The sequence below is a fragment of the Schistocerca piceifrons genome, chromosome 3 (genome assembly GCF_021461385.2).
Source record: "Schistocerca piceifrons isolate TAMUIC-IGC-003096 chromosome 3, iqSchPice1.1, whole genome shotgun sequence".
NCBI lineage: Eukaryota > Metazoa > Arthropoda > Insecta > Orthoptera > Acrididae > Schistocerca > Schistocerca piceifrons.
In genome coordinates this window covers 341190813-341434605 of record NC_060140.1, presented here as the reverse complement: position 1 = coordinate 341434605, position 243793 = coordinate 341190813, and the positions used below count along the sequence as shown (strand labels likewise).

Here is a 243793-nt window from a genome sequence, read left to right as displayed (position 1 = left end):
GTTGTCAAACCTTGGTCCTCTGACAATCTAAGCACGTTTTTGCCCAACTACAGCAGTCCTTCTTTATGTTGCGCCACACAAATCTGCCCATCATCAGCTTGACACTGGCGTTTATTCTCGGATGAGCCAGCCCATGGAAACTGTCAAATAATTGCCGTCGCAATTTCTTAGGTACAAAATGTCTCGGTTTTCCTTGTGATACATCGCACCAAACTCGCAAACGTTCACCAGCAGATTGTATTTGCCTCAGACATAACCTGGAGTTGTTGGTCTGTCTCTTGCGCAGCAGCCAGCTTCTTGTAGTCAATAGCCTGAGAGATGGATTCCAAGCGAGACAGGAAATCTGCCATGACGTTCTCAGCTCCTATTATATGCTGCAGGTCTGTTGTGAATTGGGTGATGAATTCAAGTTGTCTAAGTTATCGTGGTGAACAGCCATCCTTGTTCCTACTGAAGGCGAAAGTAATTGGCTTGTGGTCTGTGAAAATCGTGAATGGCCTGGCTTCCACTTGTGGCTGGAAATGCCTGACAGCTTGATAAATTGCCATCAATTCCCTATCGTAAGCACTCCATTTCACAGCCCAGGGGCTGCCAGTGGCCTTCGCCATGCTGATGTAGAGCTTCAGCAATGGCTTGCTGACTAGCATCCACAATTACCAATCGCGCCTGAGGAACTGGGTGTGTCAACATGATTGTCTGATGTAGACATGCCTTGGTCTTATCGAATGCCATCAACATCTCTGGTGTCCACTGCAAAGGTCATTTGCCCACTGCATCCTTGCTGGCTAGTGCTGAAGTCAAAGGTGCCTGGATGGCCGCCACATTAGGCAGATGTTGTATGTCGAAATTAACTGCTCCAAGGAATTGGCTCAGTTGATAATCAACAGAGCGAGCCATCTCTTCGATAATGGCAAATTTATCTTGCAGTGGGCTGATGTCGGCTGCTGTCACTGAGTATCCCAAGGATGGCACCTGACGTCACTGAAGTAAACACTTTGATTCGTTGACCGAAATGCCATATGCATCAATGTGTTTGTAAACAGTTTTTAAATGCAGCTCGTGCAATTTCTCAGATGCTGAAAAGACCAGGATATCATCGAGGTATGCGAAGCAGTACGGTAAACCTCTTAGTACTTTGTCGATAAACCGTTGCCAAGTTTGTGCCGCATTTTTCAAACCAAATGGCATATGGAGGTATTAAGATAACACGAATGGTGTCGTGACAGCTGTCTTCGGTATATCAGCAGGAGCTACTGGTATCTGGTGATGTGCTTTCTGGCCATCAATGATACTAAAAATGGTCGCGCTTGTCAGCGCATGCGTAAAATCATTAATATGTGGTATCGGATAGCGGTCGGGAATAGTACGGGTATTGAGTGCTTGGTAGTGTCCACATGATCTCCCGGCCCCATCTTTCTTCTTTACTAGATAAAATGGTGATAACCACGGGCTGTCAGGTCTATGGATGATTCCTGAGCGCAGGAGTTCTTCGAATTCTGTCTTCGCTGCAGCGAAATGATCAGGAGCTAACCGGCGTGAGCACTGAGATACTGGTTGACTGGGTGTAGTCCTGATGTGACGGACCATGTTGTGCTTAACTGTCTGCGCATACAGCACGGATTCGCAGTTTGCTATTGTCGCATCACTTCCTGTCTGTCATCGTATGTAGGCAGAGAACCTCGTCCTTGGGTGCCTCTAATGCTCTGAGTCGAGCGGATGCTCAGACTCTGCGGTAGACGATACAGATCAGTGCTGCATTTGCTCTTCAAAAACGGAATTCAATCACGTCAGGGTCACCACTTTGGTCAACTACCACTTATCTCCGTCTGCTGAAGAGATGCAATGTAGTAGCCAAGCAATAACTTTTTTATTTTTTCTCAAGCTCGAACACCATATAACTCAAAACACTAGTCAATACAAAGAATACTAATAAAAATCAAAGAGTAAAGCAGATCGTCTGTGCACTTGTCGCTGCAGAATAATGCTGCGTTTCTTATGCATTCACAGGTGTTCTTCTGCCGACTCCCACAACACTACTGATTTTTTTTATCTAGTTTACTGAATCTAAAAATCTTTCAGCTTGTTTTAGTTATCACTGTTGCCACAGCCGCATCATGGTCACTGATGCCAGTTTTGATGTGGACATCCTCAAAGAGGTCAGGTGTATTTGCTGCCATTAGATCCAATATATTCTCATCATGAGCGGAGTATCTATCTGTTCTAGGTAGTTTTCAGAGAAGACATTTAGTAAAGTTGCACAGGCTGTCTTATCACGCCCACCACGAATGAAATTGTAATTGTCCCAATTAATTGTTGGATGATATAAGTCTCCATTGATGATTACAGTATGATTGGGAAACTGAGGTTTTCTCTGAAGTTTTCGGTTATATCAGGATAGGAGTCTTGGGGCGATAAAAGGATCCAATTATCATTTCTTTTACAAACATAGATTTCCCCAAATGGGTGTACAGATCATTAGTGTGAATCGTGAAATTGAATAGATCACAATTGAATAGAATACCCTTCGAAGGCTCAACTTGACAAAACCGTTACAAAACTTGAAAACCATCCTGTCTTTTGTTATCATTCTTGGAGAGTGCGCTTGCTCGTTGATGGTCAAACCACCAATAAGCCGCGACGCCAAAACGTAAAAGCCCCACCCACAAAGGTGAAGCCGTTTATTTGTGGTCACCTCATTTTCTCGTATTCCTCACCTCGCATTTAATGTCTACCCTTAAGAAAACAAACACCCGTGCGCAGTATATGTTCTGCAACTTACCTACTTAATATTTTTCTGTCACGATCATCTTTCCTTGTAAAACACAAGGAGTGTGAAATGTTTGCCTAAACGACACATAACACTTCACAAAAAAGATGACCAAGTGTAGTTCTGAAAATACAGAACAAGAGAACGTGTAGTTTAAGTGGTAGACTGTGTTGTGTGTTGCTGTGTGTTAGAACAAATATGAGCAATAGTATTTCAATTTGTGTAAATGTTTTCGATTTTTATTCAGTATGGCAATCATATATAAATTTGTTTACTCTCCTTATGGCTGTAAGATTGTGCGTAAATTAATATGCAACTATTAGCGCTTATCATTGTTACATATTGAGGTACTAAAAAAAATAACGTAAAATAAAAAAAATGTTCTCTGTGTTCTGCCGTATCTACAGCTTCTGGTCACTGTCGATTATCGGTTATCATTGTCATTATTTTGAAGACATTTTTTTCTCTATCAATGGTAAATTATAAAGCAATTTTGTTATTTTGCATTAAACTTGGAAAATAGCGTGTCTAATGCCGTTGTAAAAGAAGATATATAGACAGAAATAAATTAGACTAAATTAAGTTAATGAACGAAATCGTGTTACGTGATCCAGACACGAATTCGTATCTCGCTATCGTCAGTTTCTTGTGACATTGTTTTCACTCTTCGTTTGATCGTAACACGCAGAAACCACCGCAGGGTATTTTCGTATGAGTCGCTTTTGGTGACAGACTTAGCCCGAGGTCTACGTTAGAATCAAAGATGATAATTTGGTTGCGAGTTGGTGAATCCAACGAACTTGAACGTGAACGTCAAATTAACATATTGACCCCAACGTGTCTTCGTTTAGTGCATGCATGCTATATTTAACACATCGATTTCGGCCGAACGCTAGTCGTCTCGTATTCATTTGCTCGTTAAGTTCGCAGTGTGATTTACAAATAAATAAGTGTGTTGTCATCATTGATACCTCCTTGATTTCGCAGTCTAAACCGTTGTATTTTTACTCCCCGTACTATTTTCTACCTGTTTGGTGATTTACTTCACAGAGTTTAGACACTGTGGTTTAGATGTGTGGTAATCGAAACACACCTCGCAATTACTGCGATTGCGAGTGATATACCGATAGCCGATATCAGTCGATTGCGACTGAGTGAGATTCGTTTCTGTTTCGGTCTTCGGACTTCATGTGAACTTTGAAGTAAACATTCGTGTAGCGTTATGATTGAATTGAGGCCTAGTAGGGATTTACTTGATCCTGAATTTGCTGGTTACAAGTTATCGATTGACCCCGTACCCTGTTATCAATACAACTTGGAAGATGGTAAGTAACTTTTTACTTTCTTCACAAGCCGTTTGTTTTTAAACAGTGCAATGTTTGATGTATTGTAGATGTTAATAAGAAAATCTGATCCACTTTTCGCATTGTTGATTGAAGACCAACATTGATTGCCTTGATCTGGATGCACTCTTTGCAAAGTTCTACTTCGTGTTTCAAGTAGAGAAGTCAAAAAAGTCCTATTTGTAGAACAATAATGACACCCTACGAATTGACAATACTGAGTTAATTATGGTGGATATTTTTCTCTTGCATTGCTGTTTGATGCTGTGTCTGTTGTACAGCCCTTTTCAAACCGAATATACGTATCTGTAATTCAAGATTTGAGGTCATAGAAAGTGTATTGACACTTAGCACTCGTGGTATTCAGCCCAAAGACTTGTTTGATGCAGCTCTCCATGCTACTGTATCCTGCGCAAGCCTCTTCAATTCTGAATAACTACTGAAACCTAGATCCTTCTGAATCTACTTTGTGTAGTTATGTGTTGTTCTCCCTCAACGATTTTTACCCTCCACACTTCCCATCTATATTAGATTGGTGATCCCTTGATGCATCTGAACGTGGTCTACCAACCAATCCCTTCCTCTAGTCAAGTTGTACTACAAATTCATCTTCTCCCCAATTGTATTCATTACTTTCTCATTAGTTATGTGATCTACCCATCTAATATTCAGCATTCTTCCTTAGCACCACATTTCAAAAGCTTCTATTCTCTTCCTATCCAAACTGCTTATCATCCATGATTCACTTCCGTTCATGAATACACTCCATACAAATACGTTTAGAAAAGGCACCCTCACATTTAAGCCTATACTCAATGTTAACAAATTCCTCTTCAGAAACGTTTTCGTTGCCTATCAACATTTTATATCCTCTCTACCTCGACCATCATCAGTCATTTTGCTGCCCAAATAGCAAAAATCATCTGCTACTTTAAGTGTCTGATTTCCGAATGCCGAATGTAATTTTCTCAGTGTCACCTAATTTAATTCAGGGTCATTCCATGTGAAAGGACCTTTCATAATAAAAAATAAAGTTTAAAAGATCTTAAAGTTTGGCATATTCTTCTGTAGCCAAAAGGTCAAGGAAGCAGAAACTAATCCTAGGGTTCATTATATCCTGGCCTGAAAGGTGTAAAACAGTTACAAACTTACTCTTGGTGTCAGGGAAAAAAATTGTAAAATTTAATGTGAAATGTTGGCCGCCCTACAGACTAGTGTCTTTGAAGTAGTGTCCATGTGTTGTGCATATACTCTGTGGATAATTGTGAAGCTGTAACTGTGGTTTTACATTTATAATAAAGGTAAAGAAGATCTGAATCTTAAAAAAAACAAAATACGGAATTTCTGTCACACCCGCAACATAGAAATAGACATTATTTGTTTATCAGTTTAGTTTCATGTTATGTTAAGTTGAAAGTTTGTGAAAGTGAGGTTAGTTACATGGGCTACAACTTTGAATTATAATATTTTTTGTAGGAACACTCTTATGTCAAGAAACGCATTTCGGGTGTGACATGTCAAAGTGTTAGAGCTGTTACCGTGATACCAGAACTTTGTAACAAGGAAATTTTACTGCAACAAAACACACATTTATTGTTATTGTTGATATTATTGTTGTGATTGTTATTATTATCAACCAGCTGGAAGTGTTATTCTTGTAATTTATTATAGGACAAGCATGTCATCCACTGAAAGGTGCCACAAGTTTAGGGAAAAACTGAAGCAAACTCCAATTCAGTATCAGGCAATGTTAGAAAAGGAATGCAAAAGAGATAAGTTACGGAGAGAAAAAATTAAAGATGCCTTGCAGGATGATCAAAAGAAACTTAAACGTATGCAAGATATGGAAAGACAAAGGAGACATTGAGAAAAGAACAAAATTTCTTCTCAAAGTCCCACTTCATCTTGCATTCTGTCACCCTCTAAATCATAGTTCCAAAAGATCACTTGGGAAGGCGGTAAATAAGGTGAAGAAAAGCTTACCATGCAGCCCAAGGAAACGAAAGGATGTAGTGGCAAAGCTGTTTAACAATGAGCTGCCTGAAGGTGCAAATAAACTTAAAAAATATATTTACAAGAAAGGGAGTAAGTTTCTCAGTGCAGATACAGAAAATAAAATTAAGAACTTCTACCTTTGTGACGACATAAGCCGAAAAGAACCAGGAAGAAAAGATGTGGTTAGTGTCAAGAACCCTGAAACTAGAGAAAGAGAACAGAGACAGAAGTGCTATATGGTAATGACAATATCTGAAGCATATGAACAATTTATTCTTGAATATCCAGAGTGTCAGATAAAAAAATCAAAATTCTTCTCTCTTCGTCCACCCTGTATCATTTATGCCACATAATGTGTGTATTTGTCGATACCACGCAAACATACAGTATTTGGTTGAAAACTTTGCAAGAGAAACCAATACATTTTCAAGTAGAGCCCAAGATTTAGTTAGCATTCTTGTTTGTGACACAGAAAATTATAAGTGTATGTCCAGTGCCTGCGAAAAGTGTAACACTTTAAATGCGAAGAGCCTTGTTGATGAAGAAGTACTGAACAGTGAGCTTGAATGGACTCAATGGAAAGATGTTGAAGGTCGCCCCCAGCGTATAGAAACAGTTGGGACAGTTTTGAATGCTATTAAAGAAATAGAGAAACAGCTTCGGGATTCAAACTGTACTGTTATGTTACGAAGAAGCAATCAAAATACTTTGAGGATGCAGAAGTAAATTTCAGTAATCACGATTTGGTTTTACAGGTTGACTATGCTGAAAATTGTACTTCTGTTTGTCAGGATGATATCCAGAGTGCTCACTGGCACCAACAGCAGACAGCTATATTTACAGCTGTGGCCTGGATTAACAATGGCACCATACGCAGCTATGCCATTGTTAGCGATGACTTGTCCCACAATAAATATTCAGTTTGGACAGTGCTTAAGCTGCTTTTTCAGGACCTAAAGAAAGAATTTCCTTATCGTCAAAGAGTCGAGATTTTCTCCAATGGTTACACAGCGCAATTCAAGAATCGCTTCACATTATTAAATGTTACATATTTACAAGCTGACTTTGGCATTACTGGTGACTGGATCTTTTTTTTTTTTTGCCAGTTTTCACAGTAAAGGTGGAGTTGATGGCATTGGTGGTACCATGAAAAGAAGAGTGTGGAGAACTGTAAAATCACGGAGGGTTACTATTAACACCCCCTATGATATTTACAAGTGCGTCAAGGAGAAACTGAAAGGGATTATGACCCTCTACTTATCATCTGAAGAAATTAATTCAGCAATGGCTATGTTGGATAATCGTTGGAAAGGCGTACAGCCTATTCCAGGATTGCACAAACTCTATTGCATTATAGCAGTTAAAGAGGGAGTTATAAGGGTTTCTGCTACATCTGCCAAAGAGATTGCAAGAGTGATATCACTTCATAACCATGAAAATGATAGTGAAGAATCCTTGAAACTTACTATAGGAGACTTTGTACTGTCAGAGTTGACTGTCACTAGAAAGTCATGTTTGAAGAAGAAATACTTTGCAGAAGTTCTTAAAGTTGATGAACAAGCTGAGCAGGTCTTGCTAAAGCATATGCAACCCAGTGGGAAATGCTGGATTAGGCCCACAGAAGAAGACATGTTGTTGTTGTGGTCTTCAGTCCTGAGACTGGTTTGATGCAGCTCTCCATGCTACTTTGTCGTGTGCAGGCCTCTTCATCTCCCAGTACCTACTGCAGCCTACATACTTCTGAATCTGCTTAGTGTATTCATCTCTTAGTCTCCCTCTACGATTTTTACCCTCCACGCCGCCCACCAGTACTAAATTGGTGATACCTTGATGCCTCAGAACATGTCCTACCAACCGATCCCTTCTTGTAGTCAAGTTGTACCACAAACTCCTCTTCTCCACAATTCTATTCAATACCTCCTCATTAGTTATGTGATCTACCCATCTAATCTTCAGCATTCTGCTGTAGCACCACATTTCAAAGGCTTCTATTCTCTTCTTGTCCAAACTATTTATCGTCCATGTTTCACTTCCATACATGGCTACACTCCATACAAATGCTTTCAGAAAGGTCTTCCTGACACTTAAATCAATACTCGATGTTAACAAATTTCTCTTCTTCAGAAATGCTTTCCTTGCCATTGCCAGTCTACATTTTATATCCTCTCTACTTCGACCATCATCAGTTATTCTGCTCCCCAAATAGCAAAACTCCTTTACTACTTTAAGTGTCTCATTTCCTAATCTAATTCCCTCAGCATCACCCCATTTAATTCTACTACATTCCATTAGCCTCATTTTGCTTTTGTTGATGTTCATCTTATATCCTCCTTTCAAGACACTGTCCATTCCGTTCAACTGCTCTTCCAAGTCCTTTGCTGTCTCTGGCAGAATTACAATGTCATCGGCAAACCTCAACATTTTTATTTCTTCTCCTTGGATTTTAATACCTACTCCGAACTTTTCTTTTGTTTCCTTTACTGCTTGCTCAATATACAGATTGAATAGCATCGGGGAGAGGCTACAACCCTGTCTCACTCCCTTCCCAACCACTGCTTCCCTTTCATGTCCCTCGTCTCTTATAACTGCCATCTGCTTTCTGTAAAATTTGTAAATAGCCTTTTGCTCCCTGTATTTTACTCCTGCCACCTTCAGAATTTGAAAGAGAGTATTCCGGTCAACATTATCAAAAGCTTTCTCTAAGTCTACAAATGCTAGAAACGTAGGTTTGCCTTTCCTTAATCTTTCTTCCAAGATAAGTCGTAAGGTCAGTATTGCCTCACGTGTTCCAACATTTCTACGGAATCCAAACTGATCTTCCCCGAGGTCGGCTTCTACCAGTCTTTCCATTCGTCTGTAAAGAATTCACGTTAGTATTTTGCAGCTGTGTCTTATTAAACTGATAGTTTGGTAATTTTCACATCCGTCGGCACCTGCTTTCTTTGGGATTGGAATTATTATATGTTTTTTGAAGACTGAGGGAATTTTGCCTGTCTCGTGCATCTTGCTCACCAGATGGTAGAGTTTTGTCAGGACTGGCTCTCCCATGGCTATCAGTAGTTCTAATGGAATGTTGGCTACTCCAGGGGCCTTGTTTCGGCTCAGGTCTTTCAGTGCTCTGTCAAACTCTTCACACAGAATCATATCTCCCATTTCATCCTCATCTACATCCTCTTCCATTTCCATAATATTGTCCTCAAGAACATCGCCCCTGTATAGACCCTCTATATACTCTTTCCACCTTTCTGCTTTCCCTTCTTTGCTCAGAACTGGGTTTCCATCTGAGCTCTTGATATTCATGCAAGTGGTTCTCTTTTCTCCAATGGTCTCTTTAATTTTCCTGTAGCCAGATAAGCATCTACATCCTTATATTTGTCTTCCAGCCATGCCTCCTTAGCCATTTTGCACTTCCTGTCAATCTCATTTTTGAGACGTTTGTATTCCTTTTTGCCTGCTTCACTTACTGCATTTTTGTATTTTCTCCTTTCACCAATTAAATTCAGTATTTCTTTTGTTACCCAAGGATTTCTACTAGCCCTCGTCATTTTACCTACTTGATCCTCTGCTGCCTTCACTATTTCATTCCTCAAAGCTACCCATTCTTCTTCTACTGTATTTCTTTCCCCCCATTCCTGTCAATTGTTCCCTTATGCTCTCCCTGAAACTCTGTACAACCTCTGGTTTAGTCAGTTTATCCAGGTCCCATCTCCTTAAAATCCCACCTTTTTGCAGTTTCTTCAGTTTTAATCTACAGTTCATAACCAATAGATTGTGGTCAGAGTCCACATCTGCCCCTAGAAATGTCTTACAATTTAAAATCTGGTTCCTAAATCTCTGTCTTACCATTATATAATCTATCTGAAACCTTCTAGTATCTCCAGGGTTCTTACATCTATACAACCTTCTTTCATGATTCTTTAACAAAGTGTTAGTTATGATTAAGTTATGCTCTGTGCAAAATTCTACCAGGCGGCTTCCTCTTTCATTTCTTAGCCTCAGTCCATATTCATGTACTACGTTTCCTTCTCTTCCTTTTCCTACTGTCAAATTACAGTTACCCATGACTGTTAAAATTTTCGTCTCCCTTCACTACCTGAATAATTTCTGTTTTATGTCATCATACATTTCTTCAATTTCTTCGTCATCTGCAGAGCTAGTTGGCATATAAACTTGTACTACTGTAGTAGGCGTGGCCTTCGTGTCTATCTTGGCAACATTAATGTGTTCACTATGCTGTTTGTAGTAGCTTACCCGCACTCCAATTTTTTTATTCATTATTAAACCTACTCCTGCATTACCCCTATTTGATTTTGTATTTATAACCCTGTATTCACCTGACCAAAGTCTTGTTCCTCCTGCCAGCGAACTTCACTAATTCCCGCTATATCTAACTTTAACCTTTCCATTTCCCTTTTTAAATTTTCTAACCTACCTGCCCGATTAAGGGATCTGACATTCCACGCTCCGATCCGTAGAACGCCAGTTTTCTTTCTCCTGATAACGACGTCCTCTTGACTAGTCCCCGCCCGGAGATCTGAATGGGGGACTATTTTACCTCCGGAATATTTTACCCAGGAGGATGCTGTCATCATTTAATCATACAGTAAAGCTGCATGCCCTCGGGAAAAATTGCGGCTGTAGTTTCCCTTTGCTTTCAGCCGTTCGCAGTACCACAACAGCAAGGCCGTATTGGTTAGTGTTACAGGGCCAGATCAGTCAATAATCCAGACTGTAGCCCCTGCAACTATTGAAAAGGCTGCTGCCCCTCTTCAGGAACCACACGTTTGTCTGGCCTCTCAACAGATACCCCTCCGTTGTGGTTACAGCTACGGTACGGCTATCTGTATCGTTGAAGTGTTGTTTACTGATGATGCTGTGATGTATGGTAGGGTGTCGAAGTTCAGTGACTGTAGGAGGATACAAGATGACTTGAACAAAATTTATAGTTGGTGTGATGAATAGCACATAGCTCTAAATTTAGCAAAATGTAAGTTAATGCGGATGGGTAGGAGAAACAAGCCCATGATGTTTGGATACAGCATTAGAAGTGTCGTGCTTAACACAGTCATATCATTTTAATATCTTGGAGTAACATTGCAAAGCGATATGAAATGGAACAGGCATGTGAGGATTGTGGTAGGAAAAGCAAATAGTCGACTTCAGTTTATTGGGAGAATTCTGAGAAATTGTAATTTGTATGTAAAAGAGATCACATATAGGTCACTAGTGTGACCTATAATGCTTGAGTGTTAGGGATCCATACCAAATCAGATTACAGTAAGCCATTGAAGCAATTCAGAGGAGGGGTGCTAGATTTGATACTAGTGGGCTCAATCAAAATGCAAGTTTTATGGGGATACTTTGGGAACTCAAATGGGAATTCCTGGAGGGAAGTGATGTTCTTTTTAAGGCGCACTATTAAGAAAATTTAGAGAACTGGAATTTGAAGCTGACTGCAGATTGACTCTCTTGCCCTCTACATCATTGCATGTAAAGGCCATGAAGATACGAAAAATTTGGGCTGATATGGAGGCATATAGATAGTTATTTTTCCCTCATTCTGTTTCCAAGTGGAACAGGAAAGGAAATGACTGGTGTAGTGGTACAGGGTACCCTCTGCCACGTGGAACTGCTTTCATGTAATGAAACATATTGTTTAAACTCAAAATCAAACAGTGGAGAATCTAGGATGGAATAACGAGAATATTATGAAAAGGACAGATTGCTACTTGCCATATAGAGGAGATGTTGAGTCATAGACAGGCATAATAAGAAGAATGCGTAACATTTGAGCTTCTGGCCAGAAGGCCTCCTTCTACGGTAGAAAACACATACACACGTTCACACAAGCACAACTCACACACAGAGGTCAGCAAGCAACTGTATCTGATGGGAGAGGCAGTATGTGGGGTAGGATAAAGAAGAGGTTGTGGTGGGGAGCGATAGCAGAGTAGGGCTGGGGGGCAAGGTGTAGTGCTGCATGCGTGGAAGCATGAAGCATGTAGGAACGAGCTGAGGGTGTGGTAATGCTACTAGGTGCTCGGGAGATTGGTGGGGGGGGGGGGGGGGGGGAAGGGAAGGGTAGTGGAAAAGGAGCGAGGTAAAGGCAGGGGAAAGAGAGAGAGAGAGAGAGACACTGACTGACTGACTAATGGGCGCATTAGTGGACTAGAAGGCTGTGCGTAGTGCTGGAGTGGGACCAGGGAAGGAGATAGGTGGCTGAAGGACAGGGACTAGGGAAAGTTGTGACCAGGGAGTTTACAGGAACATAGGGTATATTGCAAGGAGAGTTCCCATTTGTGCAGTTCAGATGTTCAGAAAAGCTGGTGTTGGTGGGAAGTATCCAGTTGACACACTGTGAAACAGTCATTGAAGTGAAGCGTGTTGTGTTGTGTTGTGTTGTGTTGTGTTGGACAGCACGTTCAGCAACTAGATGGTCCATTTGTCTCTTGGCGACAGTTTCAGTGGCCATTCATGTGGACAGATGGCTTGTTATGCCCACATAGAAAGCAGCACAGTGGTTGCAGCTTTGTTCGTAGATCACTTGACTGGTTTCACAAGTGGCCACCCCCCTTCATCCACTGTTTGGGTTAGGAGGTTAGAATAGACCTGGGGTATTCTTGTCCGTCGTACAAGGTACGTAAAAGGAGTCACCTACTTTTCAGCCTAATCTATTATGGTCCCCTTCTAGGGTTAGACCTCCACCTTTCCGAATTCTACAGATGTGTGGTCCATTTGGGGAAGGACGCCGTATGTGGTGCATCATGCGCTGAGAACTTCTGCACCTATTATTTTAATGTAAGGGCCCCGATCATCCAGCCTTTAGGAGAAGGACGTCTTACAGGGTGCATACTGTACTTTCATTGTTTGCTGTCATCTCCTGCACCCATGATGATAATGGATCTTCCTGCATCCTATATCCAGCACAGTAACCAGTCCATCATCCATCATGGGGGGGGGGGGGGGAGGAGGAATTGTCATGTACCCTCTTAGTTATAGCCTCCTGACAACACAGGGATCGCACTTGCTGATGCCTGAGCTGCAAACTACCCATATATCCCAAGGAGTAGATACCCATCTTCTCGGGGCACCAGGCCTCCCAGTAATGGCCATTGTGCCAGGTGGCCTTTGCTATGCCTGTGTGACGCCCGTGGGGAGAGCCCCTGATCGGAGTGGGTGGCATCAGATCGGATTTCTCGCAGTGAAGCAGATGAGTTTGTCTGATGCTGGTTGTCGAATGGCCCCAGCAGTCTCTAAGTGAGGAAAAGGCCAGTAGAGTGCTGACAGTTAAGACCCCAAATTGTTCCCTTCACTGGATACAACCTGGGAGGAACAGGGGGCTAAAGATCACGGACAGATGCATTCTCAGCAATATTAGTTTGTGCCAGGTCTGATGCAGAATCCTTTTAAACGGCAAGCCCCTTTTTTGTAGAGAACTTGGAGGACCAGTTCGGGGAAGTGGCAGGAACGTCCAAAATGCGGAACGGGTCAGTATTGTTAAAATCACCCCCCATAAGGGCTTAAACATTGTCCAGGGTAGTATATTCCACAGAGATCTGCTCTTGCAGTCTGATGATGAGTTGCATGCCAATCTACAGCGATGAGGTGTACACTTCATAAGCTGTGTGTATAGCAGACCTAAGGACAACAGGGTTGCTACTAGTGCCTTCATCTTGACGTTTGAAGGTGATTCATTGCCTGAAAAGGTCAAGCTAATGATAGTGGTGTGACATTAAACCCTATGTTCCTCTCCCCTATGTGTTGCTTCAAATATTGGAAATTTGTGTCCTCTCTTTGAAATGCCTGCACCAAATGCCGGGACTGCAGATGTCTGTCACACACGAACATCATTCCTTGTGCCCCTTTCCCATGTGTGTCAGCTGTGCAGAGCACCATTTCCCCTGTGACCACTTTCCACTCTTCCTGCCCCCCCCCCCCCCCCCCCCCCCCCCCCCACGGCCCCCTGTCCCTCGTAGTTTCTCACCTGAACGGTTGCCAAGATGGGCTCTTACCAAGTCTGGCTGGGACACTTTCACCTCTGCTACCACCGTTGGATCTCCAACATTGCTGGGCAACATTGATGTGGTGACCCAGAATGTTTCTAGGACTATTGTTTCTGCACTTGATTCAGCAATCCCTTTTTCCTCAGGTGCCCTTGGTGGAAAACAGTGCCTTGGTGGTTGCCAGAAATTGCTGTGGCCATTAGAGGTCATAGGTGGACCCTCTAATGTTACAAGCGGCACCCATCAGTGGAGCACCTCACTGTTTTCAAATGGCTCCATGCCCGGATCTGTCAACTAATTAAGAGACAGAAGCAGGAGTGCTGGGAACGGTACATCTCCACCATTGGAACACAAACCCTTTCCCAGGTTTAGATTAAGATCAGATGCCTTTATGGATATTAGACCACTTCAGGTACGCCAGGGACTTCTGCACATCAAGCTTTTAATGTACTGACCCAGACACATTCACAGACTGTTATGCTGAGCATTATGCTTGATTCTCTGCATCGGAGAATTACCACCCTGCCTTTTGTACCCTAAAACAGTGGGTGGGTGACAACACCCTTCTTTTACTACATCCCAACCCTGAGCCATATAGTGCTCCATCCAGTGAGTGGGAATTTCTGAGTGCCCTTGGACATTACCTCAACAGAATCCCTGGGCCAGAGCACATCCATCACCAAATGATTAAACATCTATCAATGGATTACTAGCCCGACCTTGCCATCTTCAACTGCATACGGAGTGATGGAAAATACCCATCGCAGTGACGAGAAAGTATAATTATTCCAGTGCTAAAACCTGCTAAGGCTGTGCTAGATGTGGATGGCTATCATGCTATTAGCCTCACCAACATTCTGTGCAAGCTGCTTGAACCTATGGTGAGCCAGTGGTTGTGTTGGCTCTTTGAGTCTTGAGGCCTTCTGGCTCCAACCCAGGGCAGTTTTCTCCAGGGTCGCTCCACCACTGATAACTTGGTATACCTGGAGTGTGCCAAACAGCCTTTTCATGTGGTCGTCACCTTATTGCCATCTTTTTTGACCTTACGAAAGCGTATAACGCCACATGACAACATCACATCCTCACTACATTACATGAGTGGGGTCTCTGGGACCCGCTCCAGATTTTTATACAGAATTTTTTATCATTCTACACCTTCAGAGTTAGTCGATGCTTCACACAGTTCCCTGCACATCCAAGAGAATGGGGTCCCGCAGGTCTGTATACTGAGCATCCCTCTCTTTTCAGTGGCCATTAATGGTCTCAAAACAGCTCTGCAACTTCTGTATTTCCTTTTTGTAATGTACTATTGGTGTGGCTGAACTTTGACTGCAGTTAGCCATAAGAAAGGCGCAGTCATGGTCCCTCACCCACGGCTTTCAGTTTTCAGCCACTGAGACTTGCATCATGCACTTCTGTCACCGTTGTACAATTCACCCCCACCCACAACTTTATATTGATGGCCATCTCCATAATGTAATGGACTCTTATCGCTTTTCAGAACTGGTTTTTGATTCTTTCCCATCTTTGCCAGCTTAAGCAAAAGTGCTGGCAGCACCTTATCATTCTTTGATGCCTGAGCCGCACTGACTGGGGTCCAGATCATCCTACACTGTTGCAGCTGTACAAAGCCCTTGTATATTACCGCCTTGACTGTGGGAGCCTGGCATATGGTTCAGCATCGCCCTTAGCTGGACCCTATACACCACTGTGGAGTTCAGCTTGTGACGGGAGCTTTCTGGATGAGCCCTGTGAACAGCCTACTAGTGGAAACTGGGGTTCCTCCATTGTGGATCCAGTGACAATAACTGCTTGTAATTTATACCACCCACATTTGCAGCTCGCCTAAACACCTGAATTACTGTCTCCTTGTCCCTAACACGAAGATCCATCTCCCACAACTGCAAATATGGTTCAGGGAGTTATTTACCATAAGGACCTTCTTTTGCAGTCTGATGACGAGCTGCGCGCCAACTTAGAGCGCCGAGGTGTACATTTCGTCCGGCGCGTTTATCGGGGTCCAAAGGAAAATCAGATTGCTACCGGTGCCTTCATCTTGGCCTTCGAGGGTGATACGTTACCGGAAAAGGTCAAGGTGATGGTCTACTGATGTGACGTCAAGCCCTATATCCCTCCCCCGATGCGGTGCTTCAAGTGCTGGAAGTTCGGCCATATGTCTTCCCGCTGCACTTCCAGCCTCACCTACCTCAGGAGCAACACCATCCCACCCATCGGGGACGTCCGTCCCCGCTTCTAAGCCGGAGAAGTGTCCAACTTCTTCGGCTTCTCATGCTCACAAGGGGTCCCTTGGTTTCCACCAGCGGAAAGGGTGACGACCGACAGTTGCGTAAGTGCCCACAATCCGCTGGTCGTAGGGCTTAAAGATCCTCCTCAGTCCCGGAGACTGAATCGGTGAAGCCCTCCCAGCCAGTTAAACCGAAGGAGCAGCGTGAGAAATCCAAGAAGAAGAGCTCTAAGCCCAAGGAACTCGAGGTGGCAGCCACCCCACCGCAACCTTCCTGCTCTGCGTCTGAGGACGAGGTGGAGATTCTGGCATCCGCTGAGGATCTCGATCTCGCCGGTCCCTCCGACACCATAACGCTAGCACCGGTGCTCAATTGGAGGCAGCAGGTGACCCAGCGGCGTAATCTGCCTTCCTAGTCCCTTCACGCCTTCTCAGCCATGGACAATTTCATACTCCAGTGTAACTGCAGCGGTTTCTTCCACCATCTAGCTGAGCTCCGACAACTTATCAGCCTTCACCCTTTCTTCTGCATTGCTCTTCAGAAAACTTGGTTTCCAGCAATGCGAACCCCCGCCCTCCATGGCTATCGGGGTTATTATAAGAACCGGGCAGCTTATGAAAGGGTGTCTGGTGGCGTCTGCTTGTATGTCCTTAACTCTCTTCACAGCGAATCTGCACCTCTACAAGCAGCTTTAGAGGCTGTCGCTGTTCGGATGTGGACGCCACAGGCTGTTACCGTGTGCAGTCTTTACCTTCCACCGGATGGTGCTGTCGCACAGCATGTACTGGCTGCTCTGATAGCCCAACTGCCGCCACCTTTCTTGTTACTGGGCGACTTCAACACACACAACCCTTTGTGGGGTGGGTCAGTGGCAACAGGTCGAGGCACCACCGTTGAGCATTTATTGTCGCAGGTCAATCTCTCGATTTTAAATGATGGTGCCTTCACACACTTCAGTGTGGCCCATGGCACATACTCCACCATTGACCTTTCGATCTGTAGCCCTAGCCTCTTATTGTCTGTCCAATGGAGTGTGCATGACGACCTGTATGGTAGTGACCACTTTCCGATCTTTCTGTCACTACCACAGTGTCACTCTTCTGGGCGCCCTAGCAGACGGTCTATGAATAAGGCTGACTGGGACTCGTTCTCCTCCACTGCCATTCCCCGTTCTTCTGGGTCCCCTCGGCGGCGGACTGTGCCTTGGTGGTCGCCTGGGATCGCTGGAGCGTTTAAAGATCGTCGGCGGGCGCTCCAGCGTCACAAGCGACATCCCTGCATTGAACACCTCATCACCTTCAAACGGCTGCGTGCGTGGGCCCGCCGCCTTATCCACCAAAGCAAGCAGGAGTGCTGGGAGCGGTATGTGTCCATCATTGGCCTCCATGTCTCTCCATCGCATGTCTGGGCCAAGATTCGACACCTCTACGGCTATCAGACCCCTGTCAGCATCCCTGCGCTCACACTGAATGGAGCAGTTTGTACAGACTCCGACAAAATTGCCAACAGCTTGGCGGAGCATTTTGCTATGAGTTCCGCTTCTTCCAATTACCCACTGGCCTTCCGCTCCATTAAAGAGCGGATGGAACGTCGGAGCCTTTCTTTTCGCACCCACCATTCTGAATCCTACAATGCTCCATTCAGTGAGTGGGAATTTCACAGTGCCCTTGCCACTTGCCCTGATACCGCTCCTGGGCCAGATGGCATCCACTGTCAGATGCTGAAACACCTTTCAGTGGACTGCCAGCGACGGCTCCTCGTCCTTTACAACCGCATTTGGGTCGAGGGTGAGTTTCCGTCACAATGGCAAGAAAGTATTGTTATCCCCATTCTGAAACCTGGGAAGAACCCTTTGGAGGTGGACAGCTACCGTCCCATTAGCCTCACCAGCGTTCTTTGCAAATTGCTTGAACGGATGGTGAGCCGGCGGTTGAACTGGGTACTGGAGTCAAGGGGCCTTCTGGCTCCTTCTCAGGGTGGATTCCATAAAGGTCGCTCCGCCGCCGACAATCTGGTGAGTCTGGAGTCGGCCATCCGTACTGCCTTTGCCCGCCGTCAGCACCTGGTCGCTGTCTTTTTCGACATGCAGAAGGCATACCATACGACATGGCGTCATCACATCCTTTCTACGCTTCATGGATGGGGTCTTTGGGGCCCTCTGCCGATCTTTATCCGCAATTTTCTGTCGTATCGTACGTTCCGCGTGCAAGTCGCTGCCTCCCATAGTTCCTCCCGCGTCCAGGAGAACGGAGTGCCCCAGGGATCTGTTTTAAGTGTCTGCCTGTTTTTAATAGCCATTAACGGGCTCGCTGCGGCGGTGGAGACGTCTGTCTCAGTGTCCCTGTATGCTGACGACTTCTGCCTTTACTACAGCTCTATTGGCATTGCAGCTGCTGAACGTCAGCTACAGGGCGCTATCCGTAAGGCGCAGTCTTGGGCTGTAGCACATGGCTTTCAGTTTTCGGCTGCCAAGACCTGCGTTATGCATTTCTGCCGGCGACGCACTGTCCACCCGGAGCCGCGGCTTTATCTTGATGGCGAACTTCTTGCTGTGGTTGAGACGCATAGGTTTTTGGGTGTAGTTTTTGATGCCCCGGTTGACTTGGCTGCCTCATATTCGGCAGCTTCAACAGATGTGTTGGCGGCATCTAAATGCTCTGCGATGCCTTAGCCACACCAGGTGGGGCGCCGACCGATCTACTCTCCTACGGCTCTTAACAGGCGTTAATACAGTCTCGTCTGGATTATGGGAGCCTGGCTTACGGCTCAGCATCCCCATCTGCGTTGCGGGTGCTGGACCCAATACTACACAGCGGGATCCGACTTGCCACTGGTGCCTTCCGCACCAGCCCTGTGGACAGCATACTTGTGGAGGCAGGTGTCCCTCCACTGCGATTGAGGCGCCAATATTTACTGGCGGCTTATGCTGCCCATGTTTTTAGCTTGCCCGGGCATCCAAACAATTGTCTCCTGTTCCCGCAATCGGTCATCCATCTGCTAGAACGTCGGCCCCGGTCAGGTTGTACGATTGTGGTCCGCGTCCGAGAGCTTCTCTCCGGGCTTGGGGCTTTACCTCTTCCGCCTCCTTTCTGGGCACCTCTATGTACACCCCCATGGTGTGTGCCTCGCCCTCGCCTTCAGCTGGAATTGGCACAGGGCCCGAAGGACTCAGTCCCTCCGGAGGCCTTCCACCGCCGCTTTCTTTACCTCCTTGCAATGTATCAGGGCTCTGGCATTGCGTACACTGACGGCTCAATGGTTGCTGGTCGTGTCGGTTATGCGTTTACTCTAGGGGACCATTCCGAACAATGTTCATTGCCGGCTGGCTGCAGCATTTGCACTGCTGAGCTGGTCGCCGCCTTTCGTACCCTAGAGTATATCCGCTCCTACTCGTTCTCGTCTGGTGATGGCTATCCAGGAGTCCCTGCATACTCTTGCCCGTTGCGGCCGCTCTGTTGTCTTAGTGTGGACCCCCGATCATGTCGGTATCCCGGGTAATGAACATGTTGACCACCTGGCGAAAGAGGCCACCAGTAACCCACCTCTGGGGATTGGCCTCCCGGTGACTGATTTGCGGGCAATCTTACGCCGAAAACTTTTCGATTTATGGGACACTGAATGGCGCAACCTGCCCATGCCCAACAAACTTCGCCCTATCAAGGCGGTGACGACTGTGTGGTGGTCGTCCCTTCGGGTCTCCCGCCAGGAGTCTGTTGTCCTCTGCCAGCTGCGCATTGGGCACACTCAGCTGACGCACGGCCACTTATTGCGCCGTGAGGACCCACCTCTGTGTTGCTGCAGCTCCGTTTTATCTGTGGTGCACATTTTATTGGAGTGTCCGCTTTTAGCTGTGCTCAGGCAGACGTTCGCACTGCCTGACACGCTCCCTGCCCTTCTATCTGATGACCCTGCTATGGTTGGCTTAGTTTTCAGTTTTATTCGGGCAGGGGATTTTTATCATTTAATCTGAGTGTTTGTGTTTTATTTTATTGTTTTGTGCTGATTCTGGCCTTTGGCCTACGGTTTTCAACTCACTTTTTAATGTGTTCTCGGTGGTTGGCTTTTCTCTTTTTTGTTCCTATGGTCGGCCAACCACTGTCGCACTCTGTGTGATTTAATTCGTTTTGCCTGGTCTTTATCTGTGTTTCTCTTGTTCTGTGTTGTCTGTGCTCTATTCTGTTAATTGTTTTTATTCTCTGTGGGTGTTTTTAGGATTTGGAAAAAGGGACCAATGACCGTAGCAGTCTGGTCCCTTTAATCCCACAAACCAACCAACCAACCAACCAACCACAGTTCATCTGAGCCAAAAGCCTCAGTTCATTCTGTGGCTCTCTGACACCTATTTCTCTTTATTATTGATGTGTACTGTGGTTCAGAGGGGTTCAGAGGTAGTTTTCACGGATGGCTCGATGGTTGATGGACATGTCGAGTTCACTTATCCTCATGCAGGACATACTGAACAGTGCTACTTGCCAGATGTCTGCAGTGTTTTCATTGCAGAGATGGTAGCCATCTCTCGTGCTCTTGAGCATGTTTTGGGGAGTACTTTCTCATTTGTAGTGACACCTTTAGTGCCTTATAAACTTTCAACCTGTGCTGTCTTCACCATCCTTTGGTAATGGCCACCCAAGAGTCTGTTTACGTCCTCGAACAACGTGGATGGTCAGAGGTCTTCGTATGGAACCCGGGACACATCGGAATCCTGGGAAATAAACTTGTCGAGAGGCTAGCCAAAGAGGCAACTTGTGAACCGAGTCTGGAAATTGGCACACTGGAAACTGACTTCCGATTGGTATTACATTTTAAAATTTTCAGGGTGTGGCATACTGAATGGCACACCCTAACTATGCCCAATAAGTTGTATGGTATAAAGAAGACAACAAGTGTTTGGAAGTCATTTTATATCAGCCACAGGGACTCCATTGTCCTTTGCCGCCTCTGCATCAACCATACTTGGCTGATGGACTGTTTCAATATAGCCACGCTGAGGCAAACTTTTAATCTTCCTGACGAATGACATATGGTGTTTGGTGACAATGCCTCAACAATTGATCAAGTTTTCAGTTTTATTCAAGAGAGGGGTTTTTATCACTCAAAGGGTGGGCGTCTGGCCTTCTCTACCAGGCCTTCACCACATCTGTATTTTGGCTCTTCCTTGTTCCCTCTGGTGCTGTCTGTTAGTCTTGATGTTCATCTTTTCACCATCTGTTTTTCTATTGCCTTGTGTTTTTAGGCTGGAAGTTTTAGTGTGCTGTAGAGTGGCTGGCTCGTTCGTTTTTTATTTTTGCGGTCAAACAGCTCATGCTGTCTGCTGCATTGTTGTAACAGCTTCTACCATTTTTTCCTTTTAGTTAATGTTTTCAATTTTGGCTTGTTACTTTTGTTTTCTGCTTCATTGTGGTTACACACACAGTTTTATGAATTTTGTTCCTTCCCCAGATTTCAGGCGATAGGATTCTTTTGGCTATGGTTTTAATCCAAGATCTGTGTGACTAAGGAAAAAGGGACTGATAACTCTGCAGTTTTGTCCCCTTAATCTACAAACCAACCAACCAACCAATCAGCCAACCTTCGCAGGTATCAGTGCCTTGGATGGGATGGATGATGCTTGTGACTGGACCGGAGCAGGTGACAATGGGTGGATGTATGGAATAAGTCTTGCATCTAGGTCTGTTACAAAGATATGACCCAGGAAGCAAGGGGTTGGGAACAAGGGTTGTGTAGGGATTGACAAGGATATTGTGTAATGGGGTGGGAAGGGTAGTGTGAAGGGCATTCCTCGTTTTAGGGCACGATGAGAGGTATCGTTTTAGGGCACGATGAGATGTAGTCAAAACCCTGCTGAAGAATGTGATTCAGTTGCTCCAGTGTTAAGTGGTACAGTGTCACCAGGGGAATCCTCCTCTGTGGCTGTACGGTGGGAGTTTGGGAGACAATGGATGACTGAATAGATAACGCAAGGGAGATCTGTTTCTATACAAGGTTGGGAGGCATAATTACAGTCTGCGAAGGTCGCAGTGAGACCCTTGGTGTATTTAGAGAGGGGGCTGCTCGCCACTGCAGATGCAACAGGCACATGTGGCTAGGCTGTGTGGATGGGATTTCTTGATATGAAATGTGTGGAAGCTGTCGAGGAGGAGGTATTGCTGTTCGTTGGTAAGCTTGATATGGACAGAGGTACTGATATAGCCATTTTTGAGGTGGAGGTCAACATCGAGGAAGGTACCTTGTTGAGTTGAGGAGGGCCAGGTGAAGCAAATGGGGTAGAAGGTGTTGAGGTTCTGGAGGAATGTGGTTAGGGTGTCCTCACCTTCAATCCAGATCACGAAAGATGTCATCAGTGAATCTGAACCAGGTATTGGGTTTGAGATACTTGGTGTTTAGGAAGGATTCCTTCAGATGGCCCATGAGTAGGTTAGCATAGGATGGTGCCATACGAGTACCCATTACCATATCTTGTATGTAGGTGATGACTTCAAAGGTGAAATAATTATGAGTGAGGACTTAGTTGTTCTTGGTGACCAGGAAGCTGTTTTAGGTTTGAAATCAGTTGGACATTTGGAATGGTAGTGCTCAATAGCGGCAAGACCACTGGTATTAAGGATGTTAGTGTAGAGCATGGTAGCATCAATAGTGACAAGCAGGGCATTGTGTAGTAAAGGAGCAGAAACTGTGGAGACTTGATGGAAGATGTAGTTGGTGGATTTGACACAGGAGGGTATGTTGAAGGTGTTGGTCCACAAGAACTGAGAGGTCATCATAACTGGGCCACAATAGGATGTCCAGGATGGTTGGGTTTATGGTTGTAGTGTAACGACGTAAGTTTTGTATAAATGATTTTCTTTTGACATATGACCATGTGCAGACTTCGTCACCTACGTCAGTTACAAAACACTTCAAAATTATTTAAATTCTTTTTAAAGTTGTCTCTGAATGATTCTTGAGCGAAACTGTAATTAAAACATCATCGTTTGAGTCGTATGCGCAGAATTACGTCACTCAGTCCAATTGGTTTGCGCAAACTTTCTTCAATTTAGATGTCATTTGTTTCTTCTCAGAAATTATATTAATGCAAGTTATCTACTTTAATAAATATTAAAACCACATTAAATAAACAAGACCCAAACTCGCGATGAACGTTGTCAAAAATTAATAATCTTGTCAAATAAATCAGTAATACTTTTTCCTTAATTTAATTCTTCATAAATAAATTCTCGGAACACGTATTTAAACTTTTGTAGTATACACTAGTTTATTATCTTCACATATACTACATATAGACGTGAACATGAGCCTTGACAAGATAGGACTGAACATTTACAACATGATTAAACTTTCTATGACGTCATTGTTGTAGAAACATTACAAATTCTTATTTTTTCAGTTTTTAGAAGCACGGCGCAACAACTCCTGTTGCTCTTTGGCTGTCGACCCGCAACGTATAGTGGCCAGCAATTTTCTCTCTGGTCCCGGCAGTGAAGATGCTGTTCCCGTTCGTTGTGCCGTCCTCTCCGTACATGAAACATAAAAATAAATACAAAACTTTATATAATTCACAAACATTACAAATATTACAAAATACATAAACAAAACACTAAATTAAACTTATATTCACCTGCAAACTGGGCTGACACTGGTGGATGGGTGATGCTTCAATTTCGCGTCCCACTACATGGTCTCTAGGAAGCCTGTGGAAGATAGGAGTGCAGTTAGTGGTAGGGGTGAGGAGATAGAGAGATAGATAGAGAGAGAGAGAGAGAGAGAGAGAGAGAGAGAGAGAGATTCAGGGGATAGTTTATGGGATGGGCATAAGGATTTGAGGAGAGACTGGAGAATCTGTTGTATGTCTGGAATGGGGTCACAGCAGTGACAGGGTAGATGGATGAATCTGACAGCTGGCAGAGACCATCTGCCACAGGTAATCACTGTGGTTCAAAATGACAGTGGTGGAGCCATTGTTGGCAGGTATGATTATAAGGTCAGAATCAGACTTTAGGTGGTGGATTGCAGTTCTTTCTGCAGATCTGAGGTTAGCTTCATGTTGAGGGATTTGGTGACTGATGATGAGGTAAGGTTTGAAGTTCAGAAATTGTGGAATATTAATAGTAGGTGATTTGGGAGCAATGGGTGTGGATGTTTATTGTATGGAGGAGTGAACTGAGTCAGGCAGCATTCAGAATTGGCTTGGGCTTGAGTTTGAGTGGTAGGGTTGGTGGAAAAAAAAAAAAAAAAATATGCTGCCACTTTAGGGGCCAGGAGAAGAAGAGAAGGTCTTTAACAAGTCCAGCATGATTGAATTTGGGAGTGGAGCAAAAGGCTATGCCTTTGGAAAGGACTGACACTTCTGTGGGACTAAGTCTTTTGGAGAAAATGTTCATGACTGTGTTTTGGATCTGTTTGTGTTCTGGATTCTGTATGGTGGTGGGTGAGAGTTTCTGAGTGTGAGTGTGTGGTAAATGTAGGTGGTCTGTGAGGCAAGGTTTGTTGGCTATGAGGAAACATGGGGCAGGTTTGGAGACTGTTGTACAGATGGTTGATAGTAGTAGTCCAACGTGAGAGTAGGAGGTGAACAAGCTGGAGAGATTTTTGAAGTGATGTTGTGCATGCTGCTCTATTTCCTGGAGGTTGAGAGTTCGTGAGAAATGGGATACAGGATTGTGGGACTGCAGGGCAGGAGGATTTTACGGATGGAGGGGAGGTATTGCAAGGTGGTTTGGGCCTGATTTACATGATTTTGCAGGATTAGGTTGGTGAGGGCTGAGTAGTGGTAGAATTTGAACAGATGGAGATCATTGTGGAAGGAGGGGCTGCAGCCAGGTATGGGTAGTTTGGCAGTAAGACCATGAGCCAGGTAACAGTGCAGGAACAGTATTTCGGACCTGGTTCTGGCTAGGGATAAGCAAACTTTTCTGCTTTGGTGCAGATGGAAGAAGCAAAGATCCGTAGTGGAGGATAAAAAAACATGACAACATCACATCCTCACTACATTACATGAGTGGGGTCTCTGGGACCCGCTCCAGATTTTTATACAGAATTTTTTATCATTCTACACCTTCAGAGTTAGTCGATGCTTCACACAGTTCCCTGCACATCCAAGAGAATGGGGTCCCGCAGGTCTGTATACTGAGCATCCCTCTCTTTTCAGTGGCCATTAATGGTCTCAAAACAGCTCTGCAACTTCTGTATTTCCTTTTTGTAATGTACTATTGGTGTGGCTGAACTTTGACTGCAGTTAGCCATAAGAAAGGCGCAGTCATGGTCCCTCACCCACGGCTTTCAGTTTTCAGCCACTGAGACTTGCATCATGCACTTCTGTCACCGTTGTACAATTCACCCCCACCCACAACTTTATATTGATGGCCATCTCCATAATGTAATGGACTCTTATCGCTTTTCAGAACTGGTTTTTGATTCTTTCCCATCTTTGCCAGCTTAAGCAAAAGTGCTGGCAGCACCTTATCATTCTTTGATGCCTGAGCCGCACTGACTGGGGTCCAGATCATCCTACACTGTTGCAGCTGTACAAAGCCCTTGTATATTACCGCCTTGACTGTGGGAGCCTGGCATATGGTTCAGCATCGCCCTTAGCTGGACCCTATACACCACTGTGGAGTTCAGCTTGTGACGGGAGCTTTCTGGATGAGCCCTGTGAACAGCCTACTAGTGGAAACTGGGGTTCCTCCATTGTGGATCCAGTGACAATAACTGCTTGTAATTTATACCACCCACATTTGCAGCTCGCCTAAACACCTGAATTACTGTCTCCTTGTCCCTAACACGAAGATCCATCTCCCACAACTGCAAATATGGTTCAGGGAGTTATTTACCATAAGGACCTTCTTTTGCAGTCTGATGACGAGCTGCGCGCCAACTTAGAGCGCCGAGGTGTACATTTCGTCCGGCGCGTTTATCGGGGTCCAAAGGAAAATCAGATTGCTACCGGTGCCTTCATCTTGGCCTTCGAGGGTGATACGTTACCGGAAAAGGTCAAGGTGATGGTCTACTGATGTGACGTCAAGCCCTATATCCCTCCCCCGATGCGGTGCTTCAAGTGCTGGAAGTTCGGCCATATGTCTTCCCGCTGCACTTCCAGCCTCACCTACCTCAGGAGCAACACCATCCCACCCATCGGGGACGTCCGTCCCTGCTTCTAAGCCGGAGAAGTGTCCAACTTCTTCGGCTTCTCATGCTCACAAGGGGTCCCTTGGTTTCCACCAGCGGAAAGGGTGACGACCGACAGTTGCGTAAGTGCCCACAATCCGCTGGTCGTAGGGCTTAAAGATCCTCCTCAGTCCCGGAGACTGAATCGGTGAAGCCCTCCCAGCCAGTTAAACCGAAGGAGCAGCGTGAGAAATCCAAGAAGAAGAGCTCTAAGCCCAAGGAACTCGAGGTGGCAGCCACCCCACCGCAACCTTCCTGCTCTGCGTCTGAGGACGAGGTGGAGATTCTGGCATCCGCTGAGGATCTCGATCTCGCCGGTCCCTCCGACACCATAACGCTAGCACCGGTGCTCAATTGGAGGCAGCAGGTGACCCAGCGGCGTAATCTGCCTTCCTAGTCCCTTCACGCCTTCTCAGCCATGGACAATTTCATACTCCAGTGTAACTGCAGCGGTTTCTTCCACCATCTAGCTGAGCTCCGACAACTTATCAGCCTTCACCCTTTCTTCTGCATTGCTCTTCAGAAAACTTGGTTTCCAGCAATGCGAACCCCCGCCCTCCATGGCTATCGGGGTTATTATAAGAACCGGGCAGCTTATGAAAGGGTGTCTGGTGGCGTCTGCTTGTATGTCCTTAACTCTCTTCACAGCGAGTCTGCACCTCTACAAGCAGCTTTAGAGGCTGTCGCTGTTCGGATGTGGACGCCACAGGCTGTTACCGTGTGCAGTCTTTACCTTCCACCGGATGGTGCTGTCGCACAGCATGTACTGGCTGCTCTGATAGCCCAACTGCCGCCACCTTTCTTGTTACTGGGCGACTTCAACACACACAACCCTTTGTGGGGTGGGTCAGTGGCAACAGGTCGAGGCACCACCGTTGAGCATTTATTGTCGCAGGTCAATCTCTCGATTTTAAATGATGGTGCCTTCACACACTTCAGTGTGGCCCATGGCACATACTCCACCATTGACCTTTCGATCTGTAGCCCTAGCCTCTTATTGTCTGTCCAATGGAGTGTGCATGACGACCTGTATGGTAGTGACCACTTTCCGATCTTTCTGTCACTACCACAGTGTCACTCTTCTGGGCGCCCTAGCAGACGGTCTATGAATAAGGCTGACTGGGACTCGTTCTCCTCCACTGCCATTCCCCGTTCTTCTGGGTCCCCTCGGCGGCGGACTGTGCCTTGGTGGTCGCCTGGGATCGCTGGAGCGTTTAAAGATCGTCGGCGGGCGCTCCAGCGTCACAAGCGACATCCCTGCATTGAACACCTCATCACCTTCAAACGGCTGCGTGCGTGGGCCCGCCGCCTTATCCACCAAAGCAAGCAGGAGTGCTGGGAGCGGTATGTGTCCATCATTGGCCTCCATGTCTCTCCATCGCATGTCTGGGCCAAGATTCGACACCTCTACGGCTATCAGACCCCTGTCAGCATCCCTGCGCTCACACTGAATGGAGCAGTTTGTACAGACTCCGACAAAATTGCCAACAGCTTGGCGGAGCATTTTGCTATGAGTTCCGCTTCTTCCAATTACCCACTGGCCTTCCGCTCCATTAAAGAGCGGATGGAACGTCGGAGCCTTTCTTTTCGCACCCACCATTCTGAATCCTACAATGCTCCATTCAGTGAGTGGGAATTTCACAGTGCCCTTGCCACTTGCCCTGATACCGCTCCTGGGCCAGATGGCATCCACTGTCAGATGCTGAAACACCTTTCAGTGGACTGCCAGCGACGGCTCCTCGTCCTTTACAACCGCATTTGGGTCGAGGGTGAGTTTCCGTCACAATGGCAAGAAAGTATTGTTATCCCCATTCTGAAACCTGGGAAGAACCCTTTGGAGGTGGACAGCTACCGTCCCATTAGCCTCACCAGCGTTCTTTGCAAATTGCTTGAACGGATGGTGAGCCGGCGGTTGAACTGGGTACTGGAGTCAAGGGGCCTTCTGGCTCCTTCTCAGGGTGGATTCCATAAAGGTCGCTCCGCCGCCGACAATCTGGTGAGTCTGGAGTCGGCCATCCGTACTGCCTTTGCCCGCCGTCAGCACCTGGTCGCTGTCTTTTTCGACATGCAGAAGGCATACCATACGACATGGCGTCATCACATCCTTTCTACGCTTCATGGATGGGGTCTTTGGGGCCCTCTGCCGATCTTTATCCGCAATTTTCTGTCGTATCGTACGTTCCGCGTGCAAGTCGCTGCCTCCCATAGTTCCTCCCGCGTCCAGGAGAACGGAGTGCCCCAGGGATCTGTTTTAAGTGTCTGCCTGTTTTTAATAGCCATTAACGGGCTCGCTGCGGCGGTGGAGACGTCTGTCTCAGTGTCCCTGTATGCTGACGACTTCTGCCTTTACTACAGCTCTATTGGCATTGCAGCTGCTGAACGTCAGCTACAGGGCGCTATCCGTAAGGCGCAGTCTTGGGCTGTAGCACATGGCTTTCAGTTTTCGGCTGCCAAGACCTGCGTTATGCATTTCTGCCGGCGACGCACTGTCCACCCGGAGCCGCGGCTTTATCTTGATGGCGAACTTCTTGCTGTGGTTGAGACGCATAGGTTTTTGGGTGTAGTTTTTGATGCCCCGGTTGACTTGGCTGTCTCATATTCGGCAGCTTCAACAGATGTGTTGGCGGCATCTAAATGCTCTGCGATGCCTTAGCCACACCAGGTGGGGCGCCGACCGATCTACTCTCCTACGGCTCTAACAGGCGTTAATACAGTCTCGTCTGGATTATGGGAGCCTGGCTTACGGCTCAGCATCCCCATCTGCGTTGCGGGTGCTGGACCCAATACTACACAGCGGGATCCGACTTGCCACTGGTGCCTTCCGCACCAGCCCTGTGGACAGCATACTTGTGGAGGCAGGTGTCCCTCCACTGCGATTGAGGCGCCAATATTTACTGGCGGCTTATGCTGCCCATGTTTTTAGCTTGCCCGGGCATCCAAACAATTGTCTCCTGTTCCCGCAATCGGTCATCCATCTGCTAGAACGTCGGCCCCGGTCAGGTTGTACGATTGTGGTCCGCGTCCGAGAGCTTCTCTCCGGGCTTGGGGCTTTACCTCTTCCGCCTCCTTTCTGGGCACCTCTATGTACACCCCCATGGTGTGTGCCTCGCCCTCGCCTTCAGCTGGAATTGGCACAGGGCCCGAAGGACTCAGTCCCTCCGGAGGCCTTCCACCGCCGCTTTCTTTACCTCCTTGCAATGTATCAGGGCTCTGGCATTGCGTACACTGACGGCTCAATGGTTGCTGGTCGTGTCGGTTATGCGTTTACTCTAGGGGACCATTCCGAACAATGTTCATTGCCGGCTGGCTGCAGCATTTGCACTGCTGAGCTGGTCGCCGCCTTTCGTACCCTAGAGTATATCCGCTCCTACTCGTTCTCGTCTGGTGATGGCTATCCAGGAGTCCCTGCATACTCTTGCCCGTTGCGGCCGCTCTGTTGTCTTAGTGTGGACCCCCGATCATGTCGGTATCCCGGGTAATGAACATGTTGACCACCTGGCGAAAGAGGCCACCAGTAACCCACCTCTGGGGATTGGCCTCCCGGTGACTGATTTGCGGGCAATCTTACGCCGAAAACTTTTCGATTTATGGGACACTGAATGGCGCAACCTGCCCATGCCCAACAAACTTCGCCCTATCAAGGCGGTGACGACTGTGTGGTGGTCGTCCCTTCGGGTCTCCCACCAGGAGTCTGTTGTCCTCTGCCAGCTGCGCATTGGGCACACTCAGCTGACGCACGGCCACTTATTGCGCCGTGAGGACCCACCTCTGTGTTGCTGCAGCTCCGTTTTATCTGTGGTGCACATTTTATTGGAGTGTCCGCTTTTAGCTGTGCTCAGGCAGACGTTCGCACTGCCTGACACGCTCCCTGCCCTTCTATCTGATGACCCTGCTATGGTTGGCTTAGTTTTCAGTTTTATTCGGGCAGGGGATTTTTATCATTTAATCTGAGTGTTTGTATTTTATTTTATTGTTTTGTGCTGATTCTGGCCTTTGGCCTACGGTTTTCAACTCACTTTTTAATGTGTTCTCGGTGGTTGGCTTTTCTCTTTTTTGTTCCTATGGTCGGCCAACCACTGTCGCACTCTGTGTGATTTAATTCGTTTTGCCTGGTCTTTATCTGTGTTTCTCTTGTTCTGTGTTGTCTGTGCTCTATTCTGTTAATTGTTTTTATTCTCTGTGGGTGTTTTTAGGATTTGGAAAAAGGGACCAATGACCGTAGCAGTCTGGTCCCTTTAATCCCACAAACCAACCAACCAACCAACCAACCACAGTTCATCTGAGCCAAAAGCCTCAGTTCATTCTGTGGCTCTCTGACACCTATTTCTCTTTATTATTGATGTGTACTGTGGTTCAGAGGGGTTCAGAGGTAGTTTTCACGGATGGCTCGATGGTTGATGGACATGTCGAGTTCACTTATCCTCATGCAGGACATACTGAACAGTGCTACTTGCCAGATGTCTGCAGTGTTTTCATTGCAGAGATGGTAGCCATCTCTCGTGCTCTTGAGCATGTTTTGGGGAGTACTTTCTCATTTGTAGTGACACCTTTAGTGCCTTATAAACTTTCAACCTGTGCTGTCTTCACCATCCTTTGGTAATGGCCACCCAAGAGTCTGTTTACGTCCTCGAACAACGTGGATGGTCAGAGGTCTTCGTATGGAACCCGGGACACATCGGAATCCTGGGAAATAAACTTGTCGAGAGGCTAGCCAAAGAGGCAACTTGTGAACAGAGTCTGGAAATTGGCACACTGGAAACTGACTTCCGATTGGTATTACATTTTAAAATTTTCAGGGTGTGGCATACTGAATGGCACACCCTAACTATGCCCAATAAGTTGTATGGTATAAAGAAGACAACAAGTGTTTGGAAGTCATTTTATATCAGCCACAGGGACTCCATTGTCCTTTGCCGCCTCTGCATCAACCATACTTGGCTGATGGACTGTTTCAATATAGCCACGCTGAGGCAAACTTTTAATCTTCCTGACGAATGACATATGGTGTTTGGTGACAATGCCTCAACAATTGATCAAGTTTTCAGTTTTATTCAAGAGAGGGGTTTTTATCACTCAAAGGGTGGGCGTCTGGCCTTCTCTACCAGGCCTTCACCACATCTGTATTTTGGCTCTTCCTTGTTCCCTCTGGTGCTGTCTGTTAGTCTTGATGTTCATCTTTTCACCATCTGTTTTTCTATTGCCTTGTGTTTTTAGGCTGGAAGTTTTAGTGTGCTGTAGAGTGGCTGGCTCGTTCGTTTTTTATTTTTGCGGTCAAACAGCTCATGCTGTCTGCTGCATTGTTGTAACAGCTTCTACCATTTTTTCCTTTTAGTTAATGTTTTCAATTTTGGCTTGTTACTTTTGTTTTCTGCTTCATTGTGGTTACACACACAGTTTTATGAATTTTGTTCCTTCCCCAGATTTCAGGCGATAGGATTCTTTTGGCTATGGTTTTAATCCAAGATCTGTGTGACTAAGGAAAAAGGGACTGATAACTCTGCAGTTTTGTCCCCTTAATCTACAAACCAACCAACCAACCAATCAGCCAACCTTCGCAGGTATCAGTGCCTTGGATGGGATGGATGATGCTTGTGACTGGACCGGAGCAGGTGACAATGGGTGGATGTATGGAATAAGTCTTGCATCTAGGTCTGTTACAAAGATATGACCCAGGAAGCAAGGGGTTGGGAACAAGGGTTGTGTAGGGATTGACAAGGATATTGTGTAATGGGGTGGGAAGGGTAGTGTGAAGGGCATTCCTCGTTTTAGGGCACGATGAGAGGTATCGTTTTAGGGCACGATGAGATGTAGTCAAAACCCTGCTGAAGAATGTGATTCAGTTGCTCCAGTGTTGAGTGGTACAGTGTCACCAGGGGAATCCTCCTTTGTGGCTGTACGGTGGGAGTTTGGGAGACAATGGATGACTGAATAGATAACGCAAGGGAGATCTGTTTCTATACAAGGTTGGGAGGCATAATTACAGTCTGCGAAGGTCGCAGTGAGACCCTTGGTGTATTTAGAGAGGGGGCTGCTCGCCACTGCAGATGCAACAGGCACATGTGGCTAGGCTGTGTGGATGGGATTTCTTGATATGAAATGTGTGGAAGCTGTCGAGGAGGAGGTATTGCTGTTCGTTGGTAAGCTTGATATGGACAGAGGTACTGATATAGCCATTTTTGAGGTGGAGGTCAACATCGAGGAAGGTACCTTGTTGAGTTGAGGAGGGCCAGGTGAAGCAAATGGGGTAGAAGGTGTTGAGGTTCTGGAGGAATGTGGTTAGGGTGTCCTCACCTTCAATCCAGATCACGAAAGATGTCATCAGTGAATCTGAACCAGGTATTGGGTTTGAGATACTTGGTGTTTAGGAAGGATTCCTTCAGATGGCCCATGAGTAGGTTAGCATAGGATGGTGCCATACGAGTACCCATTACCATATCTTGTATGTAGGTGATGACTTCAAAGGTGAAATAATTATGAGTGAGGACTTAGTTGTTCTTGGTGACCAGGAAGCTGTTTTAGGTTTGAAATCAGTTGGACATTTGGAATGGTAGTGCTCAATAGCGGCAAGACCACTGGTATTAAGGATGTTAGTGTAGAGCATGGTAGCATCAATAGTGACAAGCAGGGCATTGTGTAGTAAAGGAGCAGAAACTGTGGAGACTTGATGGAAGATGTAGTTGGTGGATTTGACACAGGAGGGTATGTTGAAGGTGTTGGTCCACAAGAACTGAGAGGTCATCATAACTGGGCCACAATAGGATGTCCAGGATGGTTGGGTTTATGGTTGTAGTGTAACGACGTAAGTTTTGTATAAATGATTTTCTTTTGACATATGACCATGTGCAGACTTCGTCACCTACGTCAGTTACAAAACACTTCAAAATTATTTAAATTCTTTTTAAAGTTGTCTCTGAATGATTCTTGAGCGAAACTGTAATTAAAACATCATCGTTTGAGTCGTATGCGCAGAATTACGTCACTCAGTCCAATTGGTTTGCGCAAACTTTCTTCAATTTAGATGTCATTTGTTTCTTCTCAGAAATTATATTAATGCAAGTTATCTACTTTAATAAATATTAAAACCACATTAAATAAACAAGACCCAAACTCGCGATGAACGTTGTCAAAAATTAATAATCTTGTCAAATAAATCAGTAATACTTTTTCCTTAATTTAATTCTTCATAAATAAATTCTCGGAACACGTATTTAAACTTTTGTAGTATACACTAGTTTATTATCTTCACATATACTACATATAGACGTGAACATGAGCCTTGACAAGATAGGACTGAACATTTACAACATGATTAAACTTTCTATGACGTCATTGTTGTAGAAACATTACAAATTCTTATTTTTTCAGTTTTTAGAAGCACGGCGCAACAACTCCTGTTGCTCTTTGGCTGTCGACCCGCAACGTATAGTGGCCAGCAATTTTCTCTCTGGTCCCGGCAGTGAAGATGCTGTTCCCGTTCGTTGTGCCGTCCTCTCCGTACATGAAACATAAAAATAAATACAAAACTTTATATAATTCACAAACATTACAAATATTACAAAATACATAAACAAAACACTAAATTAAACTTATATTCACCTGCAAACTGGGCTGACACTGGTGGATGGGTGATGCTTCAATTTCGCGTCCCACTACATGGTCTCTAGGAAGCCTGTGGAAGATAGGAGTGCAGTTAGTGGTAGGGGTGAGGAGATAGAGAGATAGATAGAGAGAGAGAGAGAGAGAGAGAGAGAGAGAGAGAGAGATTCAGGGGATAGTTTATGGGATGGGCATAAGGATTTGAGGAGAGACTGGAGAATCTGTTGTATGTCTGGAATGGGGTCACAGCAGTGACAGGGTAGATGGATGAATCTGACAGCTGGCAGAGACCATCTGCCACAGGTAATCACTGTGGTTCAAAATGACAGTGGTGGAGCCATTGTTGGCAGGTATGATTATAAGGTCAGAATCAGACTTTAGGTGGTGGATTGCAGTTCTTTCTGCAGATCTGAGGTTAGCTTCATGTTGAGGGATTTGGTGACTGATGATGAGGTAAGGTTTGAAGTTCAGAAATTGTGGAATATTAATAGTAGGTGATTTGGGAGCAATGGGTGTGGATGTTTATTGTATGGAGGAGTGAACTGAGTCAGGCAGCATTCAGAATTGGCTTGGGCTTGAGTTTGAGTGGTAGGGTTGGTGGAAAAAAAAAAAAAAAAATATGCTGCCACTTTAGGGGCCAGGAGAAGAAGAGAAGGTCTTTAACAAGTCCAGCATGATTGAATTTGGGAGTGGAGCAAAAGGCTATGCCTTTGGAAAGGACTGACACTTCTGTGGGACTAAGTCTTTTGGAGAAAATGTTCATGACTGTGTTTTGGATCTGTTTGTGTTCTGGATTCTGTATGGTGGTGGGTGAGAGTTTCTGAGTGTGAGTGTGTGGTAAATGTAGGTGGTCTGTGAGGCAAGGTTTGTTGGCTATGAGGAAACATGGGGCAGGTTTGGAGACTGTTGTACAGATGGTTGATAGTAGTAGTCCAACGTGAGAGTAGGAGGTGAACAAGCTGGAGAGATTTTTGAAGTGATGTTGTGCATGCTGCTCTATTTCCTGGAGGTTGAGAGTTCGTGAGAAATGGGATACAGGATTGTGGGACTGCAGGGCAGGAGGATTTTACGGATGGAGGGGAGGTATTGCAAGGTGGTTTGGGCCTGATTTACATGATTTTGCAGGATTAGGTTGGTGAGGGCTGAGTAGTGGTAGAATTTGAACAGATGGAGATCATTGTGGAAGGAGGGGCTGCAGCCAGGTATGGGTAGTTTGGCAGTAAGACCATGAGCCAGGTAACAGTGCAGGAACAGTATTTCGGACCTGGTTCTGGCTAGGGATAAGCAAACTTTTCTGCTTTGGTGCAGATGGAAGAAGCAAAGATCCGTAGTGGAGGATAAAAAAAGGCAAAAATACATACATTGCATAAAAATATATGCAAAAAGGCTCATAAAAACATGATAAAATGTAAAAATTAAAATATGTGGGGAAAAGCACAAAAGTACGGAGTGAATGAAATGTTGAGGAAAAAGGTGAAACGCGAGGGAGTAGGTCCGATAGTAAAAGGCGAAAATTATTTGAAATTGACATGAAATCACACTGGCAAATAAATAAAAAGATGATAAAGTGGGATACAGGTCAGTGGGTCGATAGAGGGGGGAGGGAGGGGTCGGGGGGGGGGGGGGGGGAGAGGAGACAGCGAATGTTGACTGTATTAGATGAGGTTGAGGTTAGTGTATGCTTAGTGGAATAAGAGAAGAGAAAGAGAGAGGGACGGGGTGGGTTGGTAGCCTGAGGTTCAACAAGTTCACGTGGCACAGGAACGTACAAAAATGACACATGGAATATATGTTAGAGTAAGACGGGAAAAGTGATCAGTTTGAAGGTAGATGATTAATTATATTGGTGGGAGAAACCAACAATAAGCACAGTTACTTAGCTATTTGGTGTGTGGTGGCAATGCAGTGTGGCTCATAAGTCAGAGCGTGTGCAGTTTGGTAGGCAACAGGTAAAACTCATGAAGACATAGAAAAGGATGGACTGAGCAAAGAAGTGCAAAAGAGAATAGCTACAAAGGAAAACAGCACTGGGCTGCGGAATGGAAGGAAAACCGTTAAGCAAAATCAAACAATGGAGAATCGAGGATGGAATAATGACAATATCATGAAAGGACAGATTACTACTCACCATATAGAGGAGCCATTGATTTGCAGACAGGCACAATGAAAAGACTGGTAAACGTGAGCTTCCAACCAAAAGGCCTTCTTTTAATGTATGAAACACACACATATTCACACAACATGATCACTGTCTCTGGCCATTGAGGCTGGATTGCAAGTAACTGTGCCTAGTGGGAGAAGCAGTCTGGATGGTGGGGGTAAGGAAGGAGGCTGTGGTGGGAAGGGGGAGGATTTGGGGGGGGGGGGGGGTATAATGCTACTTGTGCAAGCATGCAGGAATGTGGTGGGGACAGATTAGGGCTGCTACGTGCTCTGGAGCTGTGAGGGGGTGTAGGGGGGAAGGATATTGGAAAAGGAGGAAGTAGAGGAGGGGAAAAAAGAGAGAGGTAAGAGGCTGGGGGAGTTTTATTGGAAACATTAGAAGAAATAAAAAAGCATGCACATCGTGTCATAGATAAATAATTCAGAAAATAAAATCAAAGCAATATGGAGTGTAGTTAAAGGGAAATGAGGAAAGTACAACACAGGGCAAGATGATCTAGTAATTAAAGATACTGACCGAATGGTCCACATCAAAAATATAGCAAAAGGATAGATTGCTACTCATCACAAAGATGATGTATTGAGTTGCAGACAGGCACAACGAAAAGACTGTTACACAATACACCTTTAGGATAAAGCCTTCTTCAGCAAAGAAACACACACACACACACACACACACACACACACACACACACACACACACACTACCACCAACAGACCTAACTGGAACGTGACAGTTGCATGAATAGCAATCGCTTGTCGTGGGGAAGGGGGAGGGATAGCAAGGCATGGTGATAGGAGAGAAGAGCGCTGTCTGGCAGGGCATGCAGGGACTAGATTGCAGCCTGATGAGACTGCCAAGTGCAATGTCAGGAGGTGGGGTGTGAGGGATGGGGGAAAAGATGGGGAGAAGAAAAGGAAAGTAGCAGAGAAGGAGAAAGGATGGGCGAGTGCTTTGGCAGGGGGGAACACACAATGAGAATAGGGGATGTGAAAAGGGAGGAGGTGATAATATAGAGGGGGTGAAAACTGGTGGGTGGAGGGTGCAGGAACAGTAGGCTACCATAGGTAGAGGCCAGCCTTTTCTTTGCTGTAGAAAGCTTCAGCCGAAAGCTACAATGTGTAACAGTCTTCTTCTTGTGCCTGTCTGCAACTCAACAGGTCATTTTTATTGCTAGTAGCAATCTATCATCTTCTTAATAGTGTTGATATTCCAACCTGGTGTTTCAGTTATTTAGAAATATAACAAACATTTTTGAGGTTGATAACATTACAAGCTAAATATTAAAATCATCTCACTCTGATATGGTTAGCATACTCAGCCATGCACCATATTTAATGTATTACTCTTACAAGATATCTTTCCATTCAGATTAAGTTGTTGCATTGTTAGACCCTTCATTAAGAAAGGTAGTAGGCAGATATTAATGACTATCCATCCATTTCACTGTTAATTTACCTTTCAAAAATTTTTTGTAAGTTAATATATTTAAGAATGGTGCAAACCCAAGATTCTGAATTGCTCACAGTTTGGGTTTTAGAAAGGTAACTCCATTCAGCATGCTGTCAACCGTTTCACTGACTGTGTATTTATGTTTCTGAATGACAATATTTCACCTACTGGTGTTTTTTGTTATCTGTCTTAATCATTTGACTGTGAAAGTCACATCATTCTTTTGGAGAAATTTAGTTGATGGCTTAGGAGGTGCAATGAGTAAATGGTTAACATCCTATTTAACTAAGACAAATCTTTGTTACCATATGCAATTCTCATGATGAATCTTCTTGTGACTAGAGACAAATTACTGTTGGCAGCCCACAGGGTTCAGTTTAGGTACCACTCCTGTTTTTGTTATAAGCAAATGGCCTTCTATCTTCCATTTATACAGCAGTAGTAGTGCTGTTTGCTGATGATGCAATCAGCATCATCAAGCCCAACAGAGCTGCAGCAAGAGAAGGAGCAATTAATAAAATATTCAAAGCTATTATTGACTCGTTCTCAACAAATGATCTATCATTTACCCTAGAAAAAAATAGTTTGTCCAATTCTGCGCTAGGCAGGATATATCATCGTCAATAGCATGAAGGCCATAAGCCTACATAAAATTCTTGTCTGCAGATTGAGCATCACTTTAATTGGAAATCACATATTATTGAACTGCTGAAACTCTTTGAGTCAAGCATTATATGCTCTATGTGTATGTGAAATTGCACTGAAACATCCACTATGTGATCAAAAGTACCGGACACCTGGCTGAAAATGACTTATAAGTTCATGGCGCCCTCCATTGGTAATACTCGAATTCAATATGGTGTTGGCCCACCCTTAGCCTTGATGACAGCTTCCTCTCTTGCAGGCATATGTTGAATCAGGTGCTGGAATGTTTCTTGGGGCAATGGCAGCCCATTCTTCATGGAGTGCTGCACTGAGGAGAGGTATCCATGTCGGTCGGTGAAGCCTGGCACAAAGTCAGCGTTGCAAAACATCCCAGAGGTGTTCTGTAGGATTCAGGTCAGGACTCTGTGCAGGCCAGTCCATTACAGGGATGTTATTCTCGTGTAACCACTTCACCACAGGCTGTGTATTATGAACAGGTGCTCTGTCATGTTGAAAGATGCAATCACAATCCCGAATTGCTCTTCAACAGTGGGAAACAAGAAGATGCTTAAAACATCGGTGCAACCCCCTCCATGAATAACACGACCACACTTTAACACCACTGCCTCCGAATTTTACTGTTGGCACTACACACGCTGGTAGATGACGTTCACCAGGCATTAGCCACATCCACACACTGCCATCGGATCGCCATATTGTGTACTGTGATTCGTCACTCCACCCAACATTGTTCCACTGTTCAGTCGTCTAATGCTTACGCTCCTTAAACCAAGCGAGGTGTCGTTTTGGCATCTACCAGCATGACGTGTGGCTTATGAGCAGTCTCTCGACCATGAAATCCAAGTTTTCTCACCTCCCACCTAACTGTCATAGTACTTGCAGTCGATACTGATGCAGTTTGGAATGCCTGTGTTGATGGTCTGGATAGATGTCTGCCTATTACACATTATGACCCTCTTTAACTGTCGGCGGTCTCTGTCAGTCAACAGACGAGATTGATTTGTACGCTTTTGTGCTGTACGTGTCCCTTCATATTCCCACTTCACTATCACATCAGAAATAGTGGACCTAATGATGATTAGGAATGTGGACATCTCGCATACAGGCATATGACACAAGTGTTACCCAATCACCCGACCATATTCGAAGTCCGTGAGTTCCGCTGAGTGCCCCGTTCTGCTCTCTCACAGTGTCACAGTGTCTACTGAGGTCATTGACATGGAGTACCTGGCAGTAGGTGGCAGCGCACTGCACCTAATATGAAAAATGTATGTTTTTGGGGTGTCCGGATACTTTTGATCACTTAGTGTAGCATAATATCATCATCTGGTATTCATCTTCTAACTTCATGTAGCACTGTGTAAAAAATTAGCTTTTAACTTAATGTTGGCTAGTTAATCTTGTTCAAAGAATTTCACATGCACAGTTCATTTGTAGCACAGTTAATTTAACTGCTGAAATAAATACATTACTACCAATTTCAGAGGCCACTCCTTTCAGGTTTGTCTGAAGCGTTTCACTGTTTGTGTTTTAAGAAAATTTTTGTTTAAAAAAATATCCAAGTTCCATTACCAACACTTTAAATTCCAGCACATTTATATAAATATTGCCTCACAGTCTTATTGTTCACATCTGTTAGCTACATATTTCTTGATGTAATAGACTAACTTGGAACTAGCTGTGGCTAAATCAATCCCTGGTGGTTGGAGCGTCAGTTCCTGTTTCTTATAAGATAATGTTCTATTTCCAAATGTGGTGAAATGTGGTGTTAATATTCAGATATATTGTTAGTGATAGCATAACTTAAATGTAAAAAATCTGTTTTTGTCTTAATTTCATATTGCAGTGTACCACAATAACATTCTTTGTTTTCTGTATGTCAGATGTTTACCACATCCTACCTAGTGATGATCAGTACTCACTCCTCCATGCCAAAGTTTTTGGACTCCATAATCACTTGTATGCAGATGTATTATCAGAAGATAATTTATATTACGTGGATGAGAGGTGGAGACTGCGGCGAGTGAGACAAAATAATTTGGTAAGTCAAAGGTCAGATACAAAATGCTAATCTTTGTTTCAACTACATCCTGCCTAGTGGTGATCAGTACTTGCTTCTCCACACCAAAGATTTTGGATTGCATAATCACTTCTATGCATATGTATAATCAGAAAATAATTTATATTACGTGGATACCTTAGTAAAAGCTCTTGTAGAGAACCCGAGAAAATTCTGTTCCTACATAAAATTGCTTAGTCACTTGTTGATCAGTCTGGCATGGCAGTAGAAGACAGCAAAAGGAAAGCCGTATTTTTAATTCTGCATTTAAGAAATCATTCACGCCGAAGGATAGTACAAACATATGGGTGTCTGACAATTGTACAAACTCCCATATGGGGGACATGATAATAGGCGTCCCTGGTGTAGAGGAGCAATTGAAAGAGTTCCAAACAAATAAGTCCGCAGATCCAGACTGAATCTTAGTTTGGTTTTACAGTGTGTACTGAACGGCATTTGCCCCTTAGTTGGATTGCATTTATTGCAAATCTCTCACTTAGCACAAAGTCTCAACTGACTGGAGAAAAGTGCTGATGACCCCTGTCTAGAAGAAGGATAAATGAAAAGAACCAAAAATTTGCTGACCAATATGCTTGACATCGGTGTTCTGCAGAATTCTTGAACATATACTCAGTTCAAATATAATAAATTTTCTTGAGACAGAAAAGCTTTTGACCACAAATTACTTGTGAAACCCACATTGCCCTTTTCTTAAGTGATATCCTGTGGAACATGGATGAAGGGTAACAGGCAGATTGTTTATTTCTAGATTTCTGGTAAGTGTTTGACATGGTGTCCCAGTGCAGACTGTTATCAAAGGTCTGAAAGTACAGAATAACATACATTTTGAGAAAGGATCACAAACATAACATAAGAGAAATTAGGGCTTGTACAGAAGCATATAGGCAGTTGTTTTTCCCTCACTCTTGTTTGCAAGTGGTACAGGAAAGTATATGACCAGCAGTAGTACTACAAGGTACCCTCTGCCACTCACTGGTAGGTGGAGCTTGTGGTGAATGACACCAAATAATTTGTTAAATTATAGATCAGATACAAAATGCTATACTTTGTCGATATCATTGCAATTTTAGTCATTGGATTAATAGCAGGCTAGATGAAAAAGGATTAATGAAAGTGAAGAGGCCTTGACAAATCAGCAGTAACCTTGTATTTGACTCAGTTTGTATGGGATTTCACTGTCCATTGCACCTTGTTTCACCCCAGATTTCAATTTTGTTAGACAGGTCGTTTTGAAGGTCTTCATACCATGTGGGAGATGACAAAACATCATCCCCGCAAGCCTGGTCACTACAACCCATCCCTCAGTTTCACATCGGCAGATTTTGCTGTTGTTTCTGATGGAGCTGGAAGTCTGTATATTGTGTACACTGGTAACAGAGAGGAAGCAGATTCATTTCAGGTAAGGATTCAGTATGTATTAAAACTTCAGTTACACAACAATTGGATAATTACATAACATGCCAATTATGTTGTTGTATTGAACAGATTCATATTCTCACATATATTACTCAAGAAATTCTTTGTTGTTTGATGTGTGCCTTGGCTGTAAATACTCTGTGAGCATGTTTTGGACACACCTGTTTCGGGATCATTTAAGATTGCCAGTGGGCATGTGGCACCTATTATGTTACACCAGCTTTCAAAGTATAATGTAATGGTGCTGGAATATCATACACTTCAATGAATTTTATTGCATTTAAAGAAGTAAAACTATCCTACTCAGCAACCTGAACACATTAAGAGCATCAGATTATTATATTCTGACATTACAAAGTTAAGGCAAAAATTACCAGAACTTGAGTGGGACAGAGTATGTAATTGTAATAACAACGATAATGCTTTTAACTTATTCCTGAACATACTAATCAGCTTAGTTCAAAATTGTTGCCCACAAATAATCAAAAAGATGATAATAGATGGTGCACCAAATAGAAAAATGAAGCACAACTGGTTCACTCGTGAACTGCATGACCCGAGAAACACACTTATTGCCCTACATAAAATGGCTAAAACTGGTAACCTAGAATCGAAGTAGAGGTATAAAGAAGCCAGGAAGAATTATAGGACTGAAATACAGACAGCAAAACAGAGAGCCAATGATGCTTTCATTGAAAACTCCAGCAACAAATGCAAAGCAGCCTGGCAGGTAATAAACAAAATAGCAGGGAAGCATAAAAACGGGCAAGAAATTCCAATAGTGCCAGAAAAATTAAATGAATTTTTTGTTAACACTACTAAGTTCGAAGCTACTGCTACCTCTGCACCAGATGATGCAACTTCTGAAAGTTTTACCTACAACATTCCTGACCTAAATAACTTATCCTTTAAATGGAAACAGGTGACCTGCCAAACTGTATACAAAGTCGTCACAAACCTACATGGCTCATACAGTGAAGATCTCTATGGCATCTGCAACACCATCTTGAAACAAATAATTGACATTATTTTTGCCCCTCTTACCTTTCTGATCAATAGTACTTTACAGCTAGAAAATTTCCTGAGGTCCTGAAGGCTACTATTGTTATCCCAATCTATAAAAAAGGAGAAAAAAAACAAACCTGAAAGTTACTGTCCAATATCCCTCATACCTATATTATCCAAGATAATAGAATGCTGCATTAAAACACAACTTTGCAACTACTTCGCTGAACAAAATCTTTTTTTCCCCCTTGCTCTTTGGTTTTAGGCCAGGATTGTCTACAATAAATGCAGTAGAAACTCTTGTGACAGACATACTAGATGGCTTCGAGAACAATTCCATCACTTGTGCTGTACTACTAGATCTGAGTAAAGCATTTTATACTGTATCCCATGAAATAGTAATAATGAAACTAGAGTGCTATGGTGTCAAAAATAACGAACTGGCACTAATCAGATCATACCTGACGAACAGAACTCAGGTAGTTATAGTAAATAGCTAGCAATCAAATGCCCTACCAGTTGTAAGAGGCGTGCCACAAGGCTCAGTGCTTGGACCTTTTCTCTTCCTGGTATACATGAATGACTTGCCTACTTTCATGCTTCACAAGTCAATAATATATGCTGACGACACAACCCTGATTACCTCAGATAACAAATTGGAGGAAGTGAAGAAACAAACAAAAGTAATGCTTGAAAAGTCTGCCATATGGCTCCACAGCAACAAGCTGATACTCAACAGTAGCAAGACTGAAACTATGTATTTCTTCTTCCACAATCTACAGGAAAAATTAAATGAGTCTGACTCTGTAAGACTTTTAGGAATCCACCTGGACCCGAAATTAACATGGAACAACCACACGGAACTGTTATGTTCCAGACTATCTAGAGTAGTCTTTTTGTTAAGGTAACTAAAAACATTAGTTAGCAGAAATCAACTTTTATCTTCTTATTATGCCTTCTTTGAATCTCACTCACAGTATGGAATAAAATTATGGGGCAACTCATCTGTTGCTCAGACAGTGTTCATGTGGCAGAAGAAAGCAATTACAGGTATTAAAAGCTAAGAATCATGTCTAAAGCACTGTAAGGAACTTAACATCTTAACATTACCTTCTCTGTATATAAAAACGTGTCTTCTTTCCATAAAAAACAAATACATACCTTACCTTCCAGAACAGATGTTCACCCACATGATACCAGATATAAAAACAATCTTGATGTAGACTTGACTAGGCTGTCTAAGGTCCAAAGTAGCTTCAAACAAACAGGATTAAAATTATATAACAAGTTACCGCCATCACTGAAAAACCTACAAGGTGATGCCTTCAAGAAGCAGCTGCACAAATTGTTAGCTGATAAGTGTATCTATGATGTAAAGGAATTGGAATGTAGTAGAGAGTGAGAGTAACTATGATGTAAAGGAATTGGAATGTAGTAGAGAGTAACTATGATGTTAAGGAATTGAAATGTAGTAGAGAGTAACTATAATGTAGAGAATAATTCTTTATCCTCATGTAATGTAATTTGAATGTACATAGTTTCCCAATTTTAGATTTACTATCGAATGTAATGTCAAAACTGTCTATTTCAACAAATGTTGGCTAATGACAAGTAATAAATAAATAAATAAGATTTATTAAAAATTAAAGTATTTCCTTTATACATAAAAAACTGCAATAAAAGAAACCAAACCTGTTATCCAATTCATAATGATTGGCCCCTGAATTTGAGCTCATATTCTGGTTACATCCTGTGATGAACATCAATGTTTTGTGCCTTGCAGGAATTGTTGAAATGTCTACTTTTATTTGGTGTAAAAGTATTACACTGTAGTTGAAAAGAGGGTGACATAAACAGTAATATTTAAGACAAAGCATTCTTTTTTGAGCATTTTTTTGAGGGTGTTAACTTTGAGGAGTTGTAGAAGTTAGACCATAATTAGGAAAAATATTTTATGTGCACAGTTTAAAGATGCAACTGTTCTCTATTTAAAGGCAAATTTTCATTGCTTTCCAATTAGCCGTTTTGTGCTAATAATAGTGGGTGTAGATTTCTGCAGTTCATCTAATGGTAATACATACAGGGTGAACATTAATAAAACTGACAAACTGCAGGGACAGATTCCTGACTGGAAATGGAGGGTAAAAGGTCCTATGAACATGTGTCCAGAAATGACTGGTGTGCGAGCAATGACAAGAAATCATCCCAGAACACGGTATAGATATCTATTGCATCCATGTCATAACAGATGTTCACAATGGCCTCCATGGGACTTCAGGTGATAGGGGTATTAGCAGTTGTCATGCAGGATACACATAATCGTGCTGTGTTGCACCTTGTTGGAAAGCCGCTTACCTGGAGCTCGTACTAGGGTTTGTCTCAATATTCTGTAGGACTTGGTTCTCTCAAAACTGGTGTATGCACAGTCCGCTGCCTCCCTGCACATTCGTCTGTCTGATACAACCCATGTTCATGCAGATGCCCAAAAGGGCCTGAAATGTTCTGTGATGTGGTTGGTGCTTGTAAGAGTATTTGATCTTGTGCTGCCTCTTGACCATTTCCATCTGCTTGGCTGTACAGAAATACCATCTTGGCTTGGGCCCAACACAAATACCAAACCATTCTGCTGCTATGGTACATTGTGTCAATCACATAGCCTGAAATATATAAGGAACACACAGCATGTAGTCAGAGGAATCGTGATTTATCAGCATCATCTACCGTGGCAACGACGGATTTTCAGACACACGTTTGTAGGACCTTTTTTCCTCCATTTCCTGTCTGGAATCTGTCCCTGCAGTTTGCCAGTTTTATTAATGTTCACCCTGTCTATTAACAGAATGGAAAGTGTAAATGCAAGCTCTGTTGTTGCCATTCATAGCAGTTCATATGCTATGTTGCTGGACCTCTGATCACTAATTCCACTTCTGTATTCATTGCTACAGTGTACTTTGTGACTTACCATTAGATAGTAAATAGTAGTGTAGCCTTTCATTGTTTTGTACTTGTCTTAAACAGTCTGTGTGATATAATTTGTTGCCTCTTATATGTGTGAAACCATTCATTGTTTATGGAGTTGTCAAAAGACCGTGATGATCTACTTATTTTAAGGCCGAAAAGGAACAGGATGCAAGCAGTTGAATATCACAGCTAGTAGAGAGAGAATTTCTAAATTTGTCAGAATTAGTGGAAGTACAGTCAAGTGATTTTTGAGAGAATATAGAGAAACTTCATGTCTTTTATCACTAAAAAGGAGTACTGGTAGGTGACAGAAGTTAGCCTTGGACGAGTTTACATAGGGAGTCGCAAGAAGGAAAATCAAACACTTCTATGTGGAAGAGCAGTTTCCACCAGTAGCTGCCATATTGGAAAAGTTACACTGAAATGGAAGAATTTTCTGACAAGAGTGAAACAACCCCTTGTCATTCTATTCAGAAATTGGCCTTCAGATGCAAAACATTCAACAAATAAACCTGTGCTGATGGAAAAGAACAGTAGCAGGAACAAAAGAAATGTGTTCTTGCAGGAAATAACACTTTACAAACACAGGATGGTCTATTTGTTATACTAAAGAGAATTGGTGTAGTGCAAACCATTCCAGAAAGTTTGGATGGCAGGAACAAAAAATGCCATTGCAAAATGTGTTTGGTTATCACAGAGAAAGTGTTAAAGAGTGTAATGGCTTGAAAGGAAAAGTCAAATGACATCCGGTTCTGGAAAAATTATTAATACCGTATTTTCCGGTTTTCGTAATCCAAAAAACCGCCTGCGGCTTAGAATCGAGTGCAAAGCAAGCGGAAGTTATGAAAAATGTTGGTACGTGCCACCACAACTAACTTCTACCGTCGAATATATGTAGCGCCATGCGGGCATGCTTTGTAGGCACAAAGATAAATACTGGCGCCAAAACCTCTGCGTCAGTAAATAATTTTTTTTTAAAAAAAGTGGAAGACGAGCTTTTTTGCTCCGCCGCGAGTTTCGACCACTGCATTTTCATACATTATCCAACGAAGTAAATACAAATTCCGTATTGTTCATCTTCGAATGTAGCACAATTTCAGTGTACTACGAAAATCTGACTGGCAAGACTGTTTGGGAAGTTTGTCAATATGGCCAACTACGTTCTGAATTTTTTCCTATCTGTGAGAAGAGATGGTTGCTAATAGGAGCCTGATGAAATTTGAATCACATACAGTATACTCTTCACCATAAGAATAATACGAATATAAACATTTTGCCATGTATTCTTTCGTGTTTGCTGCTATCTCATTTAAATCCTGTCTGCCTAATAAACTACGAAACTAGTGAGACAACAGCAAACGCGGAAGAATATACGTATCGTGTCATGTTTATATTCGTATTATTCTTATGCCTAATAGTGATACAGTCAAAAATGAAGCACGGCAAGTGACTAGATTTTTAAATCTATGATGACTCTAATTTCTGTGCAGAATTTGATGTAATAAAGAAGCGGCCGCAAAGATTTTCAAACGGAGAAAATTTTCGCCTAACCCTCGTTCAGAACATGTTCTATCTATTATTTGATTGTTGTTGATCATTATCAAAGAAAGCAGCAGTGTAAGTAACGTCTCTTGCCATTGTTTCGCTAATGAGACGATTCCTCTCTTTTTTTTTAAAAAAAATTTGTACGCGGCGGTAGCGCGCACAAAAGCAAGCCATGCCGCGAGTCGCGACAGGCCGTAAACACGCACTATCAGAATGCGACAAACAATGCATGACACAGTGCAGTAATGCATTTTCAGCTTAAGAGTGACGCAAACACCTATAACAAAGAAAACGGCACTTATCAGATCAAAGCAAAATAAGCAATAGATTCAAACCAGACGAAGCACGTGAAAAAGGAAGGGTACCCGTATAAATACGGACGGAGCGCCTGACGCATAGCAGTGGCTACGTGGCAAAGCTTAACTGCTAAGGTTACGACTCGAACCAAACTACTGTAGCTGTATCGTCATTCATTCGACCTACATTGTGTCTCATATCACAATGGACCAACTTTGTTTCGATTTGGAGGTGCGACCTAAAACTTTTCTGTCCCCTTGAATTTCGAGTCTCAAATTTCAGGTGCGGCTTAGATTCGGGATTTTTTTTTTCCTTTATTTCGAGTCTCATTTTTCAGGTGCGGCTTAGATTCGAGTGTGGCTTAGATTCGAGTAAATACGGTAGGTGCCACATTGGGGACAAAGATGGGTTCATGCAGAATTCTGGCTCATGTGTTATTGGACAATCAGGAGGTTCATATTATCATTCTGAGACGAATACCATATACTACGAAGAGTAGTTTAGGAGTGTGCTTGAAAAATTACCTTACTGGTCAGGCTTGATATTACACAATAATAAATCCAATGTCATGAAATCCATTTATTGAGATATGATTGTATATCAAGTGTTCGCTGGAAATTTCTCGTTATTGCACTCTGCTTGCAACAATAACTGAATGCATCAATGCTACGTAGGAATGCTAGTGCGAAGTTGCCATTCTTCCTGGTGAATATGCGCTTATCGTGCGTTACAACTATGACGACAGCGCGTTGATGTGACAACTACGCTCCACCGCAAAGTCGCATATATTATAGCTAATAATGCAGTTGCTTTACAAACTCAATTGATAAACGCAGGGAGTATTCATTAGCAATGACTCATGATATAATGTTCGAGCTTTGTACCTGTGCTTTCTCTGTTGCAGTAGCTACAACAGTAAACTCAACCTTAACGTCAGCCTCTTATGTTTGACATTATAGGGATGAAACAACTAACCAGAAAATAATGAATATTGGCGTGCAAATGTAACAAGATTGTGTCATTAAACTGTGGACATGGAATGTTTCTCCTAGTTAAGGTCTGACTTCTTTGACTCCTTAAAGTGGGCATGCGCCAAAAAATGCTTGAAAAAGCACCCTTTCTCTTAACTATTACCACCCATGTCGCCCCCATCATAAGTAAAGCGTAATATTCATACATGAAATAAATGTAGACATTTCCATGATTCCGACAAAATACAGCAGATTGATGTTTGTCACGCGATGTATTTACAATATGAGCTCAAAGCCAGGGGTCAGTGATTATGAAATAGATAGTAATCATGGTGGTGTATGAAGCAGTGATCCAAATTGGCAATTGTGGAGGTAGATGGACAAATCACAGTGGAACTTTGATTGATTTTCCAAATGCTGACATTATAGCTGTTTTATTGATAAAGATAACATTGTGTTTGTTTTCATTTATCAATAGTCCAGACATTTGTATCGCCTTTTCTTTATACAACATTATTAGGAAAATGAGAGATTACTACTCACTGTAAAGATGACACATTGGGTTGCAGATAAGCACAACAAGAAAACTGTTACACATTAAGCTTTTGGTCAAAGCCTACTTCAGAAAGGAAAACACTCATACATTCATTCACATAAGCAAGCACACATCACATACATATGACCGCCATCTCCAGCAGCTCGACGTTTCAGTCAGAGGTGCCTCTGTGTGTGTGTGTGTGTGTGTGTGTGTGTGTGTGTGTGTGTGAGAGAGAGAGAGAGAGAGAGAGAGAGAGAGAGAGAGAGAGAGCTTTGCTTGTATGAATGTGTGTGTGTGTGTATTTCCTTTTCTGAAGAACACTTTGACTGAAAACTTAATTTGTATTAGTATTTTCGTTGCACGTGTCTTCAACTCAGTCTGTCATTTTTATGGTGAGCAGCAATCCCCATTGCATAGTGTTGTAGATATTTCAAACTGGAGCCTCCATTGTATGAGTATCCTTATACCATTTATTCATAATCAGTCTGAAGAATACTGCTAACTTCAAATCTATTAATACTAGAACCGCCGGAACTAGTACTGCACTTACAATGGAACCTCGCCATCGCACCCCCCTCAGATTTAGTTATAAGTTGGCACTGTGAATAGGCCTTGAAAAACTGAACACAGATCAATCGAGAAAACAGGAAGAAGTTGTGTGGAACTATGAAAAAATAAGTAAAATATACAAACTGAGTAGTCCATGCGCAACAGGCAACATCAAGGTTAATGTGAGCCAAGGATCGCCGTGGTGCCGTGGTTAGCGTGAGCAGCTGCAGAACGAGAGGTCCTTGGTTCAAACCATCCCTCCAGTGAGAAGTTCAATTTTTTATTTTCAGACATTTATTGTCCGTCCGTCCGTCTGATGCGAGGTAACTGCACCGTAGGTTGGGGACGCTACACCTAAACAAACATTGAAACACACAACGTCAGTCGACTACAGCGCATGGAAGAGAGAGTATTCCTGCTAACGAGGCTCCCTGGCTGGCAGTTGACTGTCCACTACTTTGGACGAGAGTGCATTAAATACGTGAGATGTATTCCGTGGGAAATATGAATCCAGCAAATATAGCTCGCGACTTCAATAGCAATCGCACTGTTTTGCGGTGCGGTCGCAAAACGCAGACACTAAACTTATTACAGTGAATAGAGACGTCAATGAACGGACGGACAGATCATAACTCTGCGAAAATAAAGAAAGTAAACTTTTCACTCGTGGGAAGACTTGAACTAAGAACCTCTCGTTCCGCAGCTGCTCATGCTAACCACGGGACCACGGCGCTCCTTAGCTCAGACTATCCTTGATGTTGCGCATGGACTACTCAGTTTGTATATTTTACTTATTTTTTTCATAGTTCCACACAACTTCTTCCTGTTTTCTCGGTTGATCTGTGTTCAGTTTTTCAAGGCCTATCCACTGTGCCAACTTATAACTAAATCTGAGGGGGTTGCGCTGGGGAAGTTCCCTTGTTAGAACCGACGACGTGGTCAAAGTGGTTACTTTCTTTGTAAGTACATGCTGTGTTGTTTAATGTAAATATTAATGACCTTGATAACAATGTATCACTTTAATTACGTTTAATAACAGTATCGTTGTATTTTACAACAACAATGGGAACATAATATTACTAATATTAAAGAACATAGTTCACAATATTTATCTGCAACCATACTAATTGTATTGCAGTAGTTTTAAAATTAATAGAAATTAATCTTACTGGAGAAACTAAGTACCCATGAATATGTTAAGAGAAAGACCAATCATAAAATATGACCATGTATAGTACCTAATCCTACTTACAAGCATTACAAACTACTGTCTTTATTACTTTATATGTACATGGCCCACAAACATATCTCTTGCATTTACTGCACACTTTTTCTTGTTTCTGCATTTCCTTGTTTGGCATAGTTTTCTTATTTTTGCAGGAATTTCCGCTTCTTCTCTTTCTTCATCACCATCATCCTTTTCTTCCTTTTCTTTTCCATCCCTTGGCATCTTTTCCTGATTTCTGGTTTCCATATAAGCCCTATGTAATTCTTCTGCTAGATTTAGGATGAAATTCCTACTACTTATTTTGATCCCTGTCACTAGCTTGAAAATGATCCATGCGTTGATGGCTGCTAAATCAAGGATATTGTGAAATACGTGTACAGGCCATCGACGAGTACCAGAGCGGACAGAATATTTCCTCGTCATCTGGTCCAAGACATCTACAGCAAATTTTGTGCTATTGTAGAAGCTCACTGTTTTGGGAAGGTGTTTCGAATTATTTTGTATTTCAACATGTGTATGCATATACAGAAGAACATTTTTGTTCTTTTTGCCTTGGCAAACAGTCAGAGTACCACCTTCCCTTTTCAAGAGAACAGACGTATAAAGAGGAGTTTTCATTTTTTTTATGGTGTTCGGAATTTCTTTTCTTGCATGGTTGATAGTTCCGACAAGACTAGTGTTCTCTTTTTCCAGTCTCTCCTCAAGTGTGACCGTAATGAAAAAATTATCAGTAGTCACATTTCGCCCCTTATTGCAATATGGAGCTACCAACTTCATTACTACTTGTTCTGGAAGTTTCCCATTAAGTGCCCTCTGTTCGTTCTTTCCTACATAAGGGAACCCATTACAAAGATATTTTGTTTCTACATCCACTAGAAGCCAGAATTTGATTCTGAATTTATCAGGCTTATTCGGCATATATTGCAAATACGGACACCTGGTTCTGCTGGGGAAAAGTTGTTTGCCCACAGTGACATTTGATCCAGGTATGTAATTCAGCTGACAGTTTTCTATAAAATGGTTCCAAGTAGTTGATATAAGTGCAAATTTGTCACTTTTCAAATGTTCCGACCGTGTATTTTTTTCATCAGAACACAAATATTTCAAAATTTCTGAAAACCTGTTTCTGCTCATTGTGTCAGTGAAAAATGGGGCTCCCCACTTTTTCGACCACAACTCATCTACTTCAATACATCTGGCACCTAGTGCACCACGAACATATAATAAAGCAACAAATGCATCTAATTCTTCTAGATGCAAACTCCAGGAATCATTTCCAAGAAGCCATTGTGCCTCTGCTTCTGTGCACTTCTTTGTGTTTCAACATTGATTGATCAACTAAAAGGTGCCAGGCACCCGAAACATTATCATTTGAGACGTGCCGCTTTGCGTGTGGAGTAGGTCCCCGTGTTTCTTTCAATATATTCTGTTGACCTATCCTGCCTGGAGTAGTAACACCGATGTCTGCTACAGTCCACTCCGTGATCCTGTCCGTCCCCAGGAGTTTTGAGCCAGGTTCTGGAAGTGAACCCTCACTTTGTTCTCCTCTTCTACGTCGATTCTGTATTGGTCCACTTACAAGAGGTGCAGTTCTTTTTTTACCCAGGGTAGGTCCTTCTCTAGCATTGTTTATATTACTGCTTGGTCCTGGTTCAGCAACTGTGTGAAGAAAGAGAGAGTTAAAAAGCTACAACTCATTATAAAGATAACATACCACACAATAAAATAGCAGTAACAGAAGTAGCAGTAGAAGTGTCAGCTCTATTATAATAGTGATCATTATTCATATAGTAACAACAACAACAACAACAACAACAATAATTATAATAATAATAATAATAATAATAATAATAATAATAATAATATAAATGAATGTAAATTACCTTCGTCGTTCTCGGAGCTGTCACTCTCCACTTTAGCGACAGGTTGGTAATCTCCACAAGGTCCTCAACTTCAGGACCATTTTCAGCATCCGATTCATACAAAAGTGTGACAATTTCTTCATCTGAAAGTGGCCGTGGCCGTGATTTGTGTCGATGTGATATCTGAGCCATGTCTACCGATCTGAGACTAGTACTCAAATAATCAGTCTTGTTTATGTGAAATGCAATAGCAAACAATAAATGACATATTGCATTTTTGAGCTTTTAAATTCAAACAATGCGAATAAACTTCAACAACCAACATATTTAGTACATTGTTGACGAGTGCTGAGAATAAATCCGGAGAGTGACGCACAACAATCTTTAAATAATCTGTTTTCAAATATACATGTAATGTGGTCAAAGTGACCACTCAGTGATTTTAAGTGGTCATTCAAAGACAACTAATGAAGATAAAATAAATATTGGACTATTTATATGATCTACATAAACATTTAGGAAATTTCATTAACTCACAACAACGTAGATTAGAAATTGGCCGAATAATGACATGTTAAAATATAAAAAGTGGTCAAATTGACCACTCGGCAGTCCTAGTGTTAAGAAAATGCACCACACTGATAAAATGTGTACATGATACAACTTCACTTATGACGTGTAATTGAACATGATATAAAATAGCGTACTCAGAGTTTCTCTCCACTTTATTTATTTATTTATTTATTTATTTATTTATTTATTTATTTATTTATTTATTTATTTATTTATTGTTCCGTGGGACCAAATTAAGGAGAAGTCTCCATGGGCATGGAACGAGTCAGTACATGGAATTATAACACAATAGTAGAAACAGATAAAATGAAATAGAAAAAAACATATTCAGGCGATAAGAAAATCAACAATGTAACACTGGAATTTGCTTAATTTTTTAGCTCTTCTAGGAGCTCCTCGACAGAATAGAAGGAGTGAGCCATGAGGAAACTCTTCAGTTTAGACTTAAAGGAGTTTGGGGTACTGCTAAGATTTTTGAGTTCTTGCGGTAGCTTATTGAAAATGGATGCAGCAGAATAGTGCACTCCTTTCTGCACAAGATTCAGGGAACTGCATTCCACATGCATATTTGATTTCTGCCTAGTATTAACTGAGTGAAAACTGCTAACTCTTGGGAATAGGCTAATGTTGCTAATAACAAACGACATTAAAGAAAATATATACTGTGAGGGCAATGTCAGAATTCCCAGACTATTGAATAGAGATCGACAAGAGGTTCTCGAACTTACACCACATATAGCTCGAACAGTCCGTTTTGGAGCCAAAAATACCCTTTTTGAATCGAAGAATTACCCCAAAAAATAATACCATACGACATAAGTGTGTGAAAATATGCGAAGTAGACTACTTTTCGTGTTGAACGGTCACTTATTTCAGATACTGTTCTAATGGTAAATAAAGCAGCATTTAGTTTCTGAACAAGATCCAGGACGTGGGCTTTCCACAACAGCTTACTATCTATCCGAACGCCTAGGAACTTGAACTGTTCTGTCTTGCTTATAATATGCCCATTCTGTCTGATCAAAATATCGGTTCTTGTTGATTTGTGAGTTAGAAACTGTAAAAACTGAGTCTTACTGTGATTTAGCATCAAATTATTTTCCACAAGCCACGAACTTATTTCATGAACTACATTAATTGATACTGTTTCAGTATTACACACAAGATCCTTCACTACCAAGCTGGTGTCATCAACAAACAGAAATATTTTTGAATCACCTGTAATACTAGAAGGCATATCATTTATATAAATAAGAAACAGCAGTGGCCCCAGCACCGACCCTTGGGGAACACCCCACTTAACAGTGCCCCATTGGGACTGAACATCACTACCACTCTCAATATTGCGGAGAATTACCTTCTGTTTTCTGTTCTTAAAGTAAGAGGCAAACCAATTGTAAGCTGCTCCACTTACTCCATAATAGTCCAACTTCTGCAGTAATATTTTGTGGTCAACACAGTCAAAAGCCTTAGTTAAATCAAAGAAAACACTTAGCGTTCGCAACCTTTTATTTAATCTGTCCAAAACCTCACAGAGAAAAGAGAATATAGCATTTTCAGTTGTTAAACCATTTCTAAAACCAAACTGTACATTTGACAGCAAATTATGTGAATTTAAATGCTCCAGTAACCTTGTATCTACAACCTTCTCGATAACTTTAGCAAACACCGATGGCATAGAAATAGGTCTAAAATTGTCAACATTATCCCTGTCTCCCTTTTTATAAAGTGGCTTCACTACCGAATACTATAACCAAAACAACACAAATTTATCTTCTAACAGCTGTTTACGTTCAAAATATGTATGTCATAAAGGCAAGTGCCAGAGCTGCGTCAGGTGTGGCTCTTGTGTAAATTACCTGACAACCAAAAGGTAGTAATTTGGGAAAACATAATTAGATAAAGTAGCAGTCTGTATAAAATTTAAAAAAATGAAAACCATCTTTATTTCATAAAATATTTACTAAAATAACTAGTTTCAATCAATTACGGCCGCGTGGTCTGTGGGGTCTTGCCACGGTTCGCACAGCTCCCTCCTTGGGAGGTTCGAGTCCTCCCTCGGGCATGGGTGTGTGTGGTGTTCTTCGTGTGCGTTAGTTCAAGTTAGATTGAGTAATGTGTAAGCCTAGGGAACAAGGACCTCAGCAGTTCGGCCCCATAGGAGCTTACCACAGATTTCCAATCAATTTTGATCCTCTTCAGACCAATCTCTGAAATACAGGTAATGTTACAACTCACAGCTACACAAACAATGAAAATTATAAAACAATATAATAAAACAGAATTAATTAAATGATGTATAGCCTAAGTTGGTGAACGGAGGCAGAATATCAACTGTATGTGCAAAGACACAAATGTCGACTGCTGAATAGCATGAACATGTTATATGTTAGATCACCTTTGCTGTGATTGTGTTTGAATAATTTATTTTGTACTTTTACTTACTCCCCACAGAGGGCATCCATCATATTCTCATAACTAATTGTTGTTGGATTCTATATTACTATTAATCATTGTTTTACTGATTCACTACTGCTGACAGAAGTTAATGATGTAATTTAATGTATTACATTTTTTTAATACTTTGATTTAAAATTCAGATATTTGTGACACATTTTTACATTGTTACATTTCATTGGCCCCTACCAAGTCGTGCAGCACTCGGGTCTTCTCCTGTTTAACCCATAATGTATTTACACTATTCGGGATTTGATGTTTGTATCTTTGCACATATGATTTGTGCTATCCCTGCGTCCACTCACTACCTTATGGTATACATCCTTTTTAATTATTTTATTTTATTGGTCTTAGTTTTTAACTTTCATCATTTTCGTGTCCCTTTAAGATGTAACATCTGTATTTCAGAGATTGTTCTGAAGACGATCATAAGCAATTGAAACCATTTACCATTTTAATAAATATTTTATGCAGTCAAGACTGTTTCAAGAAGTTTTAACAATAGGTAGTACTTGTGTATACCAAAGTGTTGTGTGTTTATTGCAGATTTTTATTTTTCGTGCTGCTTTTTTTTGAAAAAATAAGTATTGAAAAGCAACTAGGAAAATAAGTGTCACCTGTTGGTTGCCTTTTAACAAATTGAAGCTATACCTTGACCGGGACTTGGTTGGTATTGATGTATGCATTTTGTATGCAAAGGAGCTGTAAATACGGAAAAAAAAGAAGTTTGACATTTTATGTCATGTTCACTTACATGTTCTAGTTATTTTATCAATAGGTTTATTTTCTTGGTCGGTCCCATATTGACGCTATTCTTGAAATTGGTTATCAATTAAAAATGACACTGGCTATTAATAAATTAATGTTTAGGTCATTATTTGTAAATTAATAATGTTTTAACCACAAAAAATACAAGGTGTACAACTTTGCTTCTGCCGTTTTTTCCCCAACATTTGAGGCTTTAATGAAACAAATTGGTTACACCTGTGTCATTCAAAGTATTTTCCATCACTGGCCACTACTTTCTCGCATCTTTCGGGCAGTGTACGAATGCTGTGTCGAATCGGAAATGTTGGTCAGCCAGGCCATGTGCCATTGGTCTAAACAGGCGATAGTCAGAGGGAGCAATGTCTGGAGAACATGGCGGGTGGCATAGGACTTCCCATTTTAATGTTTCCAAGTACGTATTAACCTCTTTTGCAACATGGAGTCGAGCGTTGTCATGCTGCAAAATTACTTTATCGTGCCTCTTGCTATTTGTGGCCGTTTGTCTTCTAATGCTCTGCTCAAATGCATTAATTGCGTTTGATAATGAGCACTTGTGATTGTTTCACTTGGTTTTAACACCTCATAGTACACGAACCCGAGCTGATCCCACCAAATTTAGAGCATGATCTTGGAGCTGTGAATCTTCGGTTTGGGTGTCGACATGGAATCATGGCCAGGATATCCCCATGATTTTTTGCATTTAGGGTTGTCATAATGAGCACATTTTTCGTTCTCGGTCACAATGCGATGCAGAAATCCCTTCCATTTTTGCCTCTGAAGCAACTGTTGACAAACACACAAACACCGTTCAACGTCTCTTGGTTTCGACTCATGCGAGACCCAAGTTCCTTCTTTCTGAATCATGCCCATAGTCTTGAGACGTTTTGAAATGGCTTGCTGTGTCACTCCCACTAATCGTGCCAATTCTTCTTGAGTTTGACAGGAGTCTTCACTCAGCAATGTCTCCAATTCTGCATCTTCGAAAACATTCTCTCTTCCACCACTATGCCAGCCTATGACATTAAAATCACCATTCTTGAAATGTTGAAACCACTCACGACACGTTCTTTCCTTAATAGCGTCTTTACCATACGTACTTGAGAGCATTCGATTAGACTCGGCCACTGTTTTCTTCATATTGAAACAAAACAGTAACACCTCTGGTAAATGACAAGAATTAGGCAGTCAAGAACAACTTTATGATGCAGACACAAATTGACTAATGTTTGAATGAGGTTATGTTGACCAAGGTCCAAGCTAATTGCCTGATGTCTGCAATCTGTTTCTTTCGACCGCTACTTAGGCCTACCGTTGTCACCGCCTATTGGAAAACAGTGGGAGCAAAGTTGTGCACCTGGTTTATTTTTGGAACCTGTAAATTTGTCATGTATTGCAACTTTAAATTAACAGGGATTCTTTTACTCCAATGATGATAACATTGCCCTAAAACTTTTCGTCAGTGCCTTTGAGTAATAGAAAGTATGGGAAATGTTCACAAATTATTCTCTTATAACAGTGAAAAATTAATGAATTCACTATATGTGGAGAAGAACTGAAGTTATTATACAAGGGAGATGCTTGCAAGTTGATTTGCTCAGTTGCATTATTCTCAGCAGATAGCACATGCAATTCTATTCAATTGATTTCTGTCTCCTGGAGGAAAATGTTCACAAGGTCCCAGTACTACATAGCTGTAAAACACGACTGACTCGCTGCCCCACTCAACCCATGGCATCTGAGAAATATGTTGGTCATCAGGTGTCTGGCAGTCCTGCACTTGTCAGTGAAGAGAACCTGATACCATTGATTTAGATTCTATTCCAGTTCTCTTTCACATATTCTTCATGCAGTAGGGTGCTGGATAGTTCATACTTTTGTTGATAATGCATAACTAAGGGCCAAATTGATCATGCAAGCCATCATTATTATGTAACAATCCTCTCCTGGTAGTCTTGACTAGGGATGTTCACTACTAGATAAATCTTAAATTTTTGTTTCTTGTTGTATTTGATCGAGTGTTTGGATGAAGTCTCTATGCCATTTTGGGGGGTGTCTTCCCATGTTTTTTGCTTTAAACTAAACATGCGTGCCTCATCTAAGCTTGAGATGACCCAACAAGGCATGGTGACAGGCTGGACAGTGGGCACAGACCACATTTTCCCTGTTCATGATTGGTGTACAGTTAGCCCTATTGTGTTGCAGATTCACTTTTTCATCGACTACAGTGGTATTGAGTGCTGAGAAAGAGATTTCTGATAAAGGAAATGCAAATTAAAAAGTCCTTAAGATTAATACTGTGCTCCATGTGTTCTGCCAAGTTGTTGTTTCCATTTTCTGCACAGTAGTTCAGCAACAGATCCAGCCATCTTATACAGGTCCTGAGAGTTTTGCTATTATATGTACTTACTGCCTGGACTCCAACCATATTGTGGAATATTGTTGGTCTCGCACCATTATTTATAGTGGGGTTCAGTTCCTGACACCCACTATGTCCTTTGTTGCTCTTTTGTTTTTCACAGCTTGCACTGATATTCCATGAAACCCAAATTCTCTGTGTCTTTCAACTCTTCTGGACGTGAGGGCTGATGATGAGATTTTAATAAATAGTGCCGGACCCCAAGCGTTATTTAAATTGTAACTGCCATCCTTGTTTATTTCAATAGGATTTGTATTCATTATGTCTCAGAAACTTGGCATTTGCACCACAATACTTGTCTCATTCTATTTCATTTCATAATTACATTCAAGGCTATGCTCAGTGAAAGCTGATTTGCTTGGTTATTTTGCTCATGGTGATTCTGAGGTTTCTTGCACCTCACCTCTACTGGTCTGATAGTCTGTTCCACTTAAGACATGCCACATTTGCATGGAATGCGACACACACCCAGCCTTTGGAGACCTAGATTGTCTTTAACTTTACATAGAATACTTTTTATCTTAATTGGTGGAATCGAAATACGCTGGATGCTATATTACCCTCTTTCTTAGGTGTTCTTGAGTTCTACTTCATCGCCCATTCAATTTTATGACATGAGTACACATTCCTTTGGAACACTATCCATAGGTATTGTAATCCTTCAATAAATCCCTCCTTGTCTGAATGTGTTAGAGCTCGATGAACCAGAGTCTTCAACACTGAACTTTTTTGTGACAGATGGTGATGGCTCAAGGTTTGGAGATTGTGCTCAGTATCCATAATTTTTCTATGTATGCTGTGACCCAGGGACCATCCATTTTTCTGTTATGTAACACTTCCAGGAAACGTGGTTTGTCATCTGTTTCATGTTCCATTGAGAATTTTACATTATGATGGATGGAGATAAGTTGATCTAGGAACTCTTGAAGCTATTCTGTTCTTGTAGCCACACTGCAAATGTGTTGTCCATGTACTGATAGAAACAGATTGGTTTTGCCTTGGCAGATTATATTGCCTTTACTTCAAAGGTTCACCGTGACAGGTGATAATGGCCTACCCTTTGCCACACCATTGGTTTGTTCACAATATTTTCATCGAAAGGGAAATAAGTAGAAGTCAGAATGTGCCTAAAATGTGTGTGAAACAATCACCGAACTTTTCCACGATTAATTCCAAGGAATCAGAAAGTAGAAATCTTGTAAACAGGGAGACTACATTGAAACTGACAATAAATAGCCATATCTTGGATCTGCAATTGACTGAGGCAGTGTGCAGTCAGCAGAGTTGTGGATGTGGTGTTTGTTTGCACTTCCCCCCATATTCACTGAGGGTGTGTTTCAGGTATTGTGCCATCTGGTATGTAGGTGTACCAATACTACTAACTAGAACACACACACACACACACACACACACACACACACACACACACACACACACACACACACACACACGCGCGCGCGCATTACATTATGGTGAATGGAGATAAGTTGATCTAGGAACTCTTGAAGCGAACAAGATATACAGTCCCCTACGTCACACTGATATGCTTATCTGGGCGTAGCAGCGGAAGTAAGCATGCTCTAATGAGCAATGACGCCGCCGGAAGTAGACTTTAACTGCAGATCGCGCTCTGTTAAAACTAGAGCGCGATCCTCCGCGGGACAGCGCCAGCGACTAAGTCCCTTTCAAGGTCACCTGCCTTCCACAGTGTTGAGTAATAACAGCACACAGCCATGCGCACGCGCCTGTCGGATCATGGGACAGTGAAATGCTGCTTTTGGGAGCATGCAGGAATGATATAGGGAGTGGCAGGGCAGCTAGTTGCAGTCTGGAGTTTAGATTTGGGGGGGGGGGGGGGGGGCAGCAGAAAAGTAAGAAATCTGAACATGTGTTGGTGGAATAGGAGGCTGTGTAGTGCTGAGTAGGAGGCTGTGTAGTGCTGAGTGGGAAGAGGGGAGGGGAAAGATGAATGAAGGACAGTGACTAACAAAGGCTGAGGCCAGGAGGGTAACAGGAATGTAGGATATATTGCAGGGAGAGTTTCCACATGTGCAGTTCAGAAAAGCTGGTGTTGGTAGGAAGAGTCCAGATGGCACAGGCTGTGAAGCAGTCATTGAAATGACTTTGTTTGGGCGGCATGCTCAATAACTGGGTGGTCCTGCTGTTTCTCTGCCACACTTTGTTGGTGGTCGTTCATGCAGACAGACTGCTTGTGGGTTGTGTGTAGAAAGCAGCACAGTGGTTGCAGCTCAGCTTGTAGATACTTGACTAGTTTCTCAGTAGCCCTGCCTTCAATGGGATAGAGGATGCTTGTGACTGGACTGGAGTAGCTGGTGGTGGGTGGATGTATGGGACAGGTCTTGCATCCAGGTCTTGCATCCAGGTCTGTTGCAGGAATATAAGCCATGAGGCAAGGGGTCAGGAACAGTGATTGTGTAGGGATGGACAAGGGTATTGTGTAAGCTCATTGGCAGAACACTACTGTGGGGGAGGGGGAGGGGATTGGGGGGGGGGGGGGGAAGGATAGTATGTAGGATATTCTTCATTTCAGTTCCTATCCCTTTACCAGACACTGCCCTGCTCATCACCCCCCTTTACACTAACATCCCTAATGCCCATGGCCTTGCTGCTATTGATTACTGCCATTCCCAATGCCTGAACGATTCCAAACCTACAACCTTCTTCCTGGTCATCGTTACCAGCTATTTCTTCAATCACAATTACTTCTCTTTAGCAGGGATCATCTGTAAACAAATCTGGGATATGTCAATGGGCACCTGCATGATAACTTTAAATGCCAAACCCATCACATGGTTCAGATTCGTTGATGACATCTCTAGTGATCCGGATTGAGGGTGAGGACACCCTATCCACATTCCTCCAGAACCTCAACCCCTTCTCCCCCAGTTGCTCAACCCAACAAGCCACCTTCCGTATTCTTGACTTCCACTTCAAAGATGGCCACATAATTACATCCGTCCATGTTAGAGCTGCCAATCACCACCAATACCTCCACTTTGACAGCTGCCACCTATTCCATACCAAGAAGTCCCTTTCTTACAGCCTAGACACCTCTGGCCACTGCACCTGTAGTGATGAGCAGTCCCTCTCAAATGATACCAAGGCCAAATATACTGAGACCTTCGCAGACCGTGATTACCGTCCCAACTTTGTTCAGAAACAGATCTCTCATTTACCCATTGCCTACCAAACTCCCACCATCTGGCCACCAAGGAGTAATGATATTCTGCTGCCCACCAAACTTACACAATATCCTCATCCATCCCTACACAATCCCTGTTCCCAACCCTTTGCCTCGTGGCTCATATCCCTTAGTAGACTAGATGCAAGACCCATCACCATCGGCTCCACGCGCTCACAAGCATCACCTGTCCCATCAAAGGCAGGACGGCCCGTGGAACCAGTAATGTGCAAGGTTAGCTACAACTACTGTGCTGCTTTCTGTGTGGGCATGACAACCAACAAGCCATCTGTCCATATGAATGGCCACCGACAAACCGTAGTCAAGAGACAGATGGACCCCCCAGTTGCTGAACATGCTGCCCATCCAAACATGCTTCACTTCAATGACTGCTTCATAGCCTGTGCCATCTGGATCATTCCTACCAACACCAGCTTTTCTGAATTATGCATGTGGGAACTATCCCTGCAATATATCCTAAGTTCTCATAACCCTCCATGCCTCAACCTTCATTAGTCACTGTCCTTCACCCCGCCCCCCTCCCAATCCCCTTCCCTATTCCCACTCCAGCACTACACTGCCTGCTATTACACGAAAATCCACAGTCTTTTTACTTCTCACTTGTTCCACTCCCCACCCCTCCCCCCTATACACTCACCCCTTCCCTCAGTCTTAATCTCACGATTCTATCTAGTTACCCAGCCCTCTCCCCAACTCACCCCTATATGCTCCTACAAGCAGCACTATACTGTCCCCTCCTCTATCCTGCTATTCCTCCTCCTCCTCCTCCTCCTCCCTGCCCCAGCCTCCTCCTTACTCCCACCTCCAAAATTTTTTCTCCCATCATGCGCTGTTGATCACAGTCTGGCCTCGGCAGCCAGAGACTGTGTGTGTGTGTGTGTGTGTGTGTGTGTGTGTGTGTGTGTGTGTGTGTAGTCTATCCTGGATTTTCCATTGTTAGGAATTTACTCTTGGTGGCACTGCTGCTTGTTTCTTAAGACCCTTAGTGATACGTAGCAAGCCTGACTTATTGCAAAGACTCATCATCTTCCTATTGAGTTTATTCATAAGATCAACATCTGTCTGTCTGTTTGCAGTGTCATTCAAAAGATTGAAAATCTTATTTTAGCCCACATATGACAATACCACATTGTTGCCCTTTCCAGGTGGCAGAACTACAGTTTCCTTGTCCTCCCACAGATTTCTCAGTGCTACTTATCTTTCCTTGGCTATGTCTGATTTTTAGCATTGGCACCTACGTACGTGCTCTGCATGTTTCATGGTGGACCTCATCTGGTGTGTGAGAAGCTACAACATGTTCCACGGAGCTGATATAATCCCCTATTGGCAGCATTTTTGGAATGGACGTGAAATTTATCCCTTGAACAAGGGTTTTTACTGTACCCTCAGTCAGATGGTTGTCAGTAAAACTAATTACGGCACAGCTACCTACATCTTGTCTTGGATTTTAGTGCAAGCGATCGAATTTTGCTTTCTGATGTGCAGATGTTTTCAGCTGCATTGACTCTGCTTGTGACCGTGTTGTGTTGTCAATCCATTCCCAAGAATCTGCATAGAGTTTAGGCAACATGTAAAGATGGAGATAAGAAGCTTGTGAGAAGTTACATCTAGCATTTGTCAGATGTTGTGCAGTCCCTCTTGCACTAGAGCTATGCTTGCATGGCACATAATCCTATTAGCTGCTGGTGTGTTAATGTGATGCTACACTGTAGCAAACATGAGTACAACATTCAGTGTACTGAGAAGTTGACCTTTCTTTTGCAGAGCTTATCCAACTTGTGTAAATTGTGGAACATCTCCTCACCGTAGAGTGAAGTGACGGGATCTCTCAGGTTTTCTTGGCGTGATTAATGGTGTCAAGTTGTTTCCATTTTAAGCGCAGTATTTAGATGACTGATCCAGGAGGCATCCTCATTAGCTGCTGCGAGTTTTGCAGTTGTGTATACTTGCTGCCTGGACTTTAAACCACATAGTGAGCTATTATTGGTCTCAGAGCCCATGTCTCAGCCAATGATGACGAGATTGAAGAAATGTATGATGACACAAAAGAAATTATTCAGCTAGTTAAAGCAGATGAAAATTTAATTGTGATGGGAGATTAGAATTAGATAGTAGGAAAAATCAGGTTACTTTCCATTCAGAAGGCTGTTGCACGCAGAGATTGTTATATTGACTTGTAAATAATAGATTTCAGCTATCAGCTGTCCTTTTTTAAATTTTATTGGCAGATCAATGAACTGTGGATGAAGCCTGACCAACAGGCATTACATGCCTTGATCAAAAATGATAGTGCATTGAGAATGGCTAGTTTCTAGCTGAAATCCAGACCTGCCAATAAAATTTAAAAAAGGGTGACTGATATCTGAAATCTGTTATTTACAAGCAGGAAAAATAGTTGGTGAATGTGGACTGGGGGAAAGGAGTGAAAGAGGAAACCACCTGGTGGAATTTCACACAGAACATAATTTGTCACTAACACTTGGTTTGAGAAGAATAAAAGAAGGTTGCATGTCTCAAAGACAGTCGCACCGAGAAAACTTGAGAGATCAAGTCCTCAAAGTGGTGCAATCAAACTGTTCAAATACTACATTTATAAAGTCATCAGGATTGAAGTTTAAGAGGTTTGTTTAAATCACTGTCTTATTATTTCAACTTCATGCAACTGTGATATACTGAGACATCAGAGGCTTGAGATTTTGCAGATTCAACTGTCTTAACTCTCTTCCCCCACTGCCTGCAGAATGGTTGTACACATAAATCAAAGTCCTGTACACATTCAGAAAATAACAATAGTGAGTTATCACAAATTAAGTATAATGGTAGCAAATTGTACAAAAAATAGAAAATTGTTTTCTTGGCATTTCTTTTTCATTTAGATGTGTTTCTTACTTACTTTCTATGAAAATATTTCAGTTTGACTGTAGGACTGTATGATGAGGATTGCAGATATCAATGGAGTAAGCCTGGAAAATGTTAAGAGTTAACTACCAAAGTTGTTTGTACCAGTGATTTATCTGCAAGGACATCGCGTAACTGCTTCTTACGTTACTGGCATAATAGTGTGGATAATATGTGAAGTCTAGAAACACACTATTTCATTTGGTGGTTTTTAAACTTTAATGCTTGCTGCTTGTGCTTCTCACTTTTCATGTCTCCATTTCTGTGATTTATGTATATTTGTGGCTTGGTGGTTATGAGGAAGGTTGGTTGATGAAGCTATGGTAATTCATAAAAACAAATTAATGTGTAATGTGAATTCTATTGAACCCTGAAACATAATTTCTTTTTAATTGCAATACACTAAAATAACTGCTGAATTCCAGACAGTGCATGTTGAAGAACCATGTGGAGAGGAAAAAGCTTTTAAAGTGATTCATTCAAGATGTATTTCGGAAGGCGGTCATAAATTCATACACTGCTTGCTACTACATATTGAAACAAGGCCTGAAGAAGAAGTAAAAGAGAGCAAGGAAAAGGGAGTCTTTACCACTTTGTTGGAGTGGCTGATTTTTAATGATGGTGTGTGATTTTTTAAAAAAATATGTTTATGTATTGATGCTGCTAAGCATTTACTCATTTCCTTTAATAAAAAAAAAGAAAGAAAGCCATTTTATTTTCTATATTAACCCCACAGGCATTGATGGAGGTACAGAACCAGATAATGGTCTCGATTTATGTCTAGCATTGCTTTTAAAATATATTATGATTTTCTTGAACTTTCCTTCATGTGTCACTGTGTCAACATGTTTATTTTAGGATCTGTGAATAGATGTCTACCATCACATTCCATATAGGAAAAAAACTTAGTAGTTAAGTTTTCATTCTCATATACAAAAAGATATTGAACACAACTAGCCAAAAATCAGATTAGAAGGTTGATAATGCATTAGTGCTTGGGTACTTGCATTACCTCCTTTCAGTATGACAAACTTTTTGCTGTTTTTTTCAGTTCAGTTCCTGTGGAAGTTTAAGGTAGCGTCTCATTGCTGCTGTAGTCAGTTGCCCTAACACTGTTGCTCAACAGTGTTCACATAGTGTTCAACATGTTTGTAAAACTTCAATCCTCAGTTACTCAAATGTTTGAGAAGCACATCATACATGTGCAGAATTTGTTATATTTAAGCATTTACTACAAGTGGGCAAACAGTGAGCACAATTGGTGACTCAGGTGAATGCTTCCCTTGTCAGATGAAATCTCTGAAGATTTACTTGGCTGTGTAGCTGCCTGTGATCAGTAGATTGGTCTGACACATGCTATTTTCAACCTTCGTAATCTTTTGTTACACTTTGCTTTCTTACTTTTTTATTATTTCAGCTTCTTAACATTTTGTCAGTAATGTGTAGTGGCTGGGGGATTGATAGTTGGGTGCGGAAGTTGACCCCATGCTGCAAGTGCTATCTCTGAGGGAGAGGGGGCTGCAATGCCAAGACAGATTAAGAAATGAGACACTTGAAGCTGTAGGTGAGTTTTGCAATCAGGGCAACAACTTAATTGATGATGTCCAAAGTAGGGAGGATTTAAAATGCAGAGTAGCCATAGTAAGAAATAAATTTATAAAAAACAGGATTTTGTTAACATCTAATATAAACTTAAGTCATAGGAAGTCTCTCTGGAGGATATTTGTTGTTGTTTAGCCTTGTACAAAAGTGAAACATGGATGATAGACAGTTCGGACAAGAACATAATGTGTTGCTACAGAAGAATGTTGAAGATTAGATAAGTACATTGAATAACAAATGAGGAGGTGGTACTGAGTAAAATTGGGGGAAAAGGAAAGTTATGACACAGCTTGATTAAAAGAAAGATCAGTTTACATGCACATTCTGAGGCACCAAGGCTTTGTTAACTTGGTAAATGCAGTAAGTGGAGGGCAGGGGGTAAGAATTGTAGAGGGAGACCAAGGGATGAATGCAGTCAGCAGGCTCTAGTGGTTGTAGGTTGCAGTAATTAAGTTGATATTGAAGAGGCTTGCTCTTTGGACTGAAGACAACAACAACAGACAAAGCACTGAACAGGACAAGATACATATACAGGGTGTCCTAGAAGGAATGGTCAATATTTAGGGATATAAGAAGAATGATCATTTGAAGCAAAGTAGTATAGTAAACAAGGGCTCTAAAATACATACTTTTAAGAGCTAAGAGCATTTCCTTATCTTCGATACTATGAAACAAATCTTTTTGACTGCAAGCTCTTTGTTGTCTATACTTTTAGAGATGGTTGTAATGGACCAAAACAAGAAAAAATTGTCCCATAAACTAGGGCTCTAAAGTGCATACCTTAAGAGTCATGAGCACTATTTCTTCTTCTTTGCTACTGTGAAATGTATCACTCTTACTGAACTAGTGCTCGTAGTCCTTACAGTAGGCATTTTAGAGCCTACGTTTACTAGACTTCTTTTTCTTGTTTTTGTTCTACTATCTCCTCCCAAAATGTGGAAAGCAATGAGATTGCAGTAAAAGAAATTTGTTTCACGGTATCAGAGATGAGGAAGTGCTCATAGCTTTTAAGGTATGCATTGCAGAACCCGTGTTTACTAGATTTTTTGTTTCAAATGATCATTCCTGTCATTTCCCTGATAATTACCATTCCTTCTGGGCCGTCCTGTGCAAAAACAGTGCATTACGGAGAATAACAAGACTAATAAAGGAAGTTGAAAATGCTACCACGTTCATGCAAGGTAAACAGCTGCATATGAAAATGTACAAGAACTGAAGGCATAAATTGTTGATAGGTAATGTAATCAGTCATAGTTGAACTTAACAAAGTGTTAAAGTTAAACAGAGCATAGGTAGGAGAGGCAACTTGGTTCAGCATCCTTTGTTTTGACATAATCCAACTCTTTTAAATGTGAGCTATTTGGAAATCGCTGCTAACCTTTCTTATGTGCTCATCATGCAATGTGTTGTGGCAAATCCAGAATACACAGCACAATTGGAGGATTAATGTAGTAGACAAATTGGCAAGAATGTCTGTCTACTCTAAAGTGTAAACAGTGAATAACAGCCACATAATGTTACACCACATTTTACAACTCATACAACATTCAAGTAATCAGTCTGTGGCATCATACCATCCATAGCCAGCCACAAGCCACCTGTAAACATGTTTGTCACAAAACATAACAAGAGGACTCACTAAGTGGGCAGTCTATCCATTAGACATAGATGTAGATGGATGAGTACAGATACAAAAGAAGTAGAAATGATGACTGGCAATCAGAGAACCAAGCAGTAAGATATCCATATCATAGATAAGCTCGTAAAATATATTAGATTATAAGTGTATGTAAGGCTTGGCTACATATCGACAAACATGAACAAAGCATAATGAAAAACACCTTAATTATCTACACAGTTGTCCAAAATTAAAGCAACAAATGGAAATTTTTCAAGGTTGTGTCTATTTTGCCGCAAAACAGCACAAACAGGTGATAGTAAAGTAGAAACACTGTAAAGAATACAGAACGTAACGTACATAACTGTAGATAAAAATGATCTTCATTTTTTCCCAACTTAACGGATTTGCGCACACATTCTGAGAACTGGTTAATGTGTTCAGTGTGGGTGTGACCACCTCTGACACCAGTACAGGCCTGACAACAATGGGACATGCTGCGAATGATTTCATCAACCACCCATGCTCTGAGGTCGAGCATTATCTTCCATCAATATGAAGTCTGGGCCCATAGCACCTCGCAACAACTGTGCATGAGCTCTCAAGATCTCCTCACGGTACCTGACAGTAGTTAAATCTTGCTGATTCACCCATACAGTTTCATGAAGAGGTGTTAGTCATCAACATAATCCCTGCCCACACCATTAGGGATGCTCCTTGATGTTCGTCTCTTTCCACAATGTTTGAGTCCTGAAATCGTGTTCTGCGTACCTTCCAGGTGTGAATCTTGAGAATCACTCCAGATCAAATCGGGACTCATCTGTGATAAGAACATTGGCCCATCATTCAACCGCCCAGGTGGCATGCTTACGGCTCCACTCGATAGACATTCCCTTCTATGAAAACATGCCAGAGGTAAATAGACAGCAGGCCTCCAACAATAAAGGCCATTCTGCTGAAGCCCTCTGTACACCATTTGCGTCAATACAACACATCCAGGGGATGGTGCGAGGTCAGATGTCAGTTGCAGTGCCATACTAAGGCGGTTCCATCATGCACTTAAAGGAAAATAACAGTCCACTCTTTCTGATGTTACACGTGGTCAGCCCTGTCCTGGTTTCCAGGATACAGTTTCAGTCTCTGTAAACTGTCACCTCAACTGAGAAACAGACCAATTCACAGTAAGTCATCAGGCCACATCAGTTTGTGACTCTCCTGCTTTCATTCTTCCTATGGTCTCCACAGCAGAGAGTCTGTAGCATCTTCTCTGTGCCATACTGCAAAATCTGTGACTGTGTACACAGTGATTGCGGATGTGGGACTACCCTGCAAACACTACCTCGCTTGATAGATGTCCTGATGCCATTCTTGGTGTGGTTGTACATTGATTGGAATGCCATCTTCCATGCAGAACACAACTGTAACGACATCTGTTGACAGTTTGTATGATTATATCATGAATTTGACACAGGTTGAGGAAGTAGCAATTTGTTGCTTTAATTTTGGCCACCAGTATATATGAAGTAAACTTAAAATTATTTACCAACAAGCAAAATGCTTATTACAGGTAAAATATATAAGACATAATAGATGAGTGACTTCAAAATTATATATTTTACTAATCATGTCAGTTTTGTAGCCAGCCACATCTGTGAAATTGGAAGCAGTGTTCAGATTGTATGAATACATTTTACACAGCAGGCATTGATGTTGTATTGATTCGGTGTTTTGATAGTAAACAAATAAGTCTGCCTGGTTATCTATATTGTATCTATCCATGGCTTTCTGTAGCTTTTAAGCTGTGTATTAGGAGTACACTTGAGACTCACATGATTATTACATTTTGAATTCTGCTGGCTGCTTGGAGATGGTTATTTTGTTTTGTGTAGTTCTAAGTTTATAGTATAATCTGGATCTGTGCTACACATCCAGGTGGGTGGATGGCATGAATTGTTGTTTCTTGACAAACAGTTGTGTACCGAAGAAATCTTTTGTAAGTTAATGTCAAAAGGTACTCTGGAGCTAATTCACTTCTAAATTCTGTTTTGGACCTTTATTGAGATTCCAGTTGGTAGGGGTCCCTTGTTTGTTTTTATTGATTTCAATTTTTTTTTTTCACCACCAGCACTGATGTATGTCTCTCATCTTCGCACTGACTTACTGTCCCCATTCAATATGCATCTTGATTTTCCATTTTGAATGTGTGTTTAGAAACAGCGTTAAGCACTGAAGGTGTAGTTGTGCTGTTGTCAGTTCTACCATGTAGTCAACAATCAGTGGTGGTAGCCTTAATATATGTTTAAAATTTCTTCAGTTTTTGTGAAAGCTTGTTCTATAATATTTTGCTATTGTAGTTGGCAAAGGCCTGATAAATTGGTCTTCTAATACCCCAGTATATTTTGATTAACATTTTCATAGTTGCATTATTAGAATTTGTGCAAGAGGTACTATTTGTTGCGAAGCTTTCCAATGATTTCTTGAAATCTATTGGGATCCTTATTTATCTTCCAACTATTTTGCTGATTACAAATTTTTATGAATTATGATGAACTATTTGGAGGGTTCTTTCACTGTGTTTTGTATATTGTTTTACATTTCCTAATGCACACTTTAGTGTTTTTGTGCTTGTTTAGTTGTCTTTTTCCTTAGCCTGGTAAATCCCTCCCCTCTAGACTTCTGCTATCTTCTGTTACAGAGTCCTGTATTTTTTTAGCACATACCAAACTTTGTCCTCTTTATTCATGTTCACTGAAATGTTTGTGCATAGCATAAACTGTCCAAGGAGCATTATATTTTGGAGATATGCAAGGAAAAATTTTGGGAGTTATTATACCAAATGTCAGTAGTGTCAATACAAAAAACTCACATAAATCATATTTTTAAAGAAGTTTGTTTCCCAATGTGACATGTAAGTTAGTATGACAAGAATAATTTGTGTAACATACTTTTGATGAGATAAAGTTTTGAATTGTGGTATTTACAAGTAGTCTCATCATTATGAAAAAACTGAGTCATGCTTCAAAGTGACATTTCTGTTGCAGGTGGAATAGGAAAGTGGTCATTGCATGCTAGTAGACAGGTATCTACTGTGAAAGGTATTGAGTATGCAGCAATTGAGACCTATTGTACAGCATTGTATGTTGCCAGTGAAAAACCTGTTGTTTTCACAAAAGATTCTGAAAAACCTGTGGAGGACAGAAAAATACCAGAACAAGGTTAGCAGACCATTTTGTGAAAACAGACTTCAGTTATTTATATTTGAATTTTTTCTTTACTCACGTTCTTATTTAGGTATGTTCTCAAATTATCTTTGCAGTTTTTCTTCAGAGGTAAGAATCTAAAGGCACAGTGTGGCACATTCCTTTAAAGTAATGCCCAAATCAGATAGATAACTTGTCTGTATTTTGTACAGTGAAACAAGAACTCAGTGGGCAGCACTGTTCCCAGTCTTTAGTTTGAGAATGCAAAATGATGCTGAGAGTACCGAAACTATGTGGGTGAAAACAAGATTCACCTATAAAACCGTGGCAGCAGTGAGACATTAGCAAGAGACGTCTCTAAAATCACATTATGTGATTGGTTTGGGAGACATGCCAAGCAACTGTATCAAGCCTAATGTAACTGCCAGTGTTCGTCTTTTGCCACATGGACTATAGCCATAAATTGAGTAAACATATAACCAGAAAGGAAACAGGGTTACAGAAGCAAAAATTTCAGTGTACAGTGAATCGTAGGGAGGAAAATCATAATTCTGGAAGGACATAGAAATAGTTGTGTGAAGCATTATATTGAAAAGTTAAAAAAAGTTCAGATTTTTTCTATGTTAGGTATTTACAATGGCGCATGATAATGTTTAGGAAAATGTTGCATTACATACATTCAGTCCAAAGTAAATTCTCTCATGTTTATTCAAATGCATGTAATTGTATTAATAGGACAGCACTGTCCACGATATGACTTAGCATTTCATGTCACATATCCATTTTTCTTCTATATACTTCTGTCTTCATCTGATAGTGTGCTAACGATGTTAGCTTTGGGGATCTTGGTGACTAGTTTATGGTACTACCATGGTCGTTTAATGGCATCAATACGAATAGTTCACCTAGTGGTGAAAATTTAGTTGAAACTTGCTGTCAGATGTGTGGTGGAGTGCACCAGTTTGAAAAACTTTGTTACTCTGATGCAGATTATGCATTCTTCCATTGCCACATTTTATAGAATTACCATATAATATTGTCATTGTTGGTGTTTCATTATCTTATTCAGCTTACATACGGGTGCATTATCTGTGTGACATTTTATAGGAGCTTTCACTTTTGGCTCTGGTTCACATTTGAATTGTAGTAGCAGATTTTTTAATACAAGGGTTGATTCATCATTGTAGACAACAATAAAAATGCAATGATATTATATACTGTGCTGTCTTTGTCTGAAGACTTGATACTAAAAAAAAAATAAAGTAAAATTCTAGTAGTGAGAGCATTTGATGAATAGTGTTACACATTTGTGTATATCTTCTGGTTGTAAAATGTTTTTCTTTTATATAACTGATGCAATTTATGTCTGTTGCTGAATGTGAATATTCATTCTTCATTAGTGAACCAGCAAAAAATTGTAGGTAGCATTATTTCACCTTGCAGCATCTGTTTTTGCACTCTGTCTTGTGCTTGCTTCTTATATTAACTGTCTATATAAAACAAGTTTAATTTACAGAAAATATGCAAAAGCCAAAGCGCTATATGTGGCTTCAAAATCAGGAGGACATCACAGTATGGCTTCAACTTGCGGAGAGTGTTGTGAAGCAGGACATTCATGTTAAAGCATGTGCTGATTGCTTGACTATTACTTGTCGTGGTCAAAATCTCCTGGAAGGGGATACTTGTCACAGGCTTAACACAGAATTACCTGCTGTGTGGACTCTAGAGAAAGGAAAGTAAGTATTAGCATAACATAGTATAATAATTTATTCATACAAGGATCATTTTTCAATGATGTTGGATGTGGCAGGTTAATACAACATATAACAGACCCACCATATGCCACTGTCAACATTTCAAGTGTTTTAGAGCACTTGATTCCATTTTTCACACAAAATTTGATGCAAATTCTTTGCTGTATTTATTATAATGATCTAAAATCGCCGAACACAGGAAAACATGTCTAACCTTTCTATCTGTCAAAAACAAACGAAGTATGCTTACACTTGAAACTATGAACACATGTTCGGGACATGGCTAAAAAAGAAAGATTGATAATCAAATGTACATTGCCCGCCCAATTCGAAGTGACCATACTTTCTGAACAGCCCTTGCAAGTGTGAGTTGTCTACCGTAGAGGAAGGGCTTTTGGCTGAAAGCTCACATGTGTAGTAGTCTTGTTGTACCTGTCTGTGGCTCAACATAGCCTCTGTATGGTGAGTATCAATCTATCCTTTTCATAACATCATTATTCAACTGTATAAATTTATACACATTTAACAAGGGCAGGGCAGATGATCATCCCTGGCCATGTTCAATGAACCATCCTGGTTTTGCTTTTGCCTGAAGTGATCAGCGGAGACTATGGACAACCAAACTCACAGAGACCAGACAGAGCATGAGCCGCCTCCATCCCTAATCTGAGGCACATCTCAATAAATTCACACCTCATTCAGTTTGTACCTACTGTGCAGTACTCTTTATGTTTATTTGTACTTGGAACAACATAGTTTGATAAGATGGTAAATAGTTATTCAGTTATTCATTGCAGCTTTCAAAATGAAATCACTGCATCCACTACGTACACTTGTTGATGACATCAGGACCATGACCATACTGCCATGTCTCTGTTAAACCTCCATGTCCTCCCTTTTGCCTTTCTGAGAAACTGTGTCAGCGGTGAATGGTGAGTGAGTGAGCTATTGAGCTCAAGTAGATGGTCAGACACTAGTATTATGCACTATAGATCTTGGGTAAATAATTTTTCTGAAAAAACATTACATTAGGAACTTTATAATGTGACAGAGGTTGTAAGTTATTTTACTAACCTCCTACTCGTAGTTTTCTTAGCAGTTTTTTAATGGTGTTGTCTAAATTATTTAACAGATATAATTTGTGACTGGCTGTGTGGATAAATGACAAATTATTATTCAATTCTGATACTTGACAAAAAATGTTGTTTAAAGCTTTTAATTTGCTTTTCCTTAGTACATGTAATGTAATGGTCCTACCCCTTCCTAACTAACTAATTAATTAATTAGGGATAGATATGAATGGTTCTGGCCAAGACACTTTGCTGCATCAGCCATGCTAATGGCACTAGTTATTCCTTCTCAATGTAGAACATGGCTGTTTTATTCGCTTACACACTTGTTTTTGTGTCGGTTTGAAGCTCCCTTTGGCATGAACTCACGTTGGATTTGTTCCACCATCCATTTGTTCCATTCCGCTCTCATATACACTTTAAATGGTTTGTTTATCGAGACATCAAGGGGCTGCAATTGTGGAGTAATTCCTCCCAGAATAACAGCAAGCTCTGTATTTCTCTTTCTTAATTTCTTTTTCATGGAATTTTTCAAATGACTATTAAAGTGATGTAGCACAAGGAGAGAACTCTTCTTCAATAAAGCATCTTTCCTTCTCTCCCACACACTGTTAATCCATAATTTCGTACCAGCCTAATACATCCAACCCTTGCCATCTACATGAACACCACCACCTGATGATATTTCAAAAGGTTTTGCATTTTTTTGCACTTGAAAATGATCATTGAATTAAGTTTAGTACCATCAGCACTTATTTTATAGTTACAGTTTTAGGACATTTCGTGGCAACAGTTATGTTACTCTGCACATCAAACATCAGAGGAGTTTCATCCGTATTCGCTGTTTGGCTTAGTTCCACACTGTTTTTCTTTTGATGTTGAATAATAAAGTGACAGATTTGCACATTTAGTCTTCCTCATTTCTTTTTCTTTTTTTTCTTTTTTTTCAGTTCTTTACTAGCCTTCACCCTCTTTTTTCTGTTGTTGGAGAGCCAAAATTGCACTCAGCTGCTCTGTTTCCATGTTTTTCTGCATGTGCTATTACTTTTAATTTATAGCCCACGTCATACAATGCCTTTTATTTTTACCATTACGAAACTAGTTACTAACAAAAATATTGTACTGTTACTGATAACACAAGTCGCTTTCAGTTAAAGTTCACTGGCACCATTGACTGCAATGTCGCATCATAGGTTAGACACTGTTCTGGGTTTGTGATGGCAAGGAGACAATGTTAGCAAGCTTGTGAATCCCTGCAACTCATGTTTGTTGCATTGGTGCACTGCTGTTGCCAGTTGAACCCAGTGTTGACAGATAGACAGGTTTCCCGTGGTATCGAATATATGGCCATTTTTAAGACTGGTGGAAATTTTAAATCGGACACTGGACATGTTGATATCAGTTTAGAGTATGAGATGCACCTGAATTTTGGAGGCAATTTTTCGAAGAAAATAATGCGTATTATAGTCCAGAAAATACAGTAATAACAATGGGAAGTCGTACATTCACGGATTCTTACGTAAATATTCTCTGCTGCACCTTTAACACAGGTAATCAGTTTTGCGAAAGTGTATTGGGTTCACTCTACATGCATGGTGCCTCTTCGAAAACTAGAGACTGATTAACACTATAAACTTAATTGAAAATCTAAAATCAGTGAATACATGTTGTCAGCCTGAGTACTAGTCAGAAATTGCGTTGTGAGTTAGCTTCAATCTTTTGCACTGCCTGCACAGGGTATATTTCTGATTGGTCAGTTTAATCGGCCAATGATAGAATACATTAAACAAAATTCTAATTAAAATATGAGCTTGAGTCTGGTGTTATTGAAGTTAAATTTAAGAAGCTGTTAGTGTGGAGAGTTTTGACAGTCTAGTTGGAGCCATGTATAAACAGTTAATATTATTAATCGGAAGTATGTGTTTGCTGTCAAGACTTGCATTGTGATTCATTGTGGTCTCTACACGAAAACTGACAAACATCATGGGATACCTCGTAATATTGTGCCAGACCTACTTTTGCAGATATTGTGCTGGACCTCCTTTTGCCTAGCATAATGGAACAACTCGATGTGACATGGATTCTACTAGTTGTTGGAAGTCTCTTGCAGAAATGTTGGGCCATGTTGCCTCTATAGCCAGTGCAGGACTTTCCGCACAAACTGACCTTTCAATTACATCCTGTTTTGGGCAATCTGGGTGGCCAATTCATTCACTTGAACTGTCCAGAATGTTCTTCAAACCAGTTGCAAACAATTGTGGCTCAGGGACATGACACTTTGTTGTGTATAAAAATTCCATTGTTGAAGCCTCTGAATGGCTGCAAATGGTCTCTGAATAACCAGACATAACCATTTCCAGTCAATGATAGGTTTTGTTGGACCAGACGACCTAGTCCATTACATGTAATCACAGCCCACACCATTATGGAGCCACCACTAGCTTGCACATTGCCTTGTAGACAAGTTGGGTCCATGGCTTCGTGGGCTCAGCACCACACTCAAACCCTGCCATCAACTCTTACCAATTGAAATCAGGACTGACCTGACCACGCCATGATTTTCCAATCATCTGTGGTCCAACTGATATGGTCACAAGCCCAGGAGAGGCACTGCAGTCATCTTTCTTGGATTAAAGGCCATGAATGTTCCATAGAAGTCAATGAGGGACACACGACAGATGTATCAGTTAGGACTGTGTGGTGAAATGTGGCATTAATAGGTTTTGGCAGCAGACTGAGGAAGCGCGTGCCTTTGCTAACAGCAGGACTAACGGATATGTTCGTCGTGTGTCTCTTATTGACTTCTATGGAAAGTTCGTGGCCTTTGATCCAACAAAGAGGACTTATGGCTGCTCTTGAAATTGCAGCATCTGCGTGTTCTCAGCCTCCAGGAAACAAAATTGCATCCTCACAACCACAATTCTTTCCAGTCCGCTTTGACCTTCCTCCCCCAAGGATGGCTTTTCATCTCATGGGGAGCTATGCTACTCATCCGTGATGACGTTCGTAGTCAACCCATCTTCCTGATTACCTGACTTCAAGCTGTTGCAGTTCACCTCTTCCTTCCTCACGTGACTTTTACCCTTTGTACTGTTTACATCCTTCTGTCATTTGGTGTCACCAGGACAGTCTTCCTCATCCTCTTTTTACTGCTCAGTGACTTTAATGCACACCATCTCCTTAGGGGCTCTCCCAGAACCTGTCACGGAAGTGCCCCCTTGACTGACCTTCTCAACCAATTTAACCTCATCTGACTCAACACAAGAGCACACACATTCCTTTCAGACTCGGCGCACACCTATTCCCATTTGGACCTATCTTTCTGCTCTGCCAGGCTTGCCCCTCATTCTCAGTGGTCCGTTCTGACTGACTCATACTCGAGCGAGCATTTCCCGTGTGCTGTCTGTTTGCTAACACCTACCCACCTCTGTGCACTCCCAAATGGCAGCTTTCTAAGGCCGACTGGTGACCTTCGACAACCCACATTTCCCCAGTTGTGATGATCAGGTAGAATATCTTACAAACATTATCCCCCCCTGCGGGTTCGGGGGTTAGAATAGGCCCGCGGTATTCCTGCCTGTCGTAAGAGGCGACTAAAAGGAGTCTCACATGTTTCGGCCTTATGTGATGGTCCCCTCTCGGGTTTGACCTCCATCTTTCTAAATTCTTCTGAAGAGCGAGCCAATTGGGGAAGGGCGCCTTACATGGTGCACTGTATCCGTCGTGCATTGAGACCTTTAGCCGGCTTTTTCGTCGTTGCAATGGTGTCCCGCTCGTTTTCCATCTCTTGGGCAAGGATCTGTCCCTGGGTGCTATTCCCACGCTGCACTCTGCAGTGTTGCTTTTAACTGCGACGACGACCTTGGACATTTTTGCACCTAAGATCCAGCACGGTAGCCAGTCCGTTGTGGTGGGGCCGCCATGTACCCTGTTGGTTGTAGCCCCCTGACAACACAGGGATCGCTCTACTGATGCCTGCGCCGTTAACTCCCCATGTATGCCAAGGAGTAGATGCCCATCTCCCTGGGGCATCAGGACTCCCGGCAATGGCCATCCTGCCAGGTGGCTATTGCTGTGGCTGGGTGGCGCCCGTGGGGAGGGCCCTTGGTCGGAGTAGGTGGCATCAGGGTGGATGACCCACAATGAAGCGTGGTACATCATCTCTCGCTGGCGGCCAGCCACCAGCAGTCTCTAAGCGTTCGAGGGCTCATTTTAAAGCTAACGTTTGACCCCAAATCGTTCCCCTCCCTGGCCACACCATGGGAGGAACGAAAGGCAATGAATGGCAGTGACGTGTATTCGCCCAGGTATCTCGTCTGTACCAGAGCTGATGGTGACTCGTTTCTGTCTGTGAAGCCTCAGTTCTTTGTAGAACATTTAGAGGACAAGTTTGGGGAGGTGGAGGGCTTGTCCAAAATGCGCTCTGGGTCAGTTTTGATAAAAACGGCATCCTCTGCCCAGTCACGCAGGTTACTTGCTTGTGACAAGTTGGGGGATGTTAACGTTACCATCACCCCACACAAGAGTTTGAATATGGTCCAGGGTATTATTTTCCATCGGGACCTACTTTTGCAGTCTGATGACGAGCTGCGCGCCAATTTAGAGCGCCGTGGTGTACATTTCGTCCGGCGCGTTCATCGGGGTCCGAGGGACAATCAGGTAGCTACCGGTGCCTTCATCTTGGCCTTCGAAGGTGATACATTACCAGAGAAGGTCAAGGTGATGGTCTACCGATGTGACGTCAAACCCTATATCCCTCCCCCGATGCGATGCTTTAAGTGCTGGAAGTTCGGTCACATGTCCTCTCGCTGTACTTCTAGCCTCACATGTCGAGATTGTGGACGCCCATCTCATCCCGATAATCCATGTGCTCTGCCTCCCGTCTGTGTCAACTGCGGGGAGCACCATTCACCTTGCTCGCCAGACTGCAGAATCTTCCAGAAAGAACGCAAGATCATGGAATATAAGACCCTGGACTGACTGACCTACACTGAGGCTAAGTGGAAATTTGAACGGCTACATCCCGTGCGCATGATGTCATCTTATGCCTCCACTGTCACTCCTGCTCCAGCTCCTTCAGCTGCAAGTCATACCGTCAGCTCTCAGAGTCAGAGGACCTCACCTGCCCCCTTGACGATGGGAGCCCCTTCTCTCGCTGTTGCTCCCACACCATCTACCTCGGGAGCAGCACCCACTAAACCGCTGGGGACACCAGTCCCCACTTCTAAGCCAGAGAAGCGTAAGTCTTCTTCGGCTTCTCTCACTTGGAAGGGTTCCCTTGGGTCACTCCCTTCCCAGGTTCCTACCAGTGGCACAGCAGACACCAACCAGTGGCTGCAGACGCCACAGGTTGCTGGTCGACGGCCTTCGCGATCCTCTTCGGTCCCGGAGACTGACTCCAATAAGCCCTCTCAACAACGGCAACCAAAGGAACAGCGAGAGAAAACGACTTTGAAGACCCGTAAGACCAAGACCCCTGCGGTGGCACCTAGTCCACCGCTACCTAAAAGCTCTGCGTCTGACGATGAGGTGGAGATCCTTGCGTCCGCTGAGGACCTCGATCTCGCCGGTCCCTCAGACGCAATGGATAGCACTTGCACGGGTGCTCCATCGGAGGCAGCAGGTGACCCAGCGGCGTAATCTGCCTTCCCAGTCCCGTCACGCCTTTCTCCGCCGTGGACAATACCATCCTCCAGTGGAACTGCAGCGGTTTCTTCCACCATCTAGCTGAGCTCCGCCAACTTATCAGCCTACACCCTTTCTTCTGCATTGCTCTTCAGCAAACTTGGTTTCCAGCAATGCGAACCCCCGCCCTCCATGGCTATCGGGGTTATTATAAGAACCGGGCAGCTTATGAAAGGGTGTCTGGTGGCGTCTGCATGTATGTCCTTAACTCTCTGCACAGCGAGTCTGTCCCTCTCCACACACCTTTAGAGGCTGTCGCTGTTCGGGTGTGGATGCCACAGGCTGTTACCGTCTGCAGTTTTACCTTCCACCGGATGGTGATGTCTCGCAGCATGTCCTGGCTGCGCTGATAGCCCAATTGCCGCCACCTTTCTTGCTATTGGGCGACTTCAATGCCCATAACCCTCTGTGGGGTGGGTCAGTGGAAACAGGTCGAGGTGCCACCATTGCGCATTTATTGTCGCAGGTCAATCTCTCGGTTTTAAATGATGGTGCCTTCACACACTTCAGTGTGGCACATGGCACATACTCCGCCATTGACCTTTCAATCTGTAGCCCTAGCCTCTTACCGTCTGTCCAATGGAGTGTGCATGACGACCTGTGTGATAGTGACCACTTTCCGATCTTTCTGTCACTACCACAGCGTCACTCTTCTGGGCGCCCTAGCAGATGGGCTATGAATAAGGCTGACTGGGACTTGTTCTCCTCCACTGCCACTATTGAGCCTCTCTCTAATGATGACATTGATGCGGTGGTTCAATCGGTCACCACCGGCATCGTTATTGCCACCGAATCTGCCATTCCCCGTTCCTCTGGGTCCCTTCGGCAGCAGACTGTGCCTTGGTGATCGCCTGAGATCGCTGCAGCGATTAAAGATCGCCGGCGGGCGCTACAGCGTCACAAGCGACATCCCTGCATTGAATACCTCATCACCTTCAAACGGCTGCGAGCGCGGGCCCGCCGCCTTATCCGCCAAAGCAAGCAGGAGTGCTGGGAGCGGTATGTGTCCACCATTGGCCTCCATGTCTCTCCATCGCAGGTCTGGGCCAAGATCCGACGCCTCTATGGCTATCGGACCCCTGTCGGCGTCCCTGCGCTCTCACTGAATGGAGCAGTTTGTACCGACTCCGGCGTCATTGCAAACCGCTTAGCAGAGCATTTTGCTATGAGTTCCGCTTCTGCGAATTACCCCCAGGCCTTCCGCTCCATTAAAGAGCGGATGGAACGTCAAAGCCTTTCTTTTCGCACCCACACTTCTGAATCCTACAATGCTCCATTCAGTGAGTGGGAATTTCACAGTGCCCTTGCCGCTTGCCCTGATACCGCTCCTGGGCCAGATAGCATCCACTGTCAGATGCTGAAACACCTTTCAGTAGTGGACTGCAAGCGACGCCTCCTCGACCTGTACAACCGTCTCTGGGTCGAGGGTGAATTTCCGTCACAATGGCGGGAGAGCATTGTCATCCCCGTTTTGAAACCGGGCAAGAGCCCTTTGGAGGTGGACAGCTACCGCCCCATTAGCCTCACCAACGTTCTTTGCAAGCTTCTCGAACGAATGGTGAGCCGGCGCTTGAATTGGGTACTGGAGTCTCGGGGCCTTCGTGGCTCCATCTCAGGGTGGGTTCCGTAAAGGCCGCTCTGCCACCGACAATCTAGTGAGCCTGGAGTCGGCCATCCGTACTGCCTTTGCGCGCTGTCAGCATCTGGTCGCTGTCTTTTTCGACATGCGGAAGGCGTACGATACGACATGGCGTCATCACATCTTTCCACTCTTCATGGATGGGGTCTTCGGGGCCCTCTGCCGATCTTTATCAGAAATTTTCTGTCGTATCGTACCTTCCGCGTGTAAGTCGTGGCCTCATCTAGTTCCTCCCACGTCCAGGAGACCGGTGTGCCACAGGGTTCTGTTTTAAGTGTCTGCCTGTTTTTCATAGCCATTAACGGGCTCGCTGTGGCCGTGGGAAATTCTGTCTCCGCTTCCCTGTATGCTGACGACTTCTGCCTTTACTACAGCTCTACTGGCATTGCAGCTGCTGAACGTCAGCTACAGGGCGCAATCTGCAAGGCGCAGTCTTGGGCTGTAGCTCATTGGTTCCAGTTTTCGGCTGCCAAGACCTGGTTATGCATTTCTGCCGGCGACGTACTGTCCACCCGGAGTCGCGGCTTTATCTTGCCGGCGAACTTCTTTCAGTGGTGGAATCACGCAGGTTTTTAGGGGTGGTTTTCGATGCCCAGTTGACTTGGCTGCCTCATATCCGGCAGCTTAAACAGGCGTGTTGGCGGCATCTAAACGCTCTGAGATGCTTTAGCCACGCCCGATGGGGCGCCGACCGATCTACCCTGTTGCGGCTCTACCAGGCGTTAATCCAGTCCCGTCTGGATTTTGGGAGCCTGGCTTATGGCTCAGCATCCCCATCTGCGTTGCGGGTGCCGGACCCCATTCTCCACAGCGGGATACGCCTTGCCACTGGTGCTTTCCGCACCAGCCCTGTGGACAGCATACTAGTGGAGGCAGGTGTCCCTCCACTGCGGTTCCTACGCCATAATTACTGGCTGCTTATGCTGCCCATGTTTTTAGCTTGCCCGGGCATCCAAATTACCGTGTCCTGTTCCCGCAGTCAGTCGTCCATCTGCCAGTCCGTCGGCCCCGGTCGGGTTGTCCGATCGCTGTACGCGTCAGAGCTTCTCTCCAGGCTTGGGTTTTTCCCTGTTCCACCTCCTTTCCGGGCACCTCTGCGTACACCCCCGTGGTGTGTTCCTCGCCCTTGCCTTTGGTTCGACTTGGCACAGGGCTCGAAGGACTCAGTCCCTCCTGAAGCCTTCCGCCGCCGCTTTTATTCCATCCTGGCCACGTATCAGGACTCTGGAATTGTCTACACTGACGGTTCGATGGTTGCTGGTCGTGTCGGGTATGTGCTAACTCTAGGGGACCATTCTGAACAACGTTCCTTGCCGGATGGCTGCAGTGTTTACACTGCTTAGCTGGTTGCCATCTTTCGTGCCCTAGAGTATATCCGCTCCTGCTCAGGTGAGTCCTTCGTTACCTGTAGTGATTCCCTGAGCGGTTTACGAGCTCTCGACCAGTGTTTTCCTCGTTCTCGTCTGGTGATGGCTATCCATGAGTCCCTGCATACTCTTGCGCATTGCGGCCGCTCTGTGGTCTTTGTGTGGACCCCCGGTCACGTCGGCATCCTGGGCAATGAACGTGTTGACCACCTGGCCAAACAGGCCACCAGTGAACCCACCCTGGACGTTGGCCTCCCGGAGACTGATTTGCAGGCAGTCTTCCGCAGTGCAGTTCTCTCGCTTTGGGACACTGAATGGCGCAATCTGCCCACGCCAAACAAACTCCGTTCTCTCAAGGCGACGACACATGTGTGGCAGTCATCCATGCGAGCCGTTCGCAGAGATTCAGTTCTTCTTTGTCGGCTCCACATTGGCCACACCTGACTGTCTCACAGTTATTTATTGCGTCGTGAGGACCCGCCTCTCTGTCGCTGTGGGGCGGTTATGACGGGGGTTCACATTTTATTAACTTGTCCACTTTTAACTGTGCTCAGGCAGACATTTGCGCTGCCTGATACGCTCCCTGCCCTTTTACTAGATGACTCTGCCATGGTGGACTTAGTTTTGCGTTTTATTCGGGCAGGGGGTTTTTATGGTTTAATCTGAGTGCTTAAGTTTTTTAGTGTTGATTCTGGCTTTTAGCCTCTGATTTTAAAGTGAGTTTTTAATGTGTTCTTGGTGGTTGGCTTTTCCTCTTTTTTTTTTCTCTATGGTCGGCCAACCACCGTCACCCTCTGTGTGTTTTAATTTGTTTTGTCTGATCTCTGTCGGAGTCTTTCTCGTCCTGTGTCATCTGACGTCTTTCCTGCTGTTCGTTTTTTATTCTCTTTGGGCGGTTTTAAATTTTTTGGAACAAGGGACTGATGACCTTCGCAGTCTGGTCCCTTTAATCCCACAAACCAACCAACCAACAAACATTATCCTTACCACCGCAGAACGTCCCATTCCTCGCACATCCACTTTACCGCACCATCTCCCGGTCCCTTGGTGGGCTGAGACGTGCCTTGATGCCATTTGCACGCGGAAATGTGCTCTCCGTGTTTTTAACTATCGTCCTACGTTGGCAAACTGCATTTGTTATAAACAGTTGCATGCACAGTGCCGTCACATTCTTCGGGATAGCAAAAAAGATAGCTGGATTTCATTTATTAGTTGTTTTAACAGTTCCACTCCCTCTTCCATCATGTGAGACGACGTCTGGTAGCTCTCCGGGATCAAGTTCCACTCTCCAATTGCCAGCCTGACGGTAGCAGACGATGTCATAGTGGACCCTACTGCTATCTCCAGCATCTTGGGCCACCATTTTGTGGAGATTTTGAGCTCCACCCACTATCACCCTGCCTTACTCCATCAGAAATGAGTGGAAGAGGTTAGGGTGATACCCTTCTCATCTCAGAATCATAAGTGCTACAATGCTGCCTTTACTATGAGGGAGCTAGATCATGTTCTCACTTCATCCCGATCCTCCGCTTCAGGGCCAGACGATGTTCACATTCAGATGTTGCAGAACCTTTCTCCTGCGGGCAAGCACTTTCTCCTTCATAAGTACAATCGCACCTGGGCAGAGGGAATGTTTCCCAGACGCTGGTGCAGAGCTACTGTCATACCCATACCTAAGCCCAGTAAGGACAAACACCTTCCTTCTTCTTATCGCCCCATTTCCCTCACCAGCTGTGAGTGCAATGTTATGAAACGTATGTTTCATTCCCGGCTGGTATGGTGGCTTGAGTCTTGCAATTGCAAACCACTGCATAGTGTGGATTTCAAGCGCACTGTTCTGCAGTTGACAATCTCGTCACTTTGTCAACCCATGTTACGAATGGTCTCCTGCAGAAGTACCAAACTGTGACCAGCTTCTTTCTTTTCTTTTTTTTTTATTCCCTCCTCGATTTAGAGGAAGCTTACAACACCAGCTGGAGAACTGGTATCATCCGTAAACTCTACACTTGGAGATTCCGTGGACGCATGCCTGGTCTCCTTCAGGAATTTTTAACAGACTGGGTTTTCAAGGAACGTATGGGCTCTGCCTTGTTGGACACCTTTATCCAGGAAAATGGTGTGCCGCAGGGTTCCATCCTGAGTGCTGTCCTCTTTGCTACCACCAATAACCCATTTATTGCCTGTCTCCCACCAAGCATCTCCGGCTCCTTTTTCATTGACGATTTTACCATCTACTGCAGTCCTCCATGAAATTGTCTCATTGAGCAGTGTCTTCAGTGATGTCTTGATTGTCTTTACTCATGGAACATTGACAATGGCTTTCAATTTTCCATTGACAAAACCATTGTATCAATTTCTGGTGCAGTTGGTTTCTTCCACTGTCTTTATGTCTTGGGCCTGTTGCTCTTCCTTTCATTGAAACTATGAAATTCTTGGGCCTCAAGCTCCATAGGAAACTTTCTTGGTCCTCCCACGTGTCTTACCTGGCTGCCCACTGTATGTGATCCATCAATGTCTTAACGTGTTCACAGTGGTATTACCTGGGAGTAGGTCGTTGTACTGGTCTCTTGTTGATTCGAAACTAGACTATAGGTGTTTCATTTATGCATTGCACGTCTGTCCATCTTACGCCGTTTCAATACAGTCCACCATCATGTCATCCGCTTTGCCACTGGCACCTTTTACACTAGCCCGGTTGAGAGTCTGTTTTGCCGAAGCTGCTAAACTACTGTTGTCATACTGCCGTGACTTCCTCCTCAGCAGGCTTGCATGCCATTTGTCTGCCATGTCTGACCGCATCCTATGTCTCCTTCTTCGATGACTCCTTTGATCACCGGTATGGGGCATGTCCCTCTTCTCTGTTACCTCCTGGAGTTCCCTTTCGGCTCTTGCTACAGCAGCTTAACTTCATGCAGCCTGATACTTTCCCTATGGGTGTGAACCATTCGCCACCTTGGCTTCGTCTGGCAGCCCCTGTTCAACTTGACCTTAACTGTTGGCTCTGTCTCCTTCAGTTTCATGATCTTTGCACAGAACTTCGCAATAGTGTCTTTGTGTACACTGATGGCTCTCAAACTGACTGGTGTCGGGTGTTTTTTGGTATAGGCTTCTGGGACACTGCTCAATATTTACAGTGGAGCTCTTCGTCCTGTATCAGGCCACGCAGTACATACGGAGACACAGGCTTTTCAGTTATGCCATCTGCTCAGAGTCTGTCAGTGCCCTTCAGAGTCTCTGTGTGCTGTACACCATTCATCCCTAAGTGCAACGGACCATAGGAAAGCTGTCACTTACTCATTCTTGGCGGAGCCACTGTGATGCTTATGTGGGTTGCTGGTCATGCTGGTCTGATGGGAAACGTAGCTGCTGATGCTACTGCAAGGCTGCAGTCGTAGTACCTTCGCCCGCTATTTCTTACATTCCCTCTAATGATCTCTCTGTTGCCGTCTGTCAGCAGGTGATGTTACTTTGGCATCACCACTGACCCTCCCTTCATGGGAACAAGCTCTGGAAAATTATACCTCTCTCAGTGACTTGGACAACCTCCTCTTGGCTTTCTTGCATGAGAGGATCATTTTAGCTAGGTTGTGTATTGAGCACTGTCTTTTTAGCCATCACCATCTGTTAAGTGGTGCTCTCCCACCACTTTGTGCTCATTGCCTTCAACCTTTGACAGTTCACCATTTCCTTATGGAATGCCCTTTTTTTAAGCACTTACATTCCAATTTATCTTTACTGTCTGAATTATTGGCTGTTTTAGTGAACGACACATGGGCTGTCGACCGTGTTTTACTTTTTACCCTTCATAGCCGTATGGCAAAGGACATTTAACCCCTAGTTAAGGACCTCTGTTTCTCTATGGCGTATTTTATGAACCTTTCTCAAAGTACCTGTGTTTAGAGGCCTTTTCTTCCTTGGATTGGGCTAACATGTAACTGCTTTTCTTTTCTCTTTCTTTCCTTCTTTCTTTCTTTCTCTTGTGTGTTAGTACTGACAACTCTACGCAAATATTACTGCTCTCGGTCGTTGAGTGAAGGCTGTTGCCACTGTGTTTGTGGTGGGAGGTAATGCCTCAAATTTGGTATTCTCAGCACACTCTTGACATTGTGGGTTAGGAAATATTGAATTCCCTAATGATTTCTGAAGTGGAATGTTCCATGCATCTAGCTCCAACTACCATTCCATGTTAAGAGTCTTTTGTTTCCCAGTGTGCAACCATAATCACTTCATACACCTTTTCACATGAATCACCTGAGTACAAATGACAGCTCCATCAACACACTGCCTGTTTGTACCTCGTGTACGCGATACTACTGCCGTCCGTATATGTGCATATTGCTAGCCCGTGACTCTTTTCACCTCAGTGTATATGCTTCAGTACTCAGTGATCATCTGTTGTATTATGGGTTGGGGAGTGCTAACGATCTGAACTGCTGGCTGATGCATGGTAGTGTAAACCTTTCTACTCTGTACAATAAAATGTGGGTCAATACGTGGCATAAATGCTACTTATCCCCCAAGCAAAAATGTTTAAGATTTTCTGTTTTTTCCTTTTTTAAATTAAAAAAAAAAAAGGTCAACTCAAACCCTCCTTGGACCTTAACATCATTAAAATACGTTTTCTGTAATATAATAAATTTTTGATTTTTCCAAAATTGCAATTCTTATTTACTTCCCAAGGTGCTCAAATGCATTGTTAGACACCATTAATATCTATTACTTATTATAAATTTGGTGATGTGGTTCTTTTTTATTTTATTCTAAAATAATACTCACTATGTGTTTTAACAGTCATGTAGATTTTTTACAACCACAATTTTATACATCTTGAGTATATTTACTCATGACACAGCAACACAATGCATTCATTTGTTTGGGGGTAGCCATAGTTGTGGTCAATCCACCGGCTGGTCGTAGTGTTCAGGTCTTTGTTGAGTCCTGTTTCCATTCTTCTCAAATACCAAGTACATGCAGCATACATTAAACAAAAGAGACATTAGACAACACAGTAACTTAACCTTCCAGGAATCGAAACTCACAATAAAGTTAGTTTCATCAATAATTAATAATATCCATATACTAAATTAAATACATGTATTGCATATGATTTCATTTCTTAATAAATGAGCAAATTTTGACTGAGCTTGTTGACAGACAAAGTATGAGCTATTCCATTGTCGTAATTCATTTCAGTAGCAGTGTCAGTGTGTATTCGTGTTTTGTGTGTCACTAATACGTCATTGATTGCCATAGAAACCAGGTAGTGATAACACAGATAGTATGATTCACCACTCTAATTCCAATCAGATCATTAGCCTCTCCCTTGTGCTGCGTGTGCCTTATGCTCAGGTCTTTACACTATGTACAAAACATTACGACATTTGTGGTCAATGTCACATAACATTAACAAAATATTGATGTAACTTCTATAACACACAATTAATTAATTAATTAATATGTGCACGCTACTACAGCATGAACAGAAGCCATCGTTTGAAAGGATTATGCTCCTTTTATCTCAACTGCAGGCATAGTTTTTCTGAGTTTCACAGATTTTGGAAAATATTTGCTAATTCTTTCTGAAAAATTTTAACAATGCTTCATTTTCATCACAACCTGCAATGTGACCTGTTTGCTAATTAATTACATAATTAATATTTCCATCTATGAAGTAAAGCTACACTTACACTATGCCAGTTTTAAAGTCACTCTTCTGGTTTATCACTACACAAACAGTATTACATTTTTTTCACAAGTTGATTTATTTACACTCTGCTTTTTCGTGTTACCTGCCTTTGACATTATTCTGTTACCAGTTCCATCACAACAACAATTTACTTCAGTGTCAACATTATTCTTGTTTACCGTTTTCAACATATTCTTTCACATATTTCACCTCAGTCTCTCCTTTAACGAATTTTATTCTCATATTTTCACTTTTGATGCCTAAGTCTGACATTAAATCATAATTCTTAATCTCTTTTTCTGATATCATTCTCAGAGACCTGTTCGTTATTTTCATCATAAATGACCTCTCCTAACATTCCCTCTTCACCATTTAGTCATTTTCAGTATTTAAGTTCATAGCCAATAATATATTTGTGATGTATCACTTCAGCTTTAATTTCTTTATTTGACTCATCAAGAATCTCATTCAGCTGATAAAATTGTTCATTGTTTTAACTCTTATCATCAATTTGTTCATTTTTCTTATTAGTTTGTTCACTGATTAGTTTCAACTCGCTGTGAAATTCTTTTGACATATTTTTACCCATTTGTTTAATCCCTTCACTCATTTGTTCGATTCCATTTGATATTTCTTTACCCATTTTGTTCAGTTCCATTTGATACTTCTCTCCCAAATCATTTTATTTCATTTAATAATAAATTATATCCAGCTTGTGTTAATGCACTAGCATTACATTTCTTCCTGTTGCCTACTAGTTAATGCACCAGCATTACATTTCTTCCTATTGCCTACCAATACTGTTTTACTCAACTGCTATTTACATTTTGATTCCCACTCATTTAACTTTAACTTTGACATTGGCCTTTCTGAGATTTACTAATTTTGCCTATTGTAGCATATGTGTTATTAACACATATATTAACATTACTATCCACATTGACAACATTTCTCTACATTTGCGTCTCATTATCCGCGTTCTCACTAACATCACTCAGCTTGTCTTAGTTACTCTATATCAGCAGTCCGTAAATCGCAAGTCCAAAATGGCACAGTACATTATCAAAAAAACCTCATAAAAAGTCCTTATCATTAACAAAATACCACTTATTTTCTAAAACAGTATCATCATACTCTGCACTTTGACAGAAACTTGGTGAAATAAGTTACCATTCTCACTGCTATTTAACTCATTAATATTATCCTCATTATTAGCAACATTTTCCAGGATAGTGATCTTACTTACATTTTCACTAACTGAACTCATCTTGCATACTTTAACATAAGTTATTTAATCAACTCATTCATATTACTCTTCTTCTTCTTCTTCTTCCAATTATTATTGTTATTGTTATTTCCTTGGGTGACAGTCTCATCACTACCCTTGCATTGACTGAACCATTTTTGCGTGATTCACAACAGCAGTTATTTACAAGACACAAAATTTAAAATTCTTAAAATTGCAAGAGTAATCCCCTAAAACAACTACTAAAGTTTATGTTAATTACTACGAAGCCATGCGCCATCTCCATGCTGTCAAGAGGCTGAAGCTGCATATGTCGAGCTGCCAGTCCAGTCACTGGTAGTCTCCATTACTGCCTGCTGTATTCAAAAGTCTCGTGTGATATCTACTGTTGGTGCCACCAAGCTGATACACCACTGCCGCTGCCACCCAGCTGATACAGCACTGCCATTTTGATTTGCCCACCAGATCACCATCAGTCAGATGGTAGAGTATCAAAATCTGAGTTATTTGCTATCAGGAAGTGTGCCAAAAATGAATATTGAGGCTTTTTGTTAACAGAAACAACTTACACTGCACAAAAGCAACTTCAGTCTCAATGCACGTGATACACTCACAAATACCCATAATGTCTGTTGTATTATGTAACAGGTAACTAGGACCACATAAACTAGTTCCTCTGTAATTTCAAATGCCAATGACTTCATGTAACCCCATTGGAAAAAAATCTGCTGTGAACACAGCAAAACATTGTGTGTTGTTTTTCGAGGTAGTGCCACCACCACCACCACCACCACCACCACCACCACCACCAATAATACAAAACCATATAAGCATTTAACAAATATGTGCCCCACATGCTTTGTTTATTAAAGACCTCATACAATATGAAATAGTTATTTCTGACCAGTGGTTCCTTGTCTGAAAATACTGAACATCTTCATCTACGTACATACCACACAAGCCACCATACGGCACAAGGTGGAGGGTCTGTTGTTCCCCTGCTAGTCATTCCCTATCCTGTTTAAATAGCAAACGGCGTGAGAAAAAAAAGACTGTCTATACGTTACTGGCTTTGCAGTCTTATGCAATATGTACGTTGGCAGTAGGATGTTCATTCAGCAGTCTGTAGCAAAAGCTGTCTCTCTTAAGTTTCTCAATAGTTTCTTGTTGCTGTGTTCCACGGTCTTGATAAATTGAAGAAATGTCATCAGGTAACAACTCAAGCTCCAGTGTAATGTATATTTTATTGTGTGAGCCATTTTGATCAGATTTTTGCTAAGAGCAAGAGTTATCTATGTAAATAAAAAAAAACACAAGGCACAGTGTCAAAAATGTTATATTTGCAAATAATATCTAGTCATGCAGAAGCAGATTTTTCACATTGTTTTTTTATAAATATTCTGTTTTGACATTGTGGCTTTTTTATGCATATATGTACCTCTCGCTGTTAACAAAAATCTATCCTGGGTGATGGCCTTTGACCGCAACTGGCTACACAATAAAGCATTTATTAAACAGTAGCTCTAGCCTCTATGTGATGTCATTTCTATAATTCCTCAGTAGTGTTTTGTGGAACAAACACATTCAGCTGTTCAGGGATTCTCATTTGAGGTCATACAGCATTCCCGTGATGCTCATAGTTTCTTTCAACCTGTTGGTAAAAAAATTAGTAGCTCTCCCCTGAATTGCTTCATGGTGGGATCCCAAAAACTCAAGCAGTACTCAAGAATAGTCGCACAAGTGTTCTGTATGTGGTCCTTCATAGATTAGCTAAATCTTCTACTGTCTATAAATTTTGAGCTAAAAGACTGGGACATACTGTATATTGTGAGTACCCTTTTGTTATCTTTTTTTGAGCCCCTAACTTGTGTTCTTCGCAGTTTAATTACTTTGAACTGTTCTCTACTCCAGGTTGGAACTTACACTTAATAAAGAAGAGACAGGACTGATGTGGAGTTGCTTGTTGAAAGGGTGTGATGAGGGTGAACAAATAATGGACCCAGCTCTTGTTGCAGAAATACATGAACGTCTTGCACATCTATGCTCCGAGACTGAGGTTAGTTGTTGGGAATGTTTATAGGAGAAGACACACTATTTTAAAGATTGAGTTTTGTAGTAATCTTGCACAGGTATTTATATTTTAATTACATGCATTACTCCTTTACAGTCCTCTGGAGGCTGTGTTACTACTTTCAACTCTGAACAACTGGAAGAATGTGATGAGGTCAGCAGTAGTGCATCATTTTTGCACAGGCTGTGTCCACAAACCCACTCGACCACACATAAGGTACAGGAGACTTTCCAGCATATTATTGCCAGTGCCAGTGATGGTACTTCCAGGTTGTGTGTGTGTGTGTTGCAATTTTTCTTTTTTTCTCTGTGTGTGATCCACATGCAGAACTAGAAAATGCAAGTCATACTTGACAATAGGGGTACATTAAAAGCATTCACATGAAAAATGAACACACAATATTTGTAGGGAATACAGGGGAACAAAGAAAAATTTAGACACAAATGTTTCTGCATATTGTGGACTGGAAAAATATGCATCTACAGGAACTTTTTGCTATCTATATAGGCCTGTTGGAGGAGATGTTGTATTCATTAATAATTTCGTGGTGTGTGTCATATATGTACATTGTGGTAGACAAATTTCCTTTGCACATCTATAATTCCTGTTTTCCATTTCAGTTCTGTTAGCAGTTGGAAATATTAACTTCTGTTTCACAATACATAACACATTCACTTTTGAAATTTGTGAGCAATCAGCAATCCAGCAAGACTAACATATAGTTTGATCCTTATTAGAGAGAGAGAGAGAGAGAGAGAAAGGTTCCATTACTTTGACTGTGGGGGGGGGGGGCCTTAAATTTAGACATCTTAAAGTGTTATTTCAAGCTGCTGCCCCCCCCCCCCCCCCTCCCTCCCCGGACGTACCAGGACTGCGAAACACCATCCTAGAAGGAAAATGATTTGTATTAGCCTTGAGTGAATCTAAATACAGTATGGAAAGGAGTGAAATACATAGCTGTATAACTCTTTTATAACTTACTAAAAAAAGGTAAACTGTTATCAAGACAAAGGTCGGTTTGAATGCCACAGTGCTTTATTGGGCTTGGTCTATCGAAGGTGATAGGCCCTTGCCTGCCTCGATCTTTGAATCAACTTACACAGCTATTATAAAGGAGCCTACCATTTTACGAGTACTCAGAACATTACAAATCATAGATAGATGTGACAGAAGGGATAATTGACAGAAAAATCTTTTTGAGTGACTGGGGGTACTTATGGAGGTAAAATGTCTAGTAAACAACAACAACAGCGGCTTTATTTGCAGTTAAAAGCTGTTTGTTGTTTACAACTTGTACACTATATAAGAATTACACAATTAAAATAGTCAGCTACACACAGGTAAAGCGACATCATTTAATTATAGGCAGATATTTTGTGTGTGTGTGTGTGTGTGTGTGTGTGTGTGTGTGTAGCAGTTATGCAGATGATCTTTCACATCACGATGTTTGTCATGAATGAATGTAATCTGTGATACACATTACATCTTCGATAATTTCGCATTGGTTAATCAAATCCGTCAGTTACAGCCCAACAGCATCTGGTCTCTTAACTATTGCAGTCCCTTCTTTCAGACCACTATAGACAGGATTGTGAAATCACCATCAGTACTGAAGACAAGGAACTAAATTCTGATACTTAAGAATTCTTTGCACCATTCTAATAGTTGAAAGATTTTTGTGGTCATATCTTTGTCAATCAACAATGTTGAACAGCTCATAACTTCAGGAGAGTGAAATGTTTCAATTTGCTTATGTTAGTGATTTGCAAGATGTGGTGTGTGAAGAAAGCAAACACCGTTTTACTGAACTGGTGTGTCTCAAACTGAGTTGTGCATCACAGCTTGACACTTATTTTTGAAATGGGGTTTGTGTTTTCAAGGAATATTGAAATACCTGAGTCTAGGATGTCTCTGTGTTCTTCAGTGAAAACCTATAGGTATAAAGCTACAGTATTGTGCATTGGATTTCTCATTTTTCTCACCATTTAGTGATCTGTACTACTCTTACTCACTCATAATTATTTACTATAACAGAGACTTTCGCTAAATGTGGGTAAGAAAGATGCTAAATGCTCCACGTAAAACCCAATGAGAATTGTGTGAGAGCCTGATGCTGCTTTGTATCCACAAGGTTCAGTTAACTTTCATCTCTATGAGTGCTTTATCTACATTTCCCCACAGAGGAGGCATCAGTTGGCAGAAAGGTACATTGAAAAAAGGCTGCTTGATATTATCAGCTATCAGATTTAACTCCTCCATCAGATGCAGACAAAACACACCCACTCACATGGCCACTGTCATCTTTGGGCACTAAGGCCTGACTGTGACTCAAGTATTCACTATCTTGGCTAGTGTGGGTAGTGGGGATCAGTAGTGGCGTGAGGTGAGGAGGGGTAGGAATAGCAGGGTAAAGATGGTGAAAGATACTGTATTGCTGCCTATGGGAGAGAGCATGGTCATGGCAGGAACAAGATGGTGGGCTATTAGGCGTAGCATTGGGAAGCTGTGCTGTAGAACCAAAAGGGGCGAGGAACAAAGCAGAGAAGAGGAAAGGACTACTGTTACTAAAATATGAACAATGGTCTGAGAGGAGGAGTGGAATAGGGCTGAACAAGGATACTGCATATTGTTAGGTAGACAGCAGGATATCACTGTGGGAAGGGGGTGGGAGGAAGGTTACAGGGTATTTCTCATTTCAGGACGCATTGAGGAGTAGTTGAAATCATGTCAGAGAATATGATTCAATTGCTCCAGTCCTCGGTGGTAGTAAGCTACTCCTTTGTGGCCATTCGGTGGGTCTATAGGGACAGTAACTGACTGGGGAGACAAGGCATGGGAGATATGTTTTTGGGAAAGGCGGGGAGGGTAATTTCTTTCTGTGATGGCTTCAGTATACCCTTGGTATATTTGGAGAGGGATTGCTTGTCTCCATAGATGCAATGGCCATGGTTGGCTAGGCTTTATGGAGGGGACATCTTTGTATGAAATGGGTGGCGGCTGTCAAAGTGGGGTACTTTTGGTGGCTGGTAGGTTTGATGTGGATGCATGTACTGATATGGCTATCTGTGAAGTAGAGGTAGACTTCAAGGAAGGTAGCTTGTCTGGCTGAGGAGGACCAGATGAAGCATATGGGAGAGATGATGTTGAGATTCTGGAGGAATTTGGATAGATGTCCTCACTAGAGCTCTGCAGTGCATGGCTTATTTGCATGGCCTGCACACATCTGCAGTGTGCCAGAGAGAGCGAGAACAGACTGTGAATGTTGGCAGAAGTTGAGGAAGATGACCGATGCTTCCTTGTCTAGTAACATTAGCAGGTAAACTCTTGATCTGTGGTCACAAATGTCCAAAGCAACACAGATCGCATGCTCACACTCAGTTGCATGTAGACAATGAATCTGCAGTGTGCGCATGTGCAATGCCCTTTGCTTGCCACCAGAGTTGGGCAGCATTTGTTCAAATGATGAATATAGATTAAAAATTATTATTTGTTGTCCAAGAATAACAAATGAAAATATTTATTCGAAACAATATTTACTTACATGAATAAAAACATTTATTTTTCATCTGTGAATAAAAAACATTACGAATAATAGATAAATTCGAAACACAATGACATTTATTGCTCCAGTTCTTTGTCATTTATTAAACAGATGTGCTTTTTGTTGCTTTTAAATTATTTTTCAATGCTTTCAAATTGCAATTGTCTTCAGCAAAAATTGAGAAATCATCAATTCCACTTTAGTTTTTTGCAAATAATCACTGCAATTTCATGTTAGCTTCAACTCCTAAATCATATTCAAAATGAAATTTTATTTTTACGATATAACATTATTTGAAATTTGCGATCTGATTTCTTTGACAGTTGTCCGCAGCTCATGGTCTTGCGGTCGCGTGGTCTCGCGGTCGCGTACTCACTTCCTGAGCATGGTGTCATGGGTTCGATTCCCGGTGGGGTCAGGGATTTTCACCTGCCTCAAGATAACTGGGTGTTTGTGTTGTCCTCATCATTTCACCATCATTCATAAAAGTGGCGAGATGGGACTGAGCAAAGGTTGGGAATTTGTACGGGTGCTGATAACTGCGCAGTTGAACACCCCAGAAACCAGTCATCATCATCATCATAACAACAGCTTTTTTGGCTTCTTTATGTCAGTAGGTTGTTGAAAGCCTGCCTTGAACAGCAGTGCAGGTAACCTGCTTATTGTTAAATTGTGGGCAAGACATTGCTGCAATAATTGTAGTTGGCGTAGAAAGGCAAAAAAAAGTCTTCCAATCATCACTTTTCACTTCCTCGATAAAAAAGCTGATGGTGTGTTGCAGTATTATGAAATCTTATGTACCCAAAACCAGCATCTCTTGTGTAATTTTTAATATCTAATTCTGTGTAACTGCTTGGACACATGTTGTGTTGAAAAACTAGTCCATATTCTAACAGAAAACTTACTTGGAGTTAATCCTAAAATGTTTTTGAATGACTTTGGACATTCAGCAGCACTCCATAAACATTTTAGAAGACTTTAGATTGAAAGGCTGTTGACATTAGTCATAGAAACCACTGATTTCTTGCTGGGTTTGCTATTTTGTAGCTCTACAAACATGAACAAATTGTGTACTTATATCAAGAAGACACTCATATTTGATAGTGTTAGCAATCTGAGGAAGGGGCTGCAGGTTGAGTCTTTGTTGGCTGCATTTTCAACCTTAGCTACTTTACATAGAGTAAGTGTGCATGATAGGAGGAGGAAGGTGGAAGTACTTGCTGGTGCAGAGATAGTTGAATTGGGCTGTCTCAGTATTTTAAATGCTAAGACCATCCGTCTATAAGTATTTTTACATTGCATTTGTTTTGCTGTAAGGCAAGTGAATCTTAGCTCAACTTGAAGGTTGGTTTCAACACTGCAGTGCCTTACTGCATGGTGGTGTGCCCTTGACTACCTTCCACCTCTGAACTGACTTAAACTGCCAGTTAGAGAAGGACCTACATTTCAACATGTATTCCAAAACACGGTGGATTTTGCCTTGGCGTTTTTGTTATTGTTAGAGGTGAAAGAAACATTAAGTCGTGTACCCCAGGCAAATTAGTAAGAAAATGAGCAGATGGGGGGAACAATGTTTAAAGTTTTGAAACTTCAGGAAAATACCACTATGGGTTGTAGTAATAAGAAACAGAAAAGTTCCCCTTCATAGGGGGGATGCGTCCCCCTTTTATCCCCTCCAAAAGTCAGTTTGTACAATATTTTAAATTTATATGCAAAAAGGCTCATTTTTAGAACAGAACTCTTATTAGTAAATATATTCCTCGCAAAATTGTACATGAAAAAGATCCTGCGCATCTTTTCATTTATACGAACGGTATTTGAGGTATAAGAATTGGAATAGAATTCTGTTAACGTAATAGTTTGCAGTTTTTGTTACTTAGCAAATCATTTAAATGAAAAATTTAATTAAGTGTATAGAAATATTTTGTAGCTTATATTTTACACTTGATGATATTTCTTTTGTGATCAGTATTGTTGAAATCAGGCGTACATGCCAACAATGAAAATTCCCATTCCATTCACTCAGCGGTCCCCTACTACTATTGTTGCTGCGGTTTCTCTCTACCCAGTGTCCAGTTCAGTTGTGAACTGTCAGAGTGGTACCAGAGAGTTCTGTTTTTTTGTGACAGCATTTATCAGTTTGCAGTGTTATCTAGGCTGGTTCTTAGTCTCACTTATTTTGTCTGGACTGAGAAAAGAATAATGCTGGGCCCTACTACCTGTTTTATTTGTGGTAAATCTGTTGTGGAAGGAGAGACGTCAGTAGTTACGAAGGGCTTGGAAACTGTGAAATGTGTAGGCAAGAAACGGAAGGATGGGGCTCATAATCTTCTACTGAATGCTGGATTGATTGAAATGCGTAAGGTATGTTGACATGAATATATTAAGTAATGTAATATAAGGAAACTAATTAATCAGAATGTAGCACAAGTAGATGATAAAAAGTTCGAGATCCTCTACCTCTTATCCATTCAATTTCAAAAAAGACTGTTTTGTATGTCCTGAAAAATGTAACATAGAAGCAGAAACAAAAAATCACTCCACAAATGCCGTGGAGTGTTTGAAGTTTGCTTTTTAACTGTGAAACATATGCTGCTTGAGAAAGCAGAGAAACACAATGATGATTTCAGTAGAAAGGTTACTGAATGCATTAACAGTGTTTTATGTTTAGTAGCTACAGAAGCCCGTTATCATCAAGACTGCTATGCTAAATCAGTGTTGAAACCCCCTCCCCGCTTCCTGTTCAAAATAGAGGCCATCCTCAAGACACCAACTTTGATGTCACTTTTTAAGAATTATGCAAATTTATATGTAGTTCAGAGGAATTTCAGTTTTCACTGCTCAATTTGTTGCAGAAAATTAATGAATGAATGTCTCCCAGAAGGAGAAACAATGACTATAAAAACTCTGAAAAACAAATTGACTGAACACTTTAGTGATGGGGTCTTGTTTGCCACAATGTCAAAAAAATCCCCCAATTGTATGTTTTTGTGGCAGTGGCCGCAAACTTTTGAATTGGTGGTACAATGAATGAGCTGTTAATGAAAAAGACAAGAGAAAGAGAATAGTAGAAGCAGCAGCAGCTACCATCTGTGAAGATATAAGAATGACTCATTACAATATTGCCGATTATCCTGATATCAATGAAGTGACAGAGAATGCTGATGTTATGGTTCCTGATACTTTACACGGATTTCTGAAGGGTGTGGTTTTGTTCAAAAAGGAAGGCAGTGAACAGTCCCCCTTAAAAAAAATGGTACAGCAATTGAGTCAGCTACCAGGCCTCATTCATTTATCTCCCCACTGCCATTTGATCTTGCAGTGTACTTGTTTCGTAAAGTGGGATCTAAAAACCTCATTGAATATGTCTTGGATATGGGTTTCTGCTCTTCATATAGCACTGTGGCTTTATTTGAGGCTTGTGCCTTTCAGTTCTGGAAACCAAATATTTTAAATTATTCATTCTCACAGTTCATTTTTGATAATGCTGACCTCAATATTGCAACAATGACGGGCAGAGGTACATTCCATGCTACGGGTGTGTGACTCCTGGGAGAGCGATAGAACATTAGGAAGCAATGAAACACTCTGTCATGCCGAGCTCTACTGAAAGAGCAAGTCCCCAAAAAATTAATGTGCTAACATTCCGAAGGCAGAATAGAGTTGAAATTGAAGAAATTTTTCTGCAAAATGTCTGCTCAGAACAATCTTTCACTAAAGCAACAGTTCCTACCAGTCACAATTTTAGTTGGATGATGGGAAAGTTTTTACAGCTTTCTATTCTTGTGTGGCACAACTAGAAAACCTTACACGCAATCAAATAATGTATTAGTGCTTCCATTCGTTGTCAACCCACCCACAGATTGTAGTGCTATTTTAACTGCTTTAACTTATGCCATCACAGAGAGTAAGAAGACCACACAGTGAACATGTATCGTGACTTTTGATCAACCAGTCTGCATGGAAGCTAAAGATGTAATTGCAGTGGAGGCTAATGGAGGGAATGAGCTTGTTCACTAATGTGGTTATTCGATTAGGAGGCTTTCACTTGATAATGTCTTTTCTAGGAGCAATGGGATTCTAAATGGGAGATAGTGGGCTCTCTACTTTTGGAGACTGTTTATGCTGCAGCTTCTGTTCCCCATATACTTTCTGGTTGTGCACACAGAAGGGTAATTCAGGCTCACTCTGCAGTTATGTGTGCTCTTTCCATCATAATACTGGTTGAAATGGCAGTCATGGAGGAGGAGAAGCAACATATTAAAGACAGTATTTCTGAATTGAGTGGAAACAGTGCATCTTTCAGCAATTTGGAAAAAGATAAAGTGATTGAAAAGCTGAAAAATGAATTGTCAACACAGTGGATGATATTAAGCAAAGAGGAACAACTTCCCAGTTATGGATAAGACACATTCAGCTTGTCATCTTGGCGTTGCATTTCATCCAGGCAGAACGAATGGGGAATTGGGAGCTCCATATAGAACGTGAGAGAGCTATGCCCCCAATATTTCATACAACTGGACACTTTCCTTTTGCTAAGGCATGTCGTTTGTACCTCCATGACGTGGAGAAACTGAAAGAAACCATGAAACCCGCGGAGTTCAATAAATTCACCAAGGACAGCTTCTTCACGGTTTGACGCTCTGGTAAATATTGGTGTGGAGTATGAACCGACATGACGATAGAACAAATGCTTATTAAGAACCTGAAGAGTTTTGAAAGTGTTTCACACGGAAGAGGGTTCACCGATAGTGTGTTGAACTGGTGGATTTGTGGTATACCAAAAGCCCACCACAATTGTAAAGCTGTGGAACAGTTCTGCAATTTACATTCAGTTTCATGTGATCAGCGCGTTGAACTGAGAATCGAGAGGATAGAAACTGGCGAGAAAATTCATAGAACATTTCAGCTATGGTTGCAACAATACACTTCATTTGTTAATAATGAGCAATAGTATTCATTAGGATCTGGATTAGTAACTTTTAAAGAAGTAACTGCTACAAAGCTGTGTCTGTTGGTGAAGAAGCTCTCCGTACAGTAGTTACTGTCTCACCAAAATTTGATTACCTGAAGCTTAAGCCATCCAGCATGGCTAGGACAATGTGCATTTCAACTGTTAGGTTTGAAAAAAATATAACTGAAGTAGATACAATGAAATTTTTTCAGAGGATACTGTGCACATTTCATTTACGTTATGATTTAAAGGATTGCTTCACATCCAAATTATGCAGTGTATCAATGTCTGTTTGACGGCAGTGGATTGATGAGGAAAATAAAAAAAAGTCGCACTGTACAAGCTTTTTAATCAAGTACCTGAAAGGAATATTGACGATAATGAACCACAGTTCGATGTTATAGATGGTTTCTTATCCACCATGTCGTGTGGCCCGAGAATGGAACTTTTGGTGACATTTATAAAACCTTAATAGTCTATATTCAGAGACATTATAAAGATGACGATGCAGTTGTACTTGACGAATATTCAGAAAGTTCTCTGAACATAAAAACTATGGAATGCCAAAGGCAAATGATGAAGCAGACTTCATGAGAAATTTTCTTTAATGACAAGATGTTATGTGTTGAATCACAGTCTGCCTTTCGTAGTAACCTCAGCAATAAGGAAATTTTTATTACATAGATTGTGCAAAATCTAGACAGTTTTGGTATTGAAACCAGGATTGTGGATGACGATGCAGATGTTGAAATTGTTGCAAAAGCAATAAATGCCTCAAAATGTTTCCAGCAATTCATTATAGTGGGTTAGGATGTAGATCTTCCTGTGCTACTTATAGCTCTTGCTCCAGATGACACAGACATAATCCTGATGAAAGAAGGTAAAGGTAGCATCAGAATAAGGTGTTACAGTTCTAAAGATATATGTAACACCTCACTCATTCATGAATGCAAGAATTCAGTAATGCTCCTTCATGCAGTAAGTGGTTGCGACAGCACTTGTCTTGTTTGGGAAAGGAAAGCTACAACCTTCAAGCTTCCCAACTATTCAACTGGTATCCCCAAATTCATAATATTCCACAGATATTCAACAATCCTGCTTCCTCTCCTGATACCATTGCAAAAGCAGGAGAGAAATTTATACTCTCTCTACACAAAAGCAGTAGTGTGTCCTGATGATGACAGCTTAAATGCCATTCGATTTAAATGTTTTAATGTACTTGTGGGTAAGGAAAACAGTGCTTGTCATACTCTCTTGTTTGCCACCCACTGATGCAGGATGCCTGTAGTCTTACCAAGTTTACCTACAAGTCCAGCTATGGCTGGGGAACAATTTGGATCCCAGAAACTGGGGCTGGAGGGAATCAAACTCATCCCTCTCCCCAAATGACATGAAACGACCACCTGCTCCAGAGAAAATACTGCTACTGATTTCATGTGGCTGCACTCAAGGCTGCAGAAGAAAGTGAAGATGTGTAAAGGCTGACCTACATTGCACAACAATGTGCAAAAACTATTGTAGCCAAGACTGCACTAATGTGCCTTGAAATGATTTGACAGAAGATTTGGATGATGGTTTTATGTTAAAGAAAAAAGAGTATTTACAAGAATTTGTTTGTTTGATAGATATTGTGTTTCATTGTCTACATGCTGTACATATGATTGTAAATATATCACAACAAAAGTAATTGTTGTTTAGTTTTACAGTAATTCTTTTCATGAAAAATGATTTTCATTCCAATAATTTAAAGTTGCATAAATCCAAAGTAAAAGACTATAAAGCAAAATTGTTCCGTATAAATAAAAGTCTGTTTTAAACGAAATTTCTCTTTTTTTACCTTCAAATTTTAGCACTCATGAATTAATTACCTTTGGTTAAACATGCATTTGACCTTTTCTGAGCAGAACTTCACCAGAAATATTTTCTGTCATATAGATAACTTCATTAAGTGAACCAGTTTTCGAAAATTTTTAAAAAAGGAAAATTGCATTAAGGGGTGAGGGAGGGGGAAGCTCCCTTGATATGGGAGGGAACTTTTCTGTTTTTTACTTCTAGTGTTTTTCCAAAGTTTCAAAACTTTATAAATTTTTCACCATTTTTCCTAATTTGCCTGGACTAATGGAGAATATCATAGAAGCAATGGGGGATTGTATCTCAAACCTGTAGTTTTGTAGTCTGGAACTTTACCTTCTGAGCCACCAAGGCACATTTCTGTACAAACCATTAGTAAGTTACTAGTCAAATGGAAACTGCACCGAGCCAAGGGAACAAACACTACTTCTAAAACTGTGTAGAAGGAGTAAACAAAGAAAGTATGGTGGAATTTTATGTCATTCATTATTTAAAATACAAATAATTTATTTACGAATAAATTTGTTTGATTTATTCACGTATTTGAATAATTAAACTGTCCATTCGCATGAATGGACACAGGCAGACAGTGTTTGTTGGTAATGAGGATCACCCTGTGGCTAAACATGCCTTGGTGCACAGCCAGCACATCTTGGCACAGTGTTACACCGTCCGGGTTATCTGGATACTTCCCACTAACACCAACCTGTCAGAACTCCGAAGATGGGAACTTGCCCTTCAGTATATCCTCTCTTCTCATTATCCGCCAGGCCTCAACCTCCGCTAATTTCAAGTTGCCGCCGCTCATACCTCACCTGTCTTTCAACAACATCTTTGCCTCTTTACTTCCGCCTCGACTGACATCTCTGCCCAAACTCTTTGCCTTTACAAATGTCTGCTTGTGTCTGTGTATGTGCGGATGGATATGTGTGTGTGAGAGAGTGTATACCTGTCCTTTTTTCCCCCTAAGGTAAGTCTTTCCGCTCCCGGGATTGGAATGACTCCTTACCCTCTCCCTTAAAACCCACATCCTTTCGTCTTTCCCTCTCCTTCCCTCTTTCCTGACGAAGCAACCATTGGTTGCGAAAGCTAGAATTTTATGTGTATGTACAGGGTGTTTCAAAAATGACCGGTATATTTGAAACGGCAAGAAAAACTAAACGAGCAGCGATAGAAATACACCGTTTGTTGCAATATGCTTGGGACAACAGTACATTTTCAGGCAGAAAAACTTTCGAAATTACAGTAGTTACAATTTTCAACAACAGATGGCGCTGCGGTCTGGGAAACTCTATAGTACGATATTTTCCACATATCCACCATGCGTAGCAATAATATGGCGTAGTCTCTGAATGAAATTACCCGAAGCCTTTGACAACGTGTCTGGCGGAATGGCTTCACATGCAGATGAGATGTACTGCTTCAGCTGTTCAATTGTTTCTGGATTCTGGCGGTACACCTGGTCTTTGAAGTGTCCCCACAGAAAGAAGTCACAGGGGTTCATGTCTGGCGAATAGGGAGGCCAATCCACGCCGCCTCCTGTATGTTTCGGATAGCCCAAAGCAATCACACGATCATCGAAATATTCATTCAGGAAATTAAAGACGTCGGCCGTGCGATGTGCCGGACACCATCTTGCATAAATCACGAGGTGTTCGCAGTGTCGTCTAAGGCAGTTTGTACCGCCACAAATTCACGAAGAATGTCCAGATAGCGTGATGCAGTAATCGTTTCGGATCTGAAAAATGGGCCAATGATTCCTTTGGAAGAAATGGTGGCCCAGACCAGTACTTTTTGAGGATGCAGGGATGATGGGACTGCAACATGGGGCTTTTCGGTTCCCCATATGCGCCAGTTCTGTTTATTGACGAAGCCGTCCAGGTAAAAATAAGCTTCGTCAGTAAACCAAATGCTGCCCACATGCATATCACCGTCATCAATCCTGTGCACTATATCGTTAGCGAATGTCTCTCGTGCAGCAATGGTAGTGGCGCTGAGGGGTTGCCGCGTTTGAATTTTGTATGGATAGAGGTGTAAACTCTGGCGCATGACACGATACGTGGACGTTGGCGTCATTTGGACCACAGCTGCAACACGGCGAACGGAAACCCGAGGCCGCTGTTGGATCACCTGCTGCACTAGCTGCGCATTGCCCTCTGTGGTTGCCGTACGCGGTCGCCCTACCTTTCCAGCACGTTCATCCGTCACGTTCCCAGTCCGTTGAAGTTTTTCAAACAGATCCTTTATTGTATCGCTTTTCGGTCCTTTGGTTACATTAAACCTCCGTTGAAAACTTCGTCTTGTTGCAACAACACTGTGTTCTAGGCGGTGGAATTCCAACACCAGAAAAATCCTCTGTTCTAAGGAATAAACCATGTTGTCTACAGCACACTTGCACGTTGTGAACAGCACAAGCCTACAGCAGAAAGACGACGTACAGAATGGCGCACCCACAGACTACGTTGTCTTCTATATCTTTCACATCACTTGCAGCGCCATCTGTTGTTGAAAATTGTAACTACTGTAATTTCGAAAGTTTGTCTGCCTGAAAATGTACTGTTGTCCCAAGCATATTGCAACAAACGGTGTATTTCTATCGCTGCTCGTTTAGTTTTTATTGCCGTTTCAAATATACCGGTCATTTTTGAAACACCCTGTATGTGTTTGTGTTTCTATCGACCTGCCAGCGCTTTCGTATGGTAAGTCACATCATCTTTGTTTTTAAATATAATTATCCCGATAGAAATATATGCATATAATGCTCATCTCTGCTTACCACTATGTCTTGTGTGTCTTTCCTCTTTCTGATTATTGTTGTTAATATTATCTACATTAACAAGTCCTGTTAGTTCATTTGCTCAATTCAATCCAGAGAGCCTACAGTGCAGCTGAATTGAAATTTTGGTTAATTATAAACAAAGTTGGCAATCAATCAGTTGTTACGCTCATCAGCGTAAAAGTTTTCCATTTTTTTTTTTTCCTGTCCAAAATATGTTTGTCAGTGCATTTTAGCTGTAGGTTAAATGTGAGCATTATTTCGGCAGCTTTTGTTTGCACTAATTTGTTGTTCCACAGTTAAATCAGTGACCTTCATTTACATGCATTATTCAGTTATCACTTTGCATTTCATTATACATAATCATACTTGGTCACTGTAGTAATACTTGATAATCTCAGGTTTTCAGCATTCACTGTCTCTAAAGAAAACATGGAAAATTGACAGTTAAAAAGAAATTCTAATTCTGAATGTATCTCAATTCTTGCTGGGGCCATTAGCATTCCTACTTTGTGATGAAACTGTATAGAGTCCATTTCCTTTGGACCAGTCAGGGCTGTGCGCCTGTTATCCTGCACCCAGTGAGTGAGTGAGTGAGTGAGTGAATGCCTTGTGGTACTGCGTGAGGAAACTCCCAGATGTGTCCTTTCGCAACAACTGTGAAGTGTGTGATGGGCAGTGAGCACTACTGACACAGTTTTGCCATCCATGTGCAGTGTTAAATTCCTCTCCCTCAGTTGAGATATCATCAGTGAATCAGAACAAAATGGGGATTTTGGACCCTGGGTGGCTAGGAAGGATTCCTCTGGATATCTCATAAAAGACTGGCGTAGAAGGTGCTCCGTGCAGTACCACAGATGTGTTTCTAGGAGCTGCTTTCAAAGGAGAAGTAATTGTGGGTGGGGCTATAGTTATTCATGGTGACCAGGAGAGAAGTTGTAGGTTTGGTATGATATTACAGTGCCTGTGTTGTTCTGAATTACAGTGCAAAGTTCCTTTTGACATTCATGCATGTCCAAAGGAACAGGCACTGTGATGACTAAACCCATTTTGAAATACATTAAATGTATTACAATTGCAAATATGGACAACCATCAGCTGTAGAATGGAAAAACGACAATGAAAATTTGTGCAGGACTGGGACTTTACCCTGATTTCCCACTTACTGTGAGTGGTCACCTTACCATATGGTTGTCTGTGAATGACTCGTGGCCAGACCGAAACTACCATATGTCGTCAAGCAAGCATCCGCAATCTGTACTTGTACATCCATTATATAGATTCCCATATGGGTGAGACATTTTACTTGAAAGTTGCTGGCCCAGTGTTGGCAGATAAATATGATGACCTATACAGGAATATACATAATGAATATAAGAGTACAGGTTGTAGACGCATGATTGATGATGTATGGAAGTTTGTCTTGGTCTGGAACAAATTTTCATTGTCATTCCATTCTACAGGGAGTAGCACTGACAGTGATGGAGCAGGATACCAAGTATGAAGAAGCAAGAACTGTGGAGAGTTGGCAGTAGAAATGCTTGGTGTCTTTCGTGTAGGAGGATAGATTATGGGTAAAAAGTTGAAAGTGTTGGCCCACAAGGGCAGAGGTTACTGTCTCTGTGGACACAATAACCAGCCACAAAATGCAGCATCTTGGGTGATTGTGTTTATGTACTTAAGAAGCATGTAGGTGGTAAGTGTGTGATGAATGGAGGATGAGGTGGTTATATACTTTAGAGAGAATTTGGGACAGGACTGGATATTCTGCTGGATTTCTGGAATGGGATCACTGTGGTAGGGCCTGTAGGGGAGGACCTGTCCAACAGCCGGCAGAGCCCATGTGCCATGTAATCCCTGCAGTTCATAATCACAATGGTGGAACCTTTGCTGGCAGCTTGTATTATAATGATGGAGTAAGTTTGAACTGCAGGTGTTTTTTTTTATGATAGTGAGACAAGGTTTGAGGTAGCATGTCCAGCATGACTTTATTTGGGAGTGGACAAAAGATATGGCCCTTGGAAGGTAACAATACTTCTGTGGGATGAGGCTTTTGGAAGGCAGGTTCATGACTGCGTTGTAGGGCTATTTCGAGCTCTGTATTGTACAGAGTGGTGGGAGTGAGTTTCTAACGGTGTGGTAAATGTAGTATGTCTGCAGAGCATGTTGAGGCAACAATGAGGAGATGTGGGGAACGTTCGTGGAGACTACTACTACTACTACTACTACTACTACTACTACTACTAGTAGTAGTAGTAGTAGTAGTAGAGCACTGCATGTGTTTGGTGGAACCCCAAGTAGCATTAGCTGTCCATCACTCACTTTGCACCTGTTGCACCGGCAGTTTCCTCACTTGTTTATTTTGCAGTTTCACTCAGTATCATGTGGCGCCGTCTCACTGAGTACAGGGCAACAAGTGTGCGGGCCTGCCACACGGCTAAGAAAATGTGGATTCTGTACTCTATACAGCTTCCTCACAACACAGCGGCACTAATGGGCTCAGCAAGCATTGAAATGGATTTAGAATTAGAATTTCTTTCTAGCGGTCAATTTTCCATGTTGTCTACAGAAAAAGTGATTTCTGTGTACCCAGGATTCACCCAGTGTTGCCACAGTGATTGAGTATGATTGTTGTTGTAGTCGTCTTCAGTCCTGAGACTGGTTTGATGCAGCTCTCCATGCTACTCTATCCTGTGCAAGCTTCTTCATCTCCCAGTACCTACTGCAACCTTCATCCTTCTGAATCTGCGTAGTGTATTCATCTCTTGGTCTCCCTCTACGATTTTTACCCTCCACGCTGCCCTCCAATACTATATTGGTGATCCATTCGATGCCTCAGAACATGTCCTACCAACTGGTCCCTTCTTCTTGTCAAGTTGTGCCACAAACTCCTCTTCTCCCCCAATTCTATTCAATACCTCCTCATTAGTTATGTGATCTACCCATCTAATCTTCAGCATTCTTCTGTAGCACCACATTTCGAAAGCTTATATTCTCTTCTTGTCCAAACTATTTATCGTCCATGTTTCACTTCCATACATGGCTACACGCCATACAAATACTTTCAGAAATGACTTCCTGACACTTAAATCTATACTTGATGTTAACAAATTTCTCTTCTTCAGAAACGCTTTCCTTGCCATTGCCAGTCTACATTTTATATCCTCTCTACTTCGACCATCATAAGTTATTTTGCCCCCCAAATAGCAAAACTCCTTTACTACTTTAAGTGTCTCATTTCCTAATCTAATTCCCTCAGCAGCACTCGACTTAATTCGACTACATTCCATTATCCTCGTTTTGCTTTTGTTGATGTTCATCTTATATCCTCCTTTCAAGACACTGGCCATTCCGTTCAACTGCTCTTCCAAGTCCTTTGCTGTCTCTGACAGAATTACAATGTCATCGGTGAACCTCAACATTTTTATTTCTCCTCCTTCGACTTTAATACCTACTCCGAATTTTTCTTTTGTTTCCTTTACTGCTTGCTCAATATGCAGATTGAATAACATCGGGGATAGGCTACAACCCTGTCTCACTCCCTTCCCAACCGCTGCTTCCCTTTCATGCCCCTCGACTCTTATAACTGCCATCTGGTTTCTGTACAAATTGTAAATAGCGTTTCGCTCCCTGTACTTTACCCCTGCCACCTTTAGAATTTGATAGAGAGTATTCCAGTCAACATTGTCAAAAGCTTTCTCTAAGTCTACAAATGCTAGAAATGTAGGTTTGCCTTTCCTTAACCTATTTTCTAAGATTAGTCGTAGGGTCAGTATTGCCTCATGTGTTCCAACATTTCTGCGGAATCCAAACTGATCTTCGCTGAGGTCGGCTTCTACCAGTTTTTCCATTTGTCTGTAAAGAATTCGTGTTAGTATTTTGCAGCTGTGACTTATTAAACTGATAGTTCAGTAATTTTCACATCTGTCAACACCTGCTTTCTTTGGGATTGGAATTATTATATTCTTCTTGAAGTCTTGAGGGTATTTCGCCTGTCTCATACATCTTGCTCACCAGATGGTAGAGTTTTGTCAGGACTGGCTCTCCCATGGCCGTCAGTAGTTCCAATGGAATGTTGTCTACTCCGGGGTACTTGCTTCGACTCAGGTCTTTCAGTGCTCTGTCAAACTCTTCACACAGTATCGTATCTCCCATTTCATCTTCATCTACATCCTCTTCCATTTCCATAATATTGTAAACTAGTAATAGAATATTGTATGTAATAGAATATTGTATGTTATTGAAGGTAATTGATTTAGCTGTGGAACTCTAAATTTGCATGGGTGAATCTTAATGAAATAATGCTCACATTCAGTCTGCAGTCAAAATCGCACTGATATCAAGAAATATTCTGGATAAAACAAATGAAAAATATTTGTGTTGATGAGCATATCAACTGGTTACAGTTATCTGCTTTGTTTATGAGACAGAATTCTATAACTTGTGTTTGTTCTCTTGGCTCAGTGTGGTTTCTATTTGATAAATAACTGAGTAATGTTTTGTTCAGGAATGTGCTTTGGTAGCTCAGTGGGTTTAAGTTACAGCCTACAAAACTAAAGAGTGGGGTTCCATTACTGTTGTTCCTATGACTTTGTTACTTATTGCTACTTTCGCTTCTAACAATGACAGAAATACCAAGTCAAGATGCGACTTGTTTCGGAGTACATATTGAAATGTAGGTCTGGCTCTGACTGACTGTACAAGTCTGTTCAGAGGTGGAAAGACGTCAGGGCGTACGGCCATGTCTAGTAAAGCACTGCAGTGTTCAACTCAACTTCTGGGTTGAGCATAGCTTTGCTTGCCTTAAAGCAAAACAAATGCAACATAAAAATACTTATAGATGGATGGCCTTAGCGTTTATAACACTGATGTGGCCCAATTAATCTGTTTCTGCAGCTGCCCATACTTCCCCTTGCCCCCTTGATAACATGCAAGATGAGAATGCAGCCGACAAAAGCTTAATCTGCAGCACCTTCATTGATTGCTAAGACTCTTGATTATGGGTGTCTCCTTGATATAATTACACAAGCCGATCATGTTTGTAAGGCTACAAAACACTGAAACAAACAAGAACACTCTGGTTTTAGGATTAATTATGAGTAAGCAGTGATGCTGAGGGAATTAAGAGTAGGAAATGAGATACTTAAAGTAGTAGTTGAGTTTTGCTGTTTGGGCAGCAAAATAACTGATGATTGACAAAGTAGAGAGGATATAGATTGTAGACTGGTGACGGCAAGGAAAGTGTTTCTGAAGAAGAGCATAGATTTAAGTGTCACTAAGTCTTTCCTGGAAGTATTTGTATGGAGTGTAGCCATGTATGGAAGTGAAACGTGGACTATGAACAGTTTAGACAAGAAGAGAATAGACGCTTTTGAAATGGGGTGCTACAGAAAAATGCAGAAGATTATATGGGTAGATCATGTAACTAATCAGGATGTACTGAATAGAATTGGGGAGAAGAGGTATTTGTGGCACAACTTGATTAGAAGGAGGTTTCGGTTAGTAGGACATGTTCTCAGGCATCAAGGGATCACAACTTTAGTGTTGGAGGGAAGCATGGAGGGTAAAAATAGTAGAGGGAGACCAAGAGGTACATATACTAAGCAGATTCAGAAGGATGTAGGCTGCAGTAGGTACTCTGAGATGAAGAGGCTTGCACAGGATAGAGTAGCATGGAAAGCTGTGCCAGACCAGTCTTTGGACTGTAGATGACAACAACCACCACCACCAGCTTTCCATTAGAAGATGGGATAGCTTTTCGCAGATGGGATAGCTTTTTGCAATGTGACATGTGTCTATTAGAGTTACCTAGAGGTTTGATATTGAAAAAATCCAGAAGAGATAATGGCTTTGTATATATACGAGTTCCTAATATTGCTGCATGTTGTCAACTTTTTTTATCAAGAGTGTCAAGTGATGATTGGAAGACTTTCTTTTCCTTTCTACACCTACTGCAATTGTTGCAGTAATGTCTTATCCTTGATGTAAAAGCAAATAGGTCACCTGCATTGCTGTTCACGACCAAGGGAAGCTTACAACAAACTATAAACATATAATAGCCAAAGAAATATTGAAGAAATTGGGTCACAAGTTTACAATCATGTTACGTTGTAAAAAGAAAATTTTAATTTGGGCGTGATGATGGAAATGAGGCTAATGTGGAATCACAATGAATTATTTGCAAAAAACTGAAGCAGGATTGATAATTTCTCAATTTTAGCTGAAGACGATTGTGATTTGAAAGTCTTGTATCATATCTTGAAAGGAAGACTGTTTCAGGAGATATAATGCACCAATATCGTCTTTACATGTATAGTGTGTATGTTCTTTAGTGCGTCACAATGGAAAATATTTGAAAACTGAATGAACTTTCTAACAAGAGAATTTAAAAGCAATAAAAATGACCTTTGTTTATTAATTGACAAAGAATTGGAGCAAGAAATGTCATTGGATTTCAGATTCATCTGTTATTCATAATGTTTTTTATTCACAGATGATGAATGAGTATTTTTATTTTTTGTTCACGGATAACAAATTTTTAATCTGTATTTGGCATAGTCATTTGAATAAATTTGCCCAACTCTGGCGGTAAGCAAAGTGCATCACATGCGCACACACTTCAGATTCGTAGCTTATGTGCACGTGTGTGCATCTGTATGGCCACAGCGAAGTGCTCAGCTGCTTGCATTATTAGGCGAGGAAGCACCAGTCATCTATGGCAACTTCCGCCAACTTTCACAAAGTGTGTTCTCACTCTCTCTTGTATACTGCAGATGCATGCAGACCACGTGTATAGGCCATGTGCTTGCAGAGCTCTAGTAGTAGTAGTAGTAGTAGTAGTAGTAGAAGAAGAAGCAGAAGCAGTAGCAGCAGCAGCCCAAGGCAGGAGTACGAGTTGAATGGATAGGAAAGTTTCTTGACTGTCATTGTGATTCTTTTCTAGTTGGGATTGCAGAGCAGGGGGTGTTTTCTGCTGGAACAGTGCTGGTGCAAGGAAGTTTGGGCCTGATTTGTATGGTTTTGCAGGACCACTGTTGGTGTGGGCTGTAGACTGATGGAATTTGAACAAATATAGGCCATTTTGGAAGGGTGGGTTTGCAGCCAGAGATGGGTAATTTGATAGACAGGCAGCACTACAGCATCTTCCTGCAACCCTGTCCTGCTGTCACCTTCCCTGTCCACCTTCTGTGTCTCCTGTACCACACTACCCATACCAGGTGCAGTCAGGCCTTAGTGCCCAGGGACAAAAGTCCCCCCTGCGGGTCCGGGGGTTAGAATAGGCCCGAGGTATTCCTGCCTGTCGTAAGAGGCGACTAAAAGGAGTCCCTCCCCCTAAAGGGGGTAGTTAGCGCCTGCGTCCGGAGACGGACGGTTCCACGACCTATATTTGTGGTCATTTTGGTTTTTCACTTCTCGTTTCTTCCTTCCTTTGGTTGGTTCCTTTCTTTGTTCTTCTCCATCTCACTGTCTTCCTTACTCTTCTCCTTACTCTTCTCCTCCTTGCCTTCTCCTCCTTGCCTTCTCTGGTCTCCGCCTCGGCGTTTGAGACAGTCTGTCCTCTCTCTCCCTCTCTCTCTTCTTTTTCCTCTTCTTCCTTCCTCCCTGTGCACGCCTGAAGGCCGACCCACGCGTTCGCACGGGGTAACGTGTAATTCCCCGCCCTGGGTAGACATGTAAGGCATGCACGTACCCCCTGGTAAAGGCCAGGCCCAGGGAGGGGTGATTGCCTGAGCTGATACCTTCTGACCATGCCGATTGGTCCCTCCGTCTGTTTCTCAGGAGGTGTGACGTGAGGTGTAAACATTCACCTAAGGCGGGAGTGCTCTCTGAGAGGGTCCCCACAAGGAAGGAGCGCGCCATCGGAGACGCTGGCAATCATGGGGCATTCCTCTGCAATGGATTTCACTCCATCTCTCTCGACTTCTGCCCAAAAACGGAAACTTGACCAGCCACCAGTGACAAAAGTACTACCGCCTGCCCCACAGTTCCCTGTCGTTTCTCTATCTGAGGATGGAAAGGATTTTTCCTCTGTCAACCCTTTCGTTATCCAGAAGGGCGTAGATGCCATAGCTGGATATGTCAAATCTTGTACCAGGTTGCGTAACGGTACCTTATTACTAGAAACTGAGAGTGCCTTTCAGGCACAAAAACTGCTTCGGGCCACACTCCTGTACACGTTCCCTGTCCCGGAGGAGGCTCGCCGAACTTTGAATTCGTCTCATGGTGTGGTCTATACTAGATCCCTCGACGGATTGACTGACGAGGAGATTCAGTCTTTCCTCGCTGAGCAGGGCGTGACGGCTGTCCATAGGGTCATGAAAAAGGTCAACAATGACCTTGTACCGACCCGGACACTTTTCTTGACCTTTGATAGTGTTCAGCTGCCATCGCGCATCAAAGCGGGCTACGAGGTTATTTCTCTTTGCCCCTATGTCCCGACACCTACGCGCTGCTACCAGTGTCAGCATTTCAATCACACTCGACAGTCTTGTTCCAATGAGGCTAAATGTGTCACTTGTGGCAGGGATGCCCATGAGGGTGACTGTCCACCTCCGTCTCCTCGTTGTGTGAACTGTCAGGGTGACCATGCCACATCCTCCCGCGACTGTCCTGTCTATAAGGAAGAACACTGTATCCAAGAAATTCGGCTCAAAGAGAAAGTGTCCACCTCGGCTGCTCGCAAGCTATTGGCTAGTAGGAAGCCCACACTGCTCCCAGCGGGGAAATACAGTACTGTCCTCGCCTCTCCTCGGACTACCAGGGAGGTGGCAACCCAGACATGCGATCTGACCTTCAGCACCACGGTCGTCCGTTCGGCCAGTGCTAAGATCGCGCGGTCGACGTCTCCTCTTCCTTCCATCACCCCACAGACACCAGCCCCTTCATCAGCTTCTGCTAAGACGAAGACCCCGAAGTGAGATGCACGGGCCTTCAAGAAGGACCCGTCCTGTGCAGACTTCCTACGTACCTCGACCTCCCAGCCTTCGACCGGTACTTCCACCAAACGACCTTCCAAGAAGGCTCATAGGAAGCACAGTTCTCCTTCTCCGCCACGGCGCATTTCTTCTCCTGCGCCACCCAGCGGTTGCCGCCCCAGGCAGTCATCCGTTTCGCCTGGCCGCACCGCTGGTAGCCGAACATCTGGCCGTTCACCGGCGGAGGAAGCTCCCCCTTCCAGCCATCTTCCCAAGATGGCCGATGAACCTATAGACCCAATGGACGATGACTGTCCGCCTACTGCTAGCGGCGGCAGTGCTCGCTCGAAGCCAGGCCCTCAGCGGCCTTCAAGGTGACCCCTTCTTTCATCTTCCTTTTCTTCTTACGATGGCACTTATTCACTGGAATATTCGCAGCATTCGCTCCAACCGAGAGGACTTGAAGTTGCTGCTCCGCTTGCACCGTCCGCTCGTCGTAGCCCTTCAGGAAACGAAGCTACGCCCATGCGATCAAATTGCCTTGGCACACTACCCCCTGTGGTAGGTATCCCGGCTCATGGAGGGGTTATGTTGCTGGTCCGGGATGATATTTACTACGATCCCATCACGTTGCACACCGGCCTGCTGGCTGTTGCCATCCACATTACTCTCCCCACTTCTACATTTTCCATTTGTACCGTTTACACTCCATCGCCGTCTGCCGTTACCAGGGCAGACATGATGCAACTTATTGCTCAGCTACCTGCACCATTTTTGTTAACTGGAGACTTCAATGCCCGCCATCCCCTTTGGGGCTCTCCAGCATCCTGCCCGAGGGGCTCCCTGTTAGCAGACCTTTTTAACCAGCTCAATCTTGTCTGCCTCAATACTGGCGCCCCTACTTTTCTTTCGGACACATCTCACACCTATTCCCATTTAGACCTCTATATATGTACTCCCCAACTTGCACGCCGGTTTGAGTGGTATGCACTTTCTGATACATATTCGAGCGACCACTTCCCGTGTGTTATCCATCTCCTGCAGCATACCCCCTCTCCGTGCTCATCTAGTTGGACCATCTCCAAAGCAGACTGGGGGCTCTTCTCTTCCAGGGCGACCTGTCAGGATCAAACCTTCACAAGCTGTGATCGTCAGATCGCACACCTCACGGAAGTCATTCTCACTGCTGTTGAATATTCCATCCCTCACCCTACTTCTTCTCCAGGTCGCGTACCGGTCCCCTGGTGGACCGCAGCATGTAGAGACGCTTTATGTGCTCGTCGACGTGCTTTACACACCTTTAAACGCCACCCTACAGTGGCGAATTGTATCAATTATAAACGATTACGTGCACAGTGTCGTCATATTATTAAAGAAAGCAAGAAAGCCAGCTGGGCTGCTTCCACAAGCACCTTCAACAGTTTTACTCCTTCTTCTGTTGTCTGGGGTAGCCTGCGCTGGCTATCTGGCACTAAGGTCTACTCACCAGTTTCTGGCTTGACGGTCGCGAATGACGTCCTTGTGGCCCCTGAGGCTGTCTCCAATGCCTTCGGCCGCTTTTTTGCAGAGGTTTCGAGCTCCGCTCATTACCTCCCTGCCTTCCTCCCCCGCAAACAGGCAGAGGAGGCTAGGCCACCTAACTTCCGCTCCTCGAATCGTGAAAGTTATAATGCCCCATTCACCATGCGGGAACTCGAAAACGCACTTGGCCGATCACGGTTCTCCGCTCCAGGGCCTGATTCTATTCATATTCAGATGTTGAAGAACCTTTCTCCTGCGGGTAAAGGTTTTCTTCTTCGTACTTACAATCGCATCTGGATTGAGGGACATGTTCCCGCATGCTGGCGCGAGTCTATTGTTGTCCTGATTCCTAAGCCGGGGAAGGACAAGCACTTGCCTTCCAGTTATCGACCCATCTCGCTTACCAGCTGTGTCTGTAAAGTGATGGAGCGAATGGTTAACTCTCGATTGGTTTGGCTGCTCGAGTCTCGACGCCTACTTACCAATGTACAATGTGGATTTCGTAGGCGCCGCTCTGCTGTTGACCATCTGGTTACCTTGTCGACCTTCATTATGAATAACTTCTTGTGGAAGCGCCCGACCGCGGCTGTGTTCTTTGATTTGGAGAAGGCTTACGACACCTGTTGGAGGGCGGGCATTCTCCACACCATGCATACATGGGGCCTTTGCGGTCGCCTCCCTCTTTTTATTCGTTCCTTTTTAATGGATCAACAGTTCAGGGTACGTGTGGGTTCTGTCCTGTCAGACACCTTTCGCCAGGAGAATGGGGTGCCACAGGGCTCAGTTTTGAGCGTCGCTCTCTTCGCCTTAGCGATCAATCCAATAATGGATTGCCTCCCAGCTGATGTATCAGGCTCCCTTTTCGTGGACGATTTTACCATCTATTGCAACGCGCAGCGTACGTGTTTCCTGGAGCGCTGTCTTCAGCGTTCTCTTGACCGTCTTTACTCCTGGAGTGTCGCCAATGGCTTCCGTTTTTCTGCTGAGAAGACGGTCTGTATTAACTTCTGGCGCTACAAAGAGTTTCTCCCACTGTCTTTACGACTCGGTCCCGTTGCTCTCCTATTCGTGGAGACAACAAAATTTTTAGGTCTTACATTTGACAGGAAACTTAGTTGGTCTCCACATGTGTCATATTTGGCTGCCCGTTGTACCCGTTCTCTAAATGTCCTCCATGTTCTCAGTGGTATGTCGTGGGGAGCGGATCGAACCGTCCTACTTCGCCTATATCGGTCGATCGTCCGCTCCAAGCTGGATTATGGGAGCTTCGTATACTCCTCTGCATGGCCATCCATCTTACGCCGCCTCAACTCCATACAACATCGGGGTTTACGACTTGCGATCGGAGCGTTTTATACTAGTCCCGTCGAGAGTCTTCATGCTGCCGCTGGTGAGTTGCCACTCAGCTACCGGCGCGATATACTGCTTTGTCGGTATGCCTGTCGGCTACTGGCAATGCCCGAGCACCCGTCTTATCGTTCCTTTTTTGATGACTGTCGACCGTCAATACGGGTTGTATGTCTCTGCCCTGCTACCCCCTGGAGTTCGCTTTCGTCGCCTCCTTCAACATCTTAATTTTTCACTCCCTGCAACCTTTCGAGTGGGCGAGAGCCACACGCCACCTTGGCTCCAGGCTCAGGTTCGCGTCCACCTTGACATCTGCTCGCTCCCAAAGGAGGCTACCCCCGGTTCGGTACAACACTCCCGTTTTGTCGAACTTCGTTCGAAGTTCATTAATATGACCTTCATTTATACAGATGTCTCTAAGACCAATGACGGGGTCGGGTGTTCTTTTATTGTCGGGGCACAAAGTTTCAAATACCGGCTCCATGGCCATTGTTCGGTCTTCACAGCTGAGCTCTTTGCCCTCTACCAGGCTGTTCTTTATATCTGCCGCCACCGACATTCTGCATATGTCATCTGCTTCGATTCCCTGAGCGCTATCCAGAGCCTCAGTGATCCGTCCCTGGTTCACCCTTTCGTGCACCGGATCCAACGCTCTCTTCAGCAGCTGGCGGACGTCGGTTCTCCGGTTAGCTTTATGTGGGTTCCTGGCCTTGTCGGTATCCCTGGGAACGAAGCTGCAGATGCCGTGGCCAAGGCTGCGGTCCTCCAGCCTCGGACAGCTTCTTGTTGTGTCCCTTAGTCAGATTGTAGCAGGGTCATTTGTCGGCGCATTTTATCGCTGTGGCATGCCGATTGGGCTGCACTTACAGACAACAAGCTTCGAGCCTTGAAACGTCTTCCCGTGGCTTGGACGTCCTCCTCACGCCCTTCTCGGCGGGAGGAGGTAGTTTTGGCCCGGTTACGAATTGGACACTGCCGGTTCAGCCATCGCCATCTGCTGACAGCTGCGCCGGCGCCGTTCTGCCCTTGCGGGCAATTGCTGACGGTCCGCCACATTTTAACGTCCTGTCCGGATTTTAACACACTGCGTCTTGATCTTGGCCTGCCATGTACTCGAAGCCATTTTAGCGGATGACCCACGAGCAGCTGCTCGCATTCTTCATTTTATCAATTTGACAACCCTCTCTAAGGACATTTGATTATGCTGCTTTCTTTTTTTAATCCTATGCCTGTCAGTCTGTCTTTTATCGTGTTTTCCGTTTCGTTGCTGTTTTAAACTTGTGACTCGCGGTGCATTCCTAACGTAGTCTGGGCGCTAATGACCGTTGAAGTTGTGCGCCCTACAACCACAAAAAAAAAGGGGGGGGGGGGACAAAAGTGGACATATATAAGTTGTGTGTGTGTGTGTAAAGGTGGGGGGGGGGGGAGGGAGGGGGGGCACATGCGCGTGTTTTCTCTGTTCGATAATGGACTTAGTCCAATAGCTGATAATATCAAGCAGTCTTCTTTCAGTGTGCCTTCTGTCACTCAATACCTTCTCTATGTTACGAGTAGCAATGTATCCTATGTTGTATTTATGTATTCCCTCCTGGATTTTCCATTGTTTGATTTTATCTATAGTTTCTGTTTAGTGGGGTTTTAAAGATTGTCAAGTAATTTTCCACTTCAATAAATTTTTAAAAACGGAATTCAAAATATTAGGCTTCCTTTGGTTGTTTTCAGTTTTGCTACCAGACTCAAATCCCTGAATGGAACTTCTAGATCTCTTCTTTGTTTTTGCACTGGGGATTCTGTGAAATATCATTTGCCTTGATATCATAAGCTATGTTTATCCGAACATGCAGACACTTGAGGGTAACAGTTAGTAAACTTACAAAAGTCAGTGTAGTTTGGCTAGTTATTCACATTCAGATAAGCTTGCATTTTGATTCATTTTCAGAATTTAGTGTAACTAAAATTCTATTTAACAATGTGGGAAAAGACAGAGTACTACTTATCATAAAGAAGATATGTCAAGTTGCAGACAGGCAAAATTAAGACACTTTACGTAAAAGGCTTCGGCCACGGCCTTCATCATTTAAAGACAGACATACACCATTCACACACACAAGCAAGCATACTTCACGCACACACGCCCACAAACTTCAGCATGTTGGGCTGGAATCTGTCTTTTCCCACATTATTGATATTGTTACCTGGTATTTCTATTGTTTAAAATGGAATTTAGTTGCACATAGTCAGTAGAAAATATAGCAAGTGTAACATAGAATCATAACATCTTGTACAGTGACAGAAACTGCTGTTTCTTCCCAAAAATGTTAATGAAGTTCACAGTATTTATCCATGCTATTGTGATATTTAAATAACAGAAAGCTTATTTTAGGATTTATTTTTTACAAGCATTCAAGCACAGTGCCTTGTAATTCACTGCTTTCCAGTTACATTTCTGTTTAGCCACTGAATGGCAAACACAGAAATTTCAGTGTGGAAGGGTCTCGTAATAAAGTGCTAATTACCTCATGACTGAAGGTGTTATTTGTTGCTACTGTAATTTAAAAAAATGTGTGTGCTATGTTTTGAAACTGTGTGTAGGTCTTTCCTGCTGTAATGCATCAAAATTGTTTGTTTTTCAAATGTTGAGCTCCCCTGTGTTTCAGTAGAAATAATAATATCTCCTAGACATAAACTTGATTTGTATGTAATGGTGCTTAACTAAGTATAATGTAAGTGGAGGTGATATGCTCAAACCTTCCATCTAGCCTGTGAACTGACTCACCCACTAGTTATAAGGAATCCCACAGTTTAAAGTGGATTCCCAATTTTATTTATGTATGTATGTTGCGCGCGCGCCCACACACAATTACACACACACACACACACACACACACACACACACACACACACAAAACCTGTTTGGCCTGTTTGGCTATGTTGCCCCAGATGACTACTTGCAAGGTAATGCCCATAATAAAGAGAAAGAACACAATATTATTTAATTACAAAATTAGTAGCAAACATCAGAGCACATCACATCACTGAAATATCAAGGAGAAATTTGAAATACAACAAATATGCAAAATCAGTATTAGGGAAGATGGAGGGAAAACAGAGTTTTTAGAAGGGTTTTGGGAAAGTGCACTGGACCTGTAAAGAAAATGTTGTCCTAGACACAAGTGTAGAGAATTCTAGAGTATTGTTCAAGAACTTGAAGTCCTTCTTAAGTATGTATGATAACAAACATGAATAAATTCAGAGGCACTCTGCTAGGACTGTAAAAGATCTGTATAGTCCATAAAGAAGTGTACAGAGATGCTTGTAGAACTCAAATGTTCTTGTGAAACCTCTTGGGTAATTTTGGAGAACCTGTGTTCGAAGAAGCCTAAGTGACCTTTCTTTTGCCACCAAGATGCACACATGTAAAAAAGTTTTGCATCACCTCGGTTCCGAGAGTTCCGGAACCTGTACAGAAAATTGAAATAGAGATCAACGTAAACATCATTTTCCCCTTTTTATTGCTCATGAAAACCACACATTGCATGTTGTACCACCATACAGCAAGACCTTCAGAGGTGGTGGTGTTCCAGATTGCTGTACATGCCTGTACCTCTAATACCCAGTAGCACGTCCTCTTGCATTGATGCGTGCCTGCATTCATTGTGGCATACTATCCACAAGTTCATCAAGGCACTGTTGGTCCAGATTGTCCCACTCCTCAACAGTGATTCGGCATAGATTCCTCAGAGTGGTTGGTGTGTCACATCGTCCATAAACAGCTCTTTTAATCTATCCCAGGCATGTTCGATAGGGTTCATAATCTGGGGAACATCCTGGCCATTCTAGTCAAGCGATGTCGTTATCCTGAAGGAAGTTATTCACAAGATGTGGATGATGGGGTCATGAATTGGCTTCCACGAAGACGAATGCCTCACCAGTATGCTGCCGATATGGTTGTACTATCGCTTGGAGGATGGCATTCACCAATCGTACAGCCATTACAGCGCCTTCCATGACAACCAGTGGTGTACGTCGACCCACATGATGTCACCCCAAAACAGCAGGGAACCTCCATCTTGCTGCACTTGCTGGACAGTGTGTCTTAAGACGTTCATCCTGAACGGGTTGCCTACAAAAACATCTCTGACGATAGTCTGGTTGAACGCACATGTGACACTCATCAGTGAAGAGAACATGGTGCCAGTCCTGAGTGGTCCATTCGGCATGTTGTTGGGCCCATCTGTACTGTGCTGCATGGTGTTGTGGTTGCAAAGATGGACCTCGCCATGGACATCAGGAGTGAAGTTGGATGTCATGCAGCCTATTGTGCACAGTTTGAGTCTTAACTTGACGTCCTGTGGCTGCACGAAAAGCATTATTCAACATTGTGGCATTGCTTTCATGGTTCCTTCGAGCCATAATCCGTAGGTAGCGGTCATCCACTGCAGTAGTAGCCTTTGGGCGGCCTGAGCGAGGCATGTCATTGACCCCCCCTGCGGGTCCGGGGTAAGAATAGGCCCGAGGTATTCCTGCCTGTCGTAAGAGGCGACTAAAAGGAGTTTCAACCGTTTCGGCCTTCCATGTAATGGTCCCCCTTGGGGTTTGACCTCCATTTTTCAAAATTCTACAGAAGTACGAGCCTTTTGGGGAAGGACACCTTACATGGTGTACCACTGGTCCTAAGTGCCCTAAGACCTTGGCACTCAGCATTGCACCGGCGTTGTAACCATACCCACTATTCCTCAAATTGGGCCTAAACGCCTGATGGCTTGTCCAAGTTACGCCCATAGTGCATCTTCATCTGCACCAGCAATCGTGATGGACTTTCCATGGCACCAGAAATCCAGCACGGTAGCCAGCCCGTTGTGGTGGGGTCGTCATGTACCCTCTAGGTTGTAGCCCCCTGACAACACAGGGATCGTACTGCCGATACCTGAGCTGCACCCTCCCCACGTCGGCCAAGGAGTAGATGCCCGTCTCCTTGGGGCATCAGGACTCCCGGCAATGGTCATCCTGCCAGGTGGCCCTTGCTGCAGCTGGGTGGCGCCCGTGGGGAGAGCCCCTGGTCGGAGTGGGTGGTATCGGGGCGGATGTTTCGCAGATGAAACGTCAACATGTATCTGGTCGCTCTGCGGCCGAGTCTTTCAAAAGAAAAGGTACTGTTTCTAGTTCTGGTTCTCCTGCCCTTTCCCCCTTGGCCACTCCATGGGAGGAGGGACAGGCCCGCCGGCTTGGGGCGAAGTACTTCCCCCGCTATTTGGTCTGTTCTCGAACCGATGGGGAGACGTTCGCCACCTCCAAGCCCATGTTCTTTGTTCAGCACATTGAGGACGTCTTCGGGGAAATCGAGGCTCTCAGCAAGATGTGTTCAGGGTCCGTCCTTATCAAGACCACCTCCGCCACACAGTCGGCGGCGCTCCAGGCGTGCGACCGCCTAGGGGACATCCCAGTATCCATTGTCCCACAACTGGCACTAAATAGGACACGGGGTTATTTTTCATCGTGACCTCCTGCTACAATCTGATGAGGAGCTCAGGGCCAACCTGGAGCGCCGAGGCGTGCATTTCGTCCGGCGAGTCCAGCGCGGCCCCAAAGACCGTCGCATCGACACCGGGGCCTTTATCCTCGCCTTCGAGGGGGATGTTCTCCCAGAGAAGGTAAAGGTGATGTGCTACCGGTGTGACGTGCGACCTGACGTCCCGCCTCCTATGCGCTGTTTTAGGTGTTTGCGCTTTGGGCACATGTCATCACGGTGTGAAGCTGAGCCCCTTCGTGGCGATTGTGGACGTCCTCTTCGTGAGGAACATACATGCACCCCACCACCTCGGTGCGTTAATTGTCCTGGCGTCCACTCGCCTAGATCCTCTGACTGCCCCGCATATCAGAAGGAGAAGAAGATACAAGAAATCAAAACTTTGGATCGGCTCTCTTATTCTGAGGCCCGGAAGAAGTACGACCGCCTCCATCCCGTGCCATTGACCACCTCGTTTGCCTCAGTTGTGTCCACTCCTTCCGCGGTATCCTCACCCCTCTCCTGTCGCCCCTCCGCCTCCTCCGCCCATCAGGGGGCTCTGCCTCCGCCTCCCAAATCCCTCCCTTCCAAATCCTCCTCCCCCGTGGCCCCCACTTCCTCTGCCCCAGGGGCCACCCTTCCTCCTCCTCCTCCTCCCCCCCCCCCCCCCCCCCCCCATGCCACCTGAGAAGCGATCCTCTTCACAGGCGTCCATCGGGGAAACGTTCCGGACCCCAGCTTCCGAGGTCCGGCGTTCCAAAACGGACCCCGCGCGTGAGGACCTTCTTCGGGTCCAGCCCACCATCCCTGTGCCTCCTCGGCCTTCCAAGAAGGCCTCCAAGAAGTAGTCTCTATCCCCCTCTCCACCCCGGCGCGTTTCATCTGACGCTCCATCCGTGAGTCGCTGCTCCCGGCCGTCCTCAGTTTCGCCGGGATGCTCTGCTGCCAGGCGCTCCGCCGGCCTTTCGTCGGCAAATGATGCGGCCCATCCTACACAACCAGGGACAGCAGCCGCAGCTGGCGACGAGTCGATGGAACCGGATCCGCCTCCCGTCGGTTGTAGCGTAGTTCCCTCGCAACCTGGCCCTCCGCGGCCGTCGAGGTGACCAGCTCTTCCCCCGTCTCGTTTCCCCCAACCTTTTGACTAGCGATGGCGTGGTTTCATTGGAACATAAGAGGTATTCGATCTAATCGGGAGGAATTACAACTGCTCCTCCGCCTGCACTGTCCGCTCGTCCTTGGTCTCCAGGAAACCAAGTTGCGCCCGACTGACCGTATTGCCTTTACCCACTATACCTCGGAGCGGTATGACCTCACCCCTGTGGACGGTATCCCAGCTCATGGTGGGTTCATGTTGCTGATTCGGGACGATGTTTATTACCATCCCATCCCATTGACCACCCCACTCCAAGCAATAGCTGTCCGCATTACTCTTTCTGCTTTTACTTTTTCAGTTTGTACCATCTACATTCCACCATCATCTGCTGTTAGTCGGGCTGACATGATGCACCTGATCGTTCAGCTTCCCCCGCCGTTTTTATTGTTTGGCGACTTCAATGCCCATCATCCCCTTTGGGGCTCTCCTGCGTCCTGTCCAAGAGGCTCACTCTTGGCGGATGTCTTGAACCATCTCAATCTTGTCTGCCTCAATACCGGCGTTCCGACTTTCCTTTCGGACTCTACTCATACCTACTCCCACTTGGACCTCTCGATCTGTTCTGCCACTCTTGCCCGTCGGTTCGAGTGGTATGTCCTTTCTGACACCTATTCGAGCGACCACTTCCCCCGTGTCGTTCGTCTCCTGCACCACACCCCATCCCCACGTCCTTCGAGCTGGAACATACTGAAAGCTGACTGGGGACTGTACTCCTCCCTGGCGACCTTTCCGGACCACGATTTTCCCAGTTGTGACAGTCAGGTCGAATACCTCACGGCTGTTATCATCAATGCTGCCGAACGTTCCATTCCTCGTACTACTTCTTCTTCATGTCGCGTTTCCGTCCCCTGGTGGAACGAGGCTTGTAGGGACGCTATCCGTGCTCGACGACGTGCTTTACGCACCTTTCGCCGCCATCCTACGTTGGCGAATTGTATAGAATACAAACGACACCGAGCTCAATGCCGTAGAGTCATCAAAGACAGCAAAAAAGCTTGTTGGGCCTCTTTCACCAGCTCCTTTAACAGTTTCACTCCCTCTTCTGTCGTTTGGGGTAGCCTGCGCCGGCTGTCGGGCATTAAGGCCTACTCCTCGGTACCTGGCCTGACCTCAGGTAATGAGGTCCTTGTTGATCCTGTGGCTGTCTCCAACGCCTTTGGCCGCTTTTTCGCGGAGGTTTCAAGCTCCGCCCATTACCATCCTGCCTTCCTTCCCAGGAAAGAGGCAGAAGAGGCTCAGCGACCTTCCTTCCACTCGCTGAATCTGGAAACTTATAATGCCCCCTTTACTATGCGGGAACTCGAACGTGCGCTTGCACTGTCCCGCTCCTCTGCTCCGGGGCCAGATGCCATTCACGTTCAGATGCTGGCACACCTTTCTCCGGCAGGCAAAAGCTTCCTTCTTCGTACCTACAATCGCGTCTGGACCGAAGGTCAAGTCCCCATGCGTTGGCGTGACGCCGTTGTTGTTCCTATACCCAAACCCGGGAAGGATAGACACCTTCCTTCTAGTTACCGCCCCATTTCTCTTACAAGCTGTGTCTGCAAGGTGATGGAGCGCATGGTTAATGCTCGGTTAGTCTGGATTCTTGAATCTCGACGACTACTTACTAATGTCCAATGCGGCTTTCGTCGTCGCCGCTCCGCTGTTGACCACCTTGTGACCTTGTCGACATTCATCATGAACAACTTTTTGCGAAGGCGCCAAACGGTAGCCATGTTCTTCGACTTGGAGAAGGCTTATGATACCTGTTGGAGAGGAGGTATCCTCCGCACTATGCACAGGTGGGGCCTACGCGGTCGCCTGCCCCTTTTTATTGATTCCTTTTTAACGGATCGAAAGTTTAGGGTACGTGTGGGTTCCGTATTGTCCGACGTCTTCCTCCAGGAGAACGGAGTACCTCAGGGCTCCGTCTTGAGCGTAGCCCTTTTTGCCATCGCGATCAATCCAATTATGGATTGCATTCCACCTAATGTCTCAGGCTCTCTCTTTGTCGATGACTTCGCGATCTACTGCAGTGCCCAGAGAACATGCCTCCTGGAGCGCTGCCTTCAGCGTTGTCTAGACAGCCTCTACTCATGGAGCGTGGCAAATGGCTTCCGGTTCTCTGAAGAGAAGACAGTTTGTATCAACTTTTGGCGATATAAAGCGTTCCTTCCGCCATCCTTACATCTCGGTCCCGTTGTTCTCCCATTCGTGGACACAACTAAGTTTCTAGGGCTCACGTTGGACAGGAAACTGTGTTGGTCTCCACATGCCTCTTATTTGGCGGCCCGTTGTACACTTCCCTTAATGTCCTAAGAGTTCTTAGCGGTTCATCTTGGGGAGCGGATCGCACTGTCCTGCTTCGCTTGTATCGGTCCATAGTCCGATCGAAGCTGGATTATGGGAGCTTCGTCTACTCGTCCGCTCGGCCGTCCCTCTCACGACGGCTCAACTCCATCCACCATCGGGGGATACGTCTTGCGACCGGAGCCTTCTACACTAGTCCTGTCGAGAGTCTTTATGCTGAAGCTGCCGAGTTACCATTGACCTACCGGCGCGACGTACTGCTGTGTCGGTATGCCTGCCGGCTGTTGTCTATGCCCGACCACCCCTCTTACGAGTCCTTCTTCGCCGATTCTCTCGACCGTCAGTACGGGTTGTATGTGTCTGCCCTGCTGCCCCCCGGAGTCCGCTTCCGTCGCCTGCTTCGACAATTGGATTTTGCCCTCCCTACCACCTTCAGAGAGGGTGAGAGCCCGACACCACCTTGGCTCCAGACTCCGGTTCCTATTTATCTCGACCTCAGCTCACTCCTGAAGGAGGGTACTCCGGCTGCAGTGTATTGCTCACGGTTTGTCGAACTTCATGCTCGACTTGCCGGTCACACCTTTATTTACACCGATGGCTCCAAAACTGACGATGGTGTCGGCTGTGCCTTTGTCGTCGGGACCGCCACCTTTAAATACCGGCTCCTTGACCAATGTTCCAGCTTTACGGCCGAGCTTTTTGCTCTCCATCAGGCCGTTCAGTATGCCTGCCGCCACCGCCATTCATCGTATGTACTCTGCTCTGACTCACTCAGTGCTCTTCAGAGCCTTGGAGCTCCCTATCCGGTCCATCCCTTGATTCAACGGATACAGCAGTCCCTCCATTCTTTCGCTAATAATGGTGGTTCTGTCAGCTTTCTGTGGGTTCCCGGATATGTAGGAGTGCCTGGGAATGAGGCTGCGGATGCTGCAGCCAAGGCTGCAGTCCTCCTGCCTCGGCCAGCCTCCCATTGTGTCTCGTCATCTGACGTTCGTGGGGATGTATGTAAGAGGCTTGTGCTGTTGTGGTGGGATGCTTGGTCATCCCTCCAAGGAAACAAGCTCCGAGCAGTAAAACCGCTCCCAACTGCTTGGACAACATCCTCCCGACCATCTCGGCGCGAGGAGGTCCTTCTGACCAGGTTGCGGATTGGGCATTGCCGGTTTAGCCACCGCTACCTGCTCTCTGGTGATCCAGCCCCGCAGTGCCCTTGTGGTCAGGCATTAACAGTGCGCCATGTTTTATTGTCGTGTCCCTGTTTTAGTCAATTTCGTGTTATCCTGTCCCTGCCATCTACTTTACCGGATGTTTTAGCTGATGACGCTCGAGCAGCTGCTCGTATTCTGCGTTTTATAACTTTAACTGGCTTGTCCAAAGACATTTAACCTTTTTACTTCTTTTATCTGCATCTTTGTCAGGTACTTCTGGTGTCCCCCCATCCCCTTGAGTTTTAGCAGATTCCATTTGCTCTAACACCAGTGACTGGGCGCTAATGACCTCAGCAGTTGAGCGCCCTTAAACCCTACAAAAAAAAAAAAAAAAGAAAAAAAGTCATTGACAGTTCCTGTGTCTCTGTATCATCTCTATGTCCGAACAACATCGCTATGGTTCACTCTGAGATGCCTGGATGCTTCCCTTGTTGAGAGCCCTTCCTGGTACAAAGTAACAGTGCAGACGCGATCTAACTGTGGTATTGACAGTCCAGGTACGGTTGAACTACAGACAACACGAGCAGTGTACCTTCTTCCTGGTGGGATGACTGGAACTGATCGGCTGTCGGACCCCCTCCGTCTAATAGGTGCTGCTTGTGCATGGTTGTTTACATCTTTGAGAGGGTTTTGTGACAGCTCTGAACAGCCAAAGGGACTATGTCTGTGATACAATATCCACAGTCAACATCTGTCTTCAGGAGTTCTGGGAACCAGAGTGATGCAAAACTTTTTTTGAAGTGTGTATAACTTGAGTTGCAATCTTGAGAGTAAGATAGAAAGATTATGTTGTCGACAGAAGCATACAGTCACTTTCCCATAGCTCAGGACATGAATGGGACAGGAAATCACTATTCATACAAAGTACTTTCTGTCTTGTGGAATAGATTTGTACATGAACACGTTGCTGCCATACTCAATTCATTCTGTTGGTATTAATTAGGGTTTTGCATAAATAATGTTTATAATTTATTTCACATGGCATTAACAGCATATCATTGTAAAGAAACAATACCATGTTACTGACTCAGCATCAATTTTCTGCATGAATTCATAAGCACACAAAACCACAAACCCATTGTAACTGCTCAATACATACCTTCACATGTTTTGTTATCTCGATGGTAACAGTATGTGCACTGAACCAAGTATGACAAATGACTAACATCAGGAAAATGAGAAAAATCATTTATATAGTACTGTTTCTTCAATGACAATATGCTCTGATTTAGTACTATAGTATGTAACTTGCATGAGGAAAATTGAAATTACTAGGATGGAGTAATTAGACCATCTTCAGATCTAAAATATAGGAGAATATTAGCTACCATTGGCACCAGCAAGTGTGTGTAAGTTTTAATGATCATGCCAATAATAATATATACAGCAAATTATAAATGGCTCAGAATAATTAGTACTGACTTCAAATAATCATATGTTTTGCATTAATGATTTTAGGTAACTTTAGGTGGTCTGCAGTGGCTATTTAGCTGTCAGCTAAAGCCGGAAAGAGCTCCAGCTATGTGCCTAAGGCATGACGTTGATGGATGTGTATGGCAGCCGTATGAACCTGGTGATAGCATTCGCGAGAAACCAGCAACATCAGATGATAAATGGCCACTGAAACATGTTGGCACTTTCTTCGCTTTGGGTTACATTCAAGCTGGAAAGTCACAACGGAAGTTTTCAGTTTGTTCTCCAGGTATTGTTCCTTTTCTGCTAGTAGCACATTAAAATATGAAATACAGTTTATCATCCACCTTATTATGTTTGTCTTGTTGGCTCCTATCAGGAAACCTGAGTGGACAAAAACTGACCTTTCTGTATCATATGACTTTATACATAGCGATAGCCTTCTCTGTATTTTACTTTACCAGATGCTAAAAATACTCATAGAGAGAAGTGAGACAACTGAAGTGTGTACTGATTGTACAAAAAGAACACAGGTGTTTGATATTTTAATATTTTCAAACCATATTCTTGTTAACCATGTATTGGGGGCATATGAAAAGAAAATACTATGTATTAAAATTATCCAAGGAAAAATTTAAATGTACTTTAGAACAATAATATAAGCTACAGTATGGTGGTGTTGAAAATGTTCTGACTAAGAAGCAATATCTGTTAGTGTCAAACGAAGTAGTTGTGTTGCTGTATGCTAGGGGCACCTGCAAGTTTTCATGTCAGTAACATATTCCCCACACACAGTGATTTGGAAATTTTGAGGACATTGTCAGCTGCTCATCAATTTCTTCTTTTGGTTTCTACAATGCACTTTTAGTATTTGGTCCATATTATAAACATAAGCAAGCCAACAGTATGATTATAGTAAAAACTGTTTTTATGCACGAAATTTTATTATTTTTCCTACCATTTAACATTATTTTTGATTAGTACTGTCATAAGCCCTATTTTCTCAATTAATTGTTTCCCTGACACTAAATTTTTTTATGGATAACTTTCCTTACACATATTATTTTTGAACCTCTACCACAAGTTTCAACATGTTGTTGTTGTCGTCTTCAGTCCTGAGACTGGTTTGATGCAGCTCTCCCTGCTACTCTATCCTGTGCAAGCTTCATCTCCCAGTACTTACTGCAACCTACATCCTTCTGAATCTGCTTAGTGTATTCATCTCTTGGTCTCCCTCTACTATTGTTACCCTCCAATGCTAAATTTGTGATCCCTTGATGCCTCAGAACATGTCCTACTAACCGGTCCCTTCTTCTTGTCAAGTTGTGCCACAGACTCCTCTTCTCCCCAATTCTATTCAATACCTCCTCATTAGTTATGTGATCTACCCATCTAATCTTCAGCATTCTTCTGTAGCACCACATTTAGAAAGCTTCTATTCTCTTCTTGTCTAAACTATTTATCATCCATGTTTCACTTTCATACATGGCTACACTCCATACAAATACTTTCAGAAACGCCTTCCTGACGCTTAACTCTATACTCGATGTTAACAAATTTCTCTTCTTCAGAAACGCTTTCCTTGCCATTGCCAGTCTACATTTTATATCCTCTCTACTTCGACCATCATCAGTTGTTGTGCTCCCCAAATAGCAAAACTCCTTTACTACTTTAAGTGTCTCATTTCCTAATCTAATTCCCTCAGCATCACCCGACTTAATTTGACAGCATTCCATTATCCTCGTTTTGCTTTTGATGATGATCATCTTATATCCTCCTTTCAAGACACTGTCCATTCCGTTCAACTGCTCATCCAAGTCCTTTGCTGTCTCTGACAGAATCACAATGTCATCGGTGAACCTCAGCATTTTTATTTCTTCTCCGTGGATTTTAATACCTACTCCGAATTTTTCTTTTGTTTCCTTTACTGCTTGCTCAATATACAGATTGAATAACATCGGGGATAGGCTACAACCCTGTCTCACTCCCTTCCCAACCACTGCTTCCCTTTCATGCCCCTCGACTCTTATAACTGCCATCTGGTTTCTGTACAAATTGTAAATAGCCTTTCTCTCCCTGTATTTTACCCCTGCCAACTTTAGAATTTGATAGAGAGTATTCCAGTCAACATTGTCGAAAGCTTTCTCTAAGTCTACAAATGCTAGAAACATAGGTTTGCCTTTTCTTAATCTATTTTCTAAGATAAGTCGTAGGGTCAATATTGCCTCACGTGTTCCAACATTTCTGCGGAATCCAAACTGATCTTCCCCGAGGTCGGCTTCTACTAGTTTTTCCGTTCGTCTGTAAAGAATTCGCATTAGTATTTTGCAGCTGTGACTTATTAAACTGATAGTTCAGTAATTTTCACATCTGTCAACACCTGCTTTCTTTGGGATTGGAATTATTATATTTTTCTTGAAGTCTGAGGGTATTTCGCCTGTCTCATACATCTTGCTTACCAGATGGTAGAGTTTTGTCAGGACTGGCTCTCCCAAGGCCGTCAGTAGTTCCAATGGAATGTTGTCTACTCCCGGGCCTTGTTTCGACTCAGGTCTTTCAGTGCTATGTCAAACTCTTCACGCAATATCGTATCTCCCATTTCATCTTCATCTACATCCTCTTCAATTTCCATAATATTGTCCTCAAGTACATCGCCCTTGTATAGACCCTCTATATAGTCCTTCCACCTTTCTGCTTTCCCTTCTTTGCTTAGAACTGGGTTTCCATCTGAGCTCTTGATATTCATGCAAGTGGTTATCTTTTCTCCAAAGGTCTCTTTAATTTTCCTGTAGGCAGTATCTATCTTACCCCTAGTGAGGTAAGCCTCTACATCCTTACATTTGTCCTCTAGCCATCCCTGCTTAGCCATTTTGCTCTTCCTGTCGATCTCATTTTTGAGACGTTTGTATTCCTTTTTGCCTTCTTCATTTACTGCATTTTTATATTTTCTCCTTTCATCAATTAAATTCAATATTTCTTCTGTTACCCAAGGATTTCTACTAGCCCTTATCTTTTTACCTACTTGATCCTCTGCCGCCTTCACTACTTCATCCCTCAGAGCTACCCATTCTTCTTCTGCTGTGTTTCTTTCCTCCATTCCTGTCAATTGTTCCCTTGTGCTCTCCCTGAAACTCTCTACAACCTCTGGTTCATTCAGTTTATCCAGGTCCCATCTCCTTAAATTCCCACCTTTTTGCAGTTTCTTCAGCTTTAATCTACAGCTCATAACCAATAGATTGTGGTCCGAGTCCACATCTGCCCCTGGAAATGTCTTACAATTTAAAACCTGGTTCCTAAATCTCTGTCTTACCATTATATAATCTATCTGATACCTTCTAGCATCTCCAGGATTCTTCCATGTATACAACCTTCTTTTATGATTCTTGAACCAAGTGTTAGCTATGATTAAGTTATGCTCTGTGCAAAATTCTACCAAACGGCTTCCTCTTTCATCTCTCTCCCCCAATCCGTATTCACCCACTATGTTTCCTTCTCTCCCTTTTCCTACTCTCGAATTCTAGTCACCCATAACTATTAAATTTTCGTCTCCCTTCACTACCTGAATAATTTCTTTTATTTTATCATTCATTTCATAAATTTCTTCATCTGCAGAGCCAGTTGGCGTATAAACTTGTACTACTGTAGTAGGCATGGGCTTCGTGTCTATCTTGGCCACAATAGTGCGTTCACTATGCTGTCTGTGGTAGCTTACCCGCACTGCTATTTTTTTATTCATTATTAAACCTACTCCTGCATTACCCCTATCTGATTTTGTATTTATAACCCTGTATTCACCTGACCAAAAGTCTTGTTCCTCCTGCCACCGAACTTCACTAATTCCCACTACATCTAACTTTAACCTATCCATTTCCCTTTTTAAATTTTCTAACCTACCTGCCCGGTTAAGGGATCTGACATTCCACGCTCCGATCCGTAGTACGCCAGTTTTCTTTCTCCTGATAACGACGTCCTCTTGACTAGTCCCCGCCCGGAGATCCGAATGGGGGACTATTTTACCTCCGGAATATTTTACCTCCGGAATATTTTACCTCCGGAATATTTTACCTCCGGAATATTTTACCCAAGAGGACGCTATCATCATTTAACTGTACAGTAAAGCTGCATGCCCTCAGGAAAAATTACGGCTGTAGTTTCCCCTTGCTTTCAGCCGTTCACAGTACCAGCACAGCAAGGCTGTTTTGGTTAGTGTTACAAGGCCAGATCAGTCAATCATCCAGACTGTTGCCCCTGCAACAACTGAAAAGGCTGCTGCCCCTCTTCAGGAACCACACATTTGTCTGGCCTCTCAACAGATACCCCTCCGTTGTGGTTGCACCTACAGTACGGCCATCTGTATCGCTGAGGCACGCAAGCCTCCCCACCAACAGCAAGGTCCATGGTTCATGGGGGTGGGAGTTTCAAAATAATTTTCAAATTAATTTATGTGGAAACTACTTTGTGCTCCTGCTTATGCACAACTTGTAGATAAAGCATAAAATAAAACTGTACAGTTTATTTATGAATCTAAATCATTTTAGGTTCGGCAAGTAATATAGGTGGTGTTTCAAAGATGTTTCTGCAGTGTTTCGTTGTCTGACTATTCCAAAGACCAATAATTTGTTTGACTCTGTTGTTCCTTTGAAGGGCAAGTCATGTGATGCATAAAACAATGTGCATGAAAAATTGATTTCAGCAAAGTGTGATTAGTTTATACTAATTTTGTTAGAGTGTACTTTAGACATTCAACAAAGTTCACGTCATGTCTACTCTCACAGGATACTTTATGTCTGATTTATAGATGTATGTCTGCTTCTGCAGGACAATACTTACATTGTCCTCTGTGGACTGTTGCCAAAATATGTCTGTCACAGATGTATGTTATAAATACCTGTTCTGATCGAAGCCCTGGGAAACTCACACCTTTGTGTCTCGTAATGTGAACACCCAAGCGTCACATAGTTGACATCTATAGTCTCCGTTGCGTGTACATCACAGTGTGGAGATGACAGCAAGTTCATCACATAAACATGTCAAGGGTGAAGGATAACAGCCTTGATCCAGTTGGATATGCGTTACGGCAGTGATGACATCTACATAGCTTTATTCGTGAAAATCAGGAATGGTCAGCTGTATTGCAGCATAATGTCCGTGCAAATAGTGAGGATGAGGGGGGGGGGGGGGGTCGCTGTTTATATGCCTCCACACGAGCCCTAATTTCTATTATCTTGTCTTTGCATTCCTTATGCATAATGTAAGTTGGTGGCAGTATAATAGTTCTCCAGTTATCTTCAAATGCTGGTTCTCAAAATTTTCTCAATAATGTTCTGTGAAAAGAATGTTTTCATTCCAGGGAATCCAATTTGAGTCCACGAAGCATCTCTGTAACATTCACGCACTGATCAAACCTACCAGTAAGAAATCTAGTGGCTTGCCTCTGAATTGCGTCAATATCTTCCTTTAAACAGATCTGGTGAGGATCCCAAACATTTGAGCAGTGCTCAGGAATGGGCCGCATTATTGCTGTATACGTGGTTTCCTCTATAAATGTGTATGTGGTTTCCTCTATAGATGGACTAAAATTTCCCAAAATTCTGTCAGTGAACTGAAGTTGATCATTCATTGTACTTACAGCTGCCCATGTGTTCATTCCATTTCATTATGCCTATATGTTTAATCGATGTGACAGTGTTAAGCAGCATACTACCAATGTTGTATCTGAACAGTTTTCATATTTTTTTTGCAGTAACTTACTTTTTTCTACATTTAGAGCGAGCTGCCATTCATCGCACAGACTATAAATTTTGCCTGCATCCTCCAGCATTCACTCAATAATGATTCTGTGGCATACACCACAGCATAAAACCCTGTTTGTCAGGTAATTTATGTATATATAGAATAAGAGTGTTCCCATCATACCCCTGATGATACCCTCGTATCTGGTGGACACATCGTCAAAGACAGCATACTTGGATCTATTACATAAGAAGCCTTTGAGCCACCTGCATATCTGGGAACCTAATTCATATGCAGGGACATTTGATAAGTCTGCAGTGGAGCCTGTGTCAAAGGCTTGCCAGAAATGTAGGAATATGGAATCTGCTTGTTGACCTTCATCCATGGTTTGCTGGATGTCATGAGAAAAACACAAGGTGAGTTTCGCTCGAGTGATTCTTTCCAAACCCATGCAAATTTGTGGACAGAAGTTTTTCCATCTTTAGGGAGTTTATTATGTTCAAGAATTCTGCAGTAAACTGATGTTAATGATATTGGTCTTCAATTTTGTGGGTCTATTGTCTTACCCTCCCTGTATACAGGAATCACCTATGCCCTTTTTTTCCAGTTACTGAGAACTTTGTGCTGGGTGAGGATTCGTGATAAATGCAGTATAGAGTTGGGGTTGATTTGGGGGAAGAGACCAAACTGCTTGGTCATCGGTTTCATGGGATTAGTGAAGGATGCGGAAGGAAATTGCCATGCCCTTTCGAAGGAACCATCCCGGCATTTGCCTGAAGCGATTCAGGGAAATCACGGAAAACCTAAACCAGGATGGCCAGGCACGGGATTGAACAGTCATCCTCCTGAATGCGAGTCCAGTGTGCTAACCACTGCGCCACCTCCCTCGGTAATGCAGTATAGATAAGGGGCCAATGCTGAAAACCTAATTGAGATTCCATCTAGACCTAACAAATTATTTGTTTTTAACTCTTTAAGTTCCTTCTCTACACCAGGGTGCCTATTATTATGTCCTCCATATGGGAGTCTGCTGCAACAGTCACACTACACTACATTTGCATGATCCTTCTGTGTGAATGATTTAATAAATTCACAGATTTAAAATTAGCTTAGCAATTTTTACTTGGGACCAGAATTTTCTCGAGTTCTGTGCAAGATCTTGTGCTAAGGTATGATTGTAGAAGTCCTTGCATGTTTCGCACATTGATCTTTTTACAGCAAGTGATTTTCTACTAACTTGTGCCTGTTGTCAATTGTGTGTTATTTTTTGAACTGAGAGTTCCTCAGCATTTTCCAATGACAGTAGGTCATTCTCATCATTAATCCACGTACTTGGCACATATTTCTCCAGACTGTAATTTACAGTAAGTTTAAATTTTGCTCATAATTACTCTAAGTCCATCAATTGGAACTAAATTATGTCCATTCATTGTCTATGGGGGATGCTGAAAACTGCTTATTTGCTCTTTCTATCAAGCGTACTCTCCTAGTTTTTTTTTTTTTTTTATGGATTCATCAATTTCAGTAACCATCTTTGCTATGATAAAATGATATCCCAGTCTTTATACTGATAGACCAAGCTAGATGGCACAGTGGTTAGCACTCTCTTCTTGAATTCAGGATGACAACAGTTCAAATTGATCGTAATTCAGGTTTTCTGTGATTTCCATAAGTCACTCCAGGCAAATACTCCGATTATTCCTTTGTGTTGGCTCAGCCAAATTTATTCACTATCCTTGCAACAATCAGAGTTTGTGCTGTGTCTCTAATGACCTCATTGTTGATGGGACATTAAATGCTAATCTTCCTTACTATTGTACTGTTGCTGTTGATAAGGTCAGGTCTGTTGGAAGCTACACCATCTAAAATACAGTGATCTGCTAAACTTAAGAAGGACGAGATAGAAGAAGTAACAACACATTTCCTACAAGGTGGAAATGAATGAAAGTATGGGAGCCTCCCAGCTGTGCACAGCTTGATATCAGCATGACTGTAGTGCCAAGAAGTGGTCTGGCCACGTGACATGAGGCAGTTGAAAAAACTGGAAAAACATCATGCGTGTCAGTCAGCAAGCAGTTAAAGTGTACTGTTACCATATTGCCTTAGAGACAACATTTGGATAACTTCACATGAAAAAGAATGAACAGGAAACTGGAAGAAGAATGAAACGTGATGAGTGTAGCTCAGGAGTTTGGTATTGCTCACAGCATTGTATTACATGCACGGAAAATGTTACAAACCATAGGCACTGTTACCTGAAGGAGAGGAGGTGGTCAAACACAGTCAGCTACAGCAGCACATGACTGCTCCAGAGTGCAACAGGCAAGAAAGGACCCATGTCAAGCAGTGGGAGTGATTGCAACCACATTTAACAGGACTGCAAGGTACGGAATCTCATGCTTCACAGTGGCACGGTGGCTGCCTGCAGGTGGCCTCTCTGCCTGACAACCAGTATGTTTTATTCCATTATCACCCACACATTGGAGGCACTGTTTGCGATGGTTCCAAGAGTGCAGGAAGTGGATCAATGAAGAGTGGGTTCACATGCTTTTTTTTCGGCTGAGAGCAGATTCAGTTGGGTAGTGATTCTGGAAGTGAGAACACAAAACACCTAGGAACATGGTTGATAAAACCACTGCCACTCTCTATATACATAAATGATTTGGCAGACAGGGTGGGCAGCAATCTGCGGTTCTTTGCTGCTGATGTCGTGGTGTACGGTAAGGTGTCGAGGTTGATGACTGCTAGGAAGGTACAAGACTATTTAGACAAAATTTCCAGTTGGTTTGATGAATGGCAGTTAGCCCTAAATGTGGAAAAATGTAAGTTAATGCAGATGAGTAGGAAGATCAAACCTGTAATGTGCGGATACAGTATTGGTAGTGTCCTATTTGAAACATTCAAGTTGTTTAAATATCTTGGCATAACGTTGCAAAGCGATGTGAGATGTAACGAGCATGTGAGAACTGTGATAGCGAAGGCAAGTGATCGACTTCAATTTATTGGGAGAATTATAGGAACCTTGCCCTTGAACACTACCTCTCCCAACGCCCACCCGAAGATCTCCCAAAAACCTCGTTTCTTATCACACTTACCAACTTCATCCTCACCCATAATTACTTCACTTTTGAAGGCCAGAGCTACAAACAAATCAGGGGAACGGCCATGGGAACCAGGATGGCTCCGTCCTGTGCCAACCTCTTTATGGGCTGCATGGAAGAGGCTTTCCCGAAGACCCAACAGCTGCTTCCCCTGGCATGGTATAGGTTTATAGATGACATCTTTGTGGTCTGGACTCACGGTGAAGAAACACTCCTTAATTTCCTCCATAACCTCAACTCGTTTTCGAATCTGAATTTCACCTGGTCCTTCTCCAAAACCCAAGCCACCTTCCTGGATGTTGACCTTCAACTTGTTGAAGCTCACATCCACACCTCTGTCCACATCAAATCCACAAACAAACAACAGTACCTTCACTTTGATAGCTGCCATTCATTCCACATCAAACGCTCCCTTCCCTACAGCCTAGGTATTCGTGACAAACGTATCTGCTCCAGTGACGAATCCCTCAACAATTACACCAATAACCTGACCAGTGCTTTCTTCTCCCGCAACTATCCTGCAGACCTTGTCCACTAACAGATCTCCCGAGCAATACATTCCTCCCCGTCCAGCTCTAATGTTCCTACCCTCAGACCACATAGAAGCATCCCCCTTGTCACCCAATATTATCCTGGCCTCGAATACATCAACAAATTACTCCGCCAGGGATATGACTTTCTCAAGTCAAGCCCTGAAATAAGATCATCCCTTGACAATATTCTCCCCACACCACCCAGAGTTGCCTTTCATCGCCCCCCCTAGCCTCCATAACATCCTTGTCAAACCCTACAATATTCCCAGACCACCTTCTCCACCCAGTGGTTCCTATCCATGTAACCGACCCCGCTGCAAAAGCTTCCCCATGCATCCCCCACAACCACCTACTCCAGCCCCGCTACTGGTAAAACATACACAGATCAAGGCAGTGCCACATGTGAAACAACACATGTCATTTATCAGCTGACATGCCTGCACTGCGCAGCCTTTTACATTGATATGACGAACATCTAAATTGGCTGAGCTCATGAACGAGCACAGACGAACTGTCCCCCTAGGAGATACCCAGTAGCAGAGCATGCCCTCCAGCATAATTCTAGTTACCTGGGAGCCTGCTACACCGTACGTGCCATTTGGCTTCTCACACCCAACACCAGTCCCTCGGAACTGCGGAGTTGGGAACTTGCACTCCATCGCATCCTTTCAGCCCACCATCCCCCTGGATGGAACCTACGTTAACCAACCTCACTCCCATTTACTCTTCATTCTTCTCTTTCCCTTTCCTCTTTAGCCATTCACGCATCTTTTCATCCTACACGGTTGTGTTTATCTTTATACTATATACCTCTTCACTTCTGTATGCATCCTCTTTGGTTTGAAGCTGGCACAGTACTTACAGTAGAATATCTTTGGCTTCCCTCTGACACCCATGCCTCCATCTTTGCTACCCTCCCTGTTTACCTTTCCCCTGTTGCTTCATAACCTGGGTTTCGAGTAACTGAATCCACTTACCCTTCTTCCCCTTTTTTCCCCTCTCTCCTCCCTGCCGAAGGAACAAAGCTAGGATAAAATTTTTCTGTTCTGTTTTGTGTATCTATCGGCTGTAATGAGCTGAGGTAAGTACTGGCCAGCCCCTCTATCTCTTTGTTGGAATTATAGGAAAGAATGGTTCATATGTAAACGAGAATTCATATAGGATGCTGGTGCAAGCTATTCCTGAGTACTGCTTGAGTGTTTGGGAACCTTACCAGGTCGGATTGAAGGAAGACATTGAAGAAATTAAGAGGCGGGCTGCTAGATTTGTTACTGGTAGGTTCAAACAACACGTGTTACAGAGATGCTTCAGGAACTCAACTGGGAATCTCTGGAGTGAAAATGATGTTCTTTTTGAGAAACTCTATTGCAAAATCTAGAGAACTGTCATGTGTAGCTGACTGCTGAGTGATTATACTGCCGCCAACATATATTGCATGTAAGGACTGTGAAGATAAGGAGGCATATAGATGGTCGTTTTTCCCTCGCTCTGTTAGCGAGTGGAACAGGAAAGGAAATGAGTAGTGGTGGTACAGATTACCTCCTGCCATGCACTGTATGGTGGCTTTTGGAGTATCTATGTAGATGTAGAACATGATTGTTTTGGTGGTCTGTGTCTTGAGGTGTGAGGAGACGTAAGTTGCATGGGTATCTGACCTCAAAATCTTTTAACATGGTACACTCACCAGTGAAGGTTATTGTGATACTGTATTCCTCCCCCACTTGCATTTTTTTCAGGGGTGCATTCAACTCTGATTCCATTTTTATGAACATGCAAGTTTTCTTTGTGGGCAGCCTGAATTTTTTGTCAATTTCTGCTGTGACTTACTAGGGGCTGCATTTGCATACAATTTTAACATTCATCCATCACAGCCAAGGTAGCTATTTTTATAAGTATTACCGGGAGTTCAACGCTGGTTCAAATTAGAATGTCCCTTAGTGATGACCGGTAATTATCTAAGATTATTGGTGGCTCTTAACATTCATTGCATTTGATGATGCCTGGATATGTGCCTTATAGAACATTGGGAGGTTGTGTTGGTTTAATGGCTTAATGTAATTCAGTCACATTTAATGTGAAAATTTGACTAATTACCATGAAACCAGTTGTATTTTGATTCCACAATAAATGAGGATTAGCAAAATTCCGAAACAATTTTTTTAACCGTCCGTTTTTATGGATGTCAGTGTGCGACCACATCATACAGCACAGGTGTAGGAGCTCTTGGAATGAGAGGACATACAGTGAATTGACTGGCTCACCCGTTACCCCGATGTAAATCCTATCGAGCATGTGTGGAATGTGTTGGGGAGATGTATTGCAGCATGTCCACGTGCACCAACAATCATCCAGCACTTACTCTTTGTGCTGGTTTAGGAATGGGACACACTACTACAAGAACTATTTACCAACTTTCTGATCAGAATGGGGGAAGATTACAGAATGGACTGACCTCCTTGTTCCCACAACTTAAATCCCATCAAGAATGTGTGGGGTGCATTGTAGTACATGCACATGCTCCATCGACTATCCAGCTGTTGGCTGTGGCACTGGTGGAAGAATGGAATGCCCTTCCACAAGAACTCCTTACTAACCTTATGGCCAGCATGGCAGCACATTACAGAGCATGCATAGCCAACTGTGGTGATCACCCACCCTATTAGAACCTGCTCCACCTTTTGTAGTGAGTGAAGGACCATCATAAATCACTGTGACTTCCTTGTAATTATAGCATTTGAATAAATGTTTCATTTCTGTGTGTCTCATTTCTTTTAGTTACTTCATGTACTATACTGCAGCATTTATTTGTATGTATGCTTAAAGTATCATTGAGCTTCGTTACATGACAGTGACACTTCACTTGAAAGTTACTTTTGTTCCTAAGTTTTGCTTGCCACTGCATTTCCATTGCATGTGGGCTGTCAAACTAGCTGCTCAAGACAGATTCGGAAAACATTTTCAAAACTGCTTCACAAGGCTGGCTGTCTGTACTACCTGTAGGAACCATAGATGTCCCAGTCTGTATTTGGTAGTCTAAAATCGCCTCCAGCTACCGAGCATAGGTTTTTTTGGATGATTCTAAAAGTGTCAGCGTGTAATTGGGTCGTCAGTAAAAAGTCATATAATTAACTTGAGTTCACCCAGGCCGATTATTCATGCCCAGATAACTTTACAGTTAGACTCAAGTTCCCACTTTGATAGACACAATGTTTTTGTTGACTGCGATGAACACTGCCCTCCTATGACATTTAATCTGTCTTTCCAATATACGTTCCCTGCCATAATATTTTGGAGCTTTCTACTTTGGGTTTCAGCTATCTCTCAGTTCTGTGAATAATTTGAATGTGACAACTTTCCTGGAGGGCAGTAATTTCAGGAACTTTGTTACGAAACTTTGACAGTTTACTGATAAAATTTTGACAGTTGAAGTGTGACTTTGCATGTAGTCAGTTTGTTCTCTGCATATCAACTGGTGAGTGTTTTATCAGAGGACCCCAAACTCCAGTCTAGCCTAAAAAACCCCAATGTGTACTTCATAATTAGTGTTACCCGAGTAGCTGCTTCCTTTGTGTAGTGCATCCCTGAGCTATCAGAGGGAGTCCTACAAATCTTCACCCCCAATGCAGATCTGGAAATCTGCAGCCAAGACAGTCACAGAATCGATGGTGTCTTTGGTTGGACTCTCCACTTGGCTCCAAACAAAAGGACCTCCAATCCACTGAGAGAATAGTGCTGCAAATTGGGAGCTCAGCTTGCACCTGCAATGAGATCAGCAGTCTTCACTTCTTCTGTCAGTCACCTATACAGACTGATGATGGCCTCAGAATCCAAGTGACAGATGTCATTGGTACTGATGTGAGCCGCAACTTGCATACAACTACACCTTGTGCTCTCGACAGTATTAGGCAGGGTCTCCTCCACATCTCAGATGAGGCTGCCCAGCAAACATTCTGAGAGCACATTGAATTTCTTTCCAGCACTGCACACTATTTCCATAAAGGGCTCCATAATGTGCCTAACATTGCAGCTTCTGATACCTAACATTGCAGCTTCTAATACCTAACATTGCAGCTTCTGATACCTAATACCCCTTCCCTTGTGTGCCTGTTTCGATCCTGCAGTAGTAGCAGCCACCTGTCCACTCACAGGGTGACTAGGTGACGCCGGATGGTCTACTTCCACCCAGACTTTCCATTTCAGGCAAAGCAAATGCATTGGCACCTGTCACTCGCCTTTCAGTGAGGGCGGAAACCCACATCAGCTATGTTGTGAGATGCCTCAGCAGCAGAGCCTGTGGACGAAACAAGCAATACCTAAAGTTTCTCATTTGATGCATAAGTTTCTCCACCACTGTTGCTGCCTGAGGCAGCAGCCTGAAGTTGGCTTACTGCAGCCAAAAGTATATTCAGCTATTTGTGAACAGCAGCCGGCACACATCTATGACCATTCTCAAAAGACTAGTTTCTTTACAGCAGCAACGAAATCTTTAGGTGTAAGACAAGTGTAGTGAGCTCAGCCATCACTAACACTTTGTTGTGCCATGCGTCCACCAACTTGTTGTATGAGGATACCAGAGGGGCTCCTGATACATAACTGGGCATGTTTGTTGGCTTTCACTATAGTAGATTAACTTAATTACATTAAGCACATGGCCATTTATGTTGAAGTCTCGTTGCTGTTTTTCTAGGTTTTCGGGGCACTCCCTGAACCAGTGACAATATGAATGTGAATGTGGTGGAACTGATTTGCCTTGTATTTAAGGACCTCCTTAATCGCAATAACTTCAGCAATGAAGATGTTGGCTTCCATTGGAAACTGAAACATAGCCCAAGATAGTGGATCATCACAGAAGCAAGCAAAGCCAGTGCCCACTCTTGTTTTGGAGCTGTCAGTGAATATTTTGGCTGATGATGGCCATGTTGACGCAATCAGATGGGAGATACCAGAAGTAGTTAATGACTGATCCGAGCCTTCGCATGGAAAAGCACAAACAACTTAGAAAGCATACCTTTACTCTATTCATTATATTTTTACAACTCATTGTTGGCTTTGGAAAACTGGGAGTTAATTTCATTAACTGCCGACATCACTTTCATGCTATACCGGTCAGCTTTGTGACCGTACGTTGTAGAGATGTTTAAGCTCAGATGTAGTGATTATATGCAGTAGTGATTATAAAACTAACTAAATAAAGGATATTGTGCAACAGTTAGTCAAGGAGTGTCACCCACTGTAATATCATAAAGGTTTTCAGTAGTTCAAAAGATGACAACTTCCTACCTCTATCCACAAGTACCAGTCAGTTGCCACAAATTAACACCACTTCAGCAAATGAAAAGAAATGACACAATATGCCACTTTAAGTGAGTGCCTGAAGTTGTTAACTATTACTATAATTCCGAAGAAGAAAGCTTTATTGTTGAGTGTGCTTTGTTGTGCAGCTGTTTTGTTACACCAATAGCGCATTGAGGCTTATGAAGAGGTGCATATCTAGTGATGTGGGAACTGGGAGGATGACTTTTTCATTCCATAGGCAGGCAACATTTCCAAGAAGGAAGTCTCACCATAGATATCCTCCTTAATGAGAGAAGTGTGTGCTGGGTAAGAGGATTAAAAATGAACAATTCACATCATGGATTTTTCAGTTTAAATTTCAGTCATCAGTTGAAAATAAATTGCTTTACCGGTTCTGACGAATTAATTTGTCATCATCAGAAGCCCACAAAATTAGGGATATTATAAATCTTTAGACCTTGGCTACGCATTTACGTGAGGTATAAAAGGAATATTGCAGAAACTTACTTAGTTTAGCAGACAGTTAATATATTCTTCATAAAAGGATAATTCCATGTTATGTTCAGAAATTTATGTATTGCATGTGATTAACACTGTGTGACAATTTAGATTAACTAAATCACTTCTATCTATCTGTTGTGCATATATATCCGTGTGTGTGTGTGTGTGTGTGTGTGTGTGTGTGTGTGTGTGTGTGTGTGTCTGAAGAAACATGGCCATAATTGTAATATATGAAAGGGATGTGATAATTTTCGCATTGTATGAGAGATGATATGCAATCAATATGGTCTGTTTTTTTTTTTTTTTTTTAATTTTTTTTATGCCAGTTTATCATTCAGCAAATCTTTTGAATTTAGGTGATAATGTTTATATATTTCAAATTCTTCTAAAATAACAACAAAAACAATCAATTATTGATAAAATTATTTAATTGGATGGATAAAAAATCTACTCAACAAGTGGCAGCAGAACACACACTTAAGACTGTTGTGATTGGCAAGCTTTGGAGCCAGTGGCTCCTTCTTCAGGCAGAAGGGTTGCAGGGGCAGGAAGAAGGGTGAAGGGTGAAGGAAAAGAACTGGGGAGGTCTAGGAAAACGGGTAGATTTTGGAAAAGTCACCCAGAACCGCAAGTCAGAGGAGATTTACTGTACAGGATGAAAAGGAAAGACCTCTCCAGTCCTCTTCCTTCACCTTTCTTCCTTCCCCTTCAACCCTTCCGCCTGAAGGAGGAGCCACTGGCTCCTGAAAGCTTGCCAGTCACATCAGTCTTTTGTGTGTTTGTGTTCTGCCGCCGCTTGGTGAGTGGATCTTTTATGTATCCAATTAAAAAATTTTTCTAAAAGGTTAATTTTGTAGCTTTTATCAGTTGTGTGTAAAATTTCCATGTTAAGCAAGGATGGGGGAAAACAGTGTGTGTCTCTGTTATGAGGTGTTCAGCAAAAGTTGACTAATTCGAATTCTTGCCATATTTGTTGGGAAAGTCCTCATGAAAGCGGGTCTTAAATAACCTCACTGTCTGTCCTGTATAAAAACTCAGACATATAGTACATTGTATTTTTATATACTCCAGATTTGAAATATTTGTCAGTTGAGGGGTTCTCATTACGTATAAAGAACAACTTGGTGGCATTATTGGTGGCAAAGGACACACTGATGTCATGTTTTGTTAAATAAACTGGCTACATGATATGAAATGTTACCTAGAAATGGAATTGTAGAGTATTTCTTAACAGTAAAGCCATTTTTATGACTTGTAAAGGAATTTATATTCTTGTTTGTCTTCATTATTTTAATGTTTTTGTACAAGGCTTGCTCCGTATCCATTATTGACCACTATATATTTTAAGTTATTAAGTTCTGTAGCAATAGCAGAAAGGATTAGGGCACCTCATTGATACGATTCATAGAAAAAAAATGATAATTTGTGCTTAAAGGGATGAGAAGAAGAGGCATGAATGAGGATATCTGTTGCGGTAGCTTTCCCGTAAATATCAGAGTTAATTTTTCCATGTACTAAACATAGTTTCAGGTCCAGAAAACTCAGCAGTTCTTTATGTTGATTTTGTATTTCATATGTACATTTTCTTTTAGGATGGAATTAGTTTATTTTCTGAAAATTAAAGCCAGGAATAAAATAATACATCAAGGTTTAACAACAAAATTTGGAAAATGCTGAGTAAACAGAGATGAGAGCATTATCAGTTCAAGAATGAACATGGAAATCTCGACAGGAAAAAGTTCATGGAAATTCGTGTCTCTGTATAAAGAATGACGCACCATTCCTATCAAGTTGGCAAAAGATCTTGCTGAGAACCCAAGGGGGGTGAGAACTGAAGTTTTAAATTTTGCATTTAAAAAATCATTCTAGAAGAGGAATATACAGACATATCATTGTTTGACCATTGCACGGAGGTCATAGAAATTGGTATCCCTAACACTAAGAACTAATGGTAGAAGAGTTTTCTAAATTGTTGTAGCTGCGTTGGGAAAGTACCAGAGCTCCAAATACTAATAGAAAGCACTGATGCTCAAATCGTTATAGGCATTGAAAGCTGTCTAAAGCCGGAGATTAGCTCAGCTGAAATTGTTGCAAAGAACCTAACAGTGTTCCGAAAGGATAGGCTAAACACGGTTGAGGTGGTGTGTGTGTTGCTGTTAGAAGCAGTTTATATTGTCGCGAGATTGAAGTAGATAGTTCGTGTGAGTTAGTATGGACAGAAGTCATTGTTGGCAACTGCAATAAAATAATAATTGGATGCTTTTACTGACCTCCCAATTCAGATGATACAGTTGCTGAAAGATTCAAAGAAAACTTGAGTTTGATTTCAAATACATACCCATCTCATATGATTATAGTTGGTGGTGACTTTAATTTACCTTGGATATTTTGGCGAAAATACATGCTTAATTCCAGAGGTATGCATAAAACATCAACCAAAATTGTGCTAAATGCATTCTCTGAAAATTATTTTGAGCAGTTAGTCCATGAGCCCACGCAAGTAGTAAATGGTTGTGAAATCACACTTAATAATGAGCATCAAAACGGATACAGGGATTAGTGAACACAGGGTTGTCGTAGCAAGATTGAATGTTGTAACCCCCAAATTCTCCAAAAATAAATGAAAAATACACCTATTCAAAAAAGCAGACAAAAATTCAATTGATGCCATCCTGAGAGACAATCTCCACTCCTTCCAGATTAATAATGTAAGTGTAGACCAGATGTGGCTTGAATTCAAAGAAATAGTATCAGCAGCAATTGAGAGATTTATACCAAATTAATTAACAAACGATGGAGCTGATCCTCCTTGGTGCACAAAACAGGTCAGAACACTGTTGAAGAAACAACGAAACAAACATGGCAAATTCAAACAGATGCAAAACTTCCAAAATTGGCAATCTTTTACAGAAGCTCGAAATTTAATGCGGACTTCAATGCAAGATGCTTATAATAGTTTGCACAATGAAACTTTGTCTCGAAGCCTGGCAGAAAATTCAAAGAGATTCTGGTCATATGTAAAGTATGTTAGCAGCAAGTAACAATCAATGCCTTCTCTGTGTGATAGCAATGGAGATACTATTGATGATAGTGCTGCCAAAGCAGAGTTTCTAAACACACCCTTCCAAAATGCCTTCACAAAAGAAGACGAAGTAGTGAAGCAACTTGGAGCACTTAATAAAAGCAAGTCGTCTGGTCCAGACTGTATACCAATTAGGTTCCTTTCAGAGTATGATGATGCATTACATATTTAACAATCATATACAACCGTTCGCTCGACGAAAAATCTGTACCCAAAGACTGGAAAGTTGCACAGGTCCCACCAATATTCAAGAAGTGTAGTAGTAGTAGTCCACTAAATTACAGGCCCATATCATTAATGTTGATATGCAGCAGGATCTTGGAACATATATTGTGTTCGAACATTATGAATTACCTCAAAGAAAACGATCTATTGACACACAGTCAACATGGATTTAGAAAACATCATACTTGTGAAACACAACTAGAGATCTCAGATCAATTCCATATTTCTGGACTTCCGGAAGGCTTTTGACACTGTACCACAGTTGCAGATTGTAGTGAACTTGGATGCTCATAAAATATCGTCTCAGTTATGTGACTGAATTTGTGATTTACAGTCGGAGAGGTCACAGTTTGTAGTAATTGACGGAAAGTCATTGAGTGAAACAGAAGTGATTTCTGGCTTCCCCAAGGTAGTGTTATAGGCTCTTTGCTGTTCCTTATCTATATAAACTATTTGGAAGACAATCTTAGCAGCAGTACATTGAAAAAGTTCTAAGAAGGGCAGCATGTTTTGTGTTATCACGAAATATGGGAGAGTGTGTCACTGAAATGATAGAGGATTTGGGCTGGAAATTAAAACAAAGACTCTTTTGTTGCGACAAAATCTTCTCATGAAATTCCAATGACCAACTTTCTGCTCCAGATACGAAAATATTCTGTTGACACCGACTTACATAGGGAGAAACGATCACCACGAGAAAATGAGGGAAATCGGAGCTCGTACGGAATGATACAGGTGTGTGTTCTTTCCACGCACTGTACGAGATTGGAATAATAGAGAATTGTGAAGGTGGTTTGATGAACCCATTGTCAGCACTTAAATGTGATTTGCAGAGTATCGATGTAGATGTAACTGAAAGAGTTGAGAACAAATAAGTTGCCAGGTCTGGATGGAATCACAGCTCTGTTTTACAGAGAGTACTCTTCGGCACTGTAGTCTTACTTAGGCTGCATTTATTGTGAATTCCTTCCCCAGTGCAAAGTCCCTAATGACTGGGAAAAAGTGCATATGACTCATGTATATAGGAAGGGTAAAAGAATGGTCCTGCAAAATTGTGGAACAGAATCTTTAACATCGGTTTTCTGGAAAATTCTCAGGTGTATTCTAAGTTTGAATATAATAAATTCCCTTGAGAAAGGGAACCTCTATCCACAAATCAACAATGATTTAAAAACCATCACTCACACGAAACTCGGCTTGCCCTTTTCTCTTACAATGCCCTGTGAACCATGGATGAAAGGCAACAGGCTGATACCATATTTCTAAATTTTTGGAAAGTGTTTGACACAGTGCCTCATTGCTGACTGTTAAAGAAGGCCTGAGCATAAGAAATAGGTTTCCAGATATATGGGATGGCAAGTGTTCATCAGAGCCATGGGTATACTCAGGAGTGTCCAAGGAAGTGTGATATGACCTCTCTGCCATGTGACATACAGTGACTTCAGAATGCGATTTTCACTCTGCAGCGGAGAGTGCACTGATATGAAACTTCCTGGCAGATTGAAACTGTGTGCCGAACGGAGACTCGAACTCGGTCCCGAGTTCGAGTCGTGGTCTGGCCCATAGTTTTAATCTGCCAGGAAGTTTCATACAGTGACTTGTGGATTATGTATGTTGATGGAAATGCAGGTGCAGGTGTACATGGGTAATAGTTCTGGCACTCAGTCAAGTGCCAGATTTGTTTCATTTTGTCATAACTTATTACTAATGCCTAGAGTTTGTTGACATTTCTGTTATGATTTACTCATTGTTCACAAGTATTAAAATCCCAAATCTTTTGGTTATAGAAATTTACATTTAATTCTACATCTTTTGTCATATAGGTACCATTGTTTATTTAATTTTTCAAGGATGATGCCATTTTTAAGATTATACATCATTTTTGCATTTTTTGTTGAATGATCATTTGTTGTTGTTGTTGTTGTGGTCTTCAGTCCTGAGACTGGTTTGATGCAGCTCTCCATGCTACTCTATCCTGTGCAAGCTTCATCTCCCAGTACCTACTGCAACCTACATCCTTCTGAATCTGCTTAATGTATTCATCTCTTGGTCTCCCTCCACGCTGCCCTCCAGTACTAAATTGGTGATCCCTTGATGCCTCAGAACATGTCCTACCAACCGATCCCTTCTTCTGGTCAAGTTGTGCCACAAACTTCTCTTCTCCCCAATCCTATTCAATACTTCCTCATTAGTTATGTGATCTACGCATCTAATCTTCAGCATTCTTCTGTAGCACCACATTTCAAAAGCTTATATTCTCTTCTTGTCCAAACTATTTATTGTCTATGTTTCACTTCCGTACATGGCTACACTCCATACAAATACTTTCAGAAATGACTTCCTGACACTTAAATCTATACTCGATGTTAACAAATTTCTCTTCTTCAGAAACACTTTCCTTGCCATTGCCAGTCTGCATTTTATATCCTCTCTACTTCGACCATCATCAGTTATTTTGCTCCCCAAATAGCAAAACTCCTTTACTACTTCAAGTGTCTCATTTCCTAATCTAATTCCCTCAGCATCACCTGACTTAATTCGACTACATTCCATTATTCTCGTTTTGCTTTTGTTGATGTTCATCTTATATCCTCCTTTCAAGACACTGTCCATTCCGTTCAACTGCCCTTCCAAGTCCTTTACTGTCTCTGACAGAATTACGATGTCATTGGTGAACCTCAAAGTTTTTATTTCTTCTCCATGGATTTTAATACCTACTCCAAATTTTTCTTTTGTTTCCTTCACTGCTTGCTCAATATACAGATTGAATAACATCGGGGAGAGGCTACAACCCTGTCTCACTCCCTTCCCAACCACTGCTTCCCTTTCATGTCCCTCGACTCTTATAACTGCCATCTGGTTTCTGTACAAATTGTAAATAGCCTTTCTCTCCCTGTATTTTACCCCTGCCACCTTCAGAATTTGAAAGAGAGGATTCCAGTCAACATTGTCAAAAGCTTTCTCTAAGTCTACAAATGCTAGAAACGTAGGTTTGCCCTTCCTTATCTAGCTTCTAAGGTAAGTCGTAGGGTCAGTGTTGCCTCATGCGTTACAACATTTCTACGGAATCCAAACTGATCTTCCCTGAGGTCGGCTTCTACTAGTTTTTCCATTCGTCTGTACAGAATTCGCATTAGTATTTTGCAGCTGTGACTTATTAAACTGTAATTTTCACATCTGTCGACACCTGCTTTCTTTGGGATTGGAATTATTATATTCTTCTTGAAGTCTGAGGGTATTTCACCTGTCTCATACAGCTTGCTCACCAGATGGTAGAGTTTTGTCAGGACTGGCTCTCCCAAGGCCGTCAGTAGTTCCAATGGAATGTTGTCTACTCCGGGGGCCTTGTTTCGACTCAGGTCTTTCAGTGCTCTGTCAAACTCTTCACGCAATATTGTATCTCCCATTTCATCTTCATCTACATCCTCTTCCATTTCCATAATATTGTCCTCAAGTACATCGCCCTTGTATAGACCCTCTATATACTCCTTCCACCTTTCTGCTTTCCCTTCTTTGCTTAGAACTGGGTTTCCATCTGAGCTCTTGATGTTCATACAAGTGGTTCTCTTATATCCAAAGGTCTCTTTAATTTTCCTGTAGGCAGTATCTATCTTACCCCTAGTGAGGTAAGCCTCTACATCCTTACATTTGTCCTCTAGCCATCCCTGCTTAGCCATTTTGCACTTCCTGTCGATCTCATTTTTGAGACGTTTATATTCCTTTTTGCCTGCTTCATTTACTGCATTTTTATATTTTCTCCTTTCATCAATTAAATTCAATATTTCTTCTGTTACCTAAGGATTTCTACTAGCCCTTATCTTTTTACCTACTTGATCCTCTGCTGCCTTCACTACTTCATCCCTCAAAGCTACCCATTCTTCTTCTACCGTATTTCTTTCCTCCATTCCTGTCAATTGTTCCCTTATGCTCTCCCTGAAACACTCTACAACCTCTGGTTTAGTCGGTTTATCCAGGTCCCATCTCCTTAAATTCCCACCTTTTTGCAGTTTCTTCAGTTTTAATCTACAATTCATAACCAATAGATTTTGTTGAATGATCATTTATGACACAATAATTCATTCTTTTAATGTTGGGAAGAATGAACAATGCATATGTCTCTAGGAACAATCAAACAATTTATCTCAAGAATGTGTTCATACACTTTGAAAGTAAATTGATTGTTCATCTGCTTATTGTGATTATAGCTCCACTTACTGTTGTCTACTTGTAAAAGTTATGGGTATTGAAACAAAAGTACCGATATTGCACGAAATGTACATTTCTGAAATAGTGAAATTTGCTTGTTAATTTTTTAGATTAATTTTTAAACCTAAAGGAAAATATCAAAGCGCATGCAAGTGTTGCAGCAAATGTTTGAAAGATTTTCTAACAGGCACGCATTATCCATCAGCAGACATTTCCTCACTTTTTGAGAACCTCGGCAGGCTGACAGTCGTACAGTGCAATAGCTCTAAGAATGTTATCCATCAACATTCACACATTTTCAAAGAAAGAGATTTCCTAAGGAAAAACAGTGATTTTAAACTAATTATCCTTTTTGTATTTTGGTTTCATCCACCTATAAAATCTTTCATAGTTCTAGTTCTTTTATAACTCACTTTACATACGTTATATATAATTTTTATGAAATTTTATCAATATTTTCGGGTCAGTTTAGTGATAATTTTCCAGGTATTTTAGGTCATAAAAATTTGGGCTGTATGGTTACAGGTCCTTTTTCATATTCGTGAATTAAATGAATTCTCACTTTGGGCAGCTGCCCTACTGACCTGTAAAAAACATGACAAAGTAACATGAGGCAGTAGCAGGAGTACGTGGAGGGTGCATAACAACTCTGCAATGTAGTTTTACTGAGTGATTTTCTCCATTGTGCTACAGTGTTGTTAGGTGAAAAGAATAAAATTGTTTTGTATGCAGGGTATAAAATGTTCTCAGCGTAGTACAGAGGATAGTGTTGAAATCAGTGAAATTTTGTTCGTCATTGCTTGGTGCACAATAATCTAATTAAAGTGTCAGATCTGCAAAAGTGGTTTGTGTATAGATGCCGTTCTTTGAGTAGTTGTTTGCATTTTGATCTAATTCATAAAGTAGAATACTTTGCCATGATAAAATTTGAGAAACTGTTGTGGTAGATGTGGGCCCCACTTGTTAAAACAAATTTCTGAGGAATGTTTGGACCATTTTAAAAATAATTCAACAATTTTGTGCCCTTCTTTGACTTAATGAGATGTGGGGCCACCATATCACACAAGAAAATGCAGTGGATGGAAGCCATTGGCTTTGTACAAATAAAGCTGAAGTTATATATCAAACAATGGAAAATCCAGGATGGAATAATGACAATATTATGAAAAGGATAGATTGCTACTCACCATATAGCAGAGATGTGGAGTTTCAGATAAGCACAATAAAAAGATTACTAAACGCGTAAGCATTTGGCTGGACGGCCTTTTTCACACACACACACACACACACACACACACACACACACACACACACACACACACACACACAGGGAGAGCTCTAAATGTCCACAGTCTCTGGCTGCTAGGACCAGACTCTGCACTGGCAACCAGACAGAGGAAGCCTGGATTGTGAAAGAAAGAAAAATCACTTTTGACTGTGGCAAAAGTGGGGGATTTCAATAAAAAAATTACTGGAGTATCCATCCCATTTACAAAATTTGGCAATCTCTGACGTCCCCATGTTTCGACATCTAAGTAAAATCGCAGCTGGAAGGTGATTTGAATCCTGTGAATAGGTTATGGCAGCTATATGTGCATATTCCAGAATCATACAGTTATCAGAAAAACAGTGCCTCATCCCAAAAGGAGACTATGTTGATTGGTATGTTGGGCAATTTTCTTCTCTACCAATGATTGCCATGTGCACAATAAATAAATTATTGTGCGTTGGATGACATTTGTAGAGTAGTGTGAACCCAAGTGGTTCCAAGGAATATTCCCATTTGCTGGTATGAACAAACCTACCTTTGTCCACTAGTTTCCAAACATTACCAATGCCCTCTTCAAGGACTTGTGAAAAAAAACTGGTATGAAAAAGGAGAGTCCTTCATACTGAAAATGTGAGCATGCTGGCAGTCTGACTACGGTGGAATTATGTGGAAATGACAACATTTCCTCAAAGCATTAATTGCCCTTGAGAAAACTGTACCATGAAGTTCGTTCATCCTTCCATTGGCATCCCATGCTACTTTAACAGCTTCAAGGAAACTAGTTGGCGCAGCTCCAGTTTTTAGCCATGTTGCTTGTGTGAACAGATAAAAAATGCACAGAAACAGAATAAGACTTCTTCACTTGAAATCTCACGTTTCAAAACTTTACTAGTATGTGCTGGACAACCAGACCAGCCCACATTTAAAGCCAACTCAGTTGAATAACACTATTTATTTTCGGTAAAATGTGTAGATTTGTAGGACTAATCAGTAGTGTACAAATTAAGACGCTGACCATCTGGAATAAACTATCACCAGTACTGGGTCTCACTCCAGAACTTTGTCATAGACCACATACAAGGAAATTGTTGGCATGATTATATAATTTGACGTCTAGTAGTACTTACACATATACAAATAAGTTTCCAGTAGTAGCTAGACTATTTATACACAATTCATCCATGTCATGGGATTTACACAGCTGTTCAATTTTACATACTTAATGCTTTACTACTATGACTATTATTATTATTATTATTATTATTATATGTAATATACCTTAAGAACACTGTTAAAAAGCCTGTTGTTGTTGTTGTTGTTGTTGTTGTTGTTGTTGGTGGTGGTGGTGGTGGTCTTCAGTCCAGAGACTGGTTTGATTAAGCTCTCCGTGCTACTGTATACCGTTCAAGCTTCTTTATCTCTGAGTAACTGCTGCAACCTAAATCCTTCTGAATCTGCTTAGTGTGCTCATTTCTTGGTCTCCCTCTACAATTTTTACCCTCCGTGCTTCCCTCCAGTTCTAAATTGATGATCCCTTGATGTCTGAGAACATGTCCTACCAACTGAACCCTTCTTCTAGTCAAGTTTGTGCCACAAATTCCTCTTCTCCCCAATTCTATTCAGTACCTCCTCATTAGTTACTTGATCTACCCATCTAATATTCAGGGTCTTCTGCAGCACCATATTTCGAAACCTTATGTTCTCTTCTTGTCTAAACTATTTATCATCCATGTTTCACTTCCATACATAGCTACACTCCATACAAATACTTTCAGAAAAGTCTTCCTGAAACTTAAATTTATACTCAGTGTTAACAAATTTCACTTCTTCAGAAGCGCTTTCCTTGCTATAGCGTCGCCACTTTATATCCTCTCTACTTTGACCATCATTAGTTATTTTGCTCCCCTACTAACTCCTCTAATACTTCAAGTGTCTCATTTCCTAATCTAATTCCCTCAGCATCACCTGATGTAATTCGACTACATTTCTTTACTCTCATTTTACTTTTGTTGATGTTCATCTTATATCCTCCTTTCAAGACACTGTCCATTCCGTTCAGTGCTCTTCCAAGTTCTTTGCTGTCTGCCAGAATTACAATGTCATTGACAAACCTCAACATTTTTATTTTTTCTCCGTAGATTTTAATTCCTACTCCAAATTTTTCTTCTGTTTCGTTTACTGCTCGCTCAATATACAGATTAAATAACATTGGGGATAGGCTACAACCCTATAAGTGGCATCAGGTTTCTGTGCAAATTGTAAATAGCCTTCCGCTCCCTGTATTATACCCCTGCCACCTTCAGAATTTGAAAGAGAGTATTCCAGTCAACATTGTCAAAAGCGCTCTCTGAGTCTACAAATGTTAGAAACATAGGTTTGCCTTTCCTTAATCTATCTTCTAAGATAAGTCATTGGGTCAGTATTGCCTCGCATGTTCTAATATTTCTATAGAACCCAAACTAATCTTCCGTGAGGTTGGCTTCTACCAGATTTACATTCTGTAAAGAATTCATGTTAGTATTTTGCAGTTATGGTGTATTAAATTGGTAGTTCGATAATTTTCATACTTGTCAACACCAGCTTTCTTTGGGATTGGAATTGTTATAGTCTTCTTGACATCTGAGGGTATTTCACCTGTGTCATACATCTTGCTCACCAGACGGTAGAGTTTTGTCATGGCTGAGTCTCCCAGGGCTATCAGTAGTTGTAATGGAAAGCTGTCTACTCATGGGGCCTTGTTTCAACTTAGGTGTTTCAGTGCTCTGCCAGATTCTTCACACAGTATCATATCACCCATTTCATCTTCATCTACATCCTCTTGAATTTTCAGAATATTGCGCTCAAGTACATTGCCCTTGTGTTGACCCTCTATATACTCCTTCCACCTGTCTGCTTTCCCTTCTTTGCTTAGGACTGGTTTTCCGTCTTGGCTCTTGATGTTCATACCGGTGGTTCTCTTTTCTCCAAAGGTCTCTTTAATTTTCCTTTAGGCGGTATCTCTCTTATTACTAGTGATATGTGGCTCTACATCCTTGCATTTGTCTTCTAGTCATCCCTGCTTAGCTATTTTGCACTTCCTGTCGATCTCATTTTTGAGATGTTTGTACCCCTTTTCATCTGCTTCATTTACTGCATTTTTGCATTTTCTCCTGTCATCAATTAAATTCAATATCTCTTCTGTTACCCAAGGATTTCTACTAGCACTCGTCTTTTTACCTGCTGCCTTCTCTATTTCATTCCTCAAAGCTACCCATTCTTCTTCTACTGTATTTCTTCCCCTGCTCTTGTTAATTGTTCCCTAATGCTGTCTCTTAAAACTCTCTACAAACCCTGGTTCTTTCAGTTTATCCAGGTCTCATCTCCTTAAATTACTACCGTTTTGCTGTATCTTCAGTTTTAATCTGCAGTTCTTAATCAATAAATTGTGGTCAGAGTCCACATCTGCCGCTGAAAATGTCTTCAATTTAACACATGGTTCGTAAATCTATGTCTTACCATTATATAATCTATCGAAACCTTCCAGTGTTTCCAGGCCTCTTCCACTTATATAACCTTCTTTCATGATTCTTAAACTGAGTGTTAGCTATGATTCGGTTATGCTCTGTGTAAAATTCTACCAGACGGCTTCCTTCTTCATTCCTTACCCTGAGTCCATATTCACCTAATACTTTTCCTTCTCTTCCTTTTCCTACTATTGAATTTCAAACTCCCATTATTATTAAAGTTTTATCTCCCTTAAATATCTGAATAATTTCTTTTATCGCATCATACCTTTCTTAAATATCTTCTTCATCTGTGGAGCTAGTTGGCATATAAACTTGTACTACTGTGGTTGGCATGGGCTTCATGTCTATCTTGGCTACAATAATGCTTTCACCATGCAGTTTGTAGTAGATTACCTGCACTCCTATTTTTTTATTCATTATTAAACCAACTCCTGCATTAGCCCTATTTGATTTGTATTTATAACCCTGTACTCACCCAACCAGAAGTCTTGTTCGTCTTGTGACCGAACTTCACTAATACCCACTATATCTAACTTTAACCTATCCCTTTTTAAATTTTCTAACCTACCTGCCCAATTAAGGGATCTGACATCCCACGATCCAATCTGTGGAGCGCCAGTTTTCTTTAACGTGATGACGACGACGTCCTGAGTAGTTTCTGTCTGTAGATCCTAATGAGGGACTATTTTTACCTCTGGAATATTTTACCCAAGAGGATGCCATCATTATTTAATCATGCAGTAAAGCTGCTTGCCGTCAGGAAAAATTACAGCCTTATTTCCCCTTGCTTTCAACCGTTCACAGTACCAGCACAGCAAGGCTGCTTTGGTTGATGTTACAAGGCCAGATCAGTCAATCATCCAGATTGGTGCCCCTGCAGTTACTGAAAAGGCTGCTTGCCCCTCTTCCGAAACCACATGGCTGTCTGGCCTCTCAACATATACCCCTCCATTGTGGTTGCACCTATCATACGGCTATCTGTTTCACTGAGGCACACAAGTCTCCCCATCAGTGGCAAGGTCCATGGTTCAGCCTATCAGTTGCAATTTTAGGAGGTCAATAAATTCCATAGATAGGAGCCATTGTTATCTGTGTGTATGGTACCCGAGTTTCAGTTTGAAAGTTATCCTGTCTGTAGAACCATCTTGTCACATAGCGTAGTTGGCATATATATTGTAAAATGGTGTGTGTGGCAACGTATTTCGGCACTGATAAAAGTAGTAAGTATCAGAATATTTACTGAAAAGTATTGAAACTTACCTGTGAATTTTTAATACAAACTATGCTTCTATTAATTACCCCCCCCCCCCCCCCCCCCACCACCACCACCACCACCACCACCTCCCAGCCACGGGCAATGTGAACTTGTGTGTTCAGCTCTTTCTGGACAATTTCGTGGGCCCTGCTGTTCTCGTTTTGGACATAATTTCTGTGCACTGTTTGCACAGCAAAAGTTAAGATTTTCCTGTCTGATCTTTTTCTGTTATTTCACAACCTTTTAGATTGTTATTTTCCTAGAGAATCTTTTTTTCTTTTTGCAAATTGGAGGGGGAAGGGGAGAAATAATAGGAAGGGGAAGGAACTGATGATGTTAGCTGCATCGGGGCTTTCTGTGGAATTGGCAGCAAAGAGTAAAACTGTGTGCCGGACTGGGACTCGAACCTGGGATCACCTGCTTACTAGGCAGCTGCGTAACCCAAAACGCCATCCGAACACAGTGCTTATTGTAAATGCATTGACTATCTCAGCCTGTTCTCAGTCCAACCCACACTACCACCAAGCACCACCTACCCGTCCACGTTCTTCATGCTGTCTAATTTTTGATTCCCGCTGGAGGCCAAATGATGGTATATATCTGCACTGAAGATCGTGGATCCATTGTCCATTGAGGCAAATAAGGTTTTTATTTGTTATAATTTAAAAAAAAAATCGTCTTTGGTTGCAACATCGGGAGGAGCAATTTTGTAACCATATTCCTGAGCTTGTGTGTGGAACCTTGCTTATAGATATAAAATACTCAGAAAAATTATCAATAAGTTTATTCTGCTTTCATAATGTTGAATGCAATTTTCATGTTTCCCACATTATATATGTCAATTAAAAATCAGTTGTAAATTAAGTTTGTGGTTTTGTTGTTACATTCCTTTAATTCTGTCCTTACAACTATTGTAATTATTGAATAAAACTGCTCTGTGACTTTGCGTGGATAAAATGGAAAATTGTCCGCGTTTAGATGGTTATGCAGTCAGCACTTAATTTATTATTCTTCTTTTGCAGATCTGTCATATGTTGCTATATGTGAAGCAACTAGACATATATACATATACAGACAACCGTGTCCAGTGAATGGAGAACTCAGAAATCGTCGAACTGGCAGACATGTGAAACAGGTTGCAGTGCAACAACTTTTGAACCTTGACTCTCAGGAAGAAATTCTGGGTGTTCATGCATCTATTGAATTCCTTTATGTGTTAACTCCATCAACTATGTATGCATTTCACATAAACGTCAAGGATTAAAAACATTTTGTAAAGTTACTACACTTTCATTTATCTTAACATTTTCTTCACAGCCAATTTGAAATCTTCATGTATAACAACTGAAGAGTTTTCTGTAAAGAGAAAGATGCAAACTGAAGGGAAAATATATTTGTAAAGTGTACAAGCATAGGCACATTCCTAATTGTTGTTAATCAAATGAGATACTATTAAATGTTTAATACTAGTCTGCATAGGTGAGAATCCTACTATGCCTTTAGAAGGAGCAATACAAAATAATTTAAAAGTGAACCTTGACGAACAGAGTACTATTGTTTCGGATGCATTTCAGGTCCCTTTCAGTATCTTGAAAGAAGTCGGTGTTCTGTGACTGTGTTTATTTGAAACACACTTCATTTCATTAGCAGTTAAGGTAATTTCATCTTTTTGGGCATTATCATGCAACACCCTACCAAAAATTAGGTTATATGCTTCCATTTATCAGTATGCCATTCACATTCTTTGTTCTAGTTACAGAACTTCACATCTGCAATTGTGCAATATTTATGCCATTTTCAATTGATTGTTCCACTGCCATGTAGATGGAAGCATGTGACGTAATTTTTTTTGTGATGTTTCCTGATGATACCAAAGGAGATAATATTAACAAATTTCCAATGAAAAAAGTTTTATTTTTTTTATTATTGATAGGAACATTCCTATCTTTAAGAAATTTAGTGATACTATGGATCCAAAAATTAAAATTACTTTTTACAGCGTGCCATCCTCTAAGCACGTAGTCGAACACTCTGTATTCCAGAAATAGCACATTAAATTGTCTTAATCTGCAACACTGAGCATAACCTGCTAGTTTTTATTTTATGTTCCTGAAGAATGCTTCCAATCACGTAAGACATCCTCCACTATTTCACTTTTTTTGCTATCCCCACCCTTTGTGTAGTTGTAATGGCGAAATTGTTTGTGACCCCAGCATTCATTATTGGATTGATCCCCCCCCCCCAAAAACACTCATGGTAAAGAGAGGATAAGCACTTTGGATATAAAAGAAAAACATTGTACCACATGTTGGAAATGACACTTTTAATTACAGCCAGTCTAATAACTTAATTGACATTCATTTTCAAAATTATTTTGAGCTCACAATATCTTTACAAGCTGACTCAATGTCAGGAAATTTATACTGGAACCCATATGACAGGGTTCGTTTAGGAATAACCTTTTGTCCCTCTGTAATCATCTTTGCTCTGTCTTCACTGAAGGCCAAATTCAAAACCATTTCTGGCAGTGGGATGAAAGCTGGCCGCCACAGTGCTCTAGCAAAGGCTTGTGTGAATTCCTTGTTTGTGACAACCTGAAAAAGAATAGGATAATAGTTTACAGCTTTGAAATATTCAACATTAAGTTAACTTTTTCATAGTTGTCAGAAATTACTCATTTTATTAGACAAAGATCTAAGTGATATAAAATTAGAAATCACTGGCTAGTGAATGCTCTTAGCAGGCATTTCAGAATCAATAAGCTGAAATGACAGACCCACAGTAGGAGGCACTTGGAGGAAAAAAGTTTAGAATAATGATAACAATTATCTAAGTTTAAATGTTGTAGATATGCAACAAAATCCTATATGGGAGGAATGAGTCCAAAATGTGCACTACAGTTGTGTATTAAACAGTCTTCTGCAATTTACATGACCATTCAATGTCAGTTTCTAACAGAAACTTCTTTGCTGCTTGATATGCCAGTTTCAGAAAATAGGACCATTAGGCATAACCATGAGAATTAAGTGGAGCTGAAAGAAATGGGCTTGTGTTTATATTGCTAGGTGCCAATTCTCATTGGTCTTCGTACTGGAGTATGACTTACATACCAGCAAAACCTGTGATGGAACCTGAACATACGATACATACAAAGTGATCTTAAATGTAGATCCATACTCTGCAAACCACTACATTTTTTTCATTTCATAAAGTGCCAAATTTCACATTTTTAACATTTAAAGCATGTTGCCAGTCTTTGCACCACTTTCAAATCTTATCAAGATCTAACTCAATATTTGTGTAGTTTTAAAAATTAGACAGTACATCATTATGGATACCTCCACCTGTTAAAAATCTGATGTTACTATTATTGTCTGCAAGGTCATTAATATGCAACGTGAACAGGGTCGTTGTGCACACGTGGAGCTACTCATATAACAGTCTGTCTCTCTCTCCATCCAGGAAAACATGCTGCATTTCTCAGTCTCAAATTCCACTCGAGACAAAATACAGTTCGTCCAGTAAATGCCTCAACCCCATTGACCAAGTTGTCTATCCCAGCAGTCTTTTCTTGTGCTTATAACAGTAGCTGCCTTAGTCTGACTGTTCGTCTCCTATGTACAGAGTGGATTGTTGAAGAATAGATGTTGATTCAGTGGGGGGCGGGGGGGCAGAAGGTGGGGTACAACACACTGTACGAACTTTTTGAATGTGTGTGTAAAAAGGCATATCTGTATTTTTACAGGAGATTTCTTGATCAGTTATCACAGATATAATGGGACTACCACAATAAAGGCATCATTGTTGTCCACCATAGCTACCACCACCACCACCACCACCACCACCACCACTACAGGCACTCAAAGATTATTCATGGCTACGAATCACTGTTGTCATAAGTAAATGATGAACTGTACAGCTAAATTTTATACATGATCTCTCTCATATTTTTGCCCGCGTAATCACCGGGCTACAAATTATATGTGAATGACTCAAGTTACAGTTCAGGTTGTCTGGATAATTTTAAATTGTGTGATGTAGCAGACCATGCCTATCAGCAAAGTACTTTGCAGACAGCACACTAACCCTGTGTATTTCAGATTTAGATCCTAGTACAAATGGAAAGGAGAGGAGAAACCACAGTAAGTAATAAGTAAATCAAAGCACTTAAGATCACCTGTCATCAATTACAGTTTCAACAATCAGTAAGAGAGATTTAGTATTTGAAATAATAAATAATAATGTTAACATTTTTTTTCACAAGGCCCATATTCTGTGACTATTTTGCATCTTTGCACATCTGTAATGACACACACATTCTGTTGATCCTTTTATGCATGTGAGATGGTAGGAGCAAGTCAAAAAATATATAAATATAAATTACATAGAATGTTTAAAGTGATTTTAAGGGAAAGTACAGTTAATTTACAGAGACAGAACTACGTCAAAATAGGCACAGTACAATAATTAGTACATGTACAATAATACATAACAGACAATCAAAATATATGTATAAAACAGTCTATAACTATATCTTATAAAAATTCTTCTAATGAATAAAGTTTAATTGAGCAAATCGATCTTTAGTTTTAAATAATGTACTGTTAATTCACAGACCTCTGATACTATTAGACAGTGAACTAAACATATTAGTATCGGAACACTGTAAACCTTTTTGTGCCGAGGTTAGATTTTTGAAATAACAGTGGAGGTCAGCCTTCCTTCCATTGTGAACATGGTAAATTTCACTGGTTTCATAGTGCACAGGATTGTTAACCATGGAGCTCATAATAGCATTTATTTGGATGTTGTGGTAGCACATGTTTGTTAAAAAAGATTGACATGAATTTCTTGTGGGGAAACTCTGCAAATAATTTGTTAGTGTTTCTCTGCAGAAAGAAAATGTTCTGTGGTGTTTGTGAACTGCTGTAGAAAATAACTCCACAGCACATAAGAGTGGAAGTATCCAGAGTGAGTAGATTTTGTGGCACTGATGTTACCAATGTCCTTACAGTAAAAATAGCTGAGGACAAACTTTGTAGGGTCTGGACAACATGATGTTCCCAGGTAACCTTGCCACCAAAGCAGATACCTAAGGATGTGGGACAGTCTACCCTTTATATTTTCTGACTGCTGTGTACAATAGGTTTCTCCTACAGGATTTAGTGATTAAAACTGAAATGGACATAATTAGTTTTACTCATATTTATTGACAGAGAGTTTACTTTGAACCAGGTTACGAGTTCGTAGAGTAATGTGTTGGCATATCCTCTATAGCGGTGGAATGTTTATTGTTTGTCACAGTGCTAGTACTGTTGTCAAACATAGTGAACAAGCATGTATTGTGAAAAATGTAAGTCATATTTATACACTCTAATACAAAAAGATGCACCAAGGGAGAACTATCCAAACAGTACAGAAAATGATAGATGTGATGACATGTACAAACAAACGATTATAATTTCAGAAAAAATGGATGATTTATTCAAGAGAATACCCAAATTGTGGAAGTCAATATTGTGTTGGTTTACATCTGACTCTTATGCAAGCAGTTATTCAGCTTGGCATCAACTGATACAGTTGTTGGATGTCCTGAGGGATATCATGCTACATTCTGTCCAGTTGATAAATTAGATCATCAAAATCCTGAGCTGATTGGAGGGCCCTGCCCATAATGCTCTAAACCTTCTCAGTTGCGGAGAGATGCATCCTTGCTGGCTAAGGTAGGGTTTGGCAACCACAAAGATAAGCATAAGAAATTCTCACTGTGTTCAGGCAGGCATTATCGTGCCGAAATGTAAGCCCATGAGGACTTGCCATGAAGGGAAACAAAACAGTGTGCAGAATATCATCAACATAAAATGAAAACAAAAGGGATCCTTCTATGAAACAAAATGACATCCCAGACCATTAATACTGTTTGTCGGGTTGTATGGTATGTGAGTGAGGTTGGTGATCCCATCACTGTCTAGGGCATCTCCCCATAAGCCTTCTCTGGTCATTGTGGCCTGGAATCTCACTGACTAGAGTAGAACTGTGTTCAAAGTCCTCCTTCGAATTGGGCCTCGATTACCAGTGAAGACACATCTCAAGACACCCCAGACAGTGGTGGGACACTGACCCAACTGTCACCCATGGCCCGACAGCTAGGAGTGATAGTCTGGGTTGCCGATAGTCTGGGTTGCCATTTCATTTTGCAGCATGCCCCTTTGGTTGTCATTTGCAGCACCCTTACAGCACAGAGTAGAATTTTGCACAGAGCACAACATAATCATAACTAACACTTGGTTTAAGAATCATGAAAGAAGGTTGTATACATGGAAGAACCCTGGAGATACTAAAAGGTATCAGATAGATTATATAATGGTAAGACAGAGATTTAGGAACCAGGTTTTAAATTGTAAGACATTTCCAGGGGCAGATGTGGACTCTGACCACAATCTATTGGTTATGACCTGTAGATTAAAACTGAAGAAACTGCAAAAAGGTGGGAATTTAAGGAGATGGGACCTGGATAAACTAAAAGAACCAGAGGTTGTACAGAGATTCAGGGAGAGCATAAGGGAGCAATTGACAGGAATGGGGGAAATAAATACAGTAGAAGAAGAATGGGTAGCTTTGAGGGATGAAGTAGTGAAGGCAGCAGAGGATAAAGTAGGTAAAAAGACGAGGGCTAGTAGAAATCCTTGGGTAACAGAAGAAATACTGAATTTAATTGATGAAAGGAGAAAATATAAAAATGAAACAGGCAAAAAGGAATACAAACGTCTCAAAAATGAGATCGACAGGAAGTGCAAAATGGCTAAGCAGGGATGGCTAGAGGCCAAATGTAAGGATGTAGAGGCCTATCTCACTAGGGGTAAGATAGATACCGCCTACAGGAAAATTAAAGAGACCTTTGGAGATAAGAGAACGACTTGTATGAATATCAAGAGCTCAGATGGAAACCCAGTTCTAAGCAAAGAAGGGAAAGCCGAAAGGTGGAAGGAGTATATAGAGGGTCTATACAAGGGCGATGTACTTGAGGACAATATTATGGAAATGGAAGAGGATGTAGATGAAGATGAAATGGGAGATATGATACTGTGTGAAGAGTTTGACAGAGCACTGAAAGACCTGAGTCGAAACAAGGCCCCCGGAGTAGACAATATTCCATTGGAACTACTGACGGCCGTGGGAGAGCCAGTCCTGACAAAACTCTACCATCTGGTGAGCAAGATGTATGAAACAGGCGAAATACCCTCAGACTTCAAGAAGAATATAATAATTCCAATCCCAAAGAAAGAAGGTGTTGACAGATGTGAAAATTACCGAACTATCAGCTTAATAAGTCACAGCTGCAAAATACTAACACGAATTCTTTACAGACGAATGGAAAAACTAGTAGAAGCCAACCTCGGGGAAGATCAGTTTGGATTCCGTAGAAACACTGGAACACGTGAAGCAATACTGACCTTACGACTTATCTTAGAAGAAAGATTAAGGAAAGGCAAACCTACGTTTCTAGCATTTGTAGACTTAGAGAAAGCTTTTGACAATGTTGACTGGAATACTCTCTTTCAAATTCTAAAGGTGGCAGGGGTAAAATACAGGGAGCGAAAGGCTATTTACAATTTGTACAGAAACCAGATGGCAGTTATAAGAGTCGAGGGACATGAAAGGGAAGCAGTGGTTGGGAAGGGAGTAAGACAGGGTTGTAGCCTCTCCCCGATGTTGTTCAATCTGTATATTGAGCAAGCAGTAAAGGAAACAAAAGAAAAATTAGGAGTAGGTATTAAAATTCATGGAGAAGAAATAAAAACTTTGAGGTTCGCTGATGACATTGTAATTCTGTCAGAGACAGCAAAGGACTTGGAAGGGCAGTTGAACGGAATGGCCAGTGTCTTGAAAGGAGGATATAAAATGAACATCAACAAAAGCAAAACAAGGATAATGGAATGTAGTCAAATCAAGTCGGGTGATGCTGAGGGAATTAGATTAGGAAATGAGACACTTAAAGTAGTAAGGGAGTTTGATATTTGGGGAGCAAAATAATTGATGATGGTCGAAGTAGAGAGGTTATAAAATGTAGGCTGGCAATGGCAAGGAAAGCGTTTCTGAAGAAGAGAAATTTGTTAACATCCAGTATTGATTTAAGTGTCAGGAAGTCATTTCTGAAAGTATTCGTATGGAGTGTAGCCATGTATGGAAGTGAAACATGGACGATAAATAGTTTGGACAAGAAGAGAATAGAAGCTTTCGAAATGTGGTGCTACAGAAGAATGCTGAAGATTAGATGGGTAGATCACATAACTAATGAGGAAGTATTGAATAGGATTGGGGAGAAGAGAAGTTTGTGGCACAACTTGACCAGAAGAAGGGATCGGTTGGTAGGACATGTTCTGAGGCATCAAGGGATCACCAATTTAGTATTGGAGGGCAGCGTGGAGGGTAAAAATCGTAGAGGGAGACCAAGAGATGAATACACTAAGCAGATTCAGAAGGATGTAGGTTGCAGTAGGTACTGGGAGATGAAAAAGCTTGCACAGGATAGAGTAGCATGGAGAGCTGCATCAAACCAGTCTCAGGACTGAAGACCACAACAACAACTACAGCACAGTGATACATCAACAATATTCTGTGCCCCATTTTTTTGCCTTTCATGGGATGCCATCCTGGGCTTACATTTCCTTACATGGCATGAGTTTCTACTGCATGTCTTCATGCTTGTCAAACCCTACCTTGGCCAGCAAGGGTACTGGATTTCTCCACAATTGAGAATGTTTAAAGCAGTATGGGCAGGACCCTCCAACCGGCTTGGGATGGTGGTGATCTAATATTCCAACTGGACAGAATTTTGCATAATGCCCCCGGACAGCATCCAAAAAGTTAGTGAATCAGTGCCAAGCCAAATAACTGCTTGCATAATGGTCAAAGGGGGACCAATGTGTTGTTAACTTGCTCAATTCTTTCTCTTGAATAAATCATACAGTTTTTTGACATTGTAATTTGTTTGTGTGTCCATGCATGTCACACAGGTGCAGTGACAAAGGTTGGGGGGGGGGGGGGGGCTATAGCTCCCCCCCTTCCAATGGAGTATCATAGTACACTGGATAAAATGACTCCAGAAACCATCGAATATATTACTTCAACAGAGTCAATCATTTTTTTAATAATTATGTAGCAATATAGGTTGCAATGTATTTCAAACAAAAGAATAAGAAAGGCAAATAGCTTACTATCTAAACCGATAAATATCATTTAACTTAAAATGGGTGTCATATTATTTATTAATATACACTGGATGTATATTAATGTACCAATTACAATAATCAAGAAAGCTAAATATGCCGGGTATGCCTATCATCACTTAAATTGCTGACCCCCCAGACAAAAACTTCGAAATCGCCGGACATCTGGGTCAAATCGTATTATTTTCCCGGACATGCACATTCTGTAGACGTGTTTCAGTGCTAGCAACGCCAGTGGGTGCGCACCACCTACCGACCAGTAGATATAAACTACACACAAGAGTAACAGGAATTTGTGAAAGCTCATTATAGAGACAGTTTTTGGAGAGTTATTCACTTTTAATGAAAGGAGAGCTGACACTATGGAAGAAAAAGTGGGTTGATGAAAGTAAAAGACCTGAAACAACGAAGCTTCTCTACTTTGAGATGAAAAAAGACTTATTTGAGTAACACAGTGGGGCAGGTGAGACTAAATGGATTGGCTCTGGCAAATATCCATAAAGAAAGAGAGATGGACACTGAAAATATCATTGACATATTCAGTAAAAAGAGACAGAGAAGAATAAGAATGACAAACTGAGTAGAAGACAGAAATATCCAGTGAGTTTTGTTACATAATTTTTTTTTAAATAGTGTCATCTTCTGTATCCAGAAAATTAATTAAAAGTTATTTGTTGTAAGTTGACCTTTTTATGGTTTATGTGATTTATAAAATCTCCCATGTTAAGTTTTTTTTACCTTGAACTCCAAAACAGTTACCAAAAACTACTTTAAGCAACCCTAAATTTTGAGAAATAGCAGTGGTGGAGGAATGTACTCCATGCCGTACAGTTCCCCCTTCCACCAGCTTTGCTGCTGTTATCCAAAAATACCCTCTGCTTCTTGGACGTAGGATTTTATCCAGTGTCCTACTGCCCCTAATGCCACAGTGGCACACTTTGGAGAGTACTGTTTTGTGATCCACACTGCTAAAACCCTTAGAAAGATAACAAAATATACCAATTGGCTCAATTTTTTTTATGTAGGATTCCAGTACATCGTGAAAGAAAAACACAGGTTCAGCTGTGGACATAGTTTGTTTCCAAAAAGGTGTCTTTCACTGATGGTGTAAAAGTTTTTGTGATGCCTCACATCACAAGTCTTGTATGAAGTACTTTCTCAATAATTTTTGTGAATGTGGACAAGATGAACAAATGATGATAGTTCATGTTTTGTGTTGTATTGCTCTGATTACACCGGATGTGCTGTGAGCAACTGTCGACCATGCCATGTTATGGATGCAGCATGTTACTGAATCAGGAGTCCATACAGAACACATGTTGAAACTTGTGACTATGTCCTAATGAATGTGCCAGAACCACTAATATCATGTGTCTGATTGTTCCTCCCCTTTTCCTGTGCCCACACCACATTCTGACTGCTTACAGTGCCATATTTCCACCTGGTGGTAGAAAGTGGAATTATTATCTTTTCCAACATACTCCATGAGCACACTGATTAAGGGTCATATCTGTGATGTATACAGCTCACACTGCAGCAGTTGGAAATGCATCAATTTAATTATAACTACCTGGTATTACATTTCCGGTATAGATTTAGCACACTCACTTGCAGATGTGTGGCATATAGGCACACTTAAGAACAGAAAAAATAATTTGATTCTGCTGTTTTCAACTGTGTGTATATTACCCATCATTAAACTGCTGGTGAGCATTTGACTGAACTCATTTTTCAACAACCAATATTTCAGTCATGATGAAAAACAGCTTCTTTAGAAAAATGATGCAAGTCACTGCATGAAGGTTAAAACATGGACATCTGATTTGATTTTACTTGAAGCCAAAGTTATAGCTATAAAACAATGATAGTTAAGGGAAGTTTTCAAGTTTGTCTTAAATCTGCTGGTGACTGATTAGATGAATATTGAAATGATCATTAAATTTTACATATAGACAAAAAGTCTAATCATAAGTATGAATTTTCAAGTGTAAATTGCATTTATTTACTCTGTTAGTGACAGATAGCATTAATCACTTATGGAAGCCAACTGGAGTTTCATTTATCAGCAATATTTTTATAATTCACTTACGTAGCATAAGTACTTCATTGACATCAGTTATGTTGCCCTGGAAAATTAGTCTGGCCAATAACGAACGGAAACTGTTATGCGAACCAACTGCACAACTTGAAAAGGGCTCAAAGGATGAGAGAAGTAGGTGTGGACTGTACATACTGCATGGCTTAGGGTGACTCATAATAATTACTATTGACAAAAGACTTTAAACCTTTAATGTTTTTGGGAAATCTTATAATGGTTTTAATGACTTGTAAGCATGTGACATGCATGCTGGTACTTTACAAAGTACCAGTGTTTTAAAACCGAGTGGGACGGCGCTTTTCCTTTTCATTTGTGTGCAATGAAGTGAAAATACTTAATCTGACAATAGGGAATAACACAAAAAACTGAAGTATCACAACAAAAAACAAAAGATATCATGTACATCCTCCCTGGAAACCATGGACCTTGTCATGGATGCGTGGCTTGTGTGTCAGGCATACAGTAGATGCAACAACAACAGAAGAGTACCTGTAGAAAGGTTAGACTAACATATGGTTTCTGGAGATGTGCAAGGGCAAGAGACTGAATGGCTGTCTGATCTTATAATATTAGCCAACACTGCCTTGCATTGTTCTTACTGTAATCAGCTAAAAGTCACGTGCAACTAGCCATTATATTTCCCAAGGATGTGCAGCTCTTATAATATTTGCTGGCGACGGTGGTGTCCTCCTGGATAAAAATATTCCATAGGTAAAATAGCTGCACGGCAGGGACTACTCAGGATGATGTCATGGGAAAATCTTCTGGTGTTGTACAGTTCATAGCATGGAATGTTATGTCACTTACACAAGGTAGTTAGGTAAGAGACTCTAAAAAAAGAAATGCATAAGTTGAAGTGAGATGTAGTGAGAATTTGTGGTCAGTGATGACAAGAAAGAAAAGAGGAGAACATCAAATGGGAAGAAGGAATGCAAGGGGAATACTCCCGGTAGTTGTTTTGCAGAGAGCATAATTTAACACTTTCGCTGCGGCATCAGTGCAGGTGCGCAACTCTCCAGTGCGGCCCGGCAACGTGCGAGTGCAGGCCAGTAACACTCGGAAACGGCAGTACTGTCATGAAATGGATTCGAAAGCTGTGCTTCCACGCAATCATCACTATGCAGTTCTTCTGCAGCCTCTAAATGATAATCTCCGTGGTATGCCTCGTCCTCAGTACACAGAAAATCACTGTCGTCTAGTACACTAAGTAACTGTTCCTTTGTCAATTTAACACTTTTCCTGCTCCTTTTCACATTGGAAGGTCCAGGTGTCTGTTCATTAGTCTCCATTATGAACAATATATGTTCGATAACTGACCACACAAAGGTGTACACGCTTTCATACTAGCTTAGACACTGCAACTAGACTGCGTAATCCGACAGTGAGTGCGGACGCTTATAAGCGTCAGCCGCACTGGCTCGTGGCTTGTTTTGACACTTATAAGTGTCAGCCGCAGCGAAAGTGTTAATAATGATAAACATTTGATTTATGAAGAAGGAAAGATGGTTGTATATATGGAACAGATCTGGTGGCACCAGGTTTCAGATATGTTATATAATGGTAAGATAGAGATTTTGAAACTGCAAAACATTTCTAGTGGCAGAAGTGGATTCCACACATAATTTATTGGTTATTAAATCCAGATTAAAACTGAAGAAACTGAGGACATGGGACCCGTATAACTTTGTAAAAAAACATCTGTTGACTTTCAAAGGGAGTATTAGATAACAGTTTAATTTAAGAGAAGACAAATAGGTAGTTGAGAAATGAAACAATGAAGGCAGCAGAGGATTAAATAGACAAAAAGATGAAGTCCAAAGCAGGAACGGCTAAATAGGAAATACAAAGCTGCAGAAGCATACATCACTATGGCAAAAATTGGTGTCACCAAAAGGAAAAATTAAAGGAATCTTGCAAAATAAAGCAGCAGTTAGATAAATATCAAGAGCACACTTATCAGATAACAAACCAGGACTAAAAAAATTCTAATAGGCAGGAAGAGCTGTACAAAGGAAACAAATTTGAAGACAATTTTGTAGAACAGGAAGATGAAGGTAGTATCGGGGATAAGGGACTGGAGAAGAATTTGACATATTTAAGTTGAAACATGGAGCAAATGACTTTCTGTCAGAATTATAGATAGCCTTGGTATGCAAGAAATATGATGCAGGTGAAATACTGCCAGGCTTCTAGAAGAATGTAATAATTTTGATTCTAAAGAAGGCAGAAAGCTGACAAGTGTGAAAATTACAGAAGAATGGCAAGGCCAGTAAAAGGCAACATCTGTAAAGATCAGTTTGTATTCCAGAAAAATTTAGGAACAAACAAGGCAATGCAGGCCCTATGACTTATCTTAGAACATAGACTGAAGAAAGGGGAACCTACATTTATACCATTTGTAGATTTAGAAAAAGTTTTTGACAGTGTTGACTGGAACACACTGTCTGCAATTCTGTAGGTAGCAGAGGTAACATACAAGCAGCAAAAAGTTATCCGTAACTTGTGCAGAAACCAATTTACAGATATGAATTGAAAGGCCTATTCCCACTATTATTTAATCTGGTGCATCAAGGAAGTAGTGCAGAAAACCAAGGAGAAATTTGGAAAGTTCAGGGAGAAGAAATAAAAAAAAATTGAGGTTTGTCAATTATAAGAAACTGAAAGAGTTGAAAACAAACAAGTTGCCAGGTCCAGATGGAATCCCAATTCAGTTTTACAGAGAATACTCTACAGCATTGGTCCCGTAAGTAGGTGGTATTTATTGTGAATCTCTCGCCCGACAAGAAGTCCCAGGTGACTGGAGAAAGGCGCAGTTGACTCCTGCATATATTATAAGAAGTGACCAGCACAATTACAGACCAATATCCTTAACATTGGTTTGCTGCAGAATTCTTGAACACATTCTGAGTTCAAATATAATAAATATTATAACCAGCAACAAACTGTCCATTCGCATGAATGGACACAGGCAGACAGTGTTTGTTGGTAATGAGGATCACCCTGTGGCTAAACATGCCTTGGTGCACGGCCAGCACTTGGCACAGTGTTACACCGTTCGGGTTATCTGGATACTTCCCACTAACACCAACCTATCAGAACTCCGGAGATGGGAACTTGCCCTTCAGTATATCCTCTCTTCCCATTACCCACCAGGCCTCAACCTCCGCTAATTTCAAGTTGCCGCCGCTCGTACCTCACCTGTAATTCAACAACATCTTTGCCTCTTTACTTCCGCCTCGACTGACATCTCTGCCCAAACTCTTTGCCTTTACAAATGTCTGCTTGTGTCTGTATATGTGCAGATGTGTGTGTGTGTGTGTGTGTGTGTGTGTGTGTGTGTGTGTGTGTGTGTGAGTGAGTGTAAACCTGTCCTTTTTTCCCCCTAAGGTAAGTCTTTCTGCTTCTGGGATTGGAATGACTCCTTACCCTCTCCCTTAAAACCCACATCCTTTCGTCTTTCCTGATGAAGCAACCGTCGGTAGTGAAAGCTTGAATTTTGTGTGTGTGTGTGTTTGTGTTTATTTGTGTGCCTATCAACATACCAACGCTTTTGTTTGGTGAGTTACATCATCTTTGTTTTTAGAAATATTATAAAATATATAATATAATAAAAATTATAAAATATATAATATAATATAATATAATAAAAATTATAAAATATAATAAATTTCCCGTCCCCAGATCTGTACGAATTTAGAAAGTGTCGGGTGTGAGGAATTCAGCTTGCACTTTTCTCACATGATATCCTACAAACCATGAATGGAGAGCAACATGCAGATTGTATATTGATAGACTTCCAGAAAGCGTTTGACATGGTGCCCCATTGCAAACTGTTGACAAAGGTCTGAGCCTACAGTTTAGGTTCCCAGATATGTGAGTGAATCTAAGACTCTTCAAGTAATAGTACCCAGTATGGTCCTCGACGGCAAGTGTTCATCAGAGACAAGGGTATTATCAGGAGTGTAGACTTTCACGGCCGGAAATATCATGTCCATTGTAATTATCCGGGCTGTTATGCCGTGGTCGGTTGATGAATTCTGTGTCGATTCCCAACGTTTCGTCTCCAACTGCGGGAGACATCTTCAAGGGGGTCCGCTACTGAGTAGCGAGCCAGTGGGTGTGTTGGATCTTCCATTGAGCTACGGACCCCCTTGAAGATGTCTCCCGCAGTTGGAGACGAAACGTTGGGAATCGACACAGAATTCATCAACCGACCACGGCATAACAGCCCGGATAATTATAAAGGACATTATCAGGAGTGTCTCCAGGGGAGTGTGATAGGACTGCTTTTATCTTCTATATACATAAATGAACTGACGGACAGGGTGAGCAGCAATTTATGGCTGTTTGCTGATGACGCTGTGGGGAATGGGAAGATGTCATCATTGAGTAACTGTGGGAGTATACTAGGTGATTTAGAAAAAAATTCTAGTTGGTGTGATGAATGGCAGCTTGCTCTAAATGTAGAAAAATGTAAGTTAATGCAGATGAGTAGGAAAAATAATCTTGGAACATTCAAATACAGCAGGTGCATTTTGGCACAGTCACAATTAAATATCTAGGCATAACACTGCAAAGCAATATGAAATGGAATTAGCACATCAGGTTGGTAATAGGGGAGGCAAATGCTCGACTTCATTTTACTGGGAGAAATTTGGGAAAGCATAACTCATTCATAAAGGAGAGAATGTATAGAACGTTGGTGTGACCAATTCTTGAGTGCTGTTTGGGATATCCATCAGGTCTGAATAAAGGAAGACATCGAAGCATCTCAGAGGCATGCTCCTAGATTTGTTACCAGTAGGTTCAATCAGCATACAAGTATTATGGAGATGCTTCATGAACTCAAACAGGAAACCTTGGAGGGAAGACGATGCTCTTTTCACAAGGCCAGACTTCAGAACGATTCTACTGCCACCACCATGCATTTTCCATAAGGACTGTGAAGATAAGATGTGAGAAATTAGGCCTCATGTGGAGACTTTTAGACAGTTGTTGTTCGCTCTATTTTCAAGCGGAACAGAAAAGGAAATGACTAGTAGTGGTACGGGTACCATTCACCATGCACAGTGCAGTTGTTTGCAGAGTATATATGTAGATGTAGATATAGATACAATTTCATTATGGGTGACAAAAGACTTGAAAGATTTGTTGAATGGAAAGGATTGTGTCTTGAAAATAAGTTATAAGATGAATATCAAAAAAGTAAAACAAAGGTAATGGAATGTAGTTGACTTAAATCAGGCAGTGATGAAGAAATTACTAGGTGAGTTTTACTTTAGGCAGCAAAATAACTGATAAGGAATATAAGAAGCAGCTTGGCAATAACAAGAAAATTATTTCTGAAACAGAGAAATTTGTTAACACTAAACATAAATTTAATTGTTATGGAATCTTTATTGACAGTTAGGTGGGTAGATTAAGTAAGTAATGGAGAGGCACTGAATCAAATTTATAAGGAAATAAAATTTGTGGCAAAACTTGATTAAAAGACGAGATCAGTTGACTACATAAATCATCATCAGGTCACTGTATAACAATGGAGTAGCATTTGCAATGTCTGACTAATTTTGTCATTAAAATAAACAAAATGTGATGCACTTCTATTATAAAAAATGACACACATGTACATTTTGCTTATTTTTATGAAAAAACTAGCCAAATATTATTCATGCTTTTCCATTGTTAGACTGTGACCTGATGATCAATATGATCAACTGACGGGATTCATCCTGAGGCATCAAGGAATTGTTAAATCGGTAATAGAGGGAAATGTCTATGGCAAAATTTATAGAGGGAGGTGAAAGCTTAACTGTACTAAACAGGTTCAAATGGATGTAGCATGTAACAGCTATGCAGAGACAAAGAGGGTTACATAGAGTAGACCAGTGTGGAGAGCTTCATCACTCTCATATTTAGACCTATCAGGGGTTTCATATCACTCCAACTGCACAAGCCCCACACTACTACAGAACCTCCACCAGCTTGAGCAGTCCCATGCTGACATGCAGGGTTCATGGATTCATGAGGTTGTCTCCAACCCGTACATGTCCATTCGCTTGATACAGTTTGAAATGAGACTTGTCTGACCAGTCATCATGTTTCCAGTCATCAACAGTCCAGTGTTGGTGTTAAATGGGCCCAGGCAAGGTGTAAAGCTTTGCATCGCGCAGTCATCAAGGGTACACAAGTGGGCCTAGGGCTCCGAAAGCCAATATCGATGATGTTTCGTTGAATGGTTTGCACGCTGACACTTGTAGATGGCCCAGCATTGAAATCTACGGTACTGACAGGTGACACATACATAAGCATCCTGTCTGATCACCTGCATCCATTCAAGTCCATTGTGCATTCAGACAGACTTGGGCTATTCCAGCAGGACAATGCAACACCCCACACGTCCAGAATTGCTACAGAATGGCTCCAGAAACACTCTTCTGAGTTTAAACGTTCCTCTGACCATCAAACTCCCCAGAGGTGAACATTATTGAGAACATCCGCGGCGCATTGCAAACATGCTGTTCAGAAGATATCTCCACCTCCTTGTACTCTACGAATTTATGAACAGCCCTGCAGGATTCGTGGTATCAGTTCCCTCCAGCACTACTTCAAATGTTAGTCCAGTCCATGCCATGTCGTGTTGCGGCACTTCTGCATGCTTGCAGGGTTGCTACACAATATTAGGCCGCTGTACCTGTTTCTTTGGCGCTCTTCAGTGTATGTATGAACTGTGCCAGTTGATTACTATTCTGATAGCAAGTAGGCAATAACGTACAGTACAACACTGCACAGATTATTTTCACAATGCCTACTTATTAACTAAAGTGTCCCAAAAAGCTGCGTACCATTAGGTCCATGGACTTATGATATTTCTGTTGTCTCCAAGAGTATCATCCTGTATAAGTTTCTAAAATAAGTCCTATGACATTCTGAAGGCTGATGTTCCATGTCAATGGAAATACAATGTTAGTCATTTAAGAAACTGTTGTAATATATTCCATTGGACATAGGAAGTATTGTGGACCTAAACAGGATTACTTCCAGTTACGTGGAGCATTGTGGCATATATTTGCATTCAACAAGGTGAAGGGATTATTTCCATTATATATGATGTGGGATGATGATTTCAAATCACAGTAGTTAACAGGATATGACAATAGCAGAACAGGAGGGGAAGATTAGAGTCCTTCAGGCTGAATTAGATAAAGCTAGGGAGGAACTAATCAGCTTAAGGGGGGAGAAGGGTGAAGAGAAGTGGGAAGTGGTAGCAGGGAACAGGAGCCACAGAAAGAGGACAGTATCTGACAGTTTCATTGTTGGCACAAAAGATAGATTTTCCCTGCTGCCACAGTTAAGTAATGAAGAGCCCCATGTAGATGTAGGTGTAGCCGATGCACAGCAGGACTCAAGTTAGGAAGCCTGTTGCTTCAGAAAAAGTGAGAAGTAGGAAGAAAATTCTGCTGTTAGGTAGCAGTCACGGAAGAGGTGTGGGCCAACTTCTGCAAGGAAAATTAGGTGATAGCTACCAGGTCACAAACTTTTTCAAGCCTAGTGCATCTCTCAGCCAAGTGATAGAGGGCATAGGATCTTTGTGTAAAGGTTTCACCAAGGAGGATCATGTTGTAATAGTGGGTGGAGCAGGGAACAGTATCGATAGGGACCACGGCTACAGTATTGAGAGTGACCTGGTAAAAACAGCATCAGCAATGAACCGTACTAATGTTGAGTTTGTGCCTGTTTTCAAGTGATATGACTGACCCAAGTTGAACAGCTCTGTGAAGAGGGTCAATATGGAGTTGAATCGACTGTTTCAGGCTGGCGCTGGGTCGGGGATTGGTTTGGTTCCTGTTGACATTATTGGTAGGTGGGGCTTTACTTCTCATGGCCTGCATCTCAATAGAATAGGGAAGGATATACTGGCTATGTTGATAGCAAATTCTTTAAGAGGGGACACTGCAACTCATGGAAGTAGTTCTTTTTTTGGTTAAGCTCATTATCTACACATTCAATATTGAAACAAGATGTATCTGAAAATGTTAAGCATAATACCTATGAAGACAAAAAAAGTAATAGTAAATTTACTACATCAAAATATCAGAGGTTTAAAAAATAAAATTAATGAATTTCAGATCTGTTTAGATGAGCTACAGTCTACAAATCCTGTTGATATTATTTATATTTCTGATCATCATTTAGGTAGTGAAATTGAAATGCTTAATATGGAAGGGTACACCTTAGCTTCAAAGTATTTTAGAAAAGAGATGGAGAAAGGAGGAGTTGCCACTTACATTAAAAAGGGTCACAATTATAAAAACATTGACATTCTTAAATACTGTAGTGATCAGCATTTTGAAGCATGCGCCACACAAGTAGAAACACACAAAAGAAAAGTAATTATAGTCACAATATACAGCACTCCAACTGGTAATTTCCAGCTATTCACTAAACAGCTTGATGCAGTATTAAATTTCTTAACTTCTAAAAATGATGAACTCATACTAAGTGGACATTTTAATTTAAATTTTCTGGAAGATAGTTACTCAAGATCCATACTAGAGTCTCTTACCACTTCTTATAATCTCATTCCCTTAGTACAGTTCCCAACCAGGGTTATGGATACCAGCAGCACTGCTAATGATAACATTTTCATAGATACTACCACACTAGCAAATCATAGTATAAATCCCATATTTAATGGCCTTCCAGATCATGATGCCCAGTTGCTTAAATTTCATATAGTGGGGCCTGATTCAACTAATAACAAGAAGTGGGAAACTATACGAATAATAAACGAAACAGGAATTGTAGGTATAAAAAACTGTTTGAGGAATACAGACTGGAAAGATGTTTACAATTCACCCGGGATAAATGAAAAATATGACTTTTTCTCTAATAGAGTCATAGGTCACATTGAAAACTGCTGCCCTAAGAAAGTAATCAAAGCAAATAGATTAAATATTTCAAAACCTTGGATTACAAATGGAATAAAAGTATCTTGCAAAACAAAAAGAAGACTGTACATAATGTCAAGGGAAAACAATGACTACAGAGCTAAATCACATTACAAATTATATTGTAAAATTCTAAACAAAGTAATCAGAACCTCAAAATGTATTTATTTTCAAGAAAAAATAAATGCCTCTAATAACAAGATAAAAACTATATGGAACATAGTAAAAAGTGAAACAGGAAAAACTAATCAGGCAAATGAGGAAATTATGTTAAATGTAAATAATGAGTTGATTAGAGATACCTCCAAAATTGCAGACACTTTCAATAACTATTTCCTTTCAGTAGCAGACAACTCAGGTTCACATAGTTCCTCAGAAGACAGCTTAAAATATTTTAAAAAATGCACTTCCACAGAAGTGTGACAAAATTCAACTATATCCTACCTAACCGAAAGAGATTTCTAATATTATTAGCTCTCTTAAAAACAAATGTTCCAGTGGTTATGATGAAATGAGCAATACCATAATTAAATGTTGCTCCTCAAAACTTTGTGACATACTGAGTTACTTATGTAATGAATCCCTCCACAGTGGTACTTTTCCAGATAGGCTTAAATATGCTATTGTCAAACCATTACACAAGAAAGGAGACAAATCCTCAGTGGAAAACTTCCATCCTATTTCATTATTGGCAATATTTTCAGAAGTATTTGTAAGGGTTATGCACAACAGACTTTACAAACACTTAGTACAGAAAAATATTCTCATTCACAATCAGTTTGGATTTTGGAAAGGATTGTAACTGATGATATATTATAATCAAAGTTATTACCACTTGGAATATTCTGTGATCTGGCTAAAGCTTTTGATTGTGTTAAGCATGATATCCTTATACAAAAGTTAAAATATTGTGGGATAACAGGAGTAACAGGCTCATGGTTCTGACCCTATCTTTTTAATAGGAAGCAGTGTGTGTCTGTATCAGGCTTACCACATAACAACAGTCATTCAAAATATGAAACCATCAGACAAGGGGTGCCCCAGGGCTCTATTTTAGGTCCCTTGTTGTGCCTATTACACACTGAGCGATCAGCTAATGAAATATTTGTAAGTATCAATGGGTGGTTCACAGCAAATGGATTGTCACTGATTTTTGACAAGACCCAGTACATACAGTTTAGTATCTCACAAAGAATACCTGACCCTATAAGTATAATGTATTCAAACAATGAAATTAAAGCTAAAGCTGTAGACAGTGTCAAATTTTTAGGGCTACAAATTGACCATAACCTAAATTGGAAAACTCACACTCTAGACTTAATGAAACGCCTTAGTTCAGCTACATTTGCACTACGCATCATAGCAGGAATAGGTGATTTAAAAATGAAGAAGTTTGTTTATTCGGCCTACTTCCATTCACTAATGAGTTATGGAATCATCTTTTGGGGAAACTCCTCTCACAAAGAAAACATTTTCAAAATTCAGAAATGAGTCATTATAATTATATCTGGTGTTGTCCTAGATCATCATGCAGAGATCTTCTTAAGAAACTTGGTATTCTAACTACTACTTCATAGTACATATACTCATTGATGTCCTTTGTCATTTCCAACATGTCTCTTTTTTTACAAAAAGTGGTGCAAAACATGATTATAATACCAGAACCAAAAACAGTCTGTATAAAGTCTATAAAGGCTTAACATTAGTACAAAAAGGAGTCAATATAATAACTTACCAGAGCATATCAAAGGTCTTGTAAGTTATAAAGATCAGTTTCAGAGTGAATTAAAGAACTTCCTGTTGGCCAACTCCTTTTACTCCATTGATGAATATCTTCACAAGGATTATAGCTCATAACTCTACACTTTGACTCTTTCCACATCCCAGAGACTCCTCTCCAAGGGATCCATCGAAACGAAAAATGTAATGTAACACACATGAGAATTAAAGTTTAATTAATTGTTTATTATCCTCAGACCTATGTGCTGAATGACAGGAATTATCGGACCAGACAGATTCAGCTGACCCATTAAAGTAAAATTCTACCAAGTCCCATCAAAGCACCAGTTGCATCATTCCCAGTGCTAATTCCCTTCAAAAGTTAAAGTATCATGAGATGCTCATATCACACCAAACACATTGTCCCTCCAAAAGTTTAAGTCCTGAATTTAGCACTCCTCATGACAATACTTTATCAATGTAGCCAAACAGACACAGGCGCTTCACATAAGTGTGTCTCTTACAATAGCCCCACCACCACATTTGTGTCTCAAATTTGTACCCTTTACTGCCACTATGGGTCTCTAACCAACACTGTCCTGATCACCAGACACACAAAGTTGATACCTTTTGAACACGTGATATTTACAAAATAATTGTACCATGACATACACTTAATTTATGAATGAACTTACACTAAAAACTATGTATCCAGCTTAAACATCCAATGAGTTATTGTGATTTGTACCATTTGCATAATGGACAGCTCTTTGAACAGTCAAAGTACATCTTAATTTTATGCTGATACAAAAATCGGGGTGTCTTTTCTATGGAGAAAAAAGTCCCGCTTTCCAATTATTGACTCAGAACAGATGTAGAGCTTCTGGTTCTTGCACAATTAACAATATTAATAGCACACATTTGGCATCATTTAATTTGGTCTTCATTTACATAAAAGCAAAGAAATTTATATTTGTTCTCACAGTTATTTCTTAATACTAGTGTATGCTGCTACATGGAGCATTCTGTTTGTAATGCAGCTTCTTAAAAGTAATGTAATATGGTAATTAGTGATGACCTCCTGCCGGCTAAGCAAACGTGTGAATAATATAAGTGTATTATTGATTGGTAGCTCTCACCAAGATCTATCTGTTGACACCCCGTTAACAGAGTTAATTTCAAAGTGTGGTAGTGAAATATGTTTTTTGATTTGTTGTATCTCTGGAAGTCCTGGTAGTGTTAGAGAGCTCTGATAATCAGTACTTCCATCTCAGCATTATCTTTAATTTGCCATTTTTGCCTACTGAATATCTTTATTTCTTCATGAAATATCACAACAAATGTGAACAACCAAAACACCACTATACCATTTTTATAGTCAGTCTGAGATTTGCCATTTCTTTACATTTAGGCAGCTTGCAGGAGTCACAAGGGCTAGGTTTCTCCCACCCACAGCCAGTAACTGTCATCTCCTGTGGTGACATAAAGTAGCTCCTTACCAAGAACGTGTGCCTGTCGGCAAACTACTGGTCATCTGGCTAGTGCCAGCTCATCCTTGTAAATAAGCAAACCAACTTGAGACCACTAGCTGGCATTTTTCTGTCATATTCCTCATGCACACTGACATGTAATCTGATGAAGATTTCATCAGTACAACCACCTACAAGAAATTAACACTGCTGCCTACCACCATCATGCCATCAATTTCCAGCATGTTTGCAAATGAATTTTTCTTCATTATGAAACTGCTGTGTGCATGCAAAACATAAAACATTCATAACTTATTAACTTATCACCACATGCACCAGATCAGTTTTTCTGTGCAGTTATATTTATCTCAAAAAATTTTAAGTTAAAAATATTTGATACTTTCTTGATTTATGTCATTATTGTTCTTACCTTTTTTTTTTTTGCTAAACCTGCTTGTCAAGAAACTTGTTTGTAGATTTCAATCATTTATATCTGAAATTGGCGTTAGCAATAGTTTTGGAATAAATCAAATTGTATAATGAAAAGATAGACTGATGTTAATGGAGGTAGTGTATATGTTGCGGTAGGTAGCACACCGCACCTCGTACACGTCTACCGCAGTGCTCGAGGGTGACAGCACCAAGTTACGACACCTGAAGATGGGTGTATAAGAGCCCAAAACCGGTCGTGTGATAGAAAAGAACTTCACAACTGAAGCAGTATTTTCAACCTCTGGGACAAGAGAAAGTCAAATCCACTGAAATAGAAACTGAAGTCATATGCAAGTTTGTTTCAGTAAGACTAAGTAACACGGATGGGTATAAACTTCTAATTGGGCCTTTCCATTGATCATTACACTCATCCCCCAGATGCAACCAAACGTTTGAGAGAACAGTCTGTTAATATGTATCCTCCCCAGTCATACTTCATCACTGACAGACTTTCATCTCCCAACATTACTGATTTCTAAACAAAACAATACCAAAGTAACCTATAATGGAATGACCACGTGAGACAAACTGTAGGAGAAGCACATGTCAGACTGAGATTAATTGGAAGAAACTTAAGGAAATGTAATTCATCCATGAAAGGTGTGGCTACAAAACAACTGTTAGGCCAATTCATGAGCAATGCTCATCAGTATGGGACCTTTAGCAGATTGGGTTAATAGAAGAGAAGGGAAAAAAAATATCCAATGACGAGCAGCACATTTCATCAAGGGAGCATTCACTTGACACAAGGGCATTACAGGGATTCTCAAAGATGCTACGAGAGATGTGTTGTGCATCATGCGGAGGTTTACTATTGAAATTCCTAGAGAGTATATTCTGAGAAGAGCTGGGTAACATATTACTTCCTCGGACATATTCCATGCCTAATGAACGGAATAAGAAAATCAGAGCTCATATGGAGAATTACTGATAATAGTTCCTCCAATGTGCCAAATACACACAGAACAAAAAAGGGGGGAAACGATAGTCATCTCAGAAGTACTCTCGTCCATACACTGTAAGATGGCTGGCATATTACAGGTGTAGATGTAGAATGTTAAATGTGTTGTGTGAAAATACAACAAGTAGTTTGGAAACTCACTCATGACAGAAATACACTGAGGGGAAAAAAGGCACAGCACCATAAAATAATTAATGCAAAGTACTGAAATGTTGGGAATATATTTGTCTAGGTAACATATGCAAGTGATTAACATTCCAAGATCACAGGTTAATGTAAGCACAAGATAACCCATTGCAAACAGAAAATGCTGGTACATTAGCAACTGGTATAACCACCAGAATTTTCAATGAAAGCATGCAAACATGCTTGCCTTGTGTTTGACAGATCTGGACGTCAGTTTGTGGGATAGAGTTCCATGCTTGTTGCAATTAGTCAGCCAATGCTGGATGGTTAATGCTGTTTGTGGATGATGCTGGAGTTGTCATCCGCTGACATCCCATATGTGGTCAACTGGAGACAGATCATGTGACCGAGCAGGCTAAAGAAATATGTTTACACTCTATAGAGCATGTTGGGTTGCAACAGCGCTATGTGAGAAAGCATTATCCTGCTGGAGTACACCCCCTGGAATGGTGTTCACAAATGATATACAAATTTGCAGTCAGGTTGAATGGGATAACCATGAGAGTGCTCCTCCTGTCATACAAAATTTCATCTCTGATTATAACTCCAGAAGTAGGTTAAGTGTGTCTAGCACACAGACAGGTTCACTGCAGGTCCTCAACTGGCCTCCTCCTAACCAACACACGGCCATCACTGGCACTGAGGCAGAACCAGCCTTCATCAGAAAACACAACATACCTCCACGCTGCCCTCCAGTCAGACACCACTGAAGTCGCAAATGATGGTATGGTATGGAGTCTGTGGAATGCACGCTACAGGGCATCTGACTTGGAGCTGTCCTTGAAGCAACCAATTTGTAAGAGTATGTTGTGTCACTATGATTCCAACTGCTGCTGACACGTGACTGTACATTCTCTTGACCACTGCTGCCACCAGTCATGTACAGTGGTTACATTCCTGTTAAATCGTTAAGCAATATTGCAGAAAGAACATCCAGCTTCTCATAGCCCCATCACATGATCTTGTTCAAACTCAGTGAGGTGTTGGTAATGGGCTCTTCATTGCCTTAAAGGCATTCTTAACTCACATCAACTCGCCACATCTGTTCTCAAACACAACTATCGCTCACGACCGTTACAGTGGGTGTTTAAAGCAAACCTGATTTACATCCTCATGGTGATGCTACTAGCGCCACTCTTATGCTAAATTTTAATAGTCATCATCTTTTAGATGTAAAAACATGGCTACTGACTTCCGTTTATGTCGCACAATTCTCCTGGTGTTGCAGTTGTTTTCTGTCCCATCAGTGTATATTGAAACTAATGGCAACAAAGCAGACCTGACCTATTTCACGATGTCCACATGGAAACTGGTATCAATTACTGTGAGACAGTTGTAGCAACAATGATTATCAAAGTACAAAGAGGAAGTGAAAAAAGTAGCAGCATTTATTTCTTCAGTAAATTAGATAATGAGATATTAGTACCACATATGATGGATTAACTTTAAACTTAGTTCTGGGCAGGAATGTGTGTACAAACTGTCTCAAATTAAGAAAAATAGTTCACCAAGTACTGGAGAGATGTAGTAGAATAGTTCATGATGGGAGGGATCCTCTGTGATCTGTAAAGTAATAGTAACTACTGCACACTAGTTGTAAAATAATAAATACAGAAATGCTACAGCAAACATTTTTGTCTTTCAGATGGGCAATGTGTGAAGTGTTCACAATACATTAACAGACTCTTATCAAAAACCTCAAACAAAATCAAAGAAATTGTGGTTTTAAGTTAAAGTTATCACTGGCAACAAAGTTAATGTACAGACTAGCATATGTGGAGAATTCTGGCTCACACTTTGGGCTTTATGATTAGGACAGCAGTGGAAATTAGACTATGTGAAAGGAGTTTCAATAGGGACACAAGCACTTTGCAATGCGTGGAAGTGTGCACTTGATAATGAAAGATCATAGAGGAAAACTTCATATAGTTTACTACAGAATATGAGCAGTGGCACTGCAAGTGGATTTGTATAGCGAGTACAAATATAAACCATGGACCAGAGGGTGCCACCACAACATGTGCCATCTCTGTGATGTCATCAGTACATAATCTAGCTAATTAGATGCACTCCTCCACATATAAAAGTGAGAGACCATCAGTTTAACAGCAGTCAGACTTAGCACTCAATGAAGATGACTGAGGCAGTCACCGAAAGCTTGCAATTTTATCCCAATTTGGTGCAGTAAGTTAGCTGAGATTTTGTTAAGATTTCAAAGAGGTGCAAAGAACAGTAACTTGGTCTAAATGGAAAGAAATGTAAAATGTGTACTTCATAAAATACAGAATTGTAGCATCCTAAGACTATGTCTGTGAGTCACAACTGGACACAGTTAACAATATTGTGAAGAGGAAAGTTGCTACTCACCATATAGCAGAGATTCTGAGTAGCAGATAGGCACAACAAAAAGACTGTCCCAAATAAAGCTTTCAGCCAGTAAGGCCTTCATCAAAATTAGATGACAAACACACACATACACACTCACGCAAATACAACTCATGTATGTCATACACAGTATAGCTAAATTATTATATGGGCTGGACGAAGATATGTGATCATCAAAAACACAACACATTATAATGCCTAATATGGTATTGTTGGCATTCAAAACATCTTCCAGTCATCTCGTAATGGATAAATACAGGTACTGTATGGTTTCACGGGAATCTTATACCATTCTTCCTACAAAACAGTGGCAAGTTCAGATAAAGATGATGGAGATGGATAGCGATCATGCACCCTTCTCCCAAAGAAGACCATGAAGGCTGAACAATATTGAGATCTGGTGACACTGGTAACCAGGGAAGATGTGAACATTCATCTTCTTGTTCACAAAACTGGTCCTGGTGAGGCAAGCTGTGTGAACAGGGGCTTATCTCTGAAACTCTGCCATGTTTCACTCTTGGGGCTTAAACTCAGCCAGAATTTGGAAATAGGGTGAAACAAGACTCATCTGACCAAATGACATTCTTCTATTGTCCAACAGTCCAGGTTTTATGGCTCTGACAGTATGTTTCCTTGTTACAGGCATTTGCACCGCTGATGTTGTTTTGATGCTGATAGCATTTGTGAATGTAACATTCAGTTCTGCAGCAACTTTTGCAGGTGTTGTCCTCTTATTTTTCATCACAGTCCTCTTCAATGACTGTCCATCACAATCACTTGACACACACTTTCATCCGCATTGTGATTTAGCAGATGATGTTTTTCCACTGTCCCTGTACGTGGCATAAAACAACACATACATATGTGAAATGATAGAAACTTTGATTTCTTTGTCTTTGTCCCCTATCAGTTATGCTTCAGTTACATTACTACTCTTGATATAGCAAACACTTCAGCTACCTTGCTTACAAAAACACCCACCATATGAGCACCAACAATGTTCCCAGGTTCAAATTCAGTTAGCTCTGACATAATGCACTCATAACTACAGAGAGCACTGATTTGACCATTAATGACACTTACATCATATTGAGGACATTGCGCAGGTTCTGCTCAGTGTCAAATACAACAGTGCAACTTGCAGGCTCAGCTAGCATCTGCATTTACATTTATTCATGCGCATATCACAGTGTTTCTATATTTTTGTCCAACCCCTGTAGATGATATGGAGTACAGCTGTTCTGTACAATATTTTGACACATAATATAATTTTTCTGTATAAGTGCAACAGTTTTTCCCTCTATTAAAAAAAAAAAAGTAACTAAACTACCTACCAGTAAATGAATTGGTGATGATTTCACATGAATAGAGGCTTCTACCTATTTCTAGAAGTGTTACTTTTTCAAAGATTAATACACACCTGTGGGGCAACACCATTTAGTACTCCAGTCACCTGTGGATTTTCAATTGCATAAAGAAGTAGATTTGTTAAGTCATGAATATGAATCCATGGCATGAACTGTGATCCTGAACCAACAGGTCCACCTAAACCCAGGTAGAATGGAAGATAAAGCTGCTTTATCATTCCACCATTTCTTCCCAGGACAACACCTAATCATACAAAACTTAAAATCAGTATTATAATTGAAATTGTACAAATAATCAACATCATATCATGCATCTCAAGAAACACATACATATGTGAAATGATAGGAACTTGGATTTCTTTGTCTTTGTCCCCTATCAGTTATGCTTCAGTTACATTACTACCCCCCCCCCCCCTCTCTCTCTTCTCTCTTCTCTCTTCTCTCTTCTCTCTCTCTCTCTCTCTCTCTCTCTCTCTCTCTCTCTCTCTCTCACACACACACACACACACACACACACACACACACACACACACACACTCCTTGTACATGGTTTTCCAGTTTTGATATTATTTTATATGTAGTATTCCTAATCTTTAATGATGCAACTGTTACCTCAGCCCACAAAAACTTTACTAGCCATTTCAGTTTTGTCTGCCTGTTGTCTGACATTATTTCAAGAATGCAAAATTTTGGGTTTCACCATCATCTTACTTTTATACAGATTTCACTTTTGAAGAAGCCCAGGTCTACATTTTGAATATTCTTTTTCAATCACTAGCCATTCTTACCTGTTAAGTTAATGTGTTTTGATTCACAGTTGCACTTGCTGATAATTCATACCAGAAATTTTTTTAGACGCATATTTTAACTCTGACAGTATATGCAGATATAATTGTTACATTACACATTCCCTATTTTTGTCAACAACATTGATATATATGTCATAGGCAATGATAAGTATACCTGTAATATAAGTAAAATAAATGTATCAACTGAAATATTGGACTGACTGTTACCTGATCTCACTATGGTTTGACGAACACCTGAATCTGCTGGCAGTTTTGCGGCAGCTTCCCATTCGTGACATAATTCTGACAAAAAATCAAAGCTTTTTACGCTACTCTCTTCATCGTATTCCTCTGATGGACTTGGTTTATAAATACCTGTAAATGGACTTCTGATAGTAAGAGGTGGTGTGATAATAAGAAGAGTTTTCATTTCCATATACCTAATAATTGCATACCTACACCAGATATTGTAATAAAAACTTTAGGTTTGTTGGCAGATTTTGTTATTGAATGTGCTAAAGACTGTGTAGTATTTACACGACTTGACCAAACATTCTGCTTAAATCCAGGTGTCCATCTCCTTGTGGGGTCTAGAACATTTTGCCCTGCTAAATTCACAACTGCTGTTGTATTATCAGGAAGACCACTTTTCTCCAAATCACCCTGAAATCAATGTAATAACATACAGAAGTATGAATCTGGACACTGTTCTCAACTAAAGGAAAACAAAGAAATAATTTTAATATTATGAAAACTGCCTCCTCTTAATTCAGGATCTACAGATATAAGTTGTATGCAAATTCTTCCCAGTCAACCAGTCATTGCCAGATGCATTCACATAGTGAAAACAATAAAGTACAGTAATGATATAAAAGCAGAACTTCCTAATGAACAGTATGCCACATGAGTGACAGATCCTGTAAGGATAGTCAAGTAGGCAGTGACAGTAGCAGAATTATAAATGAGATCTTCCTATCTGACTACATTTAAAAACTTGTACAGAGGCAGCCTTGCACTCAATGTTAAAATGCACTCTGTCAAGGACTGTGTAATTGTGTTCATCTGCTAACACAACACTCATTTGCCAATTTCAGTACTTTGCTAAGAGAGGCAGACTTAAGATTTACAATGCCTAGATATTTTTATTATGTAACTTTGTGCCAGGAGATTCAGATTATCTGATTATCTAGATTCAAGGATTGAAGATTCATGTGAATTGTATGACGACAGGCAATGTTCATAGGGGTAAATAGGCATCTACTCTTACAGCAGGTAGACACTGCTAATCTCTGATAAATATCAGTGTGCTGCTGTCAATATTAAGCAAACAGTGGGAGATGATTAGCAGCTATTTTATGTAACTGAGAAAGCAGCAGCTTTTTTCAAAGAAGTAGCTTTCCTTTGAATTTTACTGTATCAAAATTACTCTGAGTCCAAATAGTCTACAGCAGTTTAAAAATCATTAACTATTAATTTAGTTTCTATGAGCTGTTTCACTAATATATGTTTTGATTTGCTCCATGTCATTGAAGTTTCTCCCTCATATTCTGATTGATGGTGATAATGAAAGAATTAAGGACTGGATCAATTGCACTATCTTACGGTACAGTATATGTAAATAAATCTAGAATAGGACTTAAAATCAGATAAAGATGTTTTGTTGTGAATAATTTTACTAATTTACAGCTCCTGATCATATTTCTACAAGTTTTCTGTAGGATTCAGTGTCTTTAGACATAAAATGAACATTGAGCTGAAAGACCATATTTTTTTGATTCTTTTTATAAAACTGTAATTTTATACTAAGACATCATCTTTGAAATATTTCTTGAGCAAAAACTGATCAAAAAAATTTTGCACCGCCCTCATGACTTGCACAATTTGTTTTGTTGTTTTGATTTGGAAACATCTTTCTCAATGCCATTTTGACCTCAGGAAATTGCTGTGTACAACCACCTGGAGATCAACAGAATGTGCTGTGCCTCCAAAAATGAACAGAACAATGCCACTTTGTACACTTTTCATTCTGTCAACACGCCTCATTGGGTCACTCCAGGGTTACGGCAAGGGTGCATGGTCACATTTCAGCAAGAAGGGTTGTTGTCATGGGAAGTTGCTTATGGAATGGTTGTATAATACAGCAGTGCCATTCACCATTCAACCACACTGGTCTGGCAGGAAACATTGAATATCTGCATCAAAGTGGCCATCTGAGATCAACAACATCAGATGGTGACTGCTACCTAAAATTGTGCCTCGTAGACATCCAAAGAGAAGGCATCAGAGCTGCAAACTGCCTTTCCGAAAGTAACTGGAAGGCTAATTTCCAAAAAGCATTTGACTTAGTGTCCCACTGCAGACTGTTAATGGAGGTACAAGCATACAGAATAGATTCCCATAAAAGTGAATGAACTGAATCCTTCTTAAGTATTAGAACTCAGTATGTTGTCCTCGACAGCGAGTGTTTGTCAGAGACAAGGGTGTCATCAAGGGGTGCTCTCTATAAACATAAATGATTTGATGGACAGGGTAAGCAGCAATTTTTGGTTGTTTGCTGATGATGCTGTGGTGTACAGGAAGGTGTAGTCATTGAGTGACTGTAGGGGGATACCAGATGACTTATATAAAATTTCTAGCTGATGTGATGAATGGCAGCTTGCTCTCAATGTAGAAAAATAATGTAAGTTAATCCAGATTAGCAGGAAAAACAATCCCATAATGTTTAAATGCAGCATTAGTAGTGTGCTGCTTGACACAGTCATGTCAATGAAATATCTAGGTGTAATACTGCCATTCAATGGTCAGTCACAGGGGTTAATTGAAGTGCAGTGTAACCACTGTAGATCAGGTCTGATAAAAAGAATGTTGCAATTCATTCCACCTACATCTACTTACGTACTCCGCATGTCACTGTACAGTGTATGGCAGAGGGTAACTTGTACCACTACTAGTCATTTTCTTTCATGTCCCACTCACTAACAGAGCAAGTGAAAATATCAGTTACCTATGCACCTCTGTATGAGCCCTATCCTTTATCTTATCTTTGTCATCCATACACAGAATGTATGTTGATACCAGTAGAATGGTTCTGAAGTCAGCGTTAAATGACGGTTCTCCAATTTTCCTCAACAGTGCTTCAGGAAAAGAACATCGTCTTCCCTCCAGGTATTCCATTTGAGCTCACAAAGCATCTCCATGATACCTGTGTGCTGATCGAACCTACTGGTGACAAATCTAGCAGTCCACTTACGAATTGCTTCGATGTCTTCCCTTACTCTGACCTGGTTGGGATTCCAACACTCAAGCAATGCTCAAGAATTGGTGGCACTAATGAACTATATGCAGTCTCCTTTACAGATGAACCACACTTTCCTAGAATTCTGCCACCTTCCTTATTACTGTCCTTATATGCTCAATCCATTCCATAATGTTTTGGAGTGTTACACACAGATATGTAATTGGCATGACTGTGTCAAGCAATACAGTACTAATGATATACTTAAACATTACAAGACTGTTTTTCCTACTCATCTGCATTAACTTACATTTTTCTACATTTAGAGCAAGCTGCCATTTATCACACCAACTAGAAATTTTATCATGTTGTATTCTTCTATCTTCACTCAATGATGACACCTTCCTAAACACTGCAGCATCATCAGCAAACAGGCACACATTGCTGCTTACCCTGTCTCTCACATTATTTATGTATATATGAATAAAAAGGGCACTATTACACTTCCCCGGGTCACTTCTAATAATACCCTTGCCTCTGATGGAAGACTCACTATTGAGAACAACATACTGGGTTCTTTTACGAAGTCTTTGAGCCATCCACATACCTGGGAACGTATTACATACACTTGTCTCTTCATTAACAGTCCGCAGTGGGGCACCACGTCAAATGCTTTCTGGAAATATATGAATATGTAATCTGTCTGTTGCCCTTCACCCATGGATCACAGGATTTCATGTGAGAGAAGGGCAAGCTGACTATCACTCAAGCGAAGCTTTCTAAATCTGTGCTGATTTTCCCTCTCAAGGAAATTTATTACATTTGAACAGAGAATATGCTCAAGAATTCTGCAATAAACCACTGCTAAGGATATTGGTCTTAATTTTGTGGGTCAGTTCTTTTACACTTCTTATACACGGAAGTCACCTGAGATTTTTTCTAATCACTTGGGACTTTGTGTTTGGCAAGAGATTCACGATACATGCAAGCTAAGTAAGGGGCCACTGCAGTAGAGTACTCACTATAAAACAAAAATGGGATTCCACCCAGATCTGGTGACTTTCTTTCTTTCAACTATTTCAATTGCTTCTCTGCACCAAGGATGCCTGTTACTATGTCATTCATATAAGAGTCTGTAAGACAGTCAGACGATGGTATGTTTCTACGATCTGCCTGTGTGAATGATTTCTTAAATGAGGGATTTAAAAATTTAGATTTCCTTTTGTGCCACATCAGACTGGTCAGTGAATGACTGGATAGAAATCTGTGACCTGTTTAGCAATTTTATATAAGACCAGAATTTTCTTGGGTTCTCGGCAATCTTTTTTGCTAAGGTATGACAATGGTAGTTGTATCCTTCATGCATAAATCTTTTTACAGATGCACAATTTTCTTCTTACTTTTGCCTCTTATCATCTGCACATTCCCTTTTCAACAGAGTGTGCAACAGCCTTAGCTTCCTGAGCATTTTCCGCATTTTGTTTTTAAACCACGGTGGGTCTTTTCTATCCTTAATTCACTTACTTGGCACATACTTTTCCAGGGCATGGTTTACAATCCATTTCAACTTTACCCATAATTTGCCAATTTTCATCATACTGGAATTAAATGATGTGCAGCCATTTTCTAAGATGAATGCTAACAACCGACTATCTGCTCTTTCTAGCAAAAATTCTCTCCTAGCCTTTTTGATGGATTTAGTAACCATTGTCGCTAAGATGACATCTTGATCTCTAATCCCTGTCTCTATATTGACACTGTTGATAAGTTCAGGTCCGTTTGAAGCTACAAGGTCAAAATATTTCCATTACGTGTGGGCCGTCAAACTACCTTCTTAAGGCAGTTTTTGGAAGAATTTTCTAAAGTTCTTCACAAGATTGCCTGTCTGTACCACCTGTAATGAACCACAGACGTCTCAGTCTATATTTGGTAGATTAAAGTTGCCTCCAACTAATATTGCATGGTTTCCATACTACTGTGCATAGATTTTCTTTCAATGATTCTAAAACTGTGAAGGCAGAATCAGGTGGCCAGTGCAGACATCTGATAATTAACTGGAGTTCACCTAGATATGTTAGACCTGTCTAGATAACTTCACAGTCAGATTCAATTTCCACCTCGATAGACACAATGTTTTTGTCAACTTCATTGAACACTTGTGCCCTGCTATGGTGTCTAACCTGTCTTTGCAATATACATTCCATGCTTCACTAAATATTTCAGAGCTTTCTACTTTGGATTTTACAGTGTACTTCTTATAAAACATCCAAGCAAGAGAAGTTGGTATCAGCCAAAGATGTATTCTGTGTGTTCTTCATAGACATAAGTATCACACATTTCAGATTTCTCTGTAGAAAAATCTACATGGCAGTAATATACAAAATTGTTTTGAATACTGTTAGTGGATTCTCCAGCAAGACAATAATTTTGTGGAGAAGTATTGCTTACTGTTGCGGCCACATTTGCAAGTTATGGGGATGTAACCCCTCTGGTCAATGAGAAACTTCATTGGATTGATCAGTGGAATATGAATGTGTGGTGTGACCTTATATGACAGCACATGATCAGCTCTCATTTAATTGATGGTACCGTAAATGGGAAAAGTACACACATACTTTATCCTCATTGCTATACCCTCATCAAATGATGTGGTTCCAATATGATGGAGATCCTGTGAATAATTATTCAATACCTAGAGAGCATTAAATACCTTATTTTGAAACTGATGAGTGGGAAGAGGCAGTCCTATTCAGATATATCCTGCACGATTGCCTGACCTGATTCCTTTAGACTATTTCCCCTGGATTCATTAAAGCATGTGGTCTACAAGGAGGCTCCAAAAACTATAGAGAACAAGAGAGAGTGAATTACTGCTGCATGTAAAGAAATTACCTAGATATGTTGACAGCAATGAATTCATTTGTGATTATGTATGCACAAAGGTGTTGTGATGCAGATGGTTCTCATTTTCAATATACTCTGAAAAACGCACCAATAGAAATGTAACACAACATAATCATGCCTTCATTCTTTTTTGGATCCTCAATGTACAGATGGAACTTGTGACCTGACCCTGGGTGTGAATGTGGTGCCAAAGAACGAACCATCCACCACATCGTCAGCAAGTGTCCATTGAGGACGTTCACCGGCACTGATGACTTCCTGGGGCAACACCTCAAACTGTGGAGTGGCTGCAGAATCTAAGTGTGGAATTGTGACTGATGAAAATACTAGAATCTGAACTTTATGCAATCTTATTGTTTTGTATATAGTTTTACATTATTGTCATGTGCCAATGTTCAATTTACATTATTTTATTATTTTAGCAATGTATATTCTCTTTTATGCTGTTTCCAATGTAGTGTGTCATGCCATAAGCTAAATAAATAAATATTTTTTGGTCACAATGTGTGGGTTCATTTATTTCATGGATTATTTCAATGTAAGCTCTTGTATCAGTGTGCAAATACATATCTTGTATATCTTTTGTTTCTTTATCATATTTGCATATTTCTTCTTAAAATAAACTGATCAAAAATATGTCATGTCTAATTCTCTCAATCCTATTTCAGTTCTTCCTGTTTCAGCAATAAGTAGAACCTTCTTTTCTATCACACAGTTTCAATAGCTGTCACTGAGTTTTCCAGTTTGAATTGCAGGTGGCATAAACATTTTGCTTGCTCTTTTAATTTAGCTTCAATTGAATAACCTAAGCAACAGATGCTTACTTAGGCATAAAGCTTCAGTTATAGGTTACAAAATATTTTCTCAGTGGCATCATCTGTATTTTGTATGTTTGAGGGTCTTACAGTTTCTTGTTTCTTGTTCCAGTCCTATATTTTTTTAAAAAAAATCAATTTAGTATATTTTGCACTTTACACATTTTGGTTCAGACGGTGCCTATTTATGTAAAGTCCTCCTTGTAAAACTGGTTTTACACACACTGTCAGTAACAAACATTCCTGTAACACTCATATCATCTGTCAAGTGACCTGCAAATGTAAGTTCACTCTCCACATTCAGGTGACTGTGGTGCTTTGTTTTCATCATGGTTTGTCCAGTTTCAAGTGACTTAAAGTATTTCTTTTTCCAACAAAAAATACTCTTTTGGTTTATTTTTTAATATCAGGTGAACTGTTGTTAGGTGACCATCCAAACGCACAGGGTGCTGAGGACATTATAACACACAACATACTGTGACAGTTGGGTACTGTCTTTTTCAATAAATGTGAATCCATACTTAATATATTCTTCATTATAAAATCTTCTTTTAGATGACATTTTCAATCAGTGTACAAATTCAATAAAAATACTATTTACTTCTACAGAACATGACAGGTGTCATAATGAGCAGATTGCAGACTGAAGAATGTGTTGTGTCAGCAATAATTTGGTGACACACGAGGGAAAGCTGATGCTGCTACTCTACAAAAATTGTGTGTCATAAATGTGGGGATATATATTGTTTGAACACTGATGTACACTCCTGGAAATGGAAAAAAGAACACATTGACACGGGTGTGTCAGACCCACCATACTTGCTCCGGACACTGCGAGAGGGCTGTACAAGCAATGATCACACGCACGGCACAGCGGACACACCAGGAACTGCGGTGTTGGCCGTCGAATGGCGCTAGCTGTGCAGCATTTGTGCACCGCCGCCGTCAGTGTCAGCCAGTTTGCCGTGGCATACGGAGCTCCATCGCAGTCTTTAACACTGGTAGCATGCCGCGACAGCGTGGACGTGAACCGTATGTGCAGTTGACAGACTTTGAGCGAGGGCGTATAGTGGGCATGCGGGAGGCCGGGTGGACGTACCGCCGAATTGCTCAACACGTGGGGCGTGAGGTCTCCACAGTACATCGATGTTGTCGCCAGTGGTCGGCGGAAGGTGCACGTGCCCGTCGACCTGGGACCAGACCGCAGCGACGCACGGATGCATGCCAAGACCGTAGGATCCTACGCAGTGCCGTAGGGGACCGCACCGCCACTTCCCAGCAAATTAGGGACACTGTTGCTCCTGGGGTATCGGCGAGGACCATTCGCAACCGTCTCCATGAAGCTGGGCTACGGTCCCGCACACCGTTAGGCCGTCTTCCGCTCACGCCCCAACATCGTGCAGCCCGCCTCCAGTGGTGTCGCGACAGCCGTGAATGGAGGGACGAATGGAGATGTGTCATCTTCAGCGATGAGAGTCGCTTCTGCCTTGGTGCCAATGACGGTCGTATGCGTGTTTGGCGCCGTGCAGGTGAGCGCCACAATCAGGACTGCATACGACCGAGGCACACAGGGCCAACACCTGGCATCATGGTGTGGGGAGCGATCTCCTACACCGGCCGTACACCACTGGTGATCGTCGAGGGGACACTGAATAGTGCACGGTACATCCAAACCTTCATCGAACCCATCGTTCTACCATTCCTAGACCGGCAAGGGAACTTGCTGTTCCAACAGGACAATACACGTCCGCATGTATCCCGTGCCACCCAACGTGCTCTAGAAGGTGTAAGTCAACTACCCTGGCCAGCAAGATCTCCGGATCTGTCCCCCATTGAGCATGTTTGGGACTGGATGAAGCGTCGTCTCACGCGGTCTGCACGTCCAGCACGAATGCTGGTCCAACTGAGGCGCCAGGTGGAAATGGCATGGCAAGCCGTTCCACAGGACTACATCCAGCATCTCTACGATCGTCTCCATGGGAGAATAGCTGCCTGCATTGCTGCGAAAGGTGGATATACACTGTACTAGTGCCGACATTGTGCATGCTCTGTTGCCTGTGTCTATGTGCCTGTGGTTCTGTCAGTGTGATCATGTGATGTATCTGACCCCAGGAATGTGTCAATAAAGTTTCCCCTTCCTGGGACAATGAATTCACGGTGTTCTTATTTCAATTTCCAGGAGTGTATTTTGTATCCTCCTCCTAAAAACTAATGTTTCCAAGTTGTGCAGATGGGAAATTTGCCTCTACATAGTTAGTCTTTCCCTGATTTGCTTTCCTTATTTCCCTCCCACAGCCTTCTTCTTCCCTTTTATTTTCATTTGACTACCTTATATATTCATTGTAATTTATAAGAAATGGAAGGAGCAAACATAACCGCTCACTGCACATGAGGTATTCTAGCAACTGTTAAGTGGTAGCCATTTGCTCAGGTGGTCAGCTAGTTGCTGATTGCAACTACATAAAATGCTGTGCAGAAGTTACAGCAGACTTGGTGTAGTTCATGCCTGCTTTCACAATTAGCCTTGCCTCAGATAAGCTATGTACACAACGTGAAAGAACTGAACTGGTTGATTTTGGGGGAGAGGACCAGACAGTGAGTTTAAATCACAGAATATCTAAATCAGAATGATTAATGGAAAATCTCATATAAAGACGTGGAACAAATACTAACAAAGAGATAGAGGGGCTGGCCAGTACTTACCTGAGCTCAGTACAGCCGATAGATACACATAAAACAGAACTGAAAATTTACATTCCTAGCTTTCGGAACAAATGTTCCTTCATCGGAGAGGAGAGAGGGGAAAGAAAGGGAAGAAGGGAAAGGAGATTCAGTTACTCACAACCCAGGTTATGAAGCAACAGGGAAAGGAAAATGGGAGGGTAGCAAGGATGGAGGCATGGTTGTCAGAGGGAAGCCAAAGATATTCTACTGTAAGTCTTGCAGGGAAAGGAAAATGGGAGGGTAGCAAGGATGGAGGCATGGTTGTCAGAGGGAAGCCAAAGATATTCTACTGTAAGTCTTGCAGTAGAATATCTTTGGCTTCCCTCTGACAACCATGCCTCCATCTTTGCTACCCTCCCATTTTCCTTTCCCTGTTGCTTCATAACCTGGGTTGTGAATAACTGAATCTCCTTTCCCTTCTTCCCTTTCTTTCCCCACTCTCCTCCCCGATGAAGGAACATTTGTTCCGAAAGCTAGGAATGTACGTTTTCAGTTCTGTTTTATGTGTATCTATCGGCTGTACTGAGCTGAGGCAAGTACTGGCCAGCCCCTCTATCTCTTTGTTAGTATTTGTTTAATATCTAAATCAGGATGGCCGAATGCAGGTTTGAACCGTTGTCCTCCCGAATGCAAGTCCAGTGTGCTAGGAATTGAATGTGCTATGGAGGTGCAAAGAACAGTTCTTGGAGTTCAGGGGTTCAGAGCAGATGTGGCATAAGAATGGACCAGAATGTTGTGCAATGGAGTACACTTTGGGAGATCTGACAAGGAGTCTGAGAAAAATGGTCCTCATTTCAGGCCAAAACAAAAGCTAGACCCAGTCCTGGCAGAGGACGTGGATAAGTTCTTCCATCCTGAAGTGATATTGTATAATGATGGGAGGCATAAATTAGTGGCATGAGTGGATATGGCATAGACAATCTGCTTGTGGGCTAGATTTGGAGGGCAGTACCATATGTACAACATAAGTTGGCACTTTACTGGGAGCAGAGGAATAGTTGGAATTCAGATCACTCCAGGCCACTGCACTTTTTTTTCTGTCTGTTGCTAATGCTGGCAATGAAACAATAAAATGTGTCTTAGTAGTATAGAATTGCAGGACATACTGCAAATGCAGTGTTGATTCCAGCGTGGTGCTAGTCCTGTGAGGAGGCAGCAGGGCTAGTTCCCCCTGCACCTCTGCTCTCCTCACACCACTCTCTATAGTAGTTTGTGTACTAGGCAGTGACTGTGAGCTTATGTTTCCAGCATCCCCCTGAAAAGTGTCAAGTTATATTGTCCATATGGTATTTTTCTACAAAGGCCCCAGCAAAACTTTCAGCACACTGGGCAAGGAATTGCTTGCCACTGCAGATGTACCGTCCACAGGTGACAAGCCTGCACAGTAGAAAGATTCTGGTGTGGAGGGGACGAAAGCTATCAAAGCGGAGGTATCGAGCCGTTGGAGACAAGTGAAAACCAAGGGTCTGAGCTAGAGCAGGTAGGTGTGGCACTGATACTACTGATTTCTTAGAAAATACAACTCAAAACTACTGACAGACTGTGTTTGTTTATCTCCGAACGTACGGATGCTACCACTTCATAATATCTACCTACCGTCCACAATGCGCTTAATGGAGGGAATATTGTTTTTATGGGATATGCACATGTTATTTTGTTGTAAGGCAGTTACCACGCAGATGTCTACTGGGGGAGGGGGAGTTGGAATAAGGAGGGAGATGGATGCTGGGGAGAAGTTCAGGGATGGACATAGTTATCTGAGGAGGCATTGAAGGCTATTCTGGACTTCTAGAATGAGAAGATTGTGGCAGGTAGTTGGTGGATGTCTTCTGTCAGGTAATCACTGCAGTTCAGCAAGACAGTGGTGGAGAATGATCAAATCATGGTGTGTTTTATGGTTGTGAATAGCCACTGCTTCCTCCACTGAGAGGTTTGTGTTTCTGAAAAGAAAGGTACGAAGATTAGGGTCTAACATCTCATCAGCAATGAGGTCATTAAAGACAGAGTGCAAGTTTGGATGGAGAAAGGAAACTGGCTGCATTCTTTGCAAAAGAACCAATCCACTATGGGGAACTACTGAAAACATAAATCTGCATGACTGGACAGGGATTTAAACCACCTTACAAATGCAAGTCCAGTATCTTACTACTGTGCCATTTCATTTGGTTTTAGAAAAGGACCTCGGAGAGGAAGGTGAAGCCAGGTGGAAGATATGGAATTTAGAAGGTACCAGAAATGGTCAGGTGGGAGTGTTGGAGACTCGTAGTTAGGCGGAGTTATGAAATGGAAGGTTGGATTTTAGTCAGTTCTGGTCAGAGCTGTTGGTGGTAAAACAGTGTAGGGGCCGAGTGAAGGAGAACAGCTCTTTGACCAGTCAGTTGTGAGTGAATTTGGGTGTGGGACTGAAGTGAGATGTTTGGAAAGGACTGAAACTTCAATGGAATGGAGGTTCTTAGTGGAGAGGTTGACACCTATTTTGGGCTTTGCAGGATGATGAGAGGAAATTTCAGGGGATGTGGCAGATGGAAGAGGCCAGTAAATTGGGATTTAACTGCAAGGAGGAGTCGACCAGGGAGAGGAGGGAGGAGGGGTGTTCATTGGAAGTAACGAAGTCCCTGTTGGGTAGGGGTATTCCCAATAAGATCTATCCTACTCAGCTCCCACCAAAGCGGTCACATCAAACACAGACTCTGTTGTAACTTTCGCACAATCTTTTATGTGAGCATGACCACCAACCATCTCTCTACCAAATTATTGGCCACTATTGCCAAGGGGAAAAGTTGACCTCCCAACAGAAGGTCATGCTGCTTGACGTAACATCTTTGTTTTGAATGTCTGCTACACAATCTATGTGATCTAGATTCTTTCTTTCTTTTTTTATTATTATTTATTTTATGGCCTTCATTGTACCACTCTAGTCAAAAATACAAAGTTCGAAACAAGTTGTTACATAGGGATACAATTTGGTTCAACAATAACTTAATATGATATTTAGGTAATATAATTATTAGAGTCTATTCTTATATGAAAGGTGTTTTGCTCTTCTGTCTGCCCAATATTTCTTCATTCTTTCAGATATTTTCTTTCTTTCTTCATCTGAGACAACTCTTCCTGTACTCTTTTTATTGATTTTCACTTGTAGTCTGGTTTGCGGGTCTTGCAGTATTCTGGTTTTCTCTGTCTTGTTTTTTAGGTCATCTACTGTAATTTGAAGTTCTTTTATATCCTCCTTAATTTCTGTGATCCATTTAATGTCGCTCTTGCTATTCCACAATTTTTGTATTATTTTTTTTACTAATTCTGTTTTCTGGAGTTCTCATCAGATGTCCAAAGAATGAGATGTGTTTCTTCCTGATTGTGCTCATGATTGGTTCTATTTTCTTATATACTGTTTCATTTGATGCTATTCTCCAATGTCCCTTTATTTTATACTGTTTATTTATACATGTCCTAATTATTCTTCTTTCTATTTTTAGTATTCTGTCAATTTCTGCTGTATTAGTTGTTTTGAAGATAGTTTCAGCTGCATACGTTATTTCCGGCTGTGTAACTGTTTTATAGTGTTTTAATTTTGCATCTATAGATAGGCTTTTTTTTTGTTGTATGTAGTTTTGGTAATGTAATTTGCATAGTTCAGTTTTTTATTCTATTCTGCCATGATGGCTTCTCATTTAGATTGTATGTTATTATTTCACTTAAATATTTAAATTTATCAACAATTTTGATTTCCTGTTCTCCTATTGTAATTTTGTTTGCAAGTGGTGGATCAGTTAGCATAATCTCCGTTTTTTCAAATGATGTTCTAAGGCCTACTTTCTCTGCTATTTCTTGTAGTAATTTCACTTGTTGCCTGGCTTCTTGAACGGTGTTGGCTAGGAGAGCAAGATCATCAGCGAATCCCAAGCAGTTTAAGCTAATATCATCTTTTGCACTTCCAATTCTTATCCTTTTTGGATTGTCCTTGTACCATTCTCTCATTATGTATTCCAGTGCACAGTTGAACAGTAATGGTGATAGGCAGTCACCTTGTCTTAAGCCTGTTCTTATGAGGAATGGTTCCGAAATTTCTCCTCTAAACTTCACTTTTGATTTGGTGTTGGTTAGAGTGAGTTGTATTGTTTTAATTAGTTTTGGATGGAGTCCTAGATTTCTTAAAATTTTTAATACTGAAGGTCTGTGGAGACAGTCATATGCCTTCTTAAAATCTACAAATGTTATTGCCAGAGGTTTGTTCCGTTTCTTGTAGTATGCTATGATCAATTTTAAACTAATTATCTGCTCTGCACAGCTTCTCCATGGTCTGAAACCTCCCTTATATTCCCCTAACTCCTGTTCTAATTGCTCCTTGATTCTTTCATATAGGATCTCGGATAGAATTTTGTATGTGCAATCTAGGAGAGAGATTCCTCTGTAGTTGTCTGGGTTGCTCTTATCTCCCTTTTTGTGTAGTGGGTGGATGATAGCTGTGGTCCAATGTTCGGGAAATTGTTCTGTTACCCAAATTTTTGTTAGAGCCATGTGTAAGGAGGTCTTGACTGTGTCACTTGCATATTTCCTCATCTTCTCCACATGCCTTGTAATTTTTTTGTTCTTTAAGAATTTTTTCTACTTCTTGGAAAGTTGGAGGGTCTAGTTTGTTAGTTTTGGTTTTTATTGGGGTATTTATGTTGATTTGTAAGGGTTCTTTGCGTTCCTCGCAATTCAGAAGTTTGTTAAATGCTTTTGCCATGATTTCTGCATTTTCCTTGTTACTGTGTGTCATTCTTCCATCTTCATCTTTCAGTATTAGTGTAGGGGCCTCATACTGTTGTAGTTGTTTCACAAAGATTTTGTAGTAGTTCCTGGAGTTGGTTTTATGATAATTACCTTCTATAGAGTTTATATCTTTATGAAATCCTCTCTTGATTCTTCTAATATTTTGAGTGAATTTTTTTCTTTCATTTTTTAGGTTGATGGCATTTTCTTCAGTTTTATGTGTTTGGAACTTTAACCATGCTTCTTGGAATTTGTCACATTCTGATGTCCACCACGCATGTTTCCTTCGTGGGTTCAAGGGAGCTAGATTCTCTGCTTCTTTTTTAAGATTAGGCACTAGTTGTTCTAGATCATCTGTTAATTTGATGGTTTGTGTTATTTGTTGGTACTTATTATTTTTAATTAGCTGATGTGGGTCAAACCTCCTTTTTATTTTATTAGTTTTTCCGGTCTTCTTCTTTAATGGAGTGAATTTGATTTTAATTTTGACCATATAATGGTCTGAGCCTGTGTCTACTCCTCTCAGAACTTTAACATTGTGGATCTCCTTCTGAAAATTTTTGTCCACACAGACATGGTCTAGCTGCCACTCGCCCTTCCTCCAGTCTGGGTGTTTCCATGTTTTAAGTTTACTTGGCTTCCTCTTAAGGTATGTTGATTTAGATATAAGGTTGTGTTCTCTGCAGAGTTCTACAAGTCTTTGACCGTTTTTGTTTGTAAATTTATGTGGACTCCATTTTCCAATTATATCTTTATATTTCCTTTCTTTTCCCAACTGAGCATTGAAATCTCCCAATAAGATTTTTATATTCTTTTTATTTACTCTGTTCACAGTTTGTTCTAGAAGGTCCCAAAATTTATCTACCTCTTCCTTTGTTTTTGTTAGACAATTTTTTTCATTTATTGGGGCATGAGCATTTATTATTGTATAGGTTTTATTCATTGTTTTAAAGCTTAGAGTTGCAATTCTTGGTGATACTGTTTGGAAATCCATTACTGAATCTATTATTTTTATGTTTACTAAAAACCCTGTTCCAAACTGGGGACATTATTTCATTGCCCTCTGTCCTGGTTCTTTTTTTAGCCTAAAGAATTTTAAATTGATGTCTGTTAGTAGTACACACAGTATCTGCTAAAATAAATCTAATGCATCCACATTTTGTCGTTTATCAGCAGGTGTATGTAGGCAGTCTGTTGACACTGTGAGAAGGTACTCACTGAATTTGGTAGCCAATGATTTAAATGAGTCACTTCCCCTATAGTTATTTCCTGAGAATCCAATTTAATTTGGATCACTATTTTTAGTAATGTTTCTGCTTCTGGCAGTGTACCTGATGGGAGATCATTAATGTACACAAGAAAAAGCAATGGCCCTAAGATGGATCCTTGTGAGACACCACATGTAATTTCTTCCCATTCTGATGATGACTGGTGACTTAATTCACTAGTCCCTTGCACTGACACCCTTTTTTTCCTGTTAGCAAGGTATGACTTGAACCATTTTGCAGCACTGCCCATGACACCATAGAGCTCTAATTTATTTAAAAGGATGTTGTGGTTCACACAATCGAATGCCTTTGACAAATCACAGAAAATACCCGCTGCTTGTAACTTGTTATTTAATGAATTAAGTACATTTTCACTGTAGGTGTAAATAGCCTTCTCGGTATCAGAACCCTTCAGAAATCCAAACTGTGTTCTTGATAATATGTTACTTGTGGTCAGATGGTTGGGAAATACGGAAGTGTCCGATCCCGCCCGTCTGCTTTGACCCATGACGTCACAAATATGGCGGAAACAAAAACAAACACACACACTTTCCACAAGAAGCCTAATGACACTAACGGGACAAGCGCGGGAAATGGGGTGTTTTGGGTGGAGGGGAGGGGGGGGGGGCAAACTAAATATAAACAAATTTAGACGCCTTGCATAGCTACAACGTGTAAGTGAAGACAACCATGCATGAATACCCACCCACCTCCCCAGGGGTCGTAACCCCTGCAACCCATAGAAGATAAAGATGCTTCAGTAGCTGATTAGTGTTTTTTGTCTTTTTTAAAAAAAAAAAATCTCACGGGATAGAACAAACAGATCAGAAAGATAAATATAATAAACTAAAACAGAAATAGGAGGAAACAGATAATTAAAATAAGTAATAGGCATTTTTAAATTAAAAAAAAAAAATCTCACGAGATAGAACGAACAGATCAGAAAAGTAAATAAAATAAGATAAAACAGAACTGGAGACAGCCACACTCAAACCAAACTCCGCGCCGTCATGACGTCACACACAACACCCTTACGTCACGGGTCAAAGCAGACGCGTGGGATCGGACGCTTCTGTCAACCCGATGGTTGAGAAGCTGCCTGTACATTACTTTTTCTAAAATTTTTAAGAATGCTGGCTTAACTTTGCATATTTCAACCAGTCAGGAAATATTCCACTGATAAACGACTGATTACACAGATAGCTTAATATGTTACTCAACTCAGAATCACATTCTTTAATTAACTTTGTTGATATTTCATCATACCCACTAAATGTTTCTGATTTCAAAGATTTTATGATGGGCATTATTTCTGAAGGGATAGTGAGGGTCAAATTCATATTATGGGAGTTACTTGAAATGTCTGGTCTGAGGTATCCCATGGCAGCATCTACAGAACCTGACAACCCCATATTTTCAGTAAAGCTCTTTACTAAAGCCTTTCTCCAAAGAGCCTAAATCACAGATGCCATCACCGAGCTCTGCATTTGGGTTAAAAATGCTATTTATCCCATAATAAACACCAAAAAAATTCTTTACCAGTCATGGTACTCCCATCCCATGACTGCTACACAGCAATTAGGCCATCTTTGCCCTTCTACCTCCCTCTTTTCTAACCTTAACTTCAACCTTATGGCCTTTACTGCCAGACTGCTGCTGAACTCAATGAGTTATCTGTATGATTTAGGTCTTGGACTTAAGATTTTCCCTTAGGTAGTACATTTCCTTCTAGACATTCCTACTTTCGAATCAACAGACTCAATAAATGAAATGATAGGAAAGCCAGAACTAAGTTTCAGTGCTGCATGGTTCCACACACTGTAGGTCACTAATCCTTTCCGGTGGATTGGAACTGAATACCTAATTAAGATTCACATCTGCAGCTTTGCCTTTCACAAACAGTTTTCTATAATTTGAGCATACTCTATGGATTCATTCAATGCTTCGCTACAAGCACCTCTTTCTTACTCTTCCAAATTCCACAGAGGCCATCCTGTGTAGTTCATTGTCATACGAGAGAGATAATGCCAAACTCAAGCTTTGACTCAATGTGTGAGGCACACTTTAATGATTCATGTGGTGGACCTCTTTCTATGGAAGGCAGAAATTTTGGGAAGAAGTCATAGTCATTAATCACTTTTAGTTTGTCAAATAAGTAAATTTCAGAAGCTTCAGACGTGTCAAAATTTATGACAATATAATCTATTTATAATAGATATTTTATGGGCTGCATTCCTTCCTGAGCCAAATTGTGTAGTACTCTGAAGAATGAATGACGTACTATGGGCTGAAGAATGGGTTAACTAAAGCCTCTGATACTGTCTGTATTGGACCAACAATGTCACCAAAGTGGTGAACATAAATGACTCATCAAAATCCAATATGTTTAAGAGATGCACCATAATAAGACTTAGTTTTTCTCATGACATCATATATGCTGACTTTGCAAATTCACAACTACACAGTCAACTTTCAACCTAATGCAGAGCTCGGGTTACGCCAAAGACATTTGTCAAACCTACAAATCAAAAAATATAGACACAAAACGGTTATTGTCAGTGTTCTGTTATCTTCTTGTTGAGCTTATATGACATCACATGCCACTACACATCACAGCTCAGAGCCAACATCTGGTATTGGAATGTTCAGTTGACCAAACTAGTTGGACAAAGTTTGATTATAGCTGGAAAAGAAAGGAAGAAAGATCAGAGTTTAATGTCTTGTTGACAGTGAGGCCATTAAAGGATGGGGAAGCAAACTGGTTGTGCTCTTTTAAAAGGAATAATTCTGACATTTGCCTGGAGCAATTAGTGAAATAATGGAAAACCTGGATGTCTAGATGGGAATTTGAACCTCCTCTACCTGAATGCATGTCCAGTGTGCTCGCCACTGCACCACCTTGCTTGGTGATTATAGCTGGAAGAAAACAGCAGATTAATACTTCTTGATAATCACTCATGACTGTGAATATGGGGTTCAAAGCCTGGTACACAGTTATGCAGCAAATTCATCAGTAAGTAGTATGGGATGCACACTTAGAAGGTCATCACGTTGTAACTGGTTAACTGAGAAATGGCCTTTCTCACGATTTTACTAGTTGTCTTCTGTATTTATTTTTGGTTTCATTTGGCACAGCAACAGTTCAGGAAGTTTTCACTATAATCCTGGACTATTTTGACATTTGGGCATAAATAAGAACTAATTTTAAATTATACTGCCTACATACCCATGACATTCGCTGTGGGCCTGGCATTCGTGATATTATAGTAACAGAGTAACCTTTAGCTCGAAGCAAGGACGTTAGTGCTGAGCCAACAAATCCTGATCCTCCACCTGAGAAACATAAATTAGAAATGTGAGAAAGGGGAACATGCAAATGACATCTCTCTTACACTACTCTCAGAAGTAACAATAAGCTCTTACATTAATTTTGTTAAATGTTATGTACAGATTTATATTTAGAAAAGTCATTAGTATATAAAATGAAAATGTATGAAAAAAGTGCCATGTTGTCTTTATCACATTTTAATTAGGTGGGAAGATAATACTGAATACGGAACATGCATACACGTAAAAATAAAACATGGTGACAGTAGGCAAACTGTCACAGTTGTCCCTGTGCAATGAAAGATAGAGCATACTTCAATAAAACATATTATAAGTGCTGCCTGCACAAAAAACATACTACTTTAGGGGAGTAAATTATTCACAATTTCAGGTTCAAGAAATGTATTTAGTGATGTCGATAGGCCTATAACTTCAATTCATTGCCTGCAGAAATAAAAATATAAAACAATATGTTTATTTAAGAACGAGTTGAAAAAGATGCTTATACCTAATAATTGGCATAGCACCAAAGAATGTATAAATTATTAGCACTGACAGGCCTGCCACTTTGTTCACGAATGAGTGCGATATGTTGACTATGGTTGGGCCTCAAGAACATTTCTGCACCTACTTTGTTACAGTGCAGTCATGTAGCCAGATAGTGGCTCTGAGGATGAACACTAATGATCGTATGAGTAAAGTTAAATGTGTTAAGTGTAAGTCAAGTAGTGCGAGTATTTATATTTAGCTTTGAATATGATTCAGGGTGTGATGAGATGTGTGGCAGAAGTATAACATATGATTATCATTGTTATTGTACTTAATTAGACACACAGATTTGTTTCTAGGCGATGTTGTCTACATCCTTTGTATTGTTTACGGCATTTCTCCGGAAGTGATATTAAATTCTGGACAACGATAAAAGGGTGAGTACACGTTATCATCATCAAGTAATGACACTGTGCGCGATAAATTGTTTTAATAGAAGTTGGACGAAGGACGCTCGTTCTTACAGTACTATAAACAAATCGTACGATCAGTTTTCCGTTATTCACACGAAAGGCAGATTATGTTAGCGGAGAAAAGGCTTGTGTTCATTCCATTGCAATGGTGACTCCGAAAACTAGTAGCATTAACAGCGCGACTTTGCATTTTCATCTCAAACTTTCTAAATATATGACAGGGACATAGCCGCTGGCACAATTCCATAGCTATCTTCCTTCCGTTACGTGACCACGAATAAGCACTTTTTTACAGTAATACGAAAAAAATAGAGTCTATAGATCTGTCTGTGGGAAAGGGATGATATTATCTTTTTATTTTGCGAATTATTCAGATTTTTTAGTGCCATGGTCATCGTACCTATCACAACGTTTCTCGACATCTCCGTATATTTCGCTTGCACAGGTCAAATAACATAAGAACACTAAACACAAAGTTTCAGGATACAGATATGCTTATTAACCCCACTGGGCAAGTACGCTAGCCATTTCTTTCTCCTGTTTTTTTTTTATGAATTTCCTTCTCCACTTTGATCTTTTCTTATTATGATTTTTATTTACATTATTTCTTTCTAATTTCTTATTCCACTTCCAACACTGTGTATTCTTATATTTTGGAATCCAAAGACATAAAGAAACTTATCTTACTTGAGTATTTTATCTTTGTGTTTTGATGTAGACTTAAACAATCATGGCGGCGTCACTGGAAAACTTGGAGACGCAGCTGGAAATGTTTATCGAAAATGTTAGGCAGATACGGATTATTGTTGGTGATTTTCAACCTCAAGGACAAAACGTGTTGAACCAAAAAATGTAGGTGGTGTAAAAGTTCGTGAAAATATATATATGGTGCATTGTGATAAGTAAAACTTCATTGTATAGTTTTCTTGTAGGTATAGTTTTCGCTTTATATCTCACTGTTTATTACGTTTTCACTGTCATCTTACAGTCAGACACTTGTGCACGGCTTGCAAGAAATTGACAAACTGAAGGGACAGGTGCAAGATGTCCATGTTCCTCTGGAAGTGTTTGAGTAAGTAATGCTTCATTTTAACCTAAATGCAACAGTAGGCTTGTATTGAACTGACTTATAGTACTCTATATACAGACTTAGTGTCCTCTATAAATCAGCAAAACATCACCTCATTGTATTCAGATTTCCCATGTGTTGACATACATCCATACACGCAGTTTATGGACATTGGTGAAACTTGGAATGTAATTGACGAGTGCAACTGAGTTACAAATTTTATGGCAATCGCTTAACATTACTATTGCCTGCATGCAGTGGAAGAGCCACAGTTCTCTGTAAACATATTTTAGTCCATAATTTTACATTTCTGTACATCAAACCAAGTTGCCAATGTTTGCACCACTCTGAAATCTTACCAAGATCTGACTGGATATATGTGAAACTCTTTTCATATAATGCTTTGTTATAAATGGCTGCACCATCTGCAAGAAATCTGAGGTTACTATTTATATTATCTGTCATGTTATTAGTAGGCAGTTCATGAACATACATGACTGTATGTATGTATAATCAGTGAGGGTTCCATCATACTTTACTCGAGCATGCTGCTACACCTGTCGGTGACTCTTCATCCAAGACAATGTACTTCATACCAAGAAATCCTCAATCCTGTTGTTGATTTCATTTGGTGTCTCTTATGATCGTATTTTATCTAGGAAAGCTTTTTCTATTACCAACTCAGTTCTCTTTTGAAGTCAAGTAGATTGTCTTGATCCATGACTTTCAGGGTTCCATGTGAGAAAAGTGGTAAATACATGTCTTCCATCTCCATTAGCCTGTTCTTTCAGTATACATTTAAATGTACTAAAAAAGGAGAAAAAAAATACCACTGTTGTCAATTTCAGGATTTCTGCACTTAGTTTTGTATCAAGCCTATTGTTTTATAGTAGTGCACCAATGTCTGGAGCTTGTTGATAACAAGGATTTCAATAGTCTCACCGGGCAGGGGGCATTTCTTTGAGTTTTACTCTAGTATCCAAGGATCTCCTATAGCGATATCTGGACTGGGTGGATACTCACCTTACATAGTCATACCTCGGGAGCAGCTTCTGCTGTGTAGTGCACCTTTGACACATTTAGGGGATCCATACAGTTCTCTGCTCTATGACATAAGTGTAAGAAGTTATAACGTAGCTTTTTCACTCAAAAATCATTGGCCCCAACCAGTTCTGGGTACAATGCTGCAGATTGTGAACTTCATTGAAAAATTCTGTGAGCGATGGTGGTCTTCTTAATTTTCTCTGCCATTGTCCCAAGTATGACTTTGGAGGCCAGACAGTGACATGGCTGCTGGAAGAGCCTCTTCGACATGTGGAGTAAGGCTCTTGTGCCCATGTATGCCTACCTCCTCCCCCCCCCCCCCCCACACACACACACACAAAGGGGGGGGGGAGAGAGATATCAGTGTGCTCCTTTTTATCCCTTGTTACCAGTAATTCGCAGAATGTTGAAACTGCTTATGATTAACAGATCAGTACTCTTTTGGAGTTAGTTCCAATTGGCATTGATTTCCCAACAGTTTAGTTAGTTACATGTTCCATATATCATTTGAATGATTTTATTATTGATTTGAAGTGGAACAAGGATATTATTATTTAGAACACTAATGAAAATATTTCAGTCCTTGTCAGGCAACTGCACTTGAGAACTATAGACTGTTTCTTTACGCTTTTGGGTTACCTTTAAAACTTGCTTTTCAACCTGTTGGACATTTTGTGTTATTGGGAAAACGATTAAAAACTTTTGGTGCTGCCTATTGAACACCTTTCGGAGCTACCCAACAGCTTTAATAATGGGAAATAAAGGTCATTATTTCTTCTAGTGTTGTAGGTATGGACATCATTGTTCTTATGAAATTGTGATGGATTATTTGTGACATATTTTATTAGTGAATATAAATGTATAGTGATGGTACTGTTAAAATGCATAACAGCTCGAAGAGGGACCTACACAACTAAATTGTGGGTGAACAGCGCATTTAGTCTTACTGCTGGCTTTAGTGAAATCTGTACTTCCTAAGTGATGAGTTACCCAGAATGTGTGTGTGTGTGTGTGTTAAACCAAATAAATAAAGCTGTAGTATCTAAAATGTAGCCAAAATAAGAACGTATACAGGTGTGTGACATACTGATTTGTGATGATTGTATTTTCCTCAGTATCTACATGAACTCTTCAGTAAAGCTTGTGTCCTATCTCATTTTGATGGTTTTGTCAGCTCACAAACAAATTATCACTGTCTTTCCGATTCTAGATCTCGGGCTATGCACTGTCGCAACCACCTTCATTCGAATCATCTTCAGTGCTAGAAATACAATACCTCTTTTCTCACCTCTCATTAGTCACACCAAGCTATAGTCCCATTATTTACACAAAAATAACATGTTGCCAATTTACAAGCAATAAAGGTACACTGCTGTGAGAGACACAGGCCCTAATCTGGACGTCAGAGATGTTATTGTTTGGGGAATACAGAAGCCTCTGATTCCACCTGTCTGCTTTGACCCATGACATCACCATTATGGCGGAAACGACCATTCTCAACCTCTCCAATGTGGCGCCTATGATGTCACTACATAAACAAGAACAAACATGAAAATAGATATAAAATCAACACACACATTTGTCTCCAAAAATATAATCAAACTAATGGGACCAGTCCAGGAAATTGGGTTTTTTTTTAGTGGGGACAAACTAAATATAAACACATACAAACACACACAACGATCCCAAACCACACAAAATGATGACATAAAAACACCACAGAATTCCCAAGTTCCGCTACACTTGCAATATCAACAGGATTCGGTCACTTCCCTTCACCTAAATAGCTCAACCACAATTGTCCATACCACAAAATAAAAACCAACTACTCCAAAAATTATAATCACACTGCAACTATTGATACCACAAAACCAGCACCTAAAACAACAAAAATTGCAGTTGGACACTCCCCTTGACCTACATAGGTCAACAGCAACTTACGATACCAAAAAAACACACAGCTACGATGACACATTGGAGTCATACGCTTTCCTTGACTCACAATACCAAAACACACACAGCTGCAGCAACACATTGGACTCGTACACTTCCCTTGACCTACATAGGTCAACAACAGCTCACGATACCAAAACACACACAGCTACGACGACTAATTGCAATCGGTCACTTCCCATGACCTATGCAGCTCAGATACAACTGTCAATACCAAACAAATTGAAACAGAGTACTTCACCCTAAGATACATATATTAACCACAAGTTCCGATACCAAAACATCAACCACCAACACATGTGGTAAATAACACTGACCCAACAACACATAAAAACCCCACAAGTTCCGGCGCTACACACTAACCCGCAACTCGCATATTCTGCTTGCATACACCGCATTTCACTATCTCCATCACAAGCCCAAAAAGTTGCAGAAACTTAATGACAGACAACATGTTGTCCCCCTTTTCAGCTTGCAGACGTGCACTATTTAACTTGGAAGTCATATCCATACCTAACAAAAGAAGCCACAAATTGAATTAAAAGACTTACCGTGCGACGAACAGCAAACCAATAGCATCAAACGACACCACAGTAACATAAACACAATGGAAACGTAATTCTTAACTCAGTGAAGCTAATTTCCATTCTTCTATAACAGTCATGACCAATAAATGCACACTTCAAGCATTGACACCTGAATGAACCCCATACACCACCAGAGGACACCACCAACCGCAACAAGACGACATCAGCAAACACAATGCACTCATAAACTAAACTCTGCACCGTCATGACGTCACGCGATACCCTTATGTCATGGGTCAAAGCCGGCGGGTGGGATCGGATGCCTCCGTTAATAGTTAGTTTGCCTCCAAGGTTGTACTGCTATGGACTACGATGAAGGGGGAGGGAATATGTGATATATGAAGAAACAGTTGAAGGATTTAATTTCCTTTTATTTATTGGTGGTGAGTCTGATCAAATATGATGGTCCGAATGAGATGAGCTCCTCCCCCAGGGATCTACAACTCTTCTATGAATATCTTATTGAGAAACATGGATCCCTCAGTGCAGCAGCTCTGTTTCCCTTTCCGTGCTGCTAGTGTAACTTCTGCTCTCCCAGGGCTCAGCCAGTGATGCCTGGGTGTGAACGTAGGGAACCCCAGGTTCCTGAACTGTGGGTTGGTTTGTGTCACCGGTTTTCTATTGCTAAAAACTTTGTGGATGTGCTTCAGTGACAAATGAGGAGTGTTATGGTGGAAAGTTGCGTGTTTTGGAGAGTGGGGATACTAGTTAAGGCCCCGATTTCCAAGGATGTTACAAAGCTCCATAAAACGAAACTCAAGATTTGCTGTATGACGATGGATGGTTAGGCAAAAAGGTCGTATGGGGGACCTGCCACACGTCACGTGTATAATGCTTACTGAGGGAAGGAGTGATCTGCCAGACTTCATTACATAGATCCCCAGCTGTTTGTGGGAAGATATGTGAATCCTACCAAACACAAAAATCAACCAATCATTGATATGGGTGCACTTTAGAGATCACCAACACTTTGAATTTGTATTAGCAAAATCTAATCTTGTTCTTTGTAATAGTGCACAACAGTCCAGAATGTCTTTGTTGTGATAGAGAGGAAGGGTCTTTCGAGAAAGTTTCTCCTCCCACGTCAACAAAACTTCGCAAAGTATTGTTGGAACAGCAAAATCTTTCAAATGACTTCGCAGTGGAACACTCTTGTTTGGAACTGCTTCAGCGTACTAACAACCAAACTTCTTCACTTGAAGAATTTTTGTCAGTACATTTTAAAAATAGAAAAACAGAATTCAAGGGCATTGTAAGTTGCAGAGGTAACACACATGTTGCTGATTTGCAAAATGGAGAGTGAACAAGTGAGCTGCAGAAGACTACCACTTTCATCCCAACATTAAATTCATCTAACCATCAAGAGCACAAAAGGCTGGATTTATTTGACTGAAGGTCAGTCTTTATGTACACAATCCAGTGTGTTGCTATATGTGTCAAAGATACGATAATGAGACAGCAGAGTATAATGGTAAAGCGATGTGTGAAAAATCTGAAAAAGTCACCCATGAAGTGGGGTCATTGTGTTCAGTCCCACATTTCAGTGTAAATTTAACACGTAATTACACTGCTTGGAGCAGGAATTGCCTGGTGTTTTTAAAAGAAAAGACAGTTCAAGAAATTAAAGTGACCAGAAGAATTTTATGTATCCAGGCATAGAATTTAATATCTGCTGTAGAATCAGCGATAGAAAATACCTCACAGCTGACAGGGCTGTTACCAACTTTCAACTGCAAAGCGTGTACGTCTGCAGGTGAAAACAGTGGTCGTCTATAGAGTTGCTATGATACTGAGGCATTGGCACAGAGAGACATACAAAATCGTCTTATGTTATTGGTTGAGGGAAACAGGCAAAAGAGCTACACCATGCCCACTTCAGCTGTCAGAAATCTGCTATAGCAATCTCCTGGCAGACAGAGGCAATCAGGCCGAAAATATATGTTGACTAAATTTCAAGCTGTCCTGATCTAAAAACTCCTCTCCAGTTGATGGTTCCTATACCACAATGAAATTGGGATGATTTAAGGACACATTTGGTAGCAGCAAAACTTTAAACACACAGTAGGCTGTTGTGCCTATTGTACAAGACATACATTTAAAACCTTCTAACAAACCTTTATTTAAAGGCCACACCATCCTCAGGAAGGGGATAATATAGGTGGTGATTGCTTAGAGACACTAGGCAAGAGTGAACAAGTGAAAGGAAAAAGTGATGCTTACAGCAAGTTCAAAGCACATTTACTTACTATCTGCTCATGATACAAGGCATTATGTACCTGTTACCATTACCAATTATCTCCAAATATAGCTGAGCTTCTTGTCATAATATCACATTTGTTGGCTTCACCAACTCATAACCTAATTATCAGCTCTCAACTTCACACCAACTATCTGACAAAACAGGCCAATGTCACAACCTTCAGTATATATGAGGCAGATGTGTGCGTGTGCGTGTGCGTGCGTGCGGAGGTTGAAGTTACAGAGGCAGAAATAACCTATGAAGAACATAAAGTGGTTTCAATTTCATCTTCATCTACATCACTCTGCAAGCCACCTAATGTTGTGTGGCGAAGTGTACTTTTTGTACCACTAACTGAGCCCTCCAACCGTGTTCCACTCGCGAATAGTGCTTGGGAAGAATGATTGTTGGTAAGCCTTTGTATTGGCTTCAGTCTCAAAATACACCACTTCACATTTCCTATGTTACCAAAAACTCTGTGAAACTGATACATTACCAGTCTTTGCCGTAGAGGAGAAGCAATTTGGTTTATACTTTAATCTAATCACCAATCAAGAAAATATTTTAAAATGTCAACGTAATAGTTATATTTAAGATGATGTTGGATTTTGAAATAAATTTAATCTTCGTATTCCTGCTAACAACAGTTATCGAGTGTTTACTGCGTAATAATGATCTCTTGTATGATATTGCAGAATTTTGTTTTGTAGTTTTTTTCTTAAACTTTGATATATTCCATTTTTATGTTGCAGTTATATTGATCAAGGCAGAAATCCACAGCTGTATACCAAGGACTGTATAGAAAAGGCACTAGCCAAGAATGAACAAGTGAAAGGAAAAATTGATGCTTACCGCAAATTCAAAGCACATTTACTTTTAGAACTGAGTAATGCATTCCCAAATGAACTGGCTAAATATCGAGCCATTCGGGGAGATGAAAGACCTCTACCTTAGATTTGTAAAACTCGTGTGAATGTGACACCTGTGAAAGTGACAGTAAATTTATGATTGTGAGTGAAATGTTATTTGACTATTTTGTGTTGAAAAATATATGTATAATGTGTAACAGAAAAGGATCAGTTTCTTTCGAATCTTTTTTATGATGATTCTTTAATTGTACTCATGAATTCAATTTTTGACCTGGCTAGATTGTTTGGTTTATTGGTTCAAAATTGAGATGTACCATTTTATTTGGTAAGTGGTAAAGTATTATATGAGAGATCTTCCAGATAATGTCTAGTCTTATAACTGGAGTATGCACAGAAGTGTAAATTAGACAAGTGTCTGTCATTGTGAATACAGTGCCTTGTTATGTTAAAATAATTGCTTTTATTTGGAAAAAAACGTTAAATTTATTTTGTTATGTTTTGAGTGGGATAATATGAAGGGAAACAACAAATTGGTCAAGTGCTTGTTTTGAAATACAATTTAAAATATGAAGGTGAACAACAAAATGCTCATGTGCTTATTTTGAAATACAATTTATGATATTTACATCATGGAAATGTATGATTTGTGGAGGACTGCATATTCTGCCACTGCATAGAAAGTAGAATGAGATATTGGGACAGTTTTCATTGTTAAAGTAAACTGGAAAAGTGTGGCATTGAGACTTGAATTAATGCTTCGTTTCTTTTAGACAGTCAGATCTTGATTAAAAGACTGTCAGCTGTACCCCCTTCCCCCAAGTGTAAATAAGTGCAATGTAATACAGACTTATGCCATACTGATTGACTGGATGGTTGGCAGTCAACTCAAATCAGTCACAGTCTTCAGATAGCCATGAGTATCTATCCTAAGTGATTTAATATGGGAAAACCACAAGAACATACTGACCATGGAAGCAGATTGCAGACTGATGTATCATTACATTCTCTTTCAACAATATGTGAATGGTGTTCATTGGTCTGAAACATTGAAGAAGGTGATTTAATGGAAGATTTAGTTAGGTACATTTTCCATAGACCATTTACATGATATTTATGGAAATGATGTGGGACTAGTCACTATAGAGGCACTTATTGTAAGTGTGGCTACATGCTGTCTATATACTGTGTAGTAAATAGCACACTGGTGTGAATTTAATAAGAATGAGCATATTTTGGAATAGAAGATGATGCCCATAAGAAATTATTTAGCCTATAACTAAAATTTTGTTTACTCCTTGTCAGATGTGTGTGTGTGTTTTATTGGACAAATAATCAAAGACTTTGTAAGCCACTGATAGCTGTGAAGAGCCTGGATTTACCTACAAACATGTGTTGCATGCACATTTGGATGTTTTGGCTGTTTGAGGAGTAATGGCATGTTTTGAAGATTTTTTTAATACTAGTATGAATTCAGACATTTATAATGTACAGTATATCACTTTTTACAATAATTTGTTTGATAGTACCTTTTCTTGATGTTTTTCTTTTTTTGTTTGAAGTATACCACAACATGGATAATTGCAAATTTTTTCAGTCTGTAAATTTCATAATGGGCTCAAGCGTCCTAGCTGAACTCAGTAGAAATTTATCACTGATCAGTCATAACATTATGACCACTGGCCTCCTGTCGATATAAACCTGTCCAGGCAATAGAAGTGTTAACTGACGAGGAATGGTGCTAGTCAGACACACACAGAGTGCATGTAGTACCAGTGGGCATGCTGTCTGTGTGTAGAATGAGACAGCACACAATCTATCTGAGTTTGACCAAGGGTAGATTGTGATGGCATGGAGGCTCGACACAGACATTTCAGAAACTGAGGAGTGCTGTTGTCAGTGTCTTCAACGTGGGGTGAAACCAAGGAAAAACCATGTCAGACTTTGTGCGGTTGGGCAGCCACCTCTCATTACACATGCTGCATGTCATAGGCTGGGCAGGCTGGTAAAACAGGACAGGCGGCGAGCTGTGTTGGAACTAATGTCTGACTTTAATGCTGGGCAGAGTACAGGTGTGTCTGAACACACAGTGCACCGAACTCTCCTAAAGATGGACCTCCGCAGCCGACAACCCATGCATGTGCCACTGTTATCATGAAATTGGCAACAACAACTGAAACGGGCACGTGACCATCAGCACTGGACGTTGGCGCAGTGGCAGAACATTGCATGGTCTGATGAATCCCAATACCTTCTTCATCATACTGATGGGAGGGAACAGCTCCTTGACACATGTACTGCTGGATGGAGACAAGCTGGTGGTGGCTCCGTTATTCTCTGAGGAACATTCACTTGAACATCCAGGAGTCCAATGGAGGTTGTGCAAGGCACCATGAGAGCCAAGGAGCATTGTACAATGTTTGCAGACCATGTACACCACTTCACGACGATCATGTTTCTTGATGGTAGTGGCATTTTTCAACAAGATAATGTGCTATGTCACAAGGGCAGGAGTGTGATGGAAGGGTTTGAGGAATGTGGTGGCAAGTTCCATAATTCCACCATCTAGGAAACATTTTTATAGTTGTAGTTTACTGAGTTATTCAGAGCATAGTATTAAAGTTGTGTGTTTCATTCCATCTTATGTACTTGATGTTGTGATTGCTTAATGCAGGCTGTTCCAGATCATGAGCACTGTGCTGAAAAGCGGAGCACTCCCTGCTCTGCAGAGCATTGTTGCCGCTCACTGTGAACAATCAAATGGGCTGCCGGCACATGGCATGGAGTGAAAATACTGGGTGTCAGACTGTCCACAACACTAATGTGGAGGATGGTCTGCAGTGTCAGGTCCTGAAGAAAAGATTATTCCTTGGTTTTTATTCTTTTCATTGCTGGGAAAAGCTGCTCACAAGTGTCTGAAGATCCAAAGATGCACGTGATCTGTGCAGCATGTTTGTGGAGCTTGGGAAACGTTTTTTGCTATAATGAATGATACCTCTGTGAGAAATTAAGCATGTTGTAGTATCTGTCTTTAAGCAAAGTAGAATTTTTCAAACCAATAACTTCCAGTTGGAGTTATGATGGCAAATCATCAGGTGAAGCGGAGAAAGGAGAGCTGAACAATTTCATTTCTATTTGAAAATTGGCATGCTCTTGGAATCTTGTTTCAGAAGCCAAGATGAGCTGCTTTATCTTGGCTTGATAATTGCCGAAACTGGTACCTTCAAGTTATTTTAAAGAAGCCATACAATTGAGGAATGTTGAAATTCCATCACCCATCTGCCTCTCAAACAAGTGTAACTTATCCGTGAATGCTCTGATTTGGTTGTGTATCAATTAATAACTGCAGTGACAGATTTAAATTATTCAGATGCATTGTTATGTCAGCTAAGAATGCTAGTTCTGATGTCCATTTTAAGTCTTTCAGATAATGCATTTCTTCTCCCCCCCCCCCCCCCTTTTTTTTTCTCTCTACCGAGGCAGAGAGATATTTCCTCACGAATGGCTAAGAAAACATCAACAAAACTTTCCCTGGTGAAGCTAAGGAATTGTGCTTGGTTAGGTACATCCTTATACTATGTTGCCATCTCTTTCAGGAATCTTTTGAAGTGGTGGTGATTTACACTATGGCACTGCACAAAATTCACATACTGACCACAACTTTCATTAAATCACGTGGTTCCACTGTTTCACCATACAGTGCCTCCTCATGAAGGAAACAATGAACAATCAAAATATCTTTCTCAAATTCATTCTTTATTTTGCTTTAAATGAGAAGCAAAATCTTGATGACACCCAATCATTAGTGGTGTGCCATCTGCAGCTACAGAATGGAGCTTATCCGAAGGCAAATTCATGTTGTCCACTGATTTGCAAACACCTTCAAAAATATCAAGCCTCGTTGTGGCATAATAAGCAGTACGATCTCCAAGAGGTCCTCAGTTATCTGCAGCTCGACACCACGCACAAGTACTGAAAGTTGAGCGCAGTCATATATATCTGTGCTTTTTTCCAGATGCTAGCGAAAATGCAACAAAGCTCTCTGCTTTTCTCCTGGGCTGTGTGTCTTAAATATGCTGCAAATTCTAGGATTTGACAAGACACAATTTTTCTTCAAAAGGCTTCAATTGACTGCAGCTCCCTCGGACATGAATATTCTGCAACCACTACCACGCACGATTTTATGAAAGGTTCCCTCAGAAAACAGCTGGCCATTTATCTCTGTAATGTGAGCGACTTTCTAACTTGCTTCAACTGCTCCTTCAGTTCTGTTTTCTTTGCTGTCATTCACTAGAATATTATAAATGCATCACAGTACATGAACTACACTGTGTGTTTCTGTAACTTCTAGTCTAAGAATTCTTTTTAAACTTACGTCTTCTGGTACACTGTTCTTAAGCCTGGCTACTAGCTTTTTGCATGCTTCGCCTCTATTTGCTCATAATGTGTTGCCTGAAGTTGTGTATAATGACGCTGTATGTTGTACTTCTAGCAGAATTAAATACTTTATACAAGGCACTGTGTACGTCCATCCTTCTCAATAAATAGAAACGTATCCTCCAATTGAGACACAGGACTTCCACAATTGACCATAGCTCCCATTGAACACGGATTGTTGCATCAGTTGCTGCAGTGAGTGCTCTGGAGTCGTCCTTCCTGGGGCGCCGTTGGTTGTTTAATGATTCTTATGAATATTGTAACTGCTTGTTGTTTACAGTGCCTAATTATTTCTTAACCTGAGAGTACCTCAAACCTCACACACACACACACACACACACACACACACACACACAGTAATGTGTAGATACCCACGTTATGCTACTTTTTGTAACTAATTCTGCAAAGGCACAATCATTGTGTTAATATTAAAAAAATTCAGACCTGTTTGTAGGTTATTAACCAGTGGATAAGTCATATCCTGCTTAATTAACTTTGTTTTATTGATCCATTTAGTCATTTGAAAACCATATACATAATGTAATGTCATCTAGTTGCATGTGCAAAATTGTAAGTGCCTTGTACACCAGAGTAATAAATATGCTATTATCATAACACTCTCCTAAAACAGTAAAGGTACTTTGCCTTTGAAAACTGGCTATTTGTTATTGAGTACACTACTCATCTTCAACAATAAGAGCTATAGACTTTTAAGATGAGTTTTGTCATTAGATAGTTCATTTTTATTTGCTGAGCTATAATGATTCAAGAGTAGTATGCTTAAATAAAAGTTTGCTAGGAGCTGTTGCTTGTGTTAACATCTGGATGTGTTAAATGTAAGGGTAGGCTTCTGCAGCCATTGTCACTGTCAGAGTATGTGACTGCATTGTCCATATGTAAAGTTCTCTGATGTTTCGGTCACTGTTGCAAATGGGCTTCTTCAGTTTGTTTTGCTGACTGCTGAATGAGAACTTTAATTCTTCAAATTTACTGGTAAATAGATTAATACAGTCCCAGAACATCATCTGAAGGGTTACTGCGCGCATGGTGTAATCTGTCTGGTTGCAGCCCAATGTATATTTCCAAATTATACAGGTAAAGTACTTTGGAATCCATGAGAGCACATACCTTTATTTCATATTTGTTTGGTTTGCTAGATATGTATTGGCAAAAACTGCACTAGATCTTTTTCACATCTACTGTAACATTTTCTCTGAGTGTATAGGATTTCTTCCATTTCTGTAGAAACATAAAAAATATTTCCCGAATCACTGTTATCTTGTCTAATTGCCTCCTCTCATTGCGAGTCACATGATTTTCAAATCTGAGGCACTGCACAGTGAATCTGAAATATTTCATGTTCGTTGTTGTTGTTGTTGTGGTCTTCAGTCCTGAGACTGGTTTGATGCAGCTCTCCGTGCTAATCTATCCTGTGCAAGCTCCTTCATCTCCCAGTACCTACTGCAACCTACATCCTTCTGAATCTGCTCATGTTCATTACGAGGTGAATTTTTTCAGTGCCATCCCCATAAGTTCCCCACAGATCCTCTAAGCTTTGTTTGTTACTTCTGTTAACACCAGCAAAAAATAGTTAGAGACCGATGAAGGCTGTCAGTTCAGTAGCATCAACTGCTTTTCCATGTTTCTCATCTCGAAATGAAGCTTTGATACTCTCAATGTACTAATTTCCATACAAAACTATAATAGAAAAAATGCCATCGTTTATGAGGCAATTCCAGCATTCTAAAGGAATTCTTAATGCTTTCCCAGGTAACTTTTGAATACTATCGTAGGGTCTGAAACGTACTCTCTCTCATGGTGAAACTTTATTCCATTTCGTGTCTTTGTTCTGTCTGATATAGTAATGGTCATTTTCCTGAAGACTACTTCTTCATCTTCATTGTCATCTTCCTCTGTTCCTGAATCTTCATGCCGAACTTCAACTACGTCATCACAATCTGTGTCCACTTCATCTTCAAAATCATCTTGAGCTTCATTATTATCCTCTTTGAACAATATGTTTTGGATATCTTAATCTTGATTTGGGTTGAGGAGGTTATATGTCTCACGGTTAACGAAGTTTATCCTCCTAAAATTCCTGTAAAATAACATAATCTGGTGCAGTGTATCAATTTGATACTTAATATTCAGACATCTGTAACAAATGATTAAATGGTCCAAAAAGAAAGTAAGAGCATTTTACATTCTAAGTTAGTTTTGTACTACTTACTAATTTATGTTGATAACCAAAGAAATGAACTGATGGAATGAAGTGCAAAAGGTTGCATTTTATCAAACTGAGCAATCAGCATATGTCTTGACAACAGAGCAGTCACGTTGATACTGAAAACCATTCTGAGAAGAAAATTACCATCAAGCAGATACCAGTGCTGCTAATTGTTGATAAGTGATTTACAGCAATTTTTTATATGTATGAATTTGAATAGCAACACTGTTGGAATCTTAGTATACAATGTGAACAGCAAGGGTCCCAACACACTTCCCTGGGCACACTTAATTTACTTCTACATCTGTCAGTGACTATCCACCCAACACAACATGCTGTGCCCTCCCCACTAAGAAATCATGTCACAAATCTCACTTGATACCCAATATGGGCATACTTTCTGTTATAAGCATATGTATGTTACTGAGGTAAATACCTTTTGGTAGTCAAGAAACATCTGACTGCCTTGATCCTGGCTGTCCACATAATGCGAGAAAAGTGCAAGTTGGGTTTCACATTTTTGGAATCCATGCTGGTTGATATTTAGGTCATTCCGTAGATGATATCTCATTAGATTTGAACTCAGAATATGTTTTAAGATTCTATGACAAATGATTGTCAGGAATATTGGACAGCAGTTTTCTTGATCACTTCTGCTGCTCTATATTGTAGATGGTTGTGACCTATGCTTTCTTCTAACTGTTGGCACAGTGTTTTCTTTGAAGGATCTTTGCTATAGTATTGTTAAAAGAGCAGCAAATTTAGAGAAGCAAATTTGGCATGGAGTCTGATGATGAATCCATCAGGACCTGGAACTTTGTTCAGTTTTAATGCCGTCAGCCATTTCTCAACACCACTTTCACAAATTTTTGTTTCACTCAGCTTTGCTGAGGTACAAGAATCAAACTGGTGCAGTACTTCTGGATTTTCCTTTGTAAAGGAATTGTTTGAACCAGCACATTACTAAAAATAATTAGTTAATTTTCCTGTTCCAGTCCTTTGTCTAAGTTGTCAGTACATTGTAAAGTATGAAGGAATTATAGGGATGAGCCTCAGAGCACTGTAGGCTCCTTGGGCTACAATGAAATTTTCTACGTGGTTGTGATTTTCATTTTGCAAACTCCAAAAATTCACTAGTACTCAGTTTTAACAAAATTTAATAGAGTTCCTGGGAACATGACCTTTTGTTATGAGAGCAGGCCAACAACTCCTTGCAACTCACATAAAATCTCTCTCCCAGTACTAAAGTGAACGAAAGATCTTGTCTGTAGTGGCCCAGTGCTAAGGGGCCACTATGTTGTAGAGGTCGAGGCTCAGTGGAGGAGGATGGAGGGGGTTTGTGAGACAATGGTGCTGAGTGATGGTGGCTAGGAAAACCCAACTGGACGATAAAAAACTTTTATTTAAGTTGTGATACAATAATAAAAGTGCTGTGACACTATAGACATGCCCCCTCGGGTGTGTGGCATGGAGGCAACTCTGACGGTTGCAGAAGCCAGCTGCTGGTTGTGTAGCTGGCTGTGATGTCTGCACTCAGTGATGCTGACACTTATTTAGCCTGCTCAGCAAAGTGTGCTATGTGGCATCTAGTAAGTGCCAGTGGGAAGTGCAACTGCCAGAACTGTTGTGGACACCATCTGCATCTGAAAGAAGAGCTCACCCTAACAGGTGATATTGGCAGGTAGTGGAGTGCTCGCTATGGTGTAGGTGTGCGGTGGCTGCACTGCCTTGAACACAAACTGCTGCCCTCCAAGGCAGAAGTTCAGCTGCTGCTGTAGAGATCCTTGAAACGGCTCATCTGTCACATGGTGATTAGTTGCTAGGTGGTGGACTTAGTAATGGAAGGTGGTTTGGCCGAGCTGCAGTGTCAGCTGTTTGTTGGTCCATAAGCTGCTGGTGATTCACTTCATGGTGGGTGGTGCCAGACTGCTCACATATCTACTAAATACAATGAGTATTTGTTTTGCTTAGTGATCTATTTGTTATGCTGATGCAGTGCTTTCAACCACACATGAACAAACATATATTGTATATTTATTGTGCAAACATAAACCTTTTTAAATTGAACAATGCCTATTGACATTAACAAACGAAAAGTAGGTAAATTAGAATTTCGGTGGTCTTTGTTGCAGGATTCTAGTCCAAGTCATTTGTGAAATATCATATTTCAAAAAGTTTCCATGCTGACACTTGTTAGTGCCATTCAGCCTGTGTGGTTACTATGTACAATGTTATGTTTGCTTCAGTGTCTTTGTGTTTTTTTAGTGCATAGCGACTTGCTAGTCAGTGTGTGAGAATCAAAGCAGAAGGTCATGAGTAGACAATGGGATTTACCAATGCAGAAAAAGCCGACATGCTCATTGTGTGTGGAAAGTGTAGGAAGAATGCAGTTCATTTTGGTACAATGTATGCAGCAAGATATGCCAACAGATGTCAACCACCTTGGCAATTGTTTACCAACCTCTTCAACCAGTTACATGAAAGTAATAGTGTAACACCTAGACAGCTTAACAGAAGAAAACAAGTAACAACAGAAGAGGAAGAAATGAATGTTCTTGCTGCTGTTGCAGTTGATCGTCACATTAGCTCCTGCACAATTGCATGAGGAAGTGGTATGAGTCAGGCAAGTGTTCTACACATTCTCCATCGTCGTAGTTTCTATACCTATCATATCTCTCTCCATGAAAAGCTTCATGGGAACTATTATGAGAATCATGTTAACTTTTGTACAAGTGTACAATCTGTACTTGTACATCCATTATGTATATTCCCATACAGGCGAGTCATTTTACTTGAAAGTTGCTTGGTCAGAGTTGGCAGATAAATACAATGTTGCAGTACCAGCTGTATTCTGAACTACGATGCAGGGTTCCTTTGGACAAGCGTGCATGTCCAAAGGAACAGGCACTGCGGTGACTGCAGTAGTTACAGTATACATCAAATGTATTTGCAATTGCAAATATGGACAACCATCAGCTGTAGAATGGAATGTGACAATGGAAATTTGTGACTGAGCTGGACTCGAACTTGTATTGTTTAGTGCCAGAGGTCGCCTTACTCTTTGGCTATCCAATAGCCATATCCAAATTTCCATGCGTCATCTACTGTCTCATGCATGTCCAAAGGAACTTTGCATCGTAATTCAGAAATACCGACATGGAGCAAGCGGTTTTCAAGCAAAACACCTCACCGGTACAGGAACATACATAACGGGTGTACAAGTATAGGTTGTAGACCCGTAGTTGACGACATATGGAAGTTTGAGTCTGGCTATGAGTCGTGCACGGATGGTAAGGTGACGGCTTGCGATAAGCGGGAAATCCGGGTTCAAGTCCCGGTCCGGCACAAATTTTCATTGTCATCGTTCCAGCCTACAGTCAAAGGTTGTCCATTTGATGTATTTCATAACGATATAGTTGCCGCATTGCTTGTTTTAAGGACATGTATACATGTTGAAAGGAACTTTACATCGTAATGCAGAATAACACAGGCACTCCAATATCAACAATCATTATATCACTGTAATCATCTTTTAAAGCACTTTTGGATGCCATTGATACAGGTAAGTATATCATTCTAGTTTAAAAATCATATTTACTTCAATATATCGATCACTACAAGAGTTAATACTCGTTTCACAAATCAAAGTACGTGCACTTCAGCATGCTATCATTATCTGAAAACATTATTTAGAAACCTGGAACCGCTTACGAAATAAAAATAGTGTTTCATCTTACGTGACTCACGAATGTGTTACAAAGCGATATCGCCAAACTTTGATGGGTTGTAGAGGGTGATTCGAGAAACACATTGAGAACAGGAACCTGTACCTGGAATCGTCATCCAACAACGCTACGGAGCGTTAAAGTTACAAGCGCCGGCACCTGCCCTAGGCCAACCCTTCAGTAGCAAACGCGACCTTGAACGCTGATGGACTGCAGGCGAAATGTCTCGCAATAGGCCTGTGTTTGTTATTCGAGGATCGCTTCTGATTGCCACAATCACCGGTGGAGTAGATGGAGCTAGCTGTTGCGTAGACCAGCCTTGTCTCCCATGAATGCGATGCTGTGTTGCTTCAGTGGATGAAGGTTTCGGACACAGTTTCCATATGCAGTTTATTTCTCTCCTCGTACCCTCTAAAATCTCCAGTGTTTTTTGGTATACAGAAGGTAACAGAAAGATACTGACAGTAACGAAATCAAAGGGGCTAACGCCTGATTATGCAACAGCTATCGCCATCTACTGTCACTGGAGCGTGCAGCATTCAACTGTGTTCAATGAATAACAGCAGAGTTTTCTTGAATTTGATGCTTTTAACTAATTTAAAAGAAAAAAATATTAATGCAAAGAAAGGAGGAGGAAACATAAGCATGTTTACTGTGGCAGACAACAGGAAACAAGTTTTAAAGATGACTGTTACTATTTATTCTATTGTTACTAGAAATTAAATAAAATTAGAGATGGTGTTCAAAATGCCTGCCTCCAGTATTGCAGCAAACCTGACATCTGCATACTGACTGATGCAATCCCTCAAAAGTACCTAGCATGGTGCGAACATTTTCGCACTCTGCATGTACCCTCGCAACTAAGTCTTCCAGTGACTCCGCTGAGGTGTCATACACCACATTCTTCAGAAGACCCCCATGAATAAGTCCACTGGGTTGAGGTCAGACGATCGAGGCACCAAAGTTACAGGGCCAACTCGACCGATCCAGCAATCTCCAAACATCTGTGCAATTGGGATTCTGGGCTGGTAGCTAGATTGAAATGTATGGGTGTCCTATTGACAGACTGAAAATGGCACCTACTTCAGTAATTCCAGCAGCACTTCACAAATGAACATTGGATGGGTATGGCCTGTGAATCGAGGAAGAAGCATATACATACCAAACAAGTAATCATGCACCATGCCAGCCCACAAATTTATGGTAAAATTTTCTTGATGACCTCGATCATGGGTGGCGTGGAGGTTCTCTTCTGCCCAAATATGAAAATCTTGAGCATTGAACAAACCTCAGCAGTTGTAGGACACCTCATACCTGAACAAAACATACGCAGCATAATACAGCTGTGTGGTGCAACACTGCAAATACCATTGTCTTAACTCCACACGTGGAGGAAAATCATGGACTGTTAGCATATGTGCCGTCTTAAAACAGAATGGATGCCTTCTGTCCTCATGCACCACCATTCAAACTGCTATGTGGTTGCTTTGCACTGCATGTGCAGGAAAATTTATGAGAGTATGATATGAAAATAGGAAATAAATTTGTCAACAACTTTTCGAGATATGTAATAAAAATTTTTCACCTTTATGTATTACAGATATATTTATGTACCATACATATAAAAAATATATAACCCATGTCCATCTGAATCTTTGTTAGAGTATCATGTAAAAATTTGATATAAATTGGTCTAGAAGCTTTTGAGACTTTTACTAAGAATATTTCTTCTTTCTACACTGGTGTCCAAAATTAAAGTGAGATACTGCTGTTTCCCCGTCCTGTCTAATTCACGATATAATAATGCAAACTGTCAACAGATGTCGTTAGGATCGTGTTCTGCACGGAAGATGGTTTGCCGATCAACGGAAAACCCACGCCAGCGATGACGTCAGGGCACCTATCAAAAAGAGCAGTGTTTGCAGGGTATCCCCACATCCACAATCGCTGTGTACACAGTCAAAGACGGTGCAGTGTGACACAGAGAAGAAGCCTACACACTCTCTGCTGTGGAGGGCCATAGGAAGAAGGGAAGCGGGAGAGTCGCAAACTGATGTGGCCCAATGGGTTAACGTGAATCGTTCTGTTGTTCCTGAGATGAGGCAATAGTTTATAGAGACCGAACCTGTATTCTGGAGAGCAGGACACAGACGATCACGTATAACATCAGAAAGAGTGGACCGTTATTTGGATGTAAGGGCACAACAGTACTGTCTTAGTACTGCACTGCAACTGGAGTCTGACCTCGCAGCATCCTTTGGACATGTACGGAAGCAAACAGTGTACAGAAGTCATCAGGAGAGTGGCCTTTATTGCTGGAGACCTGCTGTCTGTTTATCTCTGGCGTGTCTTCACAGAAGGGTATGTCTAGAGTGGAGTCGTCAACATGCTACGTAAATGATTGAATGTTGGGCAAATGTTCTTTTCACAGATGAGTCCCGGTTTGGTCCAGAGAGTGATTATCGACCGATTCGCATCTGGAGGGCACGTGGAACACTATTTTGGGACCCAGACATTATGGTAAGAGACCAATATCGAGGAGGACCTCTGATGGTGTGGACTGGGATTATGCTGACCACTTGAACACCTCCTCATGGAATTGTACAGGTGAATCAGCAAGGTACCGTAGGAGATCTTGGGGTCTCATGTGTGTTGTTGTGAGGTGCTGTTGGTCCAGACTTCATACTGATGGACGATAATGTTCGACTTAACAGAGCATGGGTGGTTGATTTTTTTTGGAAACGGAAGACGTTGCATGCATGGTGTGGCCTGCTCACTCTTCCGACTGGAATCCCATAGATAGAGCATGTCTGGAATGCACTATGGAGTGGGTTGCATCACGTCAGCACCCATGAACCACTCTCCAGGCCTTATGAGCAGCTCTGCAGCAAGAATGGGCGTTATTACCTGAACATGAGATTGATGACATTGTTCACAGCATTTCCCGTCTTTGTCAGGCCTATATTGGTGCCAGAGATGGTCACACCTCATACTGAGCACACTAACCAGTTGTCAGAGTGTATGTTCAAATCCGTTAAGTTGGAAAAACAATGAAAGAACATTTTTGTTTACCGTTATGAATGTTGCAGTTGATTACGTACTGTATTCTTTACATTGCTTCTACTTTACTATCACCTGTTTATACTGTTTTGTGGCAAAATAAACGCAATATTGCAATATTTCCGTTTGTTGCTTTAATTTTGGACACCAGTGTGTGCGTACACTACCGGCCATTAAAATTGCTACACCACGAATATGACGTGCTACAGACGTGAAATTTAATCGACAGGAAGAAGATGCTGTGATATGCAAATAATTAGCTTTTCAGAGCATTCACACAAGGTTGGCGTCGGTGGTGACACCTACAACGTGCTGACATGAGGAAAGTTTCCAACCGATTTCTTATACACAAACAGCAGTTGACCAGCGTTGCCTCGTGAAAAGTTGTTGTGATGCCTCGTTTAAGGAAGAGAAATGCATACCATCACGTTTCCGACTTTGATAAAGGTCGGATTGTAGCCTATTGTGATTGCGGTTTATCGTATCGCGACATTGCTGCTTGCTTTGGTCGAGATTCAATGACTGTTAGCAGAATATGGAATTGGTGGGTTTAGGAGGGTAATACGGAATGCTGTGCTGGATCCCAACGGCATCGTATCACTAGCAGTCAAGATGACAGGCTTCTTATCTGCATGGTTGTAACGGATCGGGCAGCCACGTCTCGATGCCTGAGTCAACAGATGGGGACGTTTGCAAGACAAACATCTGCACGAAAGTTCGACGACATTTGCAGTGGCATGGACTATCAGCTCGGAGACCATGGCTGCGGTTACCCTTGACGCTGCATCACAGACAGGAGCACTTGGGGTGGTGTACTCAACGACGAACCTGGGTGCACCATCGCATAACGTCCAGGTTCTGCTTACAGCATCATGATGGTCGCATCCTTGTTTGGCATCATCGCGGTGAACGCACATTGGAAGCGTGTATTCGTCATCGCCATACTGGCATATCACCCGGTGTGGTGGTATGGGGTGCCACTGGTTACGCGTCTCGGTCACCTCTTGTTCGCATTGACGGCACTTTGAACAGTAGACTTTACACTTCAGATGTGTAACGACCCGTGACTCTACCCTTCATTCGATCCCTGCGAAACCCTACATTTCAGCAGGATAATGCATGACCGCATGTTGCAGGTCCTGTACGGGCCTTTCTGGATACAGAAAATGTTCGACTGCTGCCCTGGCCAGCACATTCTCCAGATCTCTCACCAATTGAAAACGTCTGGTCAATGGTAGCCGAGCAACAGGCTTGTCACAATACGTCAGTCACTACTCTTGATGAACTGTGGTATCGTGTTGAAGCTGCATTGGCAGCTGTACCTGTACATGCCATCCAAGCTCTGTTTGACTCAATGCCCAGGCATATCAAGGCCGTATTACGGCCAGAGGTGGTGGTTCTGGGTAGCAATTTTAGTGGCCAGTAATATATATATATATATATATATATATATATATATATATATATATATATATATATATATATCACTTAAGATATTAATAAATAAGTATTCTATGTCCATCAGAGGGTTTATTAGAGTATTGTGTAAAAATTTAAAGTAAATTAGGGATAACTTATCGACATTTTTGGTAACACTTTTCACCTTTATGTATTACATATAAATTTATATACCATGTATATTAAATATATGTGCCGTATGTCCATCTGCATGTATTTTAGAGGCCGCGCGGGATTAGCCGAGCGGTCTAAGGCGCTGTAGTCATGGACTGTGCGGCTGGTCCTGGCGGAGGTTCGAGTCCTCCCTCGGGCATGGGTGTGTGTGTTTGTTTTAGGATAATTTAGGTTAAGTAGTGTGTAAGCTTAGGGACTGATGACCTTAGCAGTTGAGTCCCATAGGATTTCACACACACTTTTCTGTATTTTAGAGCAGTGTGAAAAATTTGAAGTACTTCGGCCAAGTAGTTGTCGAGATTTTTGGCAGCAACGTTAATCAATTACATGTCTTTATACAGAGCCTATCTAATGTTTATTAGAATATCATATGAAAAGTTTATTAAATTGACCAAGAAATTTTCAAATTTTTTGATGTATTATATATATTAAAAATATATAGCTTATGTCTGTCTGGAAGCTTATTAGAGCATAATGTAAAATGAGAAATAAATCGATCAAGACCTTTTCGAGATTTTTAGTAACAGCTTTGAACAAAAACCTGTCTTTGTATAGTAGTTTAGATTTATATATATCACATACATTAAAATATGTAGCCTGTGTGTGACGAAACGTTTATTGGAGTATCGTGTAAAAATCTGAAGTAAATTGGTCAGGTAATTTTCGAGATTTTTGGTCACAACATTAAACACCGACATATTTTCATACAGTAGTACAGCTATAGGTTTCTATATACCTCATATATTTTAAAAATTGTAATCTACATCTGTCACAAAGTTTATTACAGTATGATCCAAAACTCTGAAGATGCGAAGATCGTTGTACGCTGACATGAATTGTGTCAAAACAGAAAAAGGGATAGGCAAAATAATGTAAACATTGGTAGTATGGGGATGGTTGTGTTTAGCGGTCAACAATGCAGGTAAGACACGTGTCATGCTGGACTGTGCATGTTCAGTACGGACTAGGCATCAGTGCAGGTTGTTTACGAGTAGTGCACACTTCGTATTTGCATTCAGAGTCAGAGGTCGACGTGCAATGAAAGACCTAACAGAGTTCCAAAGAGGGAAGATCGTGGGTGCCCGATTAGCTGGAGCATCAGTAGCCAAGACAGCCAACTTATTGAATGTTTCAAGAGTAACTGTTTCAACAGTCACGACATCCTACACAAAACATGAAAAGACATCAGCGTGGAAACGTAACAGTGGGCGAAAATCAAAACTAAATGACAAAGATCGTTGTGCGATAACACGAATTGGGTCAAAACAATACAAAACTACGGCGATTAAAGTGACTGCAGTGCTCAATGGCCATCTTCAAGACCCCATATCCGTCGGCTCTGTCCACCGAGAAGTCCATAAAGCGAATATTCGTGGACGAGCTGCTATACCGAAAACATTAGTGACGACAGCCAACGCAAAGAAGCGTAAAATATGGTGTCAGAAACATAAATCCTGGACAGCTGATCAGTGGAAACACGTCATATGGTCCGACGAGTCAACGTTTTCGTTATTTTCAACATTGGTCCAGGTTTGCATCTGGATAACGCCAAAAGAAGTCAACTATCCTGATCGCTTGATTCCAACGGTTAAACATGCAGGAGGAAGTGTGATGGTGTGGGGAGTCATATCATGGTATTCTGCTGGTCACATCATTACTCTTAAAGGCCATGTTACAGCCAACACCTGTGTGAACATTTTAGGTGATCAGGTGCATCCCATGATTCAAATGTTGTTCCCCAACAATGACGCCATATTTCAGGACGATAATGCACCCATTCACACAGCCAGGACAGCACAATCGTGATATGAGGAGCATGTAACTGACTTGCAGCTTCTTCCCTGGCCAGCACAGTCCCCGGACTTGAACATTATCAAACCCTTGTGGGCGGTGGGGTGCAGACTCTGGATCAGATTTACGCCTCCCTCGTCACCACAGGAGCTAGAAAAGATTCTGATCGCAGAGTGGCATAACGTTCCACTGGAGACTATACAAAAATTATATGCCAGTATTCCAAGAAAAGTCGCAGCTGTGTTATGGAAAATGGGAGTCCAACCCCTTACCCCTTATTAATAAACAATTCCCAAAGTTGCATGTGTGAATGTGTGTACTATTGCTAGAAAAAGAGCTTATATGCCAGTATAATGATTGTATAGTCTCCAGTATAACGTTATGCCACTCACCGATAGTGACGAGGGAGGCGTAAGTCTGCTCCAGAGTCTGCACTCCAGTATATATATATATATATATATATATATATATATATATATATCTGTGTGTGTGTGTGAATGTCTATACTAGTGCTAGAAAAAGAGCTAGTGCTCGAAAGCAAGTGTGAATGATGTTTTCTGCAGTGTGTTTCTGTGCTTCACACATCGACCCACTACAGGTGAGTTGCTGCCATTCCCTTATATTTCAAGAAGAAATTAATAATTACAACAGAAATCAGGTGCTTATAGGTGTGAATATTAGCGAACTATCAGTCTAATAAGTCATGGTTGCAGAGTACAGAGACGAATTATTAACAGAAGAATGGAAACACAAGTAGAAGCCAGTGTCAGGGAGAATCAGTTGGGTTTTGGAGAAATGTTGGAAAATGAAACGCAATACTGGCTCCATACTTATCTTAGAAGAGAGGTTAAAGAAAGAGACTTAGAGAAAGCTTTTGACAATGTTTATTGGAATACATTGTTTACAATGCTCATGGTAGCTGGGATAAAATACAAGAAGCTGCTATCAAACCACTCTGGTTGACGACAGCTGTAGTTAGTACAACTTTATAAGCTTAAGACAGGGCCTTTATAACTTTACTTTCGCTGTTTGATAAGGCCCCCATGAAAAACGAGTGATCGTGGGGGAATGAAACTTTGTGGAAACGTTTGTGAGGACATGTGGAAAAGAAATACGGAATAAACTGTTGAAAGAAACACATCTTAATATCCATATGAGAGGGTGTAACCTCCCCCCTCACTTATCGACCTTAAAGACAGTGAAAAATTAAACCGCGTGTACCTAATGGAAATTTGGGAAAAGCAATCGTCACCGAAGTTAATCTATCGGCAAAGAGGGAGGAAAGGGTTACATCTTAATGAAAGGAAAGATGCAAGTGAAACTGGTGGAAATTAATTTTGAAAAGGGATAAAGTTAATAAAGAAAGTAAATGTGCGGCCGTTACGTTAACAATTAACTAGCGGTAATTAGATATTTGAGATTTGGAGGAAATCACGGTCGCCAGTCCTAAGGACAATTACTATAGTAACTGAAAAAGTAAGGTTATTACACATATAATTAGCACTAGAAGCGTGGCAACAGAAGGTTGACACGTGTAGTGTGAAAACTGAAAGTTTGTCAGAAGTAATAAATTTCGCTACACTCTGACTTAATTTAGCAGAAGAATTAATAAAACCAGAAAACTGAAAGTTAGTTTAGTGACTGAAATTAATAAGAAGCTTTCTTTCTGAAGCACATCGAAATCCAGTAAAATACGGTTAGTCTTGGACTACCTCAACAATCATTTCAAAAGCAACTTGACTCTACGCAATTTAGAAACAAGAGATTTAACTTTGAACTTGAATTAACTGATTCTGAACAATTAACAATAGTAAAATTTAGTACGTACCAAGCTGAGCTGCAGTCACAGGTAAGCTAAATTATGCTAACAAAACTCGCACTCTTAGTTTGTGCTCGTGTAACCTAAATCTTGTAGCCAGCTGAACTTTGAAATTAAAGCAGTGAAATCGAATGATGCTGGCGTTTGAATTTCAACGACCCTCGGGCTCATTTCGGAAAAGGAAGGGACCCTGCTTGGCAATGCAATTGGGACAATGAGCAACAAAGGTTCATGCTAAGTTGCTGTAATTTTGCGAGGCAAATGGAACAATTTGAAAAGCTGAGGTCTGCCATACAGTTCTGAAACTTTACGTGCTTTTAGTCTTCCTTGTTGCTTGGTTGAAGGTTTGAAGCCGTCGATCGAGGAGGTGGCGACAGTCACTCATTGTCGGCCGTCGCTGTTGCAGAAGCTGGATGTTGGCGCGCCTTCTTCTCGACACGGTCACCAGGCGAAACGGGCTCTTGATGTGCGCCAGCTAATGCTTCCCGTCCGCGACACCATGTCAGAAACTATCATCGCGAGTCGAGCGCAATTACATGCTGCCAAACCCCGAAAGCGCGGCAACTCGCGGGAGCGTCACACAGCACCTGCTCCACTCGCTACTCCCGCCAGACTCTCACTCCTCTGCCCGCGCTCCACGCGGCAGAGTTAACACTACCAAAGATCCTACACACTTTGATTCGTCACACGACCTATCGACGTAATCGTTCGATAGCAGTTTTCCCTAGGCAAGACCCAGCGTAAAAATACAAATAATATTTACGAAACAAACCAATTATACATCGACATGAGTGCATAAATATATATATACAAACAGTAAAACAATTACAATATATAAAGAGACAGAAATGTCATATCTTGAGGTAACAAAACAAGGAAAAAAAATATAGTACAATAGATGGAAATAGGAGGATATGCATTTCCGGCGTTACACGTGCCCCACATTGTCTGAGGATGTTCGTGTAACGTAAACAGACTCAGAAAATGTCCCAAAACAGAAACAGCGGAAATGCATATGCTCAAAACATCAACAAAATTTAGCATTCGTCTAATTAAGCATAAATCAATTTTTAGACCATAATAATTGAGTGGAGAAACTCCTAATCTTATTCCACTCTGTCATCTTGCACAAAATAAAACAGGTTGACAACATATCAAAATTCATAGAAAACATAGAAAACGGTTTAGCTATTCCAAAATCATTAAAATTCGTAACACTATGAGGAATGGAATACTATTTGCAAAATTAATTAGATTGCATGGTCATAAAACCAGGTAGATCAAAATACGCAAATAAATAATTAAATAGACTACACATTTTATATAACCTTTTCATAATTAATATTCTCGTCACGAGAATCTACTTAACGCTAAACAAGAAAATAATACACATCAGATCGAAAAAAACATAAATATTGACAGTAGAATTCTTTCAGCTGTCCAGGAAGAAAAACAATTCCGCCTTCCGTACTCGCAAGTACAAAGAATGCCGACAGCGGCCCAAGAGCCAACAGCGGCACAAGAGCCGACAGCGGCTCGCCTCGCCAGTATTGTTGCGCCCGCGTGTGCGGCACGCTTGATCTCACTCGCCCTTGTGATGGCGTTTCCAGAACGTCCGTTCCACTGAATTCTTTAGGAAAAACTCACTCCCGAGTAATCTCAAGGAGTCCCTTAATACTATCACAGTGGATCTACATCTACATCTACATCTACATTGATACTCCGCAAGCCACCCAACGGTGTGTGGCGGAGGGCACTTTACGTGCCACTGTCATTACCTCCCTTTCCTGTTCCACTCGCGTATGGTTCGCGGGACGAACGACTGTCTGAAAGCCTCCGTGCGCGCTCTAATCTCTCTAATTTTACATTCGTGATCTCCTCGGGAAGTATAAGTAGGGGGAAGCAATATATTCGATACCTCATCCAGAAACGCACCCTCTCGAAACCTGGCGAGCAAGCTACACCGCGATGCAGAGCGCCTCTCTTGCAGAGTCTGCCACTTGAGTTTCTTAAACATCTCCGTAACGCTATCACGGTTACCAAATAACCCAGTGACGAAACGCGCCGCTCTTCTTTGGATCTTCTCTATCTCCTCCGTCAACCCGACCTGGTACGGATCCCACACTGATGAGCAATACTCAAGTATAGGTCGAACGAGTGTTTTGTAAGCCACCTCCTTTGTTGATGGACTACATTTTCTAAGCACTCTCCCAATGAATCTCAACCTGGTACCCGCCTTACCAACAATTAGTTTTATATGATCATTCCACTTCAAATCGTTCCGTACGCATACTCCCAGATATTTTACAGAAGTAACTGCTACCAGTGTTTGTTCCGCTATCATATAATCATACAATAAAGGATCCTTCTTTCTATGTATTCGCAATACATTACATTTGTCTATGTTAAGGGTCAGTTGCCACTCCCTGCACCAAGTGCCTATCCGCTGCAGATCTTCCTGTATTTCGCTACAATTTTCTAATGCAGCAACTTCTCTGTATACTACAGCATCATCCGCGAAAAGCCGCATGGAACTTCCGACACTATCTACTAAGTCATTTATATATATTGTGAAAAGCAATGGTCCCATAACACTCCCCTGTGGGACGCCAGAGGTTACTTTAACGTCTGTAGACGTCTCTCCATTGATAACAACATGCTGTGTTCTGTTTGCTAAAAACTCTTCAATCCAGCCACACAGCTGGTCTGATATTCCGTAGGCTCTTACTTTGTTTATCAGGCGACAGTGCGGAACTGTATCGAACGCCTTCCGGAAGTCAAGAAAAATAGCATCTACCTGGGAGCCTGTGTCTAATATTTTCTGGGTCTCATGAACAAATAAGGCGAGTTGGGTCTCACACGATCGCTGTTTCCGGAATCCATGTTGATTCCTACATAGTAGATTCTGGGTTTCCAGAAATGACATGATACGCGAGCAAAAAACATGTTCTAAAATTCTACAAGAGATCGACGTAAGAGATATAGGTCTATAGTTTTGCGCATCTGCTCGACGACCCTTCTTGAAGACTGGGACTATCTGTGCTCTTTTCCAATCATTTGGAACCCTCCGTTCCTCTAGAGACTTGCGGTACACGGCTGTTAGAAGGGGGGCAAGTTCTTTCGCGTACTCTGTGTAGAATCGAATTGGTATCCCGTCAGGTCCAGTGGACTTTCCTCTATTGAGTGATTCCAGTTGCTTTTCTAATGTGTATAGGCTGGATAACTCAACACTGTCCATCATCACACGCATGTACTAGCCTGAAACTTAAGACAGCGTCTAAGTACATCGGCAATGACTAGTAAATCACATATTTATGAAATCCTACAGCTATTTACAAAATCATATTTACATTCCTTAATCTACTGTGACTCAGCTGAAAACTTAAACTAGCAGCTTGGATTTTTAAATTGATTAATATTCAGTAACTCTTAAATCATTTAATCAACATAAATTACTTATTAATTACAACTTCTTTAATGACCTCTAGGTCAGGCAAAAGCATCGCCACATGGCACATCCTTAAATCTTACACTCTATATCTACATACTGTACAAATTACCCTATCTGTGGTACTAATCAATCCTTGGTTGGTACAATTTCGGGTCTACAATGGTCCATTATAAACAAACTTAAATTTAGAGATTTCATTGTCTATCTCGCTCGATTTCTCATGTGCTTTTACAGGTACTAAGTCTCCGATTGCAAACTTAGCAAAACGCGCTTTAGCGTCATGACGACGTATGCGAGCATCGGCTTTTAGCTTCATTACTTCTCGCAAACGATCTTTTTTCACACCAATACTAATGTTAATCCGTGGAGGGAATTTGATTATCTCTTCCAATTCTCTTTCTACACTTTTGTCAATGCCGAGATTCCTCACATTACAGTAGTTCAAATTCATACCTACATCAATACCATTCGGCCAGTTAACAATGTGTATAGGCTGGTATTGCCTATGCACACCGTCTCCTGCCTCGTCAAAGCTAACTACTATCGTTTTATCTAGTGACATACATGTCAAAGTTTTGCTTTCGCAGTTAATCACTGCACGGTACTTTAATAGCCAATCTAACCCGATAATTACTTCCGTAGTTAAGTCTGGCACGACTACAAACTCTTGTTCAAATCGTGCCCCACATATCTCGAAGTGGACAAAAATCTGTTTTGTGACCGGTTTACTGGCCTTCCCAGTAGCACCGATAATTTTCACTCCTGTTACTGGCATAACTACGATGCCGGGTCTGTCTTTCAGTAACTCAAATATTTTCCCAGATACAGCACTCAATTCTGCACCGGTGTCAATCAACACGTTTAGTTGTAGGTCGTGCATATTAACAGACACTACTATCTGTCTACACTTGTCCTCGACTGTTTCTTTATTTTCCCACAGTAAATCCTCGTCTATATCCAGGTCATTCCAGAAAAAACCATCCGGCTTTGATCCTAAATCCGGTTTATCTGGCGGCTTTTTCAGCCTCTGTTCACATACAGTTTTAAATTCAACACGTCTGTCCTGAGGCTTAGTCTGTAGCTTCGCCTCCAATACCGAAACCTTTTCCTGTAACTCGTCAACTAGTGAGTGTTGCTTTGCTATCGATTCACTAATTGTCACCTTCGTTGATTCCTCTTTGGTCAGATTGATCTCATCTGCCAATCTACCTGGATGAATGTGCCCAGTCGCATCTGAAATTACTTCCTCTGGATCTGCGCAACCCACACTGCTACCGTCTGACCGCATAACGTCAGCTCTAACCTCATACACGCTGAAATCTATGTGCTTTTCTACCAATTGTGTCCGGCTATCACTAAAATTTTCGTAATCTTTCCCCTTAATACTCTCGCAATGTTTAAACTGGATGTTCGCGTCGGATGGGTCGGCTACTTCTACCACTACAACTTTCGGTAAAGTCTGTCGGTTAGGGCCAGAACTTTCCGTTACTACTTCAACATTCAACTCCTGCGGGACGAAACACGACGCATCTTGCTCGTGCTCCCCCTTAACATCAACTATTTCTGGTAAAGTCTGCCGGTTAGGGCCAGAACTTTCCATCACTTCACAAATACTATCTTCCTGTGGGACGAGACGCGGCAAATCCTGCCCGCGCTCCCTATAAACACTCCTCCCGTACAGGCCCCTATAATCTCTTAGTTCGTCGTATAAGCGACCGAACTGCCTTAACCAGACCTCATCCCTCTCTGCATCCCCTCGCTCGATGACGGACGTTTTATCCGACATCTGATCTTCTCTCAACAATTGCGAATCATTCTTAAACTCAATCTCCAATTCCGCTGTGGGTATTACAGCTGCCACTTTATAATCGATTTCCGGAACACTACTTAAATTGTTCTCACTGACAGTGAATGTATTTTCTGCTGCCATGTATACAGCTGATTTACTACTTGTGGGCGCATTCCTTTCTCCTAACACTGGCACACTCTCCCGCCGTTGATTATTCCATACGGAATTTTCATAACGACGACACCTGGGTCTTCTCCTGTTATTGGGCCGCCAAAATTTCTCCACGCCCGGTCGGCCCCTCACCGGCGCGGCTAATGGTTTCCCTGTCTCGTCCCAGCAGATACGCTCCCCGGATACTGCTGAGGCGGCTGGTCACACCCTCTGGCGTTATTACTATTCTGCGCAGCCCGTATCACGCTAGTATGATACTGGTTTCCGTCATTCCGGTTATTATTTGCATTGTACCGATTGTTATTACGGTCCGAACCATTATTGTCATTGCTGCGGTATGCATTATTCCCATGGTTATCGTTGTTATGGTTGGGGTGGTACCCGTTGTTGTTACCACGGCCTCTACCACTGTCGCGATTATTGCGCCAATTGTCCTCGTCCTCAACTCTTTCCAGGAAATCATTGACTGACCTATAATTGCTTCCTACGTAGCGTTTTGTATCATCTGGAAGCTTCTTGTAGAGTTCCCAGACTATTTCGGATTCCGTGCGGCGATCACGCAAATATTCCAACTTGCGGATCCAGCCCTCACAAAACTCCCTCATCGAACCGCGCGAATTCGCATCGAAAGGCCTCGATACGACAAATTCGCGCCAGACACTTTGCTGTTTTTGCTCCGACCAGTATTCAGCCAGAAACAAATTTTTAAACTCGTCAAAAGTCAGGTTCGTAATGTTGAGGTTTAAGCCCCAACGCTTGGCATCACCAGCCAGCACATCAATAACCGCATTAATTTTTCTCTCATTAGTCCATGATCTGGGTAAAACTCTTTCACAATTTTTAATGAAATCCGTCGCGTGTATACCGCCTTTTTTCAAGGGGTCGAACCGCTCCTCTTTCGTCAACAATTCCGAACTATGTGCACAGATTGGCACATAGCTCTGTTTTTCGTCAAGTTTCTTTTCTAATTCCGACACTCTCGTAATTACTTGGCAAGTGGTTGTCGCAAGCGTTTCCACTTCCCTCTTTTTCTCTTCGCAGGTATTAGCCTGCTCCCTCACTTTAGTGTCTACTTCGGACACTAAAGCCTTTAAAGTTTCCACCTTCTGTTGATCCTCTTTTTTCACTAATTGAATTTGTTCCGTCACCTTATTCTCGATGATCGGAGCAACTGCTTCTCCTACACTTTTCTCGATTCTGCTAATTTCGGAATCAAAACGAGTATTTATGCTCGCAATTTCCGCCTGAACGCCTATCATTTCCTGTTTAAGATTACCGATTTCGGTATTAATTACAACAATATCTTCTTTGATTTTATCAACTTTTGTATTAACAACTCCAACATTGTTGTTAACAACATTAATAGCTTTGTTCTGATTGTCTAGCTTTCGTTCAATCTTTTCAGACTGAGCTTCTTGCTTGGCAGACAGAGCTATAATTTCTGCCGATTGACTCTTGATTTCATTAATCAAAACATTCAATAAATCAGTTAAATTCCCGGAGACTACCGGTTTTACTTCCGTAGCTGGTTCCTCTGTACATGTTCCCCCGTATTCATAGTCAAGGGGTAAAGATTTGATTTTCGCTTCCGATTCCGAAACATTTTCTAAAGTTTGGAATTCCATTTCTGCTCTTTGTTGCGTTTCGGCGGTCGCGTCTTTCATGCTAGCCGCCTGTCCCTGAACAATGGGAACCGCCGTGCGCGTTTCCCACTGTTCGACCGATTGTTCCGTATCCAAGTCTACCAAATTTTGGTAATTGTAGCCTTCACTCATTTTAATAATTTTCAATATAAATGACAAATCTCAAATGTAATTAGGATTACTCCCACTACTTATTCTCGCTGACGTAACGGCCTGTACGTAACCAGTACTTTGTTACGACATTTGCACCAAAGAAAATTCGTGTCCAGAACAACCTCAAATCTGAAGATTGTCCTGTCACCAGGTCGCCACGTGTAACCTCCCCCCTCACTTATCGACCTTAAAGACAGTGAAAAATTAAACCGCGTGTACCTAATGGAAATTTGGGAAAAGCAATCGTCACCGAAGTTAATCTATCGGTAAAGAGGGAGGAAAGGGTTACATCTTAATGAAAGGAAAGATGCAAGTGAAACTGGTGGAAATTAATTTTGAAAAGGGATAAAGTTAATAAAGAAAGTAAATGTGCGGCCGTTACGTTAACAATTAACTAGCGGTAATTAGATATTTGAGATTTGGAGGAAATCACGGTCGCCAGTCCTAAGGACAATTACTATAGTAACTGAAAAAGTAAGGTTATTACACATATAATTAGCACTAGAAGCGTGGCAACTGAAGGTTGACACGTGTAGTGTGAAAACTGAAAGTTTGTCAGAAGTAATAAATTTCGCTACACTCTGACTTAATTTGGCAGAAGAATTAATAAAACCAGAAAACTGAAAGTTAGTTTAGTGACTGAAATTAATAAGAAGCTTTCCTTCTGAAGCACATCGAAATCCAGTAAAATACGGTTAGTCTTGGACTACCTCAACAATCATTTCAAAAGCAACTTGACTCTACGCAATTTAGAAACAAGAGATTTAACTTTGAACTTGAATTAACTGATTCTGAACAATTAACAATAGTAAAATTTAGTACGTACCAAGCTGAGCTGCAGTCACAGGTAAGCTAAATTATGCTAACAAAACTCGCACTCTTAGTTTGTGCTCGTGTAACCTAAATCTTGTAGCCAGCTGAACTTTGAAATTAAAGCAGTGAAATCGAATGATGCTGGCGTTTGAATTTCAACGACCCTCGGGCTCATTTCGGAAAAGGAAGGGACCCTGCTTGGCAATGCAATTGGGACAATGAGCAACAAAGGTTCATGCTAAGTTGCTGTAATTTTGCGAGGCAAATGGAACAATTTGAAAAGCTGAGGTCTGCCATACAGTTCTGAAACTTTACGTGCTTTTAGTCTTCCTTGTTGCTTGATTGAAGGTTTGAAGCCGTCGATCGAGGAGGTGGCGACAGTCACTCATTGTCGGCCGTCGCTGTTGCAGAAGCTGGATGTTAGCGCCTTCTTCTCGACACGGTCACCAGGCGAAACGGGCTCTTGATGTGCGCCAGCTAATGCTTCCCGTCCGCGACACCATGTCAGAAACTATCATCGCGAGTCGAGCGCAATTACATGCTGCCAAACCCCGAAAGCGCGGCAACTCGCGGGAGCGTCACACAGCACCTGCTCCACTCGCTACTCCCGCCAGACTCTCACTCCTCTGCCCGCGCTCCACGCGGCAGAGTTAACACTACCAAAGATCCTACACACTTTGATTCGTCACACGACCTATCGACGTAATCGTTCGATAGCAGTTTTCCCTAGGCAAGACCCAGCGTAAAAATACAAATAATATTTACGAAACAAACCAATTATACATCGACATGAGTGCATAAATATATATATACAAACAGTAAAACAATTACAATATATAAAGAGACAGAAATGTCATATCTTGAGGTAACAAAACAAGGGAAAAAAATATAGTACAATAGATGGAAATAGGAGGATATGCATTTCCGGCGTTACAAGGGCACCATTTGTTAATTGTGTGCCACGTTTATAATCCAGGTTACTGACATTGCTCAATGTGACAGCCATCTACATCCACGACAGCTTGGAATCACGCTAGAGACTGATCTGCTGCTGTCCGAAACATCTCAGGTGGGATGTTGGCTACCTCCCTCGCTATACTCATCTTCAACCTCCAACGTGTATTAGTATGCTGTTGATAAACCCTGTCCTTTAGTTAAGCCCACAGCCGGAAATCACATAGGTTCAAGTCTGATAATGCTGTTTGGAACGATCGACCAATGATTCGGTTCTCTCCAAATGTGTTACACAGTAACCGAGTCACCTTCGAACAGTGTGTGGTGGAGTTCCATCGTGCATCAAAACAACTGAGTAGAAAGCACCTCTCTCCCGTACAGGGGGGGGGGGTCACATGTTGGCGAGGCACATCAGAGTAATGTGTGTCGTTCAAGCTGAATGTCTTTGAACTTGAGGTTCGAAATCCTCAGAGAAAAATGGACCAATCATGAAATATACCAGTGAGCGTAAAGTATGCTTCGTCACTCGACAAAATATTCCAGGTCCATTTGTCGTCAACTTCAACCATTGCAAGTAACGTAAAAGCAAATCTACTTGAATGTCTGCATCACGTGGGAAAAGTTGGTGAGTAATGTGAAGTTTGTACGGATAACATTTCACTACTGTTTGCACCATTTTTCGAACAGTGGACCACGGAATATTCAACTGTTGTGACACAGATCGTGCACTACTTGTACATCACACATAGTGTCCAGTATTCTCAGCCATGGCAACAGTAACTTCTTCAACAATTTTTGGCGGAACTGACCGTCAGCCTCTCCCACGAGCAGTTCCCAAATCGCCAGTTAACTCGAAGTTCTGAAACGTGTTCTTAAACTCTGATGCGAAAAGAGAACCTGTCTGTATTGCTTTAATGCGTCGATACTCGGGAAGAGCAGCAGCGCTATTGCTGTAGTTTTGATAAAACTCCTTTGTGAGAAAACCTCTGATCACCTCGTCCAGACCCATTTTGACTGTCTGCAACTCTAATGCATACTGATGCTTGTGTTTCAAACCTACGTCGCCGTACAAGTACCGGGCCTACCAGCAAATCATGACACGGACAATACTAACAACGCAAATCCTGCAGCACGCAATCTGAACATCATTCGTATAAAGTTGGGTACCCATACAGTGAATAGTTTTCCGCCTAAACTGGCTCAAGTGGCAAAAGTTTAGTTGTAATCTCCCTGTAAATTCTCAAAGCTTTACAGTAAGTATTTGAAGTTGTGCTAGCAACAGCATTAAAACTTTGTTTAATTTGCTACGAGGGTCATTTCATAAGTCAGGGCAACCATGGCATATCTTACGATAATGCGACAAAATGGGCATTCCACGACGTACGCTGAACTGGTAAGGCAGTGTGAATCTGAATGCAAACATGAAATA

The 243793-nt window shown here is 41.5% G+C and overlaps 3 protein-coding genes across 7 annotated transcripts; 2 read left to right on the top strand and 1 right to left on the bottom strand.

Annotated features, from left to right (window-relative positions):
• The first annotated feature begins 3856 nt into the window (after nucleotides 1-3856).
• On the top strand, nucleotides 3857-158587 carry LOC124789932 (nudC domain-containing protein 1). Its single transcript, XM_047257457.1, has 10 exons — nucleotides 3857-4092; nucleotides 40277-40434; nucleotides 41693-41872; nucleotides 65606-65801; nucleotides 71442-71615; nucleotides 73117-73336; nucleotides 91959-92103; nucleotides 92215-92334; nucleotides 128644-128887; nucleotides 158328-158587. The coding sequence occupies exons 1-10, from the start codon at nucleotides 3990-3992 to the stop codon at nucleotides 158567-158569; spliced, it is 1782 nt and encodes a 593-aa protein (XP_047113413.1). The 5' UTR covers nucleotides 3857-3989; the 3' UTR covers nucleotides 158570-158587.
• Nucleotides 158588-159611: 1024 nt separating this feature from the next.
• On the bottom strand, nucleotides 159612-207484 carry LOC124787864 (epimerase family protein SDR39U1). 4 transcript variants are annotated; one of them, XM_047254827.1, is made up of 6 exons: nucleotides 207342-207484; nucleotides 205879-205985; nucleotides 187407-187614; nucleotides 187180-187326; nucleotides 186217-186407; nucleotides 159612-159899 (listed from the first exon to the last, which is right to left on the bottom strand). In XM_047254827.1, the coding sequence occupies exons 1-6, from the start codon at nucleotides 207361-207363 to the stop codon at nucleotides 159675-159677; spliced, it is 900 nt and encodes a 299-aa protein (XP_047110783.1). In that variant the 5' UTR covers nucleotides 207364-207484; the 3' UTR covers nucleotides 159612-159674. The 4 variants fall into 4 exon arrangements, with proteins under 4 accessions (XP_047110783.1, XP_047110786.1, XP_047110785.1 ...); XM_047254830.1 differs by lacking the exon at nucleotides 207342-207484 and adding an exon at nucleotides 206993-207123; XM_047254829.1 differs by lacking the exon at nucleotides 207342-207484 and adding an exon at nucleotides 206940-206958.
• On the top strand, nucleotides 206557-214906 carry LOC124787866 (mediator of RNA polymerase II transcription subunit 10). 2 transcript variants are annotated; one of them, XM_047254831.1, is made up of 5 exons: nucleotides 206557-206695; nucleotides 206828-206905; nucleotides 207660-207793; nucleotides 207930-208013; nucleotides 214586-214906. In XM_047254831.1, exons 3-5 carry the CDS (start codon nucleotides 207672-207674, stop codon nucleotides 214785-214787), a joined length of 408 nt encoding a protein of 135 aa, XP_047110787.1. In that variant the 5' UTR covers nucleotides 206557-206695; nucleotides 206828-206905; nucleotides 207660-207671; the 3' UTR covers nucleotides 214788-214906. The 2 variants fall into 2 exon arrangements, with proteins under 2 accessions (XP_047110787.1, XP_047110790.1); XM_047254834.1 differs by lacking the exon at nucleotides 206557-206695 and having other exon boundaries at nucleotides 206822-206905.
• Nucleotides 214907-243793: the final 28887 nt, after the last annotated feature.

Coding starts and splice junctions, on each gene's coding strand:
- LOC124789932 (XM_047257457.1), top strand. CDS start 3,990: ATGATTGAATTGAGGCCTAGTAGGGATTTACTTGATCCTGAATTTGCT. Junction 4,093..40,276: donor TCAATACAACTTGGAAGATG/GTAAGTAACTTT, acceptor TCTGTATGTCAG/ATGTTTACCACATCCTACCT. Junction 128,888..158,327: donor GTTTTCAGTTTGTTCTCCAG/GTATTGTTCCTT, acceptor CTTCTTTTGCAG/ATCTGTCATATGTTGCTATA.
- LOC124787864 (XM_047254827.1), bottom strand. CDS start 207,363: ATGTCGAGAAACGTTGTGATAG. Junction 205,986..207,341: donor GTCGAGAAACGTTGTGATAG/GTACGATGACCA, acceptor TATGTTTCTCAG/GTGGAGGATCAGGATTTGTT. Junction 187,327..187,406: donor TATTACAATATCTGGTGTAG/GTATGCAATTAT, acceptor GTCCATTTACAG/GTATTTATAAACCAAGTCCA.
- LOC124787866 (XM_047254831.1), top strand. CDS start 207,672: ATGGCGGCGTCACTGGAAAACTTGGAGACGCAGCTGGAAATGTTTATC. Junction 207,794..207,929: donor AACGTGTTGAACCAAAAAAT/GTAGGTGGTGTA, acceptor GTCATCTTACAG/TCAGACACTTGTGCACGGCT. Junction 208,014..214,585: donor GTTCCTCTGGAAGTGTTTGA/GTAAGTAATGCT, acceptor TTTATGTTGCAG/TTATATTGATCAAGGCAGAA.